This window comes from Schistocerca gregaria, chromosome 2 (assembly GCF_023897955.1).
Source record: "Schistocerca gregaria isolate iqSchGreg1 chromosome 2, iqSchGreg1.2, whole genome shotgun sequence".
NCBI classification, from domain to species: Eukaryota; Metazoa; Arthropoda; class Insecta; order Orthoptera; family Acrididae; genus Schistocerca; species Schistocerca gregaria.
The window spans coordinates 569,460,728-569,749,085 of NC_064921.1; the positions used below are offsets into that span (position 1 = coordinate 569,460,728).

Sequence of the window (288,358 nt, forward strand, 5' to 3'; positions counted from 1 at the left end):
AAAAAGTTCACCCGAAAAAATGAGGAAATAAAAATAGTGCGAGAGAGAAGAAACGTCAGCATCCCGGCAGTTTGCTGTCGAAGTGAGCGGACGCGTGTGCGGATCTGCATTAGTTCACTCTACGCTCGATTACTAACCATTGCAACGGTCAGTCGGTTCGACCATGGTTACTTTTTTTTTTTTTTTAGATCATCAGTTTCTGGCTGGTTTGATGCTGCCCGCCGCGATTTCCTCACCTGTGCTAACCTCTTCATCTCAGAGTGGCTCTTTCAATCTACGTCCTCAATTCCTTGCTCGATATATTCCATTGTCTGTCTTCCTCTACAGTTTTTGCCGTCTACAACTCTCTCTAGTACTATGTAAGTCATTATCTGATGTCTTAATAGATGTCCTATCATGCTCTCCACTCTCCTTGTCAGTGTTTTCCACATATTTCTTTCCTCTCCTATTATACACAGAACTTCCTCATTCCTTACCATCCGGCCATCCTGATTAAGATTTTCCGTGATTTCCCAAAAATCGCTCTCGGTAAATGCCGGGATGGTTCCTTTGAAAGGGAACGGTCGACTTCCTTCCCCGTCCTTCCCTAACTCGATGAGGCCGTTGACCTCGCTGTTTGGTCTTTTCCCCCATAAACAACAACCCTTACCTTGTCAGTCCACTTCATTTTCAACATAAGCCGGTTGCACCACATCTCAAATGCTTCGATTCTCCTCTGTTCCGGTTTTCCCACAGCCCATGTTTCACTACCGTACAATGCCGTGTTCCACAAGTATATTCTCAGAAATTTCTTACTCAAATTAAAGCCTATGTTTGATACTAGTAGATTTCTCTTGGCCAGGAATGACCGTTTGCCAGTGCTGGTTTGCTTTTGATGTCCTCCTTGCTCCATCCGTCATGGATTATTTTGCTGCTTATGTAGCAGAATTCCTTAACTTCATCTACTTCGTGACCATCAATCCTGATGTTAAGTTTCTCGCTATTCTCTATTTCTGCTGCTTCTCATTATTTTCGTTTTTCTGCGATTTACTCTCAATCCACATTCTGTACACACTAGATTGTTCATTCCATTCAGCGTATCATGTAATTCTTCTTCACTTTTACTCAGGATAGCAAAATCATCAGCGAATCGCTTCATTGATATCCTTTCACTTTGGATTTTAATTCCACTCCTGAACCTTTCTTTTATTCCATCATCGCTTCTTCGACGTACAGACTGAACACTAGGGGGAAAGGCTACATTCCCGTCTTACATCCTTTGTAAAATGAGCGATTATTGGATATTACCCATCTCTCACCTATAGCTTACTCCTTTTTGTCAGATTTCGAACATCTTGACCATTTTACATTGTCTAACGCTTTTTGCAGGTCGACAAATCCTATGAGCGTGCATGATTTTTCTTTAGTCTTGCTTCCATTGTCAACCACGTCAGAATTGCCTCTCTTGTGCCTTTATTTTTTTTAAAAGCCAAACCGATCGTCATCTAATACACCCTCAGTTTTCTTTTCCATTCTTCTTTATATTATTCGTACCAGCAATTGGATGCATGAGCAGTTAAGCTGATTGTCCGATAATTCAGGCTCTTCTCAGCTCTTGCTGTCTTCGGAACTGAGTGGATGATATTTTTCAGAAAATCAGACGGTATGTCGCTAGACGCATACATTCTACACATCAACGTGAATAGTCGTTTTGCTGCCACTTGCTCCAATGATTTTAGAAACTGTGATGGAATGTTATCTACCCTTTCTGCATTATTTAAGTCCTTCAAATCTCTCTTAAATTCTGATCCTAATAGTGGATCCCCTATCTCTTCTAAATCGACTCTTGTTTCTTTTTCTATCGCGTCAGACAAAACTTCCCCCTCATAGAGGCCTTCAATGTACTCTTCCCACCTATCCGCTCTCTCCTCTGCATTTAACAGTGGAATTCCCGTCACAGTTTTAATGTTACCACGTTGCTTTTAATTTCACCGAAGATTGTTTTGAATTTCCTATATGCTGAGTCAGTCCTTTCGATAATCATTTCTTTTTCCATTTCTTCACGTTTTTCATGCAGCCATTTCGACTTAGCTTCCCTGTACTTCCTATTTATTTCATTCCTCAGCGACTTGAACATTTTTGTACTTCCTTCTTTCATCGATCAGCTGAAGTATTTCTTCTCTTACCCATTGTTTCTTCATGGTCACCTTCTTTGAATCGACGTTTTTCTTTCCAGCTTCTGCGATTGCCATTTTTAAAGGCGTGCATTCCTCTTCATCTGCACTGCCTACTGAGCTATTCCTTATTGCTGTATCTATAGCCGTAAAGAATTTCTCTTGACCAGGAATGCCCTTTTTTGCCAGTGATAGTCTGCTTTTTATGTTCTCCTTGCCTCGTCCGTAATGGGTTACTTTGCTCTCACTGTTTGGGGCTTCCATAACTACGTCTACTCCGCATTCCCGAATTCTGATGTTACGTTTCTCGCTCTTCTAATTTCTGCTCCTTCTCATTACTTTCGTATTTCTTCGATTTACTCTCAGTCCATGTTCTTACTCACTAGGCTGTTCTTTCAATTCAACAAATCCTGTAGTTCTTCACATTTACTGAGAATAGCAATGTAATCAGCGAATTTTACCATCGATATCCGTTCACCTTGAATTTTAATTCCAGTCTCGAACTTTTCTACTATTTTCGTTATTGCCTCTGCGGTGTATATGTTGAACAGGGGCTCAAGACTTCATCCCTGTCTGACATCTATTTTAATCCAGACACTTTATTCTTGGCCGTCCACTCTTATTTTCCCTCTTGCTTTTGTACATTTGTATATTACTCGTCTTTCCCTATAGCTTACTCCTATTTTTCTCAGAATATGCAACTTTTGCGCAATTTTACATTGTCGAGAGTTTCTTCCAGGTTGCCATATCCTATGATTGCCTCTTGATTATTTTTCAGTCTTGCTTCCATTATCAACCACAATATCAGAACCGTGTCTCTGGTGCCTTTATCTTTCCTAAAGACAAACTGATCGTCATCTAACACAGCCTCAGTTTTCTTATCCATCCTTCCGTATATTATTCTTGTTAGCAACTTGTGTTTGTGAGCTGTTAATCTGATTGTGTGATAATTTTCGCACTTTTTTGCTCTCGCTGTCCTCGGAAGCGTGTGGATGACGATTTTCCGAAAGTCAAAATGGTATGTCGACAGTCTCATAGATCCTACACACCAACGTGAATAATCGTTTTTTTGCCACTTCCTCCAATGATTTTAGAAATTCTGGTGGAATGTTATCTATCCCTTCTACCTTATTCGATCTTAAGTCATCCAAAGTTCTTTTAAACTCTGATTCTAAAACTGGATCCACTCTTTCCATTCGGGCTCCTGTTTCTTCTTCTATCAGGTTGTCAGACAAGTATTCCCACTCATACAGGCCTTCAGTGTGCTCTTTCCAGCGATCCACTCTTTCCTCTACATTTAGTAGTGGAATTTCCACTGCTCTCAATAATGTTACCGCCCTTGCTTTTAATTTAATCAAAGATTGTTTTGACTTTTCTGTATGGTGATTCGTCCTTCTCAAAAGCATTCCTTTTTTGATTTTTCATCAGATTTTTTGTAGCCATTTCGCCTTAGCTTCCTTGCACTTCCTGTTTATTTTATTCCTATATGAAGTGTATTTCTGTATTCCTGAATTTCCCTGAATATTACTGTATTTCCTTCTTTCGTTGATCATTTTAAGTACGAGTATTCTTCTGTTACCTATGGTTTCTTCGCAGTTACCTTACTTGTACGTATATTTTTCTTCCGAATTTCTGTGTTTGCTCTTTTCAGAGATGTCCACTCCTCTTCAATTGAACTGCCTACTGAGCTATTCATTATCGCCTTATGTATAGCCTTAGAGATCTTCAAGAATATCTCATTCTTCCTTAGTATTTCCACATCTCACTTCTTTGCGCAATGATTCTTCCTCACTAATCTCTTAAACTGAAACCTGTTCATCATCACGAAGTTGTGATCTCAGTCTATATCTGCTTATGCGTACGCCTTACAATCCAGTATCTGATTCGCAATCTCTGCCTCATCATGGCGTAATCTAACTGAAATCTTCCCGTATCTTCCGGCCTTTCTCAAGTATACCTAATCCTCTTGCTTTTCGCTGTTAGTAGTTGAAATTTATTGCTGAACTCAATTAGCCTTTCTCCTCCCTCATTCCTAGCCTCAAGCCAACATTACTCTGTAACATTTTCTTCTGCTCCTTCCCCTACAATTGCATTCCAGTCCCCCATGACTATTAGATTTTCATCTCGCCTTATGTACTTTGTTATCCTTTAAGTATCCTCATGTACTTTCTCTCTCTTTTCCTCTTCATCTTTCGATGTCGGGATGTGTACCTGAACTATCGTTGACGGTGTTGGTTTGCTGTCGATTCTGATAACAAACCTATTACTGAACTATTTACAGTAACCCACACTTTGCACTCTCTTTATACCGTTTTCTGCTGCTGTTGATATTACCATATACTGGTCTTGTTTTCTTTCCATTTCACTCCGATAACCACCATTTCAACTAGATTATGATATGCTGAACAACTTTCTTCAGATTTAAATGTCGTTACTTTAAGAAGCTGTTGAGATTACCCATATATTCCCAAGTACATGACACCTAGATTTTTTTATCGAGTAATAGTATATACAAGTAAATATAAGAGATTTCTTTGAACACCATAAAGGACAGGGATTCCTTCTTTTGCGTTGTGAAATGCTGGCCTGTGGACTGTGTGTACATATGGTAGGATTATGCACAGAAGATTGCCTCTATTATTCAAGCTACAAGCAAAAAGCATTAACTGTCTACTGATCTTGGCTGTTCGCTTGCCTATGACATAGGAGAATGTTGGTTTCCATTCCAATGGTCTTTGAATCCCTGCCAAATCGGTCTCTTAGCGTCGCAGCTATATATGAAGCAAGTGATACCACACTAATGAAGAAGCAAAGTATGCATCAGCTTCGCTCTTACGTAACGTTTTAATCCTGCAGTGTACAACTCAATAAAAAACAATAGTTCTTGGCTTTGCACGTTTTTATGGATAAATATATTTTCAAATTTATTGATTTTAGTCCTTAACTTACCGCTCGATAAAAGCGTGATGATTGGTTGAAACCAATTTCGTCGGTTAATCATTTATTTTGCCTCCGTTTACTAACAATACCACATGCTCTTCTGTGTATATCCGTTGGATCTTCTCACCCTCAGTTAGCCGCTCTGTATCTTTACATATTAAAAATCCCTCGTAATCTTAAAACAAGTGACATTCGGAAATACATCAACATCGTAAAAAAAGGCCTTACACTTCCCTCGAATGAGCATTACTCTTGCAGAGAGGACCTAATTATGGAATCAATTTTTTTCACAGCTTTCCAATGTATTAAAATACTAAAGACCAACAAATAGTAATTTTATTTACAATTTTCATGGTTTCTGCTGCACAGTTCTTTCTAGTATATACAGCAATTTTTTATATATGATGGTGTTGAGGAACTAACAAAATATGTAAAGTCCAATGAATACGTGACAAGCATGTGTCATTAAATCTGATAGTAGGGGAGAAAGAAGGTAGATTTACTTAACAATGTGTGATTGGAGAGAAATTTCTAAGGTTCTACGGTAGGTATTTTTAGGGGTAGTAGCTATAAAGAAAAGACTTGGATAACATCATAACGAGGCACAGAGGTAAAAACGAACCGAACTACAAAACGTACCTAGGTACGGCCATGTTGTAACGTGGCGGTAACGAATAGTAACATAAAATTCAAGCTAATAAAGAATGGACAAAATTTCCACAAAGAGCTCGATAGTTTACGATTGAAGGGTTTGCGGTAAACGTCTGGGGCCCCTCACGTCACTTAAATACGTACAATATTGGGATAAAGCAATGTAAAGTGGGTAGTACACGTAAACTCAGCAGCAGCGAAGATGAATAGAAGACTTGACTGATGGAAGGGTTCTCGAGAAATACCTTATATATGTAGAGGAAGCTTCATACAGGAGACTATGGTAATCAATTCTAGAGGACAGCTCCAGCGTTTGGTTTCCGTATCAAGTAAGAATGATAGCAGATGTCGAACGAATTCACGGACACACTACCAGGCCCATTTCAAACTACAACAGACGTGTTTGGGAAACTGGAATTAGAATCTCTTTAAGTAAACCGATTAGTGCTTGGGAATTTCTGTTGGATAAATTTAGAGAATGTATATTAAAGGGAGACTGTGCAACAGTTCTGTAGCCACTATTGTCTGTTCTCGCATAAGAACTAAGAGAGTAAGATAAGAAGAATTAGGGCCTTTAGACAGTCACTTTTCCCCGTTTAATTCGTGAATATAAAACACATAGTGGTTTGTATTGGCAATTAGTGGCTCCGCCATGTAATCTGCTATACAGATAAATGCAGAGTATACATGGTGTGCTGCGAGAAATGGTTAGTATTCCGAAATAGGACAGGAGCGATCACCCGAAGCAAAGCAGAGCTATGAGCACTCGTTCAGTACAGGAGATGTGCTTCACGGCAGCGTAGATGAAGAAGCGCTCATATATTTTAAGGTATGCATTTTAGAACCGATGTTTACTCGACTTTTTTGCTTCGAGTAATCGTTCCTGTCATATCCCTGAATGCTGGCCAGCCGGAGTGGCCGAGCGGTTCTAGGCGCTACAGTCTGGAGCCGCGCGACCGCTACGGTCGCAGGTTCGAATCCTGACTCGGGCATGGATGTGTGCGATGTCCTTAGGTTAGTTATGTTTATGTAGTTCTATGTTCTAGGCGACTGATGACCTCAGAAGTTAAGTCGCATAGTGCTCAGAGCCATTTGAACCCTGAATGCTGACCATTCTTCCTGGCACACCCTGTTCGTTATCTACAAATACCAAGTTGGAGTCAGATACGCGAAGGATCAACAAAATTTTATGTAAGGAAGTTGCAAAGCTGCAGCTTACAGCCACTGTTATTTAACTTGCGTCTCGAATAATCAAAGAATAAACTCATAGGAAATCTTAGAAGACAAACAAGTAGTACAACAGGAATGGATCCCAGCTATAAGATTAGCAGACGATATTGTTCTTCTAATGAAGGAAGACTTAAAATATGTTAAATAGAAATGATAACATTCTTAACGCAGAACGTGGGCAAGAGTTAAAAAAGGGGGAGATGACGGTGTGGTTTGATGGTAAGAAAAAGAATAGCTACTAGGTTAACACCAAAATTGTGAAAGATGTAACAGTTTTATAGAATTTAGAAATAGTTCCTATAATTATACCTCTCAGGCAGTGAAGTTTTTATTTTTAAATGAATCAAGGCATTATACAAGGCTGTATCTTTTACGTGCATACAACCGTGAGGTATCTTTTACAAATACATGTAGGATCAAAGTGTTCATTTTTATTCCATAAATAATCAATGTGCCATCCATATGCATTACAGGCATCCAGAAGATGATCACAGTCGTCCTGTACTTTCGTAAGCAAGTCTAGAGTTATTGCACTCATTGTTGTTGCTTGCGACATTGCAGTTCAACCAAAGTTGAAATGGGTGTCACGTAAACGGAGTCTTTCATATAGCTTAAAAAACAAAAACATTAAATAAGGTCAAGCGACTCTGGACGCCAGAGGTCCAGCGCAAGATCTAGCTCCATCGATCGTTGAGGCATCTCGTCGGGGTACAGGTGCAGGTGCCAGTGCGACGGTAATCAGGCTAGTTGAAAAATAAAATTTTCATTGCGTTCTTCCAGGTGTGTAATGAACGAGTGGCCGAGCTAGCTACATCAGTGAGACCCCTAGCGGTAACATCAAGTGGCGCAATGTTATGCTTTTAGTAACGATTACTAAGCTATGATTCGTTCAAAAGTTCTATTCATGTATATGCCGAAATCCTGAGAACCAGGATCAGTCTTATAATGTGGTACTGTGATGAAGCTGAATAGGTCTCTTCAAAAAAGTCATACAACCAGTGAAAAATGACTTTATTATTCAAACTGTATACTACACTTGACACGTTTCGGATTTCTTTCCATCATCAGATATCTGCAAAGTAAGATGAGAACAAATTTGTAAATAAAATACGAAAAAATACAGAAGGCATTAATAAAATACAAAATTCAATAGGTAATAACCTACCGAAGTCCACAGATGGTCACACGATACAAATTTGCTAGATGCGTAAGTAACATAAGCTGACAGACTATTAACTACCTTTGGGAGATGGAGGGCAAAGGCAGACAACATTGGCCCCCAGAGGGCAGGAGTTACATGGTGACTCCTTGGGCTTAATATCCGACGTTTCATACACAATAATTTCAAACATTTTTTTACAAGGGTTGCAGACTGAGAAGCAGCAATAAGTACTAAACGTACAAATATCGCCGGCCGCGGTGGTCCAGCGGTTCAGGCGCTCAGTCCGGAACCGCGCGACTGCTACGGTCGCAGGTTCGAATCCTGCCTCGAGCATGGATGTGTGTGATGTCCTTAGGTTAGTTAGGTTTAAGTAGTTCTAAGTTCTAGGGGACTGATGACCACAGATGTTGAGTCCCATAGTGCTCAGAGCCATTTGAACCATTTTTTTCGTACAAATATTAATTGAAAATTGTTACTAGACAGTTCATGATCTCTGTAAATATAGTTTGTCATTTTTGTATACGAAATGTCTGATATTATGCCAATGGCACCGCCTTGTAATCCATGCCCTCTGGTGGCCAACGTTGTTTTCCTTCCCATCTGTCTCCCTACAATAGCTGGTAGTTCTTCGACGTATGTTACATATACATCTAGTAACGAGCTCTTATCCTGTGAACCTCTGCGTAATTTGCAGGTTCTTATGGTTTGAATTTTGTACTTTTTAAATGCCCGTCATATTTTTTTCATATTTCATGTATAAATTCGTCCTTACCTTGGAGATATCTCATAACGGAAATAAATCTGAAACGCGTCAAGTAAGCAGTTTGAGCAATGAAGCTACTTTTCACCAGTTGTATGACTTTGCCGGCCGCTGTGGCCGAGCGGTTCTAGGCGCTTCAGTATGGAACCGCGCGACCGCTACGGTCGCAGGTTCGAATCCTGCCTCGGGCATGGATGTGTGGTGTCCTTAGGTTAGTTAGGTTTAAGTAGTTCTAGAGGACTGATGACCTTAGATGTTAAGTCCCATAGTGCTCAGAGTCACTTGAACCATTTTGTAGGACTTTTCTGAGGCGACCTACTCAGATCCAATTATTATAATATAACCATTGTATATAATGCTTCGTCACTCTGTTCAGTATAAGCACAGTAGATATCAATGTATAAATGTTTTCTATCGAGATTTACAGAACTCACTGCAACGTGTCCCTCAGTCCACCAACAGATTCTGCAGGTGACACATGAAGACATATCTAACCTACACATTAAACTGTTTTCGTATCGCGCTGCCAAGTGCGTGAGCCGTCGAGGTCACCTGATTTGGGCCGCCGAATATCATTTTATCTTACACGGTCACTGGCGCATAGATATCTCCCACTGTGGCCACTACAAGTCAGTGACGACAGAGCAAAACACTGATAACAGTCGTTCAACGCGTGACCGCTACCGACTCTAAAGATGAAGCAAAAACAATTCTAACAGTTAGCGCTCGTAGAACCAAGATAATACCACTAACTCCTCTAATCCTCTCAGATTACTACACCTACATCTCAAATACAGCACTGGAGCAGGTTGATTACCTTCTCCTCGCACTAATACCTTTAAGCAATGTACCTGTGCACAAGACATGAAAGAGACGTTTTGTGCAGTTCATAAAACCTCTAGAAAACTGGCGCAGCAGGTCTTCAGAATTATAAGGGGAGATCAAAATGTTTCTGTTTGAGTGCATTGTTTCAAATGGCTCGGAGCACTGTGGGACTTAACTTCTAAGGTCATCAGTCCCCTAGAACTTAGAACTACTTAAACCTAACTAACCTAAGGACATCACACACATCCATGTCCGAGGCAGGATTCGAACCTGAGACCGTAGCGGTCGCGCAGTTCCAGACTGTAGCGACTAGAACCGCTAGGCCACCCCGGCCGGCTGAGTGCATAGGTGCAGTTTATACTGGGTGAACATTATTAAACAGACAGACTGCAGGGATGCATTATTGACTGGAAATGGAGGAAAAAAGAACCTATGAGCATGTGTCCGGAAATGCATCAATGCCACGCTAGATGCCGCTGACGAATGCAGTTTCTCTGAACCCACTGCACTCGTTGCAGGTGAAAATAATGGTAGTGGTTGTCATGCATGATACACGTAATCGTACTTCGGCTTACAACACGTTGGCGGGCGACTCGCTTGGCACTTGTGTAAACGCCCAGAAAAAGCTTGAAATGTTGTGTGATGTGGTTGGTGTCTGAGGGGGTACTTACTTTGGTATAGCCGTGCTGCCTGTCGACCGTTTCCATTTGCTAGGCCGTATACAAGCATTATATCGGCTTGTTCCCGGTATGATTACCGACAATTCTGTTGCTTACGGTGCACTTCATCAATCACACCGCCCGCAACACACAAGGGACACATGGCACGTGGTCAGAGGAACTTTCTTTATCAGCGTCACCTACTGTGGAAATGACGCATTTCTGGACACATGTTCATCTTCATGTCTTTCCTCCTTTTCCAGTCAGGAATTAGTTCGCCCCTGCAATTTGTCGCAGGCCTGGGTGGCCGAGCGGTTCTAGGCGCTACAGTCTGGAACCGCGCGACCACAACGGTCGCAGGTTCGAATCCTGCCACGGGTATGGATGTGTATGATGTCCTTAGGTTAGTTGGGTTTAAGTATTTCTAAGTTATAGGGGACTGATGACCGCAGAAGTTAAGTCCCATAGTGCTCAGAGCCATTTTTGCAATTTGTCGGTTTTATTAATGTTCACCTTGCATGCAACCCAGCGCGACTCCAGTGCAGGTATATAAGCACCGAAATTAAGACAAGTGGTTAGTGTGGCCTTCGATTGGAAACTTTGTGATGGTCCCTTTTAAATTCACTAATGCACCAAAATATTCTGATCACCAGGTAAATAGCGTTTTGTTCACCTTTAGAAAGCTACACATCAGTGACAGTGAGTGGCATGAAGTCCTTGGTAGGTCTCTGGTGGTATGTAGCACCTTATGTCTACGAACTTGTCACGCAATTCCCGTAAATTACGGTTCTGTGGTTTTTGGGCACAGTTAGTGTCCGAGATCCGTTCCGGCGGCTCCAGAACAGTCAAATTTGATGAGTTTACTTCCACGGTCCTTAAAAGAATGTAGCTCCTAGTGGCAAGGACAATTACCCTGCTGCCATAAGTTATCTCGCTGGGGACGAAATCAAACACGAAGCGATGCAAGTGATCCAAAAGGTACACGTAGTTCACAGCCGTTCGATGCTTCCCATGGAAGGCTGCATAAGTGTTCTCCATAGCACAATACACTACTGGCCATTAAAATTGCTACACCAAGAAGAAATGCAGATGATAAACAGGTATTCATTGGATAAATATATTACACTAGAACTGACATGTGATTACATTTTCATGCAATTTGGGTGGATAGATCCTGAGAAATTTCCTGTATCCAGAAAGGCCCGTACAGGACCTGCAACATGCAGTCGTGCATTATCATGCTGAAATGTAGGGTTTCGCAGGGATCGAATGCAGGGCAGAGCCACGGGTCGTAACACATCTGAAATGTAACGTCCACTGTTCAAAGTGCCGTCAATGCGGTCAAGAGGTGACCGACATGTGTAACCAATGACACCCCACACCAAAACGCCCGGTGATACGCCAATATGGCGATGACGATTGTCATTCCAATGTGCGTTCACCGCGATGTCACCAAACACCGATGCTGCAAACAGAACCTAGATTCACCCAAAAAAATCACGTTTTGCCATTCGTGCACCGAAGTTCGTCGTTCAGTACACCATCGCATGCGCTCCTGTCTGTCATGCAGCGTCAAGGGTAACCGCTGCCATGGTCTCCGAGCTGATAGTCCATGCTGCTGCAAACGTCGTCGAACTGTTAGTGCAGATGGTTGTTGTCTTGCAAACGTCCCCATCTGTTGACTCAGGGATCGAGACGTGGCTACACGATCCGTTCAGCCATGCGGATAGATGCCTGTCATCTCGACTGTTAGTGATACGAGGCTGTTGGGATCCAGCAGGGCGTTCCGTATTACCTTCCTGAACCCACCGATTCGATATTCTGCTAACAGTCATTGGATCTCGACCAACGCGAGCAGCAATGTCGCGATGCGATAAACCGCAATCGAGATAGGCTACAATCTGACCTTTATCTAAGTCGGAAACGTGATGGTACGCATTTCTCCTCCTTACACGAGGCATCACAACAACGTTTCACCAGGCAACGCCGGTCAACTGCTGTTTGTGTCTGAGACATCGGTTGGAAACTCTCCTCATGCCAGCACGTTGTAGGTGTCACCACGGGTGTAAACCTTGTGTGAATGCTCTGAAAAGCTAATCATTTGCGTAACACAGCATCTTCTTACTGTCAGTTAAATTTCACGTCTGTAGCACGTCATCTTCGTGGTGTAGCAATTTTAATGGCCAGTAGTGTATGTTCCCACCAGCCAAATCCATGACAGGTCGGTGTAGTCTGACAACTATCACGGTGGTCAACAAGAAATGTAATTCAACAGACTAGACGACAGTTTTCCATTGTTCCGCGTTCTAATTCCGATGATTGCGTGCCCACTGTAATCGTAATTGACGACGACGTCGTCGGGTCAGCTGGGCTGCTGTTGAAGCACGGTGAAACCATTAGTAGGCGACAAGGACTTCGACGTCCACACCTCATCACAGAACGTCGAGATAGTAGATTAACCAACTCTGTGATGCAGGATAGACGGCGATCTGTGGCAAATTTCATAATAGAGTATTGGTGCAAGCACAGTTGTTTAGGAGCACACTGCGCATTACAGATAGTTCAAAGTGGACCTCCACAGATGATCCCTAGGGTATGCGCGGTCAACCGACGGAGTGAGGAATGCAGACAGGTTAGTGGTTGGTGACAGGACGCCAGTATTTTCTCAAAGCCAGAGCCTAAGCATCTGGCTGAAGCGCAGCTAAACTGGATCAGACGGAAACCGAATATTGTATTTTCAACAATACTATGTCACAGACCCTACAAACACGATACAGCAACAACGAGTACACCATTAAAATCTAGGCGATGGGATGAGCTCTTTGCAGTTTCATATTCATGGACCATTTTGAACATTTTCTGAAAAAAGAGCCTTTGAATACAAATATTAAATACTGGTATAGACGTGTAAACGATGTACTGTGTATGTGGACTGGCACTGCAAGACAGCTCAACTCATTTTTCCGAAACCCAAATAGTCAAAATAAAAATATTCAGTTCGCAATCGAGATTGGCAACAAATCCATAAACTTCTTAAACCTCATCATTGACATCAATAGGCAAACACTTTGTTTCAAAATTTATAGAATAACTACAGCTACAGATACAGTAACACCTTTTTCCTCACAACACCCCACATCTCACAAACATGCAGCTTTCCACTTAATGGTTCACTGTCTCATTTCTATCACCATTTCGTAAATGATTTTAAAGCAGAGTTAGGTACAATAAAATTTATTGCATCAATCAGTGTTTACAATCCAGTCCTGACTGACCACATCTTGCATAGGAAACAAAAATTGAAAATTATTCCCCTCCTCTATGCCCCATCTGCTTCCCCTTCCAGTACCTGCAAGAAATGGTATACATTACCATAGCTAGGAGATGTATCACAGATTGTAGCAAAAACCTTGAAATCCTGCAAGTATAGGATTTCCTAATATGTTAAGAATACCACAGCCCAATGTATTTTCAATAGCAAAGATATAATCGATTCATTAGCCAACAGTGCAGTACATAAAATTGCCTCTTCTGACTGTGACTAGTTGTACATTCGTCAGTAAGGCAGACACATAGCAACTAGGCTGGCTGAACATGAATGCAACTGGACGTTGCTGACTTCTGACCCCTCACTTGCTGAGCATGTACTGAATTACCATCCAGAGTCCCTTGTCCTTCACTTAGCAAGCAAAGGCCAAAAACTCAACCTGCTGGAAGCCCTGGAAATTCACAGACATCTAGCGAACAATTCAGATCTAATCTTAAATGACTTGACACAACTTAACTCTTCCCCTCTCCTAGACTTTACATAATCCTCTCTGATTTTCATTACTTCCCAGACTGTCTGTTCCTATATATTCCCACATTTTCCTGTATTCATTGAGTTCTTTAATTTTATTTAAAGTGTCTGTGTAACCATATAGACTTTGTTACACCTGTAATGTCTTTATTTTAACTGGTTCTTTTATTACTTTCCATTTTAATATCTCTTGTAGTTGTCTCATGAAGTACTGCTTTTATTTTGGTTGGTTCATTTATTTAACTCAGACTGTTACATAGGCTCAGTTTTGAGTATAGGGTTAATGATTTTTCCTATTTGTTTCTTTTATATTTGTATGTTGTTCAACTTTTTACTTTTCAAAAAGGCAGTACCACCACACTCTCAGAGATGGCATTTACTGTATGTTGCCTCACAATTCTCCATTTTCCTGCATTTATTCATTTCTCTTTACCTTATTAATATTGCTTAAATTTCTCATAAATTCTGTAGTTATACTGATAACTCTTTCTTCTTTCAATAGGTTTGTGTTTCACTCTTCATGTTTTATACCTCCTGAAGTAGCCTTGCCAAGTACTAATTTTATTTTATTTCATTGCTTTTGTTTATTAATATAAACTGTTATGTAGCCTTGCTTTCCAGTTTGGTGTTAAGGTTTTTCCTGTTTACTCAGTTTATATATATTTACTGTTCAACAGTTTTACTTTTTGCATTGCATTTCCACCACACTGTCAAAGATGCCATTTTGTTTCACGTTTCTGCTTAAATCTAGATGTATAACTTCTTTTCCAATGTCGTTCACAAACAGTGTAACTTCTTCAGCAACAATAGTCAGTAAATGTCTGAAGACGGCCTTGTAAGCTGAAAACGGGTTAACACAATAAACGTAATTCTGTAAAACAAAAGCAAACTACCACTTTTCATTTATCAAGTATGATTCAAAAATAAAGACTAAGAAAGTTACAATTGCTTCTTAACAGTTTTATTATAACAAGACAAGTACATATACTTAACTCTGATAGATGTGTCGGAAGCAGCAGTCCGTTGTAGCCGAGCGGTTCTAGCCGATTCAGTCCGGAACATCGCTGCTGTTAAGGTCGGAGGTTCGAATCCTGCCTCAGGCATGGATGTGTGTGAAGCCCTTAGATTAGTTAGGTTTAAGTAGTTCTAAGTCTAGGGGACTGATGACCTCACATGTTAAGTCCCATTGTGCTTAGAGCCATTTGAACCATTTTGTCGCAAGCAAAGGGCGACATACAAAGTAATCAATCTTCTTCAGAATGGACAAACACAAGTCTGTTCTATGTAGAGAGTACTAATGATAGAGCTTACGATGCGCCGGCTAACAAATGGCTAACGTTGAAGCTGCTATCGAAGTGGGCGCCACCAGTCGGGCGCGGCGCATACGTCGTCTTCACAAGGGGCCGCTGCTGTCGCATTGTCGTCCTGGAGGGAGGTCAGTCAACTTGCGATTGGCTGACCTCTTCTCACATCTGTCTCTTCCCTGCCGTTCACAACTGGCGCTACGACGTAACATTCCTCCTTCCCCCCGCCCCCTCCCCCCCCAAAGCGATAGACTGTTTTCGCATATGGAGCACATGTCATGGGATTGTGGGAGGAGAGGAGGGGAGAAGAGGGGAGGGTAGGGGAGGGGAGGGGAGAGGAGGAGAGAGGAGGGGTGGGGAGGGGAGGGGAAGGGCCGGGGAGGGGAGGGGAGGGGAGGGGAGGGGAGGGGAGGGGAGGGGAGAGGAGGGGATGGGAGGGGAGGGGAAGGGAGGGGAGGGGAGGGGAGGGGAGGGGAGGGGAGGGGAGGGGAGGGGAGGGGAGGGGAGGGGAGGGGAGGGGAGGGAGGAGCGTGGACTCTCTAATGGACTGGTGACTGTGGCTGCAGGGTCGAACCCTGCCATCGGTCTTCGCTCTGGTGGAAACACCCAAATTTCACGAAGGATAAACGCCCACCTCCTGAGGCCCATACCTAGATGCAGAAGGCTGCGATGTGGGTGGGTCCAGCAACGGCCGAGAACAGCAGTCATGATGAAGTGCAATGTGTTACAGGACACTGAATATACAATTAAGCGCCAAAAAAACTGGTATAGGTATGTGTATTCAAAGGCAGAGATACGTAAGCAGGCGGAGTACGACGCTGCGGTCGGTAACGCCTATACAAGATAAGTATCTGGCGCAGTTGTTAGACCGGTTACTGCTGCTACAATGGCAGTTATCGAGATTTAAGTGAGGTTGAACCTGGCGTTATAGTCGGTGCACGAGCCGTGGGACACAGTGATGAAGTGGGGATTATTCCGTATGACTATTTCACAAGTGTACCGTGAATATCAGGAACCCGAAAAAACGTCAAATCTCCAACATCACTGCGGCCGGAAAATGATGCTGCAAGAGCGGGACCAACGGCGACACAAGAGAATCGTTCAACATGACAGAAGTGCAACCCTTGCACAAATTGCTGTAGATTACAATGCTGAGCCATCAACAAATGTCAGCGTGTCAACCATTCAACGAAACATCATCGATATGGGCTTACGGAGCGGAAAGCCTACTCATGTACCCTTACTGACTGTACAATACAAAGCTTTACGCCTCGCCAGGATCCGTAAACACCGACATTGGTGCCTGGTCGGGCGAGTCTCGTTTCAAATTGTATCGAGCGGATGGACGTGAAAGTGTATGAAGACAACCTCATGAATCCATGAACCCTGCATGTCAGCAAGGGACTGTTCAATCTAGTAGAGGCTCTGTAATGGTATGGGGCGTGTGCAGTTGGTATGATATGGGACTCCTGATAGTCGAGATACGACTCTGACAGGTGACACGTACGTACGCATCCTGTCCGAGCACTTGCTTCCACTCATGTCCATTGTCCATTCCGAGGACTTGGCAATTCCAGTAGGACGATGTGACACCCTATATGTCCGAAATTGCTACAGAATGGCTGCTGGAACACTTTCCTGAGTTTAAACGCTTCTGATGCCCACCAAACTCCCCAGACATAAACATTATTGCGCATACGTGGGATGCCTTGCAACGTGCTATTCAGAAGGGATCTCCACTTCCTCGAAATCTTACGGATTTATGGACAGCCCTGCAGGATTCACGGTGTCAGTTCCCTTCAGCACGACTTCAGACATTAGTCGAGTCCACGCCACGTCGTGTTGTGGCACTTCTGCGTGTTCGCGGGGGCCCTAAGCGATATTACGCACGTGTACCAGTTTCTTTGGCTACTCAGTGTATAACTTTAAACTAAGCCTGTTGATTGTCTTAAGGAACTGAAGCAACTGGTAGACAAAACCATATTTCTATTAAAGTATAACTTAGGGTAAAAGTTACCAGTTTCCTAAAAATTTTTGAGGTTGTAGTAGCTAACAATTTCCTAAACAGCAATAATGTAACACGATATGTTAGTTATGCAATGTGCTACAGTAGCTAGATTTTATGCGGTGAAATAGCTTATAAACACAACTTCCGGAAATTTCCAAAAATAAACGTATTTCTGACGCTGTTACGAAATCAGGGATCCTGTATTTATGAGCAATGATAGGCGTGTTGTTGTAAAAATTTCTAAAAGAACACAATTTAAGTTTAGGTCTACAACTACCGATAATAGTACAAGTTTACCGTGGTATTCGCAGATGTTCGAAATTTCACAAAATATCACGATAGACACTAGTATCGACACAGTCATTGGACGGTAATGCAAAAACGACGTGAACAGTAAAATATTAGAATATAATATAGAAAACATAATACATGAAACAACGTATGTCGTGCTGCATGCGGGAAAACAATAAACCAGTACTTGCACATGCGGTTGTCTGAATTATTCCTTAATTGTGACCTTGAATCAACATTCTACAGCACTTGCTGCAGTTGATAGTATTATAACTTATAACTAGGGCGTTCTTTTATGGACATTCTGCATATTTGATGACTATATATAAACACAAGGATTCATTATACTGTGACAGTTTTTGTCCTCTGCAGCTCCCTGTAGTACCATGGTAGTCATTCCCTCATGTCTTAACGGATGCCCTATCAACCTGTCTCTTCCCCTTATCAGTGTTTTACACGTATTTCTTTCCTCTTCAATTCTGCGCAGAACCACCTCGTTCCTTATCTTTCAGTCCACCTAATTTTCAACATTTGTCTTTAGCACCAGTCCTTGTCTCTTGGAAATAAAAGCCCCCCCATGAACCATGGATCTTGCGTTGGTGGGGAGGCTTGCGTGCCTCAGTGATACAGGTAGCCGTACCGTAGGTGCAACCACAACGGAGGGGTATCTGTTGAGAGGCCAGACAAACGTGTGGTTCCTGAAGAGGGGCAGCAGCCTTTTCAGTAGTTGCAGGGGCAACAGTCTGGATGATTGACTGATCTGGCCTCTTAACAATAACCAAAACGGCCTTGCTGTGCTGGTACTGCGAACGGCTGAAAGCAAGGGGAAACTACGGCCGTAATTTTTCCCGAGGGCATGCAGCTTTACTGTTTGATTAAATGATGATGGCGCCCTCTTGGGTACAATATTCCGGAGGTAAAATAGTCCCCCATTCGGATCTCCGGGCGGGGACTACTCAAGAGGATGTCGTTATCAGGAGAAAAACAACTGCCGTTCTACGAATCGGAGCGTGGAATGTCAGATCCCTTAATCGGGCAGGTAGGATAGAAAATTTAAAAAGGGAAATGGATAGGTTAAAGTTAGATATAGTGGGAATTAGTGAAGTTCGGTGGCAGGAGGAACAAGACTTCTGGTCAGGTAACTACAGGGCTATAAACACAAAATCAAATAGGGGTAATGCAGGAGTAGGATTAATAATGAACAGGAAAATAGGAATGCGGGTAAGCTACAACAAACAACATAGTGAACGAGTTATTGCGGCCAAGAAGGATAAGAAGCCCACGCCTACTACAGTACTACAAGTTTATATGCCAACTGCCTCTGCAGATGACGAAGAAATTCTAGAAATGTATGATCAAATAAAAGAAATTATTCAGAAAGTGAAGGGTGACGAAGATTTAATAGTCATGGGTGACTGGAATTCGGTAGACGGAAAAGGGAGAGAAGAAAACATACTAGGTGAATATGGACTGGGGCAAAGAAATGAAAGAGGAAGCCGCCTTGTAGAATTTTGCACAGAGCACAACTTAATCATAGCTAACACTTGGTTCAAGAATCATAAAAAAAGGCTGTATACATGTAAGAAGCCTGGAGATACTGACAGGTTTCAGATGGATTATATAATGGTAAGACAGAGATTTAGGAACCAGGTTTTAAATCGTAAGACGTTTCCAGGGGCAGATGTGGACTCTGACCACAATCTATTGGTTATGACCTGTAGATTAAAACTGAAGAAACTGCAAAAAGGTGGGAATTTAAGGAGATGGGACCTGGATAAACTAAAAGAACCAGAGGTTGTACAGAATTTCAGGGAGAGCATAAGGGAGCAACTGACAGGAATGGGGCAAAGAAATACAGTAGAAGAAGAATGGGTAGCTTTGAGGGATGAAGTAGTGAAGACAGCAAAGGATCAAGTAGGTAAAAACACGAGGGCTAGTAGAAGTCCTTGGGTAACAGAAGAAATATTGAAATTAAATGATGAAAGGAGAAAATATAAAAATGCAGTAAATGAAGCAGGCAAAAAGGAATACAAACGTCTCAAAAATGAGATCTACAGGAAGTGCAAAATGGCTAAGCAGGGATGGCTAGAGGACAAATGTAAGGATGTAGAGGCTTATCTCACGTGGAGTAAGATAGATACTGCCTGCAGGAAAATTAAAGAGACCTTTGGAGAGAAGAGAACCACTTGTATGAATATCAAGAGCCCAGATGGAAACCCAGTTCTAAGCAAAGAAGGGAAGGCGGAAAGGTGGAAGGAGTATATGGAGGGTTTATACATGGGCGATGTACTTGAGGACAATATTATGGAATGGAAGAGGATGTAGATGAAGACGAAATGGGAGATAAGATACAGCTGCGTGAAGAATTTGACCGGGCACAGAAAGACCTGAGTCGAAACAAGGCCCCGGGAGTAGACAACATTCCATTAGAGCTACTGACGGCCTTGGGAGACCCAGTCATGACAAAACTCTACCATCTGGTGAGCAAGATGTATGAGACAGGCGAAATACCCTCATAATTCAAGAAGAATATAATAATTCCAATCCCAAAGAAAGCAGGTGTTGACAGACGTGAAAATTACCGAACTATCAGTTTAATAAGTCACAGCTGCAAAATACTAACGCGAATTCTTTACAGACGAATGGAAAAACTAGTAGAAGCCGACCTCGGGGAAGATCAGTTTGGATTTCGTAGAAATGTTGGAACACGTGAGGCAATACTGACCCTACGACTTATCTTAGAAGCTAGATTAAGGAGGGGCATTTGTAGACTTAGAGAAAGCTTTTGACAATGTTGATTAGAATACTCTCTTTCAAATTCTGAAGGTAGCAGGGGTAAAATACAGAGAGCGGAAGGCTATTTACGATTTGTACAGAAACCAGATGGCAGTTATAAGAGTTGAGGGACATGAAAGGGAGCAGTGGTTGGGAAGGGAGTGTCTCCCCGATGTTATTCAATCTGTATATTGAGGAAGCAGTGAAGAAAACAAAAGAAAAATTCGGAGTAGGTATTAAAATCCATGGAGAAGAAATCAAAATGTTGAGGTTCGGCGATGACATCGTAATTCTGTCAGAGACAGCAAAGGATTTGGAAGAGCAGTTCAACGGAATGGATAGTGTCTTGAAAGGAGGATATAAGATGAACATCAACAAAAGCAAAACGAGGATAATGGAATGTAGTCGAAATAAGTTGTGTGATGCTGAGGGAATTAGATTAGGAAATGAGACACTTAAAGTAGTAAAGGAGTTTTGCTATTTGGGGAGCAAAATAACTGACGATGGTCGAAGTAGAGAGAATATAAAATGTAGACTAGCAATGGCAAGGCAAGAGTTTCTGAAGAAGAGAAATTTGTTAACATCGAGTATAGATTTAAGTATCAGGAAGTCATTTCTGAAAGTATTTGTATGGAGTGTAGCCATGTATGGAAGTGAAACATGGACGATAAATAGTTTGGACAAGAAGAGAATAGAAGCTTTCGAAATGTGGTGCTACAGAAGAATGCTGAAGATTAAATGGGTAGATCACATAACTAATGAGGAAGTATTGAACAGGATTGGGGAAAAGAGAAGTTTGTGGCACAACTTGACCAGAAGAAGAGATCGGTTGGTAGGACATGTTCTGAGGCATCAAGGGATCACCAATTTAGTATTGGAGGGCAGCATGTAGGGTAAAAATCGTAGAGGGAGACCAAGAGATGACTACACTAAGCAGATTCAGAAGGATGTAGGTTGCAGTAAGTACTGGGAGATGAAGAAGCTTGCACAAGATAGAGTAGCATGGAGAGCTGCATCAAACCAGTCTCAGGACTGAAGACCACAACAACAACACCTCAAATACTTCGATTCTGTTCTATTCCGGTTTTCCCACAGTCCACGTTTCACTACCACATAATGCTTTGCTCCATACGTACATTCTTTGAAATTTCTTCGTCAAATTAAGGCTGATGTTTGATATTACTAAACTTCTCTTGGCCAAGAATGCCCTTTTTTGCCATTGCTAGACTGTTTTTGATGTACTCCTTGCTCTGTCCGTCATTGGTTATTTCACTGCCTAGGTAGCAGAATTTCTTAACTTCATCTACTTTGTGACCATCAATCCTGATGTTAAGTTTCTCGCTGTTCTCATTTCTGTTACTCCTCATTACTTTCGTCTTTCTTCGACTTACTCTCCATCCATATTCTGCACTCATTAGACTGTTCTTTCCATTCAGCGCGGTTCATGTAATTCTTCTTCACTTTCACTCAGCATAGCAACCTTATCAGCGAATCGTATCATTGATATCGTTTCACCCTGAATTTTAATTCCACTCCTGAACCATTTTTTTTAATTTTCATCATTGCTTCTTCGATGTACAGATTGAACAGTAGGGCCGAAAGACTACATCTCCATCTTATGCCCAGCCGCTATCGACGTCACGTTTACGGGGCTTATGTCACCGGCTTGTGATCAGTGTGAATACTGGTCTGAATTATAGAATATTTTGACTATATGTTGTGAATTTTTAGTTATAATAAAATGTCAGTTTCTAAAACTTATGGCCTCCAGGTATTAGTTAGCTTCTAAACTTGAACGTAAATTGTCGTTTCTACTCTTCTGTTGGGCAACGGCCTTGCCGCAGTGGATACACCGGTTCCCGTGAGATCACCGAAGTTAAGCGCTGTTGGGCGTGGCCGGCATTTGGATGGGTGACCATCCAGCCGCCTTGCACAGTTGCCATTTTTCGGGGTGCACTCAGCCTCGGGATGCCAATTGAGGAGCTACTCGACCGAATAGTAGCGGCTTCGGTCAAAGGAAACCATCATAACGACTGGTAGAGCGCTGTGCCGACCACACGCACCTCCTATCCGCATCCTCATCTGAAGATGACACGGCGGTCGGATGGTCCCGATGGGCCGCTTGTGGCCTGAAGACGGAGTGCCTTTGCTACTCTTCTGTTATTATCTCCTCCTTTTTTTATGTATGATTGTGAGGTTTAAATGCTTGCTACCTGACATTTACTTATTAAAGTTTAAGTTCTAAAGTTTGTGTTAATAGAGTTGGACTGTTCAAGCACAGTCAAAAGATGCTTGTCACAATGTATACATCATGACTGCTGAATGAGCCAGGCCGGATAACATCAGGTAGGATATACTACGAGATTTCGTTAGACATCAGCTGTATAAATCTGATGTAAGTAAAACTTACAATCATGCGTGATGGGCGTTCAAATGGCTCTGAACACTATGGGACTTAACATCTGTGGTCATCAGTCCCCTAGAACTTAGAACTACTTAAACCTAAATAACCTAAGGACATCACACACATCCATGCCCGAGGCAGGATTCGAACCTGCGACCGTAGCGGTCGCGCGGTCCCAGACTGAAGCGCCTAGAACCGCAAGACCACCGCGGCCGGCTCTACGTTAAGCACAGAAATAAATAAATGAATAAATATAATTCACAATAAACAAAACAGGGCCGGCCCGTGATGAGCGTATTTCCTCCTTATTGCTAACAGACCACTGTGATGTAAGTTGCCTATAGTGACTAGCAATACACTGGATCATTCAGAAGTCATGCATTTTACATTCTGAGAAGCATGTTTAAGCTTTATTCAATTTTATTACGACAGTCCACTCATGTGGTTTGACTCTTAACGTGGAAAGCTTCCCGAATCCTGTCACTTCGTAGCTGTCCTTCTACATTATGAGAGTATAACCGATACAATTCTGAAGATACGTTTATACTGACGCTAAACCGGTAGCTGCGAATAAAGCACCTTCGTACAGCTACGTGGATTTTGGAAACGCCTCATCATTCTTGACTTTTTTAGTTGTAATTTTTATGATCATTTGAAAGGTTATTGAGTGTTTTTTATATGTATTCTCAATGCCTCCGAACCGGGGATACCCCCCCCCCCCCCCCTTCCTCCTAGAGAGCTGTTCCGTGATTCTTGTGAGCGCCTGTCTGCGGCGAGTGTGGGGACGGATGAAGAGTGGGCAGCCACAGGTCGCAGTTCCTTCAGTCACTGGCTGGCAATAGGCCTCTGATCAGCAGGCTTCTGGGGAGAGGGGTCCCGTGATGGAGCCCCATCACCAGTAGACACCAGAGGAGGAAGCTGCTCCTGCAGCCAGGTGGATGAAGAGTGGGCAGCCACAGGTCGCAGTTCCTTCAGTCACTGGCTGGCAATAGGCCTCTGATCAGCAGGCTTCTGGGGAGAGGGGTCCCGTGATGGAGCTCCATCACCAGTAGACACCAGAGGAGGAAGCTGCTCCTGCAGCCAGGTGGATGAAGAGTGGGCAGCCACAGGTGGCAGTTCCTTCAGTCACTGGCTGGCAATAGGCCTCTGATCAGTAGGCTTCTGGGGAGAGCGGTCCCGTGATGGAGCCCCATCACCAGTAGACACCAGAGGAGGAAGCTGCTCCTGCAGCCAGGTGGATGAAGAGTGGGCAGCCACAGGTCGCAGTTCCTTCAGTCACTGGCTGGCAATAGGCCTCTGATCAGTAGGCTTCTGGGGAGAGGGGTCCCGTGATGGAGCCCCATCACCAGTAGACACCAGAGGAGGAAGCTGCTCCTGCAGCCAGGTGGAAGAAGCGGTTCCCGAAAACGGTGTCACGGGAACCAAACGAGAGGATGGCAGTGGAAAAAATGGTTTCGAAAATAGGGAGTGATGGTTGGATGCAACATCAACAGGACGTAGGAGTTCATATTTTTCACATGCGTCAGTATAAGACAGGCGGTCAGTACGTTTGCATTCCTTATTTCCGTTACTTTCTTGAAGAATGGCCAAACTGATTAATGTGGAGTGTGGTGTAACATGCATTTGACACAAAGGTGCTTGTTCACAAGTACTATCTCCGTGGAATGATTGTCCACATTTACCACCTTTTGTGTCTGCCGTGCAACCGAATGACATATAACCAAAGCACAAGCATCGGTGACACCTCATGGGCATTGGAACTTACTGTGTCACGTTACACTTGTACACCACGACTAAATTTTTCCGGGATGACGTTACACTGAAAAGCTAAGATAAACGCGCTTGTATCTACAATGTTATCCCTTGGACTTTTTTGGACGCGTGGAGCAAAATGCAGGCTTCGCCACTGAAGATCAGCCCATAGTTCCTCATCTGTTTGGAGTGCAAGGTCTCGGTGGAAGATGATTCCTTGGACCAAACGTAAAGTCTTGTGTCGATCAATGGCTACTGGTATGTCACCCGGACTTTCACATACCTGAAGAGCTGTAGACTGTGCAGCTTTAACCAATAGCGATCTATTGTGCATTTTTTTCCAATGACTAAGCTTCTCGAAATTTATCTTAAATATGTTTCACAAAAAGTAATGGCTTTGTCGCAATAAAAGTGTCCCATCAGTTGGAGTACATACTAAATATTGGATACATTGTTTCACTCGTTCACGTCTAGCATATCCCTCTTCGCATGGAGAAGCCAGAGTAGTGAAAGCAGTAGGGTTATAACTGTCCTCATTAAAGATTGATTCCCGTCTGAAGAAACAGCCGAATCAGAACAGCCATTATTTGATGTAATTAATATGTTTCATGTGCTCTGGTGCTACCTTCTCTGATCAAGGGCTCTACCCAGCTGCAGAAAAGGCCAAGGGCTGTTGCTGGGAGCCCTGGTGCCCCATGAAAATGGACATCTACTACTTGGCATGTGCAGCTACTCTTTTGCATGTGTGAAGAGCTAGCATCAGCAGTGTGATCCCTGTGTTGTTGGAGGACTCAACCGAACGAGTACCGTACCACCCCACACCCCACCAGTCGGATTGATTACCACACCGGCTTTGAAACACAAGCAAGAGCCCATGCAGGTATTTTGCAGAGATGATCCTTAACACTGCATGCAGTAGACGCTATTTAATGTGTTCCTCCCCTGTCAGCCCACACTACAGAAAAATTGGGAAAATGAGTCTCAAAACCTGAAGGAGACCACAAACTGCTTCAGCCAGAAGATGATGAATGAAAGAATATTCCAAGAAAGGAAGGCAGAACTTAGGGAATAGCTCGGTCAATGTCAAAGGCTGACACCATGAGAAAGAAAGAAAGAGAAGCGAGGATAATCAGAGATGAGGAGTTGATACACAGGAGAGGAAGGATTTGCTGCAATAGCTTGTGATCCTGTGCTCTCCGGACACGTTTTCATGAGAGTCGTGAGACCCATGAGAGGTTGGTCAATTCATAATCGTGCGAAAAATTAGTCTCTGATTATGCACGCAGTTGACTCGTGGATCATTGGGAACTTGCCTACTTACTTGCAAGGATTAAGCATTAATTCTATAATAAATGTGTGCGCTTCAGAGAGGTGGTGCGCGACTACCCCCTATGATATTACAACGAGTCAAGCCAACAAACTAGGTCGTACATCGGCCATACCAATATTGGCAAATAAAACCGGCAGTACGGTTGTACCTTTAGCATCGAGATATCAAAAACTGAAGGCCTCCATTATAGTATCAACATGTAAGTTCCGGAAAGAGCACTAGCAACATTAAGCATCTAGTGAGATGAAAATGTTTGTGGAATCAGTGATGCTATGTTTTCTGACCAAGGACTTCACAGTAACCCCTGTCACGCTTCAAACCCCCTGGAGTCCCTATGAAGTGTTAGAGGTAACAGTTTAAATTGACACTGAAGAAGTTCAAAAATATCTCAGATGCATGGGAAGAACTTACAAAAGAAAGCGAGTGCTGATGCCAAAATGGCCACAGTATTGTTGATATATTTGAAAAGAAATGCAGCACAGTCTGAAAGTATAAAAAAACACAGTCTAAGACGATAAGAAACCACAGTCTAAGAGTATAAGAAACTGTACGGAACCTAGTATAAGAAACTGTACGGAACCTTATCCACCCATTATGTTTCATATAAACAAACAGCAGTTTTTACGCAACTAACACGTCGTATTTGGTGCTTTTCGAAGTTATACTTGTATATTGCATTAAAAATCTTGCCAAAGTACATCATTTTTAGTACGGTGTGTTATGCGTAAGATAGAAAATGTGATGCCATTGCATAAACATGCTATAGATCGGTGAATGTCGCAGCCTTCCTTGACAGGACACAAGTGGAGCATAACCACTGGGCCGGCCGCGGTGGTCTCGCGGTTCTAGGCGCTCAGTCCGGAACCGCGCCACTGCTACGGTCGCAGGTTCGAATCCTGCCTCGGGCATGGATGTGTGTGATGTCCTTAGGTTAGTTCTAAGTTCTAGGCGACTGATGACCACAGATGTTAAGTCGCATAGTGCTCAGAGCCATTTGAACCATAACCACTGGCCGGTCTCCGATCAAAACTCATAAGAAAATAGTGCTTGATCAGACGGCGAAAGTTCGTTTTCGTATCACCAGTAACATAGTCTCATTAAGGCTAAGACAACTGCGTTGTCTGCTTAGCATGTTATTTTAGCCACATGCGTTTTGTTCTGTTATAGAACAGTAATACAGACAATTTAGGAGTCGAAATAGAATTTTCATTCTTAGTTTGAAAGCTCACCGTCAAGTTTTAGGCTCCAAGTGCAACTCAACCTGTAAGATACACAATAACTGCTCTCTTCCAGGGCTTACACGTTTTTGATAAATAATACAGAGAGTTTTAAGTGCTGTTCTATTTTTGTGCAATTTGAAGCAATGTTTGTGTGTGTGTGTGTGTGTGTGTGTGTGTGTGTGTGTGTGTGTGTGTGTGTGTGTGTGTGTGTGTGCGCGCGCGTTTGTTTGTGTATGTGTAGTCGCGCCTTGTCAAGTTGCCACTGACGTAGCATCCCACCTGACTCCCGCTCCAGCATATAGGGAATCTGCACCTATGACTTCAATGTTAAATTAAATTTAACTTTACTTAATGAATTTAAAACATTATTGGGACCAAAATTATTTAATGGAACAACATTTATCTTTATTTCAATTTTCATTATAATATTATTCAATAATTTCAAAAAACGCCGGGTGTCCAACTTAAACGTTTCAGCGCAAATATCTCTGGAACAACAATAGATAGTGAAAAACGATTTTCATGGGTGTGAGTGTACGGCAGGGCTCATGGAAGTAAATACTATGAGACCCTATAAAACGTCACCGAATATTATTTTCAACACAAACATGTTTTTAAGTGACACTCCCTATTATTTCTTACGCAATCAATAACATGAAAGATCACAAAAAGAATGGCGTTGGTTGCATCGCAACGCCCCATTTATATCCCGAAAAATTGCAAAGCCAAGTTGGCACTTGAAATGAACGAAAAACACCGCTCTTGCACATGCCGAGATGCAAACGCGAACCCCAAGTTGCACATAATCACGATGTGATTGACTTATTACGATGCAAGAAACGCTATACTTATTGCTATTTACACTGTTATTGAGTGGACTGGATCCCATACAGATGCCGCAGTCACGAAACTACGTACAACTACCATTTATCCCTCTGTCAGATCCTTGGTCAGTCATTAATTATGTTAACCTGACGTAGGTATTTTCGTTACCGTTATCTCCATTCCAGTACTGTAGTAAATATCAGATGGTTCAAATGGCTCTGAGCACTATGGGACTTAACATTTGCGGTCATCAGTCCCCTAGAACTTAGAACTACTTAAACCTAACTAACCTAAGGACATCACACTCATCCATGCCCGAGGCAGGATTCGAACCGGCTACCGTAGCGGTCGTGTTGTTCCAGACTGAAGCGCCTAGAACAGCTCGGCCACATTGGCTGGCTTAGTAAAGATCAATAAGGCACGAACGTGTAAATCCTTTCCGTATTTTTCAATGTGTGACAGGATATCTGTATTGTTTCTAGTCCACTTAATAACATCGTAAATAGCAGTAAGTGCCTTGCATTTGAGTAGGTCAAATACATCGCGGGACTCAGGTTTGCATCTCGGTATGTGCAATAGCGGTGCGTTTCGTTTATCTCAACCATCAACTTCACTTTGCAATTTCCCGGCATGTAATTGACGTTTTGCAATTTTTCATGTTATTTATTGCGTAATAAATAACAGGGGCTGTCCATTTAAAAGACGGAAGTTTGTGTTGAAAATAATACTTGCTTACGTCTTATAGTGTCTCATAGTATTTACTTTCATGAGCCCCTACATTCATATCCCTAAAGGCCGATTGTCAATACATGTAGCTGTTCCGGAGATATTTGCTTAGAAACTTTGAAGTGGTTGACCCTGTGATACACCGGAAAGTGGGCTGAAAGCCTCATAGATGTACTACTCACCGAAACCAGCAATTCACGTCAGCTTTACAACCGATTACAGTTAAGGCATGACCTCGTTTTCAGTTCCTGTTGGTTTAGATATTCTTGTGGCCACCGTACTTACGCCGTATTTATTGCTGGGCATGGTGCAGCCTTCCTCGTAGACGTGCCGGTCAGTCCACGTTGATATATTAATAAACTGATCAACTTCATTCATAACGTGGTCGTAAGCATGTCTTTCAGTCATTGTCTCATAGCTGCACGTCGGCCCACCTTACTGCAATGGTAACGTACAACCGATGGACACATACACTCCACTTCACTACTATGACTTACGTCAGCAGTCTAGAGTCACGTGACCATCTACAGGTCTGGCTCCAGAGTGACCTTTGTGCCCTTTCAAGGGGATGACTAATATTTTGTCCAGTGATTATATTTTATGCGGCAAGTTGCAGGGAACACAAAGTTTTCGATTTGGCGGGAAAAGTCTATAACTGTATAGTTACAGTGGTTGGAAGCACAAGATGTACTTCGGACCATAATATGAGTCCCAAAACTAATGTAGTAAGCTCTATAGATTCTCATATTGTCTGCTAATTTTCAAGCATTGTGTTTGCTGCTTCAACCTCACCTAGTCAACGTCTATCCACGTCTGCTGTACGTCAGTTACGATGTGCTATCTGACATATACTGGCAAACGAGGATTGATAAGGAAGGACTGTAGAGGAATAGACCTTGACGTTTCCAAAATATCCACCACGAAACAAAACCTGAGATTAATTAGACAACAAATAGTTTCGGAAGACTATAAACTGTACCAATGTCGCCCTTGATACGTTTCCGCTTTTGAATCATTAAGTTGGTTCGCCTGGTATTTTCATGAAATAGGGCATTTCCCAGAGGCTTTGTCCATTTCCTGCTGCTGAAATGAGATGTCATCAAGGCCGTAAATGTTTAGTAACTTTTTTTCTATGCGAATTTAAAAGCAAATTACTTTGTGTCTGACGTATACGGTGCTTCACTATGTTCTTTCTTTTTCTATGAAAGCTTTCACATTCTGTACCATAATTCATGCTCCCTAAGAAAAATAACGTGCCTACAAAACTTATTCTTTCATAGAGAATAAGTGTTAACACATCGGGACAAGACGCTGATGATAATCACACACCTGAGCGGCTACAATGTAATACTTTTCCATGTAATTCCACAAAAGCAATCGTTGAGAGAGTATCATATCTAATCTGCCGCTTTAAACCGCATCTGGTTGACAGTTGGCACCCACCTGCGAAAAGCTTATTCAGCAATGTAATCTTAAATGGCCCACGTGCCTTAAAACGCCAGGTGTTCGGTAGCTAGGTTTGAAGTTCATACAAACGGGAAATTGAAATCATTCGTCCCCGCTGATGTTTACTTTTTTAGATCAGCGCAACGCTGGGTAAGAACGTATAAACAGAAACTAGTTTTTTTATTATACATTATTTAATTAAATAACATAAATAAGAAAAGGAAAGACCACAAAAGCGCAACGTGCTACAAGAACTAAAAGTCATTGCTAAACGAATAGGTTTTCGGGCAAATACAATTGCACTACTGCCAAAAAAAGAAAAATTAGTGCTCTCTTGCGTTACCCAGAACTAAAGAAATACCTTCCCTAAATCAAGGAACGAATTATAAATACTTTTTACGTGTTTCTTAAATATTGTGTGACTAATGTCGACTTTGATAACCACCGATATTTCGACAGATGCACAACCTGTCATTGTCAAGGCAGAAATGCAAAGAGGAGCGCGATGCAAGCAAATTTAAAATCTATGTACGCAGGACATATGCCGAAACACAACATATATACACAGTGCCACCACACAAGAAAACCTATGAATCGTACAAACATATGACCGTTAGGATAAGTATGACATAAAGTGTTGACCTCAAGTGTCAGGCTGCCACATAAATTCTGTAAGTATCTTATTGCATTTATCTGGTCATTCTAGAACTCAATCTATTACTCTGATCCATATTCTGCCATTAGTTTCGTTCCGACCTTAGGGAGCATACAAATGTCTCTACGCTAGTTCGACTGTTACTAATCTACAGTTGAACATAAAACATACATAATCCTCATTTTGTAAATCCAGAATACCTTTCAGAAGAAGACTAGCTTTTCCTTAACATTATAGGATGAACACATGGAAATATTAAGATTATTTTCCGCCCCCCATTAACCATAGAGCTTGCCGTTGGTGGGGAGGTTTGCGTGCCTCAGCGATACACATAGCCGTACCGTAGGTGCAACCACAACGGAGGGGTATCTGTTGAGAGGCCAAACGTATGGTTCCTGAAGAGGGGCAGCAGCCTTTTCAGTAGTTGCAGGGGCAACAGTCTGGATGATTGACTGATCTGGACTCTTAACAATAACCAAAACGGCCTTGCTGTGCTGGTACTGCGAACGGCTGAAAGCAAGGGGAAACTACGGCCGTAATTTTTCCTGAGGGTTTGCTGCTTTACTGTATGGATAAATGATGATGGCGTCCTCTTGGGTAAAATATTCCGGAGGTAAAATAGTCCCCCATTCGGATCTCCGGGGGGGGGGGGGGGGGGACTACTCAAGAGAACGTCGTTATCAGGAGAAATAAAACTGGCGTTCTACGGATCGGAGCGTGGAATGTCAGATCCCTTAATCGGGCAGGTAGATTAGAACATTTAAAAAGGGAAATGGGTAGGTTACAGTTAGATATAGTGGGAATTAGCGAAGTTCGATGGCAGGAGAAACAAGACTTTTGGTCAGTTGAATACAGGGTTATATATACAAAATCAAATAAGGGTAATGCAGAAGTACGTTTAATAATGAATAAAAAATAGGAGTGCTGGTAAGCTACTACAAACAACATAGTGAACGCATTATTATGGCCAAGATAGACACAAAGCCCACGCCTACTACAGTAGTACAAGTCTATATGCCAACTAGCTCTGCAGATGATGAAGAAACTGATGAAATGTATGATGAGATAAAAGAAATTATTCAGATAGGGAAGGGAGACGAAAATTTAATAGTCATGGGTGGCTGGAATTCGATAGTAGGAAAAGGGAGAGAACGAAACGTAGTAGGTGAATATGGATTGGGGTTAAGAAATGAAAGAGGAAGCCGCATGGTGGAATTTTGCACATAGCACAACTTAATCATAGCTAACACTTGGTTCAACAATCATAAAAGAATACTGTATACATGGAAGAAGCCTGGAGATACTGACAGGTTTCAGATAGATTACATAATGGTAAGACAGAGATTTAGGAACCAGGTTAAACTGTAAGACATTTCCAGGAGCAGATGTGGACTCTGAGCACAATCTATTAGTTATGAACTGCAGATAAAAACTGAAGAAACTGCAAAAAGTTGGAAATTTAAGGAGATGGGACCTCGATAAACTGACTAAACCAGAGGTTGTAGAGAGCTTCAGGAAGAGCATAAGGGAACAATTGACTGGAATGGGGGAAAGAAATTCAGTAGAAGAAGAATGGGTAGCTCTGAGGGATGAAGTAGTGAAGGCAGCAGAGGATCAAGTAGGTAAAAAGACGAGCGCTAGTAGAAATACTTGGGTGTCAACAGAAATACTGAACTTAATTGATGGAAGGAGAAAATATAAAAATGCAGTAAATGAAGCAGGCAAAAGGAATACAAACGTCTCAAAAATGAAATCGACAGGAAGTGCAAAATGGCTAAGCAGGCATGGCTAGAGGACAAGTGTAAGGATGTAGAGGCTTATCTCACTAGGGGTAACATAGATCTGCCTACAGGAAAATTAAAGAGACCTTTGGAGAAAAGAGAACCACTTGTATGACTATCAAGAGCTCAGATGGAAACCCAGTTCTAAGCAAAGAAGAGAAAACAGAAAGGTGGAAGGAGTATTTAGAGGGACTATACAAGGGCGATGTACTTGAGGGCTGTGTTATAGAAAGGGAAGAGGATGTAGATGAAGATGAAATGGGAGGTATGATACTGCGTGAAGAATTTGATAGAGCACTGAAAGACCTAAGTCGAAACAAGGCCTCGGGAGTAGACAACATTCCCTTAGAATTACTGACAGCCTGGTGTGCAAAATGTATGAGACAGGTGAAATACCCTCAGGCTTCAAGAAGAATATAATAATTCCCATCATAAAGAAAGCAGGCGTAGACAGATGCGAAAATTATCAAACTATCAGTTTAATAAGTCACGGCTGCAAAATATTAACGCGAATTCTTTACAGACGAATGGAAAAACTGGTACAAGTCGTCCTCGAGGAAGATCAGTTTGGATTCCGTAGAAATGATGAAACACGTGAGGCGATACTGACCCTACGACTTATCTTAGGAACTAGATTAAGAAAAGGCAAACCTATGTTTCTAGCAATTGTAGACTTGGTGAAAGCTTTTGACAATGTTGACTGCAATATTCTCTTTCAAATGCTGAAGGTGGCAGGGGTAAAATACAGGGAGCGAAAAGCTATTTACAATTTGTACAGAAACCAGATGGCAGTTATAAGAGTCGAGGGGCATGAAAGGGAAGCGGTGGTTGGGGAGGAAGTGAGACGGGGTTGTAGCCTATCCCCGATGTTATTCAATCTGTATATTGAGCAAGCAGTAAAGGAAACAAAAGAAAAATTCAGAGTAGGTATTAAAATTCATGGAGAAGAAATGAAAACTTCGAGGTTCACCGATGGTCCGCAGCTCGTGGTCGTGCGGTAGCTTTCTCGCTTCCCGCTGCCGGGTTCCCGGGTTCGATTCCCCGCGGGGCCAGGGATTTTCTCTGCCTCGTGATGACTGGGTGTTGTCTGATGTCCTTAGGTTAGTTAGTTAAGTGGATCTAAGTTCTAGGGGACTGATGAACATAGATGTTAAGTCCCATAGTGCTCAGAGCCATTTGAACCATTTGTTCACCGACGACATTGTAATTCTGTCAGAAACAAGAAAGGACTAGGAAGAGCAGTTTAACGGAATGGACACTGTCTTGAAAGGAGGATATAAGATGAACATCAACAAAAGCAAAACGAGGATAATGGAATGTATTCGAATTAAGTCGGGTGATGCTGAGGGAATTAGATTAGGAAATGAGGCACTTAAAGTAGTAAAGGAGATCTGGTGTTTGGGGAGGAAAATAACTGGTGGTGGTCGAAGTAGAGAGGATATAAAATGTAGACTGACAATGGCAACGAAAGCGTTTCTGAAGAAGAGAAATTTGTTAATATCGAGTATAGATTTAAGTGTCAGGAAGACGTTACTGGAAGTATTTGTATGAAGTGTAAGCCTTGTATGGAAGTGAAACATGGACGATAAATAGTTTGGACAAGAAGAGAATAGAAGCGTTGGAAATGTGATGCTACAGAAGAATGCTGAAGATTAGATGGGTAGATCACATAACTAATGAGGAGGTATTGAACAGGATTGGGGAGAAGAGGAGTCTGTGGCACAATTTTACTGGAAGAAGGGACCGGTTGGTAGGACATGTTCTGAGGCATCAAGGTATCACCAGTTTAGTATTGGAGGGCAACGTGGAGGGTAAAAATTGTAAAGGGAGACCAAGAGATGAATAGACTAAGCAGATTCAGAAGAATGTAGGCTGCAGTACGTACTGGGAGATGAAGAAGCTTGCACAGGATAGAGTAGCATGGAGAGCTGCATCAAACCAGTCTCAGGACTGAATACCACAACAACAACAACAACAACAGCAACAATAATGATAATATTTCTTATATAAGCGCCTTTATTTAAAGCATTGTTATTCAACATATTTTATGAATTTCAGTACTACAATCTAAAAGACGTCTGCAACTTTATTTTACAATGTGAGAGCAGCTAACTAACAAGTAATTCTGTGATATGAGCGTGTATGTACAGCACCTTTTTGATTGTAATCCATAAACTCTCTGTTTCTAATAACGGATGACGTAACAAGTAATTTTTAAAATAATGTATAAGCAGTTGTGAATCGCCCGTCAGCGTTTTAGATTGCCGACAGGTTTTGTGAGCAAGCTTTGTTACATTTTTGTAAGATTGCTACGCAACAAATATGTCATTCCGAAAGAGAATATGTTGATATTTCACTAGGCATTACCATAACATTTGCTACACTGCCAAGAATTCAGCAAGTTGCAGCAAATTTTTGTGGAGTAGATATTCGTAAATACTTTTACCGTCACTGAAGCATCGGAGATCGCCGAGAAATGAAGGTGAGTATTTGCTATTAATTGCTACATCCTGTTATATTTCAGTTGTGATGGAGGAGCTGGGATCCCAGAGTATCGTAGATGTGAATCAGATACTGATGACAAACGTCATAATTTATCGAACGTGAACATTAATTACCAACGGTTGAGGTAGCATTAACTCTGTCTCTCTGTTGTTTGGCTAGGGGGAGAGAACAGGATTCTAAGTATAAATCAGGCAAGAATTTTAGATTATCTGTAAGGGCACTTCTTAATTTAACCTCAAGTGCTTCCTTAATATCGCCATTACAACAGCCAAGTGTAGGCCAAATTCTCTGTGTTACTATTATCGATAGGATGGCCAGTGCTACAACAGCAGGTTTTTTCGGCCTTTGTAAACGTTTGTGACGCTGATGCTCCTCCACCGTCCTGATGGTCTGGTCATTGTATGACATGCCACAACTGAAACCATTTAAAACTGTTTACCGTATTCAAGTCTGGTCTCCCTTCACAATTTTCACTTACCACACTTCCTTCCATTACCAGGATGTGTCCTCTCAACCTATACCTTCTTTTAGTCAAGTTGTGCCATCAAATTTCCCCCCCCCCCCCCCATTCGATTCAGTATCTTCTCGTTTGTTATTTGATCTACCCATCTAATCTTCAGCTTTCTTCTATAGCGTCATATTTCAAAAGCTCCTATTCTCGTCTGAACTACCTATCGTCCACGTTTCACTTCTATGCAAGTATGCTCTCCAGAAAAATGCGTTCAGGAAAGACAGGAAGAGTTTAATCGAATTGAGCAGAAAGGAAATTTATGGTGTCGGTTGATAGGCACATCCTCAAATATCAAAGAATGGTTAATTTGATAATGGGGGAGAGAGGATGTGAGGCGTATAAACTGTAGAGAGAGCCCAACTCTTCAGTGCAGTAAACAAGTTCAACCGGATGTAGGCTCCAAAATGGTTCAAATGGCTCTAAGCACTATGGGACTTAACTTCTGAGGTCATCAGTCCTCTAGACTTAAAACTACTTACACTCCTGGAAATGGAAAACAGAACACATTGACACCGGTGTGTCATACCCACCATACTTGCTCCGGACACTGCGAGAGGGCTGTACAAGCAATGATCACACGCACGGCACAGCGGACACACCAGGAACCGCGGTGTTGGCCGTCGAATGGCGCTAGCTGCGCAGCATTTGTGCACCGCCGCCGTCAGTGTCAGCCAGTTTGCCGTGGCATACGGAGCTCCATCGCAGTCTTTAACACTGGTAGCATGCCGCGACAGCGTGGACGTGAACCGTATGTGCAGTTGAAGGACTTTGAGCGAGGGCGTATAGTGGGCATGCGGGAGGCCGGGTGGACGTACCGCCGAATTGCTCAACACGTGGGGCGTCAGGTCTCCACAGTACATCGATGTTGTCGCCAGTGGTCGGCGGAAGGTGCACGTGCCCGTCGACCTGGGACCGGACCGCAGCGACGCACGGATGCACGCCAAGACCGTAGGATCCTACACAGTGCCGTAGGGGACCGCACCGCCACTTCCCAGCAAATTAGGGACACTGTTGCTCCTGGGGTATCGGCGAGGACCATTCGCAACCGTCTCCATGAAGCTGGGCTACGGTCCCGCACACCGTTAGGCCGTCTTCCGCTCACGCCCCAATATCGTGCAGCCCGCCTCCAGTGTTGTCGCGACAGGCGTGAATGGAGGGACGAATGGACACGTGTCGTCTTCAGCGATGAGAGTCGCTTCTACCTTGGTGCCAATGATGGTCGTATGCATGTTTGGCGCCGTGCAGGTGAGCGCCACAATCAGGACTGCACACGACCGAGGCACACAGGGCCAACACGCGGCATCATGGTGTGGGGAGCGATCTCCTACACTGGCCGTACACCTCTGGTGATCGTCGAGGGGACACTGAATAGTGCACGATACATCCAAACCGTCATCGAACCCATCGTTCTACCATTCCTAGACCGGCAAGGGAACTTGCTGTTCCAACAGGACAATGCACGTCCGCATGTATCCCGTGCCACCCAACGTGCTCTAGGAGGTGCAAGTCAACTACCCTGGCCAGCAAGATCTCCAGATCTGTTCCCCATTGAGCATGTTTGGGACTGTATGAAGCGTCGTCTAACGCGGTCTGCACGTCCAGCACGAATGCTGGTCCAACTGAGGCGCCAGGTGGAAATGGCATGGCAAGCCGTTCCACAGGACTACATCCAGCATCTCTACGATCGTCTCCATGGGAGAATAGCAGCCTGCATTGCTGCGAAAGGTGGATATACACTGTACTAGTGCCGACATTGTGCATGCTCTGTTGCCTGTGTCTATGTGCCTGTGGTTCTGTCAGTGTGATCATGTGATGTACCTCACCCCAGGAATGTGTCAATAAAGTTTCCCCTTCCTGGGGCAACGAATTCACGGTGTTCTTATTTCAATTTCCAGGAGTGTAAGCCTAACTAACCTAAGGACATCACACACGTACATGCTCGAGGCAGGATTCGAACCTGCGACCATAGCAACAGCACGGTTCCGGACTGAAGGGCCTAGAAGTGACCGGCTTGTAGGTTCCAGCAGTTACGCTAAGATGAAGAGGATTGCCCGCGGTAGACCAGTATTCGCATCGAAGTCAACAGCTTTCATGCAGTAATGTCACACGGAATAAAGTTCTGGACAAATCATCTTTAAGAAAGAAAGTCTTCAGGGCTCAAAACGTGCTGTAAGAATAATACGTGGTGCTCACCTACGATCATCTTGTAGACATCTGTTTAAGGAGTTGAGCATTGTGACTACTGCTTCACATAATGTTTATGCACTCATGAAGTTCGTTTTAAATAATCCACTGCACTTCAAAAGGAACAATGATGAACATAATGCCAAAGTTACAAGGAAAAATGACATTTATTAGTCTATGTGAATGTTGTCTGTAACAAGAAAAGGGGTTCATAACGCTGCAACAAAACGTTCATCACTTTCCCCGTGATATAAGATACCCGACAGGAAACAAAGTAAAATTTGAAAAGAAAATGAAAAATCCTCTCCTTCACAACTTCTGTTCCGTAGAAGAATTTCTGTTATAGTAATGTGTAAAAGGTGGTGGGTAGGAATTGCTAACTGGCATCTGCATATCAAAAAGAAAAAGAAAACCTTATAAATGTTCAGCATATAGCCATATTCGCAAATTAATTTGCGATGTGAATGTAAAATTTCCCATTTCATATCATTATGATTCAACACGAAAAATGATCCATCTAACATGAAACTCACTAACTAACAATAGCAGATGATTATTTTGCGTACTTTCCAAAATTGCATTTCATGAATAGAATCTGTGCAATGAAAAAATGTTGTGCAAAGCGCACTGACCTAATAGGAGATTGTACTTGGAAACAAGTATTTTTTATCGGTCTTCAGTGCAGGGGCAAGAAAATTTCAGTTTTTTGCCGTACCGCTTCACAGTTTCTAATAGCACCCCTCGCATACGGGTTGTAAGTCATTTGAAGCTTTCCTGTGAACCTCTCCGCTGAAAGACAGGATAACACTAAGAATGTCCAAGTCACGAGCTAAACATTTACCACAGTCATGAGCTGGTTAGAGACTGCAATTTTCATGGGTTAGCAAAGCTATTCGACACCTCCTTAATTGTACGAATGAACATGTGTTACTTCCACGTAGACAGGACCTTCACACCATCTCCTCTGTTCTTTTCCACGCCTCCGTTCCCTTTCTTTTGAGTTTTTAATACTCAGTCTAATTTCTTAATGTTTCTCATTTTTATGGCCATAGTGCCCATAGTTGCTTTATAATACCTTTGCTTTAAGATTGCTTTAGTTACCGTAATATTGATTTTATTTTTAGAATCTCTATTACAACCAGAACTCATTGTGTTTCGGAAAGGATTTGTGTCCATTATGGGTACCAGACATGTTCGTATCAATTCGGAGAAAAACCTCAACACAGCCACTGCACAGACATGTGCTTTTGACATTAATATCCACAGAATAATTACAGAACTAAAGGAAACAAATAAAAAACTAACATAAACATCCAAGAGATACTCCAATCTATAAGGAAATAACACTACTGTGTATATCCGACGATTGACCCTAGTCTTAGATTAGGCAACCTTCAGCGTCATTTCTAGGGAGTTCAAACTCACATTGCTAAATATTTTTGACATTCAGGATGTTTGTGGGTGGGTGGTTGAGGCAGAAGGTAGGTTGGTGCTTTACTATGTACTTATACTCAAATAAACCCAATTGAATTCTACAGCTGTAAAAAGAGGTGGCATACTGTGCTGCGTAACCTAGAAAGTGAATCGGAATTTCTAGCCAGCTGCGAATCATAATTTAATTTTACCGGTTGATTATAAATAAACTTTTGCTACTTGAGAGGGCCCTCATGATAATATAGTGATCGTAGGACAATGAAACTATGTGGAAACGTTTGCAAAAACATGAGGAAGAGAAGTAACGAGTAAACCACTGAAAAAAAGCGATTTTCGAAAGGTGGCCAATGATGAGTCACTAATATCGCAACGGTTTTCCTTAGAACGCGAAAGCCATTTTCTGGCCGTGCTCTGTCCTGTGGCATTATCCCCATGCACGGCACACATGTGTCTGGCTGCCTCCGCTGCTGTCACCACTCTACTGAACTCAAACAGGAGACTGCGTCGGAAGTGTTCCGATTTCCCCACTTGGCACTCAGCTTTCCAATGTCCACAGCTCCGCTCAATAACTCCAAATAACAAAATGACAAAAAGACAGTATTTAAACAAAAACAGCAACGGCGAACTACAAATAACAAAATGACAGTCTACAGGGTGGTCCACTGATCGTGACCTGGCCAAATACCTCACGAAATAAGCGTCAAACGAAAAAACTACAAAGAACGGAACTTGTCTAGCTTGAAGGGGGAAACCAGATGGCGCTATGGTTGGCCCGCTAGATGGCGCTGCCAAAGGTCAAACTGATATCAACTGCGTTTTTTAAAAATGTGAACCCCCATTTTATATTACGTATTCGTGTAGTACGTAAAGATATATGAATGTTCTACTTGGACCACTTTTTTAGCTATGTGATAGATGGCGCTGTAATAGTCACAAACATATGGCTCACAATTTTAGGCGAACAGTTCGTAACACGTAGTTTTTTTTAATTAAAATACAGAACGTAGGTACGTTTGAACATTTTATTTCTGTTGTTACCATGTGATAAATGTACCATTGCGAATTTCTCATTTCTCAGAACGCATGCTGTTACAGCGTGATTACCAGCAAATATCACATGAATGCAATAAATGCACAAAATTATGACTGTCAACCTCAATGCGTTTCGCAATATGTATAACGACATTCCTCTCAACAGCGAGTAGTTCGCCTTCCGTAATGTTTGCACATACTCTCCTGGAAATGGAAAAAAGAACACATTGACACCGGTGTCTCAGACCCACCATACTTGCTCCGGACACTCCGAGAGGGCTGTACAAGCAATGATCACACGCACGGCACAGCGGACACACCAGGAACCGCGGTGTTGGCCTTCGAATTGCGCTAGCTGCGCAGCATTTGTGCACTGCCGCCGTCAGTGTCAGCCAGTTTGCCGTGGCATACGGAGCTCCATCGCAGTCTTTAACACTGGTAGCATGCCGCGACAGCGTGGACGTGAACCGTATCTGCAGTTGACGGACTTTGAGCGAGGGCGTATAGTGGGCATGCGGGAGGCCGGGTGGACGTACAGCCGAAGTGCTCAACACGTGGGGTGTGAGGTCTCCACAGTACATCGATGTTGTCGCCAGTGGTCGGCGGAAGGTGCACGTGCCCGTCGACCTGGGACCGGACCGCAGCGACGCACGGATGCACGCCAAGACCGTAGGATCCTACACAGTGCCGTAGAGGATCGCACCGCCACTTCCCAGCAAATTAGGGACACTGTTGCTCCTGGGGTATCGGCGAGGACCATTCGCAACCGTCTCCATGAAGCTGGGCTACGGTCCCACACACCGTTAGGCCGTCTTCCGCTCACGCCCCAACATCGTGCAGCCCGCCTCCAGTGGTGTCGCGACAGGCGTGAATGGAGGGACGAATGGAGACGTGTCGTCTTCAGCGATGAGAGTCGCTTCTGCCTTGGGCCAATGATGGTCGTATGCGTGTTTGGCGCCGTGCAGGTGAGCGCCACAATCAGGACTGCATACGACCGAGGCACACAGGGCCAACACCCGGCATCATGATGTGGGGAGCGATCTCCTACACTGGCCGTACACCTCTGGTGATCGTCGAGGGGACACTGAATAGTGCACGGTACATCCAAACCGTCATCGAACCCATCGTTCTACCATTCCTAGACCGGCAAGGAAACTTGCTGTTCCAACAGGACAATGCACGTCCGCATGTATCCCGTGCCACCCAACGTGCTCTAGAAGGTGTAAGTCAACTACCCTGGCCAGCAAGATCCCCGGATCTGTCCCCCATTGAGCATGCTTGGGACTGGATGAAGCGTCGTCTCACGCGGTCTGCACGTCCAGCACGAACGCTGGTCCAACTGAGGCGCCAGGTGGAAATGGCATGGCTAGCCGTTCCACAGGACTACATCCAGCATCTCTACGATCGTCTCCATGAGAGAATAGCAGCCTGCATTGCTGCGAAAGGTGGATATACACTGTACTAGTGCCGACATTGTGCATGCTCTGTTGCCTGTGTCTATGTGCCTGTGGTTCTGTCAGTGTGATCATGTGATGTATCTGACCCCAGGAATGTGTCAATAAAATTCCCCCTTCCTGGGACAATGAATTCACGGTGTTCTTATTTCAATTTCCAGGAGTGTACATTGAGAATGCGCTGACGCATGTTGTCAGGCGTTGTCGGTGGATCACGGTAGCAAATATCCTTCAACTTTCCCCACAGAAAGAAATCCGGGGACGTCAGATCCGGTGAACGTGAGGGCCATGGTATGGTGCTTCGACGACCAATCCACCTGTCATGAAATATGCTATTCAATACCACTTCAACCGCACGCGAGCTAAGTGCCTGACATCCATCATGTTGGAAGTACATCGCCATTCTGTCGAGCAGTGAAACATCTTGCAGTAACATCGGCAGAACATTACGTAGGAAATAAGCATACATTGCACCATTTAGATTGCCATCGATAAAATGGGGGCCAATCATCCTTCCTCCCATAATGCCGCACCCTACATCAACCCGCCAAGGTCGCTGATGTTCCACTTGTCGCACCCATCGTGGATTTTCCGTTGCCCAATAGTGCATATTATGCCGGTTTACGTTACAGCTGTTGGTGAATGGCGCTTCGTCGCTAAATAGAACGCGTCATAAAAAACTGTCATCGTCCCGTAATTTCTCTTGTGCCCGGTGTCAGAGCTGTACACGACGTTCAAAGTCGTCGCCATGCAATTCCTGGCGCATAGAAATATGTTACGGGTGCAATCGATGTTGATGTAGCATTCTCAACACCGATGTTTCTGAGATTCCCGATTCTCGCGCAAATTGTCTGCTACTGATGTGCAGATTAGCTGCGACAGCAGATAAAACACCTACTTGGACACCATCATTTGTTGCAGGTTGTGGTTGACGTTTCACATGTGGCTGAACACTTCCTGTTTCCTTAAATAACGTAACTATCCGGCGAACGGTCCGGACACTTGGATGATGTCGTCCAGGACACCGAGCAGCAAACACAGGACACGCACGTTGGGCATTTTGATCACAATAGCCATACATCAACACGATATCGACCTTTTTGTCCAATGGTAAACGGCTCATTTTAACAGGGGTAATGTACCACGAACCAAATACCGTCCGCACTGGCGAAATGTTACGTGATACAACGTACTTGTGACTATTACAGTGCTACCTATCACAAAGCGGAAAAAGTGGTCCAACTAAAACATTCACATTTCTTTACGTACTACACGAATATGTAATAAAAAATGAGTGTTCCTATTTTAAAAAACGTAGTTGATATCCGTTTGACCTATGGCAGCGCCATCTATCGGCCCAACCATAGCGCCATTTGGTTTGCTCCTTCAAGCTAGACGAGTTTCGTTCTAAGTAGTTTTTTTTTTTTTTCGTTTGATGCTTATTTCGTGAGATGTTCGGTCCAGTCACGATCAATGAACTACCCTGTATAAATAAACTTATAGCAACCGGAGTACCAACATGTTGTTGTTGTGGTCTTCAGTCCTGAGACTGGTTTGATGCAGCTCTTCATGCTACCTTATCCTGTGCAAGCTTTTTCATCTCCCAGTACTTATGGCAACCTACATCCTTGTGAATCTGCTTAGTGTATTCATCTCTTGGTCTCCCTCTACGATTTTTACCCTCCACGCTGCCCTCCAATGCTAAATTTGTGATCCCTTGATGCCTCAGAACATGTCCTACCAACTGGTCCCTTCATCTCGTCAAGTTGTGCCACAAACTCCCCTTCTCTTAAATTCTATACAGTACCTCCTCATTACTTATGCGATCTACCCATCTAATCTTCAGCATTCTTCTGTAGCACCACATTTCAAAAGCTTCCATTCTCCTCCTGTCCAAACTATTTATCGTCCATGTTTCACTTCCATACATGGCTACACTTCATACAAATACTTTCAGAAACGACTTCCTGACAGTTAAATCTATACTCGATGTTAACAATTTTCTCTTCTTCAGAAAAGCTTTCCTTGCCATTGCCAGTCTACATTTTACATATTCTCTACTTCGACCATCATCAGTTATTTTGCTCCCCAAATAGCAAAACTCCGTTACTACTTTAAGTGTCTCATATCCTAATCTAATTCCCTCAGCATCACCCGACTTAATGCGACTACATTCCATTACCCTCGTTTTGCTTTTGTTGATGTTCATCATATATCCTCCTTTCAAGACAGTGTCCATTCCGTTCAACTGCTCTTCCAAGTCCTTCGCTGTCTCTGACAGAATCGTCAAAGTTTTTATTTCTTTTCCATGTATTTTAATACCTACTCAGAATTTTTCTTTTGTCTCCTTTACTGCTTGCTCAATTTAAAATGTCTTTTCTGTGTGACTTTTACTTACTGGTTTTCAACTATTGCCCCATTTGTCTTTAGGATGATGATTGGTACTAGTAGCTGGAAACCAGGTGAAAGCGGCAGTGGCCGATTTTGGAATCTTGCTGAACGCACTTATATTCCTATAGGGAATTAATTATCGATTTGGGAATGGTGACAAGTTAATTCGGACTAAGAGGGGTTGCAATAGTGTAGCAGTGCAGGTAACTTCTCCTGATCCACTAATAAAGGTTTGCCCATTAATCTTCGGAGCAATAAATGGTGAAATTTGTCTCGTGCGTTAAAAGCGTGTGCATTCCAACCGCGGCCGCGAATAAGACTTCGATGCTGCAGTCTCTCCGATGACGAAAGAAAGGAACGGAACATACAAAACAAAAATGCTACAAATTTATGCACCAAAATAATAATTTAACTTCACTATTTAAGAGGGCTCCAATGAAAAACGAATGGTCGTAGGACAATGAAACAGTGAAGAAAATTATAAGGACATGTAGAAAGGAATGATGAGTAAACCACTGAAAAAAAACACATTTTAGCACTTTTATTTTCACAAGTCCGTCTTGATCACAAAGATTTCTTTCCACATTATGACGGGTTTCGGCTTCTCGCAATCTTGAGATAGTTAAATGTTCTGATATAAATCATCGTCAAGTTAAACATCAATCTATGTGATCAAGACGGACTTGTGAAAATAAAAGTGCTAAAAATGAAATGATCGCGGACTCATATACAGACCTTATGTCTTCAGTTGGTAAACACATTTTAATTTTCACATGAGATGGTAGCATTTATTAATTGGGTATCGAGTTTACGTTCCGGGTTAGAAACGTTGCTCACTGTGACGACCATTTATTTCCACGAAATCCTGGAACCGCTCTAGAGATTGCTTTAGTTTGGTCCTTGGGTTCCGAGTTCCGTACCCATACCGGCGCAAAGCGGCAAGGCATGACACTAACACTATTAACAACGCAAATCCTCCAGCGCACAGGCTCAACATGATCCCTACAAAGTTTGCTATCGGTATGATAAATAGTTTTCCGTCTGCACTGGCTCAAGGAAGAAAACTTCAATTACAGCCATCCTGTGTTTCCCGAGAAACGCATGCAGGAGACTGGAATCAGTATTTCTCTCTAATATCGTCCCTCCGACCAAATTCCAGAGCTGATGCAGGACAGAGTCTTATTAATACACTGCCCAGTCACATTAAAGTGACCACCTGTTAAAGCCTAAATAACCAGCTTACAACGTTGACCGCTGCGAGCCGTGCAGGAAGTGTGTCAATGAATTCCTGGAAGGTACCGATAGGGTTGTGAGGCGTTAGGTTTCTCGGGTGAGCTTCGGCAGCTCGATGTAGATGTTTCCACAGATTCCCGATTCGGTTTAAACCCGAGGAGTTCGGTCGATAGGGGAGTGTGGTAAACTCACACAGGTCTCTTAGAATACTGCGAGCTGTATGACGCGTCCATTCTCCTGCTAGTAGATGCCATCGTGCGTAGGAGAAACAAACTGCGTTTAATGGTGGACACTGCCCGCAAAGATAAATGCATATTTGTGTTGCAATTGTGGCTTCCAGAACGACGAGTTCATCCAGGGAATGCTACGAAAATATTCCCCGGACCGTAACGGTCGCTCCTCCAGGCAAAACTCTTCCGACGATTGTCGCAGGGTGTTTGCTTTCAGGCGTTTCATGCCGTAATCGCCACCGGCCATTTGTCCGATGGAGCATAAAACGTGGTTCATTGGGAAAGGCCACCTGTCGACACTCAGCTGACGACCAGTTGTGGTACAGCAGTGCAAATTCCAGCCTTCGTCGAGGACGAACAGCAGTCATCATGGGTGCGTGAACCAGTTACCTGCCTCGGACGCCAACAAGCAGCAATGTTCGCTGATCGGTCGTTGAGGAGGCACTGTTGGTAGCACCGTGGTTCATATGGGTGGCCAGTTGCTCACCAATTGCACGTACATGTACATCTCCGCAGCCGTCGTTCACCCTTGTCATCTATGGCCCGCTGTGAACCACAGTTACCTCGGTGCCGGTTTTGGACAGTTCTATTTTGCCACGCACGGTATACTTTAACCACAGCGGCATGCAAACCGTTTACAAACTTAGCCGTTTCGGAAATGCCTCCACTCTATGACCAAATTCCAATGATCATGCCCTTTCTTATACCAGATAAATAGCTCTGTTTTCGTATTACGACAGCGACTGCACTGTTTTCCGCATCCTTCCCCCTCCCCATGACACACTTTATATACCTTCCACTGCTACTACTGCTGCCTGCCGTCCGTGTTTAACGTTACTAGACGCTGACGTCGAAAATTGGCCCTCATCGCATTAATGTGAATGGACCGTGTATGACCACCCAGTTTAATTTATTGATTTTTCCTCAAACCTTATTTCTAACTGTGTGATCAAGTCTTGTGAAGTGAATGACAGCTTGTATATGTTTCATTTGAGTTCAGCGACACTTTATTTGCAGAGAAGCATTAATAATTCTCAAGAAACCTTTACTCACATTTTCAGCTGTGGTAGTTTCACCACTAGCATCAGTTGTCATAGTTGCACCAAGCTGATCCGTTTCAGATTGATGGCTCTTTATATCAAATAACAACTAGACTGGCCCCACTATCGATTCGTGTAGTAAGCCTGTAGCGATTATTCCCGGCTTTTCTTAATATATTAAGGTCTGCGTTGTTTTGCTTAGATAGAATGGAAACTTTAGCAGTCCGACCCCTGATATAATATTATAGCAACTTCTGTAGTAGTACATTCTAAATAGTACAATCGATTGATTTTTGACCATATTTTGCTTGATAAATTTTGCATTAACTGGTCAGTGAAATACAAAATCGGGTGTTCTGTGGAAAGACCACACGAAGACCAAACTGAGATTAACTGAGCATCGTATTTTGGGACGAGTATGTGGTTTTTCTAGTGTACATATGCTCTTACGCAACCTTCGAGAAGGACATCTGTCTCAATATCTGTCTTGTAAAGGAGTCAAAAATTTCTCATTTCAGCGCTTGTAGAGACATATTCCAAGACATGTATTGCAGAAAAGATAACACGGATGTGAAGAACAGGGTTTTAGTGACGCATTTGAGCTATTATTAATTCTGTGGGAGCATTTCGTTTTGAGAAAGTTAAGAACATTTCAGTTGATTTGGCAGAGTATGGAATAATTATGATTTTACTGTATTATGTGGCATGACTTCTTGCATGTGTTCTATTACGTTATCTCTTCAGCCGTCCACGCCAGTCTTCACATGTACTTGTACTTTTAGGTAGTGGTTTTTAAATACATTAGTTTTCTTATTGCTGCCATTTTTATTCGTCTGTCTTCTTCAGTAACTAATGCCTCCATATCTTGACTGACTTATGGATTTTCTATTGAATAATTTTTCTATTAAATAGTCACCACTTAGATTGTATTAATTATCTGAGTTGTTAATTTAATGTATTACACAGAGATGCCTTTACAATTTTTAATTACTTTGAGACAGCACAATATTTCTCGCAATATGAAATCAGTCCTACCTGTCTGTTTGTCCTAACTATTTTATAATTTCCTTTTTCTTGGAAATCTGTTTTGAATCCTTTTTTAATCCATGGCTTTCTAAATTTTCATCATTTTTATGAGTTAGTATTTCATTTTATATCCAAAAAGATTTTTCGACCACCATGTCGTGTTCTGGAGGTAATTTGCTGACTGACAATAAGACTCACAATGTGTATTTCTTTCTTGATCTCCAATTGCAGCTATCGTGTAGTAAACATCCGTCTATGGAGTGCAGTATTTCTGTAATCTGAATGTCCTCTCCTCTAGTGCTCTGCCAGCAGAGTGGTCATTTCCTGCCTACGGACCCCACCTGTCGCCTCAAACGCCAATCTACACTTAAGTGTTTCACAAAAAAAAGAAAAACCAGTCCTGCGTTTCACGTAAAATAGATATCCTGTTGTTCAGCACACTCATGTTTGCTCCTGACTAAAAGGAAACACATCCACTCCGAAAATTGTGAGGTGTCGGCTGAGCTACAGCTCCTGTCCTCAGTGGCCTACAAGGATCGGAAGCTCCTCATAAATATAATATAAACAATGTCGCACAACGAATAATGGCTTATTAACTGCAAATGACTGGAAGTGGCCCAATATTAATCCATCGGACCACAAAAGGAACTGATGGTTACTATAGCACTACGGTTTATTGACAAAAGGCAGAAAAAGTGCGATTTACCCACAAAATAAAAAAATAAAAACATAAATAAGTGGACGAGGGTTTGGAGATATGAAGTGTGGAGATACAGAGGAGGGTGAATAAACAAAAGAATGATATAAAACTATACAATATTGCATCATAATTCGGATTAACACAGGCTTACAGTATTTATCCGGCTTCACTTGGCAAGCGACTTCCATGTATAAATGTATAATGTCTCGTCTGTACGAGAATATATATATATATGTATATATATATATATATATATATATATATATATATATATATATGTGTGTGTGATGGATGTACAAGTTAATTTATTGTACTATTTACAATGTACTACTACAGAAGCTGCTATAATATTATATCACGGGTCAGACTGGTAAAGTTTTCATTCTATCTAAGCAAAACAACGCAGAGCCTAATATATTAAAATTAAAACGGGAATAAACGCTACAGGCTTACTACACTGATCGATAACGGGTTGACGACATATGGAAGTTTGAGTCTTGGCCGTGAGAGTCCCGATCCGCCACAAAGTTTCATTGTCGTCATTTCATTATACATCTGATGGTTCTTCATATTCACAACGGAGACTACATTCCATGCACATAAAACTTTGTCGTGAATATGGTCATTGATCGTGAAAAAAGGTTAATGATTTAAAGAACGGTCGTGGAAAAGCACCAGTACCATCACATAAGCACATATTGGTTGCAGCTTGCTGGCTGTGAAAATTAGATCCGCGAAACGTTGATGAACATTAAACAACCTCGCCGTCGCCCCATTTTGGTGGCTGCAATGGTGGCCAATGCTTACCACTCTTAACCCGTGCAATAGAACGGATGCAGTAGTGTCTCAGATTCTAAGTTCATTTCGGCCTCTATGTTCTGCTCTAAGTTCGAGACCTCTCTCTGCAGCTCTCTGCAACGACCTGGAGCTATATTCTGCGTTGGCATAAAGAGAATTGTGTTTGAACTTTCCTCTGTGAAACTTAGCTGGTCCTGTCAGCATCAGAATCTCGCCGTCCAATTCCAGCAGACCTTAAAAGTTCAGACCAATGATAATTTAATAAACAAGTTGAACAATTTCCTACTCTTGCAGTTTCTGTTGTGACTAAGCAGTAACATATACTTCTTCCGTCGCAGAGATAAGAGCCAGAAAATCTCTTCCACCTCAAGACAGATTTTCCAGTCATGGACAACCAGGAGGCATACATGTACACATGTTTGGGAACTCACCCCCCACCAGTGAAATAATTACTACGAGCCAACCAGAAAGCCCCTTATTAAAATTTGAACAAACATTCCAGTCGCTTCTACTGGGCTAAATGGCTGCACTCAAAAAATGGTTCAAATAGCTCTGAGTACTATGGGACTTAACTACTGAGGTCAGCAGTCCCTTAGAACTTAGAACTACTTAAACCTAACTAACGTAAGGACATCACACACATCCATGCCCGAGGCAGGATTCGAACCTGCGACCGTAACGGTCGCGCGGTTCCAGACTGTAGAGCCTAGAACCGCTCGACCACCTCGGCCGGCGGCTGCACTCACCCTTAGTAGATTCACGTTTTCTCCTGTCTCAGCCGGACGTTGTGGCCAGGCGCTTCAGTCTGTAAACGCGCGACTGCTACGGTCGCAGGTTCGAATCCTGCCTCGGGTATCGATATGTGTGATGTCCTTAGGTTGGTTAGGTTTAAGTAGTTCTAAGCTCTAGGGGACTGATGACCTCACATGTTAAGTCCCATAGTGCTCGGAGCCATTTGAACCATTTTTTTCTCCTGTTTCTCTGATTCTTATCTTACCTAAAAAGGATTACTTTCGCTTCTCACACAACTCAGCTTGTGGTATGCCGCCCGGTCTCACTCGACGGTGCTGGACTGGGACAGCACACTGCCCTCGTCTGTTCTATACGTGCACAGAGAACGGTTGTCAGCAGAAAACAGTGTTATGACTGTCCCGTTGCCCTAACTGATTCTTCTATTTGACGAGGCAGCGAAGAATCCCAATGCTGCCGTCATAATTAGATTGCCTGAGTGTAGTAAGTGGAACGGAGGTGTAGAATTAATTAGAAATACAATCGTTGGCAACAGCGAATAATCCTTGCAGTTTTCATGAAATATTAGTGATTTTACACGAGTGACTATCGGGACCTGCATATTAAAATTAAAAAACAAGTTTCAGGACAGTTTAACAATAAAGCTGCCCCATAACAAAATTATACCACAAATGATGGGTTTCCACTGACGAAGCCGCCAAGACTCCAGAAGTGCCTGATGGAATCTTGGAATGACACCTTCCATCCAACGGGTAATTCCTGGCGAGTTACACGGTAAATAAGCAGTGAATACTTCCTAATACCTCCATGTGACGTAAAGGACAGCTTTTCTTCCTGCGCAATTGCCCTTTTTTCTAGACCTTTCCATTGCTCTGTTTACCAAGACACTTCTGTATCGCATTACAAACAATGAAATGCGCTCTCACCAGTTATGTTTCACCACGTGATTTATGATACTAGTAGCATTAGAAGCTACGATCTGAATATGGTTGTTCAATAACTGAAACATATTTTCTAACTGTTCTGCTCATAGCTTGTTTGAGAGACACTGACTACACTTTTGCCCACAACCGTTTGACGGATGTTTGGTACTCTGGAAACAATATCGCTTTGATAAGGTGCTCGCTTCTGTGGGATACAGGTGCTTCTGAAGCCACAGAACGTTTCCTGAGCTAGTTTTTTTTTAAGGATTTCCACCTGCAAATTCGTTGGTTCTTGTCGTCTGTATGAGAGCAACAGGTGTACAAACGAAAGAGCGCATCTGGGACGTATTGGCGACACGTGTTTCCGGCAACATGCGCGCCAAGATAAGGGCGGCGGCGCCGGGTCAAACGCATAGCAGGTGTGAGACACCTGCAGATATCGCGCGACCTGATAGCACCTTAACTCGGCCCACAAGTTCCGCGGCTGTCCAGTCGTCTGGGAGGAGTCACGCAGGCCAGGTGAGTGCCACCGCCCACGGCTCCACCGCAGTCTCAGCTCGCTACTTTGTATCATCCTCATCACATTCGTAAAAGAACCCGTCACGTGTTGCTATTGTCGTAGTCTTCTGTGCCTCAGTTACTAGTGAAAAAATAATCAAATACTCTTTCGTGGGGATGTAGCCATCCTGAGTGGCCGTGCGGTCCTATGCGCTACAGTTTGGAGCCAAGCGACGGCTCCGGTCGCGGGTTCGAGTCCTGCCTTGGTATGGATGTGTGTGATGTCTTTAGGTTAGTTAGGTTTAAGTAGTTGGAAGTTCTAGGCGACTGATGTCCTCAGAAGTTAAGTCGCATAGTGCTCAGAGCCATTTTGTGGGGATGTAATGTTGATTTGGAAACAGTGTACTCCTGGAAAACAGACGACTATTTATTGAGAATTTGATGATTTTCGTTGTATAGTACCAGCAGTGTGCGCAACGTACGTCAAATATCGTGTACACGGCGTTTTACATAGCTCTGTGAGCCTCCAAATGTTTCTTTAAACTTGTGACATCTTTTTTGTTGTTTCGTGTATCTCTGGGACAGTACTTAAACCTACGGTGTTTTGCACAGATCAAGACACGCTATCAATAACCAGTGTTAGCCCATGTGGCACAATGAAGGCCTTTGTCGCACTGGGACTCGGGCCTGGATTTCCGACAATTTCCTAGCAGTGAAGCCATCCAGGCTCTCCTCGAGGCCTGCCTATAGTTCAAGTATCTCACTGTTTTTGTCTTACAATCTCTAATGCGATACCATTTATGCCACGATTCAGGGGAACTAATTCCTCTGGATGGAAAAAATTGTGTGTTCAATAACAGTTTATGTCAAAATAATCATTTGTCTAGAATGAATCTTGGGCTCTTCAGCAAAGCATTCGTCCGCGTTGATTCTCCTAACAGATTAAATCTGTGTACTGGATCAGGACTAAAGCAAGGCTCTGCGAACTACGCCGCCATAGAACGCGTCTCAGCTGCTCACTACCAGCAGTGTTCCTTACTCAAGTTCCTACTCACGTCTTTAATTTTTGTTGACCTTTTGGTCCTTTTTAGCTTCAGTGACTTGACAGCGGCACAACAACGCAGTCAACTGGAAAGTTAGTACCAGGGCCGACGTTCATGTACGACCAAGGAAAATCACTCGCAAATTTTGCAGACAGTCTGGACATTCGCTCCATTTACACTTTCTCCTACGATAACACTGATACAGTTTTCAAGAAATGAAGCTTTAGTGCTTGTGCGTGCTCTTATTTTTTGTAGGAAGTTTAATGTCGAGAACGTCCTCGTTGTGTATCATTTGTCTGGTGGTTACTACCAACTATGGCGCGGGAATCAATCCTGCGGTAAATTGCGCACTCATGGTGCGAAGGACCATCTAAATAATGTACTGTCGGAGAAATGCCTACGAAGAGCTTCTTGGGAGCTATATATAAAAACAAAATTTTCCCTAAGCTAGTGAATAAAATAAAAATAGTGACATTATTAGTCATCTTTTGCGCACAACACGGTAACAGCACAGGCTTACGTAGGCAGAACATTTAGACGGACTTACGCGTTTCTGGTGATTTGGGCGGCTATTTTGTAACTCACTCTCGTGTATTACTTTTATCAGATTTATGCCAATGGACCTTCAAAGATATTACATAATATCGTACATATAATCTGTCCTAGCTAGGCTGTAGTGTTCCAGCATAATAACACAACTTAATAAACGGAGTATGCCTCCTCAGCTGGTTTGAACCTGACAAAAAACTCCATCACGTTCCCTGACTACTGCGGCCACATGACTGTGCTCATATACAGACGTTCTCCGCCCTGCTCGCTCAGGTAGCCGCGTATTTTATTTCATAAACAAAGACGCCAAATTTCATTTTAGATAGCTGAGAGCTTCTCCATGACAACCGTGAGACACACGAATCGACCTCTGATTGGTTAGATGACGTCATGACGACATTCGATGATGGCGATTTTTGGGGTAACTCTCTCTGCGTCTATAGATTGTCTGCCGGCCGAATGTCTCCACTTCGGCTCAGTTCGCGTTGTGCATTTTATTTCTAATAAAATCGTCTTTAAATAGATGGTAACCGAAAAACACTGTATGTCTTTGCTTTTTGGTTAATGGCAACTTAAATTTTTAGTACTACGTAGTCAACTAGCAAGGGAATACCAATTACGCGAATGTAGTTCTTTAACATTTTCTTATCGTAGTTATTGGAAAATTAAGTATTGAAATTTGTAAACAGAAAAAAAGTCAACGTTTTTCCTTTAGTTTCGCATTCTCTGTCTGTCTCATTTCTTACTTTCAGGAGATTCAGTGTTTAGCCTTCACGCTTTTACCAAATTAAAATAATTACTTCTTGTCTTTGTTAGATCGACGTGGAGCCATAAGATGTTCTGAATAATTTTTTAAATATGCAGAACAATCCATTATTATGTTCTCATATATCGCTCATCCATTTCTTTTGTAAGACGCTTATAAATCACTTGCCTTTTAGAGATAGAAGACATCCTTGTTCCAAATGATATCCGAGACGGATACAACTTATTTATTAAGAAAGTATAGTTACCGCACTACGTACATGGCAGATACATAGAAAGAGCGTCTCTTCCACTTACAGAAAAGTCAACATCCTTGTAATTGGAAGTATGAATAGTACTGGCCAACGAAACACAACAAAGAACATCAGAAAACGTATCACAAACAGCTGACACTGTAGTTGAGCGTTATCTGCAATCGGAACAAATTAGAATTCTGATAAGCGAAAAGGTCCTCCAAAAGCGAAAATGTACTTCAAACATTATAACGCGCCAGACGTTTACACACGTATAATTACCAGTTTTGTTTCAACAGTTCCTCGCTGCAAGCTAAACATAGAGCTCGTAAAAAATATCTCTGGTTTAGTCTAATATCGACATTGTAGGTAACTAATGATAATCAACATTATGTCTAAGGGTAACAAGATACCTGATTATGATCGCTTAATATTTAATATACAGTGCTTCCACCGGGATTAACATCCCAATCCGATGTTTCGATTACCGTCAACTGTGATACCTGCTCTAAGCCTCAGAGTAGCTTTGAATTAAAACCGAGGCATCAGGAACACTAAAAGATTCCCGACGACGAACATATCGTCCACCTAAGTGTTTCGATCGAGATATCTCCAGCTGATCATCACAGTAACGCCACGAAAGGACACTCACTACAGACCGTCCCACGAGAAGATGCCATCGTTTTCTGTTACTCATACGTGACGTCCTCTTCACAGTAGTCTGGGCAATGACGTGTAGTATATCGGGAAAATCATGTGAGATGGCGCGACGACAAGGCGCTGAGCTCAATAATACGTCATCGAGTTCCCATGCGTGTTCAAAGCACTTCCAGGAATTGATGTTATCGAACCACAAAGGTCCTGAGTAAGCGTAATAGCAGGGTATTATTTATTTTATCCAATCGTATTAGGGTCTGTACTTGCCTACTTCTTTTCTTCTGACTTCGCTAAGCAACAGTAAACTTTCTGAAAAATGACATATTTCAACCGGCAAGAGCTGCCAAGGTATCTTAAAGTTATACGAAGCGACGTGTCGTATTGTTTAGCACTCTAGAGACGCATTCGCGTGAACGACGATTGAAATCCCCGTTCGGCCATTCATACTTAGGTTTCCCTAAATCGCTTAAGGAAAATTCCGTGAGGTTCATTTGGAACAAATCACGACTGATTTCCTTCACTATCCTTCCTAATCCGAGCTGGTACCCCGTTTCGAGTGATGTCGTTGTCTGCTGGACATTAATCTCTCTTTCTTTATTAAAGTCCCATATAAAAGCTTAAATGGATATATTGAAACTGTGGCGTTAGATAACATAAAAGCTATCCTTCCTCAACTGTTAAGCTTTCTCTATTGTTGCTATTTCTATCTTTCCGTGTGGAAGCACTAATTTACAGCACTTTCCCCCTTTTTTATGCTTTTAGTTAACAAAGGAATTGTTAACTGGTTGATGTGCAATTGAGGTTTAACCGTGTTTATGTGGCTTTATGAAACTCTCAGAAAAGATGCACTTAAAGAATACCTTTATATTATAGAATATTACAACTTTATATTACAGAATATTACATCTTCACCAATGTTTGACGATACATTACTTTTCACTACGTCGACGAATGGATACAAATTCTTCATTATGATTGCTTAATATGTAAATATACAGTCCTGTAACTACCAGTACCAGTATCGGTAGCGAGAGACTTTTTATAAGTATCAAGGCATACTTAATGGTATACTATTCTGAAACAGAATTACATAGCACGTATTATTATTATTATTATTATTATTATTATTACAAAAACTATCGTCTTTCAGCCCTACAAAGTCCAAACTTTAAAGCCCAATATCAAGAGTAGGTACCCCTATAGCGAACAGGGTTAAATAGATCAAATGTCGAAGGAAAGCAGCGAAATACCACCTCCAGTAGGAGAATGCACATAGTTCGACAGCCCACACGCAATGGAAATATCTTAGATTTCGAAGCTATTAACAGATGGACCTTATCGACGGTTTCAGTATAGAAACGGGAACTAGTGATCACGATGTCATTATATCAACTACGGTTACGAAACCCAATAAATTAGTCAAGAAAGCCAGTGGAAAGAGCAGATAAGCATTTCTTAGCATCCTACTTAGACAGTGAACTGACATTGCTTAGTTCCAGTGAGATGGTGGTAGAGGAATTACGGGCAAAGTTTAAACAGATTGTCAATCGTGGCCTGGAGAACTATGTGCCTAATAGCTGGATTAAGGATAGAAAAGACCCACAATGGTTTAACAAGGAATTTCGGAAAATATTGAGGAAACATAGGCTGTTGCACTCTCGGATCAGAAGAGAATGCCCGAATGACGACAGGCAAAGTTTGTTAGAGATTCGTGCGTCCGTGAAAAAAAAAAAAATGTTCAGATATGTGTGCATTCCTAAGGGACCAAACTGCTTAACTCATCGGTCCGTAGACTTACGCACTACTTACACTAACTTAAACTAACTTATGCTAAGAATAACACCCATGCCCGAGGGAGGACTCGAACCTCCAGCGGGAGAGGCCGCGCTGTCCGTGACATGACGTCTCAAACCGCGCGACCACTCTTCGCGTCGTCTGTGAAAAGATCTATGAACCACAGTCACACCTTATCAAAAGATCTGGCCGCGAAACCCAGAATATTCTGTTCTGTGTACAATCACTAAGCGGGTCTATGTCTTCCATCCAGTCACACGTTGACCAGTCTGGAGTGGCGGCTGAATATACCAAAGTGAAAGCTTTAAATTTCGCTTTTAAGAAATCGTTCACCCAGGAGAATCGTACAAACATACTGTTCTTCGGCCATCGGACAGACTCCCATACGAACAACATAGTAATAACCATCCCTACGTGTAGAGAAACAATTGAAAGAATTGGAAACAACAGAGTTGTCAGGTCCGCATGTAATCCCAACTCGGTTTTACGAAAACTGCTCCACGGCGTTGACCCCCTACTTAGCATACATTTATAGTGAATCTCTCGCCCAGAGCAAAGTCCCAAGCGACTGGGAAAAAGCGCAGGTGACTCCTGCACATAAGAAGGGTGAAAAGAACGGACCCGCAAAATTACAGACCAATATACTTAACATCGGTTTGCAGTAGAATTGTTGAACATATTCTCCGTTGGAATTTAATAAATTTCCTTGAACCCGAAAAGCTTATGTCCACGAATCGGCATCGTTTTAGGAAACATGTTCGTGCAAAACTCAGCTTACCTTTTTCTCACATTATATACTGTGAACAGTAGAAGAATGTCAACAGGCAAATTCAATATTTTCAGATTTCTGAAAAGCATTTGAAATAGTACCACACTGCAGACTTAACGAAATTACTAACATGTGGTTCCCAGATATGTGAGTGGCTCGAATATTTGTTAGGTAACAGAACCCAGTATGGTGTCCTCGACGCCAAGTCTTCTTCAAAGACAACACTGCCGTCAGGAGTGGCCCACGGAAGTGTGATAGGACCGCAGTTGTTCTCCATGCACATTAGTAAATTATTTGGGTGGCAGGGTGGGCAGCAATCTGCTATTGTTTGCTGATGAGGCTGTGATGTACGAGGAGGTGTCGACGTTGAGTGACTGTAGGAAGAGATAAGATGACTTAGACAAAATTTATATAGTATTTTGTTACACGACAGATGTATAGCCACCTCGGTTGCACAAAACCGAGATGGTTATACATAGATGGTGTAATTAAATAACGTACAGTTGCTGGATCGCAGCCAATGATAAATGTTTAAAATTTCGATAGTATGTTGTCCAACTTCAGCAGCTGTAGTCATATATATTGAAATAATACGCAACAAGTCGCATATAAGAAATTTAATTTCTTGGCCGCTTTCGGGCACTTAGTGCCTTCTTCAGAAGATTATGCAATAGACATGAGTTTCTGATGAAGGTCACTACGTGCCCGAAACCGGTCAAGAAATTAAATTTCTTATTTGCACCTGGTTGCTTATTATTTCATTGTTATACAAATTTGTAACTGGTAGCTCTAACTATACAAAAAAGTAAGTCAATATTGATGAGTAGGAAAAACAAAGCCGTTAAATTCCGATACAGCATTAGTAGCGTCCTGCTTTCCACAGTCACGTCTTTTAAATATCTGGGCGTAACGTTGCAAAGCGATTTGAAATGCAACGAGCATGTCATGATTGTCATAGGGAAGGCGAATTGTCGACTTCGGTTTGTTGGGAGAATTTTGGGAAAGTGTGGTTCATCTGTAAAGGAGACCGCATATAGGACGCTAGTGCTACGTATTCTCGAGTGCTGCTGACGTTAGTGCTACCTATTCTTGAGTACTGCTCAAGTGTCTGGGATCCGCACCAGATCGAATTAATGGAAGATATCGAAGCAATTCAGAGGCAGGATTCCAGATTTGTTACCGGTGGGTTAGAAGAACCCGCAAGTGTTACGGAAGTGTTTCGGGAACTCAAAAGAGAATCCCTGAATGGAAGGCGACATTCTTTTCGAGCAGCACTACTGAGAAAATTTAGAGAAACGGCATTTGAAGCTGAATGCAGAATTATTCCTCTGCCGCATAAGGACCACGAAGATGAGATACGAGAAATTCGGGCTCCTACGAAGGCTTATAGATAGTCGTTTTTCTCTAGATCTATTTGCGAGTCGAGCAGCAAATGATTAGTAGTGGCAGGGTACCCTCCGCCAGGTACCACACGGTCGCTTACGGAGTAGATATGTACATGTAGACAGATGTTGATGTAGATGCCCTATAAGGCACTGTGGCGTTCAAACCCATCTTCGCGTTGGTGGCAGCTTTTCCTTTTGATAACAACTCTGAGGCACGACACTATTTTCTGTGACTGTTTTTAGGGATCAAATAAGTCAATAAGTCAAATAAGTCAGTATATGTTACCGAATGATTACTGCATGATGTCACCTCACTGTACATAACGATTATTTTCAGTCAGGATGAAATGTGCGAAACATCTTCAAATAAATGCTCATGATCTTCATGTTTTTCATGGTATAAATTTGAGGGTCTTACCACAGAATTCGTTGATTTAGAGAAGGCGTTTGAGGATGAAATTCAGAATGCAGAATGCGCCAAATACATAGTGCGAAAGCTTATCTACAACCAGAATGAAATTATCAGAGTCGAAGAACATGAAGGGGAAGCAGTGTTTGAGAATGGAATCAGACAGGATTATAGCCTATCCCTGATATTTGCCAGTCTGTACATTCAGCATTCGGTAAGGAAGCAAATGAAAAGTATGGAGACGGAATTAAAGTTCGAGAGTAGAAGTAAACCCTTTGATGTTTGCCGAAGACATTTTAATTCTCCCGGTATCGACAAAGGAATTGAAAGAGCAGATAAATGGAATTTATAGTGTGTTTAAAAGAGGGTATAAGATGAACATTATCAGCAGTAAAAAAAAAAAAAAAGGCGGTATGGAACGTAGCCGAATTAAATCAGGCAATGCTGATGGGATTACGTTCAGAAATTTTTTATGTAGGTTCGACGAAGTATTGAAGCAATGTTTGATATTTCTTTGTTTTGCGTTTTTCTTTTATTTTATCGTTTTGTGGTGGTAATTGCGTTTTCTAGCGCTATTTTGTAAATCTGTATTGTTTTCTTTATTTTTACTACACCATCCCACTGTTTCACGTTACAAATCAACAATTATCGAATAAAACCGCAATTAAACATTGACAGTTTCAGTTTTGCTATAAATACTGTTCACTTTCAAGTAACAGATAGGAGGATAGCTATGTGAACAAAAACGGTCCGGTGGTTATCCGACCCTCACTCAGTTTCCAGGCAGTTCATCGCTTCTGGTTCTTAACATATCAAGAAAGCCACTGATCGCATACGTAAAGAAAGCGATTGTCATGAGGTATCGCCCGATAGGTATGCAACACAACTAACCTACAGGTAACGCGGGGGAACTACCGTACTCAACGCTTATGATAGTCTGCGGTAGGCTGCAAACCTAGACACCAATAAAAGGGGCAGTCAAATGAAAACGAGACAGATGGAAAAAATGTAAGTAAACTGTTTATTTCAAAAGTAATCGCCATAACTGTTAATACATTTATCTCACTGAGATGAGACAGTCAATGCCCTCATGGCAAAATGTTTGCACTTGCGTGCGGAACCATGATTATACCCAGATGTCCAGCTTTTCATCAGATGCAAAACAAAGGCCACGAATGTGCTCCTCAGGGCTCAACAAATATGTAAATCTAATCTATATCTACTTTCATATTCCGCAGGCCACCGTACGGTGTACTGCGTGCACTAATAATTATTTCCTTTCCCGTTCCACTCGTAAAAAGAACGACGGAAAAACGACTGTCTATGATTCACCGCACAAGCGCTAATTTCTCCCGTCTAATCTTCTTCGTCCTTACGCGAAATAGTACGTTTCCGGCAGCAGAATCAGTCTGCAGCCTTCCTCAAATGCCGTAAAATTTCTCGCAAAAATAGCGTCGTCCTGCTTCCAGGAATTCCCATTTGAGTTCACAAAGCATTCCTAATACTTCTGTTCTGATCGAACCTACTAATAACAAATGTACCGGCACCTTCTTAATTGCCTCGACGCCTTTCTTCAGTCTGACCAGTTGAGGATGCCAAACAACAGAGTAGCACTCCGGAATGGGTCGTACTTGCGTTGTGTACGCCGTCTCCTTTACAAACGACACACTTTCCTAAAATTCTCCAATAAAAAGAGTCGAATATTCACCTTCTCGGCTACCATTATAACTTGATCATTCCATTTCGTATCGCTCTGCAACGTTACCCGTCGACATTTAATCGGTGTCACTGTGTCGAAAAAATGAAGATTGAGTTTAACGTCCCGTCAAAAGCGCTGACGGTGTAAGCAATAGGGAAGTCAATCCGCCGTGCCTTTTCAAAGGAACCGTCACGGCATTTTCCTGCAGCGATTTAGGGAAATCGCCGAAGACCTAATTCTGTATGGCCGGACGCCGGTTCAAACCGTTGTCCTACCGAATGCAAGTGCTGTGTGCTAACCACTGCGCCACCACCTCTGGGTCACCTATTACTAATGCTGCATTCGAACGTTACGTGATTGTTTTTCCTACTCGTCCACATTAACTTACATTTTTCTACATTAAGAGCAAGGAGCGCCACTCATCACACAACTAGAAATTCTGTATTCTAAATCAGACGAAAAGTTTTTGTAGAGGAATGCAGCCGTTGCGAATACAGTTACCTAAAAATCTGTGTGGTTGTTTAAAAACAGTCGATGATTTTCTCGGGATCTGTTTACTAATCCGGAATGCAGCATGACAATTAATAAACAAATTCAGAGAAAACCAGCGACTCTTTCTAAGCAACCGAGCAAGCGTTTTAAAATTATTTCCAGTCATTACAGATACTCTGTCTAAGTCATCCTGTATCTCCCTACAGTCACTCAAGGACGAAACGTTCCCGTACACCACAGCGTCATCAGCAAACAGCACTGAATTGCTGTTCACCCTGTGTGTCAGATCATTTATGTACATAGAGAATAAGAACGGCCCTATCGCCCCTCTCTGGGACACTCCTGAAAATACCCTTGCTCTGATGAACACTTACCGTCGAGGGCGGCGTACTGGGTTCTGCTGCTCAAAAAGTCTTCGAGCCATTCACAAGTCTGGGAACCTAATACATATTCACGAACCTTCGTTAGCAGTCTACAGTGGGGCACCGTGTCAAACTCTTTCCGGAAATCTAGGAATATGGAACCTACCTGTTGTCTTCCATCCGTGGTTTGTATGATATCACATGAGAAGGGCCAATACCGCAGACCTAACTAGGGTTCTATCCGGACCTGGCCACTTGTTTGCTTTCAACTCTTTCAGTCGCTCGTCTACGTCTGTGGAGAGATCTGATCTCTATTGAAGATGTTTAAGGGCTTCCTAGCAAAACCTGGCAGCATAGTTGATACAACCTCGGCAACATGTGAACAGTCACTATCCTGCAAAAGAATGATGCCATTTGTCAACATCCCCGGGCGTTTAGACTTGATGGTGCGCTTGAAAAAAAAAATGGTTCAAATGGCTCTGAGCACTATGGGACTTAACATCTATGGTCATCAATCCCCTAGAACTTAGAACTACTTAAACCTAAGTAACCTAAGGACGTCACACAACACCCAGTCATCACGAGGCAGAGAAAATCCCTGACCCCGCCGGGAATCGAACCTGGGAGCCCGGGCGTGGGAAGCGAGAACGCTACCGCACGACCAGTGCGCTTGAATTTTTGCAGAGTGTCCACGTGGAGAAAGGTTGATTCGACTGCAGACTTTTTGCTGGGAAGTGAACGGCACTCTTGCGCATGTAATTTCATTCGTTGTTTGATTCTTTTTACTGCCATAGAGGTTTGTTGCAAAGAAGAGTTGGTTGTATTGTTGTTGTATGTAGTTCGACGTATTTCTCACGCGGACCTGGAAACTAATTTTGTGATCGTCCAGAAAGCGATGGTGAACAGACTGATCTTAGTTTCCAGTCTGCGCAGCCACATTCTGGTCCGGCCCACTGAAAGAAATGTTTCTATTCTCCTTTTACTTAGCGGGATCAGGGCTATGATTTTAAATGAAAGTATAAAGTTCTTGTTTATACATATATTGAGTAAAGTCTCTCACGTAGAACACTTTGAAAGTTACTACGTTCAATTGACAGTGAATATTTCTATTCTAACAGTACAACCAGCAGTTCAGAGTCGACCTCTACAGTACTTTCCTGCCAACTTGGCTTTCTCCCTGACTAATAGTACTCAAATAAATGTTCAAAATAAACGCTCGCGTCTAAAGTGGAAATAATATTCACCACTTGCCAACGCATTTATTATTACCACGGATGGCAAACTGACAGTTACTTTGGCGAATTGTAAGCGATCCAGGACGGTGCACAGTCCTCGCGAGTTCACTATCCGTTTTTACCGCTAATACGCGATTTGTCACAGTCCGACTCGGATGTCATCGGAGGCAGAGCGTGATCCGACGTTTAACAGTCGTGGATCTTACGGTGGCTGAGTGCGAAGAGGACCTCCTCCTGCTTCTCGGGCCGTATATTTATAGCTGCCGCAGCGGACGGCCGAGGGACATCTGTTGTCTACTGCCTTAACACACGCAGCAGCCTCAGAACGACCGCTTTTTCGGACACATAACCTTTAGTAAAATAGTTATGAATAAATTTAGAACCTTTTTAATTTTTACATGTATTTAGATAAGTAATTTGAAAGCACAGAAAAAGTTTCAGCTCGCTTGAATAAAAACTTTGCCTTCTAGAATTTTTATAGAGGACCTAACGGTAGATCGTTACCTCTGAACCATGCCTTTACTAGAACTTGTATTAGCTGTTATTAGTACTACAACTCTAAAATTTGATATAGCTCTATTATTTAGCTGGTTTTATCATCTACTGTGACCAAAATACTCTGCTATTAAAATTACAGGTACTTAATCTTCTACAACTGGATATATTATAGTTACAAATCTGGTTTTTTTTAAATTAATCAAAAAATTTGCGGTAGCTTAAAGTGGTCTCTTACCTATGATTTTGAGGGTGAACTGAAGCATAAAACAAATCTTTACGTCGTTCTTTAGATTTGAAACTTGCACCACTTATTTATGAGCTCCATAGACACCTTCTGACCAAATTCTGGCTTTCTAGCTTTACTATTTAGCGTCACTTATTTTTTTCTTAAAACGTCATTTTTACGGAAACTACCAAGTTTGAGTACATGAAGACTTGATATTTGAACGTTATTACAATAAACTATTTGTTGATAAAGTTTTAAACGTAAATTTTAACTTTTAATTTTATCCTTAATTGTGGTGCGCTACGCGCAGACGCGTTTAAGGTGACGTGGCGCTACAAGCGATGAACTGGGTTAAGTCCCGACAAATTCGCACGCCTCTGTATTTCACACACGGTACAGCGCTTGTTTTGCTTCAAGGTGAAGAGTATAATGTCACCAGCAAAACCAAGGTGATTCGGATATGTTCAGTTCTCACATATTCCTTCCTATTTTTTAAAGTTAAAGAATCAGTTCACTTCCTGTAAGGCTATCGAGAATTGCTGTGCTGTAGTGATGTGAAACCGCCTCGATTTCTCTGGTGTTCTCGGTATGGTGTATCGATCGTATGCTTCCGATCGTTTGGCTTCTTTTCATTTTATGCACAATATTTCGAATACCCCGAGGTGTCGTCTTCTTCAGGTGCTGTAAGCTATACTGTTGTGTGTGCTCGGTGCCTGGACTTCAAACCCAGACATAACCAACTATACCTGAAGAAGACGAGTGGACCAGTCGTTGGAATATTGTGCATTCATAATTATTGAGAACGTTTCTCTTGGAGAATATCAGCGGTCTTGATAAAATATTTTACATGTGAATTAAATAGAAACAAGGTTTCGCCCGAGCACCCGGAAGCACAAGATGAAATCTCCTTACGTTATTGAACATCATTACTGAATTTCCACTATCCTGATATTTTATAATATATTGCGTAGTATTTATACCTCTGTCTTTGTATTACTAACATATACTAAATCAATGTCTTATTCCTCAAGGACTTTTAATACAAATTCTGCCTGCAACGAAGTACAGCACAATTATTAAAGTAGGTTAGAGCAAATTCGTATCAGTAAATTTAATATTTGGGTGAAAGAAGCTTACATACATCTACTTACGGCTGCTTAACTGTACATATCATAGATATGATATGAATGCGTTATACTGTCAGTATAATAGTTATATTCTGTATCTTTTAAGATACGAAACCAAGCGAAGCGTATTTCATGAAATAAAACACAAACATTCAGCTATGAAAGAGAAACTTTCCTTACTAAATACACGAAAAATAAATAGAGAGGTTTGAATCTCTGCTGAGATCAGAACAATGTTGTTAAACAGTGATAGGACTGATCTGTGTTAGATGTATATCTACACCGTCAGCTAGCAGACAGTAAACGAGCTTAGAGGATATCAGATCAGGTGTGTGACAACCCAGGACATCCTGGTAGAAGGATACAGCACATCGTTCTTAATGGGTGGAATAACGCGGATGTAATAGTAAATATGTGTGTACATTACGTCAGTGATATGGAGTGGTTATTGTACACGATACACATAAATGGTGTGCTAGATAATATCGGAAACTCCTTGATATTGTTCTCTGATGGAGCCGCAAATAGCTGCGTAGCGACGCCAGGAAACAATAGCGAGACGTAGCAACAGCCGCAGAGGATCGACGTATCGTGCAGTGACCGACAGGTTGCCTTCAACGTATATAAATGTAGCACATTGTGGACAAGTAGCTGGAAAGACACACTGTTGTTCGATTACGCTACTGGCGCTAAATTAGTCGAAAAATGTAAAAAAAAACTTTAATTAAAAATCAAAACACATATACATATAATGGCCTGTAAGTTTAATATAAGTAGTAATATTCTGATCCAAGTGTTGTCACGTCGGGAGACCGCTGAACAAATAAAATGAAAACAGAATATACCTAAAATTGGTAAAGTATGAAATTTAAGTACAAGTAAACTACCAAGGCAACATAGGTAAGAATCAAATCAACAGTATGTAATCGTTGAGCCTTAGTTTTAATTATTTTATTCCGAAAAATTTGCAATATGGACCCAATCTCCAACGACGCCTGCCCTCACATGGACGCCCTTCCGGGTCGCTGCACTTGGTCACGCCCCCACGACCAAGCGACTTTCGCTCGCGGTTTAATAAAGACTTAGATAGTACGTCATGATGTAAAAATGTGACATAAAATAAATAGGTAGCTCTAGTGTTTAATAATGTTATGCTGATTAAAGACGAATTGGTTTTCATATTTAGTATAATATGAAATTATAACCCCTAATTAAATTTTCTCATTACGAGGAAAGGCGATCTGTTTTCATTGCTAAAAACCATTCAAAAGCCAAGATCACATAAAATATTTTTTATTCAAGACAACCGGTTTCAACAGTCTTAGCTGCCATCTTCAGGTCTTAAGCATCTTTTTGTAGTAAAACATTTTCATTTTACGCCTACCTCATGCACAAGATGTCAAGTGGATAACACTCAGCGCATTATACATGTTTGTTATCGCTAAAATGTTTCGACGTGTATATGTACTGAGTTTGTCATCGATAAAATATTTCAACGTTTGTAATGTGCTGAGTTTTGTCCACTTGACATTTTTTAATGAGGTCAGCCTAAAAAGAAAAAATATATAAGACCTGAAGATGACAGCTAAGACTATTGAAACCGGTTCTCTTGAGTAAAAAATACTTTCTGCGATCTTGGCTTTTGAATGGCTTTTAAGCAACTGTACCTTCACTAGCTATTTTGAGGTGTGAAGGCAGGACGCGCAGGACTGGAAGAGATGACGCCAAACAGCAGAGGCTTATAGAGGAAATAATGAAAGTGTGCTGTTGTAGAAAGGATAGCTGATGTCAACTTCTTATTTCCTTTTATATACTTAGTGGTCCCCCCGACGCGACGACACTTCGACCGAAAAATTATTACTTCTATTAAAATTAAAGGGGCAATAGATATATTTTTTTACATTTTAGGATTTTTTGTGTACGTTTTTTTTCAAATTTTTAATTTAAGTTTTATTTCATGCTTTTTAAGCTTTATATTTTACTAGTACACACGGTAGGACCGTTGCTCTATCCCCACATTCACACATATACTTTCCAGAACGAAACACGAAACTGCGACGAGATATCTGGTCTGACCGAAATCTGCATATTCTGACAGTAGATGCATTTTTATAAATCTTATTATAGTTGCAAGATTTTGGCAATGCAAAATCGCACTTTGAGTTTCAAACTGAAATAATTATTCCGATGTTTTTCTTTTCTTTAATACATTGTTCACTTAAGTGAATTACGTATTTCTTTTTTAATTCATATACATATTATTTCAGTTTGAAACTCAAAGTGCGATTTTGCATTGCCAAATCTTGCAACTATAATAAGATTTATAAAAATGCATCTACTGTCAGAATATGCATATTTCGGTGAGACCATATATATATATATATATATATATATATATATATATATATATATATATATATATATATATATATATATATATATATATTCACAAATAACTATGTTTTAATACCTGTATTTATCTAATTAGGTAACAAAGGCAGTGAGCATTGGTAATAATATTAAATCAAGTCGGAAGAAAGTGGGCTTATTGTTATCACATCCGCTGGCGGTCTGGTGTTTGTCTAATTGCGTTGTTATTTTACTTTCACAGAGTGTTTGTATGCCAACTTCGTAATTTTGTTCTACTTTGCTTTTTTGCAAATATGTTTCTCTGGCACTTTACAACCATTTTTGGCTGTATGGTCCTTGTAACCCAAGGCCAAAACAAAAAGAAAAAAAGTGGAATTCCATTGCGCGTTCTTGAAATAGGCTACCTAAACTATTGGGGCAAAATCATTTGATTTTGAACCGAATTGTAAGCCTAAAAAAATTATAGCAAAGTCTGTGAGAGAATATGTTGAGCTTTTACAGTTGAGTAACAATCACTCATTTTCTGCTGAGTAGGTGCTCAAACCGGCGATTTCAAAACACAAAAATCAGCATTGTCTGTCAACCGTAGAAGTAAACATATGTTATCGTAGACATTTATTTGCATATTTTGTACTCTACAATCATGTAGTGCGTAACTTCACGTAGCTCTTACGTTTTCGAACCGTATATCAAGAAAGTGCGCTAGCGGAAAACATTTTTACTTAATTTAGCTGATGAAATTTAAACAGCTGAACATAATTTCATGAAACATAGCTAAGAACCATCCTGATTCAACTAGCTTTCAAATAAAAAAAATCTGCATCAAAATCGGACAATTCGTCTGGAAGCTACGATATCACAGACAGACACACACGGTTAACTTGTAACACCCCTCTGTTTGACTCGAAGGTATTAAATATTCATCCATAGCGAACAAACGTGGGATGACAGCATAAAGCTAGCTGTAAGAAAATAAGATTCCAAAATGAGTTTCATTGAAAGAACTGCAAGGAAATGTGTTTCATCCACGAACGAGGTAGCTTAAGGAACCTTCGTTCGACCGGCTATTAATTATATTCTCCTGTCTGGAACCCTTACCAGATAGGGTTAATGGCACACACGAGTTCCAGGAAGAGCGGCATGTCTCGTCTTGGGTTGGTGAGGCACCTAAGCGCGAGGACTTTACCGGAAAGCTCAGCCAATTCCATTAGTGAGTGGAGAGTGAAAGGGAGGTCACGTTTACTGTTACAGATTTAAGAGTGTGTGTTATAAGAAGAGTGAAGCACCATAGTACCGTCTCGTTCATACATCTCGGGTAAAGGCCTTGACGGTTAAATTAAGGACATTCAAATTCATACGGAGGTTTCCGATCATCTTTCTTGCAGCGCACCAATATCGGTTTCGACAGGAAAATGGGGGACTTGGTATTACAAGACGTAGACAAAATAACATCGATTCGTTAATTTGACGCTGACGGAGTTATAATGACTGTTGCATTATGAGCAGACAACAAAGATGTAAATGGAACACCAGTGGCGTAGGCGAACTAAAAGCGATGAACAGCGATACTGGATTTACGTTTTCCCACAGTTCCATAGCTTGGTGGTTACTGTCATTCTACTGCACTTATCGTTTCATCAAATCATATTTGTATTCCTTGTTTACATGTACGACTGCTGCCGTCACTGTCAAGAGGGAAGCACGTGCCTGCTTAGACAGTACTCACATACAGTCCTCATTACACCATTTTGTACAATCAAATTTCTACTTCTGTTTCTAGAACTGTCCTAGAATACTACTTTGCAGGACGTTAATTGATAAAACGGAATCAAAACATTCTTTCGGGCCGTTTTTCACCTAAAAAGTTTTTGTACACAGTTTTAGTTGAAACACAGTAAATGCTTTACAAATTCTTAACATCGCTCAATTAAAAGCTTACAACAGTGGTTCCCAAGCTTTCTTATACCACTACCTCTGAGTGCAGTCAGGTAGTGCTTGTACACCCCTCCCCCTGACACCACTGCCCCCCTCAACCGCTCTCCCCACCATCATTTAATATGAGCCTAACTAAAGTTTAAAATAAAAAAGAATTTTCTTTGAAAAACATTGTTTTTAAAATGTTGAAGGATGAATGACATTTAGTTTCTGTGTGTGTGTGTGTGTGTGTGTGTGTGTGTGTGTGTGTGTGTGTGTTGGGGGGGGGGGGGCGGAGGGGAGGGGAGGGGTGTGTGTGCTTGTGGGCGCGCGCTGTAATAAATGATGAAGCAATTCTCCGTGAATAGCGAGTGCTACCTACATCTGAGACACGAACGCTAAATACCCATAGTGACGTTAAGACACTTCATACAAAACGTGCTTTCTCCGCACTGCTGTTCTCCCTGGACACATTTGTCTTGCCCACACCATGCATCCCCGTTTAAAATCCCCTGGTTAAAATGTGTGCACTATAGTTATTATTTGTAAGTTACTTGACTGCTGGTCTCCTTACGTCTGAAGTGGCAGACATTGCAAGCCTTCAACGCTTTCTTTCCGACCACTCTAATAACAACAACAATGATAATAATTATGTGTACAGCACTAATTTGTTGCGCTACCAATTAGCTTATACATCTGTTTCAAAGCAAGTAACGAACCAATTTCTGGTCTATTGCCGGAAGGATCTACAACTTGCAGAAGACGTTTTCATGAGATATTTAGCGTTCTTTACGTATGTCTTACTGTCACAGATGTACGGCTCAAGGTACAAAGTACGTGTATAATCGGTGGTCTTCCCATCATGCTGTACTCCCTGTCGTATTCAAAGTTTAATATTCTGTAAGTTAAACGGCAGCCCACACGAACAAAAGACACACTCCATCCAATCAGGCCTCGGAAGGCTCTATAGTACCCACTGCCGCCATGTCATCCTCAGCCCATAGGAAAAGACACACGCTGCTGCTTTATTAGTGTTGGATGAAAGGTTACTTGAAGAGCTTGGAAATATCAAGAGCTAGCTTTCATATAGTTTTCCCGAACAACACACAACACGTACTTGAAGATACACACCGTTCTCTTCTCGCAGCACATAAAACTTCCATGCTCGCGATCTAGAAAAATTTGGAAATTTGTGGTAAGTTCCTATGTGACCACACTTCTGAGGTTATCGTTCCCTCGGCTCACGCGTTACTTAATCTAACTTAAACTAACTTACACTAAGGACAATACACACACCCTTGCCCGAGGGAGGACTCGAACCTCCGTCGGGGAAAGCAGCGTCATTCGTGGCAAGGCGCAATCCAGAGAGACGTGTTCTGAAAAAGACATGTTCCATGACAAAAGATTCCCACTTCACTGAGATTAGGCGGCGTTGAGACATCTCGAACACAAGCCAAAAATTAGGGGTTCGTCTAAGCTGAGGATCTAATAGACACGACAAAAAATAGCGTTATTTTTCGCACTTAATCCAATTCAGTAGGTGTCTACTTTTTCAGTAATTTTACACTTGCTGTTGCTTATATCTCGTTAACATGTTTTGCAGACACTCTGGAGGAGGAAACAGTCATTGACATCGAAATATTTCTTCTGTTACAGCAGCATCATGAACTCCGCCTGGCAGTGGATAGGACTAGTTTTGCTTCTCTGGGCAGGAACAACCATTGCGGTAAGAGAACTCAGAAGCTTTATTTCGTTCCACTGTTCATTTCATGTCTGTCCGTCTGTGTGTGTGTGTGTGTGTGTGTGTGTGTGTGTGTGTGTGTGTGTGTGTGTACTTGTATGGGTAAGGAAACAAAGAAATAAACAGAAAGAGAGAGAAAGAAATGTGTTGGGGGTATCAAAATCATTGGTTCATTTTACAGTGATGTAGTCCGAGACAAGCTACGATAAGTACTACTTATTCTACCCTACGCCTACTTACATTATGCGAACCAAGAAGAGGCTTCCCATAAAATTCAATTATCCTCCAAACTGTCTCTCTGCTCACCATTAAGAGATAAATGTCTCCTGGCATTTGGTGCATGTATCGGAAATAAAGAGTATTTTGATGTGCAGCTCCAATTCAGACACGACGGGCTTCTTACGTAACTACGTAGATCTGAAGATGATCCAGGGGAATCGAAACTGGTCATATTGCAAAAAATGTGCAACTGAAAAATAGACAAATATGTATTTTTTAACTTCTTTAACGCCTGGAAGGCAGGGGAGAGAGAGAGAGAGAGAGAGAGAGAGAGAGAGTTGTTGTCAGAAGTAAAGCTGTGAGGGTGGGTTGTGAGAAGTGCTCAGACATCTTAGCCCCCCCAGGCAATAGTTCAACGATCGAGTACCGGCCCGGAACACAGTTTAAATATGCCAGAAAGTTTTTAAAAATAAATGCAAAAATGGACAAATGAGACTATATTGGAATTGAACGGCCGGCCGGAGTGGCCGTGCGGTTCTAGGCGCTACACTCTGGAGGCGGGCGACCGCTACGGTCGCAGTTTCGAATCCTGCCTCGGGCATGGATGTATGTGATGTCCTTCGGTTATCTAGGTTTAATTAGTTCTAAGTTATAGACAACTGATCACCTTAGAAGTTAAGTCGCATAGTGCTCAGAGCTATTTAAACAATTTTTTTTAATTGAACGTAGCATGTGATTTCACAAAAATGAATTAAGAATAAACGTACATGGCATTTAAAGCAAGAGAGTCAATCGCAAGTGAAAAACACTCTGATCGTGAGAACACGAAGTACCTACAAGCACTCAGTGGAAACGTTGCAACTGGTGTTATTCTTCAATTGTTTTGCAGTGACCGACAAAATTTATCAACAGAAAGATGGATGGCAATGGGTAATGATTTACATGGAACCTTGTCGGGTATTTTCATAAATTACTTGGAAAACAAATTCTTTGAAATATGTAAATGATTCGATGACATTGAAAATGTAACAAATAAAATCTGATCTCAGCACCAAACGATTAAGTTCGCTATGGACTGTGAGGAAGACAGCTGCATAAACCACTGTAGTTTCAACTAATAAATGAATGCGGAAAACACGAATTTAGCTTATTCAGGAGACATACATTTGTTAATGAGGGCTCATACCACCCTCCAGGATACAAGTGCGCATATTTAATGCAATGCTGGACAGGTAATTAAAATTGCCGCTAAGCCAGCAGGAAGAATAAAAAGAACTGAGTGATTTAAAGCAAGTGACCATTACGAATGAATACAGAAGCAAGGACTTGGTGAAAATGTATAGTAAGATAAAGAAGAAACAATTAAAATAAATAAGTAGACGTCATATTGCAGCTAAGAATAACAACAACAAAAAATACGTGGTTTTTACTTGCCATGGAAAGACAGCCAACCACATTGGGAAATATTTTCGCGAAGTACATCTTAAAATAGGTTTCCGTACAAATAACATGTTAAAATTTAGGCTCTGCCATAAAATCTGTAATAGCAGGAATAAATTTCAGGACTCAGCTGTGTACAGAATCAAAAACAATGACCGCCAGCCGCTGTGGCCGAGCGGTCCTAGGCGCTTCAGTCCGGAACAGCGCTGCTGCTGCGGCCACAGGTTCGAATTCTGCCTCGGGCTTGGATGTGTGTGATGTCCTTAGGTTAGTTAGGTTGAAGTAGCTCTAAGTTTAGGGGACTGATGACCTCAGATGCTAAGTCCCATAGTGAAAATAAAAAAAAATATATAAAAAACAATGACCCTTGTAAACAGTGCATGGGACAAACGGGAGCAGCAAGAAAACTAGATTTAAGAGCCACACATACTCACAGAACAAAACAGAGGTTTGGGCATCGTATGTGACAACTCAGTCACGAATACTGAGCAAAATTTGGACATACCACAGAGAGCTGGAAGAGAATGAGTCCTTAACGTCTCGGAGGAACTTTCAATTTACACTCACAAAAGCAAGATCCAAACCTTAGTCCGAAACAGAAGAACTAATTCAACCATAATGAGTTCTTCAAAATTTATGTCGACTTCATAAAGTAGTGACTGTTGCATATAGGTGACTAACGGCGATAGGTGGGAGAACGTGTACTGCGTGACATCTGAATCAAGTGTGCTGCGCCTGGCCCTAATAAGAGGCCCTCCTGCGCATCGCTCTGCCCACGGTTGCGATCAGCAGACGATAGTCGCTCGCGTCACAACACAACACAGCGATCACGTGAAGAATCGAGCAACGATGAAGACAGGCCTGCAGCAACGCCTTGCACATGGGGGCCTCCGACTTTTAAATTAAAGTGTGTTTTATAATGTTTCTTTTATAATGTCTGTCACCTTGACAAACCAATTAAGTGCCTCTAAGAACAGTATTCTCAAAAAACAAACAAAAATTAATATTAATTCAGTGTAGGTATATACAGAGGGACCCAAAAAAATGTATCCACTGTTTCAAAGTCCATAACTTGCAAACTAATTGACGGAGTTGTCTCATTTTTGGTGGAAGTGTAGCTTAAAGTCCAACTTAAAGATATCAGTGTAGGTGTTCGAAATGGTCACCATTAACATCCACACACAAACGATGACTCCGAACTGCAGGACAAACTACTGACTGCAACGTGTTCAGTTCGATATTTGCACATGAATGTATGATGGATTCTCGAAGTTCATCCAATGTGCGTAGCTTTTGTCGATAAACGATGTCCTTTAGTGTTCCCCACAGGTAAAAGCCCAGAGGAGTTAGGTCTGGAGAACGTGGTGGATACTCCACAGCACCTCTACGACCTATCCATCTTCCTGGTAGATTTTCGTCGAGATACGCCCTAACACGACTTTGGCAGTGGGCTGGGGCACCATCTTGTTGAAAGTAAACTCTTCCGTTTTCATACGAATCTCGGATGGCAGGTAAAATGGATGTCTAAAGCTTTTGAAGGTACACCTCACCGGTAACTGCGCCGTCAAAGAAGAATGGCCCAATCAAGCCCCGGTAAAACAACCCACACCACACATTTACTCCTGGCAAATTCACCGGAAATTTGTCTCGAATGCGACGAATCGTTAAACGTGTCTGTGGCTCCGTTTGATACTCATTTCGCCATTGCCGTTGAACCTCATTAATGTTTTCGTACTTAAAATACCACTTTAAAACTGATTTCCTTTCATCGAATGTAAGCCTTGCGCCAGCCATGTTTACTCGAGTAACTAGGCGCAACTAAGTACAAAACACTTACTATCTGGCGACTGTCATCTGACAAAACAAAACAACGCAATACAACGCTTTTGTGGCGATTGCTGAAACTACAAAGTATTAGACTACCAAAGATGAGACGACTCTGTCAATTAGTTTGCAAGTTATGGACTTTTAAACAGAGGATATATTTTTTGGACCCCTCTGAGTGTTTTATTCGAATGTTACAAGTGTACCAGTCGCCACTGGCTGACAGTAACTTTATAGGCTATATTAATAACGTAGAGTCTACCAAACCACTGTTTTATTATCTGAAGTAACATGTAAATTTTACTAATAGTTGGACGGATTACTCTTATAGCCGACACAGTCAGGTACGTTTCCATGCATTTGATGGCATAATAACATTTGTATTTCGTAGAGTATTACTTTATTTTTGGCTACAGATCTGAGGAGCTTTCATGTGGAAACGGTCATTTTAAAAAATTAATGCAATCAAGGTGGATAATAAATCTGTTTCGAAAAGCTTTAAAGCAGCGCACACTCCACTGCAGAATGAAAACTCTATCTGTAGACAAATTAGCAATGGTTCCAGAAAAAGAAAGTGGCGTCTCGCTCGACAGAACATGGAGGATACATTAAAATGTAACAGCCCATCACACACGGCCGGGAAAAAAAATGAGTACACGGAAAGACGACGTTAACTTTGATTCAGTTGTCGCGTATGCCACCTCGGAGATAGTATGTGCTGATAATGGTTTCAACGTCTTCCGCCAACTGATAGCATAGTGGCATATCTACCGGAGTGCCATCTGCGTCTACCCTTTGATAGGGAATGCTCATAACCAGAAGGCTCAGTGTGGTGCAAACAAGTGAAGCAAGCAGCAACCATGCCACAGAGATGCACTCGTGCTTCCAACTGAGCGAGTTTAAGGTCAAACTGCAGCCATCCGAATGGCGGGATGGTCCTTTCAGAGAATATCCTCACAAGTTGGACGTACTGCGTCAGTTGTGCGACGATACTGATTTCAGTGGTCATGCGAACATTCTCATTCTGGACGTCCATACGGTAAAGACGCCCGCCGAGACTGTCGCTTCCAAAGCGCAGATAAGAGGCTTCCTGACAGATTAAAACTGTGTGCCCGACCGAGACTCGAACTCGGGACCTTTGCCTTTCGCGGGCAAGTGCTCTACCAACTGAGTTACCGAAGCACGACTCACGCCCGATACCCACAGCTTTACTTCTGCCAGTACCTCGTCTCCTACCTTCCAAACTTTACAGAAGCTCTCCTGCGAACCATACAGAACTAACACTCCTGAAAGAAAGGATATTGCGGAGACATGGCTTAGCCACAGCCTGGGGGATGTTTCCAGAATGAAATATTCACTCTGCAGCGGAGTGTGCGCTGATATGAAACTTCCTAACAGATTAAAACTGTGTGCCCGACCGAGACTCGAACTCGGGACCTTTGCCTTTCGCGGGCATGTGCTCTACCAACTGAGCTACCGAAGCACGACTCACGCCCGGTACCCACAGCTTTACTTCTGCCAGTACCTTGTCTTCTACCTTCACAGATAAGAGGGCTTGTGAGGCCAGACGTGCTATTAGCAGTGGCATACTTCTAGCCCGTCTCCCGCTCACATCACAGCGTCGACGTGGACGGCTCGACTGGCGTGATCAGAAGATCACTTGGAAGATGAAATGGCGCGCCGTGGTGTTCAGCAATGATAGCAGATTCTGCCTGCACGCAAGTGATGGTTATCTGCGCATATTAAGTATACCTGGTGAGCGTTGTCTCGTAGAGTGCATTCGTCCAAAACACACTGGCCCCATCCAGAACCTTACGGTCTCAGGTTTGATGAGTTACAACTCTCGTTCAACCTTTGGTGTTACTAGAGGGCACGCTAACCAGCACTCGGTACTTGCAGAATGTTGTTAGACCCGTTCTTTCGTCGTTCTTGCAACAGGAAGGTGATGTGTTGCTCCAACAAGATAACGCTCGTCCACACACTGCCCGTGAAACTCAACTTGCTCTGCAAGACGTGCAACAATACCACTGGCCAGCACGATCTCCGAACTCATCTCCAAGCGAGTACGTGTGGGATATGATGGGACAAGAATTGACTCGCGCAACCCGTCAGCCTACATCACTTACAGAACTATGTGAACAGATCGAGCAGTTTTGGCACAGAGTACCCAAGGACAGTATTCTCTATCTATATGATCGACTGGTTGTCAGAGTCAGACCCTGCATTACTGTCTACAGAAGCTACACCACGTACTAATATGGGAGTTCCAGCACAGATCGATACTTGGTATCTCAGAACCGCTTGCGCTCTTGATCTGTAAATGTACGAGGGCTATCCACAAAGTACATTACGTTTTGGAATTAAAAATAATTAAGTATTGGAAAATTTTTGTATTATATACAGATGAAAGCCACATTTAAATACTACTTTTCTACATAGGTGCCATTTAAATTAAGGCACTTATCGTAGCGATGGACGAGCTTGGAAATTCCTTCGTCGTAAAATTCGGCCACCTACGCCTTCAACCACGTGGTTACCTCTTATTGAAGCTGTGCGTCGTCATCAAAACTCTGCATAGCCAACCACTTGTTCATTGCTGGAAATAAGTGGAAGTCGCTTGGTGCCAGATCGGGAGTGTACAGCGGATGAGGAAACAACTCTCACTTAAAAGATTCGAGAACTTCACGAGTGGCATTTGCCGTGTGGGCCCGGGCGTTGTCGTGAATCAGTAAGATCTTTGAGCCCAACTTTCCCCTGCGCTTGTTTTGTATTGCTCTTCTGAGGTTGTGCAGAGTTTGGCAATACCTTTGAGAGTTTATTGTAGTGCCTCTTTCCAGGAAATCCACAAAAATCACACCTTTTCTGTTGCAAAAGACAGTCGCCACGTGGTTGAAGGCGCAGGCGGCCGAATTTTACAACGAAGGAATTTCCAAGCTCGTCTATCGGTACGATAAGTGCCTTAATTTAAATGGCAACTATGTAGAAAAGTAGTATTTAAGTGTGGCTTTCATCTGTACATAATAAAAGAAAATTCCAATACATTATTTATTTATTATTCCAAAACGTAATGTACTTTGTGGATAGCCCTCGTAATAATTTAATGTACTCGACAAGCGCTGCTGCAACAAATAATCTTAAGTGCACTAAAAAATTCTAAAAGGGTGTACTAATTTTTTGCCGGCAGTGTATAGGCCAGTGGCTGGACGAAGTAAACAGATTCAATATCGTGACATGCCATTCAAATCCGCAGATCGTGGTCTTGCGGTAGCGTTCTCGCTTCCCACGCCCGGGTTCCCGGGTTCGATTCCTGGCGGGGTCAGGGATTTTCTCTGTCTCGTGATGGCTGGGTGTTGTGTGATGTCCTTAGGTTAGTTAGGTTTAAGTAGTTCTAAGTTCTTAGGGGACTGATGACCATAGATGTTAAGTCCCATAGTGCTCAGAGCCAATTAACCATGCCATTCAAGTTTTCCTCTAGTTTTCTCCCATCAGTGATTTTACATCTCTGTTATTACTCTACTATCTTTGATAATACTGCCTTGTTACAAGCACCTATAAAGATGATCTTGACATGTACAGTATTCTATCGTATCAGAGTTCCTCACGCTGCATAAGCAGAAAGCAATATTCTTTATCTTAAGATTGAACCTCGTAGCAAAAGCCCCTCCCACACACGTCTCGCGAAATGAACACGACAATCAGAGAAAACAGAAATCATACGAAAAGAAAATGGAAAAAAGTAGTAGTACCAGATGCTCTCCGCCATAGACCATGAAGTTGCTTGTGGAGTGTAGACGTAGATAGCGTAATGTTTCTATTGTTACATTGTCCCAAATACAAAATTATCAACCAATAATTCATCAAGGTAAAAAACGTGAAAGATGTCCATCTGCAGTTTGTAAGTTTGAACCCTGATTTGGCAACGGAGACCACGCGACAGTCGACCGACTGCCGTAGTATCCTCGGTCGTTCACCATCGGATTCTAGAAAATTGCGAACACATAATTCTAGTGAAGAGTAAGCGGACGAAGATTATGTAGTCACTTCTTTGGAGTGAAGTGCAGTTTTAGACTACAAGTTTGTGCCAATTTCACCCTCATTTTTCATGCAGAGCAAGCCCTTTTCTTCTTAAAGAGAAACAAGGCATTACTAAGAAACTCCATAGCAGGGCGCGGTGGTTTTTCGACGTGAACTGCGTCCTTGCACAGTGTCAAGCTACATGAAAATCAAACAACTAAGTGCCAGTGAGAGTGCTATTTACGGCAATTAGCATTTTGCACTCCGCCGAAAATTATCGTGTGTAGTATACGATACATTCGAAGTAGCCTAATGTTGCAAATTCAAGAACCCATCAAATATGTTCCTTTGCTGGTAATCACCTTCCAAGCAGGACTAAACTCATTCCCTCCGATTCTCAAAACATTAATGCATGACATTTTCCGTGAGATTGTGCTGCAGTCCTGCGTACATTGCCTACCCTTAATGTACACTCCTGGAAATTGAAATAAGAACACCGTGAATTCATTGTCCCAGGAAGGGGAAACTTTATTGACACATTCCTGGGGTCAGATACATCACATGATCACACTGACAGAACCACAGGCACATAGACACAGGCAACAGAGCATGCACAATGTCGGCACTAGTACAGTGTATATCCACCTTTCGCAGCAATGCAGGCTGCTATTCTCCCATGGAGACGATCGTAGAGATGTTGGATGTAGTCCTGTGGAACGGCTTGCCATGCCATTTCCACCTGGCGCCTCAGTTGGACCAGCGTTCGTGCTGGACGTGCAGACCGCGTGAGACGACGCTTCATCCAGTCCCAAACATGCTCAATGGGGAACAGATCCGGAGATCTTGCTGGCCAGGGTAGTTGACTTACACCTTCTAGAGCACGTTGGGTGGCACGGGATACATGCGGACGTACATTGTCCTGTTGGAACAGCAAGTTCCCTTGCCGGTCTAGGAATGGTAGAACGATGGGTTCGATGACGGTTTGGATGTACCGTGCACTATTCAGTGTTCCCTCGACGATCACCAGAGGTGTACGGCCAGTGTAGGAGATCGCTCCCCACACCATGATGCCGGGTGTTGGCCCTGTGTGCCTCGGTCGTATGCAGTCCTGATTGTTGCGCTCACCTGCACGGCGCCAAACACGCATACGACCATCATTGGCACCAAAGCAGAAGCGACTCTCATCGCTGAAGACGACACGTCTCCATTCGTCCCTCCATTCACGCCTGTCGCGACACCACTGGAGGCGGGCTGCACGATGTTGGGGCGTGAGCGGAAGACGGCCTAACGGTGTGCGGGACCGTAGCCCAGCTTCATGGAGACGGTTGCGAATGGTCCTCGCCGATACCCCAGGAGCAACAGTGTCCCTAATTTGCTGGGAAGTGGCGGTGCGATCCCCTACGGCACTGCGTAGGATCCTACGGTCTTGGCGTGCATCCGTGCGTCGCTGCGGTCCGGTCCCAGGTCGACGGGCACGTGCACCTTCCGCCGACCACTGGCGACAACATCGATGTACTGTGGAGACCTCACGCCCCACGTGTTGAGCAATTCGGCGGTACGTCCACCCGGCCTCCCGCATGCCCACTATACGCCCTCGCTCAAAGTCCGTCAACTGCACATACGGTTCACGTCCACGCTGTCGCGGCATGCTACCAGTGTTAAAGACTGCGATGGAGCTCCGTATGCCACGGCAAACTGGCTGACACTGACGGCGGCGGTGCACAAATGCTGCGCAGCTAGCGCCATTCGACGGCCAACACCGCTGTTCCTGGTGTGTCCGCTGTGCCGTGCGTGTGATCATTGCTTGTACAGCCCTCTCGCAGTGTCCAGAGCAAGTATGGTGGGTCTGACACACCGGTGTCAATGTGTTCTTTTTTCCATTTCCAGGAGTGTACAAGAGTACGTCTGTAGTAATCTCCTAGTCCACTGCCACTGAGGTCATCAGTTTTAAATGAACTCATAACAGCCTTAGGGAATACCACGTATAAAGACAGTCACTCATTAATACGAGCCGGCCGGTGTGGCCGAGCGGTTCTAGGCGCTACAGTCTGGAACCGCGGGACCGCTACGGTCGAATCCTGCCTCGGGCAGGTTAGTTAGGTTTAAGTAGTTCTAAGTTCTAGGGGACTGATGACCTCTTAAGTTAAGTCCCATAGTGCTCAGAGCCATTTGAACCATTTAAACTAATACGACACGATCAATAATTCCTTAGTAATGTAAGCAGCACGCGCACCATATCGATCCGCGAGGCTGATTACCTTATTCCGAAAATAGTTAAGCCTAAATAATAGTTTATTCAGCGAAATTATGACTGGTTGCCTTATTTTCGCATTTTTGCTACTGACGTGTTGTGGTTCTACCACAGTAACTGTTATATACGTTGTATGACACCAAGAAATGCTGTAGATTTATATAGTCTCCAGGTATTTTCCGTTCGTGGTGCTAATTTTGAAAATAGGAACATACTGAGTCCACATTCATTTCTCTCTTTTCATCATTTGCTTTTCCGTTTCTTTAATAAAATTCCTGAATACGTCTCCAGTTGCTTTAGAACTAAACTACATTTCTGTTTTCAGCAAGAAGAGAGTGAGGGTCACTGCGTATGGTACGGTGAATGTTACGATGACGGCGCAAGCAACAAGTTCAACTGCTATACCAACATAACAGCACAGAACTTGACCGACAAAGACTCACTTGAATACTTAAAGCAAACATGTCCCTTTCTGGTGGACCAAGAAGCAAAATATGCTAGTAAGTAACACCTACTGAGCATACGAGCCAATCGTATTATATCTGCCTAACCAGCACTGTTTGTTGAACCTCGGAACATTGCGGACTTAACATTCCACGCCTTCCAAATGGGAAGCTGTCGCTCTTGTTTCCTTTTTCCTCTGCAATCCATCTCGATAACTTCGTCAGAAATCTGTCATTATCCATTCGTCATAAATTATCACACCATAAAAACCTATTCCTCTCAATAGCTTCCAATTAGTTCCCTCCCATTTCCACGATTTTTCTGATCCCTTCATTGCTGTCTAACCTTGAGACTCCGTTTTTCAGCTCTTCGTTTCCATGGACAGCAGTTAAAAATTTCCTGTCTTTTTTCTTTCTCAAACTTCTGACGCATACATACATAAGTTATTTTATGTATGTAGGCTGAAGCGGTGGGTGAAAATTTGTACCAAGACCAGGAACCGAACCCAGGTTTCTTGCTTACTATGCAGTTGCGCTAGCCACTAAGCCACCTTTGCATAGCGGTTTGCACACCTGCACGATCCAAATTCTCACTGCCTCTCAAGACACTTGAAATTTCCCAGTTCGATTCCCAGCCTTAGTACAAATTTTCAATCGCCGCTTCGGTCTATAAACATAAAATCATATGAGACCAATAAAGTCTCTGAAATTGTGTCATTTCATTTTCTGTTATAGTTTTGTATGTGATTTTACTACCCAGAATGAACACTAACTAGTTGAATGTATAGAACACCTCAAAAAAACCATATACAGAATGTTACGAAAAGGTATGGCCAAACTTTCAGGAAACATTCCTCACACACAAATAAAGAAAAGATGTTATGTGGACATGTGTCCGGAAACGCTTAATTTCCATATTAGAGCTCATTTTAGCTTCGCCAGTGTGTACTGTACATCCTCGATTCACCACCAGCTGGCCCAATTGAAGGAAGGTAATGTTCACTTCGGTGCTTGTGTTGACATGCGACTCATTGATCTACAGTACTAGCATCAAGCACATCAGTACGTAGCATCAACAGGTTAGTGTTCATCACGAACGTGGTTTTGCAGTCAGTGTGATGTTTACAAATGCGGAGTTGGCAGATGCCTATTTCATGTATGATTAGCACGGGGCAACAGCCGTGGCGCGGTACGTTTGTATCGAGACAGATTTCCAGAACAAAGGTGTCCCGACAGGAAGACGTTCGAAGCAATTGATCGGCGTCTTAGGGAGCACGGAAAATTCCAGCCTATGACTCGCGACTGGGGAAGACCTAGAACGACGAGGAAATCTGCAATTCTTCGTGCAGTTGACGATAACCCTAATGTCAGCGTCAAAGAAGTTGCTGATGTACAAGGTAACCTTGACCACGTCACTGTATGGAGTGTGCTACGGGAGAACCAGTTGTTTCCGTACCATCTACAGCGTATGCAGGCACTATCAGCAGCTGATTGGCCTCCACGGGTACACTTCTGCGAATGGTTCATCCAACAATGTGTCAATCCTCATTTCAGTGCAAATTTTCTCTTTACGGATGAGGCTTCATTCCAACGTGATCAAATTGTAAATTACCGAGTGAGGTGGCGCAGTGGTTAGACATTGGACTCGCATTCGGGAGGACGACGGTTCAATCCCGCGTCCTGTCATCCTGATTTAGGTTTCCCGTGATTTCCCTAAATCGCTCCAGGCAAAAGCCGGGATGGTACCTAACAAAGGGCACGGCCGACTTCTTTCCCCGTCCTTCCCTAATCCGATGAGACTGATGACCTCGATGTCTGGTCTCCCTCCCCAAAACAACCAACCAACCAAATGGTAAATTTTCACAATCAACATGTGTGGGCTGACGAGAATCCGCACGCAATTGTGCAATCACGTCATCAACACAAATTTTCTGTGAACGTTTGGGCAGGCATTGTTGGTGATGTCTTCATTGGGCCCCATGTTCTTCCACCTTCCACACTGAATGGAGCACGTTATCATGATTTCATACGGATACTCTACCTGTGCTGCTAGAACATGCGCCCTTACAAGTACGACACAACATGTGGTTCATGCACGATGGAGCTCCTGCACATTTCAGTGGAAGTGTTCGTACGCTTCTCAACAACAGATTCAGTGACAGATGGATTGGTAGAGGCGGACCAATTCCATGGCCTCCACGCTCTCCTGACCTCAATCCTCTTGACTTTCATTTATGGGGCATTTGAAAGCTTTTGTCTACGCAACCCCGGTACCAAATGTAGAGACTCTTCGTGCTCGTATTATGGACGGCTGTGATACAATACGCCATTCTCCAGGGCTGCATCAGCCCATCAAGGATTCCATGCGACGGAGGTTGGATGCATGTATCCTCGCTAACGGAGGACATTTTGAACATTTCCTGTAACAAAATGTTTGAAGTCACGCTGGTACGTTCTGTTGCTGTGTGTTTCCATTCCATGATTAACGTGATTTGAAGAGAAGTAATAAAATGAGCTCTAACATTGAAAGTAAGCGTTTCCGGTTACATGTCCACATAACATATTTTCTTTCTTTGTGTGTGAGGAATGTTTCCTGAAAGTTTGGCCGTACCTTTTTGAAACACCCTGTATGCAGGGATACGGTGAACACGAAAAAGTAAGATTTTGTGACCAGACAGCAGTCATACGCCTAAGCAATCGCATTGAGCCTGGTGCCTTCAAAGGGCTCAGTTTCAGCGTGTGAATAGGATAGGACGACTGTTCTCCTGGAAATACAGGGTTGGACAAAAATATGGGCACGCCGAAAACACAATCGAATATCATTCCTAGGAAAACAGTTGGTGTGATGTCACCGACAGACACCACACTTGCTAGGTTGTAGCCTTTAAATCGGCCGCGGTCCGGTAGTATACGTCGGACCCGCGTGTCACCACTATCAGTGATTACAGACCGAGCGCCGCCACACGGCAGGTCTAGAGACACTTCCTAGCACTCGCCCCAATTGTACAGTCGACTCTGCTAGCGATGGTTCACTGACTTCTACGCTCTCATTTGCCGAGACGATAGTTAGCATAGCCTTCAGCTACGTTATTTGCTACGACCTAGCAAGGCGCCATGATCAGTTTCTATTAATATTGTAAATCATGTACCGTCAAGAGCGACGTTCTTCATTAATGGATTAAAGTTAAGTATTCCACCAGCTACGTCCGTTTTTCTCAATTCTAATTCCCTTGTCATGTTCCAGACCTCACGCCAGCCTGCGTGAGCTGAGACTCGTGCATTTCGGCCTCCTTTACCAATACTGTGTTGGCTCTCCTGCCAACCACAACAGTTGCCATTCAAAATAGATTACAGTCGGCTCATAATGGATAAACACCAGTCCTGTATGGTTTTCATGGGACTCTTATACCATTCTTCCTGCAAGATAGTGGCAGCTTCAGGCAACGATGGTGGAGGTGGGCAGCGATCACGCACCCTTCTCTCCAAAGTAGACCACAAAGGTTCAGTAATATTGAGGTCTGCTGACTATGTTGTGCAGGTGTATCCTCGTGCTCGCAAAACACGTCCTGGATGGCTCGAGATATGTGTACAGAAGCCCTATCGTCTTGGAACGCAACATCACCATTGAGGAACAAACTGTGTACCGTGGGAAGGACCTGACCGGACAAAACGATAATTCAAACCTTGGCAGTAACGCAAGTAATGCAATCATGCGGAGTACTACGACATTGCTGACCAAACCATTAGCGAACCTCCACCATTTTTCATTTACTCTTGGGACGTTAACTCGGTCATAAATTGGAAACAAGACCCATCCGACCAAATGTCTTTCCTCCATTGCTCCATAGCCCACCCTTCACGGCTTCGGCACCGTGTTTCCCTTAAATCACTGATGCCACCGACGGCGCTTTCTGCTTAAGTGCCAGCACGAGAGCAGCACTAACGCGGCCGGGCACAAAACTGTCTCAAATTAAAAATCCGCGGCGCAGCTGTAGGGCTCGGTACATCCAGAGTAACCTAAAGCAGCATTACCAAATGAAACAAGTGGTACGAAAAACAGGTGCTAAACTGAAATTCATAGGAAGTATCTAGAGAAAAATATAAACATCACAAAAAGTTTTGCATCACCCCGGTTCCCAAAACTCCTGAAGATAGACGTTGACTGTATATATCGTATCATAGACGCAGTCCCTTTGACTGTTCAGACGTGTCACTAAATCCGCCCAAAGGTGTAAACAACCATGCTGAGCAGTGCCTATTCGATGGAGGGGTGCCGACAGCCGATCAGTTCCAGTCATTCCACCAGGAAGGAGGTACACGGCTCATGTTGTCTGTCGTTCAACCATGCCTAGAGGGTCAATACCGCGCTTCGATCGCGTCCACATTGTTACCTTGCGCCAGGAAGGACTCTCCAAGGGAAGTGTCGAGGCTTCTCGGAGTGAAACAAACGATGTCGTTCGGACATGGAGGAGATACAGAGAGACAGGAACTGTCGATGACGTGCCTCACTCAGACCGCCCAAGGGCTGCTATTGCAGTGCATGACCACTACCTACAGGTTATGGCTCGGAGGAACCCTGACAGCAATGCTACCATGTTGAGCAATCCTTTTCGTGCAACCACAGGACGTCGTGTTAAGAATCACTGTGTACAATAGGCTGCATGATGTGCAACTTCACTCCCGACGTGGCGAGGTCCATGTTTGCAAGATACGACACCTTGCAGCGCGTTACAGATGTACCCAACAACATGCCGCATGGACCGCTCAGGGTTGGCATCACGTTCTCTTCAACGATGAGTTTCACATATGCCTTCAACCAGACAATCGTCAGAGACGTGTTTGGAGGCAACACGGACGTTCGACGTACTGTCCAACGAGTGCAGCCTGATGTTTTGGGGTGGCATTATGTGGAGCCGACGTACGCAGCTGGTGGTCATGGAAGGCGCCGTAACGGCTATCCTGTGCGTGAATGCCATCCTCCGACCTATAGTACAACCATATCGGCAGCATATTGATGAGGTATTCGTCTTCATGGACGACAATTTGCCCCCCTCCCCCCTCACCCCCCATCGTGCACATCTTGTGAATGACTTCCTTCAGGATAACGACATCGCTCGACTAGAGTGGCCAGCATGTTCTCCAGACATGAACCCTATCGAACATTACTGGGATAGACTGAAAAGGACTGTTTATGGACGATGTGACCCACCAACCTCTTCTGAGCGATCTACACCGAACCACCGTTGAGGAGTGGGACAATCTGGACCAACTGTGCCTTGATAAACTTGTGGATAGTATTCCACGACGAATACAGGCATGCATCAATGCAGGAGGACGTGCTACTGGGTATTAGAGGTACCGGTGTACAGCAGTCTGGACCACCACCTCTGAAGGTCTCGCTGTATGTTGGTACAACATGCAATGTGTGGTTTTCTTAAGCAACGTAAAGGGCGGAAATGTTTCTTATGTTGATCTCTATTCCAATTTTCTGTACAGGTTCCGGAACTCACGGAATCGAAGTGATGCAAAATTTTGTTTGATGTGAGTAGTTCATCCCTGAAAGAGGTAGCTTATTAAACGCTTGTGAAACTGACTCTTGAGTGCTTCTCGTCAGTGTGGTACCGTTACGATGCTGGATTAACAGAAGAAATAAAGGAAAGAGGGCATGTTTCGTCACAGGATAGTCTAACGAGCGCGATAGCACTTCCAATATGTTCAGACGCTACTCCAATGGCAGACGCTACATGAGAGGCGTTTGGCATGTAGGAAAGAGTAACCACCGAAATTCCGAAACTGGACGTTACAGGAAGATTTAAGCAATATATTACTTCCTCCCACAAACGTGTCGCGAAATGAGCACAACGACAAAATCAGAGCCGGCCTGGGTGCTACAGTCTGGAACTGGGCGACCGCTACGGTCACAGGTTCGAGTCCTGCCTCGGCCATGGATGTGTGTGATGTTCTTAGGTTAGTTAGGTTTAAGTAGTCGCGACGTTCTAGGGGACTGATGACCATAGATGTTAAATCCCATCGTGCTCAATGCCATTTGAACCATTTGAGAAAAATCAGAGAAATTAGGCAGAACACGGCGGTCTGTATATTGTCTTTCTACCCTCACACCATTCTTGAATGGATTAAGCAATTGGGAAAACAATACTATTACCAGAAGTACCCTCTGCTACATTCCGTGCGGTGACTTGCGGAGTATAAACGTAAATATACACAGTGATTTAGGGCTCCCAGACCATGTACTGTGTCCAGAGGATGGAGAGACCATCATCTTACGTTTATTGTCATAATGGACTGTCTGGGACCGTCTGCTCGGTGCAGGCTGGCACACGGCAGATAGGTATAGTCCAGTATGTATCGACAATTCGACGCCCTGTTCAGTACGTTAGACTAGTGGTACAAATGCCAATGCCTCACCTAACAAAGGAGGTGCGGACACTGTTGCCGGTTTTCTGACAAAGGCTTTACTCCAGCCTGAACAGCTGTTGTTGTTGTGGTCTTCAGTCCTGAGACTGGTTTGATGCAGCTCTCCATGCTACTCTGTCCTGTGCAAGTTTCTTCATCTCCCAGTACCTACTGCAACCTACATCCTTCTGAATCTGCTTAGTGTATTCATCTCTTGGTCTCCCTGTACGATTTTTACCCTCCACGCTGTCCTCCAATACTGTCTACCAACCGATTCCTTCTTCTTGTCAAGTTGTGCCACAAACTTCTCATCTTCCCAATCCTATTCAATACTTCCTCATTAGTTATGTAATCTACCCATCTAATCTTCAGCATTCTTCTGTAGCACCACATTTCGAAAGCTTCTATTCTCTTCTTACCCAAACTATTTATCGTCCATGTTTCACTTCCATACATGGCTACACTCCATACAAAAACTTTCAGAAACGACTTCCTGACACTTAAATCAATACTCGATGTTAACAAATTTTTCTTCTTCAGAAACGCTTTCCTACATTTTATATCCTCTCTACTTCGACCATCATCAGTTATTTTGCTCCCCAAATAGCAAACTCCTTTACTACTTTAAGTGTCTCAGTTCCTAATCTAATTCCCTCAGCAGCACCCGATTTAATTCGCCTACATTCCATTATCCTTGTTTTGCTTTTGTTGATGTTCATCTTATACCGTCCTTTCAAGACACTGTCCATTCCGTTCAACTGCTCATCCAAGTCCTTTGCTGTCTCTGACAGAATTACAATGTCATCGGCAAACCTCAAAGTTTTTATTTCTTCTCCATGGATTTTAATACCTACTCCGAACTTTTCTTTTGTTTCCTTTATTTCTTGCTCCATATACAGATTGAATAGCATCGGGGAGAGGCTACAACCCTGTCTCACTCCCTTCCCAGCCACTGCTTCCCTTTCATGTCCCTCGACTCTTATAACTGCCATCTGGCCTGAACAGCTAAGAGCGAATGAAAATGATTTAAATATACATAGAGTGTCCGATCTACGACCCATCAAGGCCATTCATGCGTAAAACATTTGTGTACTGTCCATTACATTAGATTAGGCATATATTTATTCAGTAAATCTATAGTGGTACGATCCCCAGCAGCGGATCACCCTTCGGTGCAGAAACTGCCATAAAACAGGAATAGATACACTAATCACCCAAAGCACTATGATCACTGCCCACCGCGACCTTGGATGCCGCCTGGTGTTGCGGGCACGTGACGTGGTAACGAAGGTATGCAAGGGAAGCAGACAAGAACAGGGGATCACCCTAGAAAGGGTTTTGAGTGACGAATATCCTTGTATGGAAACAATGTTATAAAATGTATTTTCCATTCTTCATTTCTGTTTGCTTATAAGTTACCATATTTTTCCACAAATCTTTTCAGTCGTCTGTATTTTTTCTCCTCCTTGCTTAGGTTACGGCTCACAGTCCTTTTTTTAGTTTCAAGAAACAGGACGTGATGTTAATTAAACCTTAATCTCCCTTATTCTAGCTCTGTGCTGCGATGGGCCCATGCTCGTTTCGATGCAAGAGAAGCTGAGCGTGGCTGAGGGCCTGCTGAAGCGCTGTCCTACGTGCTTGAACAACTTCCGCAAGCACCTGTGTGGAATGACGTGCGACCCACATCAGAGCCGCTTTATGGAACCAGCGTCCACGAAAATAAATGAAGAAACGCAAAAAGGTTCGTATTCCGTGCCGAAAATTATTGTGCTGCAATGTAATGCTCAGTTCTGCCTCACGAGTAACAAATACTAGCAATTAGCTTTGAAAGTGTACACAATGGGTCCCTAAGTTAACGCAACTTGGACGAAACCTCTTTGACAAAATTATGAAAGTACTAGCGGCTCATAATATCCTCAAAATATTGAAATACGAAAAATATTCCAATACTTGGTAGTGTCGTACACCAACCAGTGGTAACAATACGAAAGAACAAACAGTCTTAGTTGTAAAAGTGATTTTTTTATTTTATTTATAATCCAGTGACGCGTTTCGCCTTATCCAAGGCATCTTCAAATTGCCCAACGAGAAAAAAAAAAGATTCCGATTTAGCAAAACTGAACTAACAAGAAAAATACAAACATTTACTGGCAAATATGGTGTTACACCCACAGGATTCCGCGCATACAAATGTCGCAGCGGGGAAACGCCCTCGTCAGAGTTTGTAGAAATACTGTGCGGTGTCTTAAAAGATACGAGTAAAACATATAGAAACATGGCCGATAAAGTGTTCACAAGACAGTAAACAGTTTATGCACTAAATGCTCAAAACACACTCAGTGTTTAAAATATCTATTAAAAAAGCAACTTAATGATAAAGAAGATGTTAAACATACGCGAAACGGTGCCTAAAAAACATGAATGCCCCAGCAGGTAGTTGCCCTTGTCAATTTTTTTTTAAAAGAGACTCGCACGGTGTCCTGTAAAACACCTCACCTCGACAACAGACAAGAAGTATTCAAAAACTAATAATTGGCTTAGTCTCACAAGAAGTACGTACATCTGTGTAAATAGACAGCAGACTGCATTGTCAAATACGCGGCGCCGTCCACATCCGCTGAAACTGGATGAAACCCACATACATGCATCATACAGTAAAAAGGTAGGAGGCGGAGTTGCTCATGCTGCGTACACGAAGTACACGGCTAGGAAACGGAGCCGTGTACTAATAGAGACAATAAAGTTTAGAAAATCGGAAAGTATTAAAAATATATACTGCTTTGGCACAGACCAATAAAACCTCCACGAGAGAATCAAGAGAACTATTTTCTCAGTGAGCCAGACAGTCTTATGGGTATACATAATTTTGTAGACTTTTATCCACTTCAGTGAAAATTAGACCACAGGCGCGCTAAATAGCGTCGTGTTATAGCCAGTAACCTCAGAAAGTAAGAGAGAATCAATCATAACCCAGCTGGATGCTAATATCTGACATAGTATTTTTATATTACGTTGTGTCTGTACTCTGTCATGTCAGGTTACTTCTTCATTCAGCATGTAATGTTTCCAGAAATCCGCAGAATTTTAACGAGGACGTATATCTTCCAATGCTTTATTCAACATCCACCACCTTGCTCCAAGAACAAGTATCAAGCAAATGTAATGCTTAACCATTTTCCACCTTAGCGAAAGAGATTATTGGAATGGTATTCCCGGTTTTTACTATCATGTCTGTAAATTCTTTATTCCGAATTCAAGTAATGGATTTCACTCTCGTGAGTCCGCCAACTGAAAGAGTTATAGTTACTTACTTTGATTCTGGCAGTTACGTTTACAATCGGTCAACTAATGTGGTAATAGTGAACAATGCTAAAGACTACACCAAAATCACAGCATTCACGTGTTTCGTAATGCGCTTGGAGTGTTGTTTTCCACCGACAGTACAATTTATTGCTGCGTAATAATCCTTTTGTCGTGAATTTGGTGATTTGTTGCTGTTCGTCCTTTCATCAAAATGGTTCAATTGGCTCTTAGCACTATGGGACTTAACATCTGAGGTCGTCAGTCCCCTAGAACTTAGAACAACTTAAACCTAACTAACCTAAGGACATCATACACATCCATGCCCGAGGCAGGATTTGAACCAGAGACCGTAGCGGTCGCGCGGTCCCAGACTGAAGCGCCTAGAACCGCTCGGCCACACCGGCCGGCGAAAGGCAAACGTACATAATTATTTTCCGTATCGGAAATTCAGCTAAGAGAGATAACAGACTTTTAGACAAGTTAATCTCGTAAAGAGTGCTTGCCATTCATAACAGCAATGTATGTAAGGTTTTCAATCACTACGTTGATCGCTGAGTCACAAAGACTCAGCTCTATCTTCTGGGCAATTAAGCTTTTATTGCAAAGGTTGGCAAGACTACGCTGGAATAATGGAATCACTCGGATGGCTTTTTTTATCTACTAGACGTAACAGCAAATCAAGATAATTTAGTACTCCATCCGGACTCGTGTTCTCATTTTTCGCCGCCTCACATTTTTGTAATATTTTGTACCTAGGAGGTTTATTGTATTTTTTTAAATTTTCGAATTTTAACGTCCTTGGTTTTTCTTTTTGGGGTTCTTACACGTCACACGTGAGCCACTATTTTATGCAATATGGTATGCGCTACATCCGAAACTTCACACTAATGCAATTTTTTCCTGCTTTAGAATTTTTATATTATGACTTAGTTTTTAGCATCCAGATGGGGTATGACTGATTCTGTCTTACTTGCCGAGGCTACTGGCTATAATATGAGCTATTTAGAATGCCTGTGAAAGTGTACGAAGTGATTTATAGCCATAAGACCACCGTCGTCAGAATTTGAAGAAACATTGTGCTGTGTCTTAAAAGATACGAGTGAAACAAATCGAAATATGGCCGATAAAGTTTTCAGAAGCAAATAAACAATTTAATGCAATAAAAAACCGGCTTAGTCTCACAAGAAGTACGTAGATCTGTGTAAATCGGTAGCAGCCTACATTGTCAAATACGCGGCGCCGTCCACGTCAGGTAAAACTGGATGAAGCCCACATAAATGCACCATACAGAAAAAAAACATAGGAGGCGGTTGCTCATGCCGCATAGAAGAAGTACACAGCTAGTATACACATCCGACAGCAGATGGCACCAGTAGGCGTTGGATTGCGATAGCTATCGGGTTTCCAGACACAATCACAAAGAGAAACATGACAAACAGTGAGCCGTATAAAGTATCTTGGTTAAAATTACAGCTAAAATGTTCATACGAATGGCTTTTAATAAATGAGAGCAATAGAAGTTCAGAAAATCAGAAAATATTAAAAGTGCATACTGCTGTGGTGCAAACAGCTAAAATCTCCACCAGAGAATCAAGAGAATCTTATTATCATACCAACAACATAAACAACCTGCTACGGGGTGAAGTGCTCCACCAATGGTACACACAACGTTCTACTATATGTATTCTTATACAGGTTGATTGTAATTAAACTTTCGCTACTTGAGCCGCTATAGGCGGGACACAATTTACCATATGTGTCCCAACTTTATACGAATGATATTCAGACTGTGAGCTGCAGGATTTGGGGTGTCAGTAGACTTAGTGTCTTGACTTTCCGTTGGGCGGCGTTACTGGTACAGTGATGTACGAGGTACTAGAACCCCAAGGACCAAGGGCGTGCTGCTTGAACGGCACAAGTTACTGTGATCTGCTTCGCTAACACGTGATCGCTGCTCTACGGGAGAGAGGTGCGTTGGAATCAACTGTCCTGATGCATGCACTATGCAGCTCCACCTCAAATTGCTCGTGAGGTCACTAAGTTACTCTGTGACTTATGAAGAAGACGCTGCGGTCGCAGGTTCGAATCCTGCCTCTGGCATGGATGTGTGTGATGTCCTTAGGTTAGGGGACTTATGACCACAGATGTTGAGTCCCATAGTGCTCAGAGCCATTTTATGAAGAAGACGGAATCACAGACCGATCGTTCCAAACTGCGTGGCCACCAAGATTGGAACTCGTGTGAGTTCTGGCTATGGGATTACCTGAAGGACAGTGTTTATCAACGGGACACTGACAGACGTTGGAGGTTGAAGATGAGTATAGAGATGCAGGTAGCCAATATCCCACCTAAGATGATCCAGGAAGCAGTATAGCCATCTCTAGTGCGGTTCCAGGCTGTCGTGGATGGAGATGGTCGTCACATTGAGCAACGCTTGTAACCTGGAACGAAAAAAAGCATGCAATTAACAATTGTTACCCTCTCACGTGGAAATTAAAATGTGTTTCTTTGAATGGTTTATTTGTTAGTTCACTTCCCCACGTCCTTATAAATGTTTCCACAAAGTTTTATTGTCCTACGATAACTCGTTTTTCATGGCGGCCGTTTCAAATAGTGAAAGTGTAATTATAACCACCCTGTATACCCGTATTGCTTCAGTTCGAGTTGTTTTAACGTTTAAATCTTTGTTTTTCTACTTTTTATGAAACATGCCCCGTCTATTTAAATAATGTCTTACTTAATACACAATTTTACAATTGTCGTGGTTTACAAATCTTCCATTTTGTAATAATGACAGTGATACGTAGAATTATAATTGTAAACAAAATGGCATTCATGTTTTGTAGTCACATATAGTCAAGTACAAGCGAAAATATTTTTAAATTCCGTGTTTTTAATTTGGTTTTTATGTTAGCCATTATACGACCCCTCCCAAAATTAAAAGTCCATGTCACTCTAAATAGTTCACAAAGGAAACAGAATTTTGAGGAGTTCTTGTCTGCCAGAAGAAATGATCTAGAAAAAGTTACGAGTCACCAGGTGAACCAGCTGCACTGAAGTCGTGAAGTGATCGAATGTCGAGACAGTGCTTCATCAGCAGTTGGCTCGAATCTAGTAAATGTCTGTGGGGATGATCACACAGCAATAACCAAAGACTAAAAAGTTGCACAACTCTCACCAATATTCAAGAAAGGTAGTAAGAGTAATCCACTAAATTACAGGCTCCAATCGTTAATGTCGATATGCAGAAGGATTTTAGAACATATATTGTATTCGAACATTATGAATTACCTCGAAGAAAACGGTCTATCGATACACAGTCAACATGGATTTAGAAAACATCGTTAATATGAAACACAACTAGCTCTTTATTCACACGAAATGTTGAGTGCTATTGACAAGGGATTTCAGATCGATTCCGTATTTATGGATTTTCGGAAGGCTTTTGACACTGTACCACACAAGCGGCTCATAGTGAAATTGCGTGCTTATGGAATATCGTCTCAGTTATGTGACTGAATTTGTAATTTCCTGTCAGAGAGGTCACAGTTCGCAGTAATTGACGGAAAGTCATGGAGTAAAACAGAAGTGACTTCTGGCGTTCCCCAAGGTTGTGTTATAGGCCCTTTGCTGTTCCTTATCTACATAGACGATTTGGGAGACAATCTGAGCAGCCGTTTTCGTTTGTTTGCAGATGACGCTTTCGTTTATCGACTAATAAAGTCATCAGAAGATCAAGACAAACTGCAAAACGATTTACAATAAAATATCTGAATGTTGCGAAAAGTGGTAGTTGACCCCAAATAACGAAAAGTGTGAGGTCATCCACATGAGTGCTAAAAGGAACTCGTTAAACTTCGGTTGCACGATAAATCAGTCTAATCTAAAAGCCGTAAATTCAACTACGTAAATACTTAGGTATTACAATTACGAACAACGTGAATTGGAAGGAACACATAGAAAATGTTGTGGGGAAGGCTAACCAAAGACTGCTTTTTACTGGTAGGACACTTAGAAAATGTAACAGACCTACTAAGGAGACTGCCTACACTACGCTTGTCCGTCCTCTTTTAGAATACTGCTGCGCGGTGTGGGCTCCTTACCAGATAGGACTGACGGAGTACATCGAAAAAGTTCAAAGAAAGGCAGCACGTTTTGTATTATAGCGAAATATGAGGGAGAGTGTCACAGAAATGATACAGGATTTTGGTTGGAAATTATTGAAAGAAAGGTGTTATTCGTTCCGACGGAATCTTCACACGAAATTCTAATCACCAACTTCCTCCTCCGAATGCAAAAATATTTTGTTGACTCCGACCTACATAGGGAGGAACGATCACCACGATAAAATAAGGGAAATCAGAGCTCGTACGGAAATATATAGGTGTTCATTATTTCCGTGTGCTATACGAGATTGGAATAATAGAGAATTCTGAAGGTGGTTCGATGAACCCTCTGCCAAGCACTTAAATTTGATTTGCAGAGTATCCATGTAGATACATATGTAGACTGTGACGTTTATGTTGGTGCGATAACGGACCGATACGGATGGCTCCCATTTCCCCACACGACATGCCAACAAATTATGCCTCAGAACAGGTGTTTTTAAAAATATTGTATTTTATGTTCAACTGGAATTCCCTTCGATGGCCGAAATGAAACCAAACGCGGGCCAGAGGCGATTGCCTACCCTTGGTTTAGACCATTAGAAAAACAATAAAAAAGTATTTATAACAGAAAAAGTCAGTCCAGATGGCAACAATTATTTGTTAAACAGTTTTTGATGTTGGTGAGCAACAATCATACAATAATTTTTAAATGAAGATACCGCCCTTTGATTGTATAAATGTTTATTCAATGACGACCCATGTTTCGGCCTTTTATGCTATTTTCGAGAGACTAAGTTTGTCCTTAACTCATACTGCAGGACAATATGAGCTTGATCCCCTGCAATATTTGTTAATGACATAAACTCAGTCGCTTGAAAATGGCATAAAAGGATGAAACCTGAGTCGTAAGTCAATAAACAACTATACAGTCAAATGGCGGTGTTTTCATTTTAAAATTATTTTTCAATTAATTTCGGTAACCGTTTTTCAGTACAAGCGATCATCTTCAGACCAGTACTTACTTAATAACATGTGGAGCATGTTCACGGAACTGCTGTGCGTACCAGGAAGTACCAGCCGACTAAGGTCCGTTTGCACCTATGTGGCTGAAGTCCTTTGGCGCACTGGCGCCTAAGTCGGAGGGTGGTTCGAAAGTTGGTAGTGAAAGAAATTTATCCCATCAGTATTTGGCAGGCAAGGGGAGGAGAGATGGTGGCGTGAAGTTATTGATCACCAGAACTCGTAGCAATGTCCAGGATTTAGTTCCAAACTTCTCCACGGTGTCCAACGAAGTGATCACACGTGATGCCGTTGATGAGGATCCGTCTGTCGGATGAGGACAAACCTGAGGGTCCCCTTGTTACTTACTAATCGAGAGGAATACGTTACGCACCGGAAATATGTTTCATCCTCTACCTGCTCTCATCATAGTACAACACAAACATGACACCACAAATACCTATTAGAGTCACCTACATCCAGCAGATACACGAGTTCACGACTTTCACACTTCGCGAAGGAGACGTGCCTCTGTGAGTGAAAGGAAAACCATACAACTTTCAATCCAAGATTGAAGTATAAAATCAGAAGTACCCAAGTTATGCATCTCGTTCGAAAACCGAGAAAATCAGATAAAGGAAGTTAATGGCAGACTGAAAATGAGTTGTAAAGAGAGATTGCATGCTCTTCCATTACTATAGCCCATCTCAACAGAAATAAAATACTACTGTTTTCTCGTCTTGCCGGCGAACTGTTTCTTAACTATATGTCACAATACCAGTCCAAAGTCGGTATTAAAAACAGTGCTGTCATCATAATACGTGAAACGCACTCCACAGCTGTTTCATTGAGTGAGGTATAGTTTTCTGACCTTGCAGCTATGCCTCCAGTCTGCCTCAAGTGATAAATTTTTTGCAGAATAGATTGTTTTCCATCTCCAAACCAAGAATACTGATACACATTAAAGATTAAGTGTCAGCTATTATAGTCTTTCATATCATATCATACTCAATGCCTACATACTGTCAGTGAGACGCTAATATTGTTAGACCAACATCTAATTTTATACCATGCACCGGAGCACTCTGACGAGGATTGTGTGGTACGGCACACTAAGAACGTTAAAGTGGAACAGAAAATGTGTTATCATTTTCGTGCTCCTCTTAATTAGTTAATGGCGACTTGTGACCTGAAATCAGGAAGACAATAATTCACTACTGGGAAGTAAGCAAGTAAAATTAGAATGAGATTTTCACTCTGCAGCGGAGTGTGCGCTGATATGAAACTCCCTGGCAGATTTTTTTTTTTCCAGCTGCTCTGTGCGGATCCGTTTCCGTTCGTCGTTGATCCATTAACTCAGTTTTTTTTATTACAGAGGGCAGTTAACCCTCTGACCGAACACGCTGAGTTACCGTGTGCGCTTTTATGACGCGAACCACCGCCCGAAGCCACATCTTATTAGAGAACAGAGACGCTACTCATTACGCTAAACGAACTTCGCGCCAACTGAGCTACACAAGCACGACTCACGACCCGTCCTCACAGCTCCAATTCTGCCAGTACCAAGTCTCCTACCTTCCAAACCTCACAGTAGGTCTCCTGCGTCCCGAGTTCGAGTCTCGGTCCAGCATACAGTTTTAATCTGCCAGGAAGTTTGAAGTAAGATTAGAGTTTAACATTTGCTCGATAAAGAGGCCATTAGCAGCAGAAAAAAAATTCACTGTTCGTTTATTTCGTTTCGCTGCCCACCTGCGACCTCGTTCATTTACATAACAGTGATGTAAACTCTGATAGTAACTACTGCTACTTAGCTAAGTCGTCCATATCCATAGCCTAACGGCCATTGTGTTTGGATGCTGTGGTAAGAACCAAGTTCGATACTTTGTATCGATAGGGAAATTTTCTCTGTAGGAGAAGCGAAGTGGTTTTCACTTAACATCTTGACACGAGATGAATAACAGCCCCAATATTAGTAAGAATAAGGAGGGAGTTACGGACCGCGTGCGGCTCCATATTGTCTTATAACCATGAATGCTGCGTGAGTGGTCTGTTGAGCCTGAAAGCTTACGTTTTACGGAATCAGTACTTATCCACGCAGAAAATTGCACTTGATTCAGACTCTTACTTCTTACTATGAACAAGCCGACTAGTACACTTCAATAAAAATAAACCAACGTTACATCACAGTGAAAAAAGTTTTTTCTTACAGAGTACATCGACAAACTGATTGTATACCTCTCAAAAGATTACATGGAAGGAACGTTTAACTCTTGCCGTCAAGTTTTGATGCCTTCGAGTGGTGTTCCCGCACTTGAAGCCATGTGTGGTAGTTTCGGTGCCGCTGGATGTACTTACGATAGGTAAGTGAAATTTTAAAATATTTTAACACTTCATGTACAGTGAGCAAACACTAAACATATTAGGCCTCTGGTATATAATCGGTGTCTCACTTCTTAAAACAAATCATCTGTATTCTGAACACCAGTTGTATTGGATTTACTTTTACTCTCTCTCTCTCTGTCTCTCTCTCTCTCTCTCTCTCTCTCTCTCTCTCTCTCTCTCTCTCTCTCTCTCCCCTAGTATCACGTCATTTCACACTTCTCCTGTTCACTTAAATTTTGGAATTCTTCTGTAACTTAATGCTTCACATGCTTCCAACTCCTTTTTTCCCGGATTTCCTCTAGCCCACGTTATACTTCCATACAATACTAAACTGCATATCTACAATTTTAGTAATTTTTCGTCAATTCGTCAATGCCTGATATCAGTAAACCTCTTTTGTCACCACCGCTGGTCTTCCTCAGCTGTTCCGTCTTCCTTAGGCCGTTTTGTGTAATATAGATACAAAGATGGCAGAATCTTTTACAGCTTACCTCGTGTCTTCTTTAGGTTTAGCTAGTTGCTTCTCCCATTTCACTATATTCCATGCATTACATTTTTTCCTTAATCTGTCATTTACTCAAATTCTATCCCAAGTAGGCACGCCATTTCATTCAACGGTTCTTCTCAGTCTTAAAGAGAATACAAAAGATGTTCTACGTAACTTTGGGGGGAAGGAAAGGACGTGAAGTATGAAGAGGAACGGAGGAACGTCTGTGGATGAATCTAAAACGAGGAATCTGAAGGGACTGAAATGTGAGATACATGTAGGAGCCTTAGCTTAGAGTCTGTTAATTTTATGGGGATAAAACATTGAATTTCCGAGTTAACAATATGAATTACAGGTCGTAGAAGTTATACATAGAGCACCTCCCGAATTTAGGTCCAAGTGAGCACTTTACCATATGATCGACTATTTCTCATTAGCTTAAGCACAGTGTTGCGATTTTGACTGAAGCCGTTAGTAGAAGAAGATTATACACAGTTAAAGTAGCGTTCTGTGTGTTGGCTGGGAAAAGGAGAAGAAAGACACAGCTAAGGAGCTATTAAAATTTCTATTTCCACTCCAGCTATTTCCCGATCTTTACAAAGAACAAATGAAACACTAACCAAGTAAATAATGTAACGTTAATATTCAGTTCATTACTGATTTTCCTGTTTCTTTCACAACACCATTTCTAGAGATGTTTATATGCACGGGATTAAATTTAGGGTTCAGCAGCATGTACGAAATATCCGGGCGAAATTTTGTGTGGGTGAGCATTGCTTGCTTTTGTAAATGCTGTTCGTATGTTACTCCCACTTCCACTGTGTGTCTTTAAAATACCTCAGTTTTAGCATGTTTCCTTCAGTCTTGAGAACAACAGATCCAGATCCGGACAGATGGGTGGTAACTCCTTTGACATTCTTTTGCACTATTGCCAGCGAGTTGTCGTCTTGCGGTCTTTTATGGCCGGCCTTTTATTTTCGCTACTCTGGAATACCAACTAACCTCGTGCAACCACTGGCTTGCGTCGTAGTTTTGCGTACATGGACCTGAGACTTTACACTAACCTGTGGACAGGCTTACTCTCTAGGCGTTTGATTATCCAAAGTTAATACTCTCCCATACTTAGAATAGTGCTGTCACTATGCTGATCGTAATCTGCACGTTCACATGAGTAGTATCGACGCCGGAAGATCGACTTCAAATTCGGATGGTTTGGACCATATACATACACTTACACCACGATTAAAACAAAAAAATGGGTCTGAGCACTATGGGACTCAACTGCTGAGGTCATCAGTCCCCTAGAACTTAGAACTACTTAAACCTAACTAACCTAAGGACATCACACACATCCATGCCCGAGGCAGGATTCGAACCTGCGACCGTAGCAGCAGCGCGGCTCCGGACTGGAGCGCCTAGAACCGCACGGCCACCACGGCCGGCGATTAAAACATCACAGTAAACAACAAAGTACCTCAGTGGTCATGAGATTCCACAAATAGCAGTAATAGCTGAGAGTGTCTTTTAGAGTGAAGCTTGGACCATTGTTACTGAACTTCCATTCTATTAAAGTCAAATTTTTAGTAGGGAAATTAAATCATGGTTTTCGAAACCCAAGGCTGTTAATGTTCTGAAAATGGAAATTAGATTGCTGTAACTAAAATTCCAGTTTTTAATTAATTCTTAATGATCTGGGCACTGAACAGTCACTTGAAGGCTAAATGACCTCGCACGTGCCATCTTCCCAACGTCGGCAGCTACAACAGGCAGCGCAAGTCGAACGCTTTAACCTTCGTCTTCCACACCATTTGCTTACTAGAAAAACGCTTTGGGCTAGTTTGAAGAACGTAAAAACATTTGGGTATTCTTGGCTGATACAGGAGTAACGTTTGTGACAAGTAGAGAATGAATTCAGTGTTTTGAATTAAATATATTGTTTCACTCGTACAGTTCGCCATCAACACAGAAACGATATCTATTGATCGATGTAACGAAGCAAGCCGCACTTTATTTTTATCGAATGCCTTCGTGTGAGTGTCTGCCACATAACACGGTCGCGAAAAAGTTCACGGCTATCGTAATAAGGACTCATAACGGTTCTTTTTATATCCATTCCGCCTATATGTGAATTCGGTATGTTTCCTCTGCACTTCGTTATTCACCTTCAGGATTAGATGCCATGTGCGTCAGTTACTGGTCTAAGGATGTATAACCGACTTAGTGGTTCGCTGGTCATTATTCGCAATTCACCATTTTTCCTGCCAACTCAGACCTCGACTCCAACGTTAATAAAGTTCATACCACTAGACAATTTCACATCCCGGAGTGTCAACACACCTGACACTCACTGTGGCCCGCCACCTTCTCTCGAGACACGTTGTCAGCTCTCCCGTTCGCTACACGGCAAGGCGCTTCGACTGTTAGCCGTTCCTTTCACCGGCCCTGGCTCGTTCTACACTTTTCTTTCAATATACCGGGTTAACATCAATAAAACCGACAAATTGTAGTGACAGATTCCTGACTGGAAATGGAGGAAACAAGTTCCTTTGAACATATGTCCGGAAATGCGTCGTTGCCACGGTAGATAGCGCTGGCGAATGAAAGTTCTTCCGATTACGTGCCGTGCGTTCCTTGTACGAGGGTCACTCCAAAAGAAAGGCACACTACTTTTTTTTTTAATCCATCTTTTATTCTACATGTTTGAAAGTTTTACAGTGTGTAGATACATCCTGTAGGAAAAATATTTTCATTTCTGCACATAATTTCCATCTCTCTCAACTGCCTTACGCCATCTTGCAACCAGCGCCTGTATACCCGCATGGTAAAATTCTGGACCAACCTGTTGGAGCCACCGTTTGGCTGCGTGCACAAGGGAGTCATCATCTTCATACCTTATTCCACGATGAGAGTCATCTTCATACCTTGTTCCACGACGACAGTCTTTCAGTTTCCCAAAGAGATGATAGTCACATTAAGCCAGGTCAGGACTGTAAGGCGGGTGTTTTAGTGTATTGTCCATCCGAGTTTTGTGATCGCTTCCATGGTTTTTTGACTGACATGTGGCCGTGCATTATGGTGCAACAGCAAAACATCCTGCTATTGCCGATTTGGCCGAACACGACTCAGTCGAGCTTGAAGTTTCTTCAGTGTCGTCACATATGCATCAGAATTTATGCCCGTTCCACATGGCATGATGTCCACAAGCACAGAGTCCTTCGGAATCGAAGAAAACCACAGCCATAACTTTTCCAGCAGAAGGTGTGGTTTTGAATTTTTTTTCTTGGGTGAATTTGCATGATGCCACTCCATTGACTGCCTCTTCGTCTCTGGTGAAAAATGATGGAGCCATGTTTCATCACCTGACACAATTCTTCCAAGAAATTCATCGCCACCATTTTCGTACTGTTTCAAACGTTCGCTGCATACCGTTTTTCTTGTTTCTTTGTGAGCCACTGTCAATATCCTGGGAACCCACCTGGCACAAACCTTTTTTAACATGAACGCTTTCAGTATTCTGCAACTACTTCCTTCCCCTATCCCAACGTAGCGTGACAATTCGTTCAATATGATGCGTCTGTCAGCAGTCACCAGTTTGTTAACTCTCTGCACAGTGTCTGGAGTGTGTGCAGTACGAGGCCTGCCACTGCGAGGACAATCCTCAATATTGCCGTGCCCACTTTCATCACATAACCTGCTTGCCAACGACTAACTGTACTGCGATCGACAGCAGCATCTCCACACACCTTTTTCAACCTCTTGTGGATGTTTCCCACTGTCTCGTTTTCACAGCACAGGAATTCTATGACAGGACGTTGCTTCTGACGAACGTCAAATGTAGCAGCCATCTTGAAGACATTCTATGACGCAGCCACTCACGGGAACAGGTTGAACTAAGTTTGAAAACAAGCGGGAAAGATGTATCTACACACTAACTTTCACATATGCAGAATGAAAACTGTATTTTTACAAAAATAGTGTGCATTTTTTTGGAGTGACCGTCTTATGTTGCAAGCTGTACTGTAGCTTACTGTAAGCAGCAGAACGGTCCGATATTCATGTCGGGAACAAGCCGAGATGGTGTTCGCGTACGACCAAGCAGACGCAAACGGTCGACAGGCAGCATGGTTGTACCGAAACAATTACCCTTACAGACACCAGCCACATCACACAACATTTAAAGGTCTTTTTGGTCGTTTGTGTGATGATGGGTCCTTTCAGACAGACAAACGTGCACGGAGGCTGCGGACTGTGCGTTGGGCGGATTTGGAGAACCGGCTTCTACAGGATATGCTGCCTCACGACCGTTTCCATGTGCTTGGCCGTATACAGACACCATCTCGGCGTGTTCCCGATATGAATACCGGACCATTCTGCTGCTTACTGTATGCTGCTTCAAAATCACACAGCCTACAACGCGTAAGGAACACAAGACTCATGGTCAGAGGAACTACCATTCGTCAGCGCCATCTACCACAGCAACGATGCCTTTCTGGACGCATGTGCATAGAACCTTGTTTTTCCTCCATTTCCAGTGAGGAATCCGTCCCTGCAGTTTGTAGTTTTATTAATGTGCACCTTTTATATCGTTCTGTGTTCTTCTAATCGTCTTCACACACATGTAATTTGTGTAATTTGACAGGCTCCTTTTAATTTGCTTTTTATATCGCCTCTTCTAAGCCATTTTTATATTCTCTGTAAACTTTATTCCAAATTTAAAATTTGGCTCCTCGCTGCCTCCGCCAGCTAGTGGGTTCGAAACATTCTCCAATCTGGGCATTCCACCAACGCCACAAAAAAAAGCCTATGTGCCACCGTCTTGTACAGTCATATGCCATCAAAACAAAATTGAAAAAAATTTTCATCAGCTCCAAAATGGAGCATAATCCTTACAAACCATCTTCCTTTGAAGGTTTTTGTGAGCACATCTGCACTGACGAAGAGAAGGTAAAAATACTACTCAGACCGAGTGATCATTGCGCATTTGCCTTGTATTTCCAATTATTTATTATCAATTCCAGCAAGTGGACGTGTCACACTACTTCGAATACCTGCCTGTGTGCTAGGACAAGGGAGTCCAAGTCAGATCTGCCTATTACGGTTTTAATAACTACATGTTTACATGATGCTACACTATGATACTTATTTGAATGGGCCTTAAGAGGAGAAAGTCATGCTGTTCTATATTCCCTTAGTAGGTGAAAAACATTTGACTGATACATTCTTTTATTCTGGTTCTGGACAAAAATATATTTGAGGTGGTATACCACGCAGTTCCATGTGAAAAATTGCAGCTGATAGTGAACTCTCTGCAGCTGATGAAGAGACTATATGTAGTTTAGTGAGAATATTCTTACATAATATGTATACATAGAGTATAGTACTGGGGCCAAAAACGAGTTCTGCAAAGATTTCAAGGGTTTAATATTAGCACAGAAAGGAATCTGACACATAGATGCACATGTTCTCTGCAACCTGTCAGAGCATATTATATGTTTTGTGGTGAATTTAGTGCAGTTTAAAACTGAATTAAGGAATTTCCTGTTGGACTGCTCCTTCTTTTAAGCTGACGAGTACCTTCAAAGAAGCTCTTTAAATTAATTTTCTGGGTTATAATATAACGAATGTTAGCACTTTGGTACTTCACTATTTCATACTTTTAGGTTATTTCATTGCATTGCACTTAAATAGAAAGTACGCCGTTGACTTATTCAGTATAGCAGAGGCTGGTAGTCGCCAGATCCAGAAATTCGACTATGTAACGTAACGTAAAATGGAATCTCCAGACGGTTAGAGAATATTATCGTCTCACAGTTTCCGAGTTTTTTACCACTATTGTCCTGAAGCCAAAATCAAATAGACTGTCAATGCATGTATAAAAGCTATATGTCTTTCCTTCTCATTGTGGATATTAGATATTTACCACGAAATAATTATTTTCCAGATGGTTCGCATACATGGGAGATGATGACACTCCATTAGTACCTTTCCCGATCGTTTATAACGAGACAGCACCAGATGGAATGGAACTATATAATCCAGACGTCCTTCCGTGCAATCAGTCGTATGAGGTATTTATTGCTCTTTAAACTTACAAAAGAACTGAAGCAAATACGCTTACTCCGAGTTGTCTTTCTTGTAACACTTCATATCCCTATGTTTGTTTAGAACGACTACGCCTGCAGCTGCGCCGACTGTGAGGAGAGCTGTCCCGCAGACATAACTGTTATAGACACAGGAGAGACGAATGAGGAATTCAAAATTGGAGAAGCCGACGGCGTCCTCGTTATAATGGCAATAATATATGGAATTTTCGCAATTGGTTTTCTCACCTCTGTGATTTTTGTATCTCAAAGTGACACAGGTAAGATCCAGATCGGCATACGTTAAATATCTGTAACGTAATGTGAATACAAACGTCTCAAAAAGGAGATCGACAGGAAGTGCAAAATGGCTAAGCAGGGATTGCTAGAGGGCAAATTTAAGGATGCAGAGGTTTATCTAACTTGGGGGAAAATAGATACTGCCTACAGGAAAATTAAAGAGACCTTTGGAGAAAAGAGAACCACTTGTATGAATATCAAGAGCTCAGATGGAAACCCAGTTCTAAGCAAAGAAGGGAAAGCAGAAAGGTGGAAGGAGTATATTAGAGGGTCTATACAAGGGCGATGTACTTGAGGACAATATTATGGAAATGGAAGAGGATGTAAATGAAGACGAAATGGGAGATATGATACTGCGTGCAGAGTTTGACAGAGCACTGAAAGACATGAGTCGAAACAAGGCCCCGAGAGTAGACAACATTCCATTAGAACTACTGACGGCCTTGGGAGAGCCAGTCCTGACAAAACTCCATCTGGTGAGCAAGATGTATGAGACAGGCAAAATAACCTCAGACTTCAAGAAGAATATAATAATTCCAATCCCAAAGAAAGCAGGTGTTGACAGGTGTGAGATCTGCCGACTATCAGTTTAATAAGTCACGGCTGCAAAATATTAACGCGAATTCTTTACAGACGAATGGAAAAACTGGTAGTTGCCGATATTGGGGAAGATCAGTTTGGATTCCGTAGAAATATTGGAACACGTGAGGCAATACTGACCCTACGGCTTATCTTAGAAGCTAGATTAAGAAAAGGCAAACCTACGTTTCTAGCATTTGTAGACTTAGAGAAAGCTTTTGACAATGTTGACTGGAATACTCTCTTTCAATTTCTAAAGGTGGCAGGGGTAAAATACAGCGAGTGAAAGGCTGTTTACTATTTGTATAGAAACCAAATGGCAGTTCTGAGAGTTGAGGGGCATGAAATGGAAGCAGTGGTTGGTAAGGGAGTGAGACAGGGTTGTAGCCTCTCCCCAATGTTATTCAATCTGTATATTGAGCAAGCAGTGAAGGAAACAGAAGAAAAATTCGGAGTATGTATTAAAATCCATGGAGAAGAAATAAAAACTTTGTGGTTCGCTGATGACATTGTAATTCTGTCAGAGACAACAAAGGACTTGGAAGAGCAGTTGAACGGAATGGATAGTGTCTTGAAGGGAGGATATAAGATGAACATCAACAAAAGCAAAACGAGGATAATGGAATGTAGTCGAATTAAGTTGGGTGATGTTGAGGGTATTAGATTATGAAATGAGACACTTAAAGTAGTAAAGTAGTAAAGGAGTTTTGCTATTTGGGGAGCAAAATAACTGATTATGGTCGAAGTAGAGAGGATATAAAATGTAGACTGGCAATGTTAAGGAAAGCGTTTCTGAAGAAAAGAAATCTGTTAACATCGAGTATAGGATTAAGTGTCAGGAAGTCATTTTTAAAAGTATTTGTATGGAGTGTAGCCATGCATGCAAGTGAAACATGGACGATAGTTTGGACAAGAAGAGAATAGAAGCTTTCGAAATGTGGTGCTGCAGAAGAATGCTGAAGATTAGATGGGTAGATCACATAACTAATGAGGAAGTATTTAATAGGATTAGGGAGAAGAGACGTTTGTGGCACAACTTGACCAGAAGAAGGGATCGGTTGGTAGGACATGTCTGAGGCATCAAGGGATCTCCAACTTAGTATTGGAGGGCAGCATGGAGGGTAAAAATCATAGAGGGAGACCAAGAGATGAATACACTAAGCAGATTCAGAAGGATGTAGGTTGCAGTAGGTACTGGGAGATGAAGAAGCTTGCACAGGAGAGAGTAGCATGGAGAGCTGCATCAAACCAGTCTCACGACTGAAGGCCACAACAACAACATTCGATTAATTATTTCCGTAGATCAAAACATAAAGGTGGAGGTGTTGCTATCTACAAGAAGAAAATTGGAATTCTAAGAGATACTGAATACTGTAAATATATAAATCTTCCAGCTTGCATTGAAAACGATTTTGAAATCACTGGCGTAATGATTGAAGAGACTTCACTTTGCTTCTGCTGCAGCTTTCTTGTGTGTATCAAAGACATTTCACCTATAACATTACCAGGTGCCAAGTTTGTTTTGTTTTCAGTTGATACAGACATTACAATTAACAGAAAATGGAGTATAATCTTAAATAGATTACAGCGCCAAAGCGAAAAAAGTGGTCCAACTAAAACATTCATACACGACTAGCCATTAAAAGTGCTACACCACAAAGATGACGTGCTACAGACATGAAACTTAACCGACAGGAAGAAGATGCTGTGATATGCAAATGATTAACTTTTCAGGGCATTCACACAAGGTTGTCGCCGCTGGCGACACCTACAACGTGCTGACATGAGGAAAGTTTCCAACCGATTTCTCACACACAAACAGCAGTTGACCGGCGTTGCCTGGTGAAACGTTGTTGTGATGCCTCTTGTAAGGAGGAGGAATGAGTACCATCACGTTTCCGACTTTTATAAAGGTCGGATTGTAGCCTGTCGCGATTGAGGTTTATCGTATCGCGACATTGCTGCTCGCGTTGGTCGAGATCCGATGACTGTTAGCAGAATATGGAATCTGTGGGTTCAGGAGGGTAATACGGAACGCCGCGCTGGATCCCAACGGTCTCGTATCACTAGCAGTCGAGAAGTCAGGCATCTTATCTACATGGCTGAAACAGATCGTGCAGCCACGTCTCGATCCCTGAGTCAACAGATGGGGACGTTTGCAAGACAACAACCATCTGCACAAACAGTTCGACGACGTTTGCAGCAGCATGGACTATCAGCTCGGGGACCGTGTCTGTGGTTACCGTTGACGCTGCATCACAGACAGGAGCGCGTGCGATGGTGTACTCAACGACGAACCTGGGTGCAAGAATGGCAAAGCGTCATTTTTTCGGATGAATCCAGGTTCTGTTTACAGCATCATGATGGTCGCATCCGTGTTTGGCGACATCGCGGTGAACGCACATTAAAAGCGTGTATTCGTTATCGCCATACTGGCGTATCACCCGGCATGAAGGTATGGGGTGCCATTGGTTTCACGTCTCAGTCACCTCTTGTTCGCATTGACGGCATTTAGAACAGTGTACGTTACATTTCAGACGTGTTACGACCCGTGGCTTTACCCTTCATTCGATCCTGGCGAAACCCTACATTTCAGCAGGATAAAGCACGACCGCATGTTGCAGGTCCTGTACGGACCGTTCTGGATACAGAAAATGTTCGACTGCTGCCCTGGCCAGCACTTTCTCCAGATCTCCCACCAATTGCAAACGTCTGGTCAATGGTGGCCGAGCAACTGGCTCGTCACAATACGCCAATACGCCAGTCACTACTCTTGATGAACTGTGGTATCGTGATGAAGCTGCATGGGCAGCTGTACTTGTACACGCCATCCAAGCTCTGTTTGACTCGATGCCCAGGCGTATCAAGGCCGTTATTACATCCAGAGGTGTTTGTTCTGGGTACTGATTTCTCGGTACCTATGCACCCAAATTGCGTGAAAATGTAATGTCAGTTCTAGTATAATATATTTGTCCAATGCCCGTTTATCATCTGCATCTTCTTGTTGTAGCAATTTTAATGGCCAGTAGTGTATTTCTTTACGTACTACACGAATATGTAATAAAAATTGGGGGTTCCTATTAAAAAAAAAAAACTAAGTTGATATCCGTTTGACCTACGGCAGCGCCATCTGGTTTCCCCCTTCAAGCTAGACGAGTTTCGTTCTTTGTAGGTTTTTCGTTTGATTCTTATTTCGTGAGATATTTGGCCCGGTCACTATTGATGGACCACCCTGTGTAGATATTGGCGGCGTGAGTTTAAATCCGCAACACGTGCTCCAAAAAAGAAATAATAATAATAATAATAATAAAAAGGAAAACTAAATAAAATAATTATGCATGTAGCGACAGCACGCATATGCTCCTCTACGCGATGCAAACTGCTGCGTTACCCTTTTCTTTGCTTCAGAAGCTGATTATCGAATACGCACTTTCCTTTAAGTCGTGCTCGGCCAGTGTAGTTCTATTTTCCTGGCTTATGTTACGTTGCGTGTACATCTGGTGCAACGTAGGGAGACACAGCGGTATGGTTGTCAAATGTAGGACGTGATAGATCACATGTATACGAAGTCCGAGATTACCTTTCACGCTGCCCAACAGTTTATCTTCCAAGAACACTGAAAAGTACTCGCTTCGTGACCAGGTGCATAATTATCCTGATACAGAAAACAAAGAACTACTACGATGTGCGATGCATCTAACAAGTTTTCATAGAAATCAATGTTCATTTTGATAACCTTTCCCTCGTATGCACGCAGATTTGAATGACTCATCAATCCACAAAACCTACTAATACTACTCGACAGTCCAATGACACCCCCATCTGCGCCATTCACATCCACCATGGGCGTTCCTTTTTGCGATCGGTGGCCTTGATGCAATAGCGTGACCACGAAAACCAAGTTATACCTTCTCGACGGATCGTTCTGTAACTCAGCTCTTCACCTGAGCTGCAAAAAGTCCTCCGATTATTTAGCAAAATAATCTTTTAAGTTCAGCGGCACCTTCAGTTAATTTCTTTGGGTCATAAGAGCGGTGATTGGGTACTGTGGTCCCATAACCTTTCCACTACGCACTGAACACACAAACCGCGGAACTCCAAAATTCTCTGATCGATATTTTTAATTTTATTGTTTTATTTATTTTTTTATTGCAACCTACGTACTCAATTATTTGCTGCATATTATCCAATCTCTGTCTTCCTGCACCGTTTTTTTTCACTTATAGCTTCCTCTAGTACCATGGTAGTTATTTCCTGATGTCTTAACGGATGGCCTATCATCCTGTCCCTCCTTCTTGCCAATGTTTTCCACATATTCTTTACCTCTCCAACTCTGCGCAGAAGGTCATAATTCCTTGCCTTATTAGTCCACCTAATTTTCAGCATTCGTCCGTAGTGACGCATCTAAAATGCTTCGATTCGCTTCTGTTCCAGTTTTCCCACTGTCCACATTTAGCTTCTATATGATGCTGTACTCCAAACATACATCATCAGAAATTTCTTCCTCAAATTAAGGCATATGATTGGTGCTAGAAGATTTCTCTTTTTGCCAGTGCTAGTCTGCTTTTGACGTCTTCCTTGCTCCGCCCGTCATTGCTCATTTTGCTGCTTAGATAGATTTCCTTAACTTCATCTACTTCGTGGCCACCAATTCTGACGTTAAGTTTCTCGCTGTTCTCATTTCTGCTACTTCTCATTACTTTCGTCTTTCCTCGATTTACTCTCAGTCCATATTCTGCAATCATTAGGCTGTTCATTCCTTTCAGTAGATCATGTAATTCTTCTTCACTTTCACTGAGGATAGTAATGTCATCAGCGAATCTTATCATTTATATCCTTTCACCTTGAATTTTAATTCCAGTCTTGACGATCTTATCTCCATCATTGCTTCTTAGATGTATAGATTTAACAGTAGTGGTGAAAGACTACATCTCTGTCTTACACCCTTTTCAATTGCAGTACTCTTCTTATTCCCTCTTGGCTCTTGTACACGTTGTATAATATCCGTCTCTCCCTATAGCTTATCCGTATTTTCCTCATAATTTGGAAAATATTCCACCATTTGACATGGTCGAACGCTTTCTTTCAGGTCGAGAAATCCTATGAATGTGTCTTGATTTTTCATTAGTCGCAACGTCAGAATTGCCTCTGTGGTGCCTTTACCTTGCCTAAAGCCAAAGTGATCGTTATCTAACGCATCATCCGTTTTCTTTTCTATTCTTCTGTTTATTATTCTTGTCAGCAACTTGGATGCAAGAACTGCTGAGTTTAATGTCCGATAAATCTCGCACTTGTCAGCTCTTACAGTCTTCGGAATTGTATCGATGATATTTTTCCGAAAGTCCGATGGTATGTCGCCAGACTCATACATTCTGCACACCAACGTGAATAGTCGTTTTGTTACCACTTCCCCAATGATTTTAGAAATTCTGACGGAATGTTATCTATCCCTCCTGCCTTATTTAATTCCTCCAAAGCTCTATTAAATTCTGTTTCTATTACTGGTTCCCCTATTTCTTCTAAATCGACTCTTGTTTCTTCTTCTTTCACATCAGACAAATCTTCCCCGTCGTAGAGGTCTTCAGTGTACTCTTTCCTCTTATCCGCCTTCTCCTCTGCATTTAACAGTGGAATTCCGTTGCACTCTTAATGTTACCACCCTTGCTTTTTATTTCGCGGAAAGTTGTTATGTCTTTCCTTTATGGTGAGTCAGTCCTTCCGACAATCATTTCTTTTTCGATTTCTCACATTTTTCATGCAGCCGTTTCGTCTTAGCTTCCCTGCGCAACCTATTTATTTGTATTTCTGTATTCCTGGATTTCGCTGAACGTTTTTGTACTTCCTCCTTCCATCGATTAACTGAAGCATTTCTTCTGTTGCCCATAGTTCCTTCGCAGTTACCTTCTTTGTATTTATGTTTTTCTTTGCAACTTCTGTGATTCCTCTTTTTAGAGCTGTCCGTTCCTCTTTAACTGTACTGCCTACTGAGGTAGTCCTTATTTCGGTATCTATAGCCTTAGTGAACTTCAAGCGTATCTCCTCTCTTCTGCGCCCATTGCCTCTTGCTGAGAAGTCTGTTAAACGTCAGACTATTCTTCGTCACTACTACATTGTGATCTAAATCTATATTTGCTCCTGGGTTTCTTACAATTCTGAATCTGATTTCTCAATCCCTATCTTACCATGATGCAATCTAACTGAAATCTTCCTGTATCTCCGGGCATTTTCCAAGTATACCTCCTCCTCTTGTGATTCTTGAGCAGAGTATTCGTTACTAATAGCTGGAATTCACTATAGAACTCAATTAGTCTTTCTTCTCTCTCATTTCCAGTACTAATCTCATATTCTTCAGTAACCCTACCTTCTACTCCTTCCCCTGCAGCCGTATTCCATTCCCCCATGACTAAGATTTTCATTTCCCTGACGGAGCAGCAGGTGAAAATCTGGTATGTTGGATGCTCCGCAGCTTCTGAGTGAGAAGGAGATGTTGATGTATCGCAGAGACTGGCATCATTTATAATCATCATAATGATTTAACACACCCGACAAGCAAGTCATCTGATGTAGGCGAGCTTAATATATGCTCCTGGTCATGGACGGTATGCCCAGTTTCTCTTTTTTCCCACTCGTACCGAAAATAGCTCTAATTAAAGAACCATGACGTAAACAAAATTCGTTGTTTCTTTAACTATTATAGGAAAAATGTGTTACAATAACCTCTGTATTTCTTGTACTGATATTCATTTATTTCAGCAGGTGGTTCACCTCCATCACTCATCTACAAGCTTTTCTTCGGAGGCATCCCATTATTCCAGACGACGTTAAGCAAACTGTTCAGAAAACTGGGATTAGGTAAGTCAATAGACCTATATAGGATGTATAATTATGTTGCAGCAGTACGTTTATGCAAGTTTAGTTCTGTAGAGTTTTGTTAAGTCACTGTTAAGTCACGCCGGATGCAGTGGCCGAACAGTCTAGGCGCTTCAGTCTGGAACCGCGCGACCGCTACGGTAGCAGGTTCGAATCCTGTCTCGGGCATGGATGTATGTGATGTCCTTAGGTTTGTTAGGTTTAAGTAGTTGTAAGTTATACGGGACTGATGACCTCAGATGTTAAGTCCCATTGTGCTCAAAGCGTTTTGAACCATTAGTTAAGTCACAAAATTCAGTAACTCAAATGCAGCGGGGTCTTGATGTGCATAGTGTAACGCTATCCATTTGCATCAGTATAATTTCTTTGGCCTACGAAAGCGATAACTGCGTCTAGGACTTTCCTCTGGCGTTTCAACTTACGACAACCTCGCTAACAACGGAACTGGGTACATGTTACTCCTGCAGGAGGTAAAAGCTCTATGCCGGAATGTCCTAAATTTGTGAAAACGTTTCAGCAGAAATCGACACCAACCAAGAACTCATTAGCTGTGAGGAAGACATCACAGTAATTCAGAGGCGTGCTGCTAGATTTGTTACAAGTATCTTCGATCAGTACACGAGTGTTACGTAGATGCTTCGTGAACTCAGATGAGCATCCCTGGAGGGAAGACGACGTTCTTTCTGCGCATTTGAAGCTGACTGCACAATGATTCCACTGCCGCCAACGTACATTTCGTGTAAGGACCGCGAAGATAAGATACGAGAAATTAGAATTCGTACGGAGGCTTATAGGCAGTCATCTTTCCCTCATTCTATTTTCGAGTGGAACACGAAAGGTAATGACTAGTAGGGATACAAAGTACCCTGTGGTACGCACGACACTGTCGGTATGTAAATATACACTACTGGAAATTGAAATAAGAACACCGTGAATTCATTGTCCCAGGAAGGGGAAACTTTATTGACACATTCCTGGGATCAGATACATCACATGATCACACTGACAGAACCACAGGCACATAGACACAGGCAACAGAGCATAAACAATGTCGGCACTAGTACAGTGTATATCCACCTTTCGCAGCAATGCAGGCTGCTATTCTCCCGTGGAGACGATCGTAGAGATGCTGGATGTAGTCCTGTGGAACGGCTTGCCATGCCATTTCCACCTGGCGCCTCAGTTGGACCAGCGTTCGTGCTGGACGTGCAGACCGCGTGAGACGACGCTTCATCCAGTCCCAAACATGCTCAATGGGGGACAGATCCGGAGATCTTGCTGGCCAGGGTAGTTGACTTACACCTTCTAGAGCACGTTGGGTGGCACGGGATACATGAGGACGTGCATTGTCCTGTTGGAACAGCAAGTTCCCTTGCCGGTCTAGGAATGGTAGAACGATGGGTTCGATGACGGTTTGGATGTACCGTGCACTATTCAGTGTCCCCTCGACGATCACCAGAGGTGTACGGCCAGTGTAGGAGATCGCTCCCCACACCATGATGCCGGGTGTTGGCCCTGTGTGCCTCGGTCGTATGCAGTCCTGATTGTGGCGCTCATCTGCACGGCGCCAAACACGCATACGACCATCACTGGCACCAAGGCAGAAGCGACTCTCATCGCTGAAGACGACACGTCTCCATTCGTCCCTCCATTCACGCCTGTCGCGACACCACTGGAGGCGGGCTACACGATGTTGGGGCGTGAGCGGAAGACGGCCTAACGGTGTGCGGGACCGCAGCCCAGCTTCATAGAGACGGTTGCGAATGGTCCTCGCCGATACCCCAGGAGCAACAGTGTCCCTAATTTGCTGGGAAGTGGCGGTGCGGTCCCCTACGGCACTGCGTAGGATCCTACGGTCTTGGCGTGCATCCGTGCGTCGCTGCGGTCTGGTCCCAGGTCGACGGGCAAGTGCACCTTCCGCCGACCACTGGCGACAACATCGACGTACTGTGGAGACCTCACGCCCCACGTGTTGAGCAATTCGGCGGTAAGTCCACCCGGCCTCCCGCATGCCCACTATACGCCCTCGCTCAAAGTCCGTCAACTGCACATACGGTTCACGTCCACGCTATCGCGGCATGCTACCAGTGTTAAAGACTGCGATGGAGCTCCGTATGCCACGGCAAACTAGCTGACACTGACGGCGGCGGTGCACAAAAGCTGCGCAGCTAGCGCCATTCGACGGCCAACACCGCGGTTCCTGGTGTGTCCGCTGTGCCGTGCGTGTGATCATTGCTTGTACAGCCCTCTCGCAGTGTCCAGAGCAAGTATGGTGGGTCTGACACACCGGTGTCAATGTGTTCTTTTTTCCATTTCCAGGAGTGTAGATTCAGATCCACACGTCGTCTCCTTCACAGTGTTAGCGTTTTTTATCTTTTAATGCGAAAACTGGTTGTTGGATTAGTATATGTGTCATCCATGCATTAACGCATTCATTTTTTTTCTTTTTAGTCGTCAGTCTTCTAATTGGTTTGATGCGGCCCGCCGAGAGTTCCTATTCTGTGCCAACGTCCTCATCTCCGAATAGCACTTGCAACCTACGGCCTCATATTTGCTGGATGTAATCCAATCTATGTTTTCCTCTGCAGTTTTTATCCCCTACTGCTCTCTCTAATGCAATGAAAGTTATTCCGTGATGTCTTAACAGATGGCCTACCATCCTGTCCCTGTCACTGTTTTCCATATATTCCTTTCCTCGCCGATTCTCCAGAGAGCCTCCTCGTTCCTTATCCTAGCGATCTAATTTTCAACATTCTTCTGTAGCACCACATCTCAAATGCTTCGACTGTTTTACAGTTTTCCTACAGTCCATGTTTCACTACCATCCAATGCTGTGCTCTAAACGTACATTCTCAAAAATTTCTTCCTCAAATTAAGACATATGTTAGATACTAGTAGACTTCTCTTGGACGGGAATGCCCTTTTTGTCTGTGTTCGCCTGCTTTTGTCATCATCCTTCCTCCGACCATCACTGGGTATATTTTGCTGCCTAGGTAGTACAATTCCTTAACTTGATCTACTTCGGGATCACCAATCCTGATGTTAGGTTTCTCGTTTTTCTCATTTCTGCTACTTCTCATTACTTTCGTCGTTCTTAGATTTACTCCCAGTTCATATTCTGTACTCATTAGACTGTTCATTTCATTCAGAAAATCCTGTAATTCTTCTTCACTTTTACTGAAGATGGCAATGTCATCAAATGGTTCAAATGGCTCTGAGCACTATGGGACTTAACATCGGAGGTCATCAGTCCCCTAGAACTTATAATACTTAATCCTAACGAACCTAAGAACATCACAGACATCCATGCCCAAGGCAGGATTCGAACCTGTGACAATAGCAGTTTTCGCGGTTCCCAACTGAAGCGTCTAGAACCGCTCAACCACAATGGCCGGCGGCAATGTCATCAGCGAATCGTATTATTGATATCCATTCACCTTTAATTTTAATTCCACTCTAGAACCTCTCTTATAGTTCCATAATGGCTTCTTTCATGTATAGATTGAACAGAAGGAGCGAAAGACTACTTCCTTGTCTTACACCTTTTTTAATCCGAAGCCGTCCAGTGTGGCCGAGCGGTTCTAGGCGCTTTAGTCTGGAACCGCGCGACCGCTACGGTCGCAGGTTCGAATCCTGCCTTGGGCATGGATGTGTGTGATGTCCTTAGGTTAGGTAGGTTTAAGTAGTTCTAAGTTCTAGCGAACTGATGACCTCAGATGTTAAGTCACATAGTGCTCAGTGCCATTTTTTAATCCGATCACTTCGTTCTTGGTCTTCAGTCTTATTTGTCCCTCTTGGCTCTTGTGCATGATGTATATTATCTGTTTTTCCTTGTAACTTACCTCCGTTTTCCTCGCCATTTCTGTTGTGTTCTGCCTACTCGTCTGATATAGGGTGCCTAGGAAACCTGCTTTTCGGATCACTAGACAACAATTCAAGCAAATCGTATTAATGAAGTTTTTTACAAAGGGAAATAATTACAATACTTAACTTTGTGAAATATAGACTTGTCGCAAGCAAGGGGCGGCAGACAAACATAAGCAAGCTCTTCAGTATATACAATTCGTAATCCAAGTGAACCAATACAGTTCATAAGTCGCTCCTGTAGCGTTCGGGGGACGGCTCGACTTCAACTCGGGCAGCGGCCAGGCGGGGCGCTGCTTATATTCTCTTGGCCTAGATTCCGCTTCTGTCTCGATGTCGTCCTAGGGAAGGGTATGTCAGCGAACTGTAGCCTGAGGTAGTCTCACAGCCCTCTCTGCTCTTCCGTTCTCGGCCGTCGTACCGGCGCTTGGCCTTACGCCGGAACAATTTCGAACATCTAGCACCAGTCGACATTGTCGTAGCTTTATCGAGGTCGATGTATCCTACGAACAAGTCTTTAATTTTCTGTAGTCTTACTTCCATTATCGATCATGTCGTACTGAATAACAAAGAGCAATGGCTTTAGCTGCCCCTCTGTATACGCGTATTAAGGGTTCAATTCGTAGAGTATACTCCGTCATGGCAATCACACTTTGTCGGCCTATATGGTGTCCACACTATAAGGTAAAGCGGTCTTCATCCTGACGGATGATGTCAGCATCACACTTTTTTTACTCGGAATGGCACTTTTGCAGATGGTACGCCGCTGCCTTCCTCCGACTGATCCAGTCAGTTATTGGGGGGGGCCTTCAATTGGCATGTACTCCGAACAACCGTGCAACTTAGCGTTTTGGGATATGTAAGCCGCAAGTGACAGAAATAAATCTTACTACTATCTGTGAATTGTGCCCGCCCGGTTAGCCAAACGATCTAACGCACGGCTTTCCGGATTGGGAAGGAGCGCCTGCTCCCCGGCAAGAATCCACCAGCCGGACTTGCGTCGAGGTCCGGTGAGCCGGCCAGTCTGTGGATGGTTTTTAGGCGGTTTTCCATCTGCCTCGGCGAAAGAGGGCTGGTTCCCTTTATTCCGCCTCAGTTACACTATGTCGGAGATTTCTGCGCAAACAAGTTCTCCACGTACGCGTACACCACCATTACTCTACCCCGCAAACATAGGGGTTACACTCTGCTGGTCTGAGACGTTCCCTGGAGGGGGGCAGTCCACTGGGGGCCGAATCGCACAATAACCCTGGGTACGGTGTGGGGCGACGGAGGGGTGAAGTGGACTGCGGTAGTCGTCGTGGGGTTGTGCACCACTGCGGCTGCGGCGGGGACGGAGCCTCTCCGTCATTTCTAGGTCCCCGGTTAACATACAACTGTGAATTGTACTGAGGACTTTCAGATCTGAAGTACAACACGTTCATAATTAACCAGAAAGCTGCTAAGTCAAAAGCAGTGTCATTTTGAATCACATTAGTGTTGTCATCAAGAAAAATTCCTAGGAAAATATTCAGGCCAGTTTTTCGCGAAGGAATTTGCGTAAAGCGGCCATCGAGAGAGATCTAGAAACTGACAGAAACAATGGTGGACATGTCTAGAAAAGAAAATGTGAAATTTAATGGTTATATCTCAAGGACGAACGATGAGAGACTCGCAAGGCACATCTTCGATGTACCGGCCCGCCCGGGAACTCAGGTTCAATTCCTGGTCAGTCTGAGATTATCTTCGCGTGAAGACTGGGTATTTGTGTAGTCCTCACCATGTCGTCTCATTTTGATCGATGCACAAATCGCCAAAGTAGAGTCAAACAGAAGGACATGCACCAGGCGGCCGAAAGACCTAAAATGCCAAACGATCGTTTTATTTCATTTCGAGATAGCAAATAATAGCATAAATAAAACAAATTGGATCACTGAGACAGAAGAAAAATACACTAAAAAGGAAACCAGACAAGATAACGTAAGCAATAAAGAACAGTTCAGAGCCGTCATAAAAAACATATACTTAAAAACACACAGGAAAGAGAACACGAAATAAATGGTCGGAAGAACGCAAGAGATAACACAGCGAGCGTATGAACAGAATTTGGGAAGAACGAAAGAACAAGAAAAAATCATAACTACTTCAAACGCTCTCTTAGAAGGGAATATCCGAAAATTATATACACTGAAGCGCCAAGGAAACTAGTATAGGCACGCGTATTCAAATACAGAGATACATAAAGTGGCAAAATACGGTACTGCGGTCGGCAACGCCTATATAAGGCAAGTGTCTGGGGCATTTGTTAGATAGGTTACTGCTGCTACAATGACAGGTTGTCAAGATTTAAGTAATTTTAAACATGATCTCATAGTCGTCGAACGAGCAATGGGACACAGCATCTTCGGGATAGCGATGAATTGGGGATTTTCCCGTACGACCATTTCATAAGTGTACCGTAAACATCAGGATTCTGGTAAAAAGTCAAATCTCCGACATCGCTGAGGCCGGCAAAAACTCCTGCAAGAACGAGACCAACGACGACTGAAGAGAATCGTTCAACGTGACAGAAGAGCGACCCATCCGCAAATTGCTGCAGATTTCAATACTGGGCCATCAACAAGTTCAGCGTAGCCATCGGTATGACTCATCATCGGTGCAGCCTCTGCCTCGTCATCCTCGTCACTCTCACACTGGGATAGAATGTTAACCATGTCAATTATTCGTGCAACAGGTCAGCAAGCTAATCGTCGGTGTAGGCTGCATTGTTGTCTGCTTGTCACTGAGCTGTACTCTCCCTATCTATCTTTTTCAATGATGTTTTCATTATATATCATGTCAGTAAAAAAAGAAAGTAGATCGTTGCAACCTTAAAAAAAAGAAGCTCGGATTATTGAAAACTCGAACTATTGAGACTCTACTGTAATGAAATTCGAAAACACATGTTAACTTGGTGTGTTACCTGGTAAAGGAAGACGTCCTATCCCGGTGGAAGTTATGAAAAACTGTGTGCTGTAACTAACAACAGACCACGTCCTCGTACAGTGTCACGAGGATTGCCATCCCACGGCCAACAGTAAGGGAAGTTTCGAGGATTATTTTATACTGGTTCACGTCCAAGATCCAGACTGTGCAACAACGTGAACCTCATGATCCGCGGCAACGTCCTGAATTTGGTCTGCGGTTTCTGACACGGATCGACTTGGCCGGGGAACATACAATGGACTGACGACAAGCATTTTACACTGTAGGGTACAGTGAACACACAGAACTGCCGAATTTGCAGTACCGTTAAATCACTTGTTGTGGACAAAGAGCCATTGAACCCACTTTATGTGACTGTGTGGTGTGGATTCAAAAGCAACTTTATTCTCTGTTCGTTCTTCTTTGAAGAGGATACACCCAGGGGGCCTGTCAGGTGTACCGTGACGCCAGCACGTTATCGAGAACTCGTACAGCACGTAACTCCTCCTATGGAAGAGCGCAACTGCGTGGAGACCACTTTTTTTCATACAAGATGGGTCAACGCATCATGTTGCTCGCCCAGTGAAAGATCTGCTTAATGCAACGTTCGACGAACGTGTTATCTCCAGAGGTTTTCCAGATACCTGACCTTCAAGATCACCTGATTTGAATACATGTGACTTTTGGCTCTGCGGATATCTAAAAGAACGCGTTTACCATGGACACGCCGGTCACTCCCTGACCTGAAGGCCATTATACTGGAACACGTTGCTCCAATTCCATTGGAACTTTTCTGCCCACGTTCCGTTCCTAACCAATTACATAAGGAAATATTTGTATACGTCTTTCTTGCATTCACAGTGCCAGATCTGCACCTGGTGGCAAGAATTGGAACTATTTTTTTCAGCATATGTCGGTTCCATACTAACGCATGAAAATATGTACCAAGTTTCATTTGCCATACGGTAATTACAGCCCATACTGGACCTCTGTGATTACCTGTACATTAATTATAACCATACGGTACAACCAACACTCCTGGGAAAACAAATCCTAGACAGTACTAAATACAAGCTTAAAGATGAAGAGTAAAATGGGTACTGCCGTTGTCAACTGTAGGTACCATGAGCGAATGGAAACAAAACACACCTCATCCCGTCGACATTTAGACTGTTGTGTATAATTTTCAAGTTCAGAGCTAGCTGGGGCAAGAAACCAAACGAAATACAACTCTGTAATGAGCCACCGGAGACTTGTGCCCCCTTATACCAAAATGTTCAGAACGTATCTCTGAACAACCTTTGAAAGTTTGTCGGTGGAGTTCTGGTTCACTATAAATGTAATTTCAGAATATCCCCATTTAACAGCGTGGTCACTATTTTTTCTTGTTCCTTCATTTTTTCCCAAATTCTCTTCATACCTTCGCTGTTTCCTCTCTTGCAATCTTCCAACCATTTATTTCCTGTCCTCTTTTCCATGTCTTTCCGTTCCAGTGTACTTTTTTATGACGTTTTGTCCTCCATTGCTTATCGTTTACTTGTGTAATTCTCACTTCTTTCATATCATTTTTTCTGTTTCAGTGATTCGTTTTCTTTCATTTGCTACAGTTTCATATCTCGAAATATCATATCATATTATTAGCCGAGAGATCGCCTGTGGGTTAATGAAAGAAGACAATCTGCAACCTGGCTGGGAATCGAACCCAGGTCCCCATGGACCTAGTGGCATTGATGCTAAACACTAGACTACGAGCTAGAGGCGTCATACAACATAATAGCAACTGGTTTTCATCATGTGACAAGATCAGTCATAAGTTTGTTTCGCCACAGACGTCAATGTGAGCACTCCTAGTGGCACGATCAACGTCCAGTCAGTATTAAATTTCTCCCTGTATACGCTGCAGGAAGTCCACGGCGAATACATTGCTAATGCCTGTCTTCAAGTCCTGTAGTTCTATAACCTTGGTTCAGTACACTGGATAGTTTCATTTAGTTAAAACACCTATGCCAGAGTTTCAGGCAGAATCCCTCGTTTAGTTCGGTGCTACTATGCTAATCCAACACAGTTGGAGAGCCTCTGCAATGCTGTTCGAATTTAAGGGGAGTACCAAATAGACTGAGCCGTGACTGGGAATTTGGATTGAGGAGGAAGGCATGCTACAGTAATCCGTGCAGTTGTGCAGAGCCTCCGTGCCAGGATGTCGTAATGGTTACCGCTTCTGCCTAGTGAGCAGAAGACCTGGGTTTGAATCCCAGCCTTGGTACAAATTTTCATTAGTCCCTGCAGTGTGCAAATATATGCCTTTACAAAATCCCACACATAGTAGTCTAGTGGTGTGAGGTCTGGTGATTCTGGCGACCACCGAATTCGGACCACCTCGTCGAATTCGCCTAATCTGGAAATTTTTCATCCAAAATTGGATGGAGAATTATTGCAGGTGTTTCAGCCTTGGCACAACAATTTTCTGTAATACGGCCAGATAAACATCATTGTTGACAGCAGACTCATAGAAAAAAAGTGGACCACTGATGTAACTGGGCATAAGTGTGCATCACAGATATATCTTGGAACTGACTTCATTTCGCATATAAAATGAGAAAACTATGATCCCCGTATACGAACATTGCTGTGGTTCAGTTTGCCAAATATGTGACAATTTTACTCATAGGAGCAACAAATCTTTTCTAAAAGGTTATTGTTTCCATCACTCTTGGCTAGCATATCCAATGCAAAGTGTTCACGTTGAGATTTGTCCTCGGCTTTAGTGGCTGAAGCAGCTGAGCCTTATAGTCATAAAACATAACCTCCTATGTAAGATTTTGTACTCGCTGACTGCTGCTCGCACCAATTTTGTCGGATTCGTTGCAAACTCTTGTCGTAAATGGTCTGCTCTAGCGTCTGAAACACATGCGCGACTGGCTGTTTACGGGGAAATACTTTATGGGAAACACTGCCTGTTTCCATAAATTACGCACGCCAAACCACAGTACTTGGATTGTCTCCTTACCATACTGCATTCGAAAGTTTCGTTGCACTTGGTTATCGCATTTGGTCCCTATGATTTTTCGTCAAATCTGAGGCACCTGGAAAATAAGGCACTGTGTGTTATCGTGTCACATGTTGAGACCTAAATGCTTGTCTAATACACCGGTAGTTTTCAAGTTATTAAAGCCCAAGTCCTTCCGACCACAGATGATGCGGTTAAGGTAACGAATGCTTTATTCAGGAGAACCACTTTACATACGCCTGCATCGAACAATAACTCAGAACTCTCCTTTCTCACAGTCCAAACACTGTCCACTTCGTGTCGGTCAGAGACATTCAAGTCCCGCGTAGAGATCGACATCTGTGGGGACAGAGCCCTCCCACCGGCAGTACGAGGCGTGGGAAGCGTGGGTCAGCAGACACGAGCATGCTCAGGGCAGCGTGACTGATCGTGCCGTGGCAGGCACGTGGCGAGACATACCGGAAGTTTCTTGTAGATTTTCTGTACAAGTGGTACAGCACCAGACACTGAGGGGGGGGGGGGGGGGGTAGGGGGGCGTCGGATGCGGCCATATGGCTGCGGCAGAAGGTGGAGGTGGCAGCCGAACTTTATCTATGTCCTGTCCATCTCCGGCCAAATTCCAGAGTGGAGGTGGCATGGGTGACGAGTGTTGATCGTCGTTATCTTACGTTCTCATCCAAGGCATTAGTGCTGAAGCGAAAAAAGAACGATGTCACTTCATTTGCACCCTTTTTCGCAGTGCATTCATGATAAACATAAACAATCGCCTGTTGCAAGAATATGGGTACTGAAGTAATACATCGAAAGTCACCACTTAATTTCAGTGTCGTTGGTTGCCAAATTTGGCAAGGTTACACCTTTTTGCAAAGTCTGTGCAAATAGCCACTTCCTTTTGTGCTTTTCCTCGCCTCCATTTTGTTGGAAGAGGTTCCATCAGAATTCTGGGCGGATGAGTCTCTTTGACTTGCTGCTTCTTTTCCCTGAAAAACTTATCTACCTGGTGCCTTCCTCTTACAGCAAAATTTTGAATGCAAAAATCTCGCAATTTTAACAGTCTAAGCCTCTTAACAGATTCGTACGATCAGTCTGAATCCAGCTGTAGCAGTAACTCAATTTCTAGAAAAAAGTGACTTATCTGTTTTTCTTTCCCTAATTCTTCAAATGTTGTATCTGGTTTGTTTTTGCAGTATTTGCCTCGTATCCAGGAGCAACAATATGCTTAACATCCTGGGCAGTTGTTGGCATGAGCTATGGCGCATTGTCGTTGATCGTCACGACTGACCGCATAGAGCTATGGGCTTCTCCGACAAGTCAATCGAGGATCGAAAAAGATTACTTTGACACTCATTTCGGGCCCTTCTACAGAACTGAACAAGTGTTCATCAAGGCTCACGGTCTGGACAATGTATGTAAACCAACAACACTTTTTTTCTTCTACATGGTTTTTATTTCTGACATTCATCTGTAGAAGAGTAAATGAACTTTCTTCCAGATTATGTACGAAAGCGGTATGCAACCTGTGGAATTCGGGCCAGTTTTCAATAAAACTTTTCTGTTAACTGTCCTCGATTTGCAACAACAGATAATTCAGGTACGGTACTGGATGCAGTTAATACAGACAATTGTTATTCGTCAGTCTGACAAATCAAAGCATCTCCAAGTCTGAAAGAAGTCTACTTTGACTACTATCTTATGATCGCGAACCGTCTTCTCACTTTACCTTAATTACAGATCGGAGCTGGTGAAAGCTACGAGCTGAAGAATATCTGTAATGCACCATTGGCGACGGGTGAAGTGAAAACAGAAGACTGCCTTGTGCAAAGTATTTGGGGCTATCTGAAAAACAATGCAAGTTTGTTAGAAGATGATTCCTACTTGAGCATATTGTTAACGTGCATGCAGTAAGTATCTTTTCCACAAGTAGGTTCTGCTTGTGAATATTATCAGTTTCGATAAGTAATTAACGCAAATTTGTGTACTTTTGCAGGAACAACGTTGATTTTAGCTGTTTGGGCCCTTACGGCGGGCCCATTTTCGCTGGTTTGGCACTTGGCGGTTTTCCGGAAGATGCAAACGTTAATTACTCAAAGTATGCGTTGTCAACAGGCCTCTCACTGACATTTTTGGTCAACAATCACTTGGATAAGACAGATCTACAACCGGCTCTTGAATGGGAATCTAAGTAAGTTTATGCCTGCCGATGTGTATAGACTTAATTAGTGGTCATGTCAGTTGTTGATAAGTTCATAGAGAAGAACTGTATGTAGTGTAATTACAACTTTAGCGAAGTCAATTATTTCTGCTTGCGCTTAAGGATAGTCAGTAAGCGATCGCAACAGAATCTAGACGACCTTGTAAGCATCACGAACTCAAGATAAGAAAGTATATTAAATCGGAGAAACGAGGATGCAGTAGATTCCTGTTTCGGCTGACAGGATGTACAACTACGTAAAGCTGTGTTCACACACGCAACTGATGTGACGCCACAACATGTGGCTGTAGCTGCGCCTTGAGCTCCTGTTCACATGCCCCGTCCGAGCAGGTCTCGGAATGTCCAACTGTACCGACCGACCGCCGTGTCATCCTCATCCGAAAGGCGTCACTGGATGCGTACATGGAGGGACATATGGTCAGCCCACCGTTCTCCTGACAGTTGTCGGTTTTCGTGACCGAAGCCGTTATGTCTCACTAAAGAGCTTCTCAACTGGCCTCACAAAGGCTGAGTGCACATTTCTTGCCGGCAGCGCTCGAAGGAGCCGGACGATCACCCAAGCAAGTTCTAGCCAATCACGACACCCCTTTACTTCAGTGATCTGACGGGAACCGGTGTTACCATTGCAGCAAGCTCGTTGACACAATTCTCATAGAATGGTACAAATCTAAGAAGTTGCACATCTCTCAACAGGGTAACTGCAATCATGTTTTAATGTTATGGTAGAGGTTATGGCATTAGAGCTGCGACAGGAGTTAAACACAAGGAAGAAGGAACCCAGATGTTAGATCCGAAACAGATTACACACGAGGATAAATCAGGGACCAAAAACATACTAAGAATAACACTCGAAGGCAGAAATGCTGTTTTAATCTGGCGAACTAACCAACAGCTGGCATGTATAAATATCATCTGCAGCCTGCCACTCTTCCAGGACTTTTGAATCGTATTGATCCTTGTATTACGAATAACCGATTTTTAGTTTAAGACTATCACATCACGCTCGGGGGTTATTTTCCACGTATAATCCGCAATTTATACAGTACCTGTTGCGCTCTCCCCCCCCCCCCCCCCCTCCCCACGCAACACACACACACACACACACACACACACACACACACACACACACACGCTGCTACGGAAGGTTAAACATAAATTTGCTTGTAGTTACATAAGCTGCGAAAGTGTACCTGGCGACCACTGTTTTGACTTCTTCAGTAATACAATGAAAACACACTGAACTCGAGTGGGGTGCAGCAGCAATTACTCCACTATAATTGCGACAGAATGTTCCTGTTTAGAAATAGAAATCAGCATTTTAGAGCTGACTTTGGCTTCTTTTTGATACCATTTAGCTAGCAAATGAGTGATATGGCTGAGACCTGGAAGTATGGCTTTTTTCACAATCATTTGACTTTTTTCCTTGCTCTTTTTCCTTGACCATGGGAAAGCATTAAAATCCATGTTGATTAAAGGCAAATTGTTTGTACTGAACAAAACAAACCTCAGTATTCCGTGGAAATGATATAGGAAGTCATCCGCTTAGCACTTGTAACAAACGATGTGTCATTAACTGATGAGGAGAGGGAACAGAGAACTTATATTCATTGTAGTGTTTTGTTGCAGTACAAGAAATAATGTAACACTAAAGTGCAGATATTGTGAAATTAGCCCTGTAATTCCTAGTAGAAACAGTATTTATATTTTTATTATGAGAAAAAGAAAGTTGTGCAAAATAAATTGATATGAAGATGTTTATTTAAATAAATCTTTGCCTCAAAATTTCAAGGTTTTAAAAATGGGCCGATATTTTAAATGCATATCACAGAAATAAAATCTCAAATTGTTGTATCTGCATTTGAAGTACAGGTGAATCCAAAAATCATTTCACTAATGAGATAAACATGGCACACCTGTAAATTTTTAATCTTTTGTGCTTCCCAGAAGCTACACATTTTTAATATCTATACATTTTCTCTCTGGCTATTAAAACCAATAAAATTAAATGTTGTATGTGCATTTAAGATATGATACAAAAACCTGTGGAACATTTTTTTCCTGACGAAAATGTAAGGAAATTGTTTTTCAAAAACCTGATTCCAACGTTTTAACGTAAGTGTTGCTTACATTTTGACATGTCTGTATATAAAATTTGATCAAACTGTTCTTCATACAGTTGAAGTTATCCAACAATATCTACCTTACCGCATTTTCGTATACTCCCCTCCCCCCCCCCCCCCCCCTGTAAAAATTTTAAACAGTATGACTATTGCAAAAATAAAACTGCACAGTAATACACCCTGTTTTATTTCCGCTTTTTCTGACTTTTCTGTAGAACACTTGCAGCCACCACAGAGTAATGGTGGAAGGAAAGTGGAGTAACGAAGTACAACCAAGTTGACCCCTTAGTGACAAGACAAAAGTTGCGCCACTGAAAACTGGGAGTTCACACACGCAACTTCAGTGCAACTGTGCACCGTAGGAAATGCATAAGCTTGTAATTATTAGCATATTTTCTTCGTATACACATATTACAATTGGTACCTATTAGCATCTGCAAGTATTATTCTCATATATGACTCGTTCCATATGCATTCAATTCTCTCAACGGAACACGAATTAATAACTAAATAAATACACCACTAACTGTGGCGATACCTCTGTTTACGTGTGTGAACCCGTCTTAGCACTTTTTGTTGCAACTCACTTGCGAAACCTTATCCAAAAATGACTTCAGAACGCGAAATTTTCCGTTCTACATGTCATGGATACAAATGGCCCACAGTGAACTGGAGAAAATCGAGTAACTTTGGATGTTCTCAATAAAGCAGATGAAATTATATCTTAGAGGGAGACCAAGAGATGAATACACTAAGCAGATTCAGAAGGATGTAGGTTGCAGTAGGTACTGGGAGAAGAAGAAGCTTGCACAGGATACAGTAGCATGGAGAGCTGCATCAAACCAGTCTCAGGACTGAAGACAACAACAACAACAACAATGAAATGCACTGCACAAAGTGCTAAAATAATCTACAGAAAATGAAGAAAGAAAAATTATTTCACAACAAAATTCAGTCGGCAATTCCAAATATATTTTAGTTTCGCTATAACGGATTCAACAAATGAATTTGTAATCTTCAGAACCCAAACAAAACTATTCTGCTGATTAGCTCATTAAATATCCAGGTAAAAGATATTAGACACAATGCTTACAACTTGTGCAAACATAGATTTTTGTGGTTAATTTCTAGTATAGGCCTATATATAAATGAAAAATTTCAGCCCAAAATTGATCAACTTTGATCAATCGTGACATTTTGACAACTATTCATCAGCTTTCTGTTCGAAAATCAGATCAATGTACATGTCACTGACTTCCTATAAAATATTTCGGGGAGAACTGACAGTTTCATCAGGCAGTTGGAGAAATAACTAATCAAGCATGCCGTTTTAGTTGGTTATTCAGTGTTTGTGGACACTGGTTCTTTCATATGCTGAGCACTAGTAGAACTGTATTTCATCACGGCATCCACTAGTCGGTACGAGAGCATTAAAATGCTTTACAAACTCCGCTGGCAGACGCTGCACGAGAGGCTTTGTGCATTACTGAGAAGTTTACTATTGAAATTCTGAGATAGAACTTTCCGTCCAGAATCAGGAAATATATTACGTCCTCCTACATCTGAAATGACCACAATAACAAAATCCGAAAAATCAGAGCTAATACAGAGACTACCGACGGTCATTCTTCCCACGCGCCATTCGCAAAATGAGCGAAACAGACAGTGGTACCGAAGCAGAGCCGATTTAAGGCAAAAGTGGTACATGTGGCCGCTAAGGGCGCCATGCTGAATGGAACGTCCAAAGTGCAAAATATGTATATGCAGGTTGCGAAAACTGACACGGGTGAAAGCATATGATAATAGAAGCGCAAACGTTCTATTAAACGAAAGTACGCAAACGAGCCATTTGCGAGATAACTATGAATATGTGGTTATGAGCAGTCGCTGACTTCCGTATCAAATATTGCCCTGATTGGTATAAGTGTATTTGAAACGTAAACTTTTCTTTTAAGTCCTCGTCTAATACGGCTCAAATTTCACCCACCGCCTACCATTAACGATAAATTAAATAGCCTCCTGCTTCAGCACATTCTATGCTACAATTCGTGTTCCACGTGTCGCCCTCACGTGGCCTTATTAGACTTACTTTCATGCCAAATTTTCTAAAATCTAACAATTTAAACTCTTTCCCACACGAGTAAGATTTTCTGTAAGCTTACTTGTTGGCTTGCGCGATGTTCCGGCGGTCACTAGGTTGCTCCCCTGCAGGGAGCTTGACATATTTTTTGTGATGGTTCCGGTGCTTTGCCCTTGTAGGGTTCTCTGAATGCTACCTATGCTCGCCAATGAAGAGTCCTGTTGCTGCCTGATGTCACTGCCTGGAAGGTGGGATCTCGAGCAAATGAGCACAACAGAATATCAGGCATCTGCTATCTTTCTCGGTGATTTTAAAGTAACTATTCCGTAAAAAAAAATCTCTTGCATCTCATAGTCTCATCTATGAGCTTCATGATGAGGTGTCTATCATTTCATTAACTGTCATAGTTATAGTGATATTTAGAAATTAAGTAAGTCACTCCACAAAATTCGAATAGTTTATAATGGAAGTCATACACTGTTGCATATGAACTGCAACTAATGTATTAAATTACTCTTTACACTTGGAAGGAGATCAATATCTATCTCAAATCTCAAGAAAATAGTTGCTGCATAGTCCACTCAGTTCCATCCACACACACCAGTAATAAAATTAGAAGGAAATATTCATAACATCCTGCGTATCCCACAAACGGTTTGGACATTAAAACAAGATTTTGGAAAACAGCAGCACACAAAACTTGCTTACCTACCATGATGTGGAATGTACATTAACTTATTTGTTTCAGTTGTATTTATTTGTTATGTATTTTTGTTTTTCTGACATATTCAACATTCCGGAGGACCTCCTCAATAAGGATCATTTGGAATGAAAGTAAATCTAATCTAATCACAATGTCAACTGCACTAGAATGTCAGTGAGGTGAATCTTGGTAAACTCCGCTGTGTTTTGGCAAAGTAGTATAGTTTAATATGATAGCAAGAGAAGCATAGGTGTTATTCAAAACACATCACTGATGACACTTCTCTGAAGATAAAGAAGCAGCAGATAGTGGAGCAATAAATCTAGGAAAATGTCATTTCTGTTGCAATTTTGGTAGAATACTATATCCAATCATGTTTTTAATGAGGAATGGTTGGATGTAAACTTGTCAAGGGATTTTATTTCTATATCTCAATAACATGAGCTATAGGGAAACATTTCACAGCACATAGGGTACCATATTTTCCTGTCTACTCCCATTCAGAGTGATTGTGTGAACTTTTTTTATCTCATATCTCTTTGAATTTGTTAAAGGTATAACTTATTTCATGCTGAAAAACAGATTCAATCAGGTGATAAACGGAATCATCATATTTTTAATAAAACTGTGCTCATCTACATCTATATTCTGCAGTCCACTGGGAAAATTATGGCACAGGGTGTGTTCCATTGTACCAGTTACTACAGTTTTTCCTATTCCATTCCTATAAGGAGTGCCAAAAGAAGATTGCTTAAATGCCTTCGTGGATGCTGTAATTAATCTAATTTTTTCCCCGCAACTCCTATGGGAGAAATACATATGAGGTTATAGCATATTCCTAGAGACATCATTTAAGCTGGTTCTTGATACTTTACAAGTAGGCTTTCTCGGGATAGTTTATGTCTGTCTTCAAGAGTCTGCCTATTCAGTCTCTTCAGCATCTCTCTGACACTCGTCCACAGGTCAGACAAACCTAAGACCACTTATGCTGCCATTATCTGCACATGTTCAGTACCTCCTGTTAGTCCTTTCTTGTATGGGTTCCACACACACTTCGGCAATATTCTTGGATGAATCATACAAGTGATTGGCAAACAAACTCCTTTGTAGACTGATTGCATTTGCCTAATTTTCTGTCAGTAAATGGAAGCACTACTCAGGGCTGAGCCTATGTCATTGTTCCATTACACATTACGCTCAAGTATTTGTATGTGCTGACTAAATCAAATTGTGATTCATTAATATTATAGCCACAGGATACTACATTTTTTTATTTTGTGAAGTACACAATTTTAAATTTCTGAATGTTTAAAACAAGTTGCATGTCTTTGCACCACTTTGAATTCTTATCAAGATATGACAGAATATTTATGCAGTCTGTCTTTCAGACAGTACTTCTTTATAGATAACTGCATTATCTGTAAAGAGTCTGAGATTACTACTAATATCAGCCACAAGGTCATTAATATACAATATGAACACTAGGGTCTCAATACACTTCCCTGAGGCACACCCAAAGTTACATCAACATCTCTCGATAACTCTCCATCCAAGATAACTTGTTGCATCCTCCCTGACATAAAATTCTCAATACAGTCACAAATTCCAGTTGATACGCCGTATGACTGTACTTCCAATAATAAGCACAGATGTGAACTGAGTCAAATGCTGTTCAGAGGTCGAGAAATACTGCATCTACAGGACTACCTTGATCCAAAGCTTTCCGTACCTCATGTGAGAAAAGTGTGAGCTGGGTTTCGCATGATACTTATTTACCTACTCCTTAGGTCTACAGCCTTTGAAGGACCTTAGCTGCATCACAATATCCTGCCACTCTGTCCAATCCATGGCTTTCCATCTCCATTCTCTGACACCCAGCTTTTTCATGTCTTCTTCAACTCCATCCAACCATCTCTTTCTGGGCATCCCCTCCGCCATCTGCCTCCAGCCTTGCCATCAAAAATCCTCTTACAAGCCCTGTCTTCTTCCATGCTAACCATGTGCCCTGCCCACCACAGTCTTCTTATTTTAATGGTAGTGACAATGTCAGGTTCTTCTAAAAGGTGTGGTAGTTCTGCATTCGTACGAATGCAGAACTTCTTGATTGTATATTGGGCCGTATATTTTATGTAGCACCTTTCTCTCCCAAATGCATTTACAGTCATGGTCCACATTTCGGCACCATACATAACAACTGGTCTTATAATGGTTTTGTAAACGAGGATTTTTGATTTTTGTGATAGAAGCAAACTTCTAAGCAAGGGTAATGCGGCAAAGTAGCATCTGTTACCTGCTGCTATTATGGCTTTCACCTCACTGCCATTGTCATTGGTCTCAGTGGTAGTCGACCCAAGGTACATGAAGTCTCCCACCCTTTCAAACTCCCTGTCAGCTATCCTGAAATTTGGTAGGTTTTGTTGATTGGTCATTGCCGTTTACTTGGTCTTTTTGACATTGACTGTCAGGCCAAGTTCTCTTGCACCTTTCTCCAATTGATAAGCTTTGCCTCGCGCAGCAGAGTTTCATGCAAGTAATGCCACATTGTCAGCATTGGCTAGGTGCTGTAGTGAACGATTTAATAAGGTTTCTCCTTTATTTAACTCTATCTGACTTCTAACTTTTTCTACACAAAGGTTGTATAACAATGAGGAGATATTGTCACCTGTCTAAGTCCCTTCTTCACTTCCACTTCTCTGGAGATTTCGCCCTGTGTTTTTACTTTACAGTTGGTTTCGCTGAGGGTCATCATAGAAAGTTTAATGAGCTTCTTAGGTATTCCAGCGTCTTCCATTACATTCCACAACACCACTCTTGAGATGTTATCATAGGCTTGTTTAAAGTCGATATAAAGCTGGTGTATGTTAATTTGATGTTCGTAACATTTTTCAAGTAGTATGCGCAATGTGAATATCTGGTCAGTTGTTGACCTATTTCTTCTAAAACCACTCTGATAGCCTCCAACTCTCTCTTACACATATGGAGTAATCCTGTTGGTTATAATCTTGGAGAAACCTTTATATGTGGTATTTAGTAGGGAGATTCCTTGATAGTTCTGGCAGTTTAATTTATCTCCTTTTTTATGTATATGGCACATTATAGCTGTTTTCCACTCCTTTGGCATGCTCTCCTCTTGCAAAATATTCAATATTATTTTATGAATTGTTTTCCGCAGCATTTCCCCACCATATTTGAGAAGTACAGCCTGGTGCCTCATTGTTTTTTAAGGTCTTAATGGCTTGAAGGGAGGACATAAGATGAACATCAACAAAAGCAAAATGAGAATAATGGAATGTAGTCGAATAAAGTTGAGTGATGCTGAGGGAATTAGATTAGGAAATGAGACACTTAAAGTAGTAAATGAGTTTTGCTATTTGGGGAGCAAAGTAACTGATGATGGTCAAAGTAGAGATGATATAAAATGTAGACTGGCAATGGCAAGGAAAACATTTCTGAAGAAGAGAAATTTGTTAACATCGAGTATAGATTTAAATGTTAGGAAGTCGTTTCTGAAAGTATTTGTATGGAGTGTAGCCATGTACGGAAGTGAAACATGGACAATAAATAGTTTGGACAAGAAGAGAATAGAAGCCGTTGAAATGTGGTGCTACAGAAGAATGCTGAAGATTAGATGGGTAGATCGCATATCTAATGAGGAAGTTTTGAATAGGATTGGGGAGAAGAGGAGTTTGTGGCACAACTTGACTAGAAGAAGGGATCGGTTGGTGGGACATGTTCTGAGGCATCAACAGATCACCAATTTAGTATTTGAGGGCAGCATGGAGGGAAAAAATCGTAGAGGGAGACCAAGAGATGAATACACTAAACAGATTCAGAAAAATATAGGTTGCAGTAGGTACTGGGAGATGAAGAAGCTTGCACAGGATAGAGTAGCATGGAGAGCTGCATCAAACCAGTCTCAGGACTGAAGACCACAACAACAACAATGGCTTGCATCACTTCCCCCAATGTAGGTTCTGGTGTTGCAACCTCTGGTCCATAGTAATTTAGTTCCACCAGTTCTTCTCATTCTAACCCTTCTACTTCTGGTCCAGTAACTCTTGGAAGTATTCTGCCCACCTGTCAAGTATTTTATTACTCTCCCCTATCAAATCCCCTTCTTTGTTCCTACACATATTTGTTCTGGCTTGGAACCTGGTCTTTCCTTCTTTAATCTTTTGGTACATTTCACAACTTTGCTTCCCTTTTCCTAGCTGTTCAATTTCTTCCAGTTTTTTTTTTCTTTTCTAGTGCCCTTTTCTTCTATCTGCAGACCCTCTTTGCTATATGGCGATTTTATTATATTCATTCAGATTTGCTCGAGTTCTTCTCTGTAATAATTTCATTTGTGCTATATTACATTCCTCAATTCTTCTCATACATTCTTCATCAAACCAATCTTCCTTCCTTTGAGCCCGTTCATGTTCTAAAACCTCTCCAGGTGCCTCGAGAATTGCAGTCTTACATCGTTTTCACATTACATCTATATGTTCATTTGATGTGTCGATATCATTCTTAATCCTCTCTTCTATTTTCATCTGACATGCTTTCCATATTTCTTCTAACTTCAGTTTCTTAATGTCAAACCTCTTTTGTTTTTGGTCTTTTTGATTACTCAATAGTGAGATCCTTTGTCTATATTTAATTCTCACTAGACTGTGGTCTGAATTGCAGTCATCTCCACACTGGCTCCTAATATCCATTATATCCAGTCCGTGTCTCCGATCAATCAATATATGGTCTATCTTATTTCTGGTTTGTCCATTTCGTGAAATCCATGTTTCTTTGTGTATTTTTCTGTGTGGGTAACGTACTGCCAACAGTCATGGTTTTGCTTACAGCAAAATCTACAGCCCTAAGTCCATTGTCGTTTGATGTTTCATGGAGGCTATGTCTTCCTGTGGTTGGCTGAAAGTGCTCTTCTTTTCCTATTTTTGCATTCAGGTCTCCTATTAATATCTTGACATCATGTTTGGGAGCCTGATGATACAGTTGTTCTACCTTGCTATAAAACTCGTCCTTTTGTTGTCCATCTGCCTCATCTGTGGGTGCATATACATTTATCACTGTAATGTTGAAAAATGTTCTCCTTAATCTTATTATGGACATCCGTTCATTGATTGGTTGGAAGCACATTGCCGCATGTTTCAGTTCTTTAGGGACCACAAAACCTGTTCCAAAGGTATTCATCCTCCCGCTACTATACAAGATAGTGAAATTTCCTGCACCCATTATGTCACTCCACTTCCACCTTATTTCCTGGAGAGCCAATATTTTAATACTGGAGTTGTTTACTTGCATTAGCAGCTGATGTAGGACTCCAGCTTGGTATAAGCTCCGCACATTCCATGTTCCTATGCACATATCTCTTATCCTTTTTTTGTTTGCTAGGGTCATCATCGAAATATCTGTCCAGCTTATTCGTTTGCTATCATTTGCAACAATTGATGTTTTACAGGGGGAGATTGTTAATCTTCTGCCCAACCATTTGGGGGGTTGCCCCTTACAGCTCGCAAGCTAGCTGGCTCCATGTTCAGGGCAGCGCCCTTAGCCTTTGTAGATCCCTCTACTAACTGTAAGGCAGCAGGTGATTTGTATCGGGTTTACTCCCTTAAGGAGACTGGCTTCACCACACCTCTAGAGTCCTCCCTGCCCTGTGTTGTATGATGTTAAGAATGATAAAGGAAAGGGTAGGCTTAAGATAGGATCAGATAGGAGACCGGAGTTCAGTCGTTGTGGGACACACTTTCTCTGGCTCCTCCCCATTGGCCTGCCCAGCATGGGTGGCCCTGATGGTAGCTACGCTACCGCTGGCATAGCCCTCTGGATCCAGAGCATGCAAACCTCCTCGCACGCAGGGACAGTGCTACACTAAGGTGATATCCCCTGAGGAGATTCACATGATACAGGTCTTTGAAATCCGTGCTGGTTGCCATGAAGAAGGTCATTATGTTTGAGCTGAGAACATGTTCTAAAATTCTACAAGTAAATGTCTAGGATACTGGATTGTGGTTTCGTGATTCACTTCCACTACCCCTCTTTTAGATTGGTGTGACCTGTGGTTTCTTTTAACTTCTGTGCATGGTTTTTTGTTTGAGAAATCTACAATATAGTATGTTAAAAGGGGACCTAACTAAGCAGCAAATTCGGTATAGAAACTGATAGGGTTTCCATCGGGCCCAGGAGGTTTTTTCAGTTTTGACAATTTTAGCTGTTTCTCAAAGTCACCTTATTCACTTGTCTTTTTAGTGTGTATGAGGATTAAATTGGGGCAATTCTCCTGGTTTTCCATTGTAAAGGAACATTTGAAAATGAAGTTAAATGTCAGAATACATTTCTTTAACATACAACAACCTTCTCTCCCCCACCATCCTCCCCACCCACACCCCCAAAAATCCATAAAAATCACAAGTTTTGATTTTTGGAAGTTGAGCATCGATCTGTGTTCCAACAAGGGTGTGGGGCTGGCAAAGGGGAAAAGATCTCGATTTCCTTGGCCAAAGGGGCATGAGGGGTAGGATGTTTACATATTGGCGCAAAGGGCTGCCAACTTTTAGACATGCATGCGCTATGTGTGCACAATTGATCAGCAGCTGTGGCATAAATTATGACAAAGAAACAAGATTTTGTGAAAGCACATTATACAAATGCTCATCTTCAAATGCTCTTTGCCTTTTTTTATTTCTCATTGAAACATGTATTGCCATGCTACTAAATTGTTGAGCATGGTGGCAGTTGTAAACAAAAGGGGGTTGTGTTCTAATCACAACCTCTAAACAAAGCTCAACTTATCTTGCATATACTGCACACACACACACACACACACACACACACACACACACACACACACACAAGGTCCCTCCCACCATGAACTGTTCTGCTGGGTACATATCTCTGCAGTGTGCCATCAACTGGTCTTTTAAACTTGAGCCACAGGTCCTGTACATGCTCCTGTCCTGTGCTAGCAGTTTTCAGTACCTCACTGAAGTATGACACAACTGTTTTTTGATCTAGATAACTGAACAACTAAACTTTCTACTTTTTTAGGTGCCCTTCAAATTTGGATAACCATTGTTGCCACAATTGCCTCAGAGTTACTGATACTTGTTTCAATGTGGACACCCATAAGAGGTCAGGTATATTTGTTGCCATTAGTTCTAATATATCATGATTGGGGTTCCAAACTAGTTGTTGGAAGTAATTTTCAGAGAAGGCATGTAGTAATATTTCACAGGATGTCTTGTCACACCAAACACCAACAAAATTGTAATTTTCTCAATTCCTCCTTTTCGGAATGAGAGAAGCAGTTGCCCTTTGCACAATATGGCTGTTTCATAACTCTGAAGATTTGCAAAATCATGTCATATAGCCATCAAGTTGAAGACAAACTACAAGATATTTGAAGTAAAACGTTACAGTCCTTCACTTTGTATAGGTATCACCTCAGCCACCTTTTACCCCAAGAAAGATCTCCAGTACTCATTTGACCGCAGGCAGAGTGGACAAGAGGCCATCCTGGAGGGACTCAAATGAGGAACGATTCCCATCCCCATCCAAGACTGAACCCAGGACTCCCAGAGCCAAAGTCTAGTGCTCAACCTACTAGATCACATTGGTCACTTGATTCTGTAATCCACAAAATGCTACTGATGCATCTGTGGTGTTGTGTAATGGAATTAGATACTTGAAAATGTCCCACATTTAATTCTACCTCAGTAGTAGAAAATAAATCATAAACTACGCCAATAAACAGTCACAGTCCATGAAGTAATATTCCATGTAAATATGTGTTTTACGCAGAAGAAGTCTGGAAAAGGAGTTATCAAACTGAAATTGCAAAATGAAGATTGTTGTTGTTGTGGTCTTCAGTTCAGAGACTGGTTTGATGCACCTCTCCATGCTACTCTATCCTGTGCAAGCTTCTTCATCTCCCAGTACTTACTGCAACCTACATCCTTCTGAATCTGTTTATGTATTCATCTCTTGGCCTCCCTCTATGATTTTTACCCTCCATGCTGCCCTCCAATACTAAATTGGTGATCCCTTGATGCCTCAGAATATGCCCTACCAACCTATCCCTTCTGCTAGACAAGTTGTGCCACAAATTTCTCTTCTCTCCAATTCTATTTAATACCTCCTCGTTAGTTATGTGATCTACCCATATAATCTTCAGCATTCTTCTGTAGTGCCACATTTTGAAAGCTTCTATTTTAGTCTGCAAAGCACACATTGTCACACAAAAATGTATTGTGAAAGAACTAAGACAACCGAGGGAAGTTTACAAAAAGTATGGGTAGCCATAACAGTAGATCAAATGTGCACCACAATGCAAATCAACACCACCTGCAGAAGGAACTGATACCAATGAAGAAGTGTTCCAGTAAGCGTGGGGGAATACTTCAGACATAAGGCTTATTATGTATGTAGGTCCCTCCAATGGAATTAAAAGGTCTGATACGTTAAGTGAAAGATAATGCAGTGATCCAAAAACTGGATGTAAACCTCACATTTTGCAATGTGGCATGTAATATGTAAGGCACACTAAAATAACTGTTGAGTAAAGATGCGTAGAATACACAAGTACACACCCAAATCAAGCAAGTAACCATATTACCTGCCACAGAACTTTTCTTCCCCATGAGTGTGAAATAAAATACAAAGACTGTAGCATTGTGGTGAATAATCAAATACAATCCCTAGAAATAATACAGTTTCAGGACATCATACAAATTATTCTTCTGAATTCGTCAGTTTATACATTACATACTATTTCTTGGATAGTTAACATGTTTTTCGGTACAGGATATTGTTTTACTGTATTTTCTTTACAACATTTGTATATTTTTGCGATTCTTGAGTTTCTCCTGACGTATTTGATAATCAAAATATCCACGGGTGTACTGCCGGTCTACAATGTCAAATGGGCACAATATTTCGGCGATCATACATGTCGCCATCATCAGGTGAACTGAAGGACTGAGCTCAGTATTATTTGTATGTTTTTGTTTGTTACTTTTGTTGACCGAACAAAATCTGAGACAGTACCAGCCATGCGAGGGCTGCTGCCACTTGTCCTTATATACCTTTCAATAACTGAAGTGTAAATACATTCATTGTTTAAAACAGTATTTTTAAAATTTACAAATAAAAGTTAAATGGCTTTCCAAAATAAGTTACAGAGTTTGGATTTATAGTTTGTTGTGATCTTTTCAGAATAATAAACATGGTAAAATAATACAGTTATAATTGCCAAACTACGTGAAATACCTTTCCACAATAATGTTTGATTTAAAAATGTTTTTAAAATATAGATTTGATTTTGATACTAACATAAATTCTGGATCTTTACACATATATGAAACATAATTACAATCAGTTTTCTGTGTACAAATTTTGTAAATACATGTTTTAACATTTTCTTACATTTCTCACACTTATTTTCAAATATAAACTATTTGGATCCTAGTACCTAATTCAGTGATCTATTACTTCTACAACGTGCATCATTAAGTTATGTAAATTCACATATACATTGGGAGTTAGTATCAGTTACTACAATATTGTCTGTATCACATTCTTCGTTATGTGCGGTATTATTCTGTTACTTTACATGTTGACTGTTTTATAAACAGAGTTGTAAAGTGTAGCTGAAGAATCAGCTGATTTTATTTAAAGTGGCAGCCTTTTTTCTAATTTATTGGATTAAATTTATCTAACATAAGCATGAAATGCTTGAAACAACATGGTGATAGTTTAGTATTAATACAGTGCTACTGTACAGAGTAGTTTCAATTATTAGCTTGTCTTTTGTTAATGTATACTTTTACTCATTCCAAAAACCTGAAGATTCTCTTTCTTTATGGGATCTACAGAACATGATGAATGAAAGAATGAAGTGTTTAATGGCACTCAGAAACAATCACTAGGGTTGCTTGCAGCCTGTACTATTCACAGTTTGATTGGAATCCAAACATCAAGCAACAAAACCAGTGGTTGACACCTAACAAAGACAGTTCTGAATCACTGTTATCTATCAAATTAATAAATTATGTAGCAAACCAGTGGTAGATAATCGTTCACACAGCATGCAGAAATGACAGCAACTTCTCTTTACTAACGAATTTTTTGTCATGTTTCCATCCACAAAAATTCCTCTCAGAGACAGGGATTACCATCTATATATGAATAAATGACTGCACTGTTTTATGAATTCCCTCCACAGGTTCATCCAGTTTTTGAAAGAATGGTCAGAGACAAAGATGCCCTCCTTCATGTCAATTGCTTTTTCGGCTGAACGGTCAATAGAAGACGAGCTCGCACGTGAATCTCAAGCAGAAATAGCAACTGTTGTTATCAGCTATGCTGTGATGTTTTTGTATATCACGCTTGCCATTGGACGGTATAGATCTTCAAAAACAATACTGGTAAGATAATTATTATTAGTACTTTATAATTTTTCATAAAATGTGCTACTGTTCATGTAGTAAAATGTAGAAGATGCAGCACAAAAATATGAAGTTGACCATTACTTTGCTGTATCTGCCTTACTTTAATGTAATAGAGCAAAGCAATTTTGAAGTAACATTTTTGATATTTTATGTTACAGTAAATTATGTAGTGTACACTTCTACAAAAAGATCACATTATGTATCAATTATTACATCTATTTCCTACTAAAGTGCTTCCAGAAACAAAATAATCGTATTTTTGCTTCACAGATTGATGGAAAATTTACTCTGGGAGTAAGCGGAATAATCATAGTACTTATGTCAGTATTATCATCTCTTGGGATATTTGGATATGCCGGAGTTGCAACAACATTGTTAACAATTGAGGTATGATATGTATCCACATTTCTCTTTTTCCACTGGAATACAGCAAGCCATTACCACAACTTTAAGTTGCTGTTTAGTTCTTTAACAGCTTATAATCAATGCTTGAAAGCTTCAGTTTTGTAAGTACCATCTGATTTATTCCATGAAGATTTGATTTGCTTGTTGTCAACAGTTTTTCCATTGATTTAATACTTAACATCCTATACAAGACTCTTCATCTCTGCGCACTTACTACACCTAAGATCATGCTTAAAGCAGTAACCTTGTGTTTGGAATACAATAGTTTTGCATCCATCCAGAGTCTGTTGTACTGTGGCTTTTATAAATCACTTATCAAATGCAGGAATGGTTCCTTCAATGAGATGTAAATTACAGTAAATTACACATCTGTTCCTGCATTTTTTCCCAGTTCTGTTCAGGATTTTTTTTTAAATCCACAAAGGTAATTGCCAGTAGCCTGTTTATGTGCCAGTGTATTATTTATCCATTCTAAGCACTCCTTGAAGACTATTACTGAATAAATAAATATTGAAGATTAGGTACTTTATAGGGCTGAATTGAAACTCCAATGCTTGTGGAGTGGAAATCCAAACTTAAGAAGTGAAGAAGACAGTTCATGATAATGGTGTTCTTAAATACATATTTCCCTCCTACACAGGGTATATATTGCCATTCGAGGCAGCACTTTGGGTTTTGCATGTAATGTGCTTCTTGTGCTTTAGTGGGTAGGGAAACTAAAAAAAGTTCAGAACTGTAGTAAAGATTCATTATGATTGTATGCTACTGAAAAAAATAGGGAGAAAAAGAAAGTGGTGGTGGTTGCAGGGGTGACGAAGAGTAACAGAAGACTAATTAAATATCTGTTAAAGAAATAATGATCATGGTAGTGGTAAAGAGTGACTGAGAACTGAATAAAGATGTGTTAAGCAGCAAAGCTGACAAACAGAACATGGCATGAAGAGGTATGTGTGAGACTAGATGCTAGGGGAACATAGTTCTAGGAATGCTTATCATAGAAATAAAAATGTTGGTGAAATATGTGCTGTGACATTGAAGACTAGTTAATTTGCCAATATTTGGTGTTCCGGGGGAGCTAAATTGTTTAGGAGACTGAAATATGTAACTGAGATTTTTGGCAATGTTGCATACAAAAGTGGAAACAAAAATTATTAGACCGACAGAGGACAATGAAGGATGGGGACCAGCATCAAAGGAGTTGAAAAAAATTATGATTATAAAACAAATATTTTAACAAGTTACAAGAATAATATTAATTCTCTCTTCCATTATTTTACCATGTTTCTTCAGTGCTCTCTTTTTATTTCAGGTCATCCCTTTCCTTGTACTGGCCATTGGAGTTGACAACATATTCATCCTAGTACAGACACATCAGCGTAATCCGAGACAAAAAACTGAAAGCCATGAGGAACATGTTGCACGGACACTGGGTACAGTTGGACCCAGTATGCTACTCACAAGTTTATCAGAGACATGCTGCTTTCTTATAGGTAAGACTTTATGTTCCTCAGTTCCTCTAAAGCTTTCCAGCTCATATTATATTTCAGTAATACATACTTCAATGGCAGTGTCTAATATTCTGATGTTTTTATACCCTCAGATATAAATTAGAATATGTGAGGACAAAACTTAAATATTCTACACGTTTATTAACATGTAGACACCTTATAAATGTTCAGAGTGTAACCATGTGTAGAAATTAATTTGTGAGGTGAATGTAAAATGACTCATTCCACACCTCTCTAATCTGTTGTACAAAGTGATCTGTGGAACATGAAAGTAACAAACTAAATTGAGAAGAAAGCAAATAGAAAATGGACTTTTCAAGAACCAAATAGAACTAACAATACAGATTGCTGTATCTCATCAAAAATAAGGAAATATATTGGCTGTGATGGTCACAAAACACTTTAGAATTTCAGATGATCATAGACTAGTGAGATAATAGGTAAAAAACAGACACAAACACTAAAGAAAATCTAACTGATGAGACAAAACCAGAAATGTAGATTAATAATTTATTTAAAAATGAGATGGTGTATCATATCAAACTCAGCAATGTGTTGGGCATATTAAACACTTTGACTGATATAGAAGAATGGGGTAATTATTTAAAAATGGTATTTAAGTAGGCAATCAAAGATATTATAGGTATGAAGAACACAAAATGAAAAAATTCTCAAATGGAACAAGGCACCTATTAAAGAGAGTTTTGAGTAAGTGATAAATGGAATATGATAGAATATGCTGAATTGTACAGAACTATTTATAAATGTCTTTGAGAGAATCTGAGAAGATATGATGGAAGTTTGATTAGAGAAACTACAGAAAACAATAAAGAGTATGATGACATAAAACGAAATCTTATGTTGGGCAGATTTCATTACAATGCACAATAACTAAATTGAACAAGAGTTCTTTAAATGTTTGTGAATTTCAAGAGATGAATCACAAACACCTATAGTTACTAACAAAAACAATTACATCATGGAAGTAATCACAAATGAAATGTGCAGTGCCATTCAAGGTACAAAAAAGGAGAATTGCCAGGAGACGAAACTGTTCCAGTAGAAGTGATTGAAACTAGATGAAAAAGCAATTATGTGCAGAAAGTCTGCAGAAGAATATAGCTGTCCAAAAGTAGAACAATGAAAAGCAAGGTTCCAGGTTTGAGCCCTAGGCTGGTGCATAATTTCAAAATAGTGCACACTCGGTTGCAAGTGAAAGCTTCATTCTCATATTGTATGATGTTAAAATAATTAAGCCTCAAATAACTACTGAATGTAAGACCTGGAAGAAGATGTGGCATTATGTGCACAAATTTCCTTCACCAGCATTAAATTTGGATACAGGGAGTAGACAAAGCAACTGCCTCTGCATACATAGACTGCCACAAAGACAGCTGGAATAAAAAAGAAGCAGGCACCTACTGTCATCACAAAGTACAGCCATTATATGAGGGTTGGAACTTAAATAGTGGCAACTATTTATTTACAGCTCCTACAAAATAGATACATGCTTCAAAGTTTTACTGACCTTAAAAGTAGTTACCAGCATTGTGTGTAACCCATTGCCAGCGATGTGGAAGTCATAGGATACTCTTAGCAGTGCCAGTTGTGTTGACAGTTCGAGTGGAGCGGTCTATTGCTCAATAAATTTGTAGCAGTTCTGAAGAAAATGCCGTGAAGTGTTTTCTCTTGTTTAGAAATCAAGTAGAACTCACAAGGTCTTAAGTCAGGGGAGTGTAGTAGGTGGTATAGCACTTAGCAGCCCCATCAGTCAAACAAATCAGTAACAACTTGCACTGTACATGCTTGAGCATTGTCCTGCAAAATGATGGTCAGGTCCTGCAGAAAGTGTCATCACTTCTGTCTCTAAGCTTATCATAGGTTGTGCTCCAAAAATGAACGGCATAGAGACAAAAGTGATGACACTTTCAGCAGGACAAGACCATCATTTTGCAGCACACATATCTATTTTGTACGAGCTGTAAATAAATAGTTGCCACTATTAAAGTTCCAACTCTCATATCTATACTTTGTGCTTTGAAAGAAGAGTCCACCATCACCGTTGACAGTGAGCCTTCTTCAGTGAGGAGTCATTTGCACGCCAGTAGCGGCTTCATTTATCAGTGTAATACAGTCTGGCATATGTTTAGAAACTAATATTGAGTGTTAAAATAATCATTAAAGTTCCAACTCTCATATCTATACTTTGTGCTTTGAAAGAAGAGTCCACCATCACCATTGACAGTGAGCCTTCTTCAGTGAGGAGTCATTTGCAGGCTTGTAGCTGCTTCATTTATCAGTGTAACACAGACTGGTGTATGTTTAGAAACTAATATTGAGTGTTAAGAATAATCATCAAGTAAGGACAAATCTGGCCTGTGTTTAAATTGTAGGTGACAAACTCTAACGTAAGATACAACAAAGGCACTGTGGCAGTTTCACATCTAACCTTTCTCACTCCCCCACCTCTTTTCTGCATTCATCTCACCACCCATCTCTTTCTCTGCTTCCTTCCAATCCAACTCCTACTTTGCCCTGCAATGTATCAAGCACAACTATTCTTTCAGTGCAAACCGGAGGAAAGCAATTAACATTTTTTACAGGGCTCAAAACTGGTTCTTGGTGTTTAAAGTGTATAACTGGCTACTTTTGATTTTATTGTCAATTTCAGTAAGTTTAGCTGCTTAATCTATATGATAATTATGATCTTTTTTTTTCAGGTGCTCTGTCAAACATGCCTGCTGTCAATACATTTGCTCTTTATGCATCTGTAGCTACAATACTAAATTTCATTTTCCAAATAACATGCTTTGTAAGCATTATGACTTTGGATGATAAACGACAGTCAGTAAGTTAACCTTCATTTCTTTAAATTTTATGAGATTCTGGAAAAAAATCTTGACATAAGCAGTGGCTAAGCTCATGAAAAGCTTTGTGCTTCTTTAGAAACTTCACTAAATTGTTTCAATACTGAATCATGCAATAAATGAGTTAACACCTCTGCCAATGCGCTGTTCTAGAAAGGTTATAACTTCTTGAGAATTTGTGTGGACTTGCAGTTAATTTAGACAAATCTCTCCTTTTCCTAGCACTTATCAAATCATGTGGTGGCAAGGGTACCCATATGGGGTGGGAGAAACTGTAGGGTTTGAAATATTGTTAATATTTTGGAAGATGAATGGCAACTTGTAAGTAGCCATAAAAATTTCCGATTCTTACCCTTTTAAAAACTGGAAAATATCAGCTTTTAAACTATTTCTTTGAAAGAAAAACATAAAACATATGATTGGATTTTCCTTTCCTTGAGAGCTGGAGGGGGTGGGGGGTGCTGATATGGACAGCCTTGTATGGGGTTCTCTGTTTGTTTTCATTTTGGCAAGTTTGCTATTGTTTACATTTTATGACAGGATGTCCTGTCACCATAGTTGTCAGTTGACCTAAGGAAAGGATGACATTTATGCCACCTGCCAGTGAATTGTGTATATTTTGTCCTGTGTGTTATTCTATTTTAACTATTTGTGTATCTACATCTGCAATATAGATACTCTGCAAGCCACCATAAGGTGCATGGTGGAGGGTGTCCTGTACCACTACTTGTCATTTCCCCTTCTGTTCCACTCACAAATAGAGTGAGGGTAAAACGAATGTCTGTACACCTCCATATGAGCCCTAATTTCTTGTATCCTATCTTTGTGGTCCTTATGCATGATGTGTGTGATGTATGTTGGCAGCAGTGACGTAGTATGGACCCTAAATACTTAGATAGTACTCAAGAATAGGTCACACCAGTGTCCTATATGCAGTCTCTTTTACAGGTGAACCACTCTTTCCTAAAATTCTCCCAATATACCAAAGTTCACCATTTGCCTTCCCTACCGCAGTTTTCACATGCTCATTCACCTCATATAGCTTTGCAAAGTTACACCTAGATATTAAAAGTAACTGTCTGTGTCAAGCTGGACACTAGTAATACTGTATCCAAACATTGCAGGTTTGTGATTCCTACTCATCCGCATTAACCTACATTTTTCCACATTTAAGGCTAGCTGCCATTCATCACGCCAACTGGAAAATGTGTCTAATTCATCTTGTATCTTCCTATAGTCCCTCAATTTTGACACCTTACTGTGCACCATGACATCATCAGCAAACAACCACAGACTGCTGCCCACCCTGTCTGACAAATTATTTATGTATATAGAGAACAACAGTGGTCCTATCACACTTCCCTGGGGCACTCCTGATTATTCTCTTGTCTCTGATGAACATCATATTTTACGAGGCAGAAACTGGGGACCAGCCCAGCATTTGCTTAAATGAGAGCAGAAAACCTCCTAAAAAGCACATGCAGGCTGGTTGATGTACTAAGCTAGCAGTTGTTAATTCATCACACATATTCAATCCAAATATGGATAAATTACCTAGTTTGCAAACTAGTGTACTATGTGATTAAGCTATATAACCAGGCCTTAATTTAGAGAAATATGTATAGATCTATACTCTACTGTCTATTAATAAATTCCATGTGGGCTTTTGAAAGTGCTTTACACAACTTTATCAGTGAAAGTGAACCATACAGCAAACATGCCTGCTCCATTTTCATGCAGCTACCTCTGTTTAATTCATGAAATGTATTAAAATTTATTTATACTACAAGCTACCAATTAACAAGTGTCTCCCATGTCTCTGTTGAAACTTCTAACCTAGTAAAGGATCTTCTGGCACCATATATTGTTCATATTTGTCCAGTTATTGGCACTGTATGTATCAAGTAATACAGTAGTCCCATAATTTACTTTCATAGTTAATCTTTCCTTCTGCAACAGTATGTGCACTGTTGCAAAATCTTCTGGCAGATTAAAACTGTGTGCCTGACTAAAACTCAAAATCAAACTCTTTCAAGGCAGGAGACTAAATATGACATTAATATTCCTCATTTTAGAATACTTTTTATGCCACCTCCACCCCACTCCCTCATATCAACATCAACACCAAAACCTTGTGGGTGAAATGCCACCAGAACTGTCACCTATTAGTTGGCAAAACCAAAAACTATAAGATTCCACACAAGTATGAGTTTTTTCTTATTACTTTACCATACCACCATGCATCAATCCTCAAAAATTGGATTGCTAACCATTTCTCACTCCCCAACATTTTTTCCAATGTTGTAAGTCATTGGTTCCCAGCATTTTGTGGACTGCCACCCCTTTTTCCAAAACATAATTATTTAGTGCTCCATTTTATAATAAAAAACACAACTTCTATTCTTGAAATCAATAAGGCAGTTCACAGTTCTCCAGCTTTTTTGGGTTTAGTGCATTTCCCTACAGTGGTTCAATTGCATTTCTCTTGGGTGAAAGATATTAAAGATATTGGAAAAAAGGTACAATTTTTGAAATAACTTCATCAAAGGATATTTACAATACTTTTGTATTACTTGAACATGATTAACAAATATACAGGGTGAATCACCTAAAACTTACACCATCAATATTGCAGAAATGGAAAGCACTATTGATGTGCAGTTTTCACAGAATGGATTGGTAGGCAGGGGCTCATATTGTTAACCAATCAGCAGAGTGTAATAATACTTAGAAAGTTTATTTTTTGTGCAAACATACACTTTTTTACATGGAGCAATACCTATTGACATTAACAAACTAAATCTGGGATAAATTAGTATGCCAGTGGTGTTTGTTGCAGTATTCTAGTGTGAATAATTTATGAGATGCTGTATTTTGAAAAGTTCCCACAATGACACTACCTGTGGTAGCAGACAGTAAAAAATAACACAAGTACATACACTAGTTATGTGGATTCTGACCAGCAATGAGGCAATTGACCATCACAGGTTGTGTTTAAAATGAACACAGGCAGTGACAGTACCTGCTTACAGTTTGGTATGGAATGACTACTGCACACATGCTAGCATTTCAGTGTAAATATCTGAGCAGACTGCAATAATACATTGTTGCATATCATTGGTTTTAGTCGGTATGTACTGTATTACAGTTTGTTGTTGTTGTTGTGGTCTTCAGTCCAGAGACTGGTTTGATGCACCTCTCCATGCTTCTTATCCTGTGCAAGCTTCATCATCTCCCAGTACCTACTACAACCTACATCCTTCTGAATCTGTTTAGTGTATTCATCTCTTCATCTCCCTCTATGATTTTTACCCTCTGCAATACCCTCCAATACTAAATTGGTGATCCCTTGATGCCTTAGAATATGTCCTACCAACCAATCCCTTCTTCTAGTCAAGTTGTGCCACAAATTTCTATACTCTCCAATTCTATTTAATACCTCCTCATTAGTTATGTGATCCACCCATATAACCTTCAGCATTCTTCTGTAGCACCACATTTTGAAAGCTTCTATTCTCTTCTTGTATAAACTATTTATCGTCCACATTTCACTTCCATACATGGCTACACTCCATACAAATACTTTCAGAAACGACTTCCTGACACTTAAATCTATACTCGATGTTAACAAATTTCTCTTCCTCAGAAATGTTTTCCTTGCCATTGCCAGTCTCTACTTTGACCATCATCAGTTATTTTGCTCCCCTAATAGCAAACCTTCTTTACTAATTTAAGTGTCTCATTTCGTAATCTAATTCCCTCAGCATCACCTGATTTAATTTGACTACATTCCATTATCCTCGTTTCGCTTTCATTGATGTTCATCTTACATCCTCCTTTCAAGACACTGTCCATTCCATTCAGCTGCTCTTCCAGGTCCTTTGCTGTCTCTGACAGAATTACAATGTCATCGGCAAACCTCAAGTTTTAATTTCTTCTCCGTGGATTGTAATACATACTCCCAATTTTTTTTTCCTTTACTGCTTGCTCAATATACAGATTGAATAACATCAGGGATAGGCTACAACCCTGTCTCACTCCTTCCCGACCACTGTTTCCTTTCACGCCCCTCGACTCTTATAACCGCCATCTGGTTTCTGTACAAATTGCAAATTGTAAATAGCCTTCGCTCCCTTTATTTTACCCCTGCCACCTTCAGAATTTGAAAGAGAGTATTCCACGCAACATTGTCAAAAGCTTTCTCTAAGTCTACAAATGCTAGAAATGTAGGTTTGCCTTTCCTTAAACTTCTTTCTAAGATAAGTTGTGGGGTCAGTATTGCCTCACATGTTCCAACATTTCTACGGAATCCAAACTGATCTTCCCCGAGGTCAGCTTCTAGCAGTTTTTCCATTCGTCTGTAAAGAAATTGTGTTAGTATTTTGCAGCCATGGCTTATTAAACTGATATTTTGGTAATTTTCACATCTGTCAAAATCTGCTTTCTTTGGGATTGGGATTATTATATTCTTCTTGAAGTCTGAGGGTATTTTGCCTGTCTGATACATCTTGCTCACTAGATGGTAGAGTTTTGTTAGGCTTGGCTCTCCCAAGGCTGTCAGTAGTTCTAATGGAATGTTGTCTGTTCCCAGGGCCTTGTTTCGACTCAGTTCTTTCAGTGCTCTGTCGAACTCTTCACGTAGTATCATATCTCGAATTTCATCCTTGTCTACATTCTGTCCCATTCCTATAATCTTGTCCTCAAGAACATCACCCTTGTATAGACCCTCTGTATACTCCCTCCACCTTTCTGCTTTCTCTTCTTTGCTTAGAGCTGGGTTTTCATCAGAGCTCTTGATATTCATAGAAGTGGTTCTCTTTTCACCAAAGGTCTCTTTAATTTTCCTGTAGGTAGCATCTATCTTACCCTTAATGATATATGCCTCTACATCCTTACATTTGTCCTCTAGCCATCCCTGCTTAGCTATTTTGCACTTCCTGTCGATCTCATTTTTGAGAATTTATATTCGTTTTAGCCTGCTTATTTTGCTGCATTTTTGTATTTTCTCCTTTCATCAACTAAATTCAGTATCTCTTCTGTTACCCAAGGATTTCTATTAGCCCTTGTCTTTTTACCTGCTTGATCCTGTGCTGCCTTCCTTATTTAATCTCTCAAAGCTACCCAATCTTCTTGTACTGCATTTCTTTCCCCCATTCTTGTCAATCATTTTACAAATGTCAAATCCGGGGAATGAGTTGGACAAGGCGTAGATCCTCTTTGACCAGTCAAACAATTTGGAAATAATTTGTGAAGTGAAGACATTCTGTAGTACTTTGTGCACTATGGGCTGGACAGCCATCGTGTTGGTTCCACAGGATCCTCCTAGTCTTCAAAGGAATGGATTATAACATCTGTGGAAGATGGTCTGGTGTGAGGTTGTGATACTTGCGTGGATTCAGTGTTCCATCTATGAGACTGGTGGTCCATTATCCCACACCACATTTCCACACTCCTTGGACACTGATGTTCCACTTGATGAAGTCAACAAGGACTGTCAGCAGACCATTAGTGCATGTTTCAGTTATGATAACTGGTAAATGAGGCTTCGTCACTAAACAAGATACATGGTAGGTCTTGAGTATCCTATCTTAATGCCCACGTACATAAGTTAACAAGATTCTCATAATCATTTCCAGGCAGCTCTGACAGAGAGAGATGTGATATGGATGGAACCTATATTGATGGAGAAAGCTCAGAACACTTGCCTGATTTATGCCATTGCCTCATGCAATAGCATGGAAGCTAACATGCAGATCAACTGCAACAGCAGAAAGAACATTAATAACATACCTCTTCTATCATCACTTGTTTCCTTTTGTTACTTGGTCTAGGTGTTACACGACCACTTTCACATAACTGGATGAAGGGGTTCATAAATAATTGCCAAGATGGTTAACATCTGTTGAGAGATCTTGCCACATACACCGTACAAGAACAAACTGCATTCTTCCTACACCCTCTGTACACCATCAGCATATTGGCCTTTTCTATGTTACAAATAAAATAAAAATTGTCCACTCATAACTTATTGCTTGGACAGTTACATAAAAACTGTTTGCACAAAAAATACACTTTCTAAATATTATTACAATATTTTTATTGGGTGACTATACAAGCCCCTGACTACCAATCCATTCTATGAAAACCACACACCAACAGCACTTTCCATTTCTGCAATATTTGAAGTGTTTCAGTTGATTCCCTCTACATATTATTTAAAATATAATGTAATATTATTTATGAGATGCCCGAGCTTGATGCAGTGATACTCATTATTCCATATTTGGTGGCATATTTGTCATCATCCACCTTAAATCACCACATTTGACTACTGACAATCTGTTTCTTTTCTTTGTCAGTAAATTGCTAACTACTCTAAATCCTCTTTTGACCAAATATAATGACAGAAATGCAATGAAAAACTTTCATGTTGCACATAATAAAGCTGATTATGAATTGTAATTTGCCTTTGAAGCTGCAATTCTTGATATCTATTTTCAATTTCACTTTTAATTCTTCATTTTCTGACAAATATATAACTCCTCCTGTAGTAATAATTCTGATGTTTGCACATTTGACAAAGTTGACCTTGTCTGGAATGAGTGTTTGAAAGACAATCTGAAATATATTTGCAGTGTCTGCTTTACAGTCTGATTTAAGTGTTTCTAAATCCTGGGTATATACCAGAATGCCATCATCATTTGTTTCCACAGAGAAAAGATTTGGAAAGTGAGAGAATTGTATTTGACTTATATTTTGTTTGTGCAAGGTAAGTATTGACATGGATGTGGGTACAGTTGCTTTTGCTTTGATTAAATTCATATCATCTCCTTGCAATCACATTCATTTCATTAAATGAGGACACTGAAGAGCCAAAGCAACTGGTACACCAGCCTAATACTGTGAAGAACCCCTGTGAGCACCCAGAAGTGCTGCAACACAATGTGGCATGGACTCAACTAATATATAAAGTAGTGCTGGAGGGAACTGACCCCATGAATCCTGCAGAGCTGTCCATAAATCTCCTGGCAAAGATGATGAGAATGACACTCATCAAAATGTCATGGATTTTTGACGCAGCTAACCAGATGGCAGCCCAAGAAGACTGCATCAGCAGTATACACCGGGAAAGCCTAATTCACATATCCCAGATATGCTCAATAATATTTATGTCTGGGGAGCTTGGTTGTCACCACTACACACCCCCACCACATCTGTAAAGATGCTAGGGGCTTCTGATGATAACAGTATATTTTTTCAAGTTGTAGATATATATCGCCCTCATCAATGACCTTGCCACAGTGGAATGGCTTGTGTGCCTCTGTGGTACAGACACTGCAGGTTTGACCACTTCAGAGGGGTAACTGTTGGGAGGTTGGGCAAATAGTGTTTCCTGGAAACTGGCAATAGTGCATACATATACCGATGCCCCTACATGGTGGAATCCAGCCAGTACAATGTAGGAACATAGGTGTGTGTGTGTGTGTGTGTGTGTGTGTGTGTGTGTGTGTGTGTGTGTGTGTGTGTGTGTGTGTGTGTGTGTGTCTGTGCAGGAGGGGGGGGGGGGGGGGGGGGAGGCGAGCGTGCAAACGCGTTCATGTTTTCTGTGTATTTTACTCTATTTCATGAAAGGATAACTCTCGTTTTGTGTTTGTCTGTTGACAACTCGGTGTTTCAGCTTTATGGTGAGTGGTCTCCTTTAATCCAAAAGTATTTAGATCCCTTAATCAGGTAGGCAGGCCAGAGAATTTAAAGTTAGATGTAGTGAGAATTAGTGAAGTTCAGAGGCAAGAAGTACTGGATTTGTGGCCAAGTCAGTGCAGAGTTATCAACACAAAATTGAATAAAATATAATGAGGAGTAACCATAATAACAAATAAGACAATAGAAATGTGAGTAATTTTCAGTGAACAGAACAGTGACTGCATTATTATGGCCAAAAAGGTACAAGATCAGCCCCTTCAACAATAATAAAAGTTTATATGCCTACTAGCTCCACTAATAGTGAAGAGATTGATAGAATCTATGATGATATAAGAAAAGATTATTTAGACCATTAAAGGAGATAAAAGTTTAATTCAGATGGAGGATTGGAACAATCACTAGGAAAAGGAAGACAAGGAAAAATGCAAGAGGGACATGGACTGGGGAAAATGAATCATTGGGGAAGCTAAATAGTAGAATTTTGCACAGAGCATTCTTTAATCACCACTGAAACGTGATTTAAGAATCATGAAGGAACATTATATTTGCGGAAGAGCCCTGGAGGCACTAGAAGCTTGCAGGTAGATCATGTAATGGTAACACAGTAAGTTTGAAAACAGATTTCAAACGGGAAAACATGTCCAAGGCTAGATGTGGACTCTGACCATAATTTATTGGTTGTGAACTGCAAATTAAAATTGAACAAATTGTGAAAAGGTAAAAAGTTAAGGAGATGGGACCTGGATGAATTGAAGGAACCATGGGCTGTTGAGCATCTCATAGGAATCCGTAGGCAACACTGGACTTAAATGGGAAAAAATAATAATATAGAAAATAAATAAGTAGCTTTGATAGATGAATTAGTAAAGGCAGCAAATGATCAAATAAGCAAAAAGACAAGATACAGCAGAAATCCTTAGAGAGCACATAATATATTTAATTTCAGTGATTAAATGAGGAAATATAAAACTACAGGAAACAAAATAAGCAAAAGGGAAAACAAATGTCTGAAAAACATGATGACAAAAAGTGCAAAACAGCAAAGCAGAAAGCAGAGCTGTGGCTAGTGGAGAAATGCAAAGATGCAAGAAGCTGGCATGACTATGCAAAATTGAAGATACCTATGGAGAACAGAGAAGCACCTGTACGAATATTAAGAACTCAGATGAGAAGCTAGTACTAATCAAACAAACACAGGGTAAAAGGTGGAAGTAATATGCAGAAGGTCTATACAAGGCAACAAACTCAAAGATGGTATTATAAAAGGGAAGAGATAGTAGATTAGATGGAATACACAATACTGTCAGAAAAATCTGACACATCACTAAAAGACCTAAGCTGGAACATGGCACCTGGAGCAGGTACTATTCATTCAGAATGACAGGTCATTGGGAGAGTCAGCCATGATAAAACTATTCCCTCTGGTATGCAAGATATATGAGACAGGCAAAAGAACTCTCAGACTTTAAGAATAATGTAATAATTCCAATTCCAAATCAGACAAGTGCTGATTGGCATGTATACAACTGATCCATCATTTCAATAAGTCACAGTTGCAAAATACTGATATGAATTATTTACAGAAGCATGTAAAAACTGGTGGAAGATGACCTTTGAGGAAATTCAGTTTGGTGTAGGCATCTGGAGAAATGTAGGAATGTCTGGAGCAATAATCACCCTACATCTTACCTTAGAAGAAAGGCAAACCTAAGTTTATAGCAAATGTGGAGTTAGAGAAAGTTTTTGACAATGTTGAATGGAATACACTCCTTTAAATGCTGAAGGTAGCATGCATAAAATACATGGAGCAAAAGGTTGTGGGCCACCTATATTTTGTTGTATTGTTAATAAATTTATATGCACGTTGTGGTTGTTGGTTGGCTCAAAGTTGCAGGTGTGATTTGTGATGTCATCTGTATGCAGTCAAACAAACCCTAGTCAAAATTATCAAGTGCCTTCAAAATCAAATGAATATTTCTATAATTTCCAATGATACTGAATGCCATTTTTCAATATGATTGAGTGGAGAAAAATACTATTTATGGACTCTCACAGGATGCTGCTTTTGTTTGCATCCAAATATGTTTATAATATATTGGCTGAGTGGGGTTGATATGGAGATAGAAGGGCTAAAAACAGACAAAAATGAAAATCACTGTAAAATGTCAAAATGAAAACCTAACAATATATGGCGTACATTTATTTATTTATTTATTTATTTAGCCATCCGTGGACATTTTAAAATGTATGGATGTTTTCAGTTGCGTACATTCATATATTTATACAGTTTATTGTTACATGTAGTTAAACATTGTGACGTGTAAGTTATTTACAATTATTTTTGCTCCTTATCAAAATATTGTGAAACAAAAGCTATTTACAATCATTTTGTACTAAGGAATTCACTTATAGTGTAAAAGCAGTGTTCCTGCAAAAACAATTTATCATTTTTCCTAAAGTGGTACATGTTGTCTACTTCTTTTATTATATGTGTGTGTGTGTGTGTGTGTGTGTGTGTGTGTGTGTGTGTGTGTGTGTGTGTGTGCGAGTGTACACCTGTCCTTTTTTTCCCCTAAGGGAAGTCTTTCCGCTCCCGGGATTGGAATGACTCCTTACCCTCTCCCTCAAAACCCACATCCTTTCGTCTTTCCCTCTCCTTCCTGAAGAAGCAACCATCGGTTGCGAAAGCTAGTAATTCTGTGTGTGTGTTTGTGTGTTTTGTTCATGTGCCTGTCTGCCGGCGCTTTCCCGCTTGGTAAGTCTTGGAATCTTTGTTTTTGATATATCTTTTATTATACAGTTTTACACCTTCATACAAGAAGCTATTTTGAATCTTACGTTTATTCTTCCTGTCTAGGTGAAGACAGTGACTTGTTCTTGTACTATAGTTATGAAAACTGCTATTTGTGCTATAATTTTCTATATTTTTCTTGATGTACACTATGGTTTGGAATATAAATTCACAAAGAACAGTTAGAATTTCTAACATTTTGAGAAGTTCTCTGCAGTAGGCCTGCTTACTGCTTTTTGTTATAATTCTTACTGCTCTCTTTTGCATTTTAAATACTGTTTGTAAATTCTGAGCACTGTTTCCCCAGAAAATAATACCATAACTGATTACTGAATGAACATAAGTAAAGTATACAGTTCTCAAGCATTCATTACTGCATGCAGATACAAGGACTCTTAAGTGCTTAACCTGTTGTGGATATCTTTTTTGAGAGTTTCGTAGCATGTTCATTCCACTTCATTTGGCTGTCAATGTACAACCCTAACAATTTTGTTGTAAGTGCATCATTTATGGAGATGTCATCTAGCATTAAATTTAAGGGACTCTGTTTTCTGTTCATTCTAAAGCATATTGTATTTGTTTTCTTTACATTGAGTTACTTTATTTTCCTGAGGCCATTTGTGAACATCCCACAGCACTTCAGTAGAATTTTCCAACATTTGTGCTGGTGTCTTACTGGTGATAACTATGTTGCTGTTATCTGCAAATAATATCTTCTCTCCATGGCTGATATGTTGCAGTAAATCATTTATATACACCATAAATAATACAGGGCCTAGTACACTTCCTTGAGGGACCCCAATATTGATATATTGTAGATTAGATATATGTTTCTCAGTGTACTTTGATCCACTGGCGACATGTGTGATCTCTACTGACTGTACTCTGTTTTCTAGATATGAACGAAACCATTTGAGAACCACTCCCCTTACTCCTAGCGCCTCTAATTTATGCGACAGCTTCTGGTGGTCAACTGTATGAAATGCCTTAGACAGATCTAGTAAAAGGCCAGATACATAGCTGTTCTCATCTAGTGCTTCTAAAACAGTTTTTTGTAAATTGTGCTATTGCAGATTCTGTACCTCTACCAGGCCTGAAACCATGCTGGTCATTGCAGAGGAGGTTGAATTTACTTAGATATCTCAAAAGCCTGTTTTTCATTATTGTTTCTATCACTTTGGAAAAGCATGACAATAGGGCTATTGGTCTGTAGTTCTCAATGTTTTCTATGTCACCTTTCTTGTGAACTGGTAAAATTTTGGCATGCTTCAGATAGTCAGGGAAGCAACCAGTTTTGAAGGATTCATTTATGATTCCTGTTAGTGGAGCTTTGATAGTGTTTATGCATTTTTTCAGCACACACATTGGGATTTCATCTAAACCTGCTGAGTTTTTGTTCTTTTATTGCCTTACAACATTGCATACTTCCTCCACAGTAGTTGGAGGAATACTATTGAGTTTGCTATATGCTTCTGTATTGGTTGATTAGCACCTTTTGGAAAAATTTTCTGTAAGTTCGTTGCAATGCTGCTAAAGTAGGTATTCACACAATTTGCTAATTCTTTTGAGTTACTTTCTAAGTTTTACTTGTTACTGATTTGTGTGTTTGTACCTCCCTGCTTCACAGTTCCTGTTTCTTGTTTCACTACAGTCCATGTAGCTTTACTTTTATTATTGGCTAAAATTATGAACCTATCATTGGCTGATTACCATTAATCATTGGTTAAAACTATTTAACACACACACTCTTCTCTAAAAAGGCAATGTGGCATTGTATGTCTTTCAGTGAATTTCTTTCAATCTATGCAAGCAAAGACTGCATATATCTTGATCCCTAGCCAATTATCACAATAGATTCAGTCTGCTGTGCATAACTACAAATGCACTCCATCAACTATGTCATTTGACATAGAATAAAATTTCTTGTAAGAACTATAGTGCAAAGAAATCACACACAGACTGAAAATGTTTGAGTAACGAATGTGAATGAATTGATACATTTCACAGCATTTGTCTGGAATACCAACAAATAAATACATACAATGTTTCATACACTCCTCATTTAGAAATTTACTGTCATCATCTTCATTAAGACATGTACCAGAGCTATTTTCATGAGCTTATCTAATATCCTAATGAAAGTGGCCATTTTACCTGACTTTCACTTTAACTGCAAGGTTATGATTATGTGCACAGTATATTAAAATTTAACTACACTCTTTTGTTGCTGGATATAACACATATGTGTTGTTTTATGTTACAGGAAAACAGATATGATATTTGCTGCTGTGTTAAGTCAGAAAAGGCAGTTGATGATACACCTTCTGAAGACTTTCTGTACCTGTTATTCAAGTCATATTACAGTAAATTTCTCCTCAATCGCTTTGTAAAAATAGTGGTTGTTCTCCTATTTTCATTCTGGCTGTGTTCGAGTTTAGTGCTAATACCACGCATTGAGGCTGGATTAGACCAAGAAATTGCAGTGCCAACAGATTCATATGTCCGATCATATTTTGAGGTAAGTAGGCTATGCTACATCCTTCTTCATCCACTCACTTATAGTGCTCTACATTTAATATTCTGAAACATCTTTATTCAGTCTGAAAAAATATCCATGGTAAAAGATTCAGGGAAACATAGAAAATAGAAATTAAAAAAAGCACATCATTAGCCAATTGATATATCAAAAAAATTCATATGCTAATGAAAACGTATATAAAACTAAAAGAAACATGGAAATCAATAAACCAAAATAGACAAACATAATAAAAAAATATAATTGTATGATTTTGAGAGTGATTTACTTGTAAATGTTTTGCGAACAGTCTTTAACAATAGACTAAAATACAATGTTATTAAGAAATACAAAAACAAAACTGTTATTTATTAATGACACAAAAGAACCACATGCCAGGATAATGCAGTATATTAACTGTTTTAAGTAGCAGAAACATATTGAAGAGCTTTCTGGGAACCTGATTGTATGGTTTGGAATGAAAAGAGCTTCACAGAACAAATCTTTCTTTCTGCAGTAGAATTCAGGCCATTATGAAACATCCTGACAGATAAAACCAGTGTGTCAATGTGCAACATGGCCATCCATTTACTGGTCTCCAATATGCCTTGGGTACCTGTAAGTGATGTTCCTGTAAGTAGGGTTGCATCACTGAAAAGCTGAAGGAGATGCAATATTACCCTTACTGCATGTGGACACTTTTCTCAATTTACTCTTCTTCACTTACCAGGCACTTATAAAAGATTAAAGTGGCAAATATGTCTCTTAGTACTTCAGCATAGCAAATGGGTATAGTACTAAGTTTTTTGATGTGTCAAAGAAGTTTATTGCTATGTATGTGAACATTCATTTATTTGACATGAAGGATCTTCCTTATCAGTGTGGTAACCAATAAGAGACTTTCACAGTGAACTGTCAGCTGTTGATTAACTATCCTAAGGCTACAGAAAAGAGTGCTCTTGCTACTATAGCTCTAAAGAAGAGAGATTTCTTACAGCTTTTTCAGCATATTCTCTTACTAAATTGCTGCAAACCAGATTTAAATGATAGTGGTGGGGTCTTACATAAACTTCTTGGGCCTCTGTTGAATTTACATTTTCATACATTTAGTAAAATGGCCAAAATCTTCTTTTTGGTTATGTTTTTTTTCAGCCTTCATTTTTCAAGTCAATAATGTGGAAATATAAAAAAAAATAGTAGCACTATTTCTGGACACAGGGTAGCCTTGTCCTCCCCAGGGTGGCATCCAGGTAGAGAAACAACATGGTATTATTCTAGCCAATTATATTTCTCTGCTGTGTGCTCACCCAGTTAAACATATCTCTGAGGCCTCTGTTGAATTTACATTTTCATACATTTAGTAAAATGGCCAAAATCTTCTTTTTGGTTATGTTTTTTTTCAGCCTTCATTTTTCAAGTCAATAATGTGGAAATATAAAAAAAATAGTAGCACTATTTCTGGACACAGGGTAGCCTTGTCCTCCCCAGGGTGGCATCCAGGTAGAGAAACAACATGGTATTATTCTAGCCAATTATATTTCTCTGCTGTGTGCTCACCCAGTTAAACATATCTCTGGGTAACATACACTGCACTGCAATTAAGTGTACAGAATTACCTTTCATTTCTAAAAACATAAATAAACATTTATAAACAACATAGAATAATACAACACTGAGAGTAACTCTCGAGATAAACTTTGCACTAACGGTAACATACACTACAATCAGTTGCTAGACTGATTTTTCACATAACCCCCCATTATTCTGGGGCACACTTGGAATGTAAGGAAATTTAAGCTTTATTTGGCAGCCGGCTCTTGTACTGACTGCTGGATGTGGCATTGGTGCAGTTGCTAGCTACAGTAGGCAGGACCCATGCTGGTTTGATTCACTTCATGGAGACATTTGTAGTTTTGCCATTTGGCAAGATCTCCTCATTGTGGTCTCTCCATCACAACACTGGAAAGGGGCCAGCGTATAGTTGTCAAAGTGGTGAGTTGATGAGATATGTGCAAAGCCGCATGGATAAAAATGGGGTGTTCTCTGTGGCGCTAAGCAGGTGGGCATCTGCCTGAGCTGTTGCACAAACTGTGGCAGTTCTGATGGGGATGACAGCAGTGCAGGTGAAAGAAACTTCACTGGAATGCTCCCCATACACCAGTTCTGCTACCAATCCTCCAATATCTGGTTTTTACACTATGTGAAGACCTAAAAGGACCAAGGGAAGAGCCTTCATGTTTTTCATTGTGGCACATGGGAGCTGCATTTTGTAACAAAATGGACGTGAATTGCTGGGCATGATCTGTATTGCTGTGGAAGTGGCAACCAAATTGTTACATCCAGGTGATGATGAAGGCCTTTGCTGCTGTTTCAGCAGAAATGTCCATGATGTGTGTAGCTTCTGTCCAACAACTGTTTCTGTCCACTGCAATGAAAAGGTATCTGCAGTTCGCTGATGATGGAAGACGTTCTGTGAGATCAATGTGATTGTGGGCGAGTCACACTAGAGAGCTTTAAAATTGCCTGATGTCAGCAAGTACATGTCATCCCACTTTGCACTGCTGATTGGGTCCTCTGCTCTTCTTTATTCGTGTGAATGACCTCTCACTTAACGTTCAGCAAGCAGAACTAGTACTTTTTGCAGATTACAAGAGAGTTATAATAAATTCCATTCCAAAAAAAACAGCTGAAGATATTATTAAGGATGTCTTTCAAATAATTATTAAGTGGTTCTCAGAAAATGGACTCTCCCTTAATTTCGAAAAAATCTCACTACATCCAGTTCTGTACACCGAATAGAGTCATAATGACAATTGATGTAGTATATCAACAGGGCTCAGTTAAAAGGGTAGAGTTCTCCAAATTTTTGGGTGTTCACATTGATGACAACTTGAACTAGAAGAAGCATATTACTGAGCTTCTAAAACAATTAAGTTCAGCTTCTTTTGCTCTTCGTATAATCACTAGTCTTAGTAATAAACACATCAGCCGCCTACCATACTTTGCATATTTCCACTCAATAATGTCTTATGGAATAGTTTTCTGGGATAACTCACCACTTAGACATAAAGTATTGATTGCTCAAAAGGGAGTAGTGAGAATAATTAGTGGTGTTCACCCAAGAACATCATGTAGGCACCTATTCAAGAAGTGAGGTTTTTTTAACTGCACAATCAGAGTACATATATTCATTAATGAAATTCATTATAAATAATCCATCTCAATTCACAAAAAACAGTGATGTTCATATGTACAACACTAGAGGAAAGAATGACCTTTCCTATCTGTTATTGAAGCTGTCAGTTGCTCAAAATGTAGTACATTATTCAGCAACAAAAGTCTTTGTTCATTTGTCCAACAACAGAAAGTGTCTGGCAGGTAGCAGCTCAAGTTTAAAATCTAGCTTAAAGTCATTTCTTTTGGACAAGCCATCTATTCCATGGAAAAGTTTCTGTTTCAGAATGGGTAAAAAAATAAAATAATTGTACCTCTAAATGTAGTTGCATGTGTAGAACTAAAAATTTCAGTAATATTTAGGGCTTCAGCATGCACCTGGAGGCATCACATCATGATATCAACTTTGCCCAAGTTGCAGACCTTATAGAAGGGTTGATCAATAAGTGCTGTATTTGTGCATTTGCAGTGTGAGTGGTGTGAGTTATTTGTAGCCCAAGGTATCTGCCAAATCACACAATCACAAAAAGTAATTGTTAATGATGTTTTCTGTTCCTTTTGTGTAGCATACATCCATTGTAAACTGTCTGACAAACTTTATATGTCTGAACTGCCATGGTGAACATTTGTCACTGATGTTCCAGGATGCGGAAACTATCAGTTTCTTGTCAGAGTAAATTGCCATAGGGTGAGCTTCAATTTGTGGGCAGAAGCGTTTAACAGCTTCATAAATTGCGAGCAATTCTCTGTAATACATGCTCCACCACTGCTGCAATGGTTGCAACTTTTTGGAAAAAATTAACATTTGTCAAATTTGGTCAGTCTGTTGGTTTATTGCTGCTCTGTTGCTGCTTTGCAAGCATCTGTGACTATTGCTAGGGAAGCAGATGGCAGTGAATGAGTAAGGAGCACTGTACTAAGATTTTGCTGAAAGCTTTTACCATCTCTGGGGTTGATCTGAGGGACTGCCGGCCCATAGTGTTGTGTCCTGTGAATGCACCTGTGATCTGTGTTTATACAGCACCTATTGCCAAGAGGTGGTGGTGATAAACATTGACCATTCCCAGGAAATGTCAAAATTGTTGATAGTCTACTGGCATTGGAAGGGCTTGTAGGGCTGCTATCTTCTCTGGTAACAGACAAATCCCATCTACCAAAACCATATGTTCTAGGAAAGTCACTTCTCCTTTGCCAATGATGCACTTCTCTTTATTCTACACTATGCCAGGGTTATGGTACCACTGAAGCACTCCCCATGTGTGTTTTCTTTGTAGCTAGGCATCTGATAAAAAGATTATCATGTCATCAAGGTATACAAAACAAAATAGAAACCCCTTTAGCACTTCATCCACAAAACATGGCCATTTTGTGACCAAATGGCATAAATAAAAATTCAGATATACTGAAGAGCATAATTACTGTAATCTTTTGGAGTTAAAAGGCATCAGAGGTATTTGGTTGTATATTTTACAGTAGTCTATAATGCTTAAAACTTCTGTGCTTGCTAATGCACATGTAAAATCTTGAATGTCTGGTATAGGGTACCCATCTGGGACTGACCTGGTGTTTAAAGCACAATAATCACCATAGTGACACCATGAGCCATCTTCCTTGTGAATTGGCAATTGGAATCACAGATTATCATAGCTTGGAGCATTTCTTCTCCTTTGTCTCACTTAGGGGCTCTGGGGCAATTCTGTGGGCATATTGAAAAAAAATTGTTGGCCAGGTGTGCTATGGATATGATGCACAGTGTTGTGTCTGATGTTGCTATGCTGTGATGGTAGTCATAAATCAGTCAGAGACTCCTCTTTGTGATCCTCAAATGGTTTTCAGTACTGAACAAAATCTTTTGCAAATTTTTCACTTTACAGTTCAGCAGATTCCAATTCCCTTTTCATGGAAGACATGTTGGATTACGAATTTTGGTTTTTATCACATAAGTTCTTCTAGATTATATTTTGAATGTACAGATTTCATTTTGAGCATGTTTAGCTTCAGAATATTTGAATGTAATCTCATGGATGAGGTGACAGTGTTTTGCTTCATTATAATTACAGTTTTGGATCACAAAGTTTATTTGTAATTAGCTAATTAATTTTGTTTTGGTAATGACCATCTTCAGACCTGAGGACAAATGTGTTGTGTTGTACATATAATACCATTACATGTGATGGTGCAATCAAAATCATTAGCCATTTCGGCTTCATCAGACAAATAAAATTATGGTGTATAAAGCGCACCATTCAAATGTAAGTACTGTACATGAAGAGAAAGCTAACCAAAGCCAAAATGACTTTGTCTGTGACAACACATGTAATGGCATGCTACATATAATGCAACACATTCCTACTCAGGACTAAAGATGGTCATTACCACACCAAAATTAAATACTTGATTACAAATAAACATTGTGATCCAAGACTGGAATTATAATAAGATAAGTATTTTCCTGAAGTGTTGAAAACTTTTTTGCAACTGTGACACAACTTGTGACTATGTTTTCTTTGTTCTTGCTCATAACTGGGGCCTGCTGTGAGTTGTCACAGGCACTGGAGTTAATTTATTCTTTGTATGGTGCTACAAACAAAGCTTTACTGTACATCGATTACTGTGCTGCTACCAACTGTATCCTAAAATCGTGCTTTTCTCAAATCTGCCATGAATGCATAATGAGCAAGGATATCAATGCCTAACATAGGTTTGGCAACATAAGTGACTACAAAGGTCTAGATGGAGGGGGTGACAAGGCCTGCATTAAGAGTCAGAAATTTGCAACTTTAGGTATCTTTCACCAAGTTGTTTGGTGCTTTCAGGTGTGAATGTTCATCCGCCTTATTGTTAGGTGAACACCGGGCTGGGAGTGTGCTGACATCCAAGCCATTGTTGCCCAGGAAGGTCATGGTCATATGCCTGTCTGACACATACGACTGTTGTGACACAACAGGGTGCACTGGCAGCAGTAGTATTTGTGGGTGTAGTGTAGAAGTTGTCCTGCTGTCGTGGATGTACCAACTACTGTGCAATTTTTTACTGCCATGTGATATCATAAAAATCCTAGGAATAACATGGCGGTGAACCCTACACCTTTGTATTTATAGTCTGGCACTTGACCACATTGTTACTGGGCCATCAAACAACAAATTGTTCAAAGCTTTAATTGTATCTATTATATGTAATATGGGCCACCAAGATTACAAAGGGATTATGGTGCCTCATTTTTCTTGCCAAAGCACTTTTCTGAGCCTTGGGTCTCACAATATAATCCAATGAGCAGTTAATTTAATTTTTAAAGCATAGGAATCTTAATGAGATGGCAGGTCCACAATAATTTATGACACCAATGTTGTCACCTGCTGGTCTAAATTGTTAATCAGTAGTATTGATTATTCATGATCAACAGTAACTTGTTGGTGTGGAAAAGTATTTTCATGTCTGCAAACCAAAATTTTGGTTAGTTGGGCATAAATGCCAGGTCTTGTAACTACATATAAAGCAAGCAACAGATGCTGGAGCTGGTGGATGGACAGTTCATTGCTCCAGAGTAAGGTCTCAATGTGGGAACATATCACCAGAACAGTCAACATTTTCAATTTGGGTTAACATCACCACCTGGCATAGCAGAAAGATCAGATGCATCATGGTGTGTAGTTGGCATTGCTGTTTGCATGTGTTAAACCAATGCAGGGTTTTGCATTGTTTTAGCTTTTGGTCCTTTGCACTGCACTGCATTCAGTTTTTGCTTTGCAGGCAGAGAGAGCTCCAAAATCTGGATTTCATGACAATTTTCTTGAATCTCATCATTGATGACACACTACTGATTTTGAGTGTCTTGCACTGTCATAGCACCATACTTAACCATCCACAAAATAAAGTGTCCAGCACTGAAGTGCACAGAAGTAGCTCTTATTACTGACAGCAGATATAAAAGCTTATAAAGAACATAGGACAACTCAATTGAGAGAAACTTCGGAAATCATTATTATTGTGATTGTTATGCAATATATATACTTTTTTGTATGTTTGTTTCTGGCCAGATGTGAGAGAGGGCCTTAAGGCTCCAATATGGATATGCTAAATAATCAATAAATTAAAAAAAATAAACTTCATACCAACAGTAACACATGCTACAGTCAATTGCTGGATTGATTATTCCCACACACCCTTGCAGACATCCTCACTGACTGATTTAAGAAATGCAACATATGTATTAATGATAAAGATCTCTGAAAACAAAGTACACACTTAAAAATGCCATTCCTTCAATCCCATCATCATGAAGATGAGTCAAGATAATTAATATCAAAACTTTATTGTACCACACAAGATAATAGAAACAGCAGGGCATATAAATTTTGTTCTCAACTTAATGAACCACTGTCATTAAAAGAAATTCTTGTGCTACTTATTTATGCTATAGTTAACTACAAATCTCCATATCTTTCCAACAATTATACTGATTAATAAATATTTCACAATAATTTAAATTTCTCTTTTATTTATTATTTTTTGTTTTTCCTTATTAATTCCAGTACATGAAAGATGTTCTCTCCATGGGTCCAAATGTGTATTTTGTAGTTAAAAGTGGCCTGAACTACAGTAATGAAAATGTTCAAAATTTGTTCTGTGGTGGCCTGAACTGCTATGCAGATTCCCTAACAACTCAAATTACTCGTGCTTCAAAGTTACCAGACAGGTAATTAAAGCAGAAAGATCTGGTTTGTGTTTGTGTGTTTGTAGATGCAGCATTTAATTCAATAATGCAACAATGAGGCTTTCTAAGAATATATGGATAATCAGTCAATGTTAACTCAGTTGATGAACCAGCTACTGGTTTTTGAAAGTAAAACCACATTTTCTTTACCATATTTTCTTTTTAATATAGTTTGCCTCCAAGTATCTAGTGCCTATTATCTAATAATGATATTATTCTTATTTGAATTGAGTGTAGTTGCAGCTGTGGTAGAGTAAATGTGCCAGCAGCTGTATCAGTTTCAGTTTGTATGCATGATTTAGCTTAGGTTTTGTTCTCAAGTGCTTATGTGTAGAAGTGCATTGTACTGTGTATCTTACTGTGTTGACTGGTGTATAATAACTTAGTCTAAGTTTCTGCATACATTCTGAGAGGATTTTTGCTGTGTGAGGTGATTTTGGAGTGTAGTAAGAACAAGAAGTAGCATACCAGCTGAACTTACATTAAACAGGGTGACTGCGTGTCATATAGTTTTACAATTCAATGGATAGGGACTGTACCTGTTGTGTACAATTTGGAGTTGGATGCACCCAGTGCAGGCAATTGTAAACAGACAGAAGCTGTGTTGGTCCTGGGCTGCAGTGTGGTTGAGGCACCTGAGTTGGATACTTTGGCACCTCTGGAGCCTAAAGTGTCACCTGGGATCCCTGATGATGCAACGCTTTCTGCTTTGCTCATTCTGGCTGGCTGACACTTGATGGTGAAAAACATTCAGTGGTGGGAACGTGAACCTTTGGACAGGAGGAGAAAGTGGGTACTGGCCACACTGCTGTCCCACTAGGCCTCAAAAACAGACATGAGGTATTGCCCATCGCTGAAAGTATATCTCAGCTAGCATGGAACGCCTCATGAACTGGGTCTGGGGCTGATCATCTTGAACGATCTGAACAATTGGAGAGTGGGATTGCTTGTCGGTAGGATCTCCAACATCAGAAGGGTGATGGAGCCTCTTAGTAAATAATGATCCAGTTGAGAAAGAAGGCCAGTGTCCACTCTGTTTGCTTGCAGGGGGTGGGGGGCAGGGGGTCACATCCTAAATATGGAGTTGGCTCTGCCAGCATTGATTGAGTGGACTGGGTGCACACATCTGCAAATCGTGGCTCATGAGGCTATTCTCAGTTTCTACAGGTGGCTGGCTGTTTTGGTGAAAGTAGCTAGCCTTACTTTTGTCATGGAAGCAGAGCTAATGTTTTGCAGCATTGTCCTCATGACTGTGGTCCTCTTATTTTGAGATGAGTGATAGGCTTAAACTAGAGTGTCAAATGATTCTGCAATTACCTTGGGTGCAGATTTCTCACCCTCCACTATTAAGTGGAGAATTGTAAGACCCCATTAGTAAGTCACATATGCACTACATGCAGGAAGCAGCAATTGAAGGTGGCATACACATCTGGTTTCTTAGGATAGAGATGTCACTCCACAGGCCTGATTAGATACATTCTGATTTCAAGCAAGGAAGAATATTATCTCCATTAAAAAAGAGAATAGCATTTGTCATGGCAGGCTGAAAAAAGAAAATGTCAATATAGTATTGATTAACTGCAGGAGCATCTTTAATGACATCCCAGAAAAACTCTCACTTGTAAATAGTAACAATGTCTTCAGTGTTCCACAAAATTTTGGGAGAACTGCCGGAAGTTTGTAACTTCCTGCCACAATAATTTGTCGCAGAGTCTTCTGACCATCTTCAGCTGATACTGGCAAAACTGCACTGAGCTCTGATATTTAAGGCCCCGCCAGCACATGCGTGGTGGATTCACTTGGCGTTGCACATGCACTACTTGAGCGCGTTCGATCCTGCAGTGCCATGTCCCCTCCGTGGTGAAAACTTGCTGCATCTTTATCAGTTTGATTGTCTTCCTGTGCTTCAATCACATAACTGTGCCAGCTACAGAGGACATGAAATTTTTCTATGACTGTCTACTGATGAGAGACTCACTGTCGGACAGTCATATTTCCATTGATTCATTAACAATAAAACTCCAAAAGTTAGATATATGGGCCACAATGAGCCTCTCATTAACTGAGACAGCGGTTTTCAATTGAATACCACATGGAACCCACTCATTGAAAATCTTCGTGTCCTTCATAGCCGGCATGTACACTGGGAAAGTTTTAAATCTCACAGTGCCTACATTGTACTGGGGACAGGAAGCTGACTGTTAACGGATGTTAATAGCAATGAAATTTTAAATTCCATTTGGAACATACAGTGGAAGGTAAGTTCGAACACCAGGGTTGGAGGTGTGTTTCTATCCGTAAAAAATATGATAATATCTACTGAGGTCAGGACAGATACCAAATGCAAAATAATTTGAGCAGAGATCAGTGTTAAATGTGTATCAAACATGGCCATCAGTTGCTTTTATAAACTTCCTGCCTCAAGAGCAGTAGTGGTGGAACATTTGAGAGGAAATCTGGAGAATATTTTGTGTAAGTTTTCTGGCCTCAAGGACAGGAAATCATGTAAAATTCTTCCAAGTGGCTTATCTGAAAATTGATCAGCTGATCAGAGAACCAACTTGATAAAATAAAATATTAGATCTCCTGGTCACCAACAGGCCCAAACTTTTTGACTCAGGTAGGTCAGGGACCAATAATCATAGGGTCATTACAGCATCACTCAACATGGCTGTAAATAAGAATATAAAGAAAGGTTGGAAGATATTTCTACATAGTAAGAGTAATGAAAAACATATCTCAGATCACCTGAACAGTCAAACTGAAAATTTTGTCTCCACCACTGACAGCAGCAATGGCAAAAGTTCAAAAGCATTCTACAGTTTGTTTTGGATAGGGATGTGCAGAGCAGAGTTGCTATGAAAGCAAGGAGAGCTTCACTGCAGATTGAACCATAGCCAAATCATCATAGACGAACAACAACTGAATGAAGCCAAAATTAGCCTAAGGAGAGCCATGTGTGAAGTGTTCATCTGATTTCAAAGCAAAATTAGATCTACCAACTTGACTAAAAATCCTAAGTAGTTTTTGTCTTCTGTTAAATCAGTAAATTGATCAAAGACATCTATCCAGACACTCTGTGACCATAATGACCCTAAAACAGAGAATGACAAATAGAAGGCCAACATACTTCATATCTTTTCCCGAAACTGTTTCACTGAGGGAGATCATACTGTAGTTCTTCCCTAAAATTGTCACAGAAATGTCAAAATTGCAGATACTGAAATAAGTGAAAAGCAACTGAAATTGGTCAACAGAGGAAAGGGCACTGGACTAGACAGAATTCCAGTATGATTCTACATAGAGCATGCAAAAGAACTTGCTCTTCTAACAGCAGTGCACCGTAGGTTGCTGGAGGAGTGAAGCATTCCTGATGATTGGAAAAAAGCACAGCTCATTTCTATAAGGCTATATCTCTACTGTCAACCTTTGTAGAATTTTGGAACATATTTTCTGAAACATATTTTCTGCCTGTGAATTATGACATGTCTGAGGACAGATAATCTTCTCTGTGGGAATCAACTAGGGCTCTGAAAACAATGAACATGTGAAACTCAGCTCACTCTTTCATCCACGAGACACAGAAAGCAGAAAAAAGTAGTGGCCAGGTTGATACAATGTTCCTCATTTTCCAAAAGCATTCAATACAGTTTCAAACTGAAATCCACTGAAAAAATATTAGCATACAGAATATTAGATCAGCTGTGTGACTGAATTGAAGAGTTTCTAGCAAACATGAGACAGAATATCATTTTCATTGGAGAGAAACATAAAATCAACTTTGGGCATACCCAAGGGAGTGTTAGAGCCATTAATTTTCACAATATGTACATATAAATAAGCTAGTAGATAGAATCAGAAGTTCCATGAGACTTTTTGCAAATGATGGTGTTGTATACAGATAAGTTGCAATGCTAGAAAACTCTAGCGAAATGGAGGAGAATCTGCAGAGGATTGATGCTTGTTGCAGGTATTTGCAATTGACCCTGAGCACATACAAATGTAATACATAGAAAGATAGGTCCCTTATCATTTAGCTAGAAAATAGCAGGTCAGCAACTGGAAGCAGTTAATTCCATAAATTATCTGGGAGTACGCATTAGGAATGATTTAAAATGGAATGATCATATAAAGTTGATCGTCGGTAAAGCAGATGCATTTCCTAAGGAAATGCAATCCGACAACAAAGGAAGTAGGTTACAGTATGCTTGTTCGCCCACTGCTTGAATACTGCTCAGCAGTGTGGGATCCGCACCAGATAGGGTTGATAGAAGAGGTAGAGAAGATCCAACGGAGCAGCGTGCTTCGTTACAGGATCATTTAGTAATCGCAAAAGCGTTACGGAGATGATAGATAAACTCCAGTGGAAGACTCTGCAGGAAAGACGCTCAGTAGCTCGGTACGGGGTTTTGTTAAAGTTCCAAGAACATACCTTCATCGAAGAGTCAAGCAGTATATTGCTCCCTCCTACGTATATCTCGCGAAGAGACCATGAGGATAAAATCAGAGAGATTAGAGCCCACACAGAATCATACCGACAATCCTTCTTTCCACGTACAATACAAGACTGGAATAGAAGGGAGAACCGATAGAGGTACTCAGGGTACCCTCCGCCACACACGTCAGTTGGCTTGCGGAGTATGGATGTAGATGTAGATAGATGTAGAATGTGTTGCACATAGTAAGCAGACAGACTCATTAAAGTATGATTACACAACTGCAGAAGAATCACTGGAAGCATTGACATCCATGAAATAACTAGGAGTGTATATATGTATGGAGTGATTTAAAGTGGAATGCCCATATAAAACTAACTGTAGGTAAGGCAGATGCAAAACTGAGAGTCATTTGCAGAAACATCAGGAAGTGTAGTCCACCCATAAAGGAGGAGTCCGGGATCTGTACCAGATAGGATCAATAGGGGAAATAGAGAAGTTCCAAAGAAGAGCAGCATGTTTCATTTTAGGCTCATTTAGTAAGTACAAAAGCATTACAGAGATGTTCAGCCAACTCCAGTGGCAGACACTTCAAGAGAGCATTCTGCGTCAGGGTATGGTTTACTTTCAAATTTTTGAGAGTGTACATCTCTAGAAGAATCAACTAATATGTTGCTTCCTCCTATGTATATCTGGCACAAAGGCCATGAGGCTAAAAGTAGAGAGATTCAGTATCACATACAGGCTTACCAACAATTGTTTTTCCAGCGACTGGAACTGGGTAGGGAGAAGACAGTGGTACATAAAGTAGTCCCCACAAGAAGGCTCCACAACACACCATAAGGTTGTTTGTGAAGTATAAATTTAGATGCAGATGTAGATGTACTTGATTCTGGAAGTGAGTCACAAGTTATGTTGTGACTGATTGATCGACTGATTTTTATTTGGTTCCATTTGATTACATTTTGAACAAAGTGTGTACTTGTAATACAGGACAAGTCAACTTAAACCTATTTTCTTGCAATATTTAACCTATTTATTACAATTTAATACATCACAGTGGCAATACTTATATGAAACTGGCAATACTTATAATAACATTGAAACATTTTTCAGGTCCTGAAAATTATTTATATACTACATTACACTCATATTCACATTTTTCTCTCCCTATTCATGTTCTTATGTTATTTACATATTACAATATATTCAGTTAGTTACAGTATCTCTATAACAGTAATAGTAGCATTTTTCATTCATTGATACATATAGTCTTCGACACTATAAAATTCTTTTTCCTTTAAATAAGCATTTAAAAGTTTTTGGAATGTCTTTTTGCCCACCTTGTCCTGCAAACCCTTTGGAAGGCATTTTTCAGCAACTCTCATTCGGTGTTGTGTACTTCTCAGCTGGCCTTTATTTCTTGTTTCATATGTATGAATGTCTGCATTTCTTTCTAGTACCACATTTCCTTTTATTAATGATATTATTGTTTTGTAAAGGTACAGAGATGGAAATGTCAGTATTTTTAGACTATGGGAAACAATTCATGAGTCTCTTTGTTTCTTGTTCAAGATGGTCCTAACAACTTTTTTTGCAATGTAAATATTCTTTTTGTATTTTTGATACTGGAATTTCCCCAAACAGTAATTCCATATTGTAGGTATGGCTCAAATAGAGCATGGTACACTGTACATAGAAGCTCCTTGTTGACATAATGTATAAGCTGTTTCATAACAAATATTGCAGTGCTTAATTTACAGCAAACATTATCTATATGTTGACTCCACTAGAGCTCATTTTCGACTGAGATCCCCAAAAATTTAATAGTGGTAACTTCTTCCAGCCTTGTTTCATCTATGAGTATATATATGTGTTCTTCCTTTTCCCTATTTGTGGACATCAAGCCAATGTGCTGTGTTATTTATTGATATAAACACACTTCTTCCCAGTGTTTTCAGATAGTTTCCAAATTCATTAGTATCATATCATCTGCATATAATGTTTTTTATCTTTCTCACTGAAATCAATCTTTCTTTTGCTACTGCCTTTATCCCACATTGTACGCAGGGTTGGCAGGGTTAAGTATGGAATTGGCATGGGTAATTGTTAAGGGTGGCCTGATGCCCCTCCTGCTGCCACCCCATACCCCCCCCTCCCCCCCCCCCCCCCCCCCGGGACAAAAATAGTGTACCTCAGCTGTCTGCGCCTAGTGTAAATCGTGAAATAGTGTGAATGTGTTATAAATGTCTGCGAGTTGTGTAACTGAGGCGGGACATGGGGGCCAGCCCGGTATTCACCGAGTAGGATGTGGAAAACCGCCTAAAAACCAGATCCAGGCTGGCTGGCACACCGGCTGTCATCGTTAATCCGCCAAACAGATTTGATCCGGGGCCAGCTACTCGAATCCAGGAAGTAGCATGTTAGTGCTCTCGGCTTTCCTGGAGGGTTCTCACTGACATCAATATTGTTTTCAAATAGGTAGAACAGAAGTGGATCAAGTACAGATCCTTGAGGCACTCTGTACTTAATATTTCTGATTTCAGATCTGCATCCAGTTTCTGTTTCCACATACTGCTTTCTGTTGCTGATGTATAATTTTATCCATTTGGCTGCATGTCCATGAATACCATAGCTTTCAAGTTTTTCAATAAGTGTAGTATGGGTGATTGTGTTAAACACTTTATACAAATCCAGAAACATAGCAGACACAGAGCTTCTTTTGTCAATGCTATAATGGATTCTGTGAGGCTTGAGATGGAGAGTTCTGTAGATTTCCCTTTTTGGAAACCGTGTTGTGCTGGAATCAGAATACTATGTTTCTCCAAAACCAGAAATTAAAGACACTGGTCTGTAGTTATTTGGATCATTTTTGTCTCCTTTCTTAAATATTGGTATTATTTTGCTTATTTTTAATTTTTGGGAATACTCCCTCTCTAAATGAGCAGTTTGCAATATCCAAAAGAGGTTTGATAATTTCTTCATTCACATGTTTCATTAAATAATTTGATACTATATCATCTCCTGCAGACTTTTTGGGTTTTAATTTATGGATTATTTTTATGAGTTCTGTTTTTGCCACTGGTTCCAGGAACATTGAGTGGGATGGTTGGCCAAGTGTTTTAGCCTGCTTTGACCACTGATGTTTTGTTTCCCCTTTTTAAATTATGTACAGCACATATAAAGTTCTTGCTTAGTATATTAGCAATCTTTGTTCCATCTGTAACTATGCTGTCATCAATTCTCACTGACTTAATAAAACTGCTGTTTTTTTTTAACACATTTTTGGCTATATCTTTTACTGTTGATTTTATTCCATGTTGTTTTACATTTTTATTTAAATTTGCTATGGCTCTGTTTATTGAAATGGCTTTTGCTTCTCTTATTAATTGCCTGGACTTCTTCTGATATTGTTTATATGTCTCCATATTCCCTGCTTGTTGCGTTCCTCCACTCTAGTTCTTAGTTCAATTATTTCTTTCGTAATCCATTCCTTACTGTGACCCTGCATTTTCTGATAGGCTGCTTTGGGGAAGACTACATGAAAGTGATGTATTAGTATGTTAAGAAATGCATCATACTTCTCTTTTGTACCTTGTGGTTGCATTGTTTCAGCCCATTCTGTATTCCTTGGTGTTGTTTTGAAAATGTTTGTGTTTTGTACATTGATAATCCTGACTTTTTTCTTATCTTACATTTCTACTGTTTTTGAGCTGATATTTATGTGCTATTATTAACCCATGATGGTCAGAGATTGCTGTCTGTAGAACTTTTGCTTCACATCTACTATTTTCGATATTTGTGATTATGTTGTCAATGATGGTCTGACTACGATCAGTCACTCTGGTAGGTACCGGTACCTCTATTATTGTTTTCATGTTACACTGTAATAATGTCTCTTTCAATTTTTGTTTTGGTTTTCATTCTTTACCTATATTTATGTTATAGTCTCAACATATTACGTCATCTTTCATTTTTGTCTTCATTAATAATTTTTCTAGTTTTTTCAGAAATGTTGTAATATTACCACTTTTGGACCCATATACACAGATAATTCTGAGCTCTTCTCTTCAATCATTAACCCAGTAATTTCAAAATCTTTTTCAATGCAAGCTGGAAATTTATATATTTACAGTATTCAGTATCTTGTAGAATTCCAATTTTCTTCTTGTAGATAACAACACCTCCACCTTTATGATTTGATCTACAGAAATAATTAATCGAATGTTGTTGTTGAGGCCTTCAGTCCTGAGACTGGTTTGATGCAGCTCTCCATGCTACTCTATCCTGTGTAAGCTTCTTCATCTCCCAGTACCTACTGCAACCTACATCCTTCTGAATCTGCTTAGTGTATTCATCTCTTGGTCTCCCTCTATGATTTTTACCCTCCATGCTGCCCTCCAATACTAAATTGGAGATCCCTTGATGCCTCAGACATGTCCTACCAAACGATCCCTTCTTCTGGTCAAGTTGTGCCACAAACTTCTCCTCTCCCCAATCCTACTCAACACTTACTCATTAGTTATGGGATCTACCCATCTAATCTTCAGCATTCTTCTGTAGCACCACATTTCGAAAGCTTCTATTCTCTTCTTGTCCAAACTATTTATCGTCCATGTTTCACTTGCATACATGGCTACACTCCATACAAATACTTTTAGAAATGACTTCCTGACACTTAATCCTATACTCGATGTTAACAAATTTCTTTTCTTCAGAAACGCTTTCCTTGCCATTGCCAGTCTACATTTTATATCCTCTCTACTTCAACCATCATCAGTTATTTTGCTCCCCAAATAGCAAAACTCCTTTACTACTTTACTACTTTAAGTGTCTCATTTCATAATCTAATACCCTCAACATCACCCGACTTAATTCGACTACATTCCATTATCCTCGTTTTGCTTTTGTTGATGTTCATCTTATATCCTCCTTTCAAGACGGTATCCATTCCATTCAACTGCTCTTCCAAGTCATTTGCTGTCTCTGTCAGAATTACAATGTCATCAGCGAACCTCAAAGTTTTTATTTCTTCTCCATGGATTGTAATACCTACTCCGAATTTTTCTTTTGTTTCCTTTACTGCTTGCTCAATATACAGATTGAATAACATCGGGGAGAGGCTACAACCCTGTCTTACTCCCTTCCCAACAACTGCTTCCCTTTCATGTCCCTCGACTCTTATAACTGCCATCTGGTTTCTGTACAAATTATAAATAGCCTTTCGCTCCCTGTATTTTACCCCTGCCACCTTTAGAATTTGAAAGAGAGTATTCCAGTCAACATTGTCAAAAGCTTTCTCTAAGTCTACAAATGCTAGAAACGTAGGTTTGCCTTTCCTTAATGTTTCTTCTAAGATAAGTCATAGGGTCAGTATTGCTTCATGTGTTCCATCATTTCTACGGAATCCAAACTGATCTTCCCCAAGGTCGGCTTCTAATAGTTTTTCCATTCGTCTGTAAAGAATTCGGCTTAGTATTTTGCACCCATGACTTATTAAACTGATAGTTCACATCTGTCAACACCTGATTGCTTTTGGATTGGAATTATTATATTCTTCTTGAAGTTTGAGGGTATTTCGCCTGTCTCATATATCTTTCTCACCAGATGGTAGAGTTTTATCAGGACTGGCTTTCCCAAGGCTGTCAGTATTTCTAATGGAATGTTGTCTACTCCCGGGGCCTTGCTTCGACTCAGGTCTTTCAGTGCTCTGTCAAACTCTTCACGCAGTATCATATCTCCCATTTCATCTTCATCTGCATCCTCTTCCATTTCCATAATATTGTCCTCAAGTACATCGCCCTTGTATAAACCCTCTATATACTCCTTCCAACTTTCCGCCTTCCCTTCTTTGCTTAGAACTGGGTTTTTTACATCTGAGCTCTTCATATTCATACAAGTGGCTCTCTTTACTCCAAAGGTCTCTTTAATTTTTCTGTAGGCAGTATCTATCTTACCCCTAGTGAGATAAGCCTCTACATCATTACATTTTTCCTCTAGCCATCCCTGCTTAGACATTTTGCACTTCCTGTCAGTCTTATTTTTGATACATTTGTATTCCTTTTTGCCTGCTTCATTTACTGCATTTTTATATTTTCTCATTTCATCACTTAAATTCAATATTTCTTCTGTTACCCAAGGATTTCTACTAGCCCTCGTCTTTTTACCTACTTGATCCTCTGTTGCCTTCACTACTTCATCCCTCAAAGCTACCCATTCTTCTTCTACTGTATTTCTTTCCCCCATTCCTGTCAATTGTTCCCTTATGCTCTCCCTGAAACTCTGTACAACCTCTGGTTCTTTCAGTTTATCCAGGTCCCATCTCCTTAAATTCCCAACTTTTTGCAGTTTCTTCAGTTTTAATCTACAGGTCATAACCAATAGATTGTGATCAGAGTCCACATCTGCCCCTGGAAATGTCTTACAATTTAACACCTGGTTCCTAAATCTCTGTCTTACCATTATATAATCTATCTGATACCTTTTAGTATCTCCAGGGTTCTTCCATGTATACAACCTTCCATGTATACAACCCTCTTATTATTAAGCTGCTAAGTTCTGCTTCATTTATCCCATAAAAGAAGACTTCTTTTTTTCATGGTGTACATAATATTATTTAATTCTATTTCTGAAGAATAGCACTGCTTATAAGTTATTTGCTAAAACCTGTGGACGTAGAATGGAACAGAATACCCTATTGTTTGGAACAAGCATTTGATAGTACTACAGAAGAACTGGTCTAAATCATTTTCACAATGTGCACTGTTTTAATTGCTTTTCTTGAACTATGTTTGAAGTGGCTGGTAGTGACATCCAATAATTTTGTGTTATGCTGTACATCACCCTTGATTCACTGAGCATGGGATGATCAGTTACAAGGCTTATATAGATAAAATCTACTAGGTTGTTGGACCTCTTAAATTTTTTCTACCACATTGATATTTTGACCCCTGTACTGTAATCTTCTGGTGTTCAGCTAACTGTGCACATCAGAAGACCCTGAAGTAGACCTCTGAAGACTGGTTGAAATGTCAGTTGTGTGAATGAAGTGGAAGAAAAACATGATGTGATCTAACAACCTAGAAGACTTTACCTTTAATGGCAATGGTCATGATAGCCTGTACATAATGCTTTTATAACCTTGAAAGGAGAACAGACTAGTTGAACATGTTTCATTTGTTGCGAAAAGAGACTGAAAGGAGGCCAGTTTTGATCACATCTCATTCTCAAATAGCCTGTAAGAGAGTAGATGGCTAACTATAACATGCCTGGTTACTACAGATGAGGATAACTTTCTTTTTCATCTCTGCGTAAATGATAACAAAAGACATAATTCCAGACTTCTGTGTGTAAGTTCTCCTTTTATATATTTCTCATTTGAATGATTATATTTGATAAAACAAGGGAGTCTACAGTCAAAAATTGTTTGTTTCCTGTTTTCATTTCATTTTAATCGTGTGAATGACATATATTGATGAAAGCAGTACTATTTATATCCAAATTTGGAAATTATTTCCCAGAGAAGGAAATTTTTCAGATAACTTTAAAAAGCAAATCAACACATTTATAAAATTTCTCTGTATTCTTTAAAATGTAATATGAAGTGACTATTTAATTACCATGTTGATTTTTTAGCTATTTACATATGTCTATTTGCAGATCATACATAACTACAAGTGCGTCATCATGGCTTGATGATTATTTTGACTGGATAAACTCTGGCAACTGCTGTCAAGGTACTGTGTCACCTTCTAATTACATTTACAGAAAATCAAAGGTAGAATATACATAGTTATATCAGAACATTTCCATATTCACAAAATGAAGGTGGTGTGGATGAGAAGAGGTTTTGATCATCAGTTGAGCATTTGAACAAAGGCATTTATCGCAGAACACAGAAATACACAGATCTCAAAACATGTGGCCACTCATTCTTGTGGTACTTTGATTCAGTCAAGCCATAGTGCTAGGAGGGTTAGTAGCAGTATATGTGTGTAAAACAATACTGCTAGCAGTGTGAGTAGCTGTGTGTGTAAGTGTGTGTGAGAGAGTGAGAGTGAGTGAGAGAGAGAGAGAGAGAGAGAGAGAGAGAGAGAGAGAGAGAGAGAGAGAGAGAGAGAGAGAGAAAGCAGATGGGTGGGCTAGAGGGGCATTTGATTCAGTTTCATACACAAAAGGGAAATTTATTAGTTACCAAGAATAGGTAAAAACCCTTCTTCAGTTTCTAAAATTACTAAAAAATACTCTGTGTTATTACAATAAGTGATTAAAAAGTCCAGGAGAGATCTCGGAAATTAACAATTCTGCTACAGAATTCAGTTTATGTTGAACATATTAAAACAAGAGGCAAGACAACAGTTCACAGAACAAGATAACATCTTCATTGTTTCAAATGGAACAGTTATAAATTATAATTCACAGGTAGTAGATTTTTTAATAATAACTTCACAGCTTAGCAACAGAAAAGAGCCATGTTGTGAGGCTGTCCTCTCAGCACTGCCAATACAACCTGATAGAAAATGTGTGGGCAATAGTGAAAGGAAAGGTTGCATCTGAAAATTCCACAATCCTAATAAGCAATGTGCAAAATTTACTTCTCGTAGCAATTAATGATGTCACAGCAGAACTTTGCAAACCACTGCAAAGCATATGCAGGGGGTATGTCCCACTCTTTCAGTTGTTAGAGTTTTTTCCTGTTCCATTCAAGTACGGGCATGGGAAGAATGCCTCTGTGCATTCTGTAATTAATCTAATCTTGTCCTCACCATGTCTATCAGTATGATACCAGAAATAAAGAAAAATTTTACATCAGCAGCCACAGAACAGCACTCTATGAAAAGGGTCCACAACATGTAGATTTAAAGTTAGCCAATGCACTGCCCAGTAAACTTATGACCCTACCCACAATGAAGCTTAAATTTCAGCTAAAGAAATTCCTGTTACTAAATCCATTTTAGACATTAGAAGAATACCATACTTACATGCAGTATAAGAAGTGCTTCGAAAAAATATGTAAATAGCGTTAAGCAAACCATTTTATTTTTAATTCTATCATTTTGTTAAACAATGGCATATTCAGAAGAATGTATTACTGTGCTATGCATCAAGAATTGTAACCTGTTTTTATAAAAGGTGTACAACTTTGCTCCCACTGTTTACCAGTAGGTAGCAACAAACATAAGTAGCGGTGGAAAGAAACAGATCGCAGATGTCAGGCAGTTAGCTTGGACCTCAGTCAACACATCCTCATTCAAACAATAGTCAATGTGTGTCTGCATCATAAAGCTGTTCTTGATTGAAAATGTCAGTTTACAAGCCTAATTCTTGTCATTTGCGGAGATGTTACTGTTTTGTTTGTTTCAGTATGAAAAAAGCAGCAGCTGACTCCCATTGAATGCTCTCAAATACATATGGTAAGGACACTATAGTGAAAGAACATGTTGTGAGTGATTTCAGCACCTCAAGAACTGTGAGTTTAACATCGTAGACTGACATAGTGGTGGAAGAGAGAATGTTTTCAAAGATGTAGAATTGGAGACATTGCTGAGTGAAGACTCACATCAAACTCAAGAAGAATTGGCACAATTCGTAGGAGTGACACAGCAAGCCATTTCAAAATGATTCAAGGCTATGGGCATGATTCAGAAAGAAAGAACTTGTGTCCCATGTGAGCTGAAACCAAGAGATGTTGAACGGTGTTTGTCAATAGTTGCTTCAGAGGCAAAAATGGAGGGGATTTCTGCATCGCATTGTGACCAGGGACAAAAAATGAGTTCATTATGATAACCCTAAATGCAAAAAATCATGTGGATATCCCAGCCATACTTCCAAGTTGACAGCCAAACCAAATATTCACGGCTCCAAGATTATGCTCTGCATTTGGTGGGACCAGCTCAGCATCATGTACTATGAAGAGTTAGAACCAAGTGAAAAAATCACAGGTGCTCCTTATTGAATGCAATTAACGTGTTTGAGCAGAGCATTAAAAGACAAACGGCCACAGTACAGCAAGAGGCATGGTAAATCAATTTTGCAACATGACAATGCTCGACCCCATGTTGCAAAAGAGGTCAAAATGTACATGGAAACGTTAAAATGGGAAGTCCCATCCCACCCTCCACATTCTCCAGACATTGCTCCCTCTGACTATCACCTGTTTAGATCAATTGCGCATGGCCTGGCTGAGCAACACTTCTGATCTCATGAAGAAGTAACAAATTAGATCGAGTCATGGATCAGTTCAAAAGATGAACAATTTTTTTGATACGGGATTCATACACTGCCCGAAAGATAGGAGAAAGTAGTGACCAGTGACGACAAATACTTTGAATGATACATGTGTAGCCAATTTGTTTCATTACAGCCTCAAATGTTGGGGAAAAACAGCTGGACCAAACTTGTACACCATGTACATATGCAATTAATCATTTGACATTGAATAAAATATTATTATTATTATTATTGCAAAAGCCTGAGATCTGCAAAGCCATTAACATACAACATGAACAGCAAGGGTTCCAGCACATTTCCCTGGGGCACACCCAAAGTTACTTCTACATCTGTTAATGACTCTCCATCCAAGATAACATGCTACACTCTCCCTATCAAAAAATCCTCAGTCCAGTCACAAATATCAATTGATACCCCATGTGATCATACTTTTAATAATAAGCTACATGTGGTATTGAGTCAAATGCTTTGCTGGTTGGCATGGAGGAGGCCACTCTGTTTGAGGTACCTTATTACATTTGAGCTCAGAATGTAATCTAAATTCTACAACTTATCAACGGAAGGATAGTGGTCTTTTGTTGATGTGCATCTTATAACCTCTTTTCAAGACACTATGTATTCTGTTCAACAGCTCTTCCAAGTCTTTTGCTGTCTCTGATAGAATTACAATGGTATCAGCAAACTTCCAAGTTTTTATTTATTCTCACTGAACTTCATTTCCCTTTCCAAATTTTTCTTTGGTTTCTTTCACTCCTTGCTGAATGCACAGATTGAATAACATTGAGGATAGGTAATAATCCTGTGCCACTCCATTCTCCACCCTTGTTTCTCTTTCATGTGCTTTGGGTCTCATAATTGCATTCTGGTTTCGGTACAACTTGTGAATAAACATTTGTCCCTGCATTTTACACCTGCTACTTTCAGAACTTTAAAGAGTTTATTCCAGTTAAGACTGTCAAAAGCTTTCTATAAATCTACAAATGTTGTAAATGTATGTTTGCCTTTCTTTAACCTATCTTCTAAGATAAATCACAGGATCAGTGTTGCCTACCTATCCATAATAAAATAATAGTTTTATTTGATTGTTCAGTTCAGTTCACTAATATGCTAATCACAAAGATTTTGATCAAAGTACACCCAACGGCAATGTTTTCTTAACTTTCCAATTTATAGACATGGAATATCTTAAGCATGTGTATCTCTATATGTGTAATTCATTTCAGATGATAAAGGCACAGAATGTTCTGAAACACCAAGACCAACACCGAAGGATTTTGAAACGTATTTACCACAGTTTTTGCTAGCAAATCCTTCACAAGAATGTGCTAAGGGAGGACACGCAGCATATGCAGAGGTAAGATTTTTAAAATCAGCAGACCTGTGCTTAGGTGTTTTGTGTTATGTATACATATTACACGTACAAAAATGTCAGAGATGCCATGTCATTGCCTTCGTTTTTGGCACATTTAGTACTAAAGAAGGAGTCAATTACTTAAAATAAGAATTTTTTTTCTGGACGTTCTTGCTATAACTTTTTAAACAAATGATACAATTTCTTCATATGCACCATATGTGTCATGTGCTGTAATGCACTGTAATTATTCCCTTTTCATTTGTGTATAAAAGCTTCAGTTTATGCACCAAATTATACTAGCTTCAAAAGTATTTAATTATGTATGAATACTACCCTCATTTTTAACCTAACCACTTGTTTTGTATTTTCTTATTGTAATCTTCCCAAGATTCAGTTTATTCTTATTGTTCACAGTTACACCTCCATATCCGAGTGACCGCTTTCCATGAAGTTGTGAGGAAATGATAGTCTTGCCACATTTTATGTGTAGAGTCACTACATATACTGGGTAGAAAAATATGTGGGAGAATAGCCCTATCTCTTTACCAATCATTGCAGATTAAATGGTTAACTGAAATTTAAAAAAATGGTGCTGTTAACTTTCTAGTCATTTCATATTATCATAAATTGTTAATCATGGTATATGTGCATGAGATGACTCACACAGTCTTTCAGAAATACTTCAAACTGTGGAGCCCAATTGAAATAATTTTAAACTCTGCAGCTACTTTCATCCAAGCACTGTGTAGTGTCACTGAAACTGAAAATATCTGAGAGCATTCACTACAATTTATTTATTTATTATTTTTATTGCTGTTTGTCCTGTTTTTGTTTCATTTGATTGTTGAATATCTCCATCTTCTGCCACATCATTTGTATCTCCTCTCACGGCACTATTACCTCAATATGATTTTGCCAGAGACTGTTGGCAAATATGATCATCATCAATGGTATCTATATGGAAGGCTTCTCCAGAAAGGTTATTCCTCAAATGGAAATCTTATCTAGAAGCAATTGTAGACCACTCAGCACAAGCTTACATAAAAATACATGAAATGCTTTCCATTAGCAGGAAGTGTTATTAATGATAACTAGGATTTTTAGCAATTCAACATTGAAGTCAGAATATTCATAACAAATGGGTCACAACTGAACAGAAATCACACAATTTCTGTATCTTTAATAGAATTTTTAATTCCTTTGTATGACTGACCACAGTTGTTATCACATCTGCCTCAAATTAAAAATCTCAGTCCTTTCCAAATACAGAAATTTCATGAAAATATTAAAACTGTCAAGTTGTTAGTGTATCTCAAACCACAAATCATAATCTTCCAGATCCAAGACTTTAACAGTATTCCTTTTCAGAGTAACAAGTTTCACTTCAATATTTGGCTAGTATCTTGAGCAACCCACAAATAACAAGATGCTCATAAAAATTGCAAATAAAGACTTATTATCTCTAAAGAAATTCCCATAGTAGTCCAAGATGTTTATTTCACTAGTACACAAAGTGATCAGTTTCATCTTCACTTATTTCCTCAGGCTGTTGAGACAAGTACATGCACAGTTACATATATTTTCAGAAAGATAATTATGTACATGGATCTGATATGACAAATTTTTATTCTGTAGCGAGTTTGGGATGCAGGCATCTGAACTAGTGGCAAATTAAAGCTTTCAGTCAACTCATGAGACATGTTCAGGTAGCACAATTGATAGCACAGTACATCTACATACATATGATGCAAATTGCTGTAAAGTGCTTCTTAGAAGGTATGTCCCATTATACCAGTTATTACGGCTTTTTCCTGTTCATTCATGTATGGAGCAGAGGAAGAATGACTGTTTAAATACCTCTCTGCAACTGTTGTTAATCTGATTTTGTTCTCACAACCCTCATGGGAGTGATATGTAGGGGGTTGTAGTACATTTTTAGAGTCACATTCAAAACCAGTTCCTGGTATATTTTTAAAGTCATCATTCAAAACCGCTTCCTGAAATTCATTCAAAACCAGTTCCTGAAACTCTGTATGTATGCTTTCTCAGAATATTTTAAGTCTTTCTTCAAGAGTCTGCCAGTTCAGTTCTTGCAAAATCTCTCTGACATTATACATGTTCAGCACTCCCTGTCAGTCAAAACACACAGCACCAAATCCCAACAAATTGAGCAATATTCTAGGATGGGTTGCATGAATTATTTTTAATTGATTGTCTTTGTGGTCTTATTGATTTCCTTAGTATTCTAACTATGAACTGAATTCTGCTACCTGCTTTAGACTGAGCCTATGTGATCATTCCATTTTGTGTCCCTACAAAGTGTCACACCCAGGTATTTGCATGTGTTTACAGATTTCAGTTGTGATTCACTGATATTATAATCATAGGATACTACTTTTTTCATTTAGTTCAGTGCACGATTTTACATTTCTCAACTTTTAGAGCAAGTTGCCAGTCTTTGTATCACTTTGATATCTTATCAAAATCTGACTGAATGTCTGTGCAACTTCTTTCTGGCTGTACTTCTTTATAGATAACTGCATATAAAATCTACCATTGTCTGCATGTTACACAGCAATAATAGCAAGGGACACAACACATGTCCCTGGGATACGCCTAAAGTTACTTCTACATTTGTCAATGACTCTCCATTCAACATAACTTGCTGTGCCAATTCAGTAACAAATTTCCCATGGTATCCCACATGATCACACTTTTTATAGTAAGTGTAGGTGCGGCACTGAGTCAAATGCTTTCTGGAAATCAAGAAATACTGCACTTATCTGTCTGCCTTAATTCGGGGCTTTCAGTATGCCATGTGGGAAACATACAGAGGTGGGTTTCACATGCCAAATGTTCTCGAAATCCATGCTGATTGGCATGGAGGAGGTTATTCTGTTTGAGGTAGTTCATTATGTTTGATCCCAGAATATGTTCTAAGAAACCACAACAAAGGGATATCAAGGATATTGGAAGGCTGCTATCCTTCTTGTAGATGGGTGTGACCTGTGATTCCTTCCAACTACAGTGCTTATGAAAGACAAGTTAAAGTTTTAGTGTACAGTTAAAGATTCAAGTTAAAGATTTAGTGTACAGTTTTGACGTGGTCCAAATGTTCACTATGCATAAATGCTGATTTTTTCCGTCTATAAACTATGGATGAAACAGAATGATAGGTATGAACTGTGAGATACATGCTGAAAATGTAACACAACTTGAATATTCTCGTACATACTATACCCCACCATAGCAGTTAAATACACATACTAAAAGTGCTGACAGATACTTTTCTTGAATCATATGCCTGGTGAAACATTTCACCAGGTGTCATGTGGCCAATAGTTTTTCTGGTGAAACAATCAAAGAATATATCCTTGGAAATAAAGATATTTTTGGATGTGGTACCAGCTACTTTAGTAATTTTAATCTGTCAGTAATACTTTTTTAACTAGTTGTTTATATATTATACAACCATTTACTGCTTTTCTAATCACATCACAAATACAATAAAATTAACATCTAATACAATCAACAGTTAATGTGATGTGCAGAACTCAATGTATGACAAACTAGCTATAACTGTGGTTCAGGCAGATTGGACAAATAAAAATTTGTGCCCAGTTTGGAATTCACATATCTCCTGTTTGTTACAAGAAAATCATCTTAATTGATTAGGCTAACCAAGCACTCCATTGGCACCAACCCAAACATTCAGCATCACATTTTCCTCCACCGATTTCTTCCCCTATGATTGCTTGTATTTCATTCTGATTTCTTGTAAATATTTTTGTTTGTTTGTTTGTTACTGGCCAGGAAAACTGCATTCTTAACAAGCTCTTAACATCAGTTAATATTTTTGATTCAAATATTAGTTGCTAAACTCATATTATTGTGAAATACAGCTGAGATCCAAGGGCTGCATGAACATTTGATTCAGGCTGCATGTGGCCCCTGGGCTGCAGTTCTGACAACCACTGCTTTAGTTCTTTCAGATTATCCACCAGCTCATCTAATGCATCACAAGCAACCCCTCTATCATAGAGAGTTTTTCACCTCAGAATTCAACATGATGATTAAATTTCTCCAAAAAATTATCTTTCTGCCTGTAGTCCATTTCACCAACTGTTTTCGACAATATGGCCCAGTTCCTCCAAGTTTTTTCAGAATACTTCATATTCCATGTACATCAGTCTTCTATAGTCATCTACCACTACATTGTATATATTTTAGAAATTTCATATGCTGCTGAAAAAATGCAAAAATCATTAGCATTTCAGTTTCTGATTTTCAGATCCTGGCTGAGCCCCCTCTTTAACATAAGACTGGAACACAGCTTTTACTCTTGGTTTTTTTTTTAATTTAATATTATGTTTTCACTAAAAGCCATGTACACATATCCAATGATTCATAAATAAAAGATTCACAAATATCGCATTTCTTTCCCAGATTTCATCAGTTACTTGGGGCAGCATACAACTTTCACCTGTATGTCTATAACATGACTGACTCTCTAGCATTTTACTGCATATACTGCTCTGGCATGGTTTCATAATCAATGACATTAATACAGCAAAGATGTATGTCAAAGTATTTAAAAAGATATAAATATTTACTGTGTTATTCACAGTATACAGTAAAAATGAAACTTGTGTATCAATGTGTGATGCAAAATTAAATTTATCTCAATTGATGATTTTATTTAGTTTTATTTAAAACGTTCACAAAAGTTTCAGGATGATTATTTTTGAAATTTTTGTGTCCTCATATTCTGATAATTTTGTCTGAAAAAGGTAAAGAAATTGTTACAAGTGCAAAAATATGTTAAAATGCCAAGCTCCCCAGTCCTGAGTAAAAACTGAGAATCATAAAAATTTGACCAAAAGTGATATGGAGATATTCATGTGGAGAGAGGTATCAATAGATTCAGTTTAAACAAGAGAGTATCACCCTAAGATTGTTGCAAGGTACATGGGTAGGACAAGCCACACGGGTGGGAAATGGAGCCAGTGAATTCATACAGTGCACCATGATGATGGTGTGGGGCAGTGGATTTGGAGGAAGTTACAGAACAGAGGATAGGGACAATGTAGGGAAAAGCATGTTGATACAGGGGGTTAATGGAGACTGAGACTAAGAGGATTATGGGAACAAAGGGTGTGTTGCAAGGATAACTCCCATCTAAGTAGTTCAGAAAAGCTTGTACTGTTGGGGGTGGGTGGCAGAATCCAAATTCAGACTATTCCTGCACCACATTCCCACACACCCCCAATCCTCCCTTCATTCCAAACAACCATCTGCAAAGGAGCACTCCCATCACCCAATATCATGCTGGACTGGAACAGTTGAATCATTTCCTTTATCAGGGTTTCCACTATCTATGATTGTGCCCAGAACTGAAGGAAATCTTACTGACAATCCTTCCCACCCTTCCCAAAATGGTATTCACCCAACCAATCTACATAATATTCTGACTCATCCCTATGAGACATCCATTTCAAATCCCTTCTCATATGGGTCATACTCACGAAGAAAACCCAGGTGCAAGACCTGTCTGACTTACTCACTCAGTACATCCTACTCCTGTACCGCCATAGGTATATTCTATTCGTCATATGCATGGCCATCTGTGAAAGCAGGCATGTCACATTCCAACTCTGAGTAATTTATACACAGTGTTTTATGTGGGCCTGACCACCAACCAACTGTCCACCCAAATGTATGACCACTGCCAAACTATGGTCAAGTGACAGAATACACAGCTAAGCACAACATGTTTGATTTCAATGGCTTCCCCCATCCCCCATCTCCGCAGGTCACTAGCTTATATTAACTACATGGATGGAAGCTGTTCTGGCAACATATCATTCCCACAATTCTCATGGCCTCAATCTCTACTGACCCTCTGAACTTCCTCCCAATTTAATTCCCCGCATCACTACACTGTGTGCTGCACATCAGTATCAATGCTTGCATGTCACATTCCAACCCTGTGCACCTGCTGTCTCATCCTCCTGCATTGCTATCTCATTCACCTGCTGCCTCCCTCTGAGCCAATAGCCACACTTCTTCCCCAATCCTCCCTCCTACTCCCCATCGCTTTCCTCCTCTTCCCCATCCAACAAAAACTTCTCACCCAATCTAATCATGCCTGTCGACAACTTAATGCCTCTACTATTGAGTGAATTGTTATTTATATTCCTGAATTAGATAAATGTCATAATCATTTATGCACTCACTCTCTCGTGAACTGTGTGGGGATTGCCTATCTTTTTGTCCTGATAAAGCAAACAGCTAAGGAGATATTAACTCTTCAGTGACTGTTTTTGTTATTAGCAGTTATTCATTTGACTGTGTTTAACATGTCATCTGGATGTGGAAAGAGACACAAAATCCACAGTAAGTGAATGCTCATGATAGAGAAGACTTCTGATCATTTGGGATAGCAAAAGAAAAACTTTTAAGACCCAGTTTAAAATAAATAGTGCATCATTTCATTCATACTTGTCTCCTATTTTCTTCCTTTTTTGTTGTTATTGATATTATTAGTATTATTATTGGACATTATAGTGTAATAATCATATTATAAATTTTAAAATGTACTGACAGCTGAGACCACAATACAAGCCTTGGTATCCACAACGTGCACATTAGCTCATTTACAACAAAAATAAAATTTTATAACAAAGAAGGAGCCTTAGACAAAGAGAAAAAGAAAAAGAACTCCTGGAAGTTTGAGGGAGAACATTCTGTTATATTTTATAAAATGTGATGACCAGACAAACTGAAATTGGTATAAAGAGCAGACTGTTTGATTAAATAACCCTTCCTCTTAGTTTATGTTGACTAATAAACGATTTTAAAATTAGTAGTCTCAGAAGACATATCACTAAATATTTTAGTTTTTAAATGTGTATGTGCAGATAAGCAACACAACTTAAAAATTTATGTAGGTACCTTTTTTAACTTTAAATGTTAACATTACACTGATCAATTGGGTACGGACAGTGATCATCTCATTTCTGATACACATGTATGGTTCATGTGGTTGTTATATTAAGAATAATGTTGCATGTAATGTTTTACACTCAGTAATAAAATATCCTTTTTTACAGGGCTTGAATTATGTTTTGAATAAAGATGGTCTGGCAATTGCCATGGACAGTTACTTCATGACTTATCACACTGTTCTGAGAACTTCTGAGGAGTACACAAATGCTCTGAGATCAGCAAGAGAAATAGCTAGTAGTATTACTACAATGTTACAGAGTTATCTAAGACCCACTGTGAATGTTACTACAGAAAATGATACAGATTCGACTAATTGGTTTGAAGTTGACAATGACACGTATATATCAAATGTTTCAAATGTTGAAGTGTTTCCATACAGGTAAAATAATCTTTCATTATATCTATCTATGTTTCGGTAAATGTATTAACAATATTATAACATTCAGGTTACTTTTTTATGCTAATTATTTACATCCATATTTTATTAAGAATAAGTTTGTTAGAGGATTCTGGCTTAACCTGCAATTCTTCTGCCAAATTCCTGTTATAAAGAAGTGTACTTTTTTAAGACATATACTTTTGATCTAGATTTTGTAATTTTTTGCAGAAGTGTGTTTCTGTTGTTGTTTGTACTAGTTCTGCGTTATCACAGTTATATGCAATACACACTTGTGAAAGTGTGTAATAGTGCCAAAATAACTATGGAAAACATGGGAAAAAAGAAATTTTGTTTTGCTCTACAAATTTGTTATTAATGATATCTTTGCTAGAAGTACATCCAAGTACAAATTAAAGTAAGTTGAATGAAACAAAAGGAAAGACTTCTGCATTTCTGTAAGGAAATAAATTTGTTGGCTTATCAATGAGAGTATAATATTATACTGACTCACAGAATGGTATGTCCATGTGCATGCAAATGACATTTATTATAATAAAATAATAAGTCCCACAACCAAAGATTTTTGGAATGAATAAACAAGTGAAATGATATTAGATGGTGGAGATGCTGAGTCACAGATACGCACAACAAAAAAGACTGTCACAAAATAAGCTTTCGACCAATAAGATCTTTGTCAAAAATAGACAACACACACACACATACACACATGTGGACTGGAGACCAAGAAACAACTGAACCACCCTGTTGCTGAGCAAGCTGCCCAACATGACAGTCTTCACTTCAGTGACTGCTACAAAGCCTGTACCATATGGATCCTTCCCATCTACACCAGCTTTTCTGAATTAAGCATGTGGGAACTCTGTAACATATTCTATGTTCCTGTAATCTTCCTGGCATCAACCTTCATTAGCCATTGTCCTCGCCCATCTAGCCCCTTCCCTGTTCCCATTCCAGCACTGCACAGCCCCAATGCCACCAACACAACCAAACTTTTTACTTCTCTCCTTTTCTGCCAAACCCCCTCTCCTCCATCCTCTGCCTTCCAACTACGTCTAGCTGCCCTACTCTCTCTGCACCTTGTACTTGCATGCCCCCCAGCAGCCCTTCACTGTCCCCCAGCCCTACCGTGCTATCCCTCACCGTCTCTGCCCTAGCCTCCTCCTTACCCCCCACCCATTTGCCTCTAACATCATGCACTGCTGCTTCTGCTCGTAGTCTGGCTTCAGCTCCCAGAGACAGTGACCATGTGTGTGTGAGTTATGTTTGTTTGTTTGTGTGTGTGTGTGTGTGTGTGTGTGTGTGTGTGTGTGTGTGTGTGATTTATTTTTGACAAAAGCCTTGTTGGCTGAAAGCTTATTTTGTGACAATCTTTTTCTTGCATCTATCTGCGAGTCATCATCTCCTCTATATGGTGAGTAGCAACTATCCCTTCCATAATACTGGATTTTCTATTGTTCGAAATGATATTTGAAATTGTTATCACTTTGTAATTTGGATATACTGTAGTTTCTAAAACTAGTGTTTATTTTGACTAGACATGTATTTTTCTTTTTATTTTGTTTTGCAGTAATGAATATTCACGTTTTGAACTATTTTCAATTGCTTCTCACATATTTATGAATTTCTAGTATAAAGTGCATTGGAAAGAAGGACTGAAGCATATTGAAAGAATGTACTGCATGAATCAGTTTTCAACAGAGGAGTCATTTGAGATTAATTATTTGATATGCATACTAACTTTTTTGTGCATTAGCTTGTATTCAGTATAATATATATATTTTAACTGTTACATTCATTTTTTATTATTTTTTTTCAGTGTCTTCTATGTGTTTTATGAGCAGTATCTCACAATTACAGGAGATACAATAAACTCTATTGGCTACTCTTTATCGGCAGTGTTCATAGTGTCATTTATTCTCATGGGCTTTAACATATTCTCATCTGTCATCATACTAATTATGGTTACCATCATTGTGACTAACCTCGCTGCTTTCATGGTATGGTGGGATGTACCACTAAATGCAGTCTCCCTTGTAAATCTTGTTGTTGTAAGTATAATGAATAAACTCATTTGTTAATTTTAACTATATTATAATTTTTATGGGACATTCTGTCATTTCTTGAAGAAATATAGACATATTAATACTGTGAATACACAGCATTAATGTTCCACAATAATATTAATTTAATAGTTTGTTATGAACCACCTTTTGGCTTCTTAGGCCATCATCAGATCAGTTATGTGACGATGGCCTAAGAAGCCGAAAGCCAGTTCATAATGAACTATTAAATAAATATTAATGTGGAATCTTAATACTGTGTGTTAAAGGTATTTATAGTATAATTTATGATAAAAGTTCAGTTCTGCTGCATAGTTCTAATTTGAGTGAGTTGTATTTTTATTGTAATTAATTCACTCAGTGATGCAAACAGACATGTAGCATGTGACAGCATTCCAATAGCAAGAATATTGGAAGTGTATGCTATCACATCCCCTCCCTGCTTCACTGGTGTAATCACAACAGTGCTGCCACCCTGGCCAGTTTTCCAGTTCACTTCAATGGGTAATACTAGGGGTTGCCAGTATTTAATAATTACATTACTATCTACAAAATCTAAACATGTTTTTTCCCCACTGTGTTTTTCTTACACACCAATTTCAAAGTGTCAGTATTTCATTTACCTTGAGTAACTTTTCCAGGAGCTGTGCCCTTCTCCTGAGTATCAACAACTTATGCAAAATTCAGATTTCATCCTTTTTTCTTTCATTTTGTCCATGTCAGCCACTCATCTTACTCTTATGTGTGTGTTCGTTTTTAAATGATGCCTCAAGTTAGGCATATATTTCTGTAGCATTCTACCTTCTCTTCATTCCTTGTTGCTAACTAAGTCATTTCTATTTAACAGTGCATTAAGACCCTCCCTTACAGCATTAATATTTCCTTGATTCAATTCAGGTAGAAGTAACCGCTACAGGATATTTAGCATAAAGTATACAAACAACATTTATTACTGGTGCTAATTCACTCACACTGATAACTGAGAGAATTAATGAACATGTAAAGTAGGAGAAAGAGCTACTTTGAAAAATGGCCGCTGCTCATTCTCTTATTATACCCAGCTTCTGTCTTTTATAATACTTCAAGCAAAGCATGTACAGTAGAACCTCACTTAACAAGCACCTCTCATAATGCACAATTTGCACAACGATCAAAACAAATTGTGAAAAAAGACTCACTTAATGAGTGATGTTTCACACAATGATTTTGTGTGATGTCACCAGGCGTTCGCAAGTGGCAGCAGAAATATTCAGCAATATGAACACCTTTCATAGTCAGCAGCAGTCTGGGTTTAGCACTCTTTCTGCTACAATTTTAGTGCAGCTTGTGATCACACATTTCTCTTAACTTGTGTTTACAAAGTGTTCTTTTATGTGAAAGTTTTAATAATCTTCATAGAAATGTCCCTGAAGATAAAGTTGCAAAAAGAACAACCACAAGAGAAAGAAAATAACCTTAGACATGAAACATAAAATCACTGAAAAATACAAATGTGGTGTGCATATTGCTGATTTAGCATGCACATACAGTCGGTCTACATCAAGTATTTCACTATCCTCAAGAACAAGGACAAGATTAAGCAGATAGGTGCTTCAATGAGAGTGAAAAGAGTATGTAAACAATGGTTTCACATTCTGGATGATGTCAAAAGATTGCTCCTTATATGGATAAATGAAAAACATTTGCAAGATGACTCTGTTAACAAGAACATCATTTGTGAGAAGGCGAGAAATACTTTTGCTGATCTTGTTAAGAAGACAACAGGATCATCAGTGGTCAAAGAAGTGTTTAAGGGAAGCTGTGGGTGATTTGAGAAGTTTAAGAGAAGAACCGGCATCCACAGAATTGTGAGGTACAGTTGACACAAAGGCAGCAGACAACTTCATCAGCAACTTCGAGATGCTCATAGAGTCTGATGGTTATCTGCTGCAACAGGTCGTTCATTGAGATGAGACAGGTCTATTCTGGTAAAAGATGCTGCAGTGTACCTTTATAACAGCAGAGCAGAATGAATTGCCTGGTTACTCACATTCCTCTTCTGTGCCAATGCAAGTGACAATTTGAAAACTAAACCAGAACTTGTTTACTCTTCAGAAACACCATGAGCCTTGAAGAAGTGTAAAGTCCAGCATATGGACCAGCAGATTATTTCTAGCTTTAAGGAGCTCTACACTAAAGCATACTTTGAGCACAGCTTTGAGTTAACTGGAACTACCTATCTCACTCTCATAGAATTTTGGAAATATCACTTCAGCTTTATTGCCTGTGCCAAGAGAACTCTCACTTTTGCTTGGAAGAAGTATGTTGTCAAATGTGACTTGAAGGTATTTAAGTCAGTACCTGTGGAGCCTGTAGTCAAGGAGATTGTGTCTTTGGTCAAGAACATGGGACTAGAAGTGGATAGCAATGATATGAAAGAGCATGTGGAAGATTCTAGCCAAGAAATGACCAAAGAGTTTATGGAACTGCAGTGTTTCACAGCAGGAAACTGTGGAGAGGAGTTCTTCAGAGGGGGAGGGGGGGGGGGGGCAGAAACAGCGCAGCAGTGATCTCCTGACACAATATGAGAAATGCTGAAAGCATGGGAATCGATTGCATCCTACAATGAAAATCATCATCCCAATAAATCAGTGGTTGCACGCACTACCAGTTTATTTGACAAAAATTCTGTGTTGCATTTTTGCCAAGTATTGAAACATCAGCAGAAACAGATGACTATAGACAGCTTACTAGTAAAAAAGAATTTGTTATATATTATGAACATAGTGCATAATACTGTATGTACAGCTTTCTTTGAATTAATGGCATGAATAAGATAAAACTTTTAGTGCTTTTTCTGCTTGGAATGCTTTACTATACTTTACATTAATTTGTATGGGATAAATTGTTTTGCTTAACGAGTGTCTTGCACTATGAGCAAGATTCTGGAATGAATTATGCTTGCTGTGAGGTTCCACTGTATATAACTTTACACAGACCACTATCAGCTGTCAGTATACAGGCAAAGTCAATAGCTGTTTAATATAAACATTAAAGTTATCGAGAAAGTACATCACTAAGCCAAGATATCATGATAAACTGCACCAATGGCTAATGAGTTATTCTTTTATTTTAGTTCTGAATATATGGGGGTTTTCGATTTCTTGCCTGATGTCAATTGGCAACCTTTGGCACTAGAGTAAAAAACTCTGTTCTGAACCCTAGACAGTGATGCATAGCCATTATGGAAACTGATTTTACTTCTCGTATTGTGGTCATGAATTTTAAGTTCACCCTTCATTCACACTTGTTATTAACCACAAAAGTCATTAGTATTGGCATGTAAGGTCCCTGAAGAGGCATCTGAAAAATGTTCATTGATCAACTTTACATAATATTCTTTATCTGTGTTTCTGTGGAGTAAATATTGCTCTGACCTCAGCTGCATTGTTCCACAAGAAAATGTTATATAACAGTATTGAGAGAAAGTGCACAAAGTGCTAGCATTTCTGTCTATGGTTCATTTTTTTTTTTCCTCTGCCATCACCTCACAGCATTTTCTGTGCCTCTTTAGTTCCAAAAAAATATGCAGCTTGCTCAAACCATTCTTTATCTTTACAACTGCCAGATACAAATTATTTATATAATTCATATGATACAGTAAACTTGGTATCCCATCCCAACATTTATTCTCTCATGAAGGTGCCACCATATGCAAAAGGGGCAGTTGGGAAAATGATATTGCAGTATCAATAACTGAGTCACTAATGAATTTTCTCATCAATATTTCAAGCAAATTGGGTACTTCATATCTAAGGAAAACATGCAAATGCCTGTTAAATGATTGTGCTTTTTCACTGTGTAACACGTCTTTATAAGATATCTTTTTATAAACATACACCATATAGAAAACTGTTACATCTTTCTTTTCATACAGCTTTCTATCAAGCTCAAAAACAGCACCTTTGAGTTTTGATTTGCAAACTCTTTGATGTATGATCTTTGACATCTTTGTCTTTGTACAGTTTTTCTCTCACATTTGTACTTTGTGGGTATGTTCTACAGTTCTGTAGTAAAAGTTGGTCTTCAGCATATATTGAGCTGGTGGTTTCCATTCCTTCATCATGTAACAAAGAGACATAATTTAGCACATTGGTGACTCCTTATTTGCATATGCTACTCTGCACATTATTCCAGTGACAGTGTGTTGTTTTCGTCAAACTCCACATTCTCTCATCACATCTCAGGTGTACCACACACCTCATACCACTGTTAAAATGGAACAGGAACAATTCCTTCATCACACTACACAAGTGAGCTCTCTAACCTATCCAAGTTCAACAGAGGCACAAACCAAGTGCATTGTCTTTGGTGTATAGGCAAAGTCACATTAATCTCAGCACTCCACAAGTTCCAGTGAACCTCTACACTCAACATGCCACTCAAGGTGCTGCACAGTCTCCGATTCTGTATACTACGCATCTTCTACTATCATCTTTCATATCATGGCTGTACTACCAGTGATGACCTACCACTCCTCCACATCCCCTGAGTTGCAAAATGTTGCCTCCACCCCCTTATCCTCTTACCCCCCCCCCCCCCCTCGTGGCAGAGGAGTCAGGTGCTACACATCACATAATGTCCCACTCTGCAAGAAAGCACACCACTGCTGCGTACGATGACCATGATCATCCCTGACACATTGGTCAACCATGCTCTTATATTTACTGGGTCAAGTGTCAAGAGGGGCCACCTTCTTGACCCCCTCTCCTGAGAAACATGGGTGCTGCTCTGGGACACTACCCACGTCTCAATCAAGATATCGCCACTCACAGTGCCTCGTCACCTTCGACACCTCAGCATGTTCTGACAAGCAGGTTACTTAAACTGCCCCCCCCCCCCCTCTCAAAAAACAACCCATGTATCAGGTTCACCTTGGCCAACAACCTCTCTGACCTCCACAGCATCTTGGAAAAGGACTCATACTTTATCTGCCTTGTCAGCAATCTGCACGACCACACGAACCTCATCAATGACCTACTTCTGCGCCCACCTACCCACCACAAGAATTCTGTTGCCAAAGCCTTGTTAACTGAACATTTGGTGTGCTTCCCATCCTAAGTTATTCACCACATAATACATGGAGAAAACTTGGAATTTCAGACTGCGTCTGAACTCAGGAGCTGCCCACAGACATTGGTTGATGTGAAATTCTTTCCTGACATCACTTTATAGATTTTGTGGGTCATTAAGCTCCTGTGTGAGCAGCAACCACAACTACTTTCTCATGCTGACTTCCATGCACACTTCGAACCCTACTCATGGACTCGTTTAGATGCCCCATTTTGCACTGCTTCCACACTGTGTTTTATGAAATAACAGTTGGCGAACACCACCTCCACTCCAGGCAGTCAACTCTTATGTTGTGTTGTCTGTACGTGGTGGGTCTCACAACAGGCTTAAGATTCATAATTGATACTTGCAGAGAGGCTAGTGACATTACTGCAGTGTTAGCCCCCACTAGCACAACTCCAACCAAGCTAACATTATGTGCTGCCGAGTCTGATGTCAAAGTGCTTGATGCAACAGGTCTTGAATCTGTACTTTGCATAGACTTTCTTAAACATTTTGCTTTATCACCAAATATGCAATCTGCCTCATTGCTCCACCACACCTCCAATTCCCTAATCATATGCTCATTCAGCTGTTCTCCTTTGTTACCCACGAAGGACTCCTCCCTCCCAGTGCTCCACTTTAGCAACTCAACTCACTGCATCATTTGTTGAGCTTACACCCGCAGGCACTATACTTCCAATGCCTCATGAGCTCACAACACTGTGCTTCACCAGCTGAGCTATGCACCATCCATGAAACTGGCACCAGCTGATCAGACACTACATCAGCTCACTGCCACACAGTTACCACACTCCAATGACACCCAGCAACTATGCCCATGCTCTTGCCGGCACTGCACATCCACAGCACTCTAAGATCAGTGAGATTTTGCTCCCCAGTGATTCCTCCTGGTGCACCCACCTCTCGAACACAAGGTTTGCCACCTCAAAGCCAAAAAACTATGCAGAGATCAAAAATATGTCAGTGAACTAAATGGTGTGGGCATTATATGCTAATCAGGTAAAAATTGCTCATCCCCCATGCACCTCATCCAGAAGACAGATGGTTCCTTCTGTCTGTGCAGGGACTACAGAGTTCTGAACTCTTGCACTATTGTAGACAATTATCCAATTTCACATATTCAGGACTTCACCTAACTGTTTAGTGATGCGCAAGTGTTCAGTGTACTTGATTCCAACAAAGCGTACCACCATATTCATATGTTCAAGGACGACATCCCCAAGACTGCGTTAATTATGCTATTTGGGAGTACTGTTTAATGTCATATGGATTCAAAAATGTGACATAGACTTGGCAGTAGTTTATTGTTTCTTTATTGTTGAACCTGCAGTTTGATTGAGGTTTTGATCTTTCCCTCCACCCCTGAGGAACATGAACAGCATTTGGCTCAAGTCCAGGCCCCACTATGCAGCAATGGTGTCAAAAATCAACCACTAGCTTTCCTAGGCTATTCTGTGCTGGCTCAGGGCATCCAACCAACAAGTTGTCAAGTTTATGTGTAACCTCCCTCTACCATGGTTTACAGTGAACTGCAAAGATTCTTAGGCATTATAAACTTCTATCACCATCACCTCCCTAATGCTGCCCCATCAAGGCTCTGCTTACCAACACACTGATCAGAAAAGCACCTTGGGAGTGAGGAAAGTTCCACCAACTGATGGCATAATCCAAAGATTTGAGGCCCTCAAGTTTGTCCTCACTCACATTGTCACACTGGCAATCCCCGTACCTAATGCCCATATCTCCATCACTGCCAATATGAGTGATACATCAGTAGGCACGGTTTTGCAACAGGACACCAGCAGTTCCACTGAACTTCTCAGTTTTTTCTCCAAAAAACTTTTGTCTGCACAACACAAGTGGTCTACATTCAACTACGAACTTCTCATGGTCTATGAGGCAGCCAGATACTTCCACAACGATATTGAAGATCTCGAGTTTGCTGTCTTTACTGATCATCGGCTGCTTGTAGATGCCATCCACCATCCTAGCAAAGACATTTTTCCCCAATGCCTATGGCACATGGACCTTATCAACCAGTTTCTTCCAGAAAAGAATTAAATTTCTTACCAACTGTGTGTCCTTGGAAAACTTCTCCCCCTTATTCCCCCAGTAAATTACATCTGAATAGTGCAGCTGAGTCAGCATTTCTGATTGTATAAAACTATTCTTTTACCTTCTTGGCTAAAACTGGTTGATAGGTATAGTTTATTACTGTTCATATGGTGGTCACACTTGCTTCATGCAGGAGAAATGGATCTGAATTTATATGTCACTGCATGTCCATCCACTCTTGATCAGAATGTTACTGTAGAGAAGAAACTTGTGAGGGGGTTTGAATTACCCTTAATTAGTGCTAACCAGGATGAAACCAATATCAAAAATTCCACACTATAATGACTTACCGGTTATTTCTTCTAAGTCTTATTGGTGCCTTCTCTAAATGTACAACATTTAATATTGCAGACCTGCAAACTTTCAGAACTGATAATTTGCGCATCCCCAAGTGTATTACTGATGCACAGCTGTCAAAGAACTGTTAAATGCAGTACGCATTTAGGACAATGGCCTGGGACTTTATTCCATTTTATTTGTGTGTAGCCACTGTCTCACTCCTTATGTAATTGCTAAAAGTCTCTCTCTCTCTCTCTCTCTCTCTCTCTCTCTCTCTCTCTCTCTCTCTCTCTCTCTCTCTCTCTCGGTATGTGTGTGTGTGTGTGTGTGTGTGTGTGTGTGTGTGTGTGTGTGTGTGTGCGTGCACTAGCAGCTGCTCAGTGCCTATTCCATTTTGAGAGTATTTATGTATGGCAGTTGATAAATGCATGCATTTTGCTATATTTTTGTTACTCAACATGTACATTTTTTTATCCCACAGGGTGTTGGTATAGCTGTGGAATTCTGCAGTCACATTATACGGGCTTACACTGTTTCCACTCTTTCAGGGAGCAATAAACGAGCAGCAGATGCTCTTACTAAGATTGGCAGCTCAGTAAGTGTTACCAGTCTCACAGACGTTGATACCCTTAAATACTAAATAGATTCTTGTATGTGTGTGCTTAACATTTGATTAATTATTCATGACAACAAACTTCATTAAATGTACAAGTAGTTTGTATTACTCATTTTCAAAGAATATTTCAGTATCTTATGGTCATAGTTCTTGCATAATATTACAATGCCCTCACTTGCAGAAATCTGTTTCTTACCTGTATGTTGTTATATAAATTAAAATAAAACCAGAAAATTTAGTGGTTCAGTTGCTCGATATGGAGGTAGTCCTAATACATGTCAAGCAGAAATCAAAACATTTAACCACAGTAAAATATAAGTTTGTTTGGGCAAACAATTGATAATATATTGGAGAAAATGCTACTAAAAGAATAATTACTGAAGGAAAATTTATTCCCTTATATCTTAGTAATACCTTGGAGCTTCTAAAACTAGGTTTAATGCAATGCTTAGAATTGTGGCTAGACCACATAAAGTGACAGGTGCTTGACTTGGGAAAGATAGGGTGCTAAGGTTAAGACTATTACAATACGAACATTCTAATGAATTTTTCTGGGTTAAGAGTGTGAGTTCCACTGAAGCTAGTGTCTCGGAAATAATGTTGATGGCATTCAGACTAAAATTAAAAACAGAAAAATTAAGGTTTAAATGCTAATTTTACAGGGAAAATTCATTTCAAATTGCTTCCACTCAGTTGTATCTTTGTAAAATTTAATGGTATTATCAACATTACTAGTGGTGTTGAAAATTTTCCATGCTCACCAATCCTCATTAAGGACTCAGGGCCTGGTGGAAATTCTTTTAACCATACATCTACATGATTACACTGCAATTCACAGTCCAATTTCTGTTAGATGCCTCATCCAACCACCTCCAAGCTGTTTCTCTACTGTTCTACTCTCTAACAGTTCATGGGAAAAATGAGCATTTAAATCTCTCTGTGCAAGCTCTGATTTCTCTTATTTTATGATGATGGTCATTTCTACCTATGTAGGTGGTCATCAACAAAATAATTTCATGCTCTGAAGAGAAAGTTGGTAATTGAAATTCCATGAGAAAATCCTGCCCAATGAAAAACACTTTTGTTTCAATGATTGCCAACCCAGTTCATGTGTCATATTTGTGATAGTCTCATCCCTATAAAATGAGCTGCCCTTCTCTGAACCTTTCAGATGTCCTCTGTCAGTCCTAGTAAAGCAGATTCCACACCACATGACAATATTCTAGAAGTTGGCAGAGAAGCATAGTGTACGCAGTCTCTAAACAGATGTCTTGTCTAAATTGTTTTGCAGTTGGTTTTGATCATCTGATGACTTGAAAAGATGATAAATGACAGCATCACCTGCAAACAATGTAAGAGGGTTGCTCAGATTGTCTACTAAACTGTTTATGTAGATTAGGAACAGCAGAGGGCCTGTAACACTTCCCTGGAGAATGTCAGATATTACTTCTGTTTTACTTGATGACTTTCTTTCAGTTACTACAAACTGTGACCTTTCTGACAGGAAATCACAAACCCAGTCACATAACTATGTTCCATAGGCACGCAATGTGAATAGAAGTCATTTGTGAAGAACAGTGTCAAAAGCCTTCTGGAAATCTAAAAATATGGAATCAATTTGACATTGCCAGTCAATAGTACTCATTACATCATGACAGTAAAAACTTAACTGTGTTTCACAAGAATGATATATTCTGAATCCAAGTAGGCTATTTGTCAATAAATCATTTTCTTCAAGGTAATTCATAATTTTCGAACTCAGTATATGTTTCAAAATCATATTGCAAATTGATGTTAGTGGTATGGGTCTGTAATTCTGTAGATTATTTGTATTTTCTTTCTTGGGTGTTGGTTTGACTTGAGCAACTTTCCAGTCTTTATGTACAGACTTTTAGGTGAGCGAGTAGTTATATATTATTGCTTGGTATGGAGCTATTGTTTCAGCATAGGCTGAAAGAAAGTGGGCTGGTATCGAATCTGGACTGGAGACTGTATCTTTATAACTGATTTAAGCTGCTCTGCTACACTGTGGATATCTACTTGTAAGTCACTCTTGTCAGCAGATGTTCTTGATTATTTATTTATTTTTCTCTGGTGACAGAATTTCAGAAAACTGTGTTTAATGACTGCTTTAGTGGCACTTTTATCAGTAACATGACCATTTTTATTGGACAGTGAAGGGATTGACTGCATTTGCCACTGGTGTACTTTACAGACAACAAGAATATCTGTGCATTTTCTACCAGATTTTGATACAGAGTTTCATTGTGGAAACTGTTGAAAGCATCTTGCATTGAAGTTCACACTAAATTTTGAGGTTCTGTAGAACTTCATCAACCTTGGAGATTATGCATGCTTTGAAATTTGGCATTATGTTTTCATTGTTTCTCTAACAATGTTCTGACCTCTTTTGTGTACCATGGAGGATTAGTACCACCTGTTATTAATTTATTTGGTATATATCTCTCAACTGCAGTCAATACTATTTTTTGAATTCAAATCACATCTGGTCTGGCGGTTGCTTCGTCAGGAAAGAGGGAAGGAGAAGGAAAGATAAAAGGATGTGGGTTTTAAGGGAGAGGGTAAGGAGTCATTCCAGTCCCGGGAGCCGAAAGACTTACCTTAGGGGGAAAAAAGGATAGGTATATACTCCCACACACACACACACACATATCCATCCATACATATAGGTGAGCTAATATATTTTTCCCATGTGGAAGTTTCTTCGGTGGGTTTAGACGTTATGGTGTTCAGTCTCACTACAACAACCTTGTGGTTACTAATACCTGTATCCATCATGAGGCTCCCTATTTGCTCAGAGATTATTTGTTGCTAACAGGCCATGTATGTTTTCACAACCATTTACACTTCAAGTAAGTTCTTGAACTAATTGTTCAAAATAATGCACCATATAACGGAGATGCTGAGTCACAGATAGGCACAACAAACAGACTCACAATTAAAGCTTTCAGCTATTACGACCTTCATCAACAATGCACACACACACACACACACACACACACACACACACACACACGACTGCAGCCTCAGGCAACTGAAACAATGGAGTGCTGCCTGTATGTGTGTCTATTGTTGATAAAGGCCTTAATAGCTGAAAGTTTTAATTGTGAGAGTCTTTTTGTTGTGCCTGTGACTCAGCATCTCCAGTACATGTTGAGCAGCAACTTGCCTTCTCATAATATTGTTACATTTCATTCTGGATTTTCCATTGTTTGATTTTTGTTCAAAATAATTTTTAGAGAAGGCATTCAGTATGTTTTGGATGACTTTTTATGCCCCCCACTGGCTTTAAACATATATTTTCATCAACATATTGAGGTTAGATTGAAGTCACCACCAACTATAATAGTATCAGTTGGGGTACTTTGAAACCAAAGAGAGAATCTCTTGTGATCCAAAGTAACACACATAGTTAATAATGACATGAGCCACCAACTGCAGTTGGCTGCACCCTGTGCTCTTTGAAGCATCCAAAAGCACCCATTCTGCAACTGGAAAAACTCCTCCTGGTATGCATACAGAGTCTAACAGTTTGGCGACAAGAGAAGCGATGCAAAGCTGGATTGCGAACTTCACGTTTCTCTTACTACAATTGACTTACTTGAAACATTCAGCCAAACCTCTTCTCTGGATACATGGCTGCATTTATGTTCACAACTTCTTCTCTGAAGGAATAATGCTGGTTAGAGTGATAAAAAAAATTCTTCACCCTCTCCCTCTCTGATCTTGAAATAACTATGTACACTCATAATACTTTCAATTCATTTCTGGTACATTTCCACAAGTCACACATAAGAATACAAATTCTTGCAAGTCAATTGTGTCTTTAACTGTCAGATACAATGAAGTATATTTACAATGTGGTGAGTTTAATAACCACCAGAAATTTAGAGACAGGTCTTGCTTTTGGCATGTCCAACACCCGAATTAAGAGTCTCAAATCAATTCATATTTGATTTGTTCATAACAATTACAATCATTACACCATCAAAGAACAATGCATGTTTGCTTCTTGTACGTCACATACAGCTTCTATGGTGCAAGAGGCAAACACTTGCCTGCACTGATCGACTGCCACGCTTGCAGTATTCTCCTGAAATATGTCCAGATACGTCTCCACTCTCCCACACTCATACTTAAAATATTGAGTGTTCAAGATGGTGGATGACTGAGTGTCTCTAGAATTTCCCCCGAAATTCTTGAGGCACTACAAGAGTGCATACTGGATTCCTTCCCCATCTTCCATCATCATATTCCATTAATCTCATCATGAAGGAGTTCCTTCTGGGAAGTGGAACAAGTCAGCCTGTTCTGTTGTGCACAAAACTGACAGCTGAATTAATTTTACAGTATTATGAGAAGGAAAGTTACTACTCACCATACAGTGGAGATGCTGAGTCACAGATAGGCACAACAAAAAGACTCTCACAATGAAAGCTTTCAGCCATTGGCATTCATCAATAGACACATGTGCATGCGCAAACAAACACACACACACACACACACACACACACACACACACACACACACACACACATACACAACTCACACACTCGACTGCATTCTCAGGCAACTGAAGCCACACTGTACATATAACCTGTATAACTTATTCTGAATAACTTACCAGATATGTAAGATATATGTCTTATTGGGCTATAGTAGCACTTTATTCCAGAGCTATTGTGAATTTTATGTTGAGTGCACTTTGCATAAGAGAAATTAATAATAATCCTTCTGACAGTCCACCATTGATATTGAAAGTACAGACATAGCTGCAGGAAATCATTTAAAATGTGTTAAAATGTAGCATAATATGTTATTAATCAATCAAATATCCGTTGCAGGTACTGTCAGGAATTACGCTGACAAAAATTGTTGGTATTTTTGTGCTGGCTTTTGCTAAGACTGAGATCTTCCAAGTCTTCTATTTCCGAATGTATCTTGGAATCGTGCTGATAGGAGCAGCACATGGGCTGATTTTTCTTCCAGTGTTGCTTAGCTATATTGGTAAGGAATTTTTTTCAAAATTTTATTATTTATAGTTTTAAAATTTATGCAATGTGTCACAAAAAGTAATGGCTAGCAGAACTTTGTATTGTTTTATGTTGCTCAATTGAAGTTTCACATTCTTTTCCTACATCATCTTGCTGTCATCAAATAAATACTTCATTCTGAAGTTATGAAACTATTTTGCTAGCTCATCAACTGATCCTCAGGTATGACATAAATATACTAGGCCCTCAGTGTTGAAACTCAATGACAAATAAGATTACTTTGATATGTTGTTAATGTACAGTTGACTACTCTATTTAATGCCACCTGTGACTATATGCACCTTATCAATGTTCTTAATGAAAGAACGACATTCACAGTAGTATTGTTTATTGTATTAACTGTTAGTTATTTACTTTGTAAGAGGACAATGTATGGTCACGTAGTTCCTTAATGTGAAAGGTACATAAGTTAATGATTAATACATTAAAAATAAGAGAAACACACACACATACACACACACACACACACACACACACACACACACACACACACACACACACACACACAAACACACAGACACATATACCTCCACCCTGCCCCATGACTCACTTCATGCAGCCTCCTTCCCAGTCTCCCCTTTCTCTGTTCTATAAACATCTCCCAACATACTCCCCATGCCTTGATCATCATACATTGCAAGAACTTGACCAACACCGGTGCCTGCACATCACTCTTCTATCCCCTGCACCAGTTGCCTCTCCTCCCTCTTGCATTCCTGCCCTGTACATCTGCTGCCTCCCTCCAAGATGTCAGCCACCCTTCCCCAATCATTCCTCCCATTTCCCAGATCCTTTCCCCTTGTTTCCACTCCATCCAACACAACCGCTCACACCAGGCAGCCTCCAGAACTGCAGTACTGGTCTCATGTGTTCAAACAGCGCAATGTAGCTGTAAATACATGTGTGTTTGTGTGTGTCTGAGGGGCGAGGCAAGGAGGAGGGGCAGCAATCATGTATGTGAACTCTAGTTTGAAAAGAATTCATCTGAAAGCTAGCATGTTTTATGTCTTGTTTATGTGCCTGTCAATGACTCAATGTCTCTACTTTAGGTGATTTGCTACCTTTACTCCTAAATTATTTATATTCTGTCAGAACTTCCCATTAATGTAGAAATAGTAAGTATTGTTCAAGGTTAAAAGTATAAGGTGTCTTAGACCTAGGCTATACGCATTGGTAATTTACTGGTCCTGCTAACATTAGAAATGTTTCATGTCTGCAGACAATATCATTTCCAGTACAAAACATTGTAAGACAAATACAATAATGGAATTGTACTGATTAGGCAAGTGTAAAATGATTCAACACACTGTATATCTTCCCCCATTCACACTAAAATGGAGACAGTGTTCTCTCTCTATCACTCTTCCTGTCACATTACATAGAAATATAATATGAAGAAGTGTTATTCCACTAACATGCTTGTTCATGATTTTTTTCCTGAAGCAGCTAAACATATAAAGTCTCTTCACTTCTTGATGTTTCAGGACCAAACAAGAACACCAATCCAACAATTGACGACATTACAAGATCTACATAACCAGTTACCAGTGAAATGGTATCATCGATCAACATATACCACATGTAACTGGTGCAAAGTGAACAAATAAAGAGGCAGCTGTGGATATGATATCTGTATGTGCATAACCTGTGTCCAGACTCCTAAGATGGAGCACATTTAACAAATGAACTGATGAAATCTGTGTAGCACTTTTGAAGGTTTCCGAGGTGTCACATTTGTGTGTGTGTGTGTGTGTGTGTGTGTGTGTGTGTGTGTGAGAGAGAGAGAGAGAGAGAGAGAGAGAGAGAGAGAGAGAGAGAGTGTTTTGTTCCTCACGATACTGTGCTGCAGCTACCTCATTAACCTCATTTAAGTGATCTGACCAGCACCATCATGCAGTATATTCTGTGATCTGTAAAATTGAAATGAAAATGCATCTGATGTGCTGGCATTAATTATTTTGTTAATTTATATACTCATTAACAATCATGCTCACAAGAATCAAATGTTCCTTCAGAGCAACTTATATAACCAATAATATTTTCACTGTGGAAATTGTTTTGTGTGATTATCACAAGCTAGAGCTTTCCATGCCATTATCACTGATATTAGAAACAACTACTGGAAGAAGCTCCACATGCTAATGCCACAAAAAATAGCAAAACTTGAAGTATTATTGTAAAAATGAACAGTTACATGCATGCTTCAGGACTATGTGCTCCTGTATTTCACTTGCATCTCTTGGAGGTGTAAGAAGACTGAATTGTTATAGTAATTAACGTTTCTTTATTTCTCAGAGAGAACATTCGAAATCAATATGTTGGAAGAAATTTCTGAAAGACAACACTGTAGTGAAGGTCCTAATAAAAGTCTTTGACCTGTTAATGAAGTTCACGTCTTTAATTATCAGTTTCCCTACATATATTCCTGCATTATGATTGGCTGTTTCATTGGAAGACTCTACCATTGTACATCTCATGCAGTGCTAGTCATCTGCATGCATGCACAGTGCTGCATGCTTCAAGAAGACTTGAGATAGTATTTCCTAGTAACTACAAATAAATGTGACATTGAACAAATTTATTATATACTCCATTTAGTAGCTTCAGTTTTGTTACTTATTCCTCAGTATATTCTCGGCAATTTTCTACAGCTTTATCAATCAATCAAAGTTCAGTTTTCTTGCCTGGAGAAGTATGTAACAGTATGGACCACAACCACAATCACACAACTGATGACATCATCAGGTATTAGACTGAGAATGCTTCTCACACTAATGTGAAGATCAAGCTACTCTTGGAGTTGTATGACAACCCTTACATGAAGCAGTTTGTCCAGAACTTGGAGGCTGTAAAACTGTTCCTAAATTATCTAATTTCAAAAGTATGGACTGCTCCTGAATGTCTAATTATGTTGCTACAAGAATACTTCATTTGATAAGTGACTATGTTTTATTTTTAATAAATGTTTAGTCCTATCCCTATATTCAGAAAGGCTGATAAGCAACTCTTCGGAACTACCAACTAGTTTTCATTGTGCCAGTGCTCTCAACAAGTTTCTGTTGTGCCAGTGTTCTCAGAAGTATCTGAATCACTCATGTACATTCAATTAATCAATGGATTTCAGCTAGGTAAAAAAATACTACTGCAGCTCTTCTACAAGCTGATGTTACTTGTATTATGTAACCTGCCCAAATAGCCATGCATATTAAAGCACTGCTTTTAGGATGGGGAGATGGTGGATTGAATCTGGGACTGGCAGATTAACAACAAGGTTTGGTATGTTGGCCAGCCTGGATGGTTTTTAGGCAGTTTTCCACATCCTCCTAAGTGAATAACAGGCTGGAAGAGAAGACCCATCTCACTTACATGATTCCCAAACATTTAGGGCAGGTGAAGAAAGAAAAGGATAAAAAAGATAAAAAGACAGAAATCTTAAGCTCACTTCCACATAAATAGCACTATACACAGACAGTTTGGATTGGATGCACATTTTTTATCGTGGAGGAGAGGTGGGGCTGTATGAGGGCAGAGGGGTAACAATTTGGCAACAGGAAGGGCATGCAGCCAACCCTTACACATGGCAAATCTGTTGGTAGCCATATCGACACTGTACCAATGTGGATCTAACATGCAAGAAAAAGAAGACAATGTCAGTTACGTTGCATACCTTTTAAGATATTACTAAGCAAATTGGAGTATTATCATGTAAAAACTCTACATTAGCAGTAATTTCTTCCTATCTAAACAACAGAAGACAGTTTGTCTTCATTAAAAATAGACATCCTCCTTAGTAAAAAATGTTGTGAGTGCTTCACAGGACTCAGTCCTTGGCCCCTTCTTTTTAATTGTGACTATCAATGAGCTCCCCCATAGTGTTTCACCAATTGTAATCTGCTTTGCTGATGGTATAACTTTACTTACTTTCCATCACAGCATCCCAACTCTTGATAAGATTATGCAAGAAACTTTTACCTCTGCATTAAATTGGTTTGCAGCCAATAAACTTGTTTGTAATCCAAACAAAACCCAAAGCTTATGTTAGGATTGTCTGAGAATATAGAAAGTAAATGTGTCAAACTCTTTGGGATGCATGTGAACAACAAACTCAATTGGGAAGAGCATGTCAATCAAGTTTCTAAAAAGTTCTCATAAATGTCAGACCTCATGTGGAAACTGAAAGATGTGGCCAGTAATAATAATCTCCATGTGACATATTTCATGCCCCTTCAGTCATGTATCTCATATGTTATTGTTGTTGTTGTCTTCAGTCCTGAGACTGGTTTGATGCAGCTCTCCATGCTACTCTATCCTGTGCAAGCTGCTTCATCTCCCAGTACCTACTACAACCTACATCCTTCTGAATCTGCTTAGTGTACTCATCTCTCGGTCTCCCTCTACGATTTTTACCCTCCACACTGCCCTCCAATGCTAAATTTGTGATCCCTTGATGCCTCAAAACATGTCCTACCAACCGATCCCTTCTTCTAGTCAAGTTGTGCCACAAACTTCTCTTCTCCCCAATCCTATTCAATACCTCCTCATTAGTTACGTGATCTATGACGTACTCATATCAATAACATAACAAAATTTAAATAAATTATTGAAGCAATATGCAAAGCTGGCCCTATAGAGTATCCTTAGGTTACTAACAATTGTGAATCTGTATATCTGCTTGTCTCCACTCTATCAGAAACAACATTAAAGAATATATCATCAGGAAACAATTCACAAACATAACACTGACAACAGTGTGATGGATTGTTAACCGAATGGGCGTAGGTTTGATTCCCAACAAGGTCGGAAATTTTCTCTGCTCGGGGATGAAGTGTTGTGTTGTCCTTATGTTAGCATCATCATAATTGACTTTCCACTGTTGAGTCAGTTGTATGGGCATGTCCCAAAAACCAGTAAACAAAAACACAACACCAGATATAAGGTAGACATTGACATTCCAAGATAACAGGAAACTCCCATAAAGTGAATGCCTTCAAAATTTATGTCAAGTTTCACCTGTGTTACAATATAAGAGTTTATGATATGGACTAAAACTAAACTCCATCCGAACAGGTCTTGGAAGGCCTAATGGTACCAACCAGTCACCATGTCATCCTCAGCCCACAGGATGAAGATATGGAGGGGCATGTGGTCAGCACACCACTCTCCCGGCCATAAGTCAATTTACAAGACTGGAACCGCTATTTCTCAATCAAGTAGCTCCTCAGTTAGCCTCGCAAGGGCTGAGCACATCCCGCTTGCCAACAGTGCTCGGCAGATTACTGTATGTACAATGTCGATGTTAATACTCCAATTTTGTTAATAATATGTGAAATAGAATGCCTTCTTGTGCCTTTGTCCCATACTGACAGAGGACTGATGTGGTTATTAGTAGATATGGTATTATTAATTTAAGGGGTGGCCACATGCTCTTCCTGTTGCTAGGCTGTTATCCCCCCCCCAATCCCTGTCACCAGGATGCAAATGTGAACACCAACTGTCTGTTACTAACTTATGACTGTAGCTGTACCATGCAATTTGACTACACTACAATCATTATCTACATATCAATGATGTACTATTGATAATATTTAAGGTTGGCCCGAAAGTACCCTGCCACCCTTTCTTCACTAAAATCAAAATATTGACAGTTGTAAATCTTAATATCTTCGTCTCATTGATCTATGATAAGAACAACATAATATAAAGTATTTAGGCAGTAGAAAGAATAAATATTAAGATGAGACCATATGCAGGATGAACATTAACATTCCTAGGCATTGACACAAGCCAACAAAATCTCACAAACTGAACTGTCTGAAGTTCTTTGATGAACTGTCATATTCTGACTGAACACTCCTTTAAATAACTTCAGTTGGTTGGTTGGCAATATATTGCACAGTATAAGAGAATTCTTTCATACATGTAATGCTGGGAGATTCTGCTATAAAAGCCACATAACCAGTTAATATAAGATATGTGATTTGTACATGTAACGTGAACATTAATTTTAATATTTTGATTGTGGCTATATCTGGTGTATGTGGTCATTGGTAAATAAAGAATCCAAAGAATGTGAATCACTCTGCTAGAGGGAGTGTGTTCACATATGGATATGACTGACTTTATGCCCTCTCATTCAATGGCATCACACATGAGATGCTCCTGCTGAGAAATTTCTTCCACAGCTAATTGCCAACAGCCTCCAAAAGGATGAATTGTACTGAAAGACAGAGCTATAGAGTAAATTTAGTTCCAATTGAAGCAGCTATGACAGTACAGCTATCTTGAAGCTGATGGCATTAGGTGTGGGCTATATTGAAGATGATGTGCCCTTGCCTTCATATGACATTAGAACTGATTTACCCAGGTGGAGACCACAGTACAGCTTGGCATTTTTCACCTTAACAAATCATCACCAGAAATGAAAGAAGCAATAAAACTGAGAAAAAAAACCTTTATACCAAGTGAGGAACAAATCCCAAATCTTTGCAGCTGAAGTCTGATATTTTGCCACTCAGCTATATAAATACACCTAATAGTAACGCAAAAAACTACAGCTTGGACAAATTCAAGAATCTGATAGAACACACTTGTATTAATTTTATATCAAAAGATAAGAAACCTTAAGGTAAGTCTTTCCACTCCCAGATTGGAATGACTCCTTACCCTCTCCCTTAAAACCCACATCCTTTCATCTTTCCTTTACCTTCCCTCTTTCCTGACAAAGCAGCCGCCGGTTGCGAAAGCTCGAAATTCTGTGTGTGTGTTGGTGTGTTTTATTCATTGTGCCTATCAAGCGTGCTCCCGCTTGGTAAGTCTTGGAATCTTTGTTTTTAAGATAAGAAACCTTAGAAATAAAAAGGATAAACTTCTAATATCAGTACAGAAAAAATGTAAGTATAATATCAGCTGATGTGTTACACTTATCTGAACATCATTTAAAATAAAAAGATACATCTAGATGGGTACAAGCTAATATTACCACTGACGAATGAGCAAAAGAAAATGAATGTGGCAGTATAAATACATGAATCAGTGATAAGCCCCAGATTTTACAGATTAGTGAGACCTGCATTGATCAGATCCTTGAACTCTGTACCGAAATGGTGGTTCTGTAAACACACTAGCTATTATTACTGATAATTTAATCAGATAAACTGATCAAGAACATAAAGAAATTTTGGTATACCCCATAGTAATATTCCCCTGCTCTCTCTCTCTCTCTCTCTCTCTCTCTCTCTCTCTCTCTCTCTCACTCACACTCTCCTGTTGAGGGGTATTAAATGAGTATGAGTAGTAATGAATTGAAATGATTATACCCATACAGGACAGCAGAAAAAATAATTTAAATAATGATGCTTATTTGTGCAAAACTTTATCTTAGGCATCTTTTATGTGATGGCGTATGTATGTAATTTTCGTGTATTCTGTAGTCTTTGTGTATTATGCATATGTGTCTCTGATTATGCATTTTGATGCTGAGTATTAATGCTTATCTGTATAAAAATGGTGCCTGCTTTCAAACACTTTTTGTGCATTTTCTGTATTATAGCTTATCTGCAAAATTTGTTTAAACCCGTGTATTTATTACATGTCTAACATCTTTGTAAAATATGATCCAAACACAAACAAAACTAATGCTGAAACTGTTGTTAACCATGACTACTGCCATTACTATGTGCTCACTGTCGAAATGAAACTCCCTGGCAGAGTAAAACTATCAGCCAGGTGAGGACTCACATGTGGAACATTTGCAATTTGTGGAAAAATGCTCTAAAACTAGCTATTAAGGCACTCACATTGACAGCTTTACTTCTATGAGTATGTCTCTCCTACTTTATCCAAACTTCGCAAGTGTTCTCTTGTACACCCTGATGGACTAGCACTTCTTTGTCCTTCTGTGAAAAGAGCTGGGCTGGGTTGCTGTGGGGGAGGAGACCGGTCATTGGTCTCATCAGATTAGGGAAGGATGGTTATGGAAGTCGGCTGTGCCCTTTCAAAGGAACCATCCCGGCATTTGCCCGGAGCAATTTAGGAAAATCAGGGGAAACCTAAATCAGGGTGGCTGGACGTGGGATTGAACCGTCATCCTCCCGAATGCAAGTCCAGCGTGCTAACCACTACGCCACCTTGCTTGGTCGTGAAAAGAGAAGAGGTCATTTGGTGCTATCTATGTCAGGAGAACACAGGATACAAAGCAAAACTCAAGAGCCCAAAGAAGCACAATGCATGGTTGTGTCCTGTGTAAAATGAGATGAGGTACTGTCATGAAGCAATGTCACCCCTTGAAGAACGTCATCTGGCTTAGCATAACATAGCTGCTTCATTCCTGCTACTGCCTCAATTTTGCAGGAAATTCAATGGGTGTGAGCAGTGGGAGGCAATCTTTTTCGTGTTCAAAATGCTGGTCAAGGCATTTATAATAATTCCATGTGGCTCATGGCTTGGTGTAAATCTTTCAATCAGATACCATTTCACCAACTTTCTTGTCCCCAACCTATTCTAGTAATAGTAATGGGGAAAGGGGACTACAGTTTAATGTGGAATCTGAACAACGTGTTCTCCCTTGCAGATTTTCACATCACTGAGAGATGGTCCAACCAGGATTCAGTCACTGGTCCTTTATAGTTTCCATATATGTTTTGTATCACTAGACCACCAGGACATTCCTACCAGGTCTGACTTGTGCAACATGTAAACTAATCCAAGACTGAATTTCACAATTTTCACTTTTGCCTCAATTGCAATATGCTGGTCTTCAAGCACCATGGCCCCCATATATATTGCAATTCCCAGTTCTTCAGAAAGAGATGGTCTGCCACTTTGTTCTTTATCATTCAGACTTGCTTGAGTATAATGGAAGCATTTTCACCAATTAATAATTCTGTCCCACCAACTCAGCATGGAATTTTGCACCTTTCTTCCCCTTAAAATGCAGAAAATTAATTACCACATGATATTACACTTTGTCTATGGGCCGTAACATGTTTTGCTCCTCTTGTGGCATGATATGATACTGTGGCATCAGAATTTCAGTGTTTACCAAGACTGCAGATATGTATCTGCAACCAAACCAAAAAATTAAACAATGGAAACTCAAATTAGGAATATCAAGAATGTAGAAAAAAATTGATTGCCACTCAATAATAAGACACATGAAGTTGAAGACAGGCACAATTAAAAGACAATTACGTATAGCTTTTGGCCACAGCCTTCATCAGTAAAAGAGAGATACATACTATTTACACACACAAGGAAACAAATCACGGAAACATCACCGCCAGCTCCAGCATTCCAGCCTGAGAAGCTGGAGTTGGTGGTCATGTGTGCGTGAGGTATGCTTGCTTCTGTGTGTGAATGGTGTACATCCCACTTTTACTGATGAAGGCTGTGGCTGAAAGCTATATGTAACTGTCTTTTAATTGTGTCTGTCTGCAACTTGACATGTCTTCTTTAGGGTAAATAGCAATCTGTCTTTTCCTAGATTGTTGATATTCCTATGTGAATTTTCCACTGTTCAATATTTGCCAAAATCCTTTCTTCCATCCTAAAGCCCTGTGACATTTTCCTTTGTTACTCTTCTCTATAGCACTACTCTTCTCAGTGTCCATTCTTTCTCTCCTTTCCTGTGTTTATTCGCCACCTTCCAAACCATATCTACCTCCAAGCCACACTGTATCAACAATGGTTTGCACACAATGCAGACTTCATGACCACATGCATTGTTGATGCTGCATCTAATGCCCCAGATTCCTTTCTCCAAGAGTATTCTGACCCAAGATGTAGGAGTTAGCAGTCATGTGTGCGTGAGTTGTGCTTGCTTTCATGTGTTAAAGATGTGTGTCTCTCTTTTACTGATGAAGGCTGTGACCAAAAGCTATAAGTAAGTGTTTTTCAATTGTGCCTGTCTGCAAACAAGAAATTATTTATGTAAAATTATTATTTCAATGTAATACAAAGGGCATTCAAAAAGTTGCACAGTTGTCTCTAATTTTTTTTTTTTTTTTTTTAGTTTTTTGCAGGAGGAGAATAAAATATTTCATGAATATGGTTGGAACATTTAGCTATGAGCTGGTACATAAAAGTATTTTCTTTTATTTACAGGTGGGCCATAATGGACCGAGAAGTAGATGTCAGGTTGCAACAACTGTTGGTGAAGGAGTTCCTCTTCAAAAGTGGCGATAACTGCCACATGGATTCACAGGAAGTTGCTCCCTGTTTATGGAGAGGACACAGTGGATTGCAGCAGTATTCAGTGGTGCTTGCAGAGGTTTGAAGAAGGTGATTTCTCTCTACTGGACAATCCATGATGCGGTAGACCATCGACAATGAGGAAGAATGTGTTTTCATTTCTCTTGTCAATAATCTATGCACCCAACATGCACAGATTTTTCTGTACCCTAGTGACTGTACCAGTGATACAACACTACTCAATGACAAATGAGTCATTTCAGCAAGCTGTCATCACTTATCTCTCATTTTGGATGATTTGATCAATGGTCTCCTTATTCACGTCACTCACTGCCGTCAATGGTCTACTGCATCGTGGATTGTCCAGCAGAGAGAAATCACCATCTTCAAACTTCTGCAACCAGTGCTGGATACTGCTGTAATCCACTGTGTCCTCCCCGTAAACAGGGAGCAACTTCCTATGAATCGATGTGGCAGAGTCACTGCCGGTCTTGAAGAGGAACTCCATCATTAACAGTTGTCGCAACCTGACATCTACTTCACGGTCCATTATGGCTCACCTGTAAATAAAAGAAAATACTTTTATACACCAACTTATAACTAAATGTTCCAAGTATGTTCACAAACAATTTCATTCTCCTCCTGCAAAAAATAAAAAAAATTAGAGACGACTGTGCAAAACTTTTTGAACGCCCTTTGTAATTAAATCTATATGGCTACCCCTTGTAGCTACCTCTACATCTATTAATTATTCTAATCTTATCCTCATGATCCCTATGTGATCAGTACATAGAAGGTTGTAGTAAATTCCTAGAGTGATCATCTAAAACCAGTTCTTGGAACTCTATTAATAAACTTTATCATAATTGTTTACATCTGTCTTCAAGAGTCTGCCAGCTCAGTTGTTTCAGTACCTCTGTGACACTCTTCCGTGGATCAAACAAACCTATGAGCATTTGTGCTGGCCTTCTCTGTATGCATTCTGCATCCACTGATAGTCCTATTTGGTATGGGTCCCACACTTGAGCAATACTCTAGAACTGGTCACACAAGTGATTTGTAAGCAATCTCCTTTGTAGATTGATTCAACTTTCCCAACATTCTATCAATAAATGAAAGTCTGCCACCTGCTCCACCCACAACTAAGCCTATGGGATCATTCCATTCATATCCCTACATAGTGTTATGCCCAAGTATTTGTATGAGTGAGCCGATTTTCACAGTACCTCACTGATATTAAGGTTTTTTGTGAAGTGCAAAATTTTTACAGCTTTGAAAATTTTAAGTTTTTTGCCAACTTTTGCACCACTTTGAAGCCCTATCAAGACCCAACTGAATATTTATGCAGCTTTTTTCAGACATTACCTCAGTACAGAAAACTGTGTTATCAGCAAAAGTCTGATGTTACTAATAATATTTTATGTAAGGTTATTAATATGCAATATAAAGAGTCAAGCGCTTTTCAAAAATCAAGAAATACTGCTTCTACCTGCCTGCCTTGGTCCAAAAGTTTCAGTATGTCATGTGAGAAAAGTGTGAGCGGGGTTTCACATGATTGATACCTTTTCATTCCATGGTGCTTCGTGCTGAGGGGCTCATTCTGTTTGAGATACCTCATTATGTTTGAGCTCATAATATGTTCTAAGATTCTACAAGAAATAGATGTCAAGGATATTGGGTGGAAGTTTTTCGGATCACCTCTACTACCCATCTTGTAGACTGGTGTGACAAGTGCTTTTTTCCAAGACCCAAGCATGGTATTTTGTTCGAAGGATCTAAAACAGATTATAGTTAGAAGAGGGGGGCTAACTCAGCTGCAAATTCATTATAGAATCTGATAGGTATTCCATTGGGCCCTGGGGCTTTGTTCAATTTTAACGATTTCTGCTGTTTCTCAACATCACTGTCACCAATACTTATTTCATTCACCTTTACATTGGTATAAGGATTAAATTGGAGCATTCTCCTAGATTTTCCTTTGTAAAAGAATATTTGAAAACAGAGTTAAGCATTTCAGATTCTGCTTTGCAACCCTCAGTTTCAGTTCATGTGTCATTTGCTGCAAACTTGGCTCTAACTTTGATGCCAATAACAGCCTTTACATATGACCAGAATTTCTTTGACAACATTGTGTTACAGTAGTCATCAGAGATAAAAAAAAACTAACACTTGCCAACAAATACAGTCAGACTACATTCAGAGACATAAGTGAGTGCACTAGTCAGGTAGAAGTACATCAAATGCCATTGGACATGGAAATAATGTGACAGTTGTCCCATATCTTAAAAAGTGTTTTGTTTTAATTTTATTTTCTTTAGTATGTCATATTATTGTACATACTGACATTCTTGATCTAAGTTATGCTGATGTGCTGGCTTCAAATTGGCGGAAACATGATGACAGCTTTTCAAAAGTTTAAATTGGAATGTGAATGTATTGATGTAAGCAAAATAACAAAGTAAGTAATGAAAGTATAGAAAATTTAAGAACTATAATGAAGGAATGTGACCCTATAAGGACCATGAATAGAACAGCTCTTTCCATCAAAGAAAGCATAAAAGCATATGAGGGATGGTGGACAGCTCAGCCAATGTCATGTCAGCTTCCCCTTTGAGGTATCAGGCTGAAATGCTGAAGAAGATGTAGAACATAACAGTGAGGCATGGTGCAAGAGATCTAAGGCACCAAACAGACACACAGGTCATAGCTACAGTAATACGTTGCTGCGGATTTTGAAGACTAAATCTGACTTTCTGAAACAGTACATATTCTTACAGTATTTCAGTAGCAGCATTCACACTGCTGATAGTGTGGATAAACATGTCAATATGTTACTGTTGTTCTCTCATTAAAAGTAACAGAACATGGAAGGATATGAGTGAACCACCATTTCGTTACATACTGCAGATTTACAGATCACGTGCTTACGATCTAACAACAGATGTCTACTTCTACATAGATTGTCCATTAACCATTGTGAAAATCATGCGGAAGGTATCACACTTAACATGCTACCATTTATCAGAATGGATTCAAGAACACTTTGCCACACATTATTTGGCTGAATATTTATGCAGCTTCTTTCAGATAGTACTTCATCATATATAACTGCATCATCTGCAAAAAGTCTGAGGTCAAGGTCATTGATATACAGCATGAATAGCAAGGATCCAAACACACTTCCCTGGGGTACATCTGAAGTCACTCCTACATCTGACGATGACTCTCCATCCAAGGTAACATGCTGTATCCTCCCTTCCAAAAAGTCCTCAATCCAGTCACAAATTTCACTTGATACTCTATATGATCATACTTCCAAGAATAAGTGTAGGTGTGGTTCTGAGTCAAATCCTTTTCGGAAATCAAGAAATACTGCATCTACCTGACTGCCTTGATCCAAGGCTTTCAGTATGTCATGTAAGAAAAGTGAGAGTTGCATTTCATACGATCGACATTTTTGGAATCCATGCTGGTTAGCATGGAGGAGGTCATTCTGTTCAAGATGTCTGAGCCCAGGGCAACAAATCAATGTCAAGAATATTGTATGGTAGTTTTGTGGATCAGTTCTTGTAGACAGGAGTGACCTGTGCTTTTTCCAAGAACTGGCCATGGTTTTTTGTGCAAAGGATCTACAATGAGTTATAGTTAGAAGAGGGTCTAACTGAGCCACAAATTCGGTATAAAATCTGATAAGAAATTCTGTTAGGCCCTGGAGCTTTGTTCAGTTTTAAGGATTTCAGCAGTTTCTCAACTCCATTGACACTATTACTTATTTCATTCATCTTTTCAGTGGTACAAGGATTAAATTGGGGCAATTCTCCTGGATTTTCCTATGTAAAGAAACATTTAGAAACGGATTTGAGCATTTCAGTTTCTGCTTTGCTACCCTCAATTTCAGTTCCAGTCTCTTTTCCTAGGAACTGAATACTAAGTTTGACGTTAATAACAGCCTTTACATATGACCAGAATTTCTTTGTGTTTTGTGAAATATAACTTGACAACATTCTGCTTTGGTAGTCACTGAAAGCATCATGTATTGCTATTTTGACAGCGGTAAGTGTTTCATTCGGCATCTCTCTCTCTCTCTCTCTCTCTCTCTCTCTCTCTATATATATATATATATATATATATATATATATATATATATATATATATATATATATATATAATGATGTAAATATAATAGAAAGAAACTTCCACATGGGAAAAATATATTAAAAACAAAGATTCCAAGACTTACCAAGCGGGAAAGCGCCGGCAGACAGGCACATGAACAAAACACACAAACACACACACAGAATTACTAGCTTTCGCAACCGATGGTTGCTTCTTCAGGAAGGAGAGGGAAAGACGAAAGGATGTGGGTTTTAAGGGAGAGGGTAAGGAGTCATTCCAATCCCAGGAGCAGAAAGACTTCCCTTAGGGGAAAAAATGGACAGGTGTACACTCGCGCGCACACACACACACATACATATCCATCCGCACATACACAGACACAAGCAGACCTTCCCTAAGGGAAGTCTTTCCGCTCCCGGGATTGGAATGACTCCTTACCCTCTCCCTTAAAACCCACATCCTTTCGTCTTTCCCTCTCCTTCCTGAAGAAGCAACCATCGGTTGCGAAAGCTAGTAATTCTGTGTGTGTGTTTGTGTGTTTTGTTCATGTGCCTGTCTGCCGGCGCTTTCCCGCTTGGTAAGTCTTGGAATCTTTGTTTTTAATATATATATATATATATGTGGTGTCCCAGCTATCTTGTCCACGCAAAATATAGCTCGAACAATAACAGCTATTGGAAAACGACTTTCACCGGTATCAATGTAGGGCTGGGGCCCATGAATGTACATATTTGCAAACATTCTAAAACGAAAGCATGTGTGTTTTTTAACATAAACTTATGTTTTCTTATATGGACCTCCTATATTTTTCCTTCAGCAATCCATAGCATGACCAAGCACATACACAATGGCATTGATTCCATCGCAATATTCCCATTACATCCTGAGATATCGAGACGCAAAGTTGATGCTTGAAACACTCGACATGCACTGCTAGCGCATGTCCTGAGGCTCAGGCATGAACCACATGCTGCCCGTAACCGTGATGTGATTGACATGTGTAATCACACCTACATACTTATGAAGAGGTCTGAAACGAATAATACGGTCTGCTGCCATCAACTCTTATAAGCACATAATGGTTTCCCTCTTGCATGTTTTACATACCTACGTACACAATATGAATCAGTACCGATTAGTGTACATCCATCAGGTTGTCTTATTTATGCTGCACACCCAAAATAAGTATTATCTAATGCATTATATGACCCATTGTGCCTGTTGCGAAAGGCCTGGCTCTACCTAGTCAAGTGTCCAACGTAGTTCCCACTACTGCCACAGTTACCACTTCGCCTTGTTTACGATTTGCAACCCATGCAAACTCCTGTATTCCACCACCCTCCGAGCATCCCATTTGTTGTTGCTTTGGCGTGCAGTACACCGCTTGCCAGTGTAGTCGTGGATCAGAGTAATCTAGTGACGGCACGGAGGTAGTACACATTGTGAATAAACGTTGTGTTGTGGAACTTATGCTGTACAGTATAATGTACACACATGAAGATATGGTAGAAATGCTGCTGATCTATGGAGAATGTATGTTGATGGGAAATATGTTATGAGATTGCTTGTTTGTTGATAGTACTGTTAGCGAACGTTATGATTATTAAGTTAATATGTCTGTTTTCTACCCTACTCTACATACCTGTACTGTACCCTGTTGTAGGTGGACGAAATGCTGTTCAGGCAGAACGACTGTACAGAAGACGATACCCTGACAAGCCATCACCATCACGCCAGATGTTTGGTCGTCTCACATCTTGTCTACTTGAAATGGGAAGCTTAAATCCAAGACCTCAACATCGTCCTAGAACATGTATAGATGAACGTGCTGAAGTTGCTGTGCTCGCTACCATCGCTGTGAATCCTCAAGTCAGCACACGTCAAATTGAACGTGAAGTTGGAGTGTTGAAATCAAGTGCACAACGTATTCTTAAACATCATAAATTTCATCCTTACCATGTTCATTTACACCAGGATCTTCATGGAAATGACTTCCGCAATAGGGTAACATTTTGTTGGTGGGCTCAACAAAAACTTCTGACTAATCCAAATTTTTTTGCAGATGCTCTCATTGGTGATGAGGCATCATTCTCCAACAAAGGAATTGTCAATATGTGGAATATTCATTATTGGTCCGCAGACAATCCAAAATGGCTCCATCAGGTAGAGAATCAACCTCTGTGGAAAGTTAATGTTTGGTGTGGGATTATTGGAGATACCATTATCGGACCTTTCTTTATAAATGGCATCCAAAATGGCAGACAATACTCCAGATTTATATGACACAATCTTCCTGTTCTCTTGGACACCGTACCTCTGAACCGGAGAATGGTCATGTGGTATGTGGTATGTGGTATGAGCATGACAGATGACTTGCACATAACGCCTTACGAGCACAACGACTTCTGAACCGTAAGTTCCCTGGTAAGTGGATTGGATGAGGTGGCCCAGTTACATGGCCTGCCCAATCTCCAGACCTTACACTGCTGGATTATTTTCTTTGGGCAGCAGTGAAGGATGGTGTTTACCTAAATGAACCAACAACACCAGAGGGCATGAAGCAACGCATTATTGATGCTTGTACAGCCATCAAAGAGGAAACAGTAGCACGAAGTAGGGCATTCTTCATCCGCAGAGTAACCCTATGTATGCAAGCCAATGGGCATCACTTTGAGCATGAGATGTGAATGCTGTGTTTAGTATGTAGTGCTGGTATCACAGTGGAAGTTTCTACAAAGGGCCATTTTACCCAGTCAAGTTAAGAAACTTTTTGTTTGCAACAATTTGTCATTTAACGCATTAGATAAACATAACATTGATAATTATGTGATAATAAAACTAATTGGTTAAACATGTTTACATTCATCTTCTATGTCCAACCTGAACTTCCCAAATCAAAACATTTTTACCTAAACAACGGTAAAACTTTTAGTCCATTTGCTTGTTTCACTAAAACCATCAACATGAATTTTACTATTACGAGTGAATGATTAACTGTCACTTGCGCTAGATCTACAGTAAAGTAAAGTTTTAACATTGAACAGCATTACCTTTTTAGTAATGGATTAACAATAAGCGAAGTTAACTTTGTGACTAACATTGCGGTACACAGATATGTTTCAGAACCGCATCACCCCTAGCCTATGGGATAAATACCTGCTGGAATGTACGACATTAATGCAGGATGGCAGCAGACCGTATTATTCGTTTCAGACCTCTTGATAAGTATGAAGGTGTGATTACGCATGTCAATCACATCGCGATTACTGGCAGCATGGGGTTCACGCCTGAGCCTCAGGACGTGCGCTAGCAGCGCATGTCGGGTGTTTCAAGCTTCAACTTCGTGTCTCTATATCTCAGGATGTAATGGGAATATTGCGATGCAATCAACGCCATTGTGTATGTGCTTCGCCATGCTATGGATTGGTGAAGAAAAAATATAGGAGGTCCATTTGAAAAAACATAAGTTTGTCTTAAGAAACACATATGCTTTCGTTTTAGAATGTTTCCAAATATGTACATTCATGGGCCCCAGCCCTACATTGATACCTGTGAAAGTCGTTTTCCAATAGGTGTTATTGTTCCAGATATATTTTGGGTGGACAAGATAGCTGGGACACCCTGTATATAGGAGGAGGAGGAGGAGATTAGTGTTTAACGTCCCGTCGACAACGAGGTCATTAGAGACGGTGCGCAAGCTCGTGTGAGGGAAGGATGGAGAAGGAAATCGGCCATGCCGTTTCAAAGGAACCATCCCGGCATTTGCCTGAAGCGATTTAGGGAAATCACGGAAAACCTAAATCAGGATGTCCGGAGACGGGATTGAACCGTCGTCCTCCCGAATGCGAGTCCAGTGTGCTAACCACTACGCCACCTCGCTCGGTACCCTGTATATAGCCATACACTTTGTTTTACACCTATTATCTCTGTTTCCTTAGAAGTTTCTTTACAGTGACTCAACAATGGAGAATATTGTACAAGCATGATGGGGCACTGACGCACATTTTGCTGCTGATGTAAGACATCTAGTGCACCAATATGGTGCTAGATGAGTAGGTTCCCAGAGTACCTTGGTTCCCAGGGTACCTGATCTGATCCTTTGGATTTTTCTGTCTGGGGTCAGCTCAAAAGTGATGTGTACAGTGCTCCAGTTGATATGGGTGAAGAACTGGATGATAGAATTGACAGTCTTGACAAATTTTATGAGTCATACACAACTGGAAACCTATATGGGTTACAAAATGGTATCCAGGGGCTGCAGGAGTCTCTACCACCCCCACACTGCCCATATTACACACTAGCATCATTCTCAACATATAGGGGAAATGCTGAGTTGTAGATAGATGCAACAAAAAGACTGTCAGAAAGTTAGCTTTTAGCCATCAAGGCCTTAGTCAGAAATAGACAATGTACACACACACACACACACACACACACACTCAAGGAAATGCAAATGTAAGTTAGCTGCAATTGTGTGTGTGTGTGTGTGTGTGTGTGTGTGTGTGTGTGTGTGTGTGTGTGTGTGTGTGTTTTGTCCATTTCTGATGAAGGCCTTGTTGGCCGAAAGCTTACTTTCTGAGAGTCATTGTTTTGTGCCTAACTGTGACTCAGCATCTCCGTTATATGGTGAGTAGCAACTATCTTTTTCACATTATTGTAATTATTCAATCATGGATTTTCCAGTTTTTGATATTAGCATGACTCGTTTTTCGTCCTTGGTGACTGATTTCCGTAACCTCTGTTACCCACAGGGGGTTGTATAATCCATAAACAATACCACACCATAATCTTCATGCCATGTGTAACACTTCTGGCTCTTGGGACCATTGCTAATTCGCACATATCACATTTCAATTGAGAGAAGGTACAGTAGCAGACATACGACATCATATGGTGGAGCAAGGCATAAGGGGGGAGGGGGGGGGGGGGGCAGGACAATATTCCCAAGTACCAGGCCTCAAGGGGGCCTACTAAGTCTCTCAAGAGTTTGGATCCCCCATGGTGCTCAGATGGAAAATATCAGACTGCTATCTATACTAACACAAATCTATAAAACCATTATGTCTATCTGTTTGTCTCTAAACAAACTAATCTCTGAAACTATTAGACGAATTTTCATGGGGTTTCTGCAGGTAAGTTGACCATAGTTTCCAGCACTGTATAGTCTTTAGTCCACCAAAATCAGGCGATGGAAAAAAGAATATGTTTCACTAGAACTTTCCCACTGGCTGTGTGAACACACTAATGTCTAAAACTACTAGACTGATTTTATAGGGTTTTTACTGGTAGCTTCAGAGTAGCTAAGGACACACTATTGGCTATACTCATTAAAATCAGATCATAGCAAAAAAAAGGTATTTATACATATTATAAAAATGTATGTATATATGTTCCAAATCTCCTCCAAAATTACTTGACCTACCCAAACTTGGTACACATCGCACTTACTGTCTTGAAACAATTGCTGTGGGACTAAGAATGAGGGTGGAGGAGAAAAAAAGCATATGTCATGATTCTCAAATACCAAGATTTTATTCATCCAATAACAAATTATTTTACACATAATTTCGAACCTTTACAAAAATTTCCCCCACTTACATCCCCACGAAACGATGAAAGGAATAAAGTTTATTACTCACCAGTATTACGCTGTCACTGTTCTTGCAGTAAGACTGTCACATCAAGTATGACATTCAAATTTATTACTTCTTTGATACTAGCTTTATTTGCAACATATTTAGCAGACAGTATCCACATATGTCACTGAATGTACCTGCAATATTACATCATTGTATGGCAGAGAGAGAGAGAGAGAGAGAGAGAGAGAGAGAGAGAGAGAAGGAGAGGAGGAGATGGACAGAGAAAGTGAAGAGGAGGAAATGGTCAGGAGAGGGAAGGGGGGGGGGGGGGGAGTGGACAGGAGATGGGGCATAGAAAGGAGAGAGGATGAGATGGACAAAGAGAGGGGAAAAGAATAGGCTAATAATGCCGAAATAAATACATAGCCAGGCAATGTTGGGTACTCAGCTAGTTTGTATCATACAATAAACAGAAAAACAATTGCTGTGGGACTAAGAATGAGGGTGGAGGAGAAAAAAAGCATATGTCATGATTCTCAAATACCAAGATTTTATTCATCCAATAACAAATTATTTTACACATAATTTCAAACCTTTACAAAAATTTCCCCCACTTACATCCCCACGAAACGATGAAAGGAATAAAGTTTATTACTTACCAGTATTACGCTGTCACTGTTCTTGCAGTAAGACTGTCACATCAAGTATGACATTCAAATTTATTACTTCTTTGATACTAGCTTTATTTGCAACATATTTAGCAGACAGTATCCACATATGTCACTGAATGTACCTGCAATATTACATCATTGTATGGCAGAGAGAGAGAGAGAGAGAGAGAGAGAGAGAGAGAGAGAGAGAGAGAGAGAGAGAGAGAGAGAAGGAGAGGAGGAGATGGACAGAGAAAGTGAAGAGGAGGAAATGGTCAGGAGAGGGGAGGGGGGGGGGGGAGTGGACAGGAGATGGGGCATAGAAAGGAGAGAGGATGAGATGGACAAAGAGAGGGGAAAAGAATAGGCTAATAATGCCGAAATAAATACATAGCCAGGCAATGTTGGGTACTCAGCTAGTTTGTATCATACAATAAACAGAAAAACAATTGCTGTGGGACTAAGAATGAGGGTGGAGGAGAAAAAAAGTATATGTCATGATTCTCAAATACCAAGATTTTATTCATCCAATAACAAATTATTTTACACATAATTTCGAATCTTTACAAAAATTTCCCCCACTTACATCCCCACGAAATGATGAAAGGAATAAAGTTTATTACTTACCAGTATTACGCTGTCACTATTCTTGCAGTAAGACTGTCACATCAAGTATGACATTCAAATTTATTACTTCTTTGATACTAGCTTTATTTGCAACATATTTAGCAGACAGTATCCACATATGTCACTGAATGTACCTGCAATATTACATCATTGTATGGCAGAGAGAGAGAGAGAGAGAGAGAGAGAGAGAGAGAGAGAAGGAGAGGAGGAGATGGACAGAGAAAGTGAAGAGGAGGAAATGGTCAGGAGAGGGGGGGGGGGGGGGGGAGTGGACAGGAGATGTGGCATAGAAAGGAGAGAGGATGAGATGGACAAAGAGAGGGGAAAAGAATAGGCTAATAATGCCGAAATAAATACATAGCCAGGCAATGTTGGGTACTCAGCTAGTTTGTATCATACAATAAACAGAAAAACATTGCCCAGCACCAGCATAGCCAATCTAGTTCTTGCTATCCATTTCTGTTCTTCACTTTTATGATTCTTATAGGTGAAATGTATGCAGTTCTATTTTGCATTTAATCTTCAATGTTCAACACAGTGCACTAAAACCACCTAGTCATGGAGTCGAATACTTGCTTTCTTTATAATGTTTTTGGAAATCTAAGCAAAATGTTTCTCTGCCAAATGTACACAGCACCAGCTGTGAAATGTCATTATAATATTGAAGGATTGCCCACAATATTCAAAGATAAGGCACTCCTGATTTCATCATAAGGTGATTTTAAAAGTAATATACAGAAAATATTTTGCATTCAACAGTAAAGACATAATAAAATGTATCTACTTGTATATTTACAGTAGTTGTCCTGGAAGACCTGTAAAAGTGAAAAAATGAAATGACATGAAAGAGATACATTCACAATGCTGATGCTAGAAAGAAAAGGGGTATTTTTTTTTCTTCTGCTTGTCCATGGGATAACCAACTTATCTGGGAACTCTCATGTTACTTGATGTAACATTATCTCTTGGTGAAAGAGGGTTGGGTTTCATTGTTTCTTCTCAGAAAACTGGTTGCCCAAATAATGGATATTTCCTCAGAATACAAGTTGGTTGTAACTAAACTTTTGTTACTCAAGAGCATCCCCTACCCCCACTAAAAATGAGAAACGAGTGAACATAGGACAATGAAACTTTGTGGAAACATTTTTAAAGACATGCAGAAGTGGAATAACAAATTAACTATTGAAAGAAACGCATTTTAACTTCCACATGAAAGTGTAACATTTACGTTCTAGCTTACAAATGTTGCTCAATGTGACAACCATCTACATCCACGATAGCCTAGAATTGATACACTGCTGCCTGAAACATCATGGCTGGGATATTGGCTACCTCCCTTGATATGCTCATCTTCAGCCTCCAATGTGTGTTCGTGTCCTGTTGATAAGCCCTGTCTTTCAGGTAACCCATGGCCAGAAATTACAAGCATTCAAATCTGGTGATCTTGGTGGTCATGCATTTTGGAATGCTTGGCCAATGATTTGGTTTTCTCCAAATATGTTATAGAGCAACCAAGTGACCAAGAGCATTATAAGGTGGACCTCCATTGTGCATCCAAACAACTGAATCCAAAGCACCACTCTCCCACAGAACAGGGATCAAATGATGGTGAAGCAGATCACAGTAACGTGCTGTTCACACTGCATGACCTTGGTGCCTGGGGTCTGAGTTCCTGCTTCATAGCCATGCTGATATCGGCACATAATGGCAAGTCATGGCACAATGCAAATCCTGCAGTACATAGTCTGAATATCTAAGTTGGGTACCCTTACGGTAAATAGTTTTTCATATACACTGGCTCAGGTAGGAAACGTTTAGTTATGACCACCCTGTATCAGAGATCTTGAGTCACTATGATCCATTTCTTGCAAAATACATTATCAACGTCACTAATGGACAAGACGTGTGCATTATCTGCCAATTGATACTCAGAATGAATTTATTTCTGGCTGTGTCCATCATGTCAGAAGTGCCTTCTCACAACAGAGAGAAAATGAGAAGTGTTATTCAATTATTGTTAATGCAATTCCTGAATACTCATATTGCATTATAACTGTTTCAAAAAGGAAATCGTTAAATCTGAAATAAATGAACAGCTTTTGAACTCATAAATCGTAATCAAAAAACTTATGTTGTTATTGCACATTTAATTTGAACAATACACCGAACCACTCAAATATTATCAGGGAATTATGATAACAGTAATAATATGGGTCTTATACAGGAGTTCAGAGACATTTTCTTAAATGTAAGGCTCTTTCACTGATGTTGAGGTAGGACATTTTGGGAGTGTAATGAGTGAGTTAAAATTTCTTTGCGAAAAAAGGGTCACCATTCTCCCTTAAGTTGTAGCCAGTGCAATTAATACCAGGAGGTATGCACTAAGAAGAGGACTTCATTTCATGATGGTACTAGGCTGTGCTATTTTTCTGTGGGAACACTGTGGGATGCGTACCCCTAAATTTTTTCATCAACAAAGTAATTTTTTTACGATGTTGAGAACTTGGAAGAGTGCCAAAGATTTATTTCACGGGCGTAAATTTTTTATTTCATTTTTTCGTGTTGGTAATTGCAATACGAACGATACTAATGCAGTTTTTGGTGGTAAAATCGATGTCATTGACTGTCTCAAGCATTTCGAAGCTGCAGGAACCGTTCTCAACAACTGAATCGCTGGCATCCAGTTCGACAAGCATGTAGTGCCTTCGCCCACTAATAATGGACGATGGTAGTGCTAAACGGATATGCGTATGCTCAAATCGCATGCTTCATTTGAAGTGATGTAAACTGAAGTGTTCGATACCATTTTCTCTTGTATGTTTGTATGTTTCTTGGTATCACCTGCTTCATTTGAGCTGTAAAGGCAACTGGAGAGTCCGATACCATTATTTTCCTCGTTCGACATGTTGATGACGTCATGGCTAAAAGCAGACGGGTGGTATCCCATGCTTCAATTATAACTAATTTTCGCTGCATTATATCCCATGTCGGAGTACCCTCAAACTTTAAAAAAAAAAAAAAAAAAAAGCACTGGTTCTTGGTATGAAGGGGCAGCCGTGAGTTCTGAATGATTTATTCACTATAAATTTTAGTCTCATTATTGGCCATCTAGTGTCTACCTTGAAAATCTGTCATGAAACGGCTACGATTTTAGGGAAACATTTCAATTTTTTTGAAATGCTCAAAGATGATTGATGATAACGTCACTGTGGCATACAGATTATTTATCTATGAATACCATAATGATGTCACAACAGATTTTGAGCAAGTCATTAAATGTTTGAAAAAGTTCATACTTCAAACTTCGAATACATTACTTCGCAACAGTTGACATTTTAAATAAGGTGCATGAACTTAAAAATCGAAGCTTATTTCCCAATGTATGTGTAGCTATGTGCCTCTTCTACGCTTTTCCAGTAATTGTAGCTTAAGCAGAAACGTCGTACAGCCCTCTGGGTCATGGTGACAATTGTCTTAGCTCAAGTGTGCATCATCAACGTCTCACGGATGTGAGGACTTGGCAAGTGAATATAATTTGTCAAGGCAACTAGAGACTAATGCTGTGGTTCAAACGTTTGTTGAGCGAGAAGCCCGCAAAATGATATTGCCACTGTTATAGGCAAGTATGTTTTAATATGCTACCCGTTTCACGACTCATTGCGGTTTACATGCGAGCATGTTGACGTCTGCTTAAAATCTGTGGGTGCGCCAGGGAACTAGCAAGGACAGCACACGCCATATCGCAGCGTTATTGGCGCCAGACATTTCGTCAATCCACTAATCAGTGTAATACTTAGCTTTTTGTTTCAAAGTGAAGTGACAGTAATTTAACCAATTCAAAAAATAAAATTAAATGGTTTGTATATACATTTTACAAAAATTCATTATTGAGTAACATCAGTGGTAACAGTTTCCTCTCTGCCGCGTTCTCAGTCGAGCTATCATACCGTTCCCTTGTGTGGCGGTCTTGGGATTCTGATAACTCTCCTCGCCAATATTTTTCAAACCAATATTTATGACTATTCTTTCAGCCTTCTATTCAGCGCCATGACGCTGGTATTGTTCCCCGATATACACTCCTGGAAATTGAAATAAGAACACAGTGAATTCATTGTCCCAGGAAGGGGAAACTTTATTGACACATTCCTGGGGTCAGGTACATCACATGATCACACTGACAGAACCACAGGCACATAGACACAGGCAACAGAGCATGCACAATGTCGGCACTAGTACAGTGTATATCCACCTTTCGCAGCAATGCAGGCTTCTATTCTCCCATGGAGACGATCGTAGAGATGCTGGATGTAGTCCTGTGGAACGGCTTGCCATGCCATTTCCCCCTGGCGCCTCAGTTGGACCAGCGTTCGTCCTGGACATGCAGACCGCGTGAGACGACGCTTCATCCAGTCCCAAACATGCTCAATGGGGGACAGATCCAGAGATCTTGCTGGCCAGGGTAGTTGACTTATACCTTCTAGAGCACGTTGGGTGGCACGGGATACATGCGGACGTGCATTGTCCTGTTGGAACAGCAAGTTCCCTTGCCGGTCTAGGAATGGTAGAACGATGGGTTCGATGACGGTATGGATGTACCGTGCACTATTCAGTGTCCCCTCGACGATCACCAGAGGTGTACGGCCAGTGTAGGAGATCGCTCCCCACACCATGATGCCGGGTGTTGGCCCTGTGTGCCTCGGTCGTATGCAGTCCTGATTGTGGCGCTCACCTGCACGGCGCCAAACACGCATACGACCATCATTGGCACCAAGGCAGAAGCGACTCTCATCGCTGAAGACGACACGTCTCCATTCGTCCCTCCATTCACGCCTGTCGCGACACCACTGGAGGCGGGCCGCAGGATGTTGGGGCGTGAGCGGAAGACGGCCTAACGGTGTGCGGGACCGAAGCCCAGCTTCATGGATACGGTTGCCAATGGTCCTCGCCGATACCCCAGGAGCAACAGTGTCCCTAATTTGCTGGGAAGTGGCGGTGCGGTCCCCTACGGCACTGCGTAGGATCCTACGGTCTTGGCGTGCATCCGTGCGTCGCTGCGGTCCGGTCCCAGGTCGACGGGCACGTGCACCTTCCGCCGACCACTGGCGACAACATCGATGTACTGTGGAGACCTCACGCCCCACGTGTTGAGCAATTCGGCGGTACGTCCACCCGGCCTCCCGCATGCCCACTATACGCCCTCGCTCAAAGTCCGTCAACTGCACATACGGTTCACGTCCACGCTGTCGCGGCATGCTACCAGTGTTAAAGACTGCGATGGAGCTCCGTATGCCACGGCAAACTGGCTGACACTGACTGCGGCGGTGCACAAATGCTGCGCAGCTAGCGCCATTGGACGGCCAACACCGCGGTTCCTGGTGTGTCCGCACTGCCGTGCGTGTGATCACTGCTTGTACAGCCCTCTGGCAGTGTCGGGAGCAAGTATGGTGGGTCTGACACACCGGTGTCAATGTGTTCTTTTTTCCATTTCCAGGAGTGTATTTATCGTTTTGCACATTTATTCCATTATTCATCCGACTGGAGTACTAGTTGTTTCAAAGTCGCAGTGGGAAACAGAAGACATGGTCGTACTGGTGTCAAGGAAAATAAATATTGTCATAAGACGGCTAGGAAGATTTTTCTACAAAACGAGTGTGCAATTTACGACACAATCTTGGCAATGGCGCATGACACAAGTGGGCTACAAACGGTTTTCTTTCTGGGAAGTTATAATTTAATACAACGAATATTGCAAATTTATTTATAAATGTTATTTGAATTTACAGCTACCGAATCTATAGCTATTGTGATTGAAAACGAGTGTGGAAATAAAAAATGTGAATGCAGAAAATATGCTCGGGAAAAAATTACGTACTGAAAGCAGGAAATTTAACTTTCAGTGTCATTTCTGTAATTAGGAAGCCTGTTTTCCATGCTTTCTTAGAAAAACAATGTAACTTATTTTCATACCCTAAACTAAGTAGGCCGAGCGGCTCTAGGCGCTGCAGTCTGAAACCGCGCGACCGCTACGGTCACAGGTTCGAATCCTGCCTCGGGCATGGGTGTGTGTGATGTCCTTAAGTTAGTTATGTTTAAGTAGTTCTAAGTTCTAGGGGACTGATGATCTCAGAAGTTAAGTCCCACAGTGCTCAGAGCCATTTGAACCTAAACTAAGTAAACAAGTTTCAGAGAAGATTTTCTGTGACTTATAATAAATAACAAACCAACTTAAGTAGTTAATTGTTCACATGGTAAGAATAGCTGCTAAAACGAAAGCAGAACACTGGCTTTTGTTCAGAAAACGAAGCATTTGCAGACACTGTATTATTCATAAGTACCGTAATTTTTCTGTACATGTTCTCTACATCAGGAAATTAGGAACAATTACTCTGTTACACCTGTACATAATCTTTCAGCTCTGCGCCGGGAGACATCGCGCGAGTTCTTCGGGGCCTTCTGCTTTCTAAAAATACCAGGCGATTAGACCTCAGAGACTGCGTAATTTTCTAGAATATCAACAGGCATTGCAACACAAGATAACACTGCATACAACATGTAACCGAACTTAGTGCTGTTAATAGTGGCTAAACGACACACGACTGCATACTACCGTGCGCTCTGATTCAACCTACTGCGCCATGAACTGTCAGTTCGTTCGAAAATGAGATTTTCACTCTGCAGCGGAATGTGCGCTGATATGAAACTTCCTGGCACATTAAAACTGTGTGCAGGACCGAAACTCGAACTCAGAACCTTCGACTTTCGCGAGCAAGAGCTCTACCAGTCGAGCTACCGAAGCACGACTCACGCCCGGTACTCACAGCTTTACTTCTGCCAGTACCTCGCCTCCTACCTTCCAAACTTTACAGAAGCTCTCCTGCGAACCTTGCAGAACTAGCACTCCCGAAAGAAAGGATATTGCAGGGACATGGCTTAGCCACAGCTTGGGGGACGTTTGCAGGATGAGATTTTCACTCTGCAGTGGAGTGTGCGCTGATATGAAACTTCCTCTAGATTAAAACTGTGTGCCGGACCGAGAAGGTAGAAGGCGAGGTACTGGCAAAAGTAAAGTTGTGAGGACGGGGGGGGGGGGGGGGGGGGGTTGTCGTGCATGGGTGACTCAGATGGTAGAGCACTTGCCCACGAAAGGCAAAGGTCCCGAGTTCGAGTCTCGGTCCGGCATACAGTTTTAATCTGCCAGGAAATTTCAGTTCGAATTCCGCCAGCAGTATCTAGTGCACCCTATAGTAGGATACCATAGCACTGAATTTGTGAACGTATGTTTGGAGTTTAATAAGAAATTATTTTATAGTTCATCTCAATGGGTATTTTTTGATGTATCTCCCAGAATTGTGTTATGTTTAAATCACGTCAAACCTTCTATAAAAATGGCTCTGAGCACTATGGGACTTAAAGTCTGTGGTCATCAGTCCCCTAGAACTTAGAACTACTTAAACCTAACTAACCTAAGGACATCACACACATCCATGCCCGAGGCAGGATTCGAACCTGCGACCGTAGCGGTCACGCGGTTCCAGACTGAAGCGCCTACAACTGCACGGCCAAACCTTCTATAAACTAACCATAAAACTGGATTACTATATTTCGAGATGGGACACAGACACACAACCTGCCATGAGCCCATTCCTGGCTCTCAGCGGCCTTGACGACTGATGCTGTTATTTGAATAAAGCATTCATTTAAAAGTGCACCAACTGAAGCGACTCCTGTTGTGATTGATTTCTGTAGTAAATGATGGAGGGATTATCTTCTGGCCAGTGTGTCAAAAATAGTGTTTCACATTATTCTAAGTTAATATTCAGATTTGTTTCATAACAATAACGGAGAACCCCTGTTATAGCACTGCCATTACACAGTTAAAACATCATTTTCTTGGCAGCTTTATGCGAACAACTGATTTACTAGAGAGAGCCGAATTACTTTGTGTGTCATTGGCTACGTTGCGAATGGCCGACTAGTGTAGTTATTCGCGCTAAAAGATTTCAGTTTAGTGCGTACTGTGAGTATTAAAAGATGAAGTGAGCGTCTTAGATCGGGTATCTGGGAGCAACCCATGTTGTTCTACGAGTTCAGGAAAGTGCAATTTGGCTTGTGATACGTTAATAATATTTGTTAATGATACGGAAAGTGATAAAGAATTGTATTTTAAGTGGTGAGAATGAATTAACAGGGCGAGCTACTTTTGTAGGCGCACACGTTGTTACACAACATTGTTGTTCAGTTTGCTTTCTTATGTGATGGAATGCTTGTAATAACAAATATCTGGCGTCCTTATGAAAAAGAACTACAGACGTCATCATTTATGTGAGACGAGAGCCCTAGCCTGTTTGTTTGCAGTCCCATTAAAGTCTCACATAAAAAGCAATGGGCTTGTAATATGTCTGACTTTACAGGCATCATATTCAGGTACAGGAAGTTCTTTTTTAGAGCAATTGAGAATGCAGAAGTGGCAAGATGACGTAATGCGGTGTGAGGTACCGTTGACAGATGGTTTGTTCTGTACCGGTATCGTGAGAAAGACCACATAAATTGTGGTCCTTTTCCGCTACTAGCTGCTGCATTCGGAAATTTCGCGCCTTGATATTGGACAAACTAAACAGCATTTCATATTAATGTATCTCTCAATAGCGTGCTGCCATTCCATTATTTCACAAGTATTAACAACCAGCAGAATAATAAACAATTGCTAAACGGAAAGGCAGACGAAGTACTTCGGTGATCTTCTGATCGCGCCTAACTTGGATGGCGGGCGAAATGGTTCGGTTTGAAGGATCATAGCTGGTTCGGCAGTCTCGGAGAACGCACATATGATGACAAGCAGATAAAAGAAGTGGACAGTTTTAAATTCTTGGGATTACAGCTTGATAATAAATTCAACTGGAAAAAGCACACCACAGAACTGCTGAAGCGTCTTAACAAATCTCTGTTTGCAATGCGAACTGTGTCATACATAGGGGATATAAAAATGAAAAAGTTGGCACACTACGCTTACTTTCATTCCATAATGTCACAATGGATTATTTTTTGGGGTAATTCATCAAGCCAAGCTAAAGTTTTCCAGGCATAAAAAGTGTAGTAAGAGTTATATGTGGTGTGAACTCAAGAACATCCTGCAGAAGCCTGTTTAGGGAACTAGGGATACTAGCTACTGCTTCCCAATATATTTATTCTTTAATGAAATTTGTCATTAAAAATGTATCACTTTTTCAAACCAAGAGCTCCATTCATGGAATCAATACTAGAAATAAGAAGGTGTGCATTATTCAGGACCACACATTTTCAATAACTTGCCAGCAGCCATAAAAAGCTTAACAACCAATGAAATTCAGTTTAAGAGAAGCATAAAGGATTTATTGGTGGCCAACTCCTTATACTCCATTGATGAATTTCTCAGTAGAACCAACTGATTTCTGTGTGTGTATATACAAGTACAATATAACTTCTGCACAATTTCAGTGCAGTAATGAGTTCATTGTAAATAAGTGTGTGTGTGTGTGTGTGTGTGTGTGTGTGTGTAAGTACAATCTAACTTCTGCACCATTTCAGTGCAGTAATATGTTCATTGTAAATAAGTATTACAGTAGTTGTATTACACGTTTATTACCTTGTAAATAAATTTTAAAAATCATTTTTTATTTTAAATTCAGTGCATTAGTATTTGTAAAATGATTCTTTCATATAGTGTTCATTAAAAAATGACGATCATTCCACTTGGGACCTGTGGAATGGTACATAGCTTATTTGTTTTAGTTGTAAATATTTGTCATGTATTGTTGTTTTTCTGACATGCTCTACATCCTGGAGGACCTCCTCACTACGGATCAATTGGAATGAAAGTAAATCTAATCTAATCTAATCTAACATGTTATCTGCCGCGGTAGGCATGATATTAACACTTTATTAGCAATATATGGTTATATGGACATGTAGTTGAGAACAGTGTGATAGTAATTACGGAAATACACTGTTCATTATTTTGTTGAAGGATGGAAATTATTTGTGACTAAAAAGTGGAATTGAACTGTACAGTTTCTCGTGTTCTGGCAGTGAAAAAAGGGTGACATCCCATATAAACAAACTAATTGGAAATGTAATCATTCACATAAAATCAGTTCCTCGCTAAGAGTTTCTTACAACCTCAAGATAACGGATTCACGGCCTTCGTGTTGTTTCCTGCACAAGGGACAACAACTGTAGAACACTGCAAGTTGATGAACATTTATTAGAACTTATGCATTCCCTCATGGCGGTGAAAGCAAATAGGCACCTCGCTTGTACCTCAATCTTAGTACAAATGAGATCAGTGACATGTCACCTATGGTAACACAGAGGAGGTACGTAGGATTGTTTTTCAACTTGCCGTAGGCTCAAGATCTACGTGCTGCCTCAGTGCTGGTACGACTAAATCACTTGGAAGGTGCCAGTTTAGTCAAAATATAGAAATTATGCTACTTGTTTTGATGTGGCAATACAGGACTAGGCTCCTTACACATCCTTCAACTTCAGTACTAAGGTTAAGTGCCTTGTCGTAACAAAAATAAGGGAATCTCACACTGTTTCTTGTTGGGAAGAAGCGAACTGTGATTTAAATACCATACAGGGCCTCTAAAGAGGTAACTGGTTTATGGAAAGTTTGCTTCCAAAATCATCAACTGCTGCTTAACCATTTTCTCGAAAGAAGAAAAAAGTGTTATATTCAGTCAAATGAATCAGAACAGAGGATTATACCAACTGTGTCACACAAAGTCCTTCAGTTAAGCCACTACATTAAAAACCTAGAACATGTTTACTTAATTTCACATAGGACCTGCTAAGTTAACATTTTTGGAGCATATTCCAGTAACGGTCGCTTTCATGGGAGATCAACAAGATATTTGATCTACAGAGAAACGCCCGTTTGTTTAATGGAAGACTACTTCTGATCATTTAGTGCGACTTTCTCCACTCTCAATTGTTGTCCATTTGAGTCAAAACGAGGCAAGAGTCCTTATCAAAATTCATTTCCCTACCACAGTAGTACAGTGGGTTGATATGGACCCACCAATTAGTAGTTACTCCGCCAAGAGCAGTGCAACTATGTCGTGCACCAAGATCGCATGCGTAGGAAATGTTCGTAGTGTGTGACTACAGTACCGATATGTTTCAAGTGCGCTCATTCCCATGGGCAAGGGCGTGGGAGGGGGGCGGGACCCCCCGGGTCTTGCCAACCCCCCCCCCCCCCCCCCCTAAATGACCAAGATGAAACGCGGTGGCTTCAATCTAATTATTGTCTTTGAATAAATGTGTCATACATGTTCGCTTCATTTCTTTCGCTTCGGTCCTGTACTATACAGTAGCAGTTCTTTCTATGTACGATCCAAATTTCATCGAGCTATGTTAGTTCGCAGTGACACATCATGCGAAAGTTACTTTCGTCCTGAAGTTTTGCACACAAGTGCAGTTTGTTGGGTTGGGGCTGTCTGGAGGAAGAGACCAAACAGCGAGGTCATCAGTCTCATCGGATTAGGGAAGGAGGGGGAAGGGAGTCGGCCGTGCCCTTCAAAGGAACTCTTCCGGCATTTGTCTGGAGCGATTTAGGGAAATCACGGAAAACCTAAATCAGGATGGCCACACGTGGGATTGAACCGTCGTCCTCCCGAATGAGACACCAGTGCGCCACCTCGCTCGGTCTGTGTGCAGTTTGTCCCCGTGTCCCCGAAAAGTGAACGAAAAATAAACATATGACATTAGAAATCAAAACGGAAGAAATTCGTCTCTAAAAATATTTCAGTGTGACATAAACCGCTAATATGCTGTATGTCTAAGCCCCGAATTTTATGTATGTTCGGGACACTTTCATGTTGACTAGGAAGACATTACGCAATGGTGTCGCAGCATTTATTTATTTATTTATTTATTTTTGCAACAGAGGCTCGGTTTTACAATCAAGCGCAGTACAACAGAGAAAGGAAGCGATTGCTAGCCTTTCTTTTTCTATCACAAACAGAAAAAAAGTGACGTCTAATATGTGACGCTTGTCACATAAAAGGGAAGTGCCATTGCAACTATCTCTTCAAAGGCTTCAGCCAAGTTTAGTCCAGATATCGAATGCGAAATGTTAAGATAGTTATGAAACGTGTGTGTAAAATCGATTATGCTTTTTTCGATGTCTGCCTATGCTAAAGATGTAATGGATTTTAAAATCTGCAGAGTGTGTATTGGTAAAGCTTACCATAGTCGTTTGATTTTCAGAGTCAGTCTACAGTGACGACAACATCTCTGTTCTGTGTGTTTGGGTGCTTACGCGACGGATGGGGTGAAGCGGGAAACAATTATGGAATTTGAAACTCCCGCGGACCTCTGTGCTGGTTCGCTGATCGGCCGAGAGGCAGCGCTGGCGTAACTGTTCCACTTTCCGTCACCTTGCGACACAGCAGCGCGGACCGGCACTTGCATCACGGCGCATCGCGTTGCATTTCCGTGCGCCAGTCACAAGGTCGTTTCCCACTACCCTTGCCGATAGTTTTTTTTTCTGCTTTCCTTACTACCAGTGTTTACTCCTCTCTACCTTCCTTTCCTCCTCATCTCATCTGCTTCACTCATGACGCTGAGCATTAATGACAACGAAGCCGTTGAATGATTGCACAGGCATCGACTGGAACGGACCGCCAAAAGAGCCTAGCTGGTATCGTTCAAATCACGCGACATCTCGTCTGTTTTTTATTGTAGCTGGCCGCAGTTAGACTTGACCTCGTTCCTTTTAACACTTTTCAATATCCATTAATTTAGGAGAAGGAGGGAAGGAATTAGTGTTTGACGTCCTGTCGACAACGAGGTCATTAGAGACGGAACACAAGCTCGGTTTAGAGTAGGATGGGGAAACAGGCCATGCCCTTTCGAAAGAACTAGCCCGGCAATTTCCTGAAGTGATATAGGGAATTCACGGAAAATCTAAATCAAGATGGCCGGACACGGGTTTAAAAAGATGCCCTCCCGTATGCGAGTTCAATGTGCTAACCACTGCGCCACCTCGCTCGGTCACTTCGGAGAAAGCTCATAGGAGATGCTCGTCAAAACGGCGCCCTTATACCAAGATCCTTCACCTGCCCCAGCCCCACAAAGAGCAAAGCTCACAAAAGAAACAAGCATTTTGCTTTACCCCCTGTAGACAACATGACTCAGCACCACCTCCTCACCAAACGTACTGTGTGTACTTTCTTATGAGTCAGTCGCTCACAAATTGAAACCACACACTCCTTGTCGGACCACCGACTCAACAGGCGTGGATCCAAGGTTCGGTTCTAGTAGGGAGAGGGGGGGGGCGAATCACAGTTTATTACTGCCCTCCCCCCTCCCTTTCCCACCCCAAGTTCTAGACTTGTCGTCAACACCATTTTGAGCTTCCCAAGGATTTGTAGGATTTAAATATTAATAATAACAACAAAATGGTTAAAACTGTTCATATAACAGCAGTAATTTGTTTACATCAGTGCTTTGTAAATCACTGTTGTATAAAACTGCCAAGAAATTGCAGTTCAGAGGTACACATCATTGATAAAGCATTTATCCTAATATTTGAGACGTACACGTGCAGTGTGATTTATTTAAGAACCATAGTCAGGCGGTTAATCAGGATTGTGTTGGGGGGGGGGGCAGGGTTTGGGGGGGGGGGGGGTCGGTCACAATATATTACTTTCTCCTCCTCTCCACACCCTTCCCCCCCCCCCCCCCCACACACACACACACAAACAAACCAAACTAATTTTACTTTTGGCACACCAATGATACATTCCTGCTCAGTACATTGCTCTGGTTTAACTTGTGAGAAATTGTCATTCAGAAATAATTTCACTTTAAAAACATCTGGTTGAAAATCTAGAATTTCTTGTGTCAAGCAGTCGTTAAACAACTTTAACAGCAACTAAATTTCACAATTTAGGCAACGTCATAATTTATAAGCTGTTCTACGTGCGTTTGCTGCCATCAAATGTTCAAATGTGTGTGAAATCTTATGGGACTTAACTGCTAAGGTCATCAGTCTCTAAGCGTACACACTACTTAACCTAAATTAACCTAAGGGCGAACACACACACAGCCATGCCCAAGGGAGGACTCGAATCTCCGACGGGACCAGCCGCACAGTCCATGATAAATGTAACGTATTGCGCATAAAAAAGACAGAAAGACCTATTATTATATGATTAAATGATTGTAGGACAATGACTGGAAAAAGTCACATCCATTAAATATCTGGCAGTATGCATAGAGAACGATTTAAAGTGGAGCAACAACACAAGACTAATCATAGGAAAAGCAGATGCCGGACAGATTTCTTTAAAGAATCATCAGGAAGTGAAGACCAGCTACAAAGGAGGTAGCTTACGAAATCGTCGTTCGACCGATACGGGAGTATTGCTCGTCAGTCTAGGACTCTTACTAGATAGGAATGATAGAGAAAGTAGAGAAGGTCCAAAGAGGATCAGCGCGTCTTGCTACAGGTTGGCTTAGTAACCCTGAAAGCGTCATCGAGATACTCATCCAACTCTAGTGGCGTTGTTTATAACGTTAAGCTTCACTATTAAAATTTACTAGAAGAATCAATCAATATATTTCTCCCACGTACGTACATCTCGCGGAAGGACCACGAAGGTAAAATTAGACAAAAGTCCACATGGAGACCTGCCAACAACCGTCCATCCCGCCCACCGTCCACGACAGTACCCAAGGGTGCACAAAGTACCCTCCGCCAAACACCATAAGGTATTTTACGTGGTTAAGTACAGATGTGGATATATTCGCAATCCGCGCAGTTAAATGTATGCATGTGACTACCACACACAAAATAACACTAAACGCGACGTTCAGGGCCAATCGAGTGCCAAAATGTGTTTCTCCTGTGATGAATTAATACACTTTCACGTTAATCCTTTGCTAATCGGGCTTACGAATTATAAAAAGCTTCAATTCGATTAGATGAGACCGGAACTAACTGCTTCTTTGTTATGAGGACACCACGTCACTGAAGACAGTAATCAAATTAAAAACCCTGTAAAATACACTCCTGGAAATTGAAATAAGAACACAGTGAATTCATTGTCCCAGGAAGGGGAAACTTTATTGACACATTCCTGGGGTCAGATACATCACATGATCACACTGACAGAACCACAGGCACATAGACACAGGCAACAGAGCATGCACAATGTCGGCACTAGTACAGGGTATATCCACCTTTCGCAGCAATGCAGGCTGCTATTCTCCCATGGAGACGATCGTAGAGATGCTGGATGTAGTCCTGTGGAACGGCTTGCCATGCCATTTCCACCTGGCGCCTCAGTTGGACCAGCGTTCGTGCTGGACGTGCAGACCGCGTGAGACGACGCTTCATCCAGTCCCAAACATGCTCAATGGGGGACAGATCCGGAGATCTTGCTAGCCAGGGTAGTTGACTTACACCTTCTAGAGCACGTTGGATGGCATGGGATACATGCGGACGTGCATTGTTCTGTTGGAACAGCAAGTTCCCTTGCCGGTCTAGGAATGGTAGAACGATGGGTTCGATGACGGTTTGGATATACCGTGCACTATTCAGTGTCCCCTCGACGATCACCAGAGGTGTACGGCCAGTGTAGGAGATCGCTCCCCACACCATGATGCCGGGTGTTGGTCCTGTGTGCCTCGGTCGTATGCAGTCCTGATTGTGGCGCTCACCTGCACGGCGCCAAACACGCATACGACCATCATTGGCACCAAGGCAGAAGCGACTCTCATCGCTGAAGACGACACGTCTCCATTCGTCCCTCCATTCACGCCTGTCGCGACACCACTGGAGGCGGGCTGCACGATGTTGGGGCGTGAGCGGAAGACGGCCTAACGGTGTGCGGGACCGTAGCCCAGCTTCATGGAGACGGTTGCCAATGGTCCTCGCCGATACCCCAGGAGCAACAGTGTCCCTAATTTGCTGGGAAGTGGCGGTGCGGTCCCCTACGGCACTGCGTAGGATCCTACGGTCTTGGCGTGCATCCGTGCGTCGCTGCGGTCCGATCCCAGGTCGACGGGCACGTGCACCTTCCGCCGACCACTGGCGACAACATCGATGCACTGTGGAGACCTCACGCCCCACGTGTTGAGCAATTCGGCGGTACGTCCACCCGGCCTCCCGCATGCCCACTATACGCCCTCGCTCAAAGTCCGTCAACTGCACATACGGTTCACGTCCACGCTGTCGCGGCATGCTACGAGTGTTAAAGACTGCGATGCAGCTCCGTATGCCACGGCAAACTGGCTGACACTGTCGGCGGCGGTGCACAAATGCTGCGCAGCTAGCGCCATTGGACGGCCAACACCGCGGTTCCTGGTGTGTCCGCACTGCCGTGCGTGTGATCACTGCTTGTACAGCCCTCTGGCAGTGTCGGGAGCAAGTATGGTGGGTCTGACACACCGGTGTCAATGTGTTCTTTTTTCCATTTCCAGGAGGGATGACGAGAAAAAAAAGCAAGAGAGAGTCGAGTCATTTTGCCCTCGCTCAGTATGATAACGGAATAGGAGAAAAATATTTGTACGTTGAACCCTCCTCCCTGCACTGTGTAGCGGTTTGCAGAGTATTTATCTAGATATAGACGTAAAAGGATTTAAAGTACCCCCTAGAAGATACAATGGAAATAAAGTGTACTATACTGTGGACAAACATTATTTAAGTTGTTTCCATACATGATACAGTGTTTCATTTTTTTTGTCTTCTGATAGGTAAAAGAACAAATTTTCTATTGTTTGTAGTAAGAGATTTTGTATCCGAATAGAACGTACACTTACCGTAAGTAACTTAACTTTTTTTTTCAATATTATAACTATGTACACTGTCATGTCTAATTTGATCATCAGAACGTGTTGTGAAATTTCAGCCCATTTTATGGTATAGGTTACAATGTGCTCTCATTAAAACTTCTAAAACATGTCAGCAAATTATCCTTATTAAGAAAGAACTTTTTTATTCCATGTCTCATTGTATCTTTGCGCAAAACAGTGGAGTAGACAAATAAATAAATAGCTCATGAAAATCCAAGAGATGAGTGAATTTATCAGTAATTGGCACCAGCTACAATAACCGTCGATAGGTTTATCAACCCACAATTTCGGTGGGGATGGGAACTGTCACACAAAGAAAATTCAGGTAAGAGCACATGCGAGTAACTATCGTTTAGGGAAGAACTAAAATACTTAAATAATCGCGATTGACAGACAAAGGAGAATTGTTTTAAAGTATTATCTGCCGCCTTCGTGTACAGGTATTCTTACTGCATCAATTCTGCTTTGTACGCGGTGCACGGGACGGTAAATATTGTGTTGCGCGGATAGGAAAAAATTAAGACTTACCTGTAACAGTTTACTGCAGTTAACTCAGAAGTGACTTCCATTACATCCCTTACACAACACTCCTCTTATTCGTGTGTACTATTGCTTCCAGTTAAGGAGGTATCTATGCAGCCGTGACGTCAGTGCTGTCCTAGCCTCAACAATCGAAGTTCACCGTTCACTTTTTTCACCAACCGTTCAATGTAATGTAACATCTTTGACTAGCAAGACAATCTGTGCATTTTAAACTTGCGGTTCTGTGCCAGACCGTGCAATTTTTCATGTATAATTCGACTACAAAATATCTCCGTGGAATGCATTTGTTTTTCTAATAAAAATTTAATTCACACCAAGACTATTAATACTTTAAAGCACATAATTTACAATTCGGATAATTTCAACACCTGAAGTAACTTCTCATTTGAGACATTGTTAACAGTTGTACGCAGCTAAACAAAATTCTTATGTACTCCTTGTGAACTAGTACACTGACGACCCAAAGAAACTGGTACATCTGCCTAATACCTTATAATGCCACTTCAGCAACACGACGCGGCATGGACTCGATTACTGTCTGAAATAGTGCTGGAGGGAACTGACACCATGAATCCTGCATGGCTGTCCATAAATCCGTAAGAGTACAGAGAGTGGAGATCTCTTCTAACAGCACATTGCAAGACAACCCATATATGCCCAATAACGTCCATGTTTGGGATGTTTGGTGGCCAGCGGAAGTGTTTATATTCTGAAGAGTGTTCCTGTAGCCACTCTGTAGCAGTTCTGGACGTGTGGGGTGTCGCATTGTCCTACTGGAATTGCCGAAGTCCGTCGGACTGCACAATGGATATGAATAGATGCAGATGATCAGATAGGATGTTTTCGTACGTGTCACCTGTCAGAGTTGTATCTAGACGTATCAAGAGTCCCATATCCCCCCAACTGCAGACGCCCCAAACCATTACATACCCTCCACCAGCTTGAACAGTCCGCTGCTGACATGCAGGGTCCATGGATTAATGAGGATATCTCCATACCCGTACACATCCATCCGCTCGATACCATTTAAAACGAGACTCGTCCGATCACGCAACATGTTTCCAGTCATCAACAGTCCAGTGTCGGTGGTGACGGACCCAGGCGAGGCCGTAAAGCTTTGTGTCGTGCTCCGAAAGACCATATCGATGATGTTTCGTTGAATGGTTCGCATTCTGATGCTTATTGATGGCCCAGCATTTAAATCTGCAGCAATTTGCAGAAGGGTTGCACATCTCTCACGTTGAACGATTCTCTTCAGTCGTCGTTGGTCAAGTTCTTGCAAGATCTTTTCCAACCAAAGGGATGTCGGAGATTCGATGTTTTATCGGATTTCTGATATTCACAGTACACTCGTGAAACGGTCGTACGGGAAAATCCCTTCATCGCTACCTTGGAGATGCTGTGTCCCATCGCTCATGCGCCGATTACACCACCACGTTCAAACCCACTTAAATCTTGATAACCTGCCATTGTAGCAGCAGTAACCAATCTAACAGCTGCGCCAGACACGCGTCTTATATCGGCGTTGCCGACCGCAGCGCCGTATCCTGCCTGTTTACATATCTCTATATTTGAATATGCATGCCTGCATGTGTAATGGAGCTTCAGTGTATATTCTTGAGTATAGCCCTTAATTCTAAACAGACTTTTGCATTCACTTAGGAAGGAAGGGAATGGAGTAAGAAATTTTCGTCTAATACTTCATGCTCGATAGCCGCCTTGGTTTCATTTGAGAGGAGAAGGGCTGTGGCTGTGCCTTCCGTTTCTATTTCTGAATCATTTTGTTTTGAAGAGAACTAAGTCAAAATTATTAATTTTTTACTTAAATGCGTATCCGTAATATTTAAACCAAGAAGCGTACTGGCTGTTCTTGGAATATTGCTCGTTTGGTAACTAAGTTGACACTCTGAAACAGTTACTGTCCCACTGCCTTGTGTGAAATAACGGATCACGATGCACACCATGGTCCCTGTTTTTCACATCACATTTACGACGAGGGATTCATGTTGACCTGAATCTTTACAAATGAAGAGATGATGATGTGTGCGACATCCAGTACAAATGATAACATTTGATACGCTTGAGGGCAGTTACTGCTTTTTCCATTCCACAGACGAGTTGAACGAAACAGATACCGTACCAAACCAAGCTGTTCCTCTCCACTACGTTCCTAGACATCGACAGACGTCGGAAGTTACTTCTGACGCAATGACTAATTCTGTCATTGATCACTTGTGACAAAGATCTGGGGTCTTTTTAACCGCTTAAAGAAACTTTCCAACCAGACAGTAGCAAAATTATTTTTCTTCCAGGTTATAACACGTTTCGGTGTGCTCGGGCTTCAAATCAGAGGTACAAAACATAATGTAAATTAACGAAGTCACCATACAACAATCATTCCAGCTTGAAACATGCCAAAAGACATAACAATACCATAGACACAAATCAACACAAAATATCTCCTGTACATGTACACGATACTAAAGCCAACTGCGATCGTAAGACAGATGAGATAAGAGAAACGAAGACAACAATGTATGCCTACAAACTACGGAGATCGTTTATCCCAAAGAAACCACTTGACAAAACGAGACGTGGCCGGATATTGATGTAACTGCGTACACATCCACACCATAGACAGATATATAAATGACTAGAACTGCAATTCTCTGCGACAGTGCCCGCATCTTGTGGTCGTGCGGTAGCGTTCTCGCTTCCCACGCCCGGGTTCCCGGGTTCGATTCCCGGCGGGGTCATGGATTATCTCTGCCTCGTGATGGCTGGGTGTTGTGTGCTGTCCTTAGGTTAGTTAGTTTTAAGTAGTTCTAAGTTCTAGGGGACTGATGACCATAGGTGTTAAGTCCCATAGTGCTCAGAGCCAGTTGAACCAGTCTGCGACAGTGAAAGGTGCTTATTAATCAGCATTTTCATTTTCTCACAGCATATTTTGCCCTTTTTCTATTGCGAGGTTTATATTTTCTGTGATATACGAGTATAAGATCTAGCTTAAACCAGTCTCGATACAAGCTCTTTAGCAATCTCTTTGCTTGACGAACGTGACAAACTTAAGTCTTTGGCAAGTCCGCGCGTGTGGCAGATGTGGTCCTGTTTGTTTGAAACTAGTTCGTCATTAATCTTGGTCACATCTGTGCCTGCCAACCAAGAACAATTAATGGACTCGCTGCAACATTCTGTGTCATTCCATACCATTGGTCGGAGACTAGCAGCAGCTGCACCGTCCCACGCACACATTTCCATTATCACCACAACACAAACAGCTGAGCTGCCGTTGCAGTGGTGCCATGACCGGGAAGCATGGACTGCTCATCAGTGCCATCGCATTCTGTTCAGCGTTGAATCGCAAGGTCTACTTTACCTTGGATGACCATTGTCGGTGAACATAGCCGTGACGTGGCTAAGGTTACATCCTTCCATTATTTCGGAGAGACACCCGATGTTACTCCTGGTGTCATGGATGTGGGGAACCATCGGGTATGGGTTGAGGTCACTGCTGGTAGAGTCTGAGAGATCTCTAACGGCCCGATACATCACGGACATACCGCATCCTCATGTTTTACCTCTCATGGCCCCATTTTTCTACAGGACAATGTTCGTCTACATACTGCACGTGTCTCTATGAACTCTCTGCGTGGTGTTGTGATACTCCCGCGACCTGCATCATACCCAGATCTGACTGCGATGGAACATTTGGGAACCAGATTAGACGTCGGATCTGTCCCAGTGCCAGCATCCATGACATCAAGGACCAGTTACAACAACTGTGGGCCAAGGTGCCTCACAAGGGGATGTAATGGGTTTCAGACACTCCGCCAACTTCATCACTGCATTTATCCGAGACAGACAGTGTGAAACGTCATACAGATAAGAGGGCTCATACTGCTAAGTTCTTTGTAAATGATAATATCACATACCATCTCCACCCACGAAGTTTCATTTCGTTTCCTACTCCCCTTATGGAGGCCTTACTTCTTTTGCCAGGCGGTGTAATTAGCAGACGAAATGGTTTACATGACATAGGTGAAAAAAAAAACAAATAGTTTTGTTCAGAACTATCGGAAAGTTACAGTTCATGATATCATGACTCTTACTATGTTAGTGTCCATGATGTAGGTTACAAGCAAACAATGTCGCGTCTGTTTAATATCTTGCTTTCAATATAGCTGCGGATTTTATCTGAGGGTGAATATCACCCAGTTTTAATGATTTTACGATGTATATCTTAAATAAGTCTTACACGCGAACACAGGTTGCTTCACATGGCTCTTTTTTTATATTATGTACATTACTTTTCAGTTTATAGTGACAGGTACTAAATAGCGAACTCATCCTTCCAAAGCGTATTCTTTACTCAGTGTCCTCAGCGTTCATAAAATCATGATTTACACTATTATTAACCATGATCATTTGATAACCAATCCACTTTTATTATTCATTCTTACGCATGCGGAGAGTTAGGTTGTAAATTGCTTTTAATTTTTTTATTTCATTTTATTACTTTCGTCTCTGGGTAGAAAGGGCTGTTCGAGTAATAAAGCTAGTTTTGTGGCAATTGTAGTCCAAATTAGAGGGGATTTCCATTTCATCAATTTATCCTACAACCGAGGGAAACCTCCAGAAAACTCTGGACAAAACCTGGTGATGGGAACTAGTTTTAATTTTGGGACGATATGTTTCAGACAAAAGCTGATAAAATCTAGTGTATTTGAATGTTTGTTTATTTGTGCGTATGCGCTGTGAAGTCGAGAACTTGCTCGACTTCTGCATTGTACCTGCATCCCTGCATTTCGTTATGTTGTGCCAGTTTGTACCATGTTAGGTTATGTATCATATACGAGGTCACAGAATGTTTCACATTGTACTAGTTTATGCGTCTATAAAAATGACAACTCTCTCTTTAGTAGCGTTTATCCATCCGTAGAGGATCCACTGCTTTCATGATTTCGCAAACTTGTTTTATTTTTCTACATTTTAACTTTGTGGCTGGATGTTCTACCTGTGGTCACAGTCGTCAGTTAATCTAAGGGAGGGAAGCCGTGTGTGTCATCTGCAAAATACTGGAAACAACGGTCCATGGCATGTGATGGACTGTCACAAAAGAAGCAACTGTTTCACTCCACGGTTGCTACAAGACTAAATACACATACAGAAAATTCTGTAAAATTTTCTTTTGCGTGGAATCATATATCTTCTTAAGATGATGATGCTCCTCTCCAAGGTACAGTTAGGCACTACTGCATGTTAGGGGGTGTTGCACAGATCGTGAAAAAAAAACTACCCAGCAAAAAACACGTAGCTGTTGTGCTTCACTGGTGGGTACCCACGTGTATGTCAATCAGCCTGAAGTATTTCTGTGGTGTTCATGGTGTGCAGGGTAGTTCTGCTTAGCACTGCTAATCTCTTCCGCTCGAGTCCCACACGCGTGTGTGGTCTTCGCACGCGAACATGTGAATGAGGGAGGCAAACAAATAGCATCGTCACAGTGGGGCGTGGGTGGTAACTTGTGTTTATCTAGGAACTCTGTTGTCATGGACTTCTGCCAAGCACACTAGTATTCAAGATCTAGAAATGGTTGAACATATGATATTCCAATCCATAGCCGAGCGTTAACGTGTTAATGCGGTGTAAATCTGAGCCTCGTGTTTTAGAATTAACTGGAGCAAGGTTGATCGTTGCAGGTCAAGAGGATAAACTATGTCGACCAAGAATTTCGTTGTTCTTATATCCTGAAGGTGAGTTTGGTGTACACTATCTGATCAAAAGTAAGCAGACAACTATTAGTGCACGTTAATAGAGAGTGTATACACACTTCGCCGGCCGGCGTGGCCAAGCGGTTCTAGGCGCTTCAGTCTGGAACCGCGCGACCGCTACGGCCGCAGGTTCGAATCCTGACTCGGGCATGGATGTTTGTGATGTCCTTCGGTTAGTTAGGTTTAAGTAATTTAAGTTCTATGGAACTGATGACCTCAGATGTTAACTCCCATAGTGCTCAGAGACATTTTTTGTGTTCACACTTCGCCTTTGTGACTCCTTGACTCTGCTGGGTACACTTCCACTATGGTGACTAGATGTCTGTGGAGGAATGGCAGCCCCTTCCCCCTCAAGACCCGAAACCAGAGAAGGCGGTGATGCTGATCGCTTGATCTGGTGCAAAGTCGGAGTTCTAGCTCATCCCACAGGTGTTCCATTGATTCATGTCGGAACTCTAGGCATGTCAGTCCATTTCAGGAATGTTATTGTCCACAGACCAATGCCTCACATATGTTGCTTTATGATAGGATGCGTTGTCATGCTGATACAATCATTGTCTCTGAACTGTTCCTCTACTATATGCAGTATGCAACGCTGTGAAGTGTGTTCACGTTCTTCCGCATTTAGCATGTTCTTAAGCTCAATAAGGCGATTACATGACATCCGCAAAAAAGCCATACCGTAACACCATCTCCTCCATACTTCACTGTTGGCACTATACATGATGGCACGCAACGTTCTAATGTGCGGTTTTCATGAGCAATAAAAATGGCTGAAATGTTGTTTATGTTGATCTCTGTTTCACTTTTTTGCAAAGGTTTCGGAACTCTCGAAACCGAGGTGACGCAAAATTTTTTTTGATGTATGTAGTTCTTGGTAAGCCCCCTCGATGAGATTTTGAGAACTGTTGAGTTGGTTTTATTGATGAGTTGATACTACTAATCATTCCACATTATAATCAGACCGAGACTAACCAGTTGTGAATGTTAAATGTACCTGATTTTTATACTGAAAATAATTGATGAAAAAATGCACTTTCGTCATTTCACAATTCTATTTGTGTATTTTCTTTTCTCTTGCCATTACCAGTTTTTAGCTTTTACGTCCCACATCTTATATCGCGAAATCGTATTTTGGTGTAAATATATATGAATCTGGGCGTTTATTGAGTTTATCAATGTATAATTGACTTCTGTGTATGTATCGATGTGATATTTTGTTTGATATGTATGATATGCTTCCACATCCACTACCAAACTGAAAATGAGTTAACGAAAAATTATCAAGTGTAAAACTTGACACTGAGTTCAGCTGCTGCATGTAATGTCATTAGTGCTTCTTTATTAAAAAGAATAACCAAGATGCACAATGCTTCTTTCGTACAAAAACAAAACAGTATACTTAAGCATTTTGGTTACCAAGTATAACTTAGTGTTGTATTTTACGAAACAGCTTCACATTCTGAAGTGAATGAAATATAGGCAAAATGTAGCTCGCAAACGTTTGACACATCAAGATCAGCGTAAAACTCAGAACAGGCACTAACAACCTTGTTTTAACAAATTAAGTAAATTAATGTAATTTTTTAGAGGTTTGTTGCTCAGTTTGTACAGCTCCACGATCTTCTCTTCACTAAGTATCTTTTCTAGTTTATTTCTTGCGGCCATCTGACTATCGGAGTCAAGTACGGGAGTTTTACATAGCGATCACGCTTCGTTACGAAAATAACCTGACCATATGCCTAAAACGAATAAGTGTTTCTTACACGATGCACATATTGAAGTTATTCAATTACAAAAAGAAAAAAAAACACTTTGAAATGACAACAGTACAATTCAAATTACTTTTGTTTTATTGTTGCTTTGCACGTTAACGCACTTCCGTAACAAAGCCTACGCCAATCCAGTCTCGTTTAACACGACACTGTATCAGACATAAATCTCTTCATTAATTGCGCATGCCTTTCCCCGAAATAACTGCAACACTTTCTGATACAAACCGACGAAACATTTTTAAGCATTTTCCACTTTCTTTTAAATACTGCACCTTGTTTAGCGGCGAGGCGGCGCACGAGCATTCCGTACGGAAGCTCAACACTGACACTCTTCTCCCCATCCCACGAGGGAGCGTGACCAACACCGGTACATTCTTATTATACCGCTATGTAGTTTTCCCTTATAGAAAAAGGCACGCAGGCCTACGAAAGTTCCAGAAGCCAGCGATAAGCAAGCATCACAATATCGATGACACTAGAAGCAGCACTACCTCTCACTTGTTTATTCTTCAATCATTTTACAATTATATGTTACACGATCACGTAGAAAGACGCAGTTTCCTTCGCGTTTAATAAATTGACATAAATGATGATTTTTTACATCGTGTACAAACTCTAGGGATGTGTCAATGAGAGGCTGCGGAACAAGAAACGTTTAATGAACTCATGTCCGAAAATGCTTGGTTTCCATTCGAGAGACTTTACAGAAACTGCGGTCCAATGTGCACTGTACCATACAGTCACAGTACAGTACAGTATGCGCGGTTCCTTCCTATAGGGTGGTACTTATACGTCACGTTCTAGCGCCTTCTCCTTGCAATTCCTTATGTTGTGTCCCATTTACTTCTCTTGCTGACTCACCTTGTAGTGGATGTGATACAGTGTCGTATACAATGGTTCTGTGTTCGAATTGACAACTTGCTGACATGGTGTTTACTTACGGAAAGGCAAATGGCAACGGGCGGCGGGCAGCAAGGTTGTATCAGGAGACCTACCCTCGCCGACAACAATCACAGCACTGAATGTCTGTAACAGTGTTGCAGATTGAGATTTGTCTGAGATAGGGTCGTTTCAGGAAGCAAGAAATCATGAAGGACGTACCCGAAGCATTCGGACACCAGACTTGGAGGAAAACGTGACTGAAACTGTGGATGGCGACCACTGTGTCTAAATCAGGCAGTTGGCCCGCCAATACAGAGTAAGCCAGACGACGATGCGGAACATTCTCCACGGCAATTGTTACTACATGTATCACTTACTGCGTGTGCAGGGCTTACTAGCGACAGACTTTTCACATCGGGAACAGTTTTGTCACTGGTTTCTTGACCAGGCAACCACGATTCTGGGAATTGTGTCATCTATCCTATTCAAAGATAAGGCTTCCTTTATGCGGAGTGCATCTTCAACATTCGTAACAGCCACTTGTGGGACAGTATGCAGAACCCCCATGGTATGGTGACAGCGAATCGTCACCATCGGTGCAACCGGAATGTGTGGGCCGGGATAATTGGCGATCGTAATCTGGGGTCAGTCTTTCTTCCACGTCGCCTAACAGGCCGAACTACCGGCTTTTCTTGTGGGTGACTTTTCCTGCCTGCTACATTATGGTGCTCCAGCCTACTTACCCGTTAACGGCCGGATGTGTCTCAAGCGTGTGTACCCTGGTCTGTGGATCGGACGAGGGGGTCCAATTGAATGGCCTGCTCGTTCATTGGATCCAATCCGTGCGATGTTTGGTTATGGGGTCCTCTCAAAAGTTTCGTGTACGCAGAGCTCATTCGAGATGTGGAGACACTGAAGCAGCGTATTCGTACTGCCTTTGACACTGTTCGGATGCAGCCCGACTGATATGAACCTGTGAGACAGAACATGCTACGGCGCGCACACGCTTGCGTTGGGGCACAACGCTTATCAGAACATAATCTCTGTAACAATGTATGATTGAATAAACGGTCTCTAGCATGGAAACCATGCATTTCCGGACATACGTTCATTAGACCTCTTTTGTTCCGTATTCTCTCATCGGTCAATCCCTAGAATTTGTAGACGGTGGAAAAAAATCACCCTGTATTACTGTGGAACTTACGCGACATATGAGAATCAATGACTATGTACTAGTTCTATATTATTTAACGGAGGCACCCAAATCGGAATGCAATGAATAAATGTGCTCTTATAGAGGTACTATAGGAATGAACCTTGTGAATGAAATCGCCACATACGTAATAGATCACAACTCGGAGTAATTCTTTTGGATGTGCTTCATAGGTATTAACGGGGATGTGCTTTTTCCTTTCTATATTTAGCCTCAGGGGGAATGTAGCGCTTTTTGGTGGAGAGCAGCCCGCCCAAGGTTGAGATGCAGCGAACACACGCCCTTCAGCCGGTGCTCCACTTTGCAGGCTTCCTGCACCGAGGACCTGCGCCCACCTGCTGTTTATTGTCCTCACGGCCCAGGAATAACCTTGCACGCTGCGCAGCGGCCCGCCGTTCATAGGGGCCCAATGCCGGAAAACTCTCAACGACCTCTTGTCATGAGCATGCCAGCACGTTAAAGCGCAGGGAGGAAGGTAAATCTGCCACACCCTCCCCCTCCATTGCATCGGAACTGAAAAAAAAAGACAGATCGTTCATAGGCTGTTTTTAAAATTTAAAATTGTTTGTAACATTTTACCTTGTTTCTATTGGAAAGTCAGCGGCTATAACAGATGTTAAAATTTTATGATAAATAGTCCCAACCGCATAAAGATGTTTATTTTAGTTTCGACAACTGTAAATGTGTCGGGTTCCTATTGGAGGAAATTATTTAGAGAACACTGCAGTCTTGTGCAGTGGTATAGAGAGGTAAACGGGTGTATCTGCTGTGCTATTTGGAAAGTAGTATTAGGGTTGAAGATAAATGACAGAGGAGACGATAGAACAAACGCGGGGTACGATAATCTCTACGTTTATTGGCACGCAATTACAATAACTTTACGTAGGCAGGAGTGATGTGGTCGAAAAAGCATACGTCACAAACGTATCGCACGCAAGCATTCATCACCAGTTCCAACCAGTATGATCTCTCATACAAAAGTCCTTTTAGAATAGGATCACGATAACCAAGACTGTAGTGTATTAGCACAGTCTAAACCGTCTCAAGTAACTACCATGACACTCCGTCTCGTTTTTGTTACCCCCAGCGATAGCAGCACCCCAAGCGGCCAGCAAACGACGCTTCTGAATACGATATCGGATAAGTGCGAATTCTAACATTTATATTGATCTGTAACATATTTTTTGCAATAAGGAGTGTATGTACTGCCATAAAAATCGATAACAACTAAAATATTACACAGAATTTGTGATAATCTAGTTTCCTAAGGACCCTGGGAGATACAAAACAGTGCATTACAGGACAATTTATTTAGGATTATCTTGTAACGTATAGATATTTACTGAATAATGTCGTTTTCGTTCAATAACAAGAGTGCTAGTAAACACCAGACGACCTGGCCTTTTAGAGAAAGACGTCGTATATCTATCCAACAATGCAGAGTTTTTTTCGCTACACTTTCAGCCAAATCTGTGAATGTGGAACGTAGGAAACCTGTATGGAATGTAATACTCACATTGTTTAACGTATGAAATAAGCCAACACAACTGTAATTTAATGGAAAACCATACACACCCCACTTATACTGGGGTCTCAAAACCGGATTTCGTAAATCGATTTTCTAACACCACTTCTTGGTAGCCATGTAAACACTGCAAAATCGGTTCTGGACATCCGCTTCTAGTTGCCGGCTTTCCAATTCAGTAATCAATTTTCGCTCCCATGTCAACGCAAGCGGTTTGAAACGTGCTTGGATTGTTAAGTTACGTCTTGTTTTCAGGATATTCGGCTAATATGGACTTAACTGTGCAGTGGAGGAGGTGCAGAAATATTAGACTGAGCCTGAAACTGCCTACTTGTAGTATTTAAGTGAAGAGAAATAACAGTTGTGTTGCCTGAATTAGAAACTGGATCAGGTGCTTTCCAGACGCCGTATTTCACTGGGCTATCAAATCTCTTTCAGCCCCTTAACATGTAAACACGACAGAGAAAATGGTTTCCGGAATTAGGTTTTCGTCTTTCGGAAAATGTGTCGCATGTAAACCTAGTGACATATGCGATAATAAATCGTCAAACGCCGCAATAAAACTGTTACTCAACACAGGAGAAACCCCTTCCACAATTTTTGCTAAATCTCAGCCACAAATGGCAAGAATTTTCAACACATTCTTTTTTGAAGCAAAGTTAATTACAGCTACAAAAATACTCGTGTATCAGAGAGTCGAATGAAGTGTAAGAAAGGGCGAATCATTGGACTCCCTAAAAATGTTTAGGTATCAAGGAAAGTGCGTCTGATAATGACAACAGACAACAAGACAAATATATGCTTGTTATGCATGAAATGAATTTATAATCTTTTGCTTTGAGCGGAATAAGCTGCAAATAAAGACATATCGAAATCATTTTTGCATGAATGAGTTGTAGTCATTGAATCAATGTGACTGGCTGTTTTTACATCGATTTCACGGAAATTCATGTCTCTTGGTATCTTACCAACAAATGTACGCAAAAATATAACAACTATTCCGTTAACTAAATAGAATATAATTAAAAAGGAACATTATCCTTACCACACATGTGGCTGTCATCTTTCTCACCGCTTGGAGCGCTAGTGTCGCTTCAGTTGTTATACAGCAACAACTTTCGCACCAGAGTGTGTCGTGACTGTATTAAACTGTGGTATTAGTGGCTCTACGAGCTTCTTTTTCAGCAATTTAGTGGGACGCTTATGGCGTAATCCTGTGCGGTACCGGCTACACTCCGCGTTATCTTCACCGCGTTGACTGGTCGTGCTCAGTTGTTATAGTAGGTACCTGCTAGAAAGTACATTTAATGTCGCAGTGTTGTATAGTGGTCACATCCCACCTACTCCCAAAAGTGTAAAGCCCGACCCCCTCCGACCACTCCTAAACTCACTGTACCTGTCCGTCTTCTGGACGCTCCCACACCTCCTGGCAATTCCCTTCGTCCCCCCCCCCCCCCCACCCCTGAGGACATCATCAGGTTCCTCACCATTGTCTTACAAAACGTCCACCCTTTCCAGCGCCCTCACACCCTTCAACAGGTCTCCCTCGCCGCCCGTTCCATTTTCTACTTAAAAATGTATGCCACATACTCCAACAACCAGGCCCATTTCACCTTCTCCTGTCTTGACACCCTTGTCTAAATCCCTGTCATGGTGCAACAGCACCGTATCCTTTTCAACAACATCTGCTCCCTTCCCGCCAACAAGAACCTCTTCCTGCACACCCTTGCCACCCACCGCGTGGATGCCTTCCTCCTCAATGAAACTTTCCTCCAACCCCACCACACCGTCCACACGTCGCACTACCTCCTTCACCGCTCCGATAATCCCCTCCCAATTGCGCGTGGCGGAGTTGCCATTGGTCACCACCGCCAGATCCCAGTACGGCTCAAACCTCTCCTTCCCGACCCCACCAAACACCTGATCCTTAGTCTCTTCTTCCCTGGTCTTACAGTCACCTGCGCCAACACCTATGTCCGCCCTAACGTCCCTATTCCCTTCGACTTCCTCTCCCACATTGACCGTACCTTCTCCTCCTACGTGATCGCCGCCGACCTCAACATCCATAGTCGTTCTGCCGCCCAGTTATGGCGGTGGCATAGGTTCCTCTCCTCCCTTCAAGGGGACCTCATCCCTATCCCCCAGCACACCCGTCCCGAATCCAACTCCACTCCCAATGTTATCCTTTCCTCTCCTAACCTCCTTCGCCGCATAACGGTGGATGTCCTGGAACCTATTGGTAGCGACCATCTCCCTGTCCTCCTCACCGTTTCCGACGGTCGTCGCCCCTGCCCCGACCCTTGTAATGACCCTCCCCCAAAGTATATCCATGACTATTCCCGTGCCAACTGGAATGCCTACCGGGATACCCTCTCCACCCAGGTCGATAGCCACCCCTTCACCTACCGCCACCCTGACGATGTAACCCATGCCGCCTCCTTTCTCCAGCAGACCTTGTCTGAGGCCGTGGAGGCCCACGTCCCTACTGTCGCCATCCACCCCCACCGTCCTACCTTACCCCCACAGGCCGTCCTCCTCCTCCGTGAATCCCGTCGTCTCTACCGTGCCTTACTCCACATGCGTGACCCGGACACACTATGACGCCACCGGCAACTCCAGCGACACATTCGTAATTTGCTCGCGGCCAAGAAACGCCGGGACTGGCGACAGACATGCACCCGTTTGAATACCACCCTACCTATCAACTCGTCCTAGTTCTGGTCAGCCTTCCGTCGCCTTACCGGAACTAAACCCTCCCTCTACTATCCTCTCCTCCATGACGATCACCCATTCCCTGACACCCTTAGTAAGGCCAATCACTTTGCCTCCTACCTATCCGATGTATTTTCCATCCCCGACGATCCCCAGGTCGATTACTCCCTCTTCCCGGATGTCCGCGATCGAACTGACACCTCTGTCCCTCCCCTTGCGCCTGGTTTCCAGTACTTGGACAACATTGCACACACAGAACTCAATGCCCCTATCACTACACAGGATCTCATTGCTACACTCCGCACCAAACGCAACACCAATCCTGGTCACGATCGTGACACCTACCGTCACCTTCGTGAAGCTCCTGTCTCTTTCCTCTCCACCCTGGCCAGGCTCTACAATGTAGTCCTGTCCACCAGTTACTACCCTGACCTGTGGAAAACCTCACGTATCCTGATGTTCCTTAAACCTGGTAAACGCCATCCGCCGTCTCCTCCTACCATCCCATTAGCCTTACCTCGGTCTTCAGCAAGGTCCTGGAATCTATCCTCACCCGCCGCATCCACCAGCATCTCCGCCAGCACCGCCTCCTTCCCATCACCCAGTGTGGCTTTCGGCCATCCTTCTCTTCCGCGACCTTCTCCTTTACCTCACTCATCTCCTTTCTGAACAGCTTAATTCCCGTCGCTCTGCAATCTTCCTCTCCCTGGACCTCAAAACTGCTTATGACTGCGTATGGCATTCCGGTCTCCTCTTCAAGCTCCAAACCTTCGCCCTTCCCATTAATCCGTCTGATCGGCTCCTTTCTCTCCCGCCGCCCTTCCTACGTCACCATCCATAACACAGATTCCTACACCTTTTTTCCCCTCGGCCGGTGTGCCCCAAGGCTCCGTCCTCTCCCCCATTCTGTAGCTTTTGTATACGGCGGATATGCCGCCGCCGTTACCCTCCGTCCACCTTCTCCAGTTTGCCGATGACACTGCCTTCCTTGCCCTTGCCCCCATCCTGCAGCGCTCCCAACACCTTCTCCAGTCCCATCTTGACCGGTTCACCGCTTGGTGCAACCAGTAGTTGCTCAAGGTCAATCCCTCCAAAACCCAGGCGATCATTGTAGGCAAAACCACCCCTTCCTTCCGCCTCCTTGATTTCTATCTAGCCATCTATGGCCGTCCTATCGTCCTCACTCCCACCCTCAAGTACCTTGGCGTCACCCTCGACCGTCGCCTCTCCTGGACCCCCCATCTCCGGACAATCCAAGACAAGACACACTCCCAACTCCACCTCCTCAAGCTCCTTTCGGGCTGTACGTGGGGTCTGGACCCCTCCACCCTCCTCCACACCTATAAATCCCTCATCCGCCCTATCCTCTGCTACGCCCATCAGGCCTGGATCTCCGCCCCCCTTCCTTTTATAAATCCCTTCAGATCGTTGAACGCCATGCTCTCCACCTCGCCTATCACATCCGTCTCCCCTCCCCCAAGCGGATCCGGTACGATCTCATTCCTTTCCCCCACCTCCTCCTTTTCCTTGAGAGGATACGGATCCTGTACACCTCCCGCAAACTCGACCCTCCTCACCCGTTTGTCTCGCCCATCCTCTCCCAAGCCCGCCCACTGCCGCGCCTGTATTCCCACGTCCCACCCGGTCTCCATCTCTCCACCCTCCTTACCCTCTCCCAAGGTGGCTTCCGGCAGCTCCCCCTCCCTGATGATGTCCTCCTCCCCTCCATCTACCCCTCCTATCAACTTTGATCCTCCCTCCCTCTTCCTCTGTCTGTTCCTTTGGGCACCCTCCCTCCCTCCTCCCTTTCTCCCCACCCCTCCCCCAGGCTCCCCCTCCCCTGTCCCTCTCCCCCTCCTCCCATCTCCTCAGCCATTGGCATCTTTGTTCTCCCCTCCCCCCACCCTCTCCCCCCTCACCTTTCTTCCCCTCTTTGCAGGTCCCCGGACTCGCACATGCTACGTGGACTTTCGCGCGCCGGAGATCATCGCCATCTGTGTCTCGTGTGTGTGTGACATCGTTTTGTGTTTTTAGTGTCCGCCGTCACGCTTCTACGTTCACTTGTGCCATCGGATTCGTCAGTGTTCTGTGTGCCGTGTCAACGTGTTTTCGGTGTCGTTATCGTCGAGTGTGAGCGGCTCCGTGTTTTTTTTTTTTTTTTTTGTGTCTGTGACCACTATTTTTTAGCCCGTCACTATATTCATTCTGTTTCTCCAACCTGTGTTCTGTCATTTTCAACACTATGGCTGAAGAGCGGCGTAGCATGCCGCTGACAGCCTACCTGTTTGTATAGGCATTAAAATAACAATAAAGGAAAAAAAAATATAGTGGTCACATTCACGCGCCGGAGATCATCGCCATCAGTGTCTCGTGTGTGTGCCTTCGTGTTTGTGTTTTGTGTTCTTTCGCCGTCAGCTCCAACGTTCAAATGTGCCGTCGCAATTGTCAGTGTGTGTGCGCCGTGTCAACAGGTTTTAGTGTCTTTTCTTGTCCAGTGAACGGCTCCGTGTATACTGTTTTCTGTGTCTACAGTTTTGTGCCCACTATTTGTCTTTATCATCTGTGCCTCCCTTATGTCTTATGTTGTATCACTCGAGGCTGAAGAGCAGCGTACTGTGCTGCTGACAGCCCACCTTTAAAATCACAACAAAGAAAAAAAAAGTATAGTGGACAATGAGCCGTGGTGGACGAGCGGTTCTAGGCGCTACAGTTTGGAGCCTCGCGACCGCTACTGTCGCAGGTTCGAATCCTGCCTCGGGCATGGATGTGTGCATGTCCTTAGGTTTGTTAGGTTTAAGCAGTTCTAAGTTCTATGGGACTGATGACATCAGAAGTCAAGTCTCATAGTGCTCAGAGCCATTTGAACCATTCGTCGCGGTGTTGCCGTGTTATTGTGTAATGGCGTTCACAGCACCTGGCCCTGTTCTGACCCAGTGCCTTGGTGGTATTACTTTTCTGCAGCGAACGGAAATTCGCACCACGCCGTTCGCTCAAGCGGCAGCTGTGAGCGCTACGTTCATTACCAGAATTAGCCAATGATGGACAGAGGTCACAAACCGGCAACTAAAAGGGTTTTGACGTTATTAGCTTTGGTCATGTTCTGCTCTGGTGTTTTGTCAACTATCAGTGGCTGCAGGAATAGAGGAGTTGGTGTTGTATATACGTTTTCCCAAATACACAGTTCTTCCTTTACACATTTACTGATAAATGTTGCGACATTTGTACGTCGTAAGCAGGCCCTGGCTATCTGATGTCTTACCTTATAATTATTTTTGTTCATGCGAGATTTAAGAACACCTCGCATCCTATGTAGTAGCCTTTTCTTCTTCTTCATACTGGAAATTGAAGGCGCTACACCAGCACCAGGCGATATTTATCAACATTCGTGGAGATATTCATTTCACAACGGTTATTAAATTGTTAAGCTTTCTTTGCGTTCGGAGCTGAAGTCCACCATCAGTGTTAAGTACTGAGTGGTTGTAACTTAAGTGCGGCTACTCACGGAGGTCCACTGTGGACTGTAACTATCGTACGGCAGCGGAACTTGGTAGGTACGTTAATGCGTCAATGCAGAACAGATTTAAGCTGGAAAAAATTAGTTCTAATTTGGGCACCAGGTGCAAAGCTGGCGCTGTCGACGTTTTCAGTGCTCATATTGAAAGTGGCAGTTTCTAATGAAAGCAACATTATGATTTCTTTCTGCCTACATTCCGTTCCTAATCCATTACAAACGGAAATATTTCAATACGTTTTTCTTGCACTCACAGCTCTAGAGTTCCAGATTTGCACATGGTGACCAAAATTTGAACTATTTTTCTCCCAGCTTAAATGGGTTCCGCAAGAGAGCATTAGAATATCTACCCAATTCCCCTGTCATACGATAATTACACCACATAATGGGCCTATGTGAGTAGCTGCACATTAATTAGCCACCAGGTATTAGGTTTGTTTCCCACAGATCGTGCACTCTTATATTCGTCGTGATATGTAAGTAAACAGCCTCCAAATGTCACCTGGAGGTATTTTTTCCCTTACCAGAAATACGTGTCGTGTCACTTCATGAACATAACTGGATGGAGAGTGGTTTGAAATTATACATCATCCCATCACACCCAGACATGCTGTATTGGTGACAAATCAGGGGATCAGGTAGGCCAGTCGAGAATCTGTCCATTCCGAAGGTGTCTATGGCATTAGCTGCAGTATGAGATCTTGTATTATGCTACTGGAAAACACTATTTGGAACTCTGCACATGAAATGTATCACGAAAACTAACGGCCATTAAGCCTCACTTCAACAGCTGCTAAATCAGCCCTGTTGTCATGTCCAGTAACTTCCTACCCTATGATTCCTGGAGTTAGAGTCGTATTGGTCTCGAGAACTGATGCATCACGTGACCTTTCACTAGGTCGTCTACGAACAGTTTGGCGCCGATCTGGCCGACTAAGTCGGTTGTGGTCAAGACCTACTATGCTGATTTCAAAAGCTAGTGACTGTCCAAAACTGCTAGTACTTTGCAGCACCTGCTGGAAATAAACTTCTGGAAGTCCTGGCAGGAAGAAGCAGTTTTCAGAGTAGTACAATGAGTGGGAACAGGAAACAGCCAATTGCAGTGCCTGCATTCGACTTCTGAAACTGACTGGCAGAAAGGCCAGAATGTTGAAATATGATACTTGACACGAAAGTGATCTAGATGTAGAAGAACCCAGAAGGTGAGAAAGAAAGTAAAAGAAAATTTACAGGTCGATAAGCCAAGGAATGTTATTTCAGTTATTGCGATATTGAGTCAAATTTACGAAGAAGTTTGGAGTATGTGCCCATTTAACAGTATGACGTTACACGCCGTGCGGTCTAGATTTATCCACTGATTCGGTTGGGAATGGTGTCATCAAACTGTTGTATCCTCTCCTGATGAAAGCTGGCCCACAGCAATTGTAACGGGTCGTTGATATCCCAGGTACTGGCAATAGGACGGTGCTGACGTCCGAGCTGATACCACACCTGTTGTATCGGCAATCAATCTGGGAATCAAGCTAGCTGCGGAAGTACTTCAGCATCATGCAAACGGCTTATAGGGTCACGTACGATTTGCGGACGATCATTTCCCTGTTGAAAATAGCACCACGATACTGTCATATGAGAGGTAACAAACGAGGGCGCAGGATGGCCATGACGTAATGTGCTCAATCACTACCAGCAATGAGATAAGTAATACCAGCGCCTCCACATAGCATGCCGCCAGGTTAAGCCTCCAAATACATTGGAAGAATGGGAGATGTTTCCAGTTTGCTGCCGTACTCATCGACGAAGGTCATACGGGGTGATGCAGAACCGCTATTCATTGCTGAATACATTGTGATTGCCATTGATCAGCAGTCCATGCTTCCCAGTGACAGCACCACTCCAAGTGCAGTCCTTTGTGTTGTGGCGTTAACAGCATGGAACGCTAATCCACTAGTCAGTCTGCTGCTTGTCTCCGACTAACTGTGCAGGATGACACGGAATGTTGCACTGAGTCCATTACTTGTCCTCAGATGGCAGCCACAGGTGTGAAAGAGTTACTTTGTCCTCTGTACACAATTTGGCGACATTTTCTAGTGGTGGTCAGATCTGGCTGACTAGAACTTACACGACAAGTATGCCTGCCCTCGCGTTCCTGTGTAGTCCAACATTAGGTCACTGTCACATCCGAATGCCTACAAATCTGGATATTGCACGATTTGACCAACCAGCCAAAGTGAGACCCACAATGGGGCCCCTCTTAAGCTTTGTCAAACGCTGATTACGATAACGCTGTCTCATATGAGTGTGCGGCACATACCCGTCCTTCACAGTTCTCACTCAACATCTGACGCTGTTTGTGCCTGTTAAATGCCCTACCAGATACGGCAACAACACTAACCACGAACAAGACTAATGCACTCTTTCGGCCGCTCTACCTGTCACAAACGTGCACTGTTTAATCTTTTTCCGGTTTTTCTCGGTGACTTTGGCGAGTTAGTGAGCGTGGACGTCCTCGATACCAAGAGGCCTCGTAGCAGAGCGTGGAGCCCCTAGCTAGCTGGAGGTGATGATGAAACTGTCTGGCTTTTCAAAGTCTAATTGAAGCCGATAACATCCATTTGTTTCTGCTTAAACGTGAGTGTGATTCACACGTGTCTTTTTCTTTATCGGCTTTGAGCCGTTATCCTGTTTTGTCTTTGTGCAGATCAGTAGCATGTTATCTTGAATGGAAAATTATTGACAGGTGTAAAAGTAAATCGGGTGTGCCGCAGAGATCTGTGTTTGGTCGTTTGTTCGACGTGTTGTGTATTAATGACCCGAGAGACAGTATTAATAGCGACCTCACACTTTTCTCAGATGATGTACGTACATATAGCCGCGCGGGATTAGACGAGCGGTCGGAGGCGCTGCAGTCATGGACTGTGCTGCTGGTTCCGGCGGAGGCTCGAGTCCTCCCTCGGGCATGGATGTGTGTGTTTGTCCTTAGGATAATTTAGGTTAAGTAGTGTGTAAGCTTAGGGACTGATGACCTTGGCAGTTAAGTCCCATAAGAATTCACACACATTTGAACATTTTTTACTTACATATAATGAAGTGCTGTCTGAATAAAGCAGCACAAATATTCAGTCAGTCAGATCTGGCTAAGGCTTCAAAGCGGTTAAATGATTGGCAACTTTCTTCAGCTGTTCATAAATGTAAAGCTGTGCCTTTCAGAAAAGGAAAAACGTAGTATCCTATGACTACAGTATCAACGAGTCGCAGTTGGAGTCGGTCATTTCACACAAATATCTGGGAGTTCACTTTTTAGTAGTATGAAATGGAACGAGCACAGATGCTCAGTCGTAGGTATAGAAGGTAGCAGGTTTTAGATTATTGGTAGAATGTCACGGCAATGCAGTGATTCTGGAAAGGAGATTGCTTACAAATTACACGTGCGACCTACCCTAGAACATTGCCCAAATGTGTGGGACCCATAGCGAATAGGGCTAACAGGGGATATTGAAGGTAAAAAGAGAAGGGCAACATGGATAGTCAAAGATTTGTTTGACCCATGGAAGAGTGTCACAGAGATACTGAAGAAACTGAAATGGCTGACACTTAAAGATAAATGCAAACTATCCCGAAAACGTCAACTTACGAAGTTTCAAGAGCCGGTTTCAAACGGTAACTCTAGGAATATACTAAAACGCCCTACGTATCGCTCCCGTAGCGATCCTGAGCACAAGATCAGATCAACTACAGCACGCACAGATGTATTTAAACAGTCGTTCTTCTCTCGCTCGATATATGAACGCAACGGGGAAAATCCTCAATAACTGGTACAATTGGAAGTATCGTCTACCGTGTACTTCACGGTGGTTTGTAGAGTATGGATGCAGATGTAGATGTAGATCATCGGTGGAAGTTCAGCCGGCTATGAATTTCATTTCAGTGGCGGCTCTCGAGATAGTTCTGGAAGCAGTTGTATTCCTACAGGGCATTAATTATTTATAGGAGCATTGAGCATGAGTAAGGCATGACATGCATAGTTGCACATACAGTATACGTAATTATCTGCATATGTTGTTGTTGTTGTCTTCAGTCCTGAGACTGGTTTGATGCAGCTCTCCATGTTACTCTATCCTGTGCAAGCTGCTTCATCTCCCAGTACCTACTGCAACCTACATCCTTCTGAATCTGCTTAGTGTACTCATCTCTCGGTCTCCCTCTACGATTTTTACCCTCCACGCTGCCCTCCAATGCTAAATTTGTGATCCCTTGATGCCTCAAAACGTGTCCTACCAACCGATCCCTTCTTCTAGTCAAGTTGTGCCACAAACTTCTCTTCTCCCCAATCCTATTCAATACCTCCTCATTAGTTACGTGATCTATCCACATTATCTTCAGTATTCTTCTGTAGCACCACATTTCGAAAGCTTCTATTCTCTTCTTGTCCAAACTAGTTATCGTCCATGTTTCACTTCCATACATGGCTACACTCCAAACAAATACTTTCAGAAACGACTTCCTGATACATAAATCTATATTCGATGTTAACAAATTTCTCTTCTTCAGAAACGCTTTCCTTGCCATTGCCAGTCTACATTTTATATCCTCTCTACTTCGACCATCATCAGTTATTTTACTTCCTAAATAGCAAAACTCCTTTACTACTTTAAGTGTCTCATTTCCTAATCTAATTCCCTCAGCATCACCCGGTTTAATTTGACTACATTCCATTATCCTCGTTTTGCTTTTGTTAATGTTCATCTTATATCCTCCTTTCAAGACACTGTCCATTCCGTTCAACTGCTCTTCCAAGTCCTTTGCCGTCTCTGACAGAATTACAATGTCATCGGCGAACCTCAAAGTTTTTACTTCGTCTCCATGAATTTTAATACCTACTCCAAATTTTTCTTTTGTTTCCTTTACTGCTTGCTCAATATACAGATTGAATAACATCGGGGAGAGGCTACAACCCTGTCTCACTCCTTTCCCAACCACTGCTTCCCTTTCATGCCCCTCGACTCTTATTACTGCCATCTGGTTTCTGTACAAATTATAAATAGCCTTTCGCTCCCTGTATTTTAGCCCTGCCACCTTTAGAATTTGAAAAAGAGTATTCCAGTGAACATTGTCAAAAGCTTTCTCTAAGTCTACAAATGCTAGAAACGTAGGTTTGCCTTTTCTTAATCTTTCTTCGAAGATAAGTCGTAAGGTCAGTATTGCCTCACGTGTTCCAACATTTCGACGGAATCCAAACTGATCTTCCCCGAGGTCTGCATCTACCAGTTTTTCCATTCGTCTGTAAAGAATTCGCGTTAGTATTTTGCAGCCGTGGCTTATTAAACTGATAGTTCGGTAATTTTCACATCTGTCAGCACCTGCTTTCTTTGGGATTGGAATTATTATATTCTTCTTGAAGTCTGAGGGTATTTCGCCTGTCTCATACATCTTGCTCACCAACTGGTAGAGTTTTGTCATGACTGGCTATCCCAAGGCCGTCTGTAGTTCTAATGGAATGTTGTCTACTCCGGGGGCCTTGTTTCGACTCAGGTCTTTCAGTGCTCTGTCAAACTCTTCACACAGTATCGTATCTCCCATTTCGTCTTCATCTACATCCTCTTCTATTTCCATAATATTGTCCTCAAGTACATCGCCCTTGTATAAACCTTCTATATACTCCTTCCACCTTTCTGCCTTCCCTTCTTTGCTTAGAACTGGGCTGCCATCTGAGCTCTTGATATTCATACACGTGGTTCTCTTCTCTCCAAAGGTCTCTTTAATTTTCCTGTAGGCAGTATCTATCTTACCCCTAGTGAGATAAGCTTCTACATCCTTACATTTGTCCTCTAGCCATCCCTGTTTAGCCATTTTGCACTTCCTGTCGATCTCATTTTTGAGACGTTTGTATTCCTTTTTGCCTGCTTCATTTACTGCATTTTTATATTTTCTCCTTTCATCAATTAAATTCAATATTTCTTCTGTTACCCAAGGATTTCTAGCAGCCCTCGTCTTTGTACCTACTTTATCCTCTGCTGCCTTCACTACTACATCCCTCAGAGCTACCCATTCTTCTTCTACTGTATTTCTTTCCCCTATTCCTGTCAATTGTTCCCTTATGCTCTCTCTGAAACTCTGTACAACCTCTGGTTCTTTCAGTTTATCCAGGTCCCATCTCCTTAATTTCCCACATTTTTGCAGTTTCTTCAGTTTTAATCTACAGGTCATAACCAATAGATTGTGGTCAGAGTCCACATCTGCCCCTGGAAATGTCTTACAACTTAAAACCTGGTTCCTAAATCTCTGTCTTACCATTATATAATCTATCTGATACCTTTTAGTATCTCCAGGGTTCTTCCACGTATACAACCTTCTTTCATGATTCTTAAACCAAGTGTTAGCTATGATTAAGTTGTGCTCTGTGCAAAATTCTACTAGGCGGCTTCCTCTTTCATTTCTTAGCCCCAATCCATATTCACCTACTATGTTTCCTTCTCTCCCTTTTCCTACACTCGAATTCCAGTCACCCATTACTATTAAATTTTCGTCTCCCTTCACTATCTGAATAATTTCTTTTATTTCATCGTACATTTCTTCAATTTCTTCATCATCTGCAGAGCTAGTTGGCATATAAACTTGTACTACTGTAGTAGGTGTGGGCTTCGTATCTATCTTGACCACAATAATGCGTTCACTATGCTGTTTGTAGTAGCTTACCCGCATTCCTATTTTCCTATTCATTATTAAACCTACTCCTGCATTACCCCTATTTGATTTTGTGTTTATAACCCTGTAGTCACCTGACCAGAAGTCGTGTTCCTCCTGCCACCGAACTTCACTAATTCCCACTATATCTAACTTTAACCTATCCATTTCCCTTTTTAAATTTTCTAACCTACCTGCCCGATTAAGGGATCTGACATTCCACGCTCCGATCCGTAGAACGCCAGTTTTCTTTCTCCTGATAACGACATCCTCCTGAGTAGTCCCCGCCCGGAGATCCGAATGGGGGACTATTTTACCTCCGGAATATTTTACCCAAGAGGATGCCATCATCATTTAATCATACAGTAAAGCTGCATGTCCTCGGGAAAAATTACGGCTGTAGTTTCCCCTTGCTTTCAGCCGTTCGCAGTACCAGCACAGCAACGCCGTTTTGGTTAATGTTGCAAGGCCAGATCAGTCAATCATCCAGACTGTTGCCCCTGCAACTACTGAAAAGGCTGCTGCCCCTCTTCAGGAACCACACGTTTGTCTGGCCTCTCAACAGATACCCCTCCGTTGTGGTTGCACCTACGGTACGGCCATCTGTATCGCTGAGGCACGCAAGCCTCCCCACCAACGGCAAGGTCCATGGTTCATGGGGGGAGGATCTGCATATATATTACTAAAAATTCCTCTTTAATGTGTGCATAGATTCATGTTGTATGAAGGAGCCTGGGCAGAATTCGCAGACAACGATGCTTTCTATGAAATGATAATTAAATCAAGACCCTAAGCTGTCGACAGGAGTTGATATACATCAACGGGGACAGTTGAAAATGTGTGCCCCAACCGGGATTCGAACTCACGATATCCTGCTTATATGGCAGACGCTCTCTCTACCTGGGCCACCGAGGGCACAGAGGATAGCGCGACTGCAGGCATTTATCCCTTGCACGCACCCCGTGAGACCCACATTCCCAACTTCATGTCCACACACTACATGCGTAGTGCCCCTGCCCCCTACACTCATTACTCGCGGCAGACAATCTTACAGAGTCCCGTAAGAGTTCGGGCAAATGCGTGTGTATCCAGCGCAGAAGAAGAAATGTCCGAAAGAACAGATACCATCTTCATATCGTTAAGGCTAACCAGCCACTGACCTTCTTCTTCTGCGTTGGATACACACACATTGCCCGAACTCTTACGGGACTCTGTAAGATTGTCTACCGCGAGTAATGAGTGTAATGGGCAGAGGCACTACGAATGTAGTGTGTGGACATGAAGTTGGGAATATGGGTCTCACGGGGTGCGTGCAAGGGACAGATCCCTTCAGTCACACTATCGTCTGTGTCCTCGGTGGCTCAGATATATGGAGCGTCTGCCATGTAAGCAGGACATCCCGGGTTTGAGTTCCGGTCGGGGCACACAATTTCAACTGTCCCCGTTGATGTATATCGAAGCCTGTCGACAGATTAGGGTCTTGATTTAATTATCACTTCATTCTAAGAGAGCTGCATGATCACCGATGGTATCTGTTCTTTCGTACATGTCCGAAAGAACAGATACCATCTTCGTACAAAGCTTTCTTGTTGTGAGCATTGTAATGCTCCGGAAAGCGCTATTATACAGAGTGTATCTAAAAGAGTCATCCGATTTTTAAAAATCATAACTATTATGTTATTTGATGTATGGGCGCACTTTTGGAAAGAGCAAATTCTCGAGTTTTACATGGTCTCCGCTAGGTAGCAGCAGTGTGCGCTCACTTCAGTTCCAGTAAAAACAGTGTCGGGACAACAGAAAGCGTTTTGTGTTTTACGTATTGCGCATAGCGGGTCAGTAATAACTGCTCAGCGTGATTTTCGTACTATGGTGTGGATCCTCTTACAGCATACAGACGTCGAACGCATACGCCATCGTTTCTCAAGGAGTCCTCAGAAATCCGTTCGCCGTGCAGCTCGACAGTTCGACATCCCTCCCCCGGTGTCCGTCTGCCGTGGGTCGCGGTCGGCGTGTTTGCACATGAAACCATACCTTCTTCGTGAAAGGTGGCAAACAACAACGTGCGGGGTTCTGTAATTTCGTTCTTGGCAAGATGAAGGATGGCAGTTTTCTTCCACGCTTAGTTCAATGGCTCTGATCACTATGGGACTCAACTGCTGTGTTCATTAGTCCCCTAGAACTTAGAACTACTTAAACCTAACTAACCTAAAGACATCACACACATCCATGCCCGAGGCAGGATTCGAACCTGCGACTGTAGCAGTCGCACGGTTCCGGACTGCACGCCTAGACCACGCTTAGTGTTTTGTGACGAGGCAACATTCCATTTAAAGGGAAAGGTGAACCGTCATAAAGTTAGAATATGGGTTACTGAACAACCACATGAAGTTGTACAAAATGAGAGGGATGTTCCAAAATTTTATGTGTTTTGTGCTGTTTCATGGGAAGAGGCGTATGGTTCATTTTTCTTTGCCGAAAACAATGTTACAGGAAGCACACATCTCGACATACTTGAGAACTTTTCGTTCCCACAGAGACTGATTCGAACGACTTCATTTACCAACAGGATGGAGCACCACCACACTGGCATCTGGAAGTGCGGGAACTTTTACATCAAAGGATGAACGATGGATCGATCGCACTGGACCAAATAATTGAACCTTACATTAGTGACCGCCAAGGTTACCGGACCTGACCGTATGTGATTATTTCTTGTGGGGCTTTGTAAGTAGGCTGTTTAGGTCTTTTTATTGGTAACGCCGCCGCCACGTAGCGCTCTGTATGAAAATCACTGGCTGTGCCGTGTGCAGCCTGTGGCTGGTTGACATTGTTGTAATACTCGCCATTGTAGTGTTGGGCAGCTGGATGGTAACAGCGCGTAGCGTTGTGCAGTTGGAGGTGAGCCGCCAGCAGTGGTGGATGTGGGGAGAGAAATGACGGAGTTTTGAAATTTGTAAGACTGGATGTCATGAACTGCTATATATATTATGACTATGAAGGTAATTACATTGTTTGTTTTCTATTAAAATCTTTCAGTCGCTAACTATGCCTATCAGTAGTTAGTGCCTTCCGTAGTTTGAATCTTTTACTTAGCTTGCAGTAGTGGCGCTGCTGTATTGCAGTAGTTCGAGTAACGAAGATTTTTTTGAGGTAAGTGATTTGTGAAACATATAGGTTAATGTTAGTCAGGGCCATTCTCTTGTAGGGATTACTGAAAGTCAGATTGCGCTGCCCTAAAAAAAAAAAAAAAAATATTGTGTGGCAGTTTAAGCACAGTCTTGTATAATTTTTCAAAGGGGACGTTGCAGCTTTATAAAAGACTTTTTATGTGCTTCTGTTACCAACAACAGTGAATGAACTGAAGCATCGCATAACAACAGCTGTGGAAGCTGTAACTCAAGACATGCTCGCTGCAGTGTAGGAACTATTTGAATTCCGCATTGACGTATGCCGTGCATCTAAAGGGGGGAATACTGAACACCTACGAAAAGGTATGAAAAAAAAACTTCTTCAGTTTCCCGTTCGTCAAAGAAAACTTCATTGTGTATGTTTATTAGTTTCAGAAATATAGACATGCTAAATCGGATGATTCGTTTTGATACATCCGGTATTGTCTCAGTTCCACATCAGAGCTGAATTGTCAACTGGAGTTTATTGGTATTGGTTCAACCTGTAAAGGAGATCAGATATACGGCGGTGATGCGGCCTGTTCTTGAGTACTGCTCGAGTGTTTGGGATCCATACCAGGTTGGATTGAAGGAAGACATCGAAACAATTCAGAAGCAGGCTGCTCGATTTGTTACCGGTAGGTTCAAATAACACGTGTTACGGAGACGCTTCAGGAATTCAAATGGCAATCCCTGTAGAGAAGGCAACGTTCTTTTCGAGGATCACTATTGAGAAAATTTAGAGAACCGGCATTTGAATCTGACTGCCGAACGAGTTTACTGCCACCAACACACATTGCGCGTAAGTACCCCGTACACAAGATACGATAAATTAGGGCTCATACGGAGATGTACAGATAGTTGTTTTTCCCTCGCTCTGTTTGCGAGTGGAACAGGAAGGGAAATGACGAGCAGTGGTACAGTGTACCCTCCGCCACGCAGCGTACAATGGCTTGCAGAGTATCTATGTAGATATAGATTCGAAGCAGGCGTTTATGCTCTGGTAATATACATAAGTTGTAAACGTACCATTTTAGCCTTGTTCTTTAATTCTTCTGTGAGTGAACTGAAAGCGCGTTTCGTAATCAGAGAAAATGATTGATGTTTGACGAGCACATAAATCTTACAGATTTTTGCTTGCTCAATGGTAGCTTATATTAATCAGAGCCAGTGTCAGAAGTGTGACATATTTCTTCTTTTGGATTAGCTAAAATGTAATTGAGTTGAGTGACAAAGTGGTCGTAGACTTGTTTATTTTATTTTTGTTTGGGATTTTGACACAGCGAGATCTTAGGGCGAGGGTACGCAAAATTCATCATAAATGAATAGGGGTACACATTAAAACATCTTGGCTTGTATACTGTACCGAAAATGAATAAAAAAACTTATTTTTTGTTCAAAAGAATTACTACGCTCTTCACTGAGAAAGTTCCGTTTGAATTTATTTTTCCTGAAGTCATTGTTATCTGGAACTTGCGACAAAACAGATATCTAGCGTAGACGCTACCAAACAAAGAACCCATTTCTCATTAGTAATTTTCACAGTTGCTAAATGACAAGCCTGAGTATTTAAACTCATTTTTTGTGGCTGAAATTGTAAGGTTTCCCTTGCTGATGAGACGATCGCCGGAACGGGAAATCACATCCAAAACGTTTCCAGTTGGGAAATTCTTTGCCCCATTGTCAGCCTGCTGGGTATTAGCTCAAGACAAAAAAGTTTGTTCCAAATTAACATAACCGGAAACTGACTTGTGCACCAGGATTCAAATAAGTGTAAACAATTCCATCAAATCGACCTCATTGTGTAAACAATGCCAGATATCAGATATTACATCAGTACTTAATTGTTTCGGTATTTTATCTCTTGCCACAGTTATGCTATAAATAATTACTAAGCACTGTGTACTATCTGATGTTGAGTCGCTAGGTGACTTTAAGCTGGTAATGGTAAAATAAAAATACTACCATCGCAAAAGGTGACTAGGTCTGAAAAACTTTATTCATCAGAGACGCAGTGTTACACACCTATAAAGCATTAAATTTTTATATTCTTAAAATCCGTTAATAGACAATATCTGAGTTTGTTACACTCACTGTTTGCAACTAATTAAGCATCTTATACAGAGTGTATCAAAGGATACCGGATGGTTATAATTAAAGTGCACCAGTTCACAGAGGTCCAGCGAGGACTGTAATTATCGTATGGCAGCGAAACTTGCTAGTCCTGCTAATGTGTTAATAAGGAACCGATTTACGCTGTCATTTAACAAGCCATAGCGTGAGTGAACAGTATGACTATCGAGACGAGAGACCGTGCGCTGTTAATGAAACTGTTTTACGTGAACGGCAGCAACTACAGTACTGCTTGGGAGAGTATCGCCTCCTGAGTGGTCTGACGAGAGACCTGATGCCGTTAAATGGTTTAAAGAAGATGATAATGAAATTCGAGTACACAAGCGAGCTAGGTGTGGCACCTGGAAGAGAACAGCGTCCCATGCCGGTGGAAGTTATTGACGAGGTTGCTGTTGCTGTAACTGACCCTGCAGCACGTCCCCCGGATTATTCTGGTGCTTGTGCAATGTCACAAGAAGTCTCCATCGCATCGTCAACAGAACGGGAAGTCTTGTGCGTTTTAGACTCGTATCCGTACAAGCTCCAGACGGTGCGGCGACGGGAACCTCATGATTTGTAGCAACGTTCTCAATTTGCTCTTCGGTTTCTAGCAAGGACTGCAGTTGATTACGTGTGGCAGGTTTACTGATTAATTCATCATTTTAAGAATAATAATTAAGATGGAAATTTGCTCGCGTCGCAGAAGAGGCGCAACAATATTGAGTTCGCTCGGGACCTTGTGTCTCAGTTAATTTACGCACAACGACTCACACTCCAGACAAGTCAGGCTTATGGCATTTCGTATACACGAAAAATCTGTAACATATAATATTGGATACATGATAGTAGTTCGAGCCTGAAAGTTATTTACCTCCTCTTCGTCTTTGAAGACAATGTTACGTCGACCAGCTAGCTCTGTTTAAATTTCTTGATTCTCCAAAGTATCACAAGTAAAGGAAACGCAGATAGATCAGGTGAAATAATGAACTAGGAAATGAAGTTGACTTCGTACTATAAGAATTAATATTTTTGAAGTAAACAGAAATCCACGTCCTCTCTCTATCACAGACGGGAAAAGACAGACGATACAAGACGGATGAAACATTCAATAAGAGTTTTTACAAATATAATAAAATCAGTGTTTTTCATCTTTTCTCGCTAGCTTCGCAAGCTTGGTTGCTGTGGGCACGCCGCGTTTTAATCTTTGCCTTAAACTACTTAGGCGAATGAATGGATAAAAATACACTCCTGGAAATGGAAAAAAGAACACATTGACACCGGTGTGTCAGACCGACCATACTTGCTCCGGACAATGCGAGAGGGCTGTACAAGCAATGATCACACGCACGGCACAGCGGACACACCAGGAACCGCGGTGTTGGCCGTCGAATGGCGCTAGCTGCGCAGCATTTGTGCACCACCGCCGTCAGTGTCAGCCAGTTTGCCGTGGCATACGGAGCTCCATCGCAGTCTTTAACACTGGTAGGATGCCGCGACAGCGTGGACGTGAACCGTATGTGCAGTTGACGGACTTTGAGCGAGGGCGTATAGTGGGCATGCGGGAGGCCGGGTGGACGTACCGCCGAATTGCTCAACACGTGGGGCGTGAGGTCTCCACAGTACATCGATGTTGTCGCCAGTGGTCGGCGGAAAGTGCACGTGCCCGTCGACCTGGAACCGGACCGCAGCGACGCACGGATGCACGCCAAGACCGTAGGGTCCTACACAGTGCCGTAGGGGACCGCACCGCCACATCCCAGCAAATTAGGGACACTGTTGCTCCTGGGGTATCGGCGAGGACCATTCGCAACCGTCTCCATGAAGCTGGGCTATGGTCCCGCACACCGTTAGGCCATCTTCCGCTCACGCCCCAACATCGTGCAGCCCGCCTCCAGTGGTGTCGCGACAGGCGTGAATGGAGGGACGAATGGAGACGTGTCGTCTTCAGCGATGAGAGTCGCTTCTGCCTTGGTGCCAATGATGGTCGTATGCGTGTTTGGCGCTTTGCAGGTGAGCGCCACAATCAGGACTGCATACGACCGAGGCACACAGGGCCAACACCCGGCATCATGGTGTGGGGAGCGATCTCCTACACTGGCCGTACACCTCTGGTGATCGTCGAGGGGACACTGAATAGTGCACGGTACATCCAACCCGTCATCGAACCCATCGTTCTACCATTCCTATACCGGAAAGGAAACTTGCTGTTCCAACAGGACAATGCACTTCCGCATGTATCCCGTGCCACCCAACGTGCTCTAGAAGGTGTAAGTCAACTGCCCTGGCCAGCAAGATCTCCGGATCTGTCCCCCATTGAGCATGTTTGGGACTGGATGAAGCGTCGTCTCACGTGGTCTGCACGTCCAGCACGAACGCTGGTCCAACTGAGGCGCCAGGTGGAAATGGCATGGCAAGCCGTTCCACAGGACTACATCCATCATCTCTACGATCGTCTCCATGGGAGAATATCAGCCTGCATTGCTGCTAAAGGTGGATATACACTGTACTAGTGCCGACATTGTGCATGCTCTATTGCCTGTGTCTATGTGCCTGTGGTTCTGTCAGTGTGATCATGTGATTTATCTGACCCCAGGAATGTGTCAATAAAGTTTCCCCTTCCTGGGACAATGAATTCACGGTGTTCTTATTTCAATTTCCAGGAGTGTATGATAGGAAAAAATAAAACATATCCCCTTGTAGGTAAACCAGCGGGATTTCATTTCTCGTGTCATCGATGATTACACCCAGAAAAAGGGCAGAAAGATAGAACTAATTCATAAAAACAGTAACGGTTCATTATTGTGTATTGTATTTTTATTAATGTGTATTGCTTACTATTGTTAGGTATTTATAACAATTTCTTTAGTAATGACAATCTTAATTGAAATATGTGACTAAGTTACTTTCGCAGTTTCTATTTTACAAGTTTTTGTTTTAGGATTAATTTTCTTTTTACGAAATTCGTAATCCTCAACCAACCCTACAAAAAATGCCACGCTTCGCCACTGTTCCCCATATAATATACTGGGTGCGAGCTGTGTTCAGTCAACAATGGAGCAAATAGATGAGATTGTCGTTCTTTTGTTAACGAGACAGGATGATTTACCCAGAAGTCGGCACGATTTTGCTGTTGTGGAGCAGCTCTGAAGACTGAATAGGCCAAGTGAGACGGAAAACTTTGGCACAAATGGCTATTTTTATTTCCTGTTTCTTGATTCTTCAACATTCCAATTTCTTTTGCGTTAACAATGCCGAATATCTCTTTATTATTTCCTGAGTTGCGAGATCGGAAAACGACATCAACGTATCTGCTATATTATTTTCTTTTCTTCTCTGGCACTTGGGAAGGGTGACTCTAGAGGTCGGAATAAATCCGAAGATGTCCCCCTTTCTGTCTCTTGGTTAGGGGTCCGAGCCGATTTTTATATTGTCCTCCTTTCTCGCAAAGTTGACAGTTAAAAGAATTATATTTGTAATTATACCCGGCAGCAGAATCGCCAATTTTCCACTTCTGGCCGTGGATAGATCCATAAGCAAGTGCAAATATCTATTATTTGAAATTTCCGTTCCGTATCCGCATTGCCTTGACTTGGCATTATAGGTTTCGTGCCATTTACTCATTACCGATGTGTGACTGTCATTAGCTGTTTATTGTAACCAAATGAGTTTTACGAAATATCTGGCATTGTGACAATTCATAATTACCTTTCTATCTACACGGTTAGAAAGGAACAGCATGTGAAAACTAGGTGGCTGCCTCTTTCCCAGCCACTGAAAGGGTTCTGGAAATGTATCCCGCTCTGAAATCTTACTTTCTGTCTGAAACCAAGCCACCGAAGGTTTTGTTTCGGTTTTTTGAGAATAGGTGAAGCCCACTTACGGCACTTGCATTCATTGATATCTCTGGTCAATTAAAATATTCTGCGAACAGAAAAGGAGGGCAATTATGGACTTGTAATCTTAGATTCTGTATGTAAATTGCTTGAGGACCGATTAAATAGAAAAAAATCCTTTGCCTAAAACAGAAGCGAAACATTGCAACAGAAGAAGGCTTTGATAAAGTAGTTAACCTTTTTTATCGAGAAAACATATGTTGCTGTATCAATGGTGCCACAAATATTTAAAACGATGGCTCTGTATGTTTGACAACTTTTCCTCTTAAAAAGACGTTAACTACAAAGATGTTCAAAAATGCCTTTTGTGTTTATAAGATAAATGTAAAGCTTTTGAAATCGAAGATGTAAAATGTTTTGACGAATTGAGTAATTTTAGGCAATTTCTGAAAAAGGATAGTACTGACACTGAATTTAGTGGGTTATCTTGTAGTTAAAAATGGGCTAAGTATTTTTGTGAAAGTAAGTCTGTTGATTGTCATTCGGAATTGTTAAAACTTGCCGAATACTGTTTCAGTATATCAGGGCACAATACAAATGTGACGATGACAGGAATATGTTAAACACTGAATCTGTTAAAGATATTTTAATGGTGCATTTTAATTTAAAAAAGAATTCCTGTGTATCTTTTTACAGTTATCTGATAAGCCTACACTTCTGAAGAAAATTGGGTCTTCAGAGAAGTACCTTTAAAAGTTAAGGAACGTATGTCACATCTAATAATTAGTTCATTTGTTGAATTTAAACGTATGTTTCCGCGTGTCCTCGTTTTTCTTTGTCCCCCTTTTTTGAAGCTTTTGTCCTCTTTTTTTGTTTTTTGTACCCCTGCATCTCATCAATCCTACGCTTGGGACGATTGCTGGGGCTCGCTTCTGGCTGTTACAAAATTAGTTATTGCGGTTAACAGGTTACTATCAGCGCTTCCATATGAGATCGAAGACCCTTGGCCTCTGTTTACGTGGTCAGCAAATTTAAAGTTGCACAACTTGTAGCCGGCCGTCTGGAACCGCGAGACCGCTACGGTCGCAGGTTCGAATCCTGCCTCGAGCATGGATGTGTGTGATGTTCTTAGGTTAGTTAGGTTTAGCTAGTTATAAGTTCTAGGGGACTAATAACCTCAGAAGTTGAGTCCCATAGTGCTCAGAGCCATTTGAACCATTTTTTGCACAACTTGTAGAAGAGGAAGGATGGACTTACCTCAATATCCTCGTTTTCTTCTCCATTTACATCATTTAGGGATCTTCTGAATACTGCTAGGGAGTTCTGGATGCAACCGAGCAAATATTTCTAGCTCATCGACGATGTTTACAAAAAACTCGCAGAGCCTAGGGTGAGATCAGAGTGGACACGTGCGTTCGAAAATGATTCGTAGCAGTTGGGACAAAGCCGAACATTGAACGACCGCCAACAGACATAGTGGTGCCTTGTTCCACGTGGCACACTGTGTTTTCGCTGGGCACCTGTAATCTGTCATGGAATTTCTCTCCTGATGGATAACCTACAGCACGACAGGCACACGGGATGGACACAGCAACGACACAGCAGGCTATGTGGGGACGAAATACTTGACGCCTGTGTAAAGTGAATAGGATGAGTTCAGTCACGATCCCATGATTCACGTCACAGTCGGAGCAGAGTCGAAAAATAGTCTGAACACGGTACCCTATGTGTAAACTGGCTGTTAGTCGACCACAGTATTATTGCACCTGGGAGTTTACTTGTGCACTTGTTCTTTGCTGTTCTAACGACCAGACAGCTCGCTGCGAAACTGTTCGGACTTCCACAGTGTAAAGAAACTGTTATTTACACGCCAGATGCCGCAGACTGTCGCTGGAGAGCGCTTAGGTTCGCAAATCACGACGAGGGGCACGTTCCTTAATGTTGTGGTCACAGTGGCTCCGATATCGGTGGATTCCGTCGACGACCGACACCGATCGGAGATGACCGATCTTTTCAAATCAGTACGCCACTACTTGCGCGGTCACATTATATCCTGAACGTATAATCTTCGGGCGACAATCGGTGGAATTAAAATCAGTTTCTTTTCTTCGGTCAAATCGACCGACGTTCTCGCACACGAAAGATGGAGCGCGAGAAACTGATTAGTCTAAGATAGAGTGAGTTCGTGGCAATCTGAGGATGAAAATATCGTAATCGGGATATAGTTCGATGTCTATGGACTGAAATCTCACGGAACCGCGCTGCTGCTACGGTCGCAGGTACGAATCCTGCCTCTGGCAAGGATGTGTGTGATGTCCTTGGTTAGTTAGGTTTAAGTAGTTCTAAGTATAGGGGACTAATGACCTCATAGTGCTTAGAGCCATTTGAACCAAGGTAACCACGAATTGTCTCGAGTATGTTACAGAACGTTCCTCCCATTACCTCAAATATTCGTAAAACTAGTCTGTTTGTTCCGGTAACTGAGGATAGCGCGTATAGAACTCACCATGTTCCTTAAGAGACAGGAAAGTTCATTCACATCCACCCAACCTGAGAGGTTAAAATCTAACCTACTTCATACATACCTTGACCTTGCTAAAAACTGCCGAAGAAGATCAGACGCACTATGACCACGCTATCGGCCAATGGTATGAGGCCACCTCTCGCGACTGTGTCTGACGAGGGTTGTCGGTGCCACTGGACTCAGCCTAAGGCCGTGTCCAATGTGAGCGACACAAGCTAGCGACAGCGAGCGACTTGTCGATTTGAGACACTCCAGCGACAAGCAGCAGCATCAGACGAGAAGCTTGGGTGTCCTGCGTGCGAGCGGCCGTGTAGCGTTACAAGATGGCTGCTTAGAGCCAACCAGCTGTTTCTCTAACCTGTAGAATACTGCAGTTGGAGAGTAAGGCTACAGAATTAGGTTTACTTAATAAAATAAAGAGAAAAGGAATGCTGTGCGTGAAATTTACAAAGGGAGGAATCTCCATGGAGAATTTCATAAATATCCACAACTAAAAAGATCACTATACAAATTCTTCGAGTATACGTGAATAAGCAGAGGAGCATTTGACTGTCTCATCAATCAATTAAATACGAATGTTTTTTTACACGATCAAGAACTTTTAACAGCCAATAAATGCAGAAGAATAACTACTACATGACTAACTACGCTATAATACAAACACAAGTATACAGATTATTGCTAGTGAGCTAAAGTTAACACTGGTGTAGGAGAAGGGTTACAGTTCATGAAGTCGTATTAGGAAAAGGTTTGGGGGTTGATTCTGGGACGTTATTGTATTTTTACTGAATCAGTTACAATTCTGTATACTAAGTATTATGTTTACTGACATCTTGGATATTCGGGAATCCAGCCGGATGTTCGCGTCATACTCGCAAGATATTTCAACAGCATGCCTCGCTGTCTTCATCAGGTGCTACCTGAGACTGGTCCTTGAGTCGATCGAGTCCAGTATTTATGCCTGGGAGGAGCTGGGCTCTTCCTAATCGGTCCGCGCCGCGTCGTGTGTTCCATCTGAGGTCCGCGCCCGCCAGACGCGGCTACATTGTCCCTCTCTGGTCGCCGGTGTTCCCTCCGCCGTCCGCGCCCGGCCTGGCCGTCTTCTGAAGTCGAGTTCATGATCTGCGGTGTGTCAGATCTGGTCTCTAATGTCCAACACCTTGTCTCACGGCTATTCTCTCGGTCTCCACTTATATTTCTTGCAGAATTCCGGAGTGTCCTGCGTTGAGTTTTCACAAGCTCAAGCACTGGATTCCAGGCAGTGCTGATTTGGTATCCCGATCACGGTTGATTAGATTGTCTGTGACCTTAATCTCAATTGCTTCTTTAATGACGCTGTCCCAAAATCTTGAGGTCTGTGTCACAATCTAGGTGTCATTGTAATCCATTGAATGACCAAGTTCCAGACAATGCTCTGCTATGGCTGATTTAGTTGCCTGCCTGAGTCTGGTATGTCTCTGGTGTTCTTTACACCTGATGGTTACAGTTCTGGTGGTCTGGCCAATGTATGACATCCCACACTGGCATGGTATTTTGTAAACACCTGGCTTGCGTAGCCCCAGGTCATCTTTTACATTCCCCAGCATAGCCCCAATTTTGGTGGGTGAGCAAAATATGCTCTTGATGTCATATTTCTGGAGAATCCTGCTGATCTTGGTAGAGATAGGTCCGGTATATGGCAAGTATGCCATCTTCTTTGCCTCTTCTGGGTCTTCTTCTGGATCCTTTGGCCAGTTGGCAGGTTGAAGTGCCTTCTGGATATCTCTAGAGGAGTACCCATTCCTGCAGAACACTGATTGTAAGTGTTCTATTTCTGTGGCCAGACTATCAGGATTTGACAGAGTTTGTGCTCTGGGGACCAGTGTTTTGAGCACTCTGTTCTTCTGTGCCGGATGGTGGCAACTGCTGGCTTAAAGGTATAAGTCAGTGTGCGTAGGTTTGCGGTACACACTGTGTCCAAATGTGCCATCTGCCTTTCTCTTCACCAGAACATCCAAGAACAGAAGTAGTCCATCCTTCTCCATTTCCATTGTGAACTTAATGTTCGGATGGCAAGAGTTCAGATGTAGCAGGAACTCATCTCACTTCCCTCTACTATGGGGCCAGATAACAAAGGTATCATCCACATACCTCTTCACACGTGTACCACTGAAGGAGTCACTTGAGCTTATTGGAGAGAAGTTCGATGGGGCTCTCCTTGACCTGTTCAGGCATGTACTGACATCGACGTACTTCCTATATGGGGATCAATTTTATGAACAAACAGAAGGGGTGGCGATGGGCAGCTCTCTATCACCAGTGGTGGCCAACCTATTTATGGAAAGGTTTGAAGAGGAGGCACTCTCTTCAGCCACATACCAACCCAAGTGCTCTTCCTCTTCGGCCTTCCTCATGGAAGCACAAACAACTGACGTGGCGGCTACCGCCCCGTCTGAGCACGCTCAGGCGGCGGCTGCACCCGCCCCACTGCCTGCGGTAACCGAGGCCACGACCACGGTCGTGCCCTCCGCTGCACCCCCAGGATATATCCCGTTAACCGTGCTACAACTGTTCGCCATAATGAACAGAATGGCCAAAGCCACCACAGCCTCTGAAAGAGAGGCTGCAGAGAAGGCTTATGAGCGGTTTCGAAAATTCGAACTTGCCGCTGCGTCGCCAGGCACAGCCAAAGAAGAGGTCTGTGTACCGTCAGGAGCCCCGCCAGGCGTGTCCTAACAAGAGGACACTGCCCTGCCGGAGGCGGCCCTGAAGGGAGCAGTGCCGCCAGGCTTGGTTTCCCAAGCAACCAATGTTCTGTCGGCCCCCTCTCCAGTCCAGACCAATCAAGAGGCTGCTGACCTGCCGTCCACAGCACAAAAGGTCACAATGATTCCAGAAGCGAACCTGGAACAGCTTCTTCTACATCAAGAAGCAATGGACGTCGCGCTGCCGTCTCGCAAGAGGCCAGCGACGATGGACGAGGACGAGCCACCAGCAAGCGCGCTTTCTTCTGTCCACAGGCTGCCCCAGAAGAAGAAACAACACGCGCCAGAGGGCGCCACATACGAGGAGGCCGCCGAAGAAGAAGAGGGCGAGTTTGTCGTCCCCAAGCGGGGACACACGGCTCAGGCAAAGATGCTCGAAACCGTGAAGCCTCTGCAGACGACTAACTCCTTCGCTGCCGTCTAAGACGACAATGAGGACACGGAGATGGGGCAGGCGCCCATAAAGCAAGCGCCTGCACCGCCTCTGATCACAATCCAGTGGAAGGAGTACTACAACTCCTTCGTACAGTTGTTCAAAGACGTCCCCTCCCTGTCTGTAAAGACTCAGGGACCTGATCGGCTGAGAACAACTCTCCGCTCGATGGACGACTACCGTCGAGCCATGAAAGTCGTCGGGCAGGAGAAGCTCAAATGCTTCACCCACAACGCCGACCCCCAGAAACAACTAAAGGTGGTACTTCGCCACCTACCAATGAAGATGGCGACAGATCACCTCAAAGAAGAACTGGTTGCCATGGGTTACCCAGTCAGCTCAGTAACTCTCATGAAGTCACCGCGGACCAAGCGAGACATGCCACTGTTCCTGGCTATCCTCCCTGACAACCTGGATAACAGGAAAATATTCCAGGTAGAGAGGGTAGCGCGGGTGACGGTGGCGGTCGAGCCACTACGCGCAAAACGAAGGGCCCAGTGCTACTCATGCCAGGGCCTGGATCATGTCGCATACTATTGCAGCATGCCATCCCGCTGCGTTAAATGCGCAGGAGAACACCAAAGCCGGGACAAAGAGGGAAGAATCCCCGCAGTGCTGCAACTGTGGCGAGCCACATGTGGCAAGCTACAGGGGCTGCACTATATTTAAGCGCACAAGCAGACCCCAAGGCAAAAAGCCCCCCTCGAGCAAAGTACAGCCAGACACAAACTACGCCGCCGCTGCCAAGGGGACAACTGCCATCCCATCGCACCAGCAAGCACAAAAGTCTCTGCTCCATCTCCAAAATGCAGAGACCAACCTCACAGCTCCAGAGGACTCTGGAATGCCGGACATGCCCTTGTCCAACAGCTCAGCGTGTGGACACCTCCAAGTGCCCCCCACCACCAGCATCCCACTGCAAAGTGCGGAACGCCCCATGCGGCAACCGGTAGTGGCGTCGCAGCCGCAAACTGTAGCTGCCTCCTCAGCGCCCACCCACGCAGCCATCACTTCTCCAGGTACTGAGGCAACCAGTTTGGGTGAGCTACTACGCTCAGTCAACACTCTACTCACCCAACTGCCAGTGCTCGTAACGGCAGTAACGGGGGCCCTCCAGGCCATCACCGTTCCCTCAGCAACTCACCGTGGATAGACAGCAGATCCATGGTCTATCGGTATGCGTATTTAACGCAAACGAACTGGTAAAACAACAAGGTGAGTTTCGCCAATTTATACGGGACGAGGCAGTCGACCTGTGCCTAGTGTGCGAGACTCACCTGAAACCAGGAGTCCATGTAAAGGTAGCGAACTACGCATGCTACCGCCACAACAGACCAACTGCCGGAGGAGGAACTGCCATCTATATCAGGACCTCCCTATCACACCACCAGATCCATCTCCCAGCCCTGGCAACCCTTGAAGCCACAGGGGTCAATGTCTCCTCCATGGTAGGACAGATCAGCTTCGTGGCCGCCTACAGGCCGCCACGCAGCAATCTCCTGGAGGCAGACTTTGACATGCTACTGACGTTCGGGGGACGGGTGTTCCTGGCTGGCGACTTTAACGCTAAGCACACGGAGTGGAACTCCCGTCTTACCAACGTCAGCGGTCGTCGACTCCTCCATGCCGCCCTCCGCAATGGCGCCATCGCGCTTGGACCTCAGGACCACACCATCTATCCACACCGAGGGCAGTCAGATGTTCTCGATATCGCCCTTATTAAGGGCATCGGGAACTACATGACCGCCACCACTCGGTGTGAAATGTCGTCAGACCACCTACCAGTGGTCTACGACATCGACGTAAAGGGGGCCACCCTCCCACCCCGCCGTAGGAACTTCCACCGAATGGATGGCGAAAGGTTTCAGGAGAATGTCCTGGAACTTCTTTCAGATGCCCCAGACCCCACGGAAGTGGGGGTAGACAACGTACTACGGTACTTCAACCGCCAGCTGCTACTTGCAGCTGAAGAAGCGTCGCCTCCTCTCCCGCGCCAGCCAAAGGATTTCGCCCGTAGTCTCCCGCTGCACATACGAGAGACCATACGGGAGAAGAACAGAGTGTTCCGTGAATGACAACTCACGCGACAACCTGCCACCAAACGCCTCCTAAACAGGATGAGGAGGGAGATCAAGGCGGCGGTTGAGGAACATAGAAACCGCGACTGCGCCGACCTAGTCGCCACCCTCTACCCACAGGACGGCAGCGCTTGGCGAGTCGTCAAGTCCTTCCTGCGCCGGCGGCAGCGAGTCCCACCGCTGCAGGCTGGGCAGATGGTCGTCTGCAGTCCAGATGGGAAAGCAGGATTGTTGGCCGACCACTTCGAGTCGTCGTTCACCCCAGTGGATGACAATCTCGATGTGGCCCACACTGCCAGAGTGGAGGAAGAGCGTCAACAATCACCTGCTTAAGAACTTGCCGTAAGGGGCCTACCAGCTCCTTACAGGCATCTTCAACCAGGTCCTCCGCTCTGGGATCTACCCCTCTGAGTGGAAACACGCGGAGGTGGTAGCCATACCCAAAGCAAATAAGGATGCTCGGCAGGCTGAAAACTACAGGCCAATCAGCCTTCTCTCGACCCTCTCCCTCTCCAAGGTGTTCGAGCGTCTGTACGCCAAGAGGCTACTCCGACATGTGATGGTCGAGGGCATCATCCCAGACGAACAGTTCGGATTCAGTAGCGGTCATTCCACCACCCACCAGCTTCTGCAGCTGGTGGAAGAAGCCATGCGCGCCCTGGAGACCAGGGAATACCTTGGGGCGGTGTTCCTCGATGTCTCCAGAGCCTTCGACTCCGTGTGGCCCGACGGCCTCGTGTACAAACTCTTTGTGCATGGGGTACCGACATCACACGGAGTCCTCATCCGCTCCTACCTGGCCGACCGGACCTTCCACGTCCGACTAGATGATGGCATCTCGACCCACAGGCCGATATGAGCAGGAGTGCCACAGGGGTCTGTCCTTGGCTCCTGCTGTACTCCATTATCACCGCGGATGCCCCACGAGTGGCGCCGGTGAAGTTAGCACTCTATGCTGACGACACCGCGCTATTCGTGCGGAGCACGAACGTGAGGGAAATGCGACGCCTCCTCTAGATTGGCTGCGACACCCTGGGCGCGTGGTCAACCAAGTGGCCGCTCAAGCAGAACGCCGCAAAGAGCCAGGCAGTAGTATTCACTAGAAGACTGCTGCCTCCCGATTTGCCGCCGGTTACTATCACGGGAAGCCCCGTGCCGTGGAGTAAAACCGGCAAATACCTCGGGGTCACACTCGACCAGAGGCTTACGTGGAGACCACACGCCCTGTACCCCCTGCTTAACCCCACGTCGACGCTGGCCCCCCCAACACGGCATCACCCTGTACCTAGCGCTGGTCAGACCAGTACTAGAGTACGCAGCCGTGGTGTGGGGCATGGCAGCCGACACTCATATAGGCACGCTGCAGAGGGTGCAGAACAGAGCCCTAAAGCTCGCCCTGCGCCTTCCAAGAAGATATTCCTCCACTCTGCTACATGAACAAACCGGCATCCTGCAACTGCGGGACCGCTTCAGACAGTCTGCACGACTGTTCTACCCCAAGAACTCAGAAAACGGGCTCATACAGGACCTGGGCCAAAACATACACCACAGGCCAACCACGCGTTGGCCTGACCTACTGTGGGACTAACAATCCTCAGCAGGTAGGATGCAACTGCATCCCTATAGGACGATCCAATAAGCCAGGCACTGAAACAAAAACCACAGGCATAGCAGGAACAACAAAATATTGTTTACCCTGCTCCTACACGAGCAAAGGAAAGCTCGTAAGGTAGAAGCGAAGCGAACTCAAGGACCAGTCTCAGGTAGCACCTGATGAAGACAGCGAGGCACGCTGTTGAAATATCGTGCGAGTACGACGCGAACATCCGGCTGGATTCCCGAATATCCAAGATGTCAACAGATCGCCGGGAAAGCATGAAGAATTACATTATGTTTACTGTTTACACTGCATCGATAAGTATATTTTTAAGGTCTTGCCAAAGAACTTAATCTTCACACCTATCCCAGTATATCACACATATTTAATTCCTAATAAATTACAATGAACCATGAACTTTTACAGATATTTGATGTTGCAAACGTAATTCATCATCAGTCATTGTTAAGCTAAGTGTTTCAATTACTCTAAATAGGCAGTAAAAGTAAAGCTTTCAAATTTATTGAAAAGAAAGTCAAACGTTTGTGTAATGATTTGTCTAAAAGTATGAAATAAAAAATATTAGGGAAATGTTTGGTACACCTCATTTTCTGATCATGATATCGACCATCATTCAAAGGTACGTAGAACGTTTCTCTGATTTACTTATTTCTTTTACGCAAATAATTTCATAAAATATTTGAGAGATTTCTTTCATTTTTTAATTTCAAGTTTTATTCAGAAAGCATTATCTTACTGACTCCTCGTTTGTCTTCCTGATGTACTTGATGCAAAGGAAGCCTTTTTGACATTTAAATACTGCACCAATTTATCTTTTTATGTGCAAACCAGCTAGGCCTTGAACATATGAAATTTTTGACACTTCATTTAAATAGCTTGGCAGCAGCTTTTCGTGAAGTATTTCAATTTTTCCCCAACTTATTAATTAAATTTTCTTTAATTACCCTGATTGATTTCAAGCAGTTAAATATTTTCATGCCAACCTAGACCTCATGATGGTCATTTTGATACCCCATCTACCTTTTTCTCACCCTTTGTTTGGCTATGAAAATTTGGACAAAACCTCTTGGTGTAAGTTATAAGGAGTCTTGTTTTCGCTCTGCTCACGTGTTTACAAAAACATATCGAGTGTCAATCATGTGATAAAATAGTCCCTTCTGCGTGCTGTCATTTCCACAATTCGTCATTTACATATCTTGAGCCTTTTATGAGATACGACGATTTTTACGACCACTTGATTCCCAAAGCGCAGGAAAGGTTCGGAAGCTCCGCAAGCGACCCCTCCACGGAATAACAACCAATAGCTCCAGAATGGAAAGAGATATCTTCCGGTCTCAACTTAAAAACAATTTAGATATATTGATTACATTTCATACGCAATAATGTATGGCCTTAAATGAACTATACGGAAGGTCTACACAATGAGATTTTACCTCTGCAAATTCTTAAACATTTCGTTCAGCCATGTACTCAATTTCGTGCAGCACAGTAACTACGACGAATAACGAAAATCAATTCAGACCTTTATCGTTTAAAGATATTAAGGTACAAGGTGCGGAAGAAACAAATTATTTTCACCGAATAGTTTTCGTAAAATCGGATGCTAAGTTTTTCATAGCTTCCGTCGCGTCCGCTCCACTGCTTTGCCGTGAAGACTTGCGGCTCTCGCTCTCTGTCGCACCTGCTGCAGCAAGAAGATTCAAACACGTTTAAATTCAAATGTCGCCAGTTGCAGCGGGTTACAACCAGCGACACAGATGTTGCTCACGCAGGACACTTCCGTAACTACACCTGCGGTTGTGTTTTGTCGTCTGAAGCTGTCGCGCGCTGTCGCTCGCTTCTGTCGCTCACGTAGGACACGGCCTAAGATGTGGCAAGTCGTTTCAGAGCGAGCAGCAACCACGGCGGACACCCCGTCTCGCGTGCTTCACGATAAGTGTCGTGTTGGCAGAAGATCCAACACCGTGTTACTAATGGAGGCCGAAATGCACGCGTTTTAGCTCACGCCGGCTGGCGTGAGGAGGGAAGGACTATTCTGGCGTGAGGTCTGGAACACGAGAAGGAATCAGAATTCAGAAAGCGGACATAATTAGTTTGATACTTAACTTTAATCCATTAATGATGAACGTCGCTCCTGACGGTACATGATTCACAATATTATCTGTTCAGAATACACTCTTGAAGATATTTCTTATAGTAACTGAATATGGCGCCTTGCTCGGTTGTAGCAAATGACGTAGCTGAAGGCTATGCTAAACTGTCGTCTCTGCAAATGAGAGCGTATGTAGTCAGTGAACCATCGCTAGCAAAGTCGGCTGTACAACTGGGGAGAGTGCTAGGGAGTCTCTCTAGACTAGATCTGCCGTGTGGCGGCGCTCGGTCTGCAATGAATGATAGTGGCGACACGCGGGTCCGACGTATACTAACGGACAGCGGCCAATTTAAAGGCTTGTGGTGTCTGGCGGTGACACCACAATGAGAAACACGTCCCTTATGAGGACGGCTTAAGAGCCTGCCTGCGGCTACGAGAGAGGGTTATCAAATCTTTATTACAATCCCATACTACATAATCTAGAGTTGACATTTATTTTTTTACATGTTGTTGGATTTACAGTTTTGCAGTATTTCGTTTATGGTGATATCCAGTCAATTAGTGAACCAATACCTTAGTGAGATGCGCGTACTGTATTTGCGAAGGACGTCATCTGCCATGATGCATAACTTACATTTTCAGCCGCGGCTGCTTCAAATTCATCGTAAAAGAGCAGGACACTTCCACGGAGACGCCTGTCCATAGTCCATTACGGATTCATCCGGAACAGTTAGGCCTCTTAATGTGTGTAAATGTCAAGCGCTTCGATTTGTAAACTGGCCGGCCAGCAGGCGACCCGCGCAGCGCGTTCCTGAGGACCCGTTGCGCCACCGCTTCAGAGACAGTGGGCGCGAGGGAGCGGGCGCACTTTGCACAGCCGTCCTTTGCGCAAGCGGCGGCAGGCCGCTGTGCTGAGTCACGCGCGGGCGGCAGACATTCGCTTCGCGCCGCCCGACCTCGCCTCAACTCGGCTCGGCTCGCCTCGCAGGGGGCTCGCCCGTTGTTATTCAATCAACCG

The 288,358-nt window shown here is 41.6% G+C and overlaps 1 protein-coding gene across 2 annotated transcripts; it reads left to right on the top strand.

The window, feature by feature from the left end:
- Window positions 1–51,378: 51,378 nt before the first annotated feature.
- LOC126332889 (NPC intracellular cholesterol transporter 1 homolog 1b-like) lies at window positions 51,379–206,514 on the top strand. 2 transcript variants are annotated; one of them, XM_049996690.1, is made up of 25 exons: window positions 51,379–51,426; window positions 70,589–70,658; window positions 80,747–80,921; window positions 88,831–89,019; window positions 97,899–98,049; window positions 104,500–104,626; window positions 104,724–104,919; window positions 112,271–112,369; window positions 123,389–123,606; window positions 123,694–123,792; window positions 123,933–124,102; window positions 124,189–124,383; window positions 139,536–139,737; window positions 140,032–140,148; window positions 141,476–141,656; window positions 144,395–144,522; window positions 157,300–157,554; window positions 165,258–165,421; window positions 177,535–177,611; window positions 181,329–181,459; window positions 188,572–188,846; window positions 190,684–190,915; window positions 198,918–199,031; window positions 203,918–204,080; window positions 205,612–206,514. In XM_049996690.1, the coding sequence occupies exons 2-25, from the start codon at window positions 70,596–70,598 to the stop codon at window positions 205,662–205,664; spliced, it is 3,774 nt and encodes a 1,257-aa protein (XP_049852647.1). In that variant the 5' UTR covers window positions 51,379–51,426; window positions 70,589–70,595; the 3' UTR covers window positions 205,665–206,514. The 2 variants fall into 2 exon arrangements, with proteins under 2 accessions (XP_049852647.1, XP_049852648.1); XM_049996691.1 differs by having other exon boundaries at window positions 112,274–112,369.
- The last annotated feature ends 81,844 nt before the right edge of the window (window positions 206,515–288,358 follow it).

Excerpts from the sequence above, each read along its gene's own strand:
- LOC126332889 (XM_049996690.1), top strand. The coding sequence starts at position 70,596 with ATGAACTCCGCCTGGCAGTGGATAGGACTAGTTTTGCTTCTCTGGGCA. Across the intron at positions 123,793-123,932 it reads TGCAACAACAGATAATTCAG|ATCGGAGCTGGTGAAAGCTA; the intron begins GTACGGTACTGG and ends CCTTAATTACAG. Across the intron at positions 139,738-140,031 it reads GATCTTCAAAAACAATACTG|ATTGATGGAAAATTTACTCT; the intron begins GTAAGATAATTA and ends TTTGCTTCACAG.